Here is a 288,358-nt window from a genome sequence, read left to right as displayed (position 1 = left end):
GGCTTTGCATTTTACAGAGAGGCACCTGCAGAGCACACCTGTGTGAGGACCAAGAGCCGAGACCCCCTGGCCATCTACTTCACCAGCGGGACCACCGGGGCCCCCAAGATGCTCGAGCACTCCCAGTGCAGCTACGGCCTGGGTTTCGTGGCCAGTGGGAGGTACAGGGGCAGCTTGTCGGGGGGCGGGCAGGGGGCGTCCGAAAAACAAGAAGTGGGTGAAGGCGCTGGAGGAGGCAGAGAGAGGGGAGGAGCAGCAGATTTGACATCAAAGAACCAATAAGGGGCCGCTCGGGTAAGACCTTGAAGGTGTGGGCTTTACTCTGAGTGAGTCACAGGAGAGGTTTTTTTTTTAAATTGTGACACAATATAAATAACATAAAATGCACCATTTTGACCATTTTTAAGTGTGCTGTCCAACATCACTAAATACGTTCACACTGTTGTGCAGCCATCCGTCTCCGGGACTTATTTTATCTTTCCAAGCAGAAACTGCGTGCCCATCACACAATAGCTCCCCATCACCTTCTCCTCTAGCCCCTGGCAAACTTTATTCTGCTTTCCACCCCGATGGATTTGATACTCCGGGTACCTCGTGGAAGTGGTGTCGTACGGTGTTTGTCCTTTTGTTTGGAAGTTTGGCTTCTTACACTTAGCGTAATGTCCTCAAGGTTCGTCCGTGTTGTAGCATGGGTCAGAACTGTCTTTCTCTTTAAGACTAAAAAATAGCCCCTTGTGTGAATACATCACATTTTTTAAAAGCCATTGACCTGCTAATAGACACCTAGGGTGCCTCCACATTTTGGCGGTTGTCAGCAATGTTGCCATATGAACGGTGGTTCATAGCAACAGATACATGCTCAAGTCCCTGCTTTTAGTTCTTTTGGATGTAGACTCAGAAGTGAAATTGCTGGATCCAGCATGGTAATTCTGTGTCTCACGTGCTTGAGAAACGTTGGATATTTTGAGCAGAGGAGTGACATGATCTGGTTTGTTTTTTTTAAAGGCGCACTCCAAATGCTGGGTTGACAATAAACTATAGAGTGCAAAGAATGAAGCTTAGGAGAAGTGAGGAGTCCGGTGTGTTAAGAGGCAAGGGTGGCGGCTTGCCTGGGGCAGCAGAAGAGAGAGAAGAGATGAGATTCTGAATGTGTTTTGATCCTAGACCTGATAGGATTTGCTGACAGATTCGATGTGTAACGACAGAGAGGGAGAAGAGTCGGGGGAGATGTTGCATAAAGTCGTAGGGCCTGACTACCAGAAGCATGCGTGATAGGGGAAAGACTGAGATGAGCTGTCAGGTGGGAGAAAACAAAGAGTTCGTTTTTGGAATTGTGAATTTGAGAAGCCTACTAGACATCTCCATACCCCTAGTTAAAAGTGGAGCTCTCTGGAGTAGGCACGTAGATACACATGTCTGGAGTTCATGAGAAAGATGCGTGCTGAAGGTGTCGGTGTAAAGATGGGATTTAATACCGTGAGATTGGATGAGATCAGCGAGGAGTAGTATACATTGAAAAGAGGAGTCTCCAGACTGAGCACCTGAGGCATTTCCGCGTCTAAGGGGGGCCCCAGGAGGATTCAGCAGTGCAGACTGAGAAGGAGCAGTCGGAGGGGAGGAGAAGGCCCAGGAAAGCCTGTGTCCTCAAGTCCAAGTGCAGCAGGACCACTTGTCTGTCTTCTAATGTTTGCAGGCACCACTTCCCCTTCCTAGGATGCTCTTCCTTCTCTGTCTCACCTATGCAATTCCTGTGCGTCCTTCACGTCTAAATCAAGTGTCACCTCCTCCACGGAAGCATTTCTCAGACCCCTCCTCCACCCTTGCTCCGGGTGGGGTGCCTGTCCTCTGCAACTGCACGATGCTTTGTGCTCACTCTATTAAAACATGCTCTCCAGAGGCTACCCAGATGTTTATACTTATTCCATGATAAGCTCCTCAAAGCAAGACTAATGGGTCATTTCTATATCCTTCATGCTAAGTCCAGACTAAGTGCTAAATAAATGTTGGCTCTTTAAATAAATTAAGTGCCCTCGTCACACTGCATTGAGATTCTTTGCCTCCTTATACGTTACCCCCACTCGACTGAGAACTCCTTGCAAACATGGCATCTGTCTTTGCCATTCTGTATCCTTAGCCTAGGGCATAGGTACATGGAAAATGTCCGAGGAATGCTTTAAGACAATGGTTGACTTGATGGCTCTTGTACAGATTTGATAAGCTTTAAGTGAGTACGCATGGTGGGCAGTTCCCCAAATAAGGTGACATTGATAATGTAACCCTTTTTAAAGGTAGGGTCATTGTGGAGGGTGCTGACTTTCTCTAATTTTCGGCAGGCGGTGGGTGGCCTTGACCGAAGCAGACATCATGTGGAACACGACGGACACTGGTTGGGTGAAAGCAGCCTGGACTCTCTTCTCTGCCTGGCCTAACGGATCTTGCATTTTTGTGCATGAGCTGCCTCGAGCTGATGCCAAATGCATCCTGAATGTAAGAGGGAGAAAAAAAACAAACACCTCTTATATGTTGGGTATAAATAAGATGAGTGGGATATAAATTTTGAGGTTGCAGGAAAAGAGGCATGAATAAGTGACCTTAAGGCGTCTTTGGTGCTGGTATTAACCAAAAAGACTCCCGGCACCTTCCATAATCTGGTTCCTGCCCGCCTGGCCACCTTCAGTCATTGCCTGTGTTCTAGCTAGATCCCTAGACACAAGACCATCTCATAGCTCCAAACCTTGGCATGCCCTGCCTCTTCTGCATGGGGTGCCTGTCTCCACCGCTGTCTTCCCAATGCTCCTGTCAACGCCCTAGTTATTTGTCAAAACCCTGGGCAAGATCAGTCTACGCCTCAACTCCAGGTGCCACTGTCCATGGTGCTTAACATGAGAAGGTCGCCCAGCTCTAGAATCCTATGGACTCCTGCTCAGCCTCACAGGATCTTCTCATGGGGAGGGGGGAGATTTTGTGTCCCCAGTGAAGACACAGGGCACCTTTCTTCTGCCCTCCACATCCTGACCGCCATTCCTTTGCACTGAGGGAAGCTGTATCACTCAGTGACAGGCTGCGCCACCAGTCAGACCTAGGCTCTCACCCTGCGTCTTCCATTTGATAGCTGTGTGGCCTTGGGAAAATTTCCTAACTTCTCTGAGCCACAGTTTCAGCCTTGTCTTTAAGAAATAAAGGGATAATGTAGTTCTATGTACTTGTGAGAATGAAATGATACAAGGCACAGGTGCTGATAGGTTCTTAACACTATCATCATCATCATCATCATCATCAAGCTGATCATCATCATTATTTATGTAGGGCTTAATCAGCCAGTATCTGTGTATCTTCTCCCTCCATTGCCCCAAGCCCTGACATAGCGTTTTTATTATCTATTGCTATGTAGTCATTTACCCCCAAAACTTAGCACCTTAAAACACGAACATTAATTATCTCACAGTTTCTCATGGTCGGGAATCTGGAAATGCCTTACCTAGGTGGTTCTGGGGCAGGATCTCTCATGGGGTTGTGATCAAAGTGTCAGCTAGGTACCCCCAGGCTCATAGCAGCATTAACTACAGTGGCTAAAAGGCAGAAGCAACACAAGTGTCCATCAACAGATCTATGGGCAAAGAAACTGTGGTGTATACATACAATGGAATATCACCCAGCCTCAAAAAGGAAGGAAATCTTGTCACCCATGATACGACAGGGATGGACTCTGAGGACACTATGCTAAGTGAAATAAGCCCATCTTAGAAGGAAAAATACTATATGATTCCATTGACATGGGTACCCATAGTAGTCAGATTCATAGGGACAGGCAGTGCAACCGTGGTCACCAGGAATGGGGGTAGAAAGTGTTGGGGTGTTATTGGGTAATTGGTACAGAGTTTATGTTTGAGAAGATAAAAATAGTTTTGGAGGTGAAGGGTGGTGATAGTTGCACAACAGTGTGGAGAGACTTTATGCCACTGGACTGTACACCTTAGAATGGTTAAAATGGGTAAATTTTATGTTGTGTGTATTTTACCACAACAACAATAATAATAATAAAAGATATCAGCTAGTGGTTCAATAATCCCAAGGTTTGACTGAGGCTGGAAAATCTGCTTCCAAAGTCACTTGTGGCTTTCAGCAGACTTCAGTTTGTCACTGGCTGTTGGCTAGTGGCTTCAATTCCTCACGTGTGCCCTCGTCCCTAGGATGGCTTGAACGTACTCAAAACAAGGTGGTTTGCTTCCCCCAGAGCGAGTGGTCCAAGGCAGGGAGGGAGAACAAGCTCATTGAGGACAGAAGCCACAGCCTTTGCATAACTTAATCTGGAAAAGGATGTCCATCACCTTGGCAATCCGCTACACAGAGCCATCTTGGCACAAAGTGAGAGGGGACCCCGTGGTACAAATGCTAGGAAGCGGGGGTCATCAGGGGATATCTTGGAGGCTGGACCCCATACCGTTGTCAACGTCTCTGTTTTAGTCACGAGACTATAAAGACCCAGTTCACCCGTCCCATCTCCAGGAAGTCCCATCACAGCGACTCCGAGAAGATCTCCCACTCTTTGTTTTCCTTTAGACTCTCTCCACATTCCCGATAACCACCTTCTGCTGCGTCCCAACCATGTATCGGCTGCTGGTGCAGGAGGATCTGACCAGGTACAGCTCCTCTGCTTGGGGCTTGAGTGATCTGGGCAGGAGTGCTGCAGGAGCGGGCAGGGATCCCGACATAGATGCCCTTGTGTTCCCGCCTGAGACAGGTACCGGTTCCAGAGCCTGAGGCACTGTATCACCGGAGGGGAGGCCCTGAACCCCGACGCCAGGGAGAAGTGGAAGCGCCAGACGGGCCTGGAGCTGCATGAAGGCTACGGCCAGTCTGAAACAGTGCGCGCTGGCCGGCGGGCCCCTGCCCTGGGTCCCTCTGTAGTCCCTCCTGCCTTTATGGCTGTCGTCTCCCTGACAGCCATGGGGAGAAGGCGATGACAAAGCCCCACCAGCTTTCCTTCCCTTTTGGTAATTTAAAGTCATTGCAAAATGACGCCATGACCAAGGAACCAACTCTCATGGCTAAGGGTGGCGTTTGTCTCCAGCAGGACAGCCCACACCTGTGTCTACTCGGAGCCCAGGACCCTACGGGGTGTCCTCCACGGTCACCTGGGCAGAGCTGTGGAGATCCACTGAGTCTTTTGTCTCACGTTGAGTTCTTCATGTGTCAGTGCCCGTTAGAGTGCTCCATATGTGTTTGTTGATTGTATAAGGATGAGAAGAAAGAAAGGCAAGAGGGAGGGAAGAGAAGAAGGAAACAAAAAGGGAAGGAAGGAGAAGATAAGGAAGGAGGGAGGGAGTAAGGAAAAAAGAGAAAATAAGGGAGAGAAAGAGTAAAAGAAGAGGAAAAGGAAAAGAAAGAAGGGAGGGAGAAGGAGAGAAAGGAAGAGAGAAGGGAGGGAAAGAAAGTTGAGGGAGGAGAAGAAAGAAGGGGGGAGGAGTTAGAAGGCAGAGAGAGAAAGGCATGGCCCAGGAAAGAAGCGAAGGGAAAAGGTTCCTTCTTAACTGATGCCGGTTTCTCTCCAGGTTGTAATCTGTGGCAATACAAAAGGCATGAAAATCAAGTCTGGATCCATGGGGAAAGCGTCCCCACCCTACGACGTGCAGGTAGACGGCCTCTCCCAGCTGCTGGTGAAGGTTGCTTCGAAGCGGGGCAAAGAGACCGCGGCGCCCGGCTGGCACAGGCGTGGCTGGTGGGCAGCCTGGCTGTGCCGATGCTCAGGCACTCGCCCGCCTGTGGTCTCCCCACCAGATTGTGGATGATGAGGGCAGCGTCCTGCCTGCTGGAGAGGAGGGGAATATTGCTGTCCGCATCAGACCCACCCGCCCCTTCTGTTTCTTCAATGGCTATTTGGTAAGATGCAGGGGACAGACACTCTCACAGCGATTACCGTGTACCAAGCACTGTGCACACACTCCGTAAATACCCATTTGTTTAACGCTTGCAATAACTGCAGGAGGTAGGTTGGTGCTATTATTGATAAGGAAGATATTGCAAAGGCGAAAGTGATGCAGCCAATGTCACGCAACTAGTACACGCAGGACATGGGATTTAAACGTGGGTGTATGTGAGAGCACAGGCTTATGGCATGGGGCAGCCTCGTCATTTGAATGATAAGAAAATTGAGGTCCAGGGAAGGAAGGGATTTATCAAAGGTCAAGCTGCAATATTGTCTCAGAGCTGAGTTTTCAGGATTCTTTTTATGGTTTTCTAGCAAGGCTTATGTCCTGGGGTTTCAGTTCTAGTTTCTGAGATAATCCAGTGTTTACTGCTCCTCTATACCCACCTTGGCTAGTGTTTATGATGGGCTTTCTTTTCTCTAAACTTTTCTCTGTAAAACTCTCAACCCTGGCTGTGCATTAGAAACACCTGGGAAGCCTCAACTATTACTGGCGGCCGACCCCCACCTCAGCCTAATTAAAATCAAAATTTCTGACCGTGTGGGTCAGCTCCCCAGGTGACACTAGTGTGCAGCCAAGATTGGGCATCACTGCTTTGGAGAATTTCCATCTCGTGCATATACTAAGCTGTCAATCACCTACAGAATTGGAAGAAGCAGGAAAAAAAATGCAGTCCATTTGTTTTTGGAATGATGTATTTTAGTGCTTTTTTTTTTTCTGTGACAAGAAAAATAATCCTTTCCTGTATTTTATTTTAAATCACAGAAACTTACCTACCCAAAACTCCAACAACATAGTAATCACACCAAGCCAAGACAGTGTGAAAATTTCAACGTCTTTCCTTCCAGTCATATTTATAAGCGATAGTACATCTTTGACCTTCCTCCAAAGTGTACTCATTCATTATTTACTGAGTGCCTGCTCCACGCATCTAGGTATACAGCAAGACCCTGGCACTCACAGAGCTCACATACATACCCTCTCAGGGTCTGAGATCATTCCATTGAGAAAGTACTAAAGTAATTTGTAAAGTTATCTGCTAGACAAGAAACTTCACTTTCTTCAATTACTTTCTTTGTAGTAATCGCTAGTACCGTCAGCTAGTTTTCTTTCCAGGTCATTTTTTCACTAAGAAAAAAATATTAAATCTCTCATAAGGATCATGGCACATGTGAAAATTGATAGAGAAGGTCAGACCAGAATTGCTCTGTGAACCACGGGGGGCCAGCAGGACTGACAAGTCGACCTCATTCCCCCCACAGTGAGCATGAACATTTCCAATGCATGTTGGCTGTTTCCAAATAGCTGAAATTGCACATGTCAATTAAATTAATATGCCCATGTCAATTTTATATCCAAGGTAAGGAATACACTTACATTCCCAGGGAAGCAAACTGTCAGGTGCACAGGTGTTCATTATAGCATTGTTTATAACAGAAGAATATCTAACTTTCTAATACCAGGAAATTAGTTATGCAAATTATCTCACAGCATTGTGAACAAAAAGAAAAAAAAGGAGAAAAAGAAGAAAGGGAAAAAAAAAGAAAAGAAAAAAAGAACCCAAATTTCTACAACAGAAATTTGCTGATATACATAATATTATAGCCACATGGGAATATTATGCAACTATTTAGTATTTATTTAAATATTATACAACTATTTAATATAATATTACACGGTCGAGACATGGAGCAATTTTATCACCCCTGAAGGCTCACTTGTCCCCCTCACAGTCAATCCTCCTTACTCCAGACCCCAGGGGGATCAATAAATCATTTGTTGTCACTATATAAAAGTTTTGCCTTTTAAGAAGAGAAGCTCCTATAAATGAAATCATAAAATATTCATTTTTGTGTGTCTGGCTTCTTTTATTCAGAAAAAAAAATGCTTTCGTTGTTGCATGTATTAGTAATTTGTTTCTTTTATCGCTTTTTCTTTAAAACTTTGAGAATCAAAGTTTGATTTTCTTTTCTCTTTCCTCTACCCTTACCCCCTACCAGCGGGCTCTTTGACCAACCCTTCACTTTCTACCTCCAGTGATTGCTGATCACAAAGGGTATCAGTGTGATGTTCTTTTGTCCTAAGAAACAGGGCCAGTGGCCCTGTGCCTGCCCTCCTGCCTTCAACTCTGCCTTCTAGGGCCCCTCCTGAGGATGGGGTACATGGCTGCCCTCCCTCATCATTTCCTGGGAACTCTTTTCCGATTAAAGAGGGAGAACCTACTTCGCAGGGCTACAGCTCCCTGTCCGTTGGGGAATCCTGGCGGGCTTGGGCTTTGGGGGCCACCGAGCATGCTGTTGAAGGGTCTCCAGCCCCCCGCGTGGAGCTGCTCGGGCAGTCGCTGGACTGAGTGGCCGTTCCCACACAGTCCTTCACGAGCCTTCTTTATCTTTCAGGGCAATCCTGAGAAGACGGCCAGCTCAGAACGGGGGGACTTCTACATCACAGGGGATCGAGCCCGCATGGACGAGGACGGCTACCTTTGGTTCATGGGACGAAATGACGATGTGATCAATTCTTCAAGGTCGAGCTGTCTGCTCTTTCCCCCTCTCTCTTGAAGGTTGGGGGAGGGGGCAGGGGGAAGGGTCACTTGGAAGAATTTGTTTTTCCCTCCCAGCTACCGGATCGGGCCTGCCGAGGTGGAGAACGCCCTTGCCGAGCACCCAGCCGTCCTTGAGTCTGCTGTGGTTAGCAGCCCGGACCCCATCAGGGGGGAGGTAACCAGCCCCGCCAAGAACACGGCCCCCTGCTTCTGTGCCTATTAGCGCCCAACAGAGCGAGCAGGAAGGCCCAGAGTCCCCCATCTCACCTCCATCCAGGTACCGCAAAGCCGAAAGCCACTGTCAGACACACATTCCTCCTGATTAAGCATCGCCGTCATGTCTTTGGAGACCCGATACTCTCTGGAGGGCAGAGTGGGAAAACACCAACACTTTGGTGTTAAGTGGGCTCAGGACTGGGTCCCAGAGAGGCTGCCTGTGGGACGGCAGATCTTGGTGGTGGGTGCGGGCTCTGGCGTCCGCCCTGCCCAATAAGTTCATTTTCTGTTTGCAGATGAGGACAGAGAGAGCACACGAGACAAGGTCGCTTGACGGCTCTCACCTGGGAGGGATCAGCAACTGGAGGGGTGGCAGAATATGTATCCAAAATGACCACGATAGACCAGAAAGATGGGCCGAATGTAACAAGCTAGGCTTCCACGGGGGAAATGCAAATTCCTTCCTGTGGGCCCCAGAGGAATACACAGAACAGGAAAGATAGGCATAGAGGCACCCCTATACCCATATGTCCGGGCATAGAGGCACAGACTTTGCACTGGCTCTAAATCCAACATAATCCTGAAACACGACACACTTTTTGAAAATTAGTGCAGCATCAGCCTGCATCCTCAGAAGCATCCGGGCCAGAGGCATCATTCTCCAAATCTGGTCCCTGCACTGTCCATAGCTGCATCGTCTGGGATTCTTGTTGAAAAAAAAAAACCCAGATTGCAGATCTCAAGTCAGACCTATGGAACCACAGTAACTGGCGATGCAGCCCCGTTGCCGGGGAACCTGCCTTTTAGCCAGCAGCCCCTTGCCGACTGATTTTCCCACTGAAGCTTGAGGCCACTGATACTGAATGAGGGAGGCGCGAGTCCCATTTCTGTGCCGGAGAAACCACACCTTGAAAAGTGGGCCCAGCTTTGCGTGCTGTGAAGTAAGTGAGGCAGTGACAAAGGGCCGGCCGTGTGCTCGAAGTTAATCCATGCAGAGTGCTGAGAACAGAGCCAGGCACATAGGAAGTGCTCAATAAAATGTTTAGTAGTTATGGCAGTAAGAGAAAGCTCTTCCTAAGAGCCAGATCTGTGTGAACATGAAATGATAATGACCTCCCTGCGTTTTGGAAAGTATGCAAGGACAGTGAACTACCCCTTAACAGAATATTGCTGGCAGAATTTAGTGCTTGTCTGAATAAGCAACCCAGTGGCCTTCCACTGCTATTAGAGACCATGTTCTGTTGTGTTGGAGTGTTGGACTCTTCCTCCTCCCAGCCGGGAGGCAGCCTGTAGGAAAGATGTGGGCAGAGAGAGCCAAGGTACAGGAAGTTCCCCCAGATGCCTGGAACAGAAGCTGAGCAGCTCAGCGTTTGCCTGCAGTCTCCCAAATACCCAGCTCCCCTTGGAAGTGGCTGGGTTTTCCTCGATCCCGCCTGCTCGAACGCGCGCCTAGCTACCTTCCTACTTAGGACAATCTGGAAGTCAGTGGCCATAGGAGTTTGTGAAGCTCTTTTCTCCAAAGTATTTGCATTTTTCACTCCTAGTGGTATCAGTCAATGTATGGGGAGTGGTTTGGGGAACAGGCAAGGGTCTGAAATCTTCCCGCAAAAGCCAACGTGCCCAGCGGCTGATCCTGGAAAGGCAGGCAACAGAGAACTCCGTGCTGTCCGTTTTACTGGCTGCGCCCAAGAAACGGGTAGAACTTCCGTGACGGGGTGCTAAGGCCAGCTTAAGGAGGAAAGAATTGTTAGGCAAGTCTTGATCCTTTCTGGTGTATATATATATTTTTTCCTGTAGGTAGTGAAGGCATTTATAGTCCTTTCTCCAGCCTACTCGTCTCGTGACCCAGAGGCCCTAACCCTGGAGCTCCAGAACCACGTGAAGAGGGTGACTGCTCCGTACAAGTACCCCAGGAAGGTAAACGAACGGGGTTTCTAGAACACAGGGAGCTGGGAGGTCAGATGGGCTCACACTGCCTGGCACGCAGGGCCAGGCCCCGTGCCAGGCGCTGGGGATAGGAAAATGCATTCGACCCTGGCCGCTGCTTCAGCGTTTTCTCTCTATTTCTTCACTGGGTCCTTCCCAAAGTACATTCAGTTCTTACTCTAAGAAGTGACCTGTAAACCAGGCACAGGGAGTGGGGCTGGAATGCCATCCAAAAGATCATGTGCTCCGGGCTCTGGCTGTCGTGCTCATTGCCTGCCGGGCTAAACCCTGAACCACTGGAGCTTTCCAACGAGTGGCAGAAGGTTAGCACTCTTCCAAGACAAAAGTATTCTTGGGAAGTGATGATTCCTAAGTATTTCGTTGTTTTTGTCTGGTCACTAGGTAGCCTTTGTTTCGGAACTGCCGAAGACATCTTCTGGAAAAATCCAAAGGAAAATATTGAGAAACCAAGAGTGGGGGAAATGAGCTGCAACCCCAGAAAGGCCCCAACGACCTCCACAGGTTCCGAGAGGAGCTGGTGGGATCACTGGCCAGCTGCCACTTGGAGCACCATGCCTGCAGCCATGTAGACGTTAAAGGTGCTCAGCTTCCAAACGGGCACCTCCAGAATCACGGGATGACCTCAGAACAGAGCAAAAGGACGTCACTGACCCAGAGCCCATTGCCACTGTCCGGCGTAACAAATGCTTGGTGGCTTGACTTCCTCTCTTCCTGGAGGCATCCCAGCATCCCTACCCTGGTCTTACTTACTAAGAGCTTTCAGCCTCCTGCCAAAGGACTGGTTATCATAGCCTTGGGACACTTGTGGTCTCATTCCCGCCAGCGGCACTGTGAAGGCTTGACCTTTCGGATGAAACCATTTGGAAATAGTATGCAAGAGCATAAAATGCATAATACCTTTTAGCTCAGAAATTCTATCTTTGGGAATCACTATGAAAGAAAGAAATCAACATGCAGAAAATGTTTGGTGCACGAAGATGTTTATTGCAGGATTGTTTAAAACTGAAACACACACACACACCAAAAAAAAAAAAAAAAGAACAGGGAAATGATTAATCATAATTAGCTAATTATGACTAGTTATAATAATAACAAAATGATATTCTAATTATAGTAGATTAACCCAACATATGATATGGCCTTTAAAAATATTTAAGGAGTTTATCATGTCTTGAGCAAAATGTAAGCTCTATTAATTTTAAAAATTAGCATAGAAAAAGATGCATACTGCAGAAGTACAACTCTGAAAAGTAAAGGAAAAACTGCAGTTAATAGTAATGTTTTCCTGAAGATTGAAGAGGGAGAGAAAATAATGGAAAGTTGGGGTTTTTTTCTTTTCCAATCTACATTTCTGTATTTTCCAAATTTTCTTAGTAAGTAGATACAACTATTTTAATGAAACATTATTTTAAGAGAGTGATCTCCCCAAACCATACTCTGCCTGTGATTGCACCACTGCACTCCAGCCTGGGTGGCATAGTGAGACAGTCTCAAAAAAAAAATTATTTTTTAATTAAAAACAATAAAAGATAACATCTTCACCACAATATAATATTCATGAAAAGAGACATCTGGAATGCTGTTAGTTTTCTTGTAATGGACATCAAAATAACCATGAATATGAAAACTGCTGGCTTAAATTCAGCTTGCAAAATCCCACTTTGGGGAAAATTGATCTAGTTCAATTCTCTCTGTAACTCTAAGAAGTGTTGTCTCTAACAAATGAAAAGACGGGGGGGGGGGGCGGAGGGGATGTTGGATTTTGCAAAGCAGCCTCTCTCTGTGAACTGCCCTTTATAAAATTGATAAAAAGGGGAGAGGGAGGGGAGGATGGCTGGTTGAGACAGCAGCTGCCAGATGGCCCCAGAGGGAAGGAGCGTTTCAGAGAAGGGAGAGGAGGGAAGGGGCACAGCCCTCGGGTAGTGGGGGGTGAAAGGTACCAGCATCTGCCAGAGATGCCACTGGACAAAGTTGTGAAACAGAACAGGGGAAAGAAAAAGGTTATCAGCGGAAACCAACCCTAGAGAAGCTCAGAGCCCGGTGGAGAGGGTAGGCGGGTGTTTGTTTCTCCTTCCCTCCCACGTCCAGCAGTCAGTGGGCTCCAAGCTGCTTGGGAGCTTTTCCACCACCAAACTGGGGTCTTCTTGAAAATAAAGCATCACTGGGCTTCCGGCCCCTTCGGGGTCACTCCCTGTAGCCACAGTCCAGAGCTGAGGCGGCGGACGCCATACTGCTTCTCTGCCCATGGTGCCCACCCCAGGGAGCTCCAGCCCTTCATGTCACCTGTTCCACACAGACAGTTCCCAACTCCTGCCCAGACTGTGGCGGGCCCTGGAGAGTTTGGGTGATCCCAGAGCTTGGACATTTTGTGCGGGCTTCCTGCCAGGGAGAGGGGCCAGAAGGGCTGGAGTGCTGGCTGTCTTCCACTCAGGCTCTCTTCCTGCCCCGCCCCTCCCTCGCCCCCTGCGACAGAGAGGGACCATTGAGCTGAGACTCCCGGTGTTGGAGTCTGAGGCCTCCACAGAGAGTGGGGCCCACGCCTTTCTTCCTGAGGACCTGCAGTGGACCTTGGGGTGCTCAGTCTGGGAGTTCCCTGCCCACCAGCACTCCCCAAAGATGCCCGCTGGTGGGACAGGCATGCTGGCCAGATCCTGTACCCCCAGGACTCAGTCGGGTTGCTTGGGGACACAGAGGGGAGATTTGAGAACAAAACACAGGGGGTCGAGGGAGCCCACGTGGGCAGGGAGCACAGCATGGGTCAGCCCGCAGCGATCTGGTGGAGCACCCTCGGCCCACACGAGATCTGTGCCTTCAAACTCGGGCGGTCCTTAGAGAAGTTCCTAACCTGTGGCACCACTGCTGGCGACCTCGGTGAATTTGGTTGCCCGTTTGCAGCCAAACGCTGGCAAGAGACTCAGCAGGCAGGGGAGGAGGGAGAAGAGTGAAACTCACTCCCGACAGCTAGTCTATGAAACCCAGACAGCCCCTTCCCCGAAGCAGACTTTTCGGTTTGGGGAGGCACTTTCAACACCTTTCCAGCAGCCCTCCCCAGCAGCTTGGGAGCTGATCTGTGATCCCGAGTCAGTTCTAGCGCAAACCACTGCAGAGCCTGCAGGCAGGCTCCCCGACCTAGCCCCAGGCAGCCTGGCTCCTCGGCCCACCTCTCCTGGGAGTGCCACCTACTGACTGGGAGCACAACGAGTACTTACTCAGACTGGGCATGGCCCATTCTTGCAAGCACCACCCACCATGGCAGAGATTAAGCTGGGTGTCCCAATATAATTCACACGGCTGGGGGTGGGGGAAGACAGCAGAATAAAAGCAAGCCCCAGGGCACCGCTTTTAAGGAGACAAGCGAAAGTTGCAGGCAGCTTGAGCTGTGAGGGGTCTGCCTTTGCCCCTGCAGAACTCTGGGTTGATCCAGCAATCCCACTACTGGGTATCTGCCCAGAGGGAAATAATTCATTTTGTCAAAAAGACACCTGCACTTGAATGTTTATAGCAGCACAATTCACAATTGCAAAGATGTGGAATCAACCCGAGTGCCCGTCAATTCATAAGAGGATTAACAAAATGTGGTATATGTATACCATGGAGTACTACTCAGCCATAAAAAGGATGAGTTGATGTCTTCTGCATCAATTTGGAGAAGCAACTGGAGACTCTTATCCTAAGTGAAGTGTCTCAAAGATGGGAAAACAAACACCACATTACTCTCTAATAAATTGGAACTGAATGGGCACACGAGTACATAGAGGGAAATAAAAGTCATTGGAAATCAAGCAGGGGGGTGGGGAGGAGAGGGAGGGGAGGGACAAACACCTACCTAATGGGTGTAATGAATGCTATTTGGGTGATGGGCACATTTATAGCTTTGACTCAAGCATTACAAAAGTCCATGTAACAAAAACATTTGTATTCCCTTAATATTTTGAAACAAAGTAAATTAAAAAAAAATACTTTCATCTCTTCCAATTCTATGTTGACATTTAATTTGTGGAATTTTCTGTATAAGTAAATTTTGCAAAGTGACCATAAAATGAGTGTTTCTTTCTAATTCCTACCTATTTTTGATTCAAATATTTAAGTATTAAAAATAAAGTATTTGTTAAAAAGGAAAAAAATGAAATTAATAAAAGGCCATAAGATTGGTATATGGTAGGAGCCTGAACTCTGCAAACATACAGGCATATTTTAAAAATATATATATATATAACCAGCCATTGTCCCCTAGCATGCTCTTCTATAATTGCTCACGGCTCAGGAGTCACACAGCTGATGGCCATAAAGATTCTTATCTTTCTTCATTGCTCCCATCACCCTTGCCAAATTGAAGGCCAGTCTTTGAGATCTCTTCCGGACTCTGCATCCTAGTGACCGATTAACACAACCAGACCAGTGGTCCATAGCAAGGAACCAGCTCAACTGGTGCTGTGACCGGGGGACTGACTCAGCACAAGAAGACAATTTCTGTCTCTTGACCCTATGAGTTTACTCATCAGCAGATCCAGTGGCCTGCCGAACTGTCTTTAGAAGACCTGGCCCCCAAATTCTTAGAGAACGGATTTGAGAAGTTCCTCCCACACCCTTGCATGGTGCCTGTGACGTTAAACCCTTTCTCCACTGTGACCCGCTCTCTCGGCTCTAGAGCGGCGGGCAGTGAACCCGGACGGGCTGTGGCATCGGGGTCTCCCTCCGCTCCCTCTCCTGGGGGAGTCAATGGCCCTCCCAAGGCCTTGGCCCAGCCTCATGTCTCTTCCCTCCCTCACACTCTGTGCCCTCCTTCTCCTGCTGAAGTCCCCTTTGTCCTTCCACTTCCACTCTTCTCATCCTGAAGGCTCCGCTTTTGGCCTCAGCTTTTAGGTCACTTCCTCTGTAAAGCTTCCCCTGAGCCCCATGGGAGGGATCCTCTGGGGACCGCATGGCGGCAGAGACAGCAGATCCGTGGGGTGGGCTGGGCTGGGCTAGACGGGCTAGACTCAGAAAATAGCTTTCTGCTTTTTCCTCCCACCCTGGTATTCAAATCTCTTTTCCTCACCTAAGACACTATATACCCTTGAGCAGATCATTCATCTTTTTATTCTCTCTCAAGAAACAGAAGATTTTTGAGATCTTCCCAGAAACCTAGCACTTTGTTCCCTACCCACAAGATTCTCAGGGGTGGCAGCATCACGCTCCTCTGCCTTCAGGGCAGCTCTGCTGGAAAAGTGAAAGACTTTTCCTGGGTGGGTGTTATCCTACCCAGGCTTTACCATGACCTTACCAGACAGCTGCTACTTTTATCCCCATTTTGTAAAGGGGGAAACTGAGGCACAGTGGGGTTAGTCTGTGTGTTCATCCAGGACGTGGCACAGCCGAGACTTAAAATGGGTTTTTTTTTTTCTTTATGGCAATGCTCAGGCATTGTCTCTTGTTCTCAGGCTGCCTCCAAAATCTTGGGTCAGTCCAGATAGGTCGCCAAAGTCTCCCCGAGATGATTAGAGCTGGAAGGAGATAAAGAAAAATATGTTCTTCACTCAATCGTTCTGATTCCTGACATAGCCCCCCTGCCCCGGGAGATTCGGAGTCTCTACCACGGGGTTCTGGCCCCATAGTTTCCCAGGGGGTCCCAGCAGTTCTCCTCCCTCTCCACGTGCATTGGCTCCCCACGGTGCGTCAGGTTCCAGGGACACAGGAGTGGCCGGCAGACTGCGCACAGCCTCCGACAGTGACGCTTACAAACCCTTTGCTTTTAGACTGCCAATTTGCAGAAACATAATGTTACGTATAGGAAAGACACCAGACTTTGAAGTCTGGTCTGAGTCCAACTGTAGCCCTTACACACTGTGGGGTCTTAGCTGAGTCACCTGTCCTCTCAGAACTCAATTTCCTCATCTATAAAATGGGCTCTGTATACCTCCCGTGCAGAGTTCTTGTTAAGATTGCATGTGAGCATATCTGTAGAGCATCGAAGAACAGAAGTAGCCATTATCCTTTAACAAAAACAATCTCAAGGAAAAAACTTGATTTTCCATCTCACAGATTTCCAACTGGACTATGGTATCCTGAAAGATGTCTAAGAGTCAAAATTCTTTAAAAAGGAAAGGAAAAAATCCTGTTCTGAGCAGCCCAGGAAAGTCCAAGATCATGACCTGGCAGTGTCCCCAGTGGCCAGGTGCAAAGGTTTCCCCAGAGAGAGGTTTTCAGACCATTCTAAATAAGGTAGTGCACCCGCACAGTCATACACCCACATCCAAATGTGGGCACAGCAACAAACACGTCTGCGCAGCCACGCATAAACACTCACACATGCAAGCACACACAAATGTCTACAGTCATACTGATAGCCCCTACACTCACACATTCACACACCAATACACACACCTACATACACACACAGTCTGGTGCACACGTCAAACTCATGTGTAGGCATGTAGACATACACTTACATACAGAGCTACATATACACAATACTCATACACACAATCACATACACATTCATACACATACAGTCACACACACACTCACATGTCTACCAACAGTCATGCACATATACAAGTACACATAAACAGCTGCACACATGCTCATACAGCCTTACACACACACTCACACATGCACATATACATATACACAGTCCCATACATGCCCTTGCACTCACTCACACACAGACACACATGTGCACAAACTCACATGCACAGTCTCACACACATGCATTCACACACGGAACCACACACATACAACAGTTATTCACACACACAGTCGCATGCACACAGACAACTTAAACACATACACCTCTGCTGTCACACACACAACTACACAGTTCACACAGTCACACTCGCTATCATGTCAAAAGGTTTTATTTTCTTCATATCCCTTATTCCTTCACTCAAATAATTACTGAGTATTTACTATGTGCTAGATGTTCTACGTTCTTGAGCTAAATCATTGAAGAAAACAGGCAAAGATCTCTGTCCTTATGAAGCTTAAATTCTAATGACATGAGACAGAGGGAAAAAATAATGAATAAGTAAATTCTGTAATATTTTAGAAGGTGGTAAGTATTAAGAAAAATAATTCCTGGTAATATGGAGGAGAGAGAACCAGTTTGGAAGTAGGTTGCAATTTTGAGCAGGCGATCAAGGTAAGCTTCATTGAGAAGCTGACAATATTTGGCAGAGATCTGAAGAGGAGAGGGAGTTAGTTATCCATGTGGATACCTGGGGGAAAAGCAGTCTGAGAGGAGGGAACAGCAAGTGCAAAGGCCCTGAGGCAGGGGGTGCCTTCAAGGAACAGGAAGGAAAACAGTGTGGCTGATGTGCAGTAAATCCGGGGTAAAGGAGGAGGACGTCAAGCCAGAGATGAAGAGGGTGTGTGAAGATCATATAGGGCCTTGAAGGACAAGGTGAAAACTTTGATGTTAATTTTGTGTGAGATCGAGATTCACTGCTGGGTTCCAAGCAGAGATGTGATATGATCCGCCTTCTGACTTACCCTTAACAGCATCTAAAATCAACTTAATCATTTTACATGTTATTGTCTATCTTACCTCCAAACAGAAAAAAAAAGAAAAAATCCGCCTTGGTCACCTCCGTCTCTGTGTGACAGCTGCACTCAATCAATGCGTGTTCAATAATTGACAGGGATGACATTTCCAGGGAGGACAGTGTTCCATGGTGCTCTAGTTTGGATATTTGTCTTCTAAAAACATCGTGTTGACATTTGATCTCCAATGTTGAAGGGGGTGGCTGACAGGAGGTAATGAGCTCGTGGGGGAGGAGCCTTCATGAATATATAAATGTCTTCCCTTGGGGGTGAGTGCGTTCTCACTCTTCTACTTCCCGTAAATTTAGCTGGTTGCTAAAAGGAGCTTAGCATCTCCCCTATCTCGCCCTTGCTTCCTCTCTCACCATGTGATCTCTGCACGTACCGGTTCCCTTCACCTTCTGCCGTGAGTGGAAGCAGCCTGAAGCCCTCACCAAGTGCAGATGCCCAATCTAGAAATTTCCAGCCATCAGAATCGTGAGCCAAATAACCTTTTTTTTAAAAAAAAAAAAAAATAAGTTGCCGAGTCTCAGGTACTCCTTTATAGCAACACAAAACAGACTAAAACAGAAAACTGGTGCTGAGGAATGGGGATGTTGCTATGAAGATATCAGAAAACCTGGGAGCAGCTTTAGAACAGAGTAGTGGGAAGAGGGTGGAAAACTTTGCAGGGCTCAGAAGAGGACAGAAAGATGAGGGAAAGTTTGGAACTTCTTAGAGGTTGGCTAAGTGGTTGTGACCAACATGCTATCAACCTAAAATAATCAAAAGGCTCAAGAGCTAGTTAAAAGAGTTTATTACTCAAGCACAAAGAATGAGGGCACTGTCCTGGGAGCAGAGGCACACCAAAGAAAGGTGATCAAGGCTCGTGACGTGGGGAAATATGAGGATCATTGATGTCAGCAAAATGGAGGTATTTTCTATACAAGGGCTGGCATACAGGCATGAGACTTGATTGGCTACTATTGATTACACTCTCAGGGGGTTGTTTAACAATCTATTTTAAAGAAGTAACAGACACAGGCATCTCTATTGCTACATCATATAGACTTAAGCTTGAGTAAAATATAGGGAGTCTGCCTGGATTCATAAGAAGACTTTTCTAGTATATTACATGGCCTAAATACTTAACCTCTTAAGCCTCCTTTTAAGGCTAACTGTTGTAATAAATGTATAATGTAATAAGTTGCATTCTATCCTCTATGGAAACCTGTTTGTTCTCTGAACAAAGAAGGAAGTTGACTACGTATTGTAGTAAGACAGTTGTTTCAATGAAGTCAACATCTGAGAGGTATGTTTTTAATATTTGTGAAAAGTGAAAAAAACTAGACCTTTATTGCTCACCATACACAAAAATCAAGCTAAAATGATTCAAGACTTAAATCTAAGACCTGTAACTATGAAACTACTAGAAGAAAATATTGGGAAAATGCACCAGGACAATTGTCTGGGCAAAGATTGTGTGTGTGTGTGTGTGTGTGTGTGTGTGTATGTAATACTCCCAAAGCACAGACAACCAAAGCAAAAATAGATAATTAGGATCAGATCAAGCTAAAAAGCTTCTGCACAGCAAGGGAAACAATCAACAAAATGAAGAGACAAACCACAGAATGAGATAAAATATTTGCAAACTATCCATCTGATAAAAGATTAATAACCAGAATATATAAGGAGTTCAAACAACTCAATAGCAAAAAAATAAAAAACCAGAAAAAATCCAATTCAAAATTTTTAGCAAAAGATCTAAACAGACATTTCTCCAAAGAAGATATAAATGGCCAACAGGCATATGGAAAAACATGCTCAATATCACTAATCATCAGAGGAATGCAAATCAAAACCACAATAAGATATCATCTCATCCCAGTTTAAATGCCCTACATCAAAGAGACAGGCAATAACAGATGCTGGTGGGGCTGTGGAGAAAGGGGAATTCTCAAATACTGCTGGTGGGAAAGTAAATCAGTACAGCCACTGTCTAGAACAGTATGGAGGTTCTTCAAAGAATTAAAAATAGACCCACCATATGGTCCAGCAATTCCACTACTTGGTATATACCCAAAAAAAAAAAGGAAATCAATATATCAAAGAGATATCTGTGCTCCCATGTTTATTGCAGCACTATTCATAATAGCCAAAATGTGGCATCAACCTAAGTGCCCATCAATGCATGAATGAACAAAGAAAACATGGCATATATACATAGTGCAATACTATTTAGCCATAAAAGAAGAATGAGATTCTGTCATTTGCAGCAACATGGATGGAACTGGAGGCTCTTATGCTAAGTGAAACAAACACAGAAAGATAAACATCCCATGTTCCCACTCATATGTGGGGGACAAAAACTTGGATCTCATGAAGATAGAGAGTAGACTGCTAGTTACCAGAGGTTGGGAAGGGAAGGGTAGACAGAGGGGATGAAGGGAGGAGTAAAAGAATAGAAATGTATTTATTGCCACTGAATTTTACAGTTAAAATGGTAAAGATGGTAAATTATGCATGTATGTTTTACCCGTAAAAAATAAATTAACATGTCCATAAATAATGTCGACAACAAAAAAGAGTTTATTCAAGCTCAAAGTGGTGAAGACACCATCCTGGGCAGCAGAGTGACATCAAAGAATGGTGATCAGTGCTCCTGGTGTGGGGGAAAATGAGGATCATTCATAGCATATAGGCAAAGTGGAAGTGCTGAGCAGAATCGCAACATTTTCCACACAAAGGCTAACACACAGATGTAAGATTTGTCTACTATTAATTACACCCTAAGGGAGTTGTTTAACATTGTGTTATATAGAGGTAACTGACACAAGGGTTTCTACCCCACTTTGTTTAGTCTAGGTTTGAATGAAGTCTAGGGAGTCTGGTTAGTGTACAACATCTCAACATAAAGGTCAAAAAGCAACGGTCATGGGTGTTACATGAACCAGCTTTCAGAGTTTAAACTTTTCCCTTTAGCATATTAAATTTGGAAGTTCCTGAAACTTTATTTCTTTTTGCAATGCTGATAGAAATAGAGACAGTAAAGTTAATGCTGAAGAAGTCTCAGGTGTAAATGAGAAACTTATTGGGGATTGGAGCAAAGGTCACTATTACACTGTAGCAAAGAACTTGGATGCGCTGTGTCCATGCCCCAGGGCTTTGTGGAAGACAATTTAAGAGTGACAACCTTGGGTATCTGGTAGAAGAGATTTCTAAGCAGCAAAGTGTTCAAAACATGCTGTGGTTACTTTTAACAGCTTATGCTGAATTACGGCAGCAAAGAAGTTACCTAAAGGCAGAATTTATAACTATAATAAAAAGGAAGCAGAGCATACAAATTTGGAAAATTCCCATCCTGGGCGTGTTGTCAAGAAGGAAAGAACATTTTCAGGAGCAGAATCGAAGGATGCAGCAGAGCCAGGTGCTAATATACAAGACGATTAGAAAAGGGCCCCAAAGGCAGTTCCGAAAACTTTGAAGCTGCCCCTCCCATCACAGGCCAAGAGGCCTAGGAGGACAGAACGGTTTCAGGGGACAGGCCTGGGGCACTGCTGCTCTGAACCACCTCAGGATGCTGCTACCTGCATCCTGGCCAGTCCCGCCCAGCTGTGGTTCAAATGGCCCCAGGTTGTGCTCAGGCTACCGCTCTGTAGGGTGCAAGCCCTCAGCCTGGGCAATGTCTATGTGGTATTAAGTCTGCAGGTGCCCAGCATGCGAGAGCCACGGAGGCATGGCGACTTCCACCTAGATTTCAGAGGATGTTTTAGAAAGCCTGGGTGTCCGAGCAGAAACCTGCCACAGGGCAGAGCCACCGCTGAGAGTCCCCACCTGGGCAATGCCTGCTGGAGCTGCAGGAGTGGAGCTGCCATCAGGACCCTGGAATTGTAGAGCCACCAGCAGCTTGTGACTTCAGCCTGGAGAAACCTCTGGCATTAGACTCCAGCCTCTGAGATCAGCCACAGAGGCTGCACCCAGGAAAGCCATGGGGACAGGGCCACCTGCGTCCCTGGGAGCCCACACCGCACACCAGTGTGCCCAGGTTGCCAGCCATGGAGTTAAAAGAGATTATTCTGGAGATTGGAGATTTAATCAGCCCGTCTGGGTTTTGTGCTTGCATGGGACCTGTTACCCCTTTATTGGCTGATTTCTCCCTTTTGGAATGGGAATGTTTACCCAATGCCAGTACAACCATTGTACTTTGGAAGTAAATAACTTATTTTTAGTTTTACTGGCACATAGTTGGAAGGGACTTGCCCTGAGTCTCGGGTGAGACTTTGGACTTTGAATTTTTAAGTTTGTGCTGAAACCAGTTATGACTTTTGGAACTTTGGGGATGAATGTGGCATTGAGAAGGACATGAGATTGGGGGGTGGGCAGGGGAAGAATGCTATGGTTTAGACACTTGTCTCCTACAAACCTCATGTTGAAATTCGATGCCCAGTGTTGGACGTGGAGCCTAATGGAAGGCACCGAGACATGGGGAAGGATCCCTCATGAATGGATTAATGCCCTCCTTGGGGGATGAGTGAGTTCTTGCTCTATGAGTTCCCCCAAACACCTGGATATTAAAAAAAAAAAAAAAAAAAAAAAAAAGCTTGTCACCTCCCCTTGCTCTCTTGCTTCTGCTCTTGCCATCTCTGAACACGCAGGTTCCCCTTCGCCTTCCACCAAGTGTGGAAGGAGCCTTAGGTCCTCACCAGGCACAGGTGCCCATCAGAATCAGGAGCCAAACAAGTGTTTTTTAAAAAATATAAATTACCCAGCCTCAGGTTGTTGGGGTGGAAAGCCCACTAGGTGCTCACGGCACAGGTGGAGAAAAGCTTCCCACACAGAGATTAGGATACATAAAAGTATCTTTTTAGAAGGCGCACGCGCGCGCGCGCGCGAGAGAGAGAGAGATAAGGAGGGAGTCAGAGAGAGAAGGGAAAGAGAGGGAGAAAATAGAGCAGGGAGACGGCGTGGCATCCTAAAGAGAGAGAAGGGAGGTCCCCTCCCTGAGGTCAAGAGGCTTACTGATTTGGGGAAATGGAGAGAAAAAAATAGTGACTGGCTGTGAGTTGATAACAAAAGCAGTGGCAGGATGTCACAGTCCAAGAGTTGGTGTCCCCACCTTTCCTTGGAGATGGGATTATGGCAGGAGACGTGGCTTTGCCCTTGAGCTATGGTGGAGGCAAGGGCAATGGTGGAGGCGGCAGCTTGTTCTCCTGCTGTTCCCAAAAAACAATTTGAGAGAGAAAGATTTACATCTCTTTTCTGTCCGTTCAGCTCTTTTCAGAAGTTATGCAAAACAGAACTCCCGAGGGGTGTCTGCTAGGGGGAGAACTCACAGGGTTGATCTTTAACTGTTACTAGGACATTGTGGAATTAGGCATTCTCCTGTCATTTTTGCAAGGCTGTGCCTTTCGAGGTATTGCTTTACAGCAACATAAAATGGACTAAGACCCGTGGCTTGTATTCTGGAACTTGGATCTAGTAGCTCCCAAACCAAATGTGTCTGTGGATTCTTTAGTCCCAGTGTCTCGCAGGACAAATGATTTTTTCTTGAGCTTCCTTTCATTCATGGGACTCTGACTGCCATTCCAAGGACTGTGTCCCTCAGTCCCTAAATCTGCTGCATCCATTTGATCTGCAGGAAGGATCAAAACAACCTCCGAACCCTCCCTCCCTGCAGATGTGTCAGTGTGAGTCCAGACTCCTCCTCTAAGCCTCCCATCCTAAACTTAAGTAACTGTGAGTTATTGAGTGCTTACTGTGTGCCATGTATTTGGTTTAATTTTTAATTTTTTTTATTTCAGAATATTACAGGGGTACAAACACTTTGGTAACATAAATTGCCCAAGTCCACGCCAGAAGCATGCCCAACTCTCAGACAGCGTGCACCACACCCATCAGGTGTGAATTTCCCCATCCCCTCTTCCCCTGTCCCAAATGCCAGATCCCCAATGAGTGTTACTTCCACATGTGCATAATACATGTTGATCAATTAGTACCAATTTAATGATGAGTACATGTGGCGTTTGTTTTTCCATTCTTGTGATACTTGACCTAGAAGAATGGTCTCCAGCCCCATCCAGGTTAATATAATAGGTATTAATTCACCATTTTGTTTATGGCTCGGTAGTACTCTGTATAATACATATACCATATTTTACTAATCCCCTCATGTCTGGATGGGAATTTGGGTGGTTTTCACATCTCTGCAATTGTGAATTGTGCTGCTAAAAACATTTGAATCCAGGTATCTTTTTTATAGAATGTCTTTTTTTTTTTCCCCTTTGTGTAAATACCCAGTCGTGGGATTGCAGGATCAAATGGTAGTTCTACTTTTAGTTCTTTGAGGTATCTCCAGACTACTTTCCATAGAGGTTGTACTAGTTTGCAGTGTATGAGTGTTCCTATCTCTCTGCATCCACACCAGTATCTGTTGCTCTGGGACTTCTTGATAAGAGCCATTCTCACTGGAGTTAAGTGTTATCTCATTGTGGTTTTGATTTTGCATTTCCCTGCTGATTAGAGATGTTGAGCATTTTTTTCATATGTTTGTTGGCCGTTAGTCTATCTTCTTTTGAAAAGTTTCCGTTTGTGTCCTTTGCCCATTTTTTAATGAGGTTGCTTGATTTTTTTCTTGCTGATTTGCCAGAGTTCTTTATTTTTTTAAATGTCTACTTATTTAATTTTTGCACAGATAAATTAAATTTATCAATGCCATTATTGCATGATTATTGAGTGATTAGTGGGTTAGTGACCATGGGAGTGGCTTTGTTATACAAGCAAGCTCTCTCTTACATGTGTAATCTCACTCTTCCACTCTCTGCCCTTCCATGGGCCATGAGATGACCCTCGCCAGATGCCAGTGTCATGCTCTTGGACTTTGAGTTGAATAAACCTCTTTTCTTTGTAAATTACCCAATCTGTGTTATTCTGATACAGCAGCAGAGAGCAGCTGAAGACAGGGGCACAGAGCAGCAACAGCAAGAGGGATTAGAGAAGACACAGGGAAGAGCTTTCTAGAAGAGCGTTTGTGTGACTGGGAAATATCTATTGCAGGGTTACAGAAGAAGGAACGACAGATACCTTCGGGGGTGGAGGAGAAGCGGGCTGGCAGGTGAGATTCTATGCATTTTCTCACAGCAGAAAATTGTTGCTGCCCTACATAGACAGGTGTTTCGAGCCCTGGCATTTCTAGGATCGGCCCAGAGAAAAGCATGACAGGGGCCCAAACTGCTTTTGGCATCCTCTCCAGATGTATTTCCTCCAGACCCCAAGTTGGACCCTGCTTCTGGAGCCTTCAAGATGCTCTGGCTCATTCAGATGTCCCCTGGCATGGTTCTTTGTCCCTTTGTGCTGCAGCAGTTAGTCACGGCCAGGTATCTGGCACTCACATCTTTTACCTGGCCTGGGGGCCCCTGCCCAATGCTTGCATCTCCAACAGAAATCTCACCATGGGAGAAGCTCCATCTCTGCCCCTCACAGGGGGCCTTTTAGCAAATGGACCCCTGGTGTCCAGCACCCCAGGGGAATAACTCCATAAGAGCGGGGCCCCTGGGGTTCACACTGGTCAGGGTAGGAGGGAACAGGCAAGCTCTGTGACATCAGGATCACGTTCTCCATCTGGGGAGATATAAAATCCGACATGGCCTATAATTCCCGCAGCCCCGTATCTGGCTGTGGCATTTTTCCCTTTGGTGGAGTTGCTGGAAAACTTCTTATCTCAGAAGCTCAGAGCCCTCTGATTTCCAACTCTAGTCTCAGGGCCATAAGTCAGTGGCCCCAGGGTGGGACACTCTCCGGGGAGGTTAGGGTTTCTAGGCCCTGGCCTGTGGCTGGCAGGTACGGTGTGACCACCAGCAATTTACTGCTCTACTCTGGGGCTTCATCTTCTCCACTCAGGGATCTGAAAAGGCCTTTGTTTGCTTGACTGTGTGGGTGCCTCCAACAGAGCTGCAGGAGACCTGACATCCTTCTCTTACTGGATTCCCTGACTGTGCTCAGTGCTTTAAAGCATTCTTTCACTGCATTCTCTCACACACCGCATGAGAGAGGGGCTGATATGAACCCCATTTTACAGATGGGGAAACTGAGGCTGGGAGGATCAGTGACTGTCACTCAATATTACAAGGTGGAGTCAGGTTAGAAGAGACGTCTGATTCCAACGCCTGTGCGCTTACCAGTTCACTAAACTCAGGACCACTGAAACCTGGATGGGCATGAGAGTGAGCACTAGGCATTTGGAGAAGCTCAGGAGAGGGACAGATCACCCAGATCACACGGGGGTCAGGCAGGCCTCAGTCTAAAGTAAGCCGCACTGGTGCCTTGCCACGCTCTCTGAGAAGCAGAGAAGAGTGAGCTTTCGGTGGGGTATTAGAAAGCCCCAAAGAAAAGAATCTATGATGGGAGCTCAGACAGATGGTCATGGACATTTGAGATCCCCTTTCTCTTGCCAGGGGATCTTGGGATCTTCCAGCCTCAGTTTCCTCATCTATACAGAGTGGTTAAAAGTCATCCCTGCTTCTTAGGGATGTTCTGATGATGGAGACGGAGAATTTATTGAATACACACTCATTAAACCTACTGAGCTGTACCAGACACTGTTTTAGGACTTGAGGAACAAAAGTAAACAAATACAAAAGTCACTGCCCTCAGGGAACTTGTGTCTTATAAGGAGGACACAAACAAGTAAGGCATAAGTAGAGAGTGACACCTGTGTGGCCAAAGAGAAGAAAGGTGGCAGGAGGGTGGAATGCAGTGATGTTAGATCAGGTCAGTGGAGAAGGACTCACCAAGAAGATGGCTTTTATTAAAGATCCAAAGGCAGCAAGGAAGCTAGTCATTTAGGAGAAGAGAATCTCAGGCAGTGGGAACAGCAAGTGCAAAGGCCCTGAGGCTGGGGCGTGTCTGACATGCAGCTAGAACAGCAGGGACGTCCTCGTGATTGGAGCAGAAGAAGTAAGGGGAAGAGTTTTGGAGAAGAGGTCTTTGAGTTAATGAGCTTGTAGGTGAGAGCAAGGACGTGGGATTTTTCTCTAGGGGTTCACAGTCTGACTTCAGTTTTAAGTCTGGCTCACTCTGGCTGCTGCATTGAGAAGACTGCAGGGAGACCAGAGAGGAGGCCACAAATCACCCTGGTGAAAAGAAAATGGTGGTGTGGATCAGGGCAGAGAATGGATCAGAGCCTGGATATAACTTTCAGGTGGATCTGAGGAACTTCCAGATCCAAGTGTGAAAGAAAAGAGTCAGGGAGACTCCAAGGTTTGATGCTGGAAGACCTAGAAGAACAGGTTGCCGTTTGCAGAGATGGATGAGAAGGTGGCTGCAGGGGGATGATTTGCAGGGAGGGGAAGTAGCAGGTGCTCAGCATTGGATTATGCGTGGTCCAGGGGCCTGTTGGACATCCAGGAGGAGAAGCCAAGCAGGTGAGGATGCAGGAGAGAGATGCAGGCTGCAGACACACGTGCGGGGTCCCTGGCAAGGCAGGCGATGGCCAAGCCACGGCAGTGGGCGAGCTCATGTGCGGAGTGAGTGTGGATAAAGGAGATGATGAGGGGTCAGCAGAAGAGACTGGGAGTGAGAGGAAAGCCAGGCCAATGGGGTGTGCTGGAAGCAAGTGAAGGGAAGGATTAAAGGAGGTGAGAGAGTTCGGCAAGTCCACTGGAGCTCCATTTCTCTCTCCCTGGTTGGAGCAATGACTCGCTGTCAGTCCCGGCCATGAACCTGCTTTCAGCTTCTTGGATTGAAAGAGCAGGTCCTGTTGGCCCCCAGGGCTCTAGGGCTGTGCAGCCTGTGAACTTGGCTAGGAGGACTGCTGTTACCCCAAGTAAGACTCCAGGGTTATCCACTGTTAATGATTATCTCTGCTCCCCTCCAAGGCTGCAGGGAATCTGGAGCTGTCTGCTTGGTTAGCTGTGCTCTCCTCCAGGACTGCAGGGGAATCTGGGCTCTTTGCTGGACATCCAAGAGTGGACCCAGCTCTCCCCTGAGAGACTTCCTGAAAGGACTCAACAGGTGAGCGCTGTTGCAAGGAATGGACTGATGGGGTCATGCCCCACGATGACACTCACCAATCTTTAGACGTTATGGTCAGTGAGGAGAGTGCCAATCCCCAGAGAAAAGCAATCTGCAATTCCTGGGCACTGTGAAATGGGGTTTCTGCCAGGTCTCAGTGAGGAGGCACTGGGCATGGTTAGCACAGAGAAAGTGAGGGACTGGGGTGGCTGGGAGAAGGGCGGTCAGAGGAACCTGGAAGTAGGGTGGTGGTCAGAGAAGGAGACGTCTCAGAGGAGGTGAGGTGGAAAAATGAGAAAGAGCCAGTTATGGAAAGAGAGAGGGACCCGCAGGTACAAAGGCAATAGACATTCCTGCCCAGGAGCTGGTAAGGAAATCTTTATTTCTTATTCCATAAAAAATAAAACAGGAGACAGAATTGTCAGACACCTTGAGCATTCTGGCTGCTGCTGCCTAGACAAAAGAAACTGTGAATTCAGCCTATTAACTGGACTACTGACTGGCTGGGTTCCTCTAATACATCATCATTAAACTTAAATTCTGCAGCCTTCTCAAGGTTCTCAGGCTGATCTTTGAATTACACCATGTAATTCAAAGATCAGCCTACACAGCCCTGGAACTACTATTCCTGGACCCATGTACATAGAAAGAATAATTACAAGAGCTATAATCACCAAAGTGATTGTATTAGGCCCTGTGGACTAAGTGCATGGTATTTAACAGTTATCAGTGAAGATTCAATTTAAAGAAATAGATGGTAATCTGGGGGCAGTGGCTCATGCCTGTAATCCCAGCACTTTGGGAGTCTGAGGTGGGAAGATTGCTTGAACCCAGGAGTTTGAGACGAGCCTGAGCAGCATAGTGAGACCTGTATCTACAAAAAATAAAAAAATTAGCCAGACATGGTGGCACCAGCCTATAGTCCCAGCTACCCAGAAGGCCAAGGCAGGAGGATTGCCTGAGTGCAAGAGTTGGAGGCTGCAGTGAGCTATGATCATGCCACTGCACTCCAGCCTGGGTGACAGAGGAAGATCCTGTATTTGAAAAGGAAGGAAGGAAGGAAGGAAGGAAGGAAGGAAGGAAGGAAGGAAGGAAGGAAGGAAGGAAGGAAGGAAGGAAGGAAGGAAGGAAGCAGGGAGGGAGGAAGGGAGGGAGGGGAGGGAGGGAGAGAGGGGAGGGAGGGAGAGAGGGTACTTGTATTAGTAAGCATTTGCTATAGTAACAAACATCCTGAACATCTCAGTGCCTTTTAGCCATACATATGGGTCGGTGAGTTGACAGTGGTCATACCAGGCTCAGTTTAACTTCACCTGTCTTGTCATTTTGGGCCCCAGGCTGAAGGTACAGCATTGATGTGGAATATGCAACTCTCACACAGAGGGCAGAAATGCAAGAGTCTCTGACCAACCACACAATCCTACCTACTCACATCCCATTGACCAAAGCTATCCCAGGAGCAAGCCCAAACCAATGAGATGTGGATAGATACTCTTCCTCCAGGATGTGCTGGGAAGGCACACAAAAATGAGTGCGGATATATTACTAGAATCCTGCTACAGGAAGGGAACAAACTGTTGGGAACAACATTCTCATCTACCACCCACTGTATTTTCAGTACAAAGGGATTTATCACATGAATATGGGTGTTCAAAAAACTGTCAGAAGTGTTGAAGAGGTAGAATCTAGACTGGGTCTAGATTCTGCTGTGCTTTTGGAGAATAGCACACCACAAGGAGACAGATGCTGAGTGCCAATTCACTCATGACCTCAGCAAATTAATTCCTGGAAAGAATGCCGCGCACTTGGGGAAACTCTCTGGAAGCAGCTGATGCTTAACAGAGCAATCTATTCAAGAAGCGCTTACCTGTGTCTCCTCTTTCCTTTGCAGGTCTGACCATGCACTGGCTGCGGAAACTTCAGGGCCTTTGCACACTATGGGGTGCTCAGATGTCCAGCCTCACTCCCCACATTACTGTGAGGCAACTGGCATCGGTCCAGTGGGGCCGCCAGGAAGTTCCTGCCACGTTTAACTTCGCTAGAGATGTGATCGATCACTGGGCTGACATGGAGACGGTAAGGGGGTGGAAAGAGGCACCGAGAGAGACGATTTGGCTGACTTCATTAATTCATCTATTCATTCCCTAAGTATTTATTGAGCACTTATTATGTGTCAGGCAGTGTCATAAGCTATGAATAAGGTGCTCATCTCCCATGATGGCAGCATTAAGGGTGGGAGGAGGACAGCATGATTGGCAGAAAAAAGGTCACAGGAGTCTGGCACAGGGTAGAGCAATCTGGTAACCCCCAGGCAACTGACACACAGCTGGCTTCCACATGCTGCACATGCTCTGTTGTGACTTCGCTGGGTGGGACAAGGACTAGTGGGTTGGGGTCACAGAAGAGGTGGGTTTGAATTTGTTAAGAGCAAATCAGCACTGACCAAAGACTCAGCCAGTCTGCTCCGAAGGTTAGGTCATTAGGGGTGTGCAAATAGGGTGGCTACTAGGCAAGGATTGTCAAAAGAGCCCCAATATGAGACATCAGAAAAAGAGAAGGGAAAAGAAAGAGAAGAAGAGAAAGAGAAGGTGCAAACTATGCACCAAATTTCTAATGCAGAAATTTATGAGTTTCCCTCCCAGCACTGGAGTTCTGGAATTCTAACTCATCCCTTGCTTATACACTGTTGCCTTCACCAGAAGTCCTGTGAACCTACTTTCCTAGAGGGTGGAAGGATTTGTCATGGCTAGGATAGGGGGAGGGATGGACCTACCAGCATGGGCTGAAAACCATGGTGCTCAGAGGAAGTCATGACCATGTTGTTGTCTTGCATGCCCAACACCACAACACAACCGTAGTGCAGAGATTGCAAACGCCTGGCCGCTAGGCCAAAAGTGGCTCTAGGTGTAGGGTACTACTAAAAAAAATAGATCAACATTTTAATATTGAAAATTTTCAGGCAAAAATTTAGATATCTAGATTTTCTTTAAAAGCTATGTTTCCTTGGGATATTGAGGAAGGCCCTTACTACCATGACTGACAATTCTGAATTTATAAAGGGAAGTAGTAAATACATTTTATTATATAAATATCAAAAAAGCTCTACATTGACAAACAGCACCATCAGCAAAATAGAAACTAATGACAACTGGGGGGAAATATTCAATTCACATGACAGCAAAAGGGTTAATATCCCTAATACAAAAACAGCTCCTGGAAATCAAGAATAAAAAGGCACAATCCAAAATAAAAGTGGGCAAAGTATGTGAACAGATAGTTCATAAAAAAGTGAACTCAAATGGCCGTTAAACCAAAGAAAAAATGCTCACCGTCCCCTTTAATAAGAGGACTGCAAATGAAAACTTTATTGAAATCGGATTTTTTAACCTATCTCATTAGTTAAATACAAAAGTTTGACAGCACACTCTTTTGGCAAGGCTGTGAGGAAAAAGACATTCTCGTACGTTACTACAAAGTGGTGTAACTTTGATGGAGAGGAATTTTGAAATATATAACAAAATGACTAGCATGTCTTCCTTTGCTTTTGCATTATTAATCTCAAACTATGATCTGGGAACCCCTGAGGATACATGAGACTCTTTCAGGTGATCTGTGAAGTGCAAATTATTTGAAAATAAAACAGAGAAGTAAGAACCCCTGTGCACTGCTGGTATGTATTTAAAATGGTACAGCTATTATAGAAAACAGTACGGTGGCTCCTCGAAAAATTAAAAATAGAATTGCCATGTAATCCAGCAATTCCAACTCTGGGTATATGCCCAAAAAATCAAATGCCAGGTCCATAAGAGATAGGTGTACCCCCGTGTTTATGGTGGCTTTATTCACAATAGCTAAAAGGTCAAAACAACACAAATGTCCATCAACAGATAGATAATCAAATGTGTATATTTACAATGGGATACTATTCTGCCTTAAAAAGAAAGGAAATTCCAATATAGGCTACAACACAGATGAATGCTGAAGACATTGTGCTAAAAAGTGAAACAAGACAGACAGAAAAGGGCAAATATTGTTTGATTTCATTTATTTAAGGTACTTAACAATAGGCTAATTCATAGAGACAGAAAGTAGAGTGGTGGTTACCAGGGCCTAAGGAGAGAGAGGATGAGGAGTTATTCATAATAGGGACAGAATTTCAGTTTTGGATGATGAAAAACTTCTCGAGATGGCTGGCGGTGATGGTGGCACAGTGATGCAAATGTACTTAATGCCACTGAACAGTACACTTAAAAATAGTTGAAATGGTACATTTTAATATATATATATATATATATATTACAAGATAAAACAAAAATAAATAAGTAGAGATAAATATCTACGTAAACCTAAGATATAAATATATATTAATTATATTAATTAATACACTTAATAAAGATCAAATATTTGCCTTTTTCACTCTGATTCTCTCACAAGTATGCAGTGACATTCTCCAGAAGGTGTGTGTTAGGTAATATGGAAACAGAGTGAGTGCAAAAGCAGATAAGACAATCCAACAGTCTTCTAAGGCAGACGTTAAAAAGATTTGCAAAAATATAAAATAATACCCCTCTTCTCATTATTATTATTCTTTTTTTATTTTTGGTTTTGGAAGGTATATCTTTTATTTAAAAAATTTTATTCCTGCTAATATATAATGGGTTTACTACTGTTATTTTTAAAAAGCACACATTTTTTAACATTCTCAATTTTGTTTTCTAATATGGTAAATATCGATAGATTTAACCCCTATAAATAAAAACTGTTTAGGGTTTTTAATATTTTTTTAAGAGTGTGTGGGAGTCCTGAGATGGAAAAGCTTACTTACTAAGCGCTGACTTGGCAATCGCAAGACTTGGAAATCATTCTCCCCGTTTGTGATCCAGCAGCCCCTAACCAGCGGGCTTCTCTCCCCTCAGGCTGGCAAGCGACCGCCGGGCCCCGCCCTGTGGTGGGTGAGTGACAGAGGGGAGGAAGTGAAGTGGAACTACAGGGAACTGAGTGAAATCAGCCGGCAGGCGGCCAATGTCCTCCTGGGGCCCTGCGGCCTGAGGCGCGGGGACTGTGTCGCAGTGGTGCTGCCCCGTGTGCCCCAGTGGTGGCTGGCGACCCTGGGCTGTATGCGAGCAGGTTAGTGACAGACCCTTGGACAGGGCACAGAGAAACGCAGCCCCCTCTCCCCAGAGAAGTCCTCTCCGCAGAGCATGCCATCCCTCTTCACGTGAAGATATCACCTTTCTTCCATTTGTTGAAGCAAACCATGCACCAAGCACTTCTGCAAGAGGTTGCTTAGATACATGGTGAACAAAACATAACCTGGTATTCATGGGACTCGCAGACCTTTGGAAAAAGCTATCCAACTATTCACTGCACGCATAATGATTTAATCACAATTTTGATAAGGGGCATGAGAATTTTATTAGAACCTACAGAAATGAAGTTAGCAAACTATGATCCTCAAGCCAAATCCTGTCCACGGGTTGTTTTTGTAACTAAGGTTATATTGGAACTCAGTCGTGCCTTTTTGTTTGCATATTATCTGTGAGCTGCTTTTCCACTATAATTGCAGGCTTAAGTAGTTGGGTCAGAAAGCATCTGGCCCATAAAACCTAAAATGTTTATGATTTTGCCCTTTATAGGAAAAGTTTGCCAAACTCTCATCTAAAGGGAGACTTGAACTAACTAATCTGAGGAGTCACAAAGTCTCAATGGAAGAGATATTTGGTCTGAGGTCTGAAGGATGAGTAGAGTTTGGCCAGGAGGGGAGACAGAGAGGGTTGAGCTAAGCAGAGGAAACAGCGTGTGTGAAGACAGAGGGGAGGGAAGCTTAAAAGTTTTGAGAGAACCTCGAAGGATGTCTGTGAGCCAGGAATCCAGGCAGCAAGAGGAAAGTAATGGCAATAGAATACACCTGTCGAGATGGGCAGGTGCTAACCTGGTAGTGCCTTGTGGGCCATGGTGAGACTTCTAGACACTTATCCAGTGGAGAATGGGGAAATCATTGATGGATTGAGTGATATGTAATCACTCTCTTTGTAAGACATACAGGATGCTGAACAGAGAATGAGATGAAGAAGGCAAAAGTCAGGGTGGAAATCTCAGAAAAGAGACAAAGGGTGATGGTGGCTCCAATTTGGATGAGGTGGTAGAGATGAGATAAGTGGATGGATTCCAGAGACAGTTGGGGGAACTGATAACAGGGTTGTTTTAGGATGACAGCCAGGGAGACAGTCATAGCCCCTTCAGCAACTGGGTAGATGCTCCTGTCTTTCACTGAGATGAGGAACATAGGCAGAGAAAGAGACATGGTGGGTGTGTTAGGCAAAGATGACAGTTTGGTAATGTTGAGTGAGGGCTGCCTATGTGATAATCAAGGAGGGATGGGAAGTGAAAAATTGGATTTCAGGACCCAGATTCTGCGATGGAGACAGGAACTTGAGAATCATCGACCTTCAGATGAAAATGATGAGATGTAAAGAGGTTTAAAAAGAGCCTCTGGGAACTCCAGCATCCTACTTCACAAACTGCTCTTCCCATTCCTCTTCTCACACAGCCCGTCCCCATACATTACAAAAGCTCCCACCCCACCTGCTGGGGACAATGGACTGTGGCAGTCATTGAGGAGGAAGATGTAAATGTGACCAGGAAGTAGGAGCAATGGGGGCAGGTGAACCAACTTTAGGGTCTTGCAACCCATGGAAAGAGTAAACAAGCCATAAGAAAAAGGTGATATACTGAGAGATTATGACCTGCAGGGAAAGAGAACCCTGAGGAGATGTGTCTGTTCTTCTGTGTGTCTGACTCAGTGTGACCATGCAATGGAGAGACATTGGAGGGTGTTTACAGGTGTGTGGTGAGAATCCGTGTGTTGAGAGTTTGAAGAAAAGAGGTCAGGTTTAAAATCTATTTAACAGAAAGAGCAGCATGTGGCATCAACTTCATAAAAGGTGAGACATAAGTCTAGTTATTCTACAGAAGATTTAAAAAATTGTAAGAGTCTCATCAAGATAATAAACAAGAACAAGAAACGGAGAGGTGATAATCAAAGGGTACGAAGCCTCAGATAGATGGGAGACATGAGTCTGATTTTTTTAGATAAATTGCACAGTAGGCTAATAATTGAATACTGTATATTTAAATAATAGTAAGAAAATAATTTTCTAATGTTCTCATCACAAAAAATGTCAAATACTTAAGGTGATGGATATGTTAATTAGCTTAATGTAATTATCCCACATTGTATTAAAAAATCATAACACCACTTTGTACCCTCAGAATATACACAACTACACTGTGTGTATAATAAATATATATGTATATATATATATAAATCAAAAACATTCTTGTCTAAGAAAATGCATCCAGTATCCCCAGGTTAGGAGAAATAGCTGGGACCCAGAGCACCAAGATATTTCAGGACCATGGTATGGATATTTCAGGACCATGGACAATTCCAAGTGCCTTTCGTCATGATTTTAATTACTGTATGAGAGTGTGAGATACAGCAAACCTCTATAGGGCTTTTTTTTTTTTTTTTTTTTTTTTTTTTTTTTAGAGGAGTGAGAGTGAGTGGGGAGGATTGTGTATACGTCTTATACTATCAACAGTGTGACATTGGGCAACTCGATTTCTTTTCTTAGCCTCAGTAGGGCACTCACAGCTCTGACAACCCAGGAAAACCTCTGTTACAGTCACTCCCTGATTCTCACTTCCCTTATTATTGATACTCCTTGTTGTTCAACACTACTCTACCCTCCCCTTCCCCACTTGCTTCCCGCTGGATCTTTATATCGGGCTTGCCTAGAAACAAAGACAGCCCTTCCTTCCAGCTCTCTAAGCCATTTGCCTTCTCTAGGACTCATCTTCACACCTGGGACTGTCCAGATGAAATCTGCTGACATACTCTATAGGCTACAGTTGTCTAAGGCCAAGGTCATTGTGGCTGGAGATGAAGTGGCTCAAGAAGTAGACATGGTGGCCCCTAAGTGTCCTTCTCTGAGAATGAAAGTCCTGGTGTCTGAGAAAAGCCAAGACGGGTGGCTGAACTTCAACACACTACTAAAGTGAGTATCTCCGTGTCTCGACCTGTGTTTTCACCAAAAGCGAAAACTGAGCCAAGCATGTATGTGCAGGTGCTTTATCTGGGAGGTCCAGGAAGTAGAGCATGGGACTAGGAAGAGTGAAGCATGGAGGAAATAAAAGCCAATACAGAGTTTTTTGTTGAGACATTGCAAGGGCTAAGTGACGCTTTATCTGCTGGGACCTTCTGAGGAGCACATAGAATGTCTCCCAGAACTTTCCACTAAAGGGCTGATGAATATTGCCACATCAGCACCTGGCTCCCATTGGTTGAGGATTATCCTGAGGGTGTTGTCTGCTCCACACATCTGGACTGTCCACACTTGCATGAAGAGTGGGATCAGAGTCCCATGTCATGGTGGCAACAGAGACCATGGGCACAAAGACCATGGGGCACAAAGTGAATCACTTGTGGTGCCCACTAGAAACAACATGGTTTCAACATCAGTAGGTTGAAGCCCACCCAGAACCATTCACTGCAAATGGCTCAAATCAGAGGTGAGGCCAAGAGCATATGAGGTAAAACCCAAGAGATGGCTGATATGTTGTTTCTAGGCTCTTCTTCCCACCTTCTGTGTCCTTCAACTAGGCTTCTCAAGGACAGAGGAAGCTTTACGTGTCCTTCAAAAGTTGATAGCAAAACTGGCTGGATGAATGAGTTTCTCTGTCATGTGTCTCATAGCTCTCCATTAGGAACCTTTAGAATCTTTTAGGGAGAACTTCCACTTTTCCTTTCTTAATGTCATGGTCTTTAAGGTAACTGTCAAAGAAATAAACAACATGATACCAGCTCTGAGTCCAAAATCAAGACACTAGAGGAAGTGTCCAAGAGATGTGTGAGTGTTTCCAGAGAAAAGAAGAGGGTGCCAAGAAAGTACTTGGAAAATATGTAATAATTACATAATTCCCATGTTCTTGGTATGCAAGGGATTTTAACAATAATTAGAGTACCATTTATTGAGTTCTTGCTAAGCAAACTGCTTATTTCTTTAGTGGTGGAGTTAACTTTCTCAATAACTCTGTGAGACAGGTATTATTGATCCCACTTCACAGATATTGAAAGTGAGGCTCAGAGAAGTTACCTACCTAGTCCAAAGTTACATAGCTCACAAAGTGCCAGACCTGAGTGGTTTTCAAATGCAAGTCTAACCGACTCAGAATCCCACGATCTTAACCTCCCCAAAGTCTCCCTTCTGAAGTGGGTGGACTGACTTGCCCATGGTCAACATGGGAGATGATAAGGAAAGACTGTGACAGCTGGTGTCTAGGCTAGATGTGAGAAAGTGACTGTATGTGTCTCCTTCAGAGAGGCATCCGCCACTCACCGCTGTGTGGAGACCGGAAGCCAGGAAGCCGCGGCCTTTTATTTCACTAGTGGGACCAGCGGCCCTCCCAAGATGGTGGAACACTCCCACGCGAGCCTTGGCCTCAAGGCCAAGATAGATGCTGGGTAAGCAGAGCCCTTTCACTCTCTGTCCGGAGAACTGCATGCCCAGGCATGAAGACTTTTCTGAGTTCAAATCCCATCTTCCCAGGCTGGGCTACCCTCTGGTGCTTCTAAGAAAGACAACTGGGAGGGAGGGCTGAAAAGCACATGGCTTCACATGCCTGGCTATCTAGAGACCTTCTAGAGATAGGATACTTCTGTTTTGGCTAACATGGGATCTGGAAACCTCATCCATGTTTTAAGCCATGTGCCTCCTATACTAGCACAAGGTTTCTAGGCATTTTCCCCACAATGATCTCTATCTTGCCCTTTGGGGTGGTGGTAATTTGTTTTGATGCTAATCAAACAAGAGGACATTTTTGTCAGCAGAAAATTACTTTGCAAATTCATTGAAGTGTAAAATATTATTGGACGAATTAGGTGAAAAGAGATCTCGGCATTTCTGGATCACAGATCTTATAGTTCAGAATTTTCTTCCACTGCTACATCAGCCCTGTCTATGGAATCAGAAAACACTGTGTTAAGATCTTCATGCAATGATAACTACAGATCTTTGGGGTTTTCTTCAGTAGATCCTTCCTGCCATGTTAATTTTATTATTAGAATGGAAAAATATTTTAATGCAAAAAACTAAGAAAGCGTAAATATCCTACCTATGAGCCCAGAAAATTAAGTAAGTTAGTGAAAATTATTTAATAGAAGAGCTATAGTAAAATCCAGTTTCTAAAAGATGAGGGATAAATTACTTAAATATAACTAAGACATTAGATTCCCATTCCCCAAAATTTGGTTCCAATGTGCTGATATAATTGCCCTATAGAGCTGAAAGTACTAATCATCTTCAGGAAAGAGCACATTCTACAGCAACTCCCAGTCACAAGGAAGTTGTTCATGTCTAGCCTAAATCATTTTTGCTTTAAGCCAGGCCTAATACCTTTTATTCTTCCCTACAGAGAGAAAAGAAACAAGTTTCACCCTGCGTAAGACCCTCAGCTGTACTTAGGCAATTTAGGATACTTGGAGAAAGGAAACCAAAGCTCTACTCAGCCAAACTTGAACTTGGCAAGTCCCCTGTTAGGATATTCATCACTTAGATGCTTTTTGTTAGTAAATTTTCCTGGGTGGTTCTTGCATGCCAGAAACTGTACTAAGTTTTGGGGATAAAATGAGAATGAGATCCAATTATCTGTTAAGTCATGTCAACTGGGTTCACATCTTCTAAGCTCTCACCCCTGGTTGATACAGGATGTGTAGATAGAACAACTTTCCTCCTTACACTTAGACACATTTCTACGAACATGCATAAACACAGGCAGATACACACACTTGTGCACACACTACTGCTCCCCCACTACACACACTGTCAGGCTCCACACACCCCCAGCACACATTCACCAATATGTACGTGTGTTTTGTTTGTGTTCTCAGCATTTGGACAGACCTGAAACCCTCTGACATAGTATGGACTGTGTCAGACACAGCTTGGATACTGAACATGATAGGTGCATTTCTGGAACCCTGGACAGCAGGAGCATGCACATTTATCCATCACTTGCCAAAGTTTGACCCAGTGGTCATCCTAAAGGTAAGAGAGGATCCGTTCTGCACAGGTTGTTCAGATTACTCTGAACAGGGTTTGCACAGTTCAATTTATTGTGGTTGATTTCAATTCATCTAATTTTTGTGAAATGCTGGCCACATGTGTAAACGGTGTTCAGTAAGCAAGATGGAAATGGTCCCTGACCTCATGGAGCTCATGGTCTAGGGAAGGAGAGGGACACATATGCAGATAAAAGGAGTGTGTTCCTTTTATCTGATAAAAGGAGACAGGCATTGTGGGTCATTTGTTCACCAAATACATTTAATGGGCTCTTCCTCTGGGGTCAGATATGAGACAGATAGTGGTGAACCACATATAAAATAGAGGGGTAGAATATTGGGGGCAATGTTATCTCCCTCCCGGGTGTGTGTGTGTGTGTGTGTGCGCACATTGTATTTCCTTTTGTATTTGTGGTATAATGCACATACTGAAGGTTAAAGTGCATAGAGTGCTGTCATTAAAGGGTTACAGCTTGAAAGGTAATCTACCTACATTAGATACTGTCTTGAAGTCATCCTGGGCTGCTACAATAAAATACCATGGTCTGGTTGGCTTAAACAACAGACATTTACTTCTCACAGTTCTGGAAGCTGTAAGCCCTAGATCAGGGCACCAACATGATTGGATTCTTGGTGAGGGCTCTCTTCCTAGCTCGTAGATGGCCACCTTCTTGCTTGCTATATTGTCACATGGTAGAGAGAGACAGTGCTGATGTCTCTTCCTCTTCTTACAAGGAAACTAATGCCATCACTGGTGCACCCTTATTATTACCACGTATAATTATCTCCCAAACACCCATCTCCAAATACCAACACAGGAATTTGGGGCAGGGGGGTACACAGCATTCAGTTCCTATCAGACACCTGTGTGACCACTGCCAGATGAATTCATGAAACATTTCCATTGCTGCAGAAAGCACTCACGCCCCTTCCCTGACAATGTCTGTACCTGATAAGTTAATCATTCTTTCGACTTCTATCACCATAGATTACTTTTACCTCTTCTTGTACTTCATGCATGTGGAATCATGTAATATGTAGTCTTTTGTGTCTAGCTTCTTTCACTCAATATATTTTCTGTGAGATTAGTCTTTATGTTGCGTGTATCATAAATTTGTTCTTTTAAATTGCTGTATGGTATTCCATTCTGTGAATCTACTACAATTTCTTTTCCCATCCTGTTGTTGATGAACATTTGGATTGTTTTCAGTTTGGGACTTATTATCTAAGCAGAATTCTGCAGCATAAATAGGATGTTTTTCCTGTAGAACTTGATGGAGCAGACACTAAGTAAAACCCACAAACTACAGTTATTCATTACCCTGGAGCAATGATGCAATGAAAATGACCCCATTTTCCTGCAAAGACACACCCTATTTTGGACTCTAATTATGATGAGAGGCTGGGTCATTGCCATGCTGGGCTTCCAGATCTCTGTAGCAGTTGAGCGACCACCCAGACACCTGTTTGGCTACAACAGAGGTCCCCAGGGGTGAACTAAGGCATGGATGACATTTTGAAAGTCAGAAAGTCAGGGGTGGTCTCAATCCTCTCAGGAGATTCTCTTCAAATGATACTGTTGTTCTCTGTTTTAAACGAATTCTTACTCTGCCTCCTTCCCACAATTTTTAACTGGCTTTTGTTAACAAAACAAAGCATGAAAACTGATCTACAATTATGAATCTCATTAGGAAAACAGAGGTTGGATGTATAGGGAGGAAAAAGACTAAGGAGAGTAAGAAGTATAGCAAATAATTGCAAGTTGAGCTTCCTGTAAGACAAAGCAATAAGGACTAGGGGTTGATTTTCATAGCTTATATCAGTTCACCAAGAGCATTTGAAGGAAATGATTGCATGATATTCTCACATTAATCATTTTTTCCTCGACACTTTGCTTAAATGACTGCTATCATTTAAATATATGTAATAGAGATGGGGTCTCGCTCTTGCTCAGGCTGGTTTCGAACTCCTGAGCTCAAGCAATCCTCCCACCTCAGCCTCCCAGAGTGCTAGGATGTCAGATGTGAGCCACAACGCCCAGCCTAGTTTGAATATTTGTTCTCTCCAAAATTCATGGTGAAACTTCATCCCAACGTACCAGTACCATGTTTCCCTGAAAATAAGACCTACCCATAAAATAAGCCCTAGCAGGATTTCTAAGCATTTGCACAGCATAAGCCCTACCCTGAAAATAAGCCCTAGTGATGGGCGTGGCTACGCAGCGCGTCTGCACAACCCATGCGTTTCGTCGCGGAGCGGTGAAGATGACGGGCAGCCCTTCTCATCTGCCAGAGGTGACCGGAAAGGTGCGGGCGGCCCCACCAACAAGGTCGGCTCCCCTGTCAGGTCCCGGCCACCCTGTGCGTGCTGCAAGCTGAGGCTTTGAGGGGAAAATAACGCATCCTCTGAAAATAAGTTCTACGGTGTCTTCTTGAGGAAAAATAAAAATAAGATCCTGTCTTATTTTCGGGAAAACATGGTATTAAGAGGAAGGGTCTTTAAGAGGTGATTAGGCTGCCTGAGGGATTAATGGATCAATGAGTTAATAGATTAGTGGGTTGTCAAAGAGAGTGGGTCTATTACAGAAAGCCAGTTTGGCCATCCCTCCTGAGTCCCTCACCATATGATGTCCTACACCCCCCCCCCCCGGGACTGCAGAGAAGTCCCAACAGCGAGAAGGCCCTCGCCAGAGACAGCTCCTTGACCTCAGGCTTTCCAGCCTCCAGAACTGTAAGCAATGACTTTCTTTTCTTTATTAATTACCCAGTCTCAGGTATTCAGTTACAGCAACATAAAACACACTAAGGCAATGCTCTATTAAATTCTGCACAAGGTCAGGTGTGGTGGCTCATGCCTGCAATACTAGCACTCTGGGAGGCCGAGGCAGGAGGATCGCTTGAAGTCAGGAGTTCAAAACCAGCCGGAGCAAGAGCGAGACCCCATCTCCACTAAAAATAGAAAAAATTAACCGAGTGTAGTGGCGCACATCCTAGCTACTTGGGAGGCTGAGGCAGGAGGATCACTGGAGCCCACTAGTTTGAGGTTGCTGTGAGCTAGGCTGACGCCAGGCACTCTAGCCCGGGCAACAGATTGAGACTCTGTCTCAAAAAATAAATGCATGAATAAATAAAATAAATAAATTATCCACAAAGCTAAGCATGGGACGGAGATGGTAGCATCTAACAGTTAAGAGAGCATGCTGCAAATGCTGGTTCTGCTATATGCTGCCCCTGTGACCTCGGGCAAGTTACTCAACCCTGTGAGTCATGGTTTCCCCCTCTTTATAATGGGGATGATAGCGCCCACTCCATGAGGTTACTGTGAGAAATAAATAAGATAGCAAACGGCATGGCAAATATTCACTGCCACATCTTTTTGTAAACTTTCTTTTGAAATGCTGGGTGCTTTTAACTTTTCAAAGAACTTTTTCTCGTGAGTTACATCCCAAAAATGCTTTCAAGAAAATAGGGCTGGGAATAATGTACTCTAAAGCTGGTTCTAGAAGGTTAAGGGACTTAACTAAGATCACATAGCTGATCTGCAATAGTGGCTGATCTCTTGTGGATGATTAGTAGTTTTTGTGCTTCTAAGGTTGTGTTAATGAAGGCAAGTCTTAAATTGGCAGCAATAGGCAGCCAAGATTTGACAAAAAAGAAAAATTCCAAATCAGTCCTAGAATTTTGATATTATGATACGGGTTTGTTTCTCCGTTATTTATGTCTTGAAGGTACATGAGAATTGTGGGGTTCCTTTAGCCTGAAACAGAGCAGACAAGTTAGCGTTGTAGAGGAATCCAGACCTCTACAACTCCATAGACCACAATTGTAACCACCGTGCGTACCAGTAAGTTTGGCATCTGGTCTGGCGACTGTTGTCACAGCTGCCTGTCTTCCTACAGGTGCTATCCACCTACCCAGTCACCAACCTGATGGGCGCCCCCATCATTTTCCGGATGTTGCTACAACAGGACCTCTCCAGGTGATGGGGCTGTGGGGGGTTGGTAACAGCCACTGGTAACACCCATCCCCCTGCCTTGCCCGCACACTCACATGCCCGTCCATCCGACTCGCTGACGTGGGGAGCCCCAAGAAGCTGGCCCATCATCAAAGCACCCAGAACCCAGTGCCAGGGCTGGATGGGCTTTTGTTCCAGGGATGCTGAGGAAGACCACTTCTCTCTCTTCCTCAGTTACAAGTTCCCACACCTAAAGAACTGCTTCAGTGGAGGGGAGAGCCTCCTTCCGGAAATTCTGGAAAAGTGGAGGGCCATGACGGGGCTGGACATCCGAGAAGTCTATGGCCAGACAGAAACGGTACCTGTTCCCAGGGGAGCACCGTGGGCGGGGTGCACCTTTGGGGCTTCACAAGTCTCCTTGACAAAAAAAAATATATTAGCCCCCATTTATAATTTGAGAGATATTTCTTCAGTACCCACGATGGGACAGGCACTAGGTATTGAAAATTCAGCAGAGAACAAAACAGGTCAAGCTCCCGCTTTCTGGAGATTGCATTCTAGTGCGAGGTGGGGAGGGAGACAGTAAACTAAGAACCCGTCTGAAACGGCAGGTGGTGAGAAACGCTGCGGAAAACGCAAAGCAGGTGAGATGAGATGAGGTGTGGCTAAGTCAGATGCGATGGTCGAAAAAGTCCTCTGCGATGAAGAGACGTTCTAGCAGAGACCTGAGTTTATCAAACATGTACTTACTGCTCAGACAGAAGCAAGCGATGGAGAGAGGAGCCCACGAAGGCTCCACTGCACCTGCCCAGATATCATCTTGGAGGCCTTGGAGGCCCACGTGCATAATGTAGATGCACACTGCTCTCTACCATGCTACTTATCGAAACAACGTGGGGAACACTTTCCCTCAGCGATCTCTCTCCTTTTCCCGGTGCTTCTTGTTGCAACCCCCAGAGCTTCTTGCCTCTCCCTCTCCACCCTCTTACCCTACATCCTTCTGTGCCTAATGGATCTCCCAGCAGAACTCCCGCAGTGGGCTGGGGCCAGCCCTGTGCTGTGGAAAGTTCAGGAAGAGCTTTACGAATATGGAGGACAAGGGAGTTGTGGCCAACACACCCTGGCAAAGGCTCCCGGCCAACCAGAGGAGGATGTGGTCAGGGCAGGCTTCTCAGGCCGCCGGCATCTCAGTTGGGAGGGTTCCTTTCAGAATCTGAGCAGAACGGGTCCTACCATGGGAGGTAATTTTGAGAAACGTTTTTTTAGGCTGCATAGATTGCAAATTGGTAATTCAATACGGTTTGAAAAGGGCTTTGGGTATCTCTGTAATCTCTTACTAAAGGGAGGCTTGCCCTAAAGAGATTATAATGTGGTTGTCAGCCCCTCCTCCCTAGGGGAGCAGCCACTCAGGTTGCCTTCTGAACAACTTAGCGACACCCCTGGGATTGCAGCCCCAGTTAAGGGGAGAGAGCAAGGGGAGGAGGAGGGAAGGAACCACCAAAGGGGAGCCAACTTCGGGTCAGTGTCAGAGCCTGCTCTGCTCAATCCTGTTTTTATTTTCCTTCTGTGACCTTGTGTCTCCTCCTGAGGTTTGCCAATTGTCTGCTGTTTCCCACAGGGGCTCACTTGCAGAGTCTCCACGACAATGAAAATCAAACCAGGCTACATGGGAACATCTATTCCCAGTTACGATGTGCAGGTTTGCTACGGGCACTAGGGAGGGAGGGAAAATAGGGAAAACACCAGTTTTGCAGTAACTTACTTATTGCATTGTTCATTGAGTTAAAAACATTAATGGAAAGTAAAGATATTAAGATCATCTAAAAAAGAGGGAGGGGAGGAGGGCAGAGGGACGGAGGAAAATGGGAAATAATTTATATTCGTATCATCCGGAGAAATCCACCTTTTATTTTCCCCTAGCACATTAGCAAGGCAGGTTTAAAAAACAGAAATAGGGATGAATCGTGACATAATATCTTGTAACTTGCCTTTATCACTTAACAACCTTGAGTAACTATTTTTCAAGGTCAGTAAATATCAATCTACAGCATGATGTCTATGGGTCAATAGTAGTTGATGGTATGGACTCATCAATCCTTGCGCCTTCTCTTGGCCCAATGGGTGATGACTGAATTTTCACTAGTAAAAGCAACACTTTTGTGTTGTACCTTAAGTTTTGCTCCTTTTTCTTATTATATTTGGGCTCAATTCCAAGAACTAGAATTTGTATTTGTGATTCTATGGTTACATGTGCAATTCTATATCTCTAAAGTGTAACAACAATTTATACTCTATTTAGTATTCTGTGTGATTACCTGCCACTCCACCCACTATGATAACCACTTACTGAGCCCTGCTTTTAGTATCTTATTTTATTCATGTAAAAATCCTGAGACATGAGCCATTGATTTCTCTGTTGTATAGATTTTCACGTGCATTGGCACAGAGAGCTTAAGTCATTCAAAGTCAGCTAATAAGGTGACAGAGTCATGACTTGAGTTTTGCTCCATCTGATTTTTAAGTCCACAGGTGAAGTAAGCCTCAGAGATCATGGGAGGCTATTATTTTTCTTGAGCTCCTAGAGCCAGGAGCAGCCTCCCAAGATCATCTGGCCCAGTCTCAATAAAAGGCTTCACCTAAACTGTCCCAGGCAGGTGGATCGGAGATCTGAGTTTAAGACTCTTGACATCCCTTGGTTCCTAGTTGCCATTTTCAGTCCCCACTGGAGCAAAAGAGTCATTCGTTTGGCCACCTTCACTCTTGTATGCTGCCATTCAAGCCGTCTCCTGCTATGTGGATAATTCTTGCCCTCTGCTTCTTCCTCCAGGTCATAGACAATGAGGGCAATGTCCTGCCCCCTGGCACAGAAGGAGACCTGGGCATCAGGGTCAAACCCCTCAGACCTGTAGGCATCTTCTCTGGCTATGTGGTGAGGAACCTGTGCTATCCTCCTCTCTTCCCCTGTGGGGACAGGGAGCACTAAGTGGGATGACGGAGGCCCAAAGTTGTGTACCTCCCAAGAGGCATTGGCAAGATTTGGGAAGAGAGTGACCAATGACCAAGAATGGGTGCTTTGCAAAAGAGAAAAAGACTGTCTATTCACCCTTACTAGGCTCAGCCTGTCACTACAATCTCACTGGAAGTCTTGTCTTTCTCCAGTTAGCCTTTGCACCCCTAAGAGGCCTCTGGTGCATGCCAGAAATCTTGTTGTCCCTGAAGTATAGACACCATCGTTCTTCCAGGGACAGCCCAACCCCCCCCCCCGAGTATTGTCCCCATGCTCTATGCCACAGATCTCCTTTAGAGCCATGGGAGCACACTTTGAGACTTTACCGTAGGGTTGGAGGCATCCCTAGCTTCAGACCTTGGGGAGGCAGAGAGAGACCGTCTTTGTGTCCGGCCACCTCACTTAACAGATCAGGGAGGATGGTGGACCACAGATTACAAGACTCACCCCAGGCCACAACTGTTGGAAAACGGGTAGAGAAGACCCCAAACACATGCCTTCTGAACCCCGAGGGAATTAATTAATAAACTGTTATAAATAACAAATCTAATAATAGTAGTTGCTACCATTTATTGAATGCCTTACAAGGCGAGCACTGTGCTAAAGCACCCTGCATACTCTAAACCCATGTAGCCCTCCCAGCCACCCTCATGAAGTCATTGGGACCAACTTGCTGGAATTCAAATCCCTTCTCTACCATTTCACTGTATGATCTCGGGCAAGTTACCAGTGTCTCATCCCTCCGTTTTCTCACCTGTAAGTTGTGCATCACCATATCTCATGGCATTATTGTGGGTACATAAAGACACTGACAACTGTGAAACACTTAGTACCTTGCTACATAACAGGGTGTTATATAAGAGAATTGATGTAGATACAAATTATCACTCCCATTGTACAAATGAGGAATACCGAGCCTCCGAGAAAGGGCACCGCCGCACTCTGCCCTTCTCCAAGAATTTCCCCTCCACTACCCGACTCTTGTCACACATGCCAGCAAGGTGGCTGAGGCGTGGGCTTCTCCTCATTTGACACACAAGGAAAAAGGCTCAGAGGAGTTGTCAGATTTACTTAAGGCCAACAGAGTCACTGCAGCTGCCCGGCGACTGTGAGACAGTCAATCTAACGGTCAAGAAATTTGGCTTCTGGCCTCTGTTCTGCCGGCTGTTTGGCTGCACACAAACCTCCTGATCTCTGTGACCTTCAATACTCCTGTATCCTCAATGAAAGAGCGAGGCTACAAATTCTTTATGCCACCTTCTAACCCAGTAACTGAAGATCCGATCTGGAGGACACACCGCTGTAGCTGAGTAATAGTGCATGAAGATGCACCGACAAAGGGTAAACGCCTTCTCATTGCTCATGAGCAAGTGCCTCAGGTGAATAGAGCTGTAGAAATATGCATATTGGCTGGGGCCCTGGGGCTTCATGGTATGTCTCCAGAACTTTAAAATATAATAAAGGAGCCAAGAAAAGTGCTTAATCCAACTGATAGCCTTGAGCAGCGTCATGCAGTGAGCCGGGGTTAGGCTGTCCGGAGGAAGATGGAATCAGCTGGGGAAAATGCCCTAGAGCAGTGGTCCCCGACCTTTTAGGCACCAAAGACTGGTTGCATGGAAGACAATTTTTCCATGGAAAGGGGGTGGGGGAATAGGCAGAGTTCAGGCGGTGATGCGAGTGATGGGGAACGCCGTAAACACAGAAGCAGCTTCCCTGGCTCGCCCACTGCTCACCTCCTGCTGTGCCGCCCAGTTCCGAAGTTCTTAAGTTTCATGGAAGACAATTTTCCCACGGACTTGGGTAGGGGTCTGCATGGGGATGGGAGGCAATGGAACTCAGGCAGTGATGTGCGGCTGGTTCCTAACTGGCCACGGACTGGTGGTACCAAGCCACAGCCCAGCAGTTGGGGACTGCAGCCCTAGAGCATGAACGAAGCAATACATCAGTATTATCCATCACCCTTGACCCCAGGGAGTAGCTGAGAGATCCTGGGTGGACTAACTGAAATAAAGGGGGAAGACCCAGTTCCACCTGGGCTCTGGGGTTGTCAGGTTCAGGGCAGGTCCACCATGTGCAGCTGTTTGAGTTGTAAAATGTGCACCTGCACATCTTTTCATAGCAGCACTGGGGCAGGGGGTTTGGGCTTGGCAGGTGCAATGACTCTGTCTTCCTGTGGTCACCAGAATGATCCCCAGAGGGTAGCAGACAACATCCGAGGAGATTTTTGGCTCCTAGGAGACCGAGCAATCAAGGATGAAGATGGCTATTTCCAGTTCCTGGGGCGGGCAGATGACATCATTAATGCCAGTGGGTGAGCTTGGTGTCTGGGCTGGGAAGGGTAATCTGGATCTTTATTCTGGTTGGTTCCAGGCTTTGGGGATGGCCTAGAGGTTGGGGGTCCAGTCTTCTCTGAAGTACAGGTTCTTCTGCAGATACCGGATTGGGCCCTCGGAGGTGGAGAATGCACTGATGGATCACCCTGCTGTGGTCGAGACGGTTGTAGTCAGCAGCCCAGACCCCGTCAGAGGAGAGGTGATGGGGGAGCAGCCACCTGGGAGTGTGTGGACATGGGCAGTGTAGGGTGGCCATTAGGAACATGGGCTGAGCAGCCAAGGCCAAATCCTGCTCCTGCTGCTTACTAGCTATGTGACCTTGGGCAAGCTACCTAGCCTCTATATTGCTCAGTTTCCCCATCTGTAAGGTGAGGGACTGTTATGAGAATTCAATGTGTTCATATTTGGAACAAGGCCTAGCATGTAGTTATCACCATATAGGAGACATTGTTATGGGGCTGGAGGGATTCCATCATGCCATTTGGAATCTGAATTAGAATCTGATTCCTGACCACGAGAACAGAGGAGGGATTTGAGCCAAGAGAAAGAGCCCATGAGGCATGGGGTTCACTGTGAAAATCAGGGAAATACAAAGGATCCCTGTAATGGCAGGGTTATAGGAATAGGCCCAGACGGAGTCTAGTGGAGCTGTGTATGTATGCAGAGAAGGGTTAGGGTGGAGGTGTGGATCAATGTCCTACCACGTTTCTGCAGGGTACAAGTTTGGCAATATGGTACCTCTAGCAGGTGTGGAGCACAATGTGCAGGAAACCATGGGAGCCACTGGGCAAACAAGGCCAATTAGGGATCCTCTACTGAGAAAACCCCCTGTGCCTAACTCTGAGCAAAGCCCTGCTGTATAGATTTCATTTTATTTCCCATTAATAAGATATGACCATTTTGTCCCCATTTTACAGATAGGCAAACTGAAGTCTGGAGATGTTAAATCACTTAGGGTTATGGTCCCCAGTTTTTATTTTCCTCTTCTCTCCCTCTGTGTACTTTCTCCCCATCAGTCTCTATTGTCCCTGGGGTATACAGTGCGGCTGGTCTCAACCTATTGTCCTACCTACTCATCCAGTAAACCACTTGAGAGAGAGGTGGGACCTCAGCCATTCTTATCCCCAGTTTCTCTCTTTCCCTTGACCTGGATGTTGGGAGGTGCAATTGAGGACATATCAAGGTGGTGGCAAGTCTTAACACTGATTTTGCATTGTCCCGGGAGATAACTATATACTCTAATCCCTTCTCTCTTGGCCCTCATCCTTGCTGCAGGTGGTAAAGGCATTTGTGGTCCTGGCCCCAGAGTTCCTGTCCCGTGACCGGGACCAGCTCACCAAGGAGCTGCAGCAGCATGTGAAGTCAGTGACAGCCCCATACAAGTACCCAAGGAAGGTAAGCCTTTTGGGTTCCCACATTCCCCCAAAGTTGGGGAAGAAGAGATGGCTCTCCCCTTATAATTGTCTTCTTCAGGATGAGGATGAGGCCTCTAATTGCAATTTTTTTCCTGATTATAACCAAGAAAGCCCAAAAGACAATCTAGCAGCCAATCTTGATGCCCCCAAAATGACCTCAGTCTTTGATTCTGAATTAAAAGTCAAATGCCTCCAAGGAAACAAGTTCTAGCCAATACATGGCCTGTAGCTCCACTCTCTGCACTGGGATCTTGCTATAACATTCAGGAGTATGCAACTCTCAGTTGCAAGTGACAGCAATCTAACTCAAAATGTATTGCTCACACAACTGCAAAATCCAGGCGTGGGAAAAGCTTTCATCATAGCTAGTCCCAGGCATTCATATGATGAGGCCAGGAATGTCTCTTTCACCTCTGACTCTCCCTCTTTGCTATTGACTTCATTTCTTGAAAGGCTTTCTCTCTGTAGCCCCATCAGCTACAAACATACATTCTTAGCAGCTTAGCAAACACCAACAGAAAAGAACAAGTTTTTTCCCAAAAAGCCTCAGCAAAAGTCTCTAGATTGATTCTCATTGGACCAATGTAGGCCATGTCCCGACTGCTAAACCAATCCCTGTAACCAGGGGGAGAAAGCCCTCTGATTGGCCAGTTCCGGGTCATGTGGTCATCCTTGGTTAAAATGCAGGAAGGGTGGCAGAGAGAAGACTGCCCCATACCATGACATGGATGGAGTGAGAGAGGGGTGGCTCCCCACAGGAAAATGGAACCGCTCTTACCAGAAAAAACAAAAAGCCTGGAATCCACTACACCTGCTCTCAACCCCATTGTGGTCATGGATGATCCACCCTGGCTTGGTTTTTCCCAACAGATGGAGTTTGTCTCAGACCTGCCGAAGACCATCACAGGGAAAATTGAGCGAGTCAAGCTTCGAAAGATGGAGTGGAAGATGTCTGGGCAAGCCCGGGCCCAGTGAGGCTTCCAGGGGGCTCTCATTTGGGCTCTCCTCTTCTCTCCCTTTCTCTTTCCTTTTGGGGCCCCGGCCTTCCTGCGAGGATATGAGATTCTTTATGAAAAGGCATGCATGTAATTTTTGTCTTTCTTTGGTTATTAGCACAAGACACGTCCATGTTTGATGTGAAAGAAGAAAGAGAGGGAGGAATGACAGAGAGAAAAGGGGAGGGGAACAGAAAGAGGAAAGACACATAAGTCAGAGAAAGATTAAAACAGCAAGGGAAAGCAAGGGAAAAAGAAACAGAGTAGGGAGACAGGGAAAGGAGGGAATGAGGAAGAAACAAGTGGAACAGGAGGAAGGAGAAAATTTAGCAAGGAAAGAATTGAAGGACGTATCAGAAAAGCTAAGAAAGAGAGAGAGAGAGAAAGAAGGAAGGAGGGAAAGAGAGAGGAAAAAGAAAGAAGGAGAAGGGAGGAAAAGAAAGAGAGGAAGAGAGGGAGGGAGGAAGAAAGAAAAGACTGCGATCAATAAAAATAGTAAGAGAAGCTGATGGAGAAATGATGGAAGGCAGGAAGGATGGGAGGGAAGGAGGAAAGGCGGGACACTTGTAAGTATTCCCACAGAGACAGAGTGACTGAGAGTCAAGCCAAAAACTGGAGCTTAAGAAAGAAATGAAAGGCCATGGCACATCCCTTTGCCCCTGGGACGAGACCTCCATACAGGAAGACGTGTGTGGAGTTGGGACATTGCAGTCATCCCTAAGTCACTGCAAACCTTGGGGCTGTCATGCCAAGGGTAGGGGAACCACCCTTTACTGGGCATTTGCTATGTGCCAGGCACTGTCCTAGACACTCAGATCACGGCTGCGAGAATAATGTAAGCACCTCAAAAGGTGTCACATCCCCGTGGCTCAAGTGTTTGCTGTTATCTATTGTTCCCAGAATCAAATAATCAAATTATTTTACAATCAAGATCCTGAGAATGGCCTTTGAAGAAAAGGAAGAAAGGGAGGGATGAGATAAGTATGTGCTTCCAACAGCTCGTGGGGTGGGCAGGCCGTGGAGACAGATCGAGCAGGCAGTGTGGCTGTGGTCAGCTAGCACCCCAGTTCCTGGGGCTACCAGGACACCAGGTCCGTGAGTCCGGGGGAGTGGGGGGGTGAGGACTATCAGGGCTTCACCGAAAACCCAGAAATGGAGGGTGAACCTTCCTCGCAGGTTTGAGTGAGCAGGGGAAGAAAGCAAAGGTTCTCTGGGGGCCTATGATACTTCTTCTTCTTAGGAATACTTAGTAATAATAACAACAGTAATAATGGTTTTAATCACTCATCAAGCACTTGCCAAGAGTCAGGCACTGTGCCAAGCAAATGCATATATTAATCCCACTTCATGTTCATAGTCGCCCTTGAATTCAGGCACTATTATTGTTTCCATTTTACAGAAGAGGAAACAAAGACGTGGACAGATTAGGTGATATTCCCCAAAGTGACACAGCCAGCAGGTGACAGAGCCAGATTCTAACATGAGCCTTGCTGGGTACAGCACCTCTGCTTTTGATTTCTTTACTCGTTTCATCAGTTTGCTTGCCTTTGCTCTGGCCGTTGACAAAGCCCGTCTCTTGGTCTATACTCGTCAGTGTTCTCCAGAGAAATGAACCAAAAAGACATATATGTATGTGTGGAGAGAGAGAGAAGTGTGCGTGTGTGTACGTGTGTGTGCACATGCTCCTTGGCTTATGATTGGGCTACATGCTGATAAACCCATTGTATGCTGAAAAGGCATTTAATATCCCAATAAACCCATCATGAAGTCAAAAAATCATAAGCCAAACCATCCTAAGTCCAGATGCTCCTCAACTTACAATGAGGTTCCATCTGAAAGATCATAAATCCAACTGTTATTAAGTAGGGAACCAACTATCCATATATATATACAGAGAGAGAGACAGAGAGAGAAATTTTAGAGTAGGCCATAACTGGGAAACTTTGGATATAGAGGAAAACAAAACTAAACCACGTTTTAGGAGGATTTCCACTTAAAAACAGTGTGACCCCCCAAGACCTATGGTATTTAAGTAAACTTCACTGGTTTATGATTAAGTAAACTTTGTTCTGAGGACTCAGACTATGGTTTTTATGAGTGTCATACTATGCAGGGACTAGATCACATAGGCACCTGGTGTTTATCTGGGTTATATGCTGATTAGCAAATCCCAGGAGGACCACACAAAGGTGTCGTTATTAAGAACAGAAACTCTTGAGCAAGCAAATGAGATTTGGAAGAAGTGAATCCCAGCTCCTTGTCTGCCATAAACGTTACTTTAATTAAGCCTTGCTGGGTGGCAAGATGTATGAAACTCTTCAGACCAGCAACAAGTATTCTATTTCCAGGACCCAGGGATAATGTCGCAGGATTGAGGGCCAGGACAGTGAACCAGGCCTCATGAGGGAGCAGCCAGCAACTGGGCTCCAACCAGGATCGTGCATCTGTGCATGCGTTGATGACGTGAGGTGTCCCAGACTTGCTGCTGTGGTGTGTAGATACGGTGTTTCCCCGAAAATAAGACAGGGTCTTATATTTATTCTTTCTCAAGAAGACACCCTAGGGCTTATTTTCAGGGGATGTGTTGTTTTTTTAAAGTACGGTACAACAATCTACATTTATTCAAATAGAGTTAAGTCGTCTTCTTCTGGAACATCATCGTAACTCTTCAAACCCCAAATTCCATCCTGAATTTCTTGCGATTCTATTTCCTTTAGAACCGTTGGCCCCAGTCTCCCATGTCGAGCCATAGAGCTCTCATGGGGCAGATGAGAAGGGCTGCTCATCTTTTTTACTGCTCTGTGACGAAATGCATGGGTTGTGCAGATACGCTGCATAGCCACACCCATCACTAGGGCTTATTCGAGGGTAGGGTTTCCATTGTGCAAATGCTTAGAAATCCTGCTAGGGCTTATTTTATGGGTAGGTCTTATTTTCAGGGAAACACGGTAGAAGGAAAACTCACACAATCGTACCCTGGAGAAGAAGAGTCATCTCATTTACGTTGAATCGTACTTCAGCATCAGGTTCGACTTGTAAAATGACAGAGGCATTGGTGGTCATTATATCACATAATGAAGAATTTGGACTTCATCTGGAGAACAATGAGTCATGAAAGCAATTTAAGCAGGGCAATGAACTCAGTCAACTGTGCATTTTTTAATTTCTTTCTTTATTTTGGCATTAGTTTTTCTTCCGAGGTTGGAATTTGACTTAGCTTCTTGGGTATTTCTCGAGTTTTCAAACAATTCTACTTTCAGATGCTTTTCCAAATAAGAGAACCAGGACAAGATTTACTGAACCTTTGTTATATGCTAGGCCCTTTTCATAGATAATCTCATTTTATTACTAATGCATTTAAGTAAGTTTGTGCATCCTGAAGCCCAGGCAGGTGCTGTAGCTTGGTCCTGGGTCCCAAGAGGTAGCAGCTGGCAGAAGTGGAATTTGAACCCACCTTCCTCTCAAAGGTATCCATAATCTTACTATCTTCTATAATCTTTTCTCTTTTGCTGGGCTGTTTATTCATTTAGTTCTCAACATTGTGCTATGAGGTCAACCATCCAGCAGCCCACTGATCAGCCCTCCGCAACACAGAATTATCGGGCCTGGAATGTGACTAGGGGTGATATTGAGAAACTCTGAATCTGGTCCAACTCCCTCAGTTCACAGATGGGAACGGTCCAAATCCTTCACAGTGATTATGAACAGAGCAGGGTCTGGAAGACTGGGCTTCTGCCTGCCTTCCTTTCCACTCTGGGGTAAACTTCTCCGGCTCAATCCAGTATTTACTCCACGAACTGAGTTGTTAGCAAAGATTGCTTGCTGCTGCGGGCAAGGCCTGGCTGTTCCAGGATTATCTCATTTTATAACCTCCTGTTTGGCATCACTAGGGAAGGTAAACTTCCCTAAGGAGTGCTAAGCTCTGAACAGTAATGCTTGGGTGAATTTCCAAAGCAAGAAAGCCTCTCTTCTCTCCTGCCCGCCTCGTTTACCTGCCTCCCCTTGCAAGGAGCTGCTCTGTGGTCCTCTTTGGCAGGACAAAAGATGGCCAGCTCTGAGAGTCGAGGCAGACACAAGCTTGGGGAGATGTGCGTCTCAGTGGTTAAGGGCTAGACCTGGAAGATAAGGAGGCACGAGGATCAAAAGAATGACAGGAACAGAACAAAGTGAATGCAAACACTCTGGTACAAGAATCAGCTTGGCAGGCATCTATTAGAACTTTCTAGTTAGCTCAGGATTGACAAGAACCTCCACAAGTTGCCTCCCAGCCAAAGAGCTTGCAGGCTTTTCAACTGAGAAATTTGTGGGCGGGAGGCAGGCTTTTTAAGCTTGTTGAGAGAAAATTTGAGATTGGAGATTGCTTCCTTCGTTCTGGCCCTGAGAGGAATGAAGGTAGGTAAAGTGATCTGGAAAGGACACAGTGAAGAAGTCATTCTCAAGTAGGGACAAAAGGAGTGATGATTCTGGTCTGTGTTGTTGGCTAAACTGGATCTCATTTGTAGTCACCTGAAAAGTCACTTGGTCTTGAAGAGATCGTTTGGATTTTTTGGTGTGAATGGGCCGAGGTGTGGGGCCTCCGTGCCACTCAGGCGATCCATCAAGAAATGCAGTTCTTCTAGGTGCTGGAGAGAACCAGAAGCAGCAGGGGATAGGAAGGGCCCTGTCGGGACACTGCAGCATTCCGGACCCTTTCCCTGGGAACCAGTGATGCCTTTAAAAACTTTCCTGTTGTCATGGTGATGTGAATTTCAAAAGTCAAACTAGAGGTGCCTAAGACAGAATCTGGGGTAAAAATGGGCTACCTCGCTCAAATTTCTGCATTGCGATGTGCTGCCAAGATGACTGACCCACACATTTAGGTCCTGTTCTTGCAAATCCTCAGCAGGCTGGTGCAAAGACTGAGGCCTCTCTGTTAGGGAATGCCCTTGGGCAACATTGTACCTGCGAAAGCTGGGAGATGTATGAAGCTTCCTGAGCTTGTGATACATCAGGATTCCCCCTTCTTGCCCTTTCAAAGGCTTCCCACCTGTTGCTCCCACTCCCTGTCCCCCACCACCGCTCTTCCCTGGCCGGAGCACACCCATCCTTTCGCTCTCAGAGTCTTTAAAGCATTCTGCTCCCTCTGCCCGAGGACGTCCTCCCGCTGCCTGCTCCGCCTCCACTTGAATTTGTCTTTCGATTTCTCTGTCCTCCAGAAAGCCTTCCCTGAACTCTACCCCTGTATATTCTTATAATACTGCCACCGTCCTTAGCAGTACTTAATCACAATTGCCTTTGTAGTTCTTTCTTCTATTCAGGTGTAATCATTAAAAGCTATAGATTTTCCCTTAAGCATGACTTTAGCTGTATCTCATAAGTTTGGCTATTCAGATAGTCCTCAACTTAGGATTTTTCAACTTTACTGTGGTGTGAAAGTGATATGCATTCGGTAGAAACCATACTCTGTGTGCTCATGCAACCAGTCTGCTTTTCACTTTCAGTACAGTATTCAATACATTACTTGAGATATTCGATGCTTTTTTATGAAAGAGGCTTTGTGCTAGATAATTTTGCCCAACTGTAGGCTAATGTATGTGTTCTGAGCTAAGGTGTGACGTTTTGTAGGTTAGGTGTATTAAATGCATGTTTGACTTATGATATTTTCAACTTACTGTGGGTTTATCAAGATGTAAACCAATCATAAATTAAAGAGCATCTACATTACATTTCATTATAATTCAATTCAAAATGTTTTCTAATATCCCATGTGATTTCTTCTTTAACCCATGAATTACTCAGAACAGCATTGTTCTATTTCCAAATATTTTCATTCCAAATAATTTTTTGTTTGATTTCCAAATAGTTTCATTTAATGAAATGTAATGTGGTCATTTTCCTTGATACATTACTGCTATTGATTTCTAATTTAATTCTGTGATGGTCATAAAATATACTCTGTTTGATTTTCATTCTTTTAAGTTTATTAAAACTTGGTCTATAGCCAAGTATACCATCCATCTTTTTAATTTTATCTATTTTTAGATTTTCTAAATTAATAAGTTTTTATTCTAATAAAATAAAATTCCAGAAATAATTTGAAACAGGGTCTTACTCTGTCACTCCAGCTAGAGTGCAGTGGTGTCATCGTAGTTCACTGCAACCTCAAACATCTGGGCTCAAGTGATCCTCCTGCTTCAGCCTCAAGTACCTGGGACTACAGGTGCATGCCAGCACACCCAGATAATTTTTCTATTTTTTGTAGAGACAGGGTTTCTTAGGCTTGTCTCAAACTCCTGACCTCAAGCAGTCCTCCTGCCTCAGCTTCCCAAAGTGCTGAGGTTACAGGCGTGAGCCACCACACCATCCGTCTTGAACATGCAGTGTGCATGTGAATTCTGCAGTTTTTTTGTTTTGTTTTGTTTTTGAGACAGGGTCTCACTCTGTTTCCCGGGCTAGAGAGCCGTGGCATCAGCCTAGCTCACAGCAACCTCAAACTTCTGGACTCAAGTGATCCTTCTGCCTCAGCCTCCCTAGTAGCTAGGACCACAGGCATACGCCACCATGCCCGGCTAATTTTTTCTGTTTTTAGTAGAGACGGGATCTCACTCTTGCCCAGGCTGGTCTCGCACTCCTGAGCGCAAAGGATCGACCTGTCTTGGCCTCTCCGAATGCTAGAATTACAGGCGTGAGCCACCGCGCTCAGCTTTGGCAGTTCTTGAATGTAGTGTTTTATGACAATTGCATGAAGATACTTGATTGTGTATTTTGCCACAACTTTTGTCATTACCAATTGTGGATTTATCTATTTCTTCCTTTAATCCTATTAATTTTTGCTTCACATTTTGAAGCTCTTTTTTCAAATGTGCATACATTTATGATATTTATACCTTCCTGATGATTTAACTATTTTATCATTATGAAATATGAAATTATGAATTATGAAATTTTATATTTTATCATTTTGAATTATGAAATTTCTCTTTATCCTTCATAAACTGTCTTGAGGTCTACTTTTTCTGACACAAACATGGCCACTGCAGACTTTATGCTTGTTATAAAACATGCATGTTGACTGAGAACTATGGAGTTAGAGCCAAGTAGATCCAAGTTTAAGTGCTCTGTCTGCCATTTCCTGACTGTGTGAGATTGGACGAGTAGCTTATATCATTGAGCAAGAATATTCTTACTAGCAAAATAGTGGTAATAATAGTACCTTCCACATAAGGTTTTATATTATATGACTTGCCACATGTAGCATGTAAAAGGCTTGGAGCAGTGCCTGAAGCATGATAAACATTCAATAAATTTAAGCAACATTATTGAATCATGGAAAATCTCTGAGTCTCAGTTTCTTCATCTCTATATTGAAAAGGAAAGCACCTACCCTGAGGCATTAGTATAAGTGTGGTTATGTTTTTATATTTGATGAAGAAATAGGTGCATTTGATATAATCATTTCTCCTATCTTTCTATTCCCCTCCCCTAATAATAAAAAAAAAATGTCTTACTATGTACCAGGCACTACTCTAAATAGTCTACATGTGTTATCTTATTTAATTCTCACAACAGTCCTATGACAAGTGCTGATATTCTCATCTTAATATGAGAAAACTGAACCAGAACATTGTGATAACTTTCTCAGAATCACTGTGACCTAATAATTGGGGAAGAAGAATTCCAGCCCTGCCTATCTAGCTCTGAAGTCTCTGTTAAAAACAGCTGCCATTTGCAAAACACTTGCCATATACTAGACATGGCCAAGTGTCTTCCAAATATTATTCCAAATAGCTCTGCCTACCCAGGACACGAATGCAATACTGTGTCTGAGATGAATGCAGAAGCCATTGATGAATTCTTTTTTCCCCCAGGTTTATTAAGGTATAATTGACCCAAAAAAAGGTGTATATTTACAGGGGTACACAGATATTTTGATACGAGTATACATTTTTATGTGACTAAATCAAGATAATAAATGTGTCCATCACCTCACATACTTATCTTTCTGTGTGTGTGAGGGCATTCAAGATCTGTTCTCTTGCAATTTTCAAGGACACAATAAACGATTATTAAGTATAGTCAGTATGCTGTACAATTTATCCCCAGAACTTATTCTTCCTGTCTCCCTGAAACTTTGCACCTTTCCCCAACTCCCACTCCCTCCACAATCACCTGGTAAGCACCGTTCTACTTCGTGCTTCTGTGAGTGTAACTATTTTTTTTTAGATTCTACATATAAGTAAGATCCTGTAGTATTTGTTTTTCTGTGTCTAACTTATGACACAAAGTATGAAACATCTCCAGTTTCTTCTTCCATGTCATCACAAATGACAGGATTTCCTTCTTTATCAAGGCAGGATAGAATTCTATCGTATTATCTATTTCGCATTTTCTTTATCCATTCATCCATTGACAGACATTTCTGTTATTTCCATAACTTGGCTATTGTGAATAATGCTGCAATAAACATGACAGTGCAGATATCGCTTCAACATACCAGTTTCATTTCCTTTGGATACATACCCACAAGTGGGACTGCTGCATCGTATGATAGCTCTATTTTAGCATGTTAAGGAACCTCCATGCTGTTTTCCATTATGGCCCTGCTAATTTACATTCCCACAAACATTGTGTAAGTGTTCCCTTTTCTCTACATCCTCACCAAAAATACTTGGTATCTTTCATCCTTTTGATAGCCATTCCAACAGGCGTAAGGCGATATCTCATTTTGGCTTTAATTTGCATTTTCTGATGCTTATTGATGTTGAACATTTGTTCATATACCTGCTGGTCATTTATATGTTCTCCTTTGTGAAATGTCTATTCAGGTTCTTTAGCCGCTTTTCAATCGGCTTATTTCTTTTCTTGCTGTTGAGTTGTTGGGAGTCTTTATATACATTGGATACTAACTCCTTATCAGACGTGGCTTGCAAATACTCTGTAGGTCATTTCTTCACTCTGTTGACTGTTATCTTTGCTGTGCAGAAGGTTTTTAGTTTGATGAAGTACTATTTGTGGATTTTTGCTTTTGTTGCCTGTGCTTTTGGGGTCATATCCAAAAAATAATTCCCCAGACCAATGTCAAGAACCTTTTTTTCCCTATGTTTTCTTCTAATATGTTCACAGTTTCAGGTTTTATGTTTATGTCTTTCCTCCATTCCCTTTTGGGGTGATTTGTGTACATGGTGTGATGTAATGGTTCAAGTTCACTCTTCCATGTGAGTAAATCCAGTTTTCCCAAAAATATTTTTTGAAGAGGCTGTCTTCCCCCCCTTTGTGAAATGCTGGCACCTCATCAAGATCTGCAGACTGTGAGCGTGTGGATTTCTGTCTGGTATTTCATCCCAGGCCCATACACTCACTCACCGCTTCCCTGAATATCTCGTGGCCATGGAAAACGGAACGAGCATTAGAATGAAACTGAGAAGCTTGAGGTGGCTCTGGTGGTGGATGAAGAGGGAAAATCATTACCCAGATCACGTGGGGGCGGGGCAGGCCTCAGTCCAACCTGAGCTTACGCTGCTGCATTGCTGAGATTCCTGAGCTTTCCATGGAGTGCTGGGGAAAAAAACCCAGTAAAAACAATGCAGAGTGGGAGCTAAAACAGACATTTAGATGTTAGCTCTGCTTTCCACTGGCCGTTGGATTTGGGGATTAATGTTTTTGAGCCTCAGTTTCCTCATCTCTTCAGGGAGTTAAAAGTAATCTCTGGGCCGGGTGCGGTGGCTCACGCCTGTAATCCTAGCACTCTGGGGGACCGAGACGGGCGGATTGCTCGAGGTCAGGAGTTCAAAACCAGCCTGAGCAAGAGAGAGAGACCCCGTCTCTACTATAAATAGAAAGAAATTAATTGGCCAACTAATATATATAGAAAAAATTAGCCAGGCATGGTGGCGCATGCCTGTAGTCCCAGCTACTCGGGAGGCTGAGGCAGAAGGATCGCTTGAGCCCAGGAGTCTGAGGTTGCTGTGAGCTAGGCTGACACCACAGCACTCACTCTAGCCTGGGCAACAAAGCAAGACTCTGTCTCAAAAAAATAAAATAAAATAAAAAAGTAATCTCTGTTTCCTAGAATTGTTCTGAGGATGGAGAGGGACAATTTATTCAGCAGATATTAATACTTATTGAACTCCCTGAGATGTACAAGACACTGATTTATAATTGGGAAATAAGAGCAACCAAACATAAAAATCCCTGCCCTCGGAGAGCTTGTGAGGTACACGGGGGAGAGGAACGCTGAGCAAAACACACGCGGGGAGGGAGACACTTACATGCACAGAGAAGAGTGCCAAGGAAGGCAGAGGCTGTGATATGAGAACAGGTCGGCAGAAAAGGAATCACCGAGATGACTTTTTATAGGAGTCCAAGGCAGCAAGGAGGCTCATCATTTGAATGTTTAGGAGAAGAGAATTTCAGGCAGTGGAAACAGCAAGTGCAAAGGCCCTGAGGCAGGGGTGTGTCTGACACGCCGGTGGAACAGCAAGGATGTCCATGTGACCGGAGCAGAATAAGCAAGAGAAAGAGTTTTTGGAGAAGAGGGCACTGAGGTAATGGCTTTGTAGATGAGAGCAAGGACTCAGGATTTTACTCAGAGGAGTCCACCATCTGATCTCAGATTCAAATCTGATTCACTCTGGCTGCTGCATTGAGAATAGATCACAGGGGATGAGGGCAGGAGGGAGACCTGTCATTAAGGCATGAAACACCTGCGTGAGGAGAGAAGATGGTAGTTTGGATCAGGGCAGAGAATGGGTCAGAGCCTGGATATAACTCGCAAGTGGATCTGGGGGATTTCCAGATCCAGGTGTGAAAGAAAAGAGTCAGAGACTCCAAGCTTTGATGCTGGAAGACCTAAAAGAACAGGTTGCCGTTTGCTAAGATGGATGAGAAGGTGGCTACAGGGGGAAGATTTGCAGGGAGGGGAAGTAGCAGGTGCTCAGCATTGGATTATGCGTGGTCCAGGGGCCTGTTGGACATCCAGGAGGAGAAGCCAAGCAGGTGAGGATGCAGGAGAGAGATGCAGGCTGCAGACACACGTGCGGGGTCCCTGGCAAGGCAGGCGATGGCCAAGCCACGGCAGTGGGCAAGCTCATGTGCGGAGTGAGTGTGGATAAAGGAGATGATGAGGGGTCAGCAGAAGAGACTGGGAGTGAGAGGAAAGCCAGGCCAATGGGGTGTGCTGGAAGCAAGTGAAGGGAAGGATTAAAGGAGGTGAGAGAGTTCGGCAAGTCCACTGGAGCTCCATTTCTCTCTCTCTAGCTGGAGGAATAACTCGCTGTCAGTCCCGGCCATGAACCTGCTTTCAGCCTCTTGGATTGAAAGAGCAGGTCCTGTTGGCTCCCAGGGCTCTAGGGCTGTGCAGCCTGTGAACTTGGCTAGGAGGACTGCTGTTACCCCATAAGACTCCAGGGTTATCCACTGTTAATGATTATCTCGGCTCCCCTTCAAGGCTGCAGGGAATCTGGAGCTGTCTGCTTGGTTAGCTGTGCTCTCCTCCAGGACTGCAGGGGAATCTGGGCTCTTTGCTGGACATCCGAGGGTGGACCAAGCTCTCCCCAGAGAGAAATCCTGAAAGGACTCAACAGGTGAGCACTGTTGCAAGGAATGGACTGATGGGGTCATGCCCCACGATGACACTCACCAATCTTTAGGAGTTATGACCAGTGAGAGAGTGCCAATCCCCAGAGAAAAGCAATCTGCAATTCCTGGGCACTGTGAAATGGAGTGTCTGCCAGGTCTCAGTGAGGAGGCACTGGGCAGAGAGAAAGGCACCGTTAGCACAGAGAAAGTGAGGGACTGGGGTGGTTGGGAGAAGGGTGGTTGGAAGAACCTGGGTGGTTGTCAGGCAAGGAGATGTCTCAGAGGAGTTGAGGCTAGAAGAATGAGAAAGAGCCAGTTATGGAAAAAGAAAGGGACCAGTGGGTGCAAAGGCAATAGACATTCATGCCCAGGAGCTGATGGTATTCTATAGAATACCGACTTCTTATTCTATAGAAAATAAAAGAGGAGACAGAATTGTCAGACACCTTGAGCATTGTGGCTACTGCTTCCTAAACAAAAGGGCATGGAAATTAACAAATTGGCTGGACTGCTGAGTGAATTCCTTAAATCAAAAATCATTAGACTTAAATTCTACAACCTCATCAGGGTGCACATAGCAGATATCAAAACCAGTCTACACAGCCTTGAAACTATACTCCCTGCAAGGAATGTAAACGGGAACAATTGCAACAGCTATAATTTCTGAAGTATGGTGATAGGCCCTGTGCTCTTGGTGCATAGTATATAAGATGTATCAGTCAAGATTCAGCTTAGAAAAGTAGATGCTACTTGTATTCGTCATCATTTGCTACAGTTGCAAACATCCTAACATCTCTATAGCTTGTAACCCTATTTATGGGTCCATGTGTTGGCAGTAGCCATGCTGGGCTCAGCTCAACTCCACCTGTTTTATCATCCTGGGACCCAGGCTGAAGGCTGAGCACCTGTCAGTCTCCTTTTAGTTTTGCGCTTTGACAGCAAGACAGACTGAAGAAGTGTTTTGCTTTTCTATTAATTCTGTAGTATAATAAGAGCAGAAAAGCTAAGGTCTGGGAGCAAACAGTGCAAACAACTGCTAAGAGTGGTAACAGAGGCCAGGTGTGGTGGCATGTACCTGCAGTCCCAGGTACTCGGGAGGCTGAGGCAAGAGGGCTGCTGGAGCCCAGGAGTTGTGGGTTGTCGTGTGAGCTGTGCCAATGTGTTGTCTGCACTAAGTTCAGCATCAACATAGTGACCTCCTGGGAGACAGACCATGGGGCTTTGGGGAGAACGGAACCAAGGACTGGTTCCTCCTACTGAATTTTTGTGCCTGGTATTCTCAGTTCTTATTCCTACCAGCAATTTATGCTCTGTGTCCTACCGTCACTGCAGAATTGATTAGCACTGCCAAGAACAGCCAGAGAACTTACACTTTAGTATCCTGGAGAGAAAGGAAGTCACCTTCTTTACATTCCATCTTAGGATCAGGTTCAACTTGTAGAATGACAGAGCCAGTGGTCATTTTACCACATGATAAAGAGTTTGGAATTCATCTGGAAGGAAAGATGAGCCATGAAAGTATTTTAAGGAGAGTAATGAACTCAGTCAACTATGTATTTTGAAATGATTACCCTGGTAGCTGAATATTGATTACATTAAAGGGGAATTTGAGAACTGCTTAGAAGGAGAATTCCTTCTTCCTACAATTGGAGACGGAATGACTAAATGTGGGAGATGGGGTAATTGAAAGATGATGTCTAGGTTTCATTACATAAACTTGAGTCTGTCATTTAAGGCTGTCTGAGTTGAACAGGTTTGGAGGTGGGAACTGAGTTCCTTTGTAACTTAGAGTTCCAATGTAAAACTAATACTCATTTAGTAAATTTACTTAGTGATCAGTTAGATATTTAGCTTGAAACCAGACAGAGGTCAAGGTTTTAAATGTGTTTTAGGGAATTACCTACACACAGGGAGAGAATGAGGTGGGCAAACATTGCATATGAAATGGGAGGAACTGTTGGCCAAGGATGGGTCTGTTAAGAACAATCATATTTAAAGGGTAGACAGAGGAAGAGGATTTCACGGACAATATTTACTGCAAAGATTCAGAAAAGGCCAGGGTGATAACAGAAAGATGGAAGGCAATAATTCAAGAGGAATTATTAGCATTGCCATGAAAAACCACAGGTAAGAACTAATGAAAAGGATCCATTGCATTTGGGAGAAAGAACATTAGAGTTATCAAAAGAGGAAAAAAACAGTTCAGTTGATTAACTGTGGGTAGAAGACTGATGGTTGTGGGTTTACCAGGGAGACATGGAAAGAAATGGGAGAAGCTAGTGTAGTCCACTCTTGAAATAAAAATGAATGTGGAGAAGGAGCAAAAGAAGAGATACAGAATCAGGTTGGTGACTTGTGAAGGAGGGACTTAAACACCTGTCCCCAACTCTCCTTTCTCCCACCCAGCAGCCAACCCCAACAACGACCTGCATGCAACCTTGTTTCTCGCTACACGGACTCTGATTTTGTTCAGGATGGCAGTGAGCTAACTACCAGGACGTGAATGGAGATTAGTCCAGTCCTCTTCAATTGAGTCAGTTGAAACTTTCATTTGCTACTTCTGTGTCTTCCTCTCCTTTGTGGTGGAGAATATTTTTTATGCAGCAAATATTCACTCTTTACTTGCTCCATACCCCACTCCAAGGGAGGAAAGCAGTTCTCTGTTCCGAGGAGGCTGGGCTTGAGCCTAGCTTGTTTTGGCCACTAGAGTGTTAGAGAGTATAAATTGCAAGCAGAATTTTTAAACATGCTTATGGTTCGACTTGATGTGTGGTGTGTCTGCTATCTTCACGGGGGTAGCATGCCCTGGTGAGTCAGGGGGTCTCAAACTGAAAGCGTCGCAGAGCAGACTGAAACCCCACCTATAGCTTACCTGCAGACTGGTGAGAGGGAAATGAATGAGCTGGTGTGAGCCACTGAGATTTCAGAGTTGTTTGTTATGCGACATTGTCATAGCAATAAAGTATCTGATACAACCTTAGTCTCGCCTTTACCAAAAAGAGAACAGAGGAGTCGTCTCACATACTTGGCAGGCAACAAGACTCACATGGGAAACAATAACCCCAACATTTGTGGTTCATTGTGTTCACTTTTAGTTTCATCTGTTTGTGGCGTGTAAAATTTGATTTTTTTCCAGCTTTATTGAGGTGGTATTGAGAAATAAACGTTATATATATTTGAGGCATACAACTTCATTTCTTCTTAAATGAAGAATTTCTGCTCAAATCTTTATTTCCTTCCATCTATTAAATCTAAAGTGGGTTTCTTGTAGATAGCAAATAGTTGGATCTTGGTTTTCTATCCATTGAAACACTGAATCTTTGTATTAGTGAGTTTAATCTATGTACATATAACACAATTATTTATAGTTAAGGACTAACTATTGCTATTTTGTTAATGGTTTTCTGTCTGTTTTGCATTGTTTTAATTTATGTTCTCTTTTAAAATTTCAGCAACACTTAGGTGCTCACGTGGAAGTAATATTCATCGGGTGCTGGGCAGGTGGGGGGTGATGGAGAGGAAGGATAAATTCATAACTAACAGGTGCAGAGTGCCCTGTCTGGGGATGGGCACACTTGTAGCTTGTTTTTTAAATCTAAATAGTAGGGATTTAGAGTTTTATTTCCATTAATAGATTTTTCCATTAAAACTTTTTTCCCATTTTTTTCCATGAGAAATTTTTAAGGAAAGCAACATAAGAAGCTATTGAGTAAGTAAGGAGAGAGGTAAAATAGTGTATGGTTATAGTAAACACATAAGTAAATAAATAAATACATGCAGGTGAGTTACGGATGACTGGAGCTTGAGAAACATGTGAGTAGGGGGAGAAGAAGGGGAGAATGGAACCATGAGGAGAACTCAGCAAGCAGGCAAATGCTGAGTGTCATCTTACCCAAAAGGAAGGAGCCAAGGGTCAGTGGGGAAAGCATCTATTGGAGTCGAAGCCTATGAGTTTGAGTTCTAATTCTGTTACTCCTGCCCTGCCTGCTCTGAGCTTCATTTACCTTATCCAGGAAATAGGAGTGATCCAACATCGCTGTAAGACTGCAGTAGAGATTCGAGCAGATAATGCCTGTGGAAGCACCTAACAGGGTCCAAGTAAACAACCAAAAGGGTGAATGTTTAAGCAGCAGGGGCAGGCAAGAGAACAAAGCTGGCTGGTCAGTCCAGGGGTAGTCAGCCCGGGCACCGCAAACAAGCTGTGTGGACTATGAACAGAAATAACCTCTTGCTTCATTTTAGCTACTTTTGATCAGGACACCAAGAGAGGCTGTCTGCCCACAGGAGAGGGTGTGGAGAGGAGAAATGAGCTGAGAAGGGAGGTTTGGTCAGGAGAGCAGGGTATTCACAGACAGAAACAAAGATGAGCTTTTTGATGAATCAGGACCTTTTTCGGTCACTTTTTTCTACCCATTTTGGGGTGCCTTTCCATCTGCCACATCCATCCAGGGGCTGAGCACCCTAAAAAGAAGAGGGTTCTGGGATAAGAGCAACAGAGCCCCCTGGGGCTACGTGAAGCATCCATCCCCCAATTGATTTGAGGGGCCAGGGTGTCAATGCTACCACCCAACCAGGTTCATTGCCCACTGCTCAAGGGGAAGCCAATACACTAGGACAACAGCGGTTACAGTGCAGAAAGAGTTTAATATCGCACAGCACCACATGAGGAGATGGGAGGAATTTCTCAAATCCATCTCCCCAAGAATCTGGGGCCAGGGTCTTTGTAGCTAGTTTGGTGGTCAAAGGGCTTGGGAATTGCATCTGCTGACTGCCTGAGGATGAACTCATAGAGTCGGGAAACAGAAATTGTCTTCTTGTGCTGAGTCTGTTCCCAGGTAACATGACCAGTTGGGTTGGTTCCTTGGTACGAGCTACTGGTCTGGCTGGGTCAGTTGATCCACTGGACTAAAGAGTCTGAAAGATATCTCAAAGGCTAGCCTTAGGTTTCACAGAGGTCATTGCTCTACGAGAGCAATGAAGAAAGCTAAGAATCTTTATGGCCATCAGCTGTGTGACTCCTGAGCAGTGAGCAATTACAGAAGAGCATAATGTCCCCCGAGTTCATTCATGTTGTTGCAAATATCAGGATTTCTTCTTTTTTTAAGGCTGAATAGTATTCTGTTGTGTATATATATCATATTTTCTTTATCCATTCATCCACTGATGGTCACTTAGGCTGATTCCACATCTTGGCTATTATGCATAGCGCCACACAGTGAACATGCAAGTGCAGATATCTTTCCAACATACTGATTTTATTTCCTTTGGATATCCCAGTAGAGGGATTGCTGTTTCATATGGTAGTTCCATTTTTAATTTTTTGAGGAACGTCCATACTGTTTTCTGTAATGGCTCACTATCATAATTTAAATCCCCACCAACAGTATATCCTTATACTCTTTAAAAGTGTTCCTTTTTCTCCATATCATCTCCAACACTTTTGATAATAGCAATTCTAAGAGGTATGAGATGATATCTCATTGTGGTTTTAATTTGTGTGTCTCTGATGATTAATGATTTTGAACATTTTTTATATATCTGTTGGCCATTTGTACGTCTTTTTTATAAATGTCAGTTCACATCCTTTGCCCATTTTAATTGGATTATTTGTCTCTTACTATTGAGTTGAGTTTTCTATATAAATATATACACACACACACATATATATATCCAATATACTACATATGTATGTATTAGATATTAACTCTTTGTCAGATGTATGGTTTGCAAATATTTTCTCCCATCACATAGATTGTACTTCATTCTGTTGACTGTTTCCTTGGCTAGGCAGAAACTCTTTAATTTGATGTAATCTCATTTGTCTATTTCTGCTTTTGTTACCTGTGCTTTTGGGTTCATATCCAAAAAATTATTACCTAAACCAGTGTCATGGAGATTTTTGTCCTATGTTTTCTTCCAGTACTTTTATGGTTTCAGGTCTTTGTTTAAATCTATAATCTATCTTGAGTAGATTTTTGTATATGGTATGAGATAATGCGTCCAATTTCATTCTTCCACAAGTGCATATCCAGTTTTCCCAATAATATTTTTTGAGGAGACTATCCTTTCCCCACTGTGTATTCTGAGCACCTTTGTCAAAAACCAACTGACTATAAATGCATGGATATATTTCTGGGCTCTATTCTGTTCCATTGGTGGATGTGCCTTTTTAAAAGTGAGTACCATGCTTTTTTGATTACTATAGCTTTATAGTATATTTTGAAGTCAGGTAATGTAATCTCTCCAACTTTGCTCTTTTTGGTCAAGGTCAGAGGTCTGCAGACTGCTTCAGGTAGTATGAACATTTTAATGATATTAATTCTTCCAATCCATGAACACAGGATATCCTTCCACTTATTTGTGTCTTCTTAAATTTCTTTCATCATGTTTTAGAGTTTGAAGTATACAGGTCTTTCACCTCCTTGGTTAAATTTATTCCTAAGTGGTTATCCTTCCCCCCCCCCCATTGTAAATGGAATTGTTTTCTTGATTTCTTTTTCAAGATGATTCATTGTTAAGAGTATAGAAAGACTACTAAAATTTGTATGTTGAAATTGTATCCTAAAAATTTACTATTTGTTCTAACAGGTTTTTGGTGGAGTCTTTAGGGTTTTCTATATATAAGATTATGTCATTTGCAAGCAGAGACAATTACTTCATCCTTTCTAAAGTAGATGTCTTTTATTTGTTTCTTTGGCCTAACTGCTCTGGCTAGAACTTCTATGTTGAATAGAAGTGGTAAGAGTGGGCATTCTTGTCTTATTCCTGCTTTTAGAGGAAAAGCTTCTATGCATTGTTTTCTTAATTTCATTTCATTGTCTATATGTGTTTTCTTGTATCTCATTGACCTTCTTTAAGACGATTATTTTGAATTTCCCTTCAGGCAATTAATAGATCTCCAATTCTTTGTGGTAAGTTGCTGGAGCTTTATTAGTTTTCTTTGGTGGTGTCATGCTTGTCTGATTTTTTTGTTATTCATGTACCCTTGCATTGGTGTCTGTGCATTTGAAAAAGCAAATTCCTCTTCCAGCTCTTACAAACTGGTTTTGGCAAGTTAAAGTCTGTTAGGTTCCTGGGCAGTTGGTATTGCCTCTGGGATCACAGTCAAATACCTTTGAAGCCAGGTCACGTGGCTGCTGCTCAGTCCACAGTGGAGTTCACAGTGGGTGGGCCTGCTACCAGAGGCTCTAGCAGGCTTGGATCCAGTCTGATCCTTGAGTAGATTACACTGTCTCCAGAACCTTGGTCCAAAGGGCTAGTGCTGGAATGAGGATCTATTTCAGGGTATAAAGACAACAAGCCTTTACTGGTTTGCAGAGGGGTATAACTTCCTACAGGTCCCTGGGAGAGCTCTTGCTGGGTCACTGAGTGAGTCCTTGGACAGGCGATACCACCCCAGTCCACAGGTGAGAGAGGCTGGAACCAAGCTGCAGGGTTGCTAAAGCTGAGACTGAAATCTTCAGGCCTGTCTCTGGTAGTACAGATGAGCATGTCTCCTAGTGGGTCCCTGAACAGGCAACCTTGCTCTCAATCTGCAGCTGCAGTATCTGTGTGTCTAAACATATTTATACTTGGAAAACATACAGTACAAATGCAGTATTATCAACTTATGGGACCACCATTGTATATGTGGTCCATCATTGGCCAAATGTTATGCAGCACATGACTATAGTGTAGATGTAGTCATTGATATAGATGTCAATATCAATATGGATATAGATATGTTGCAAGAGATAGTGATAAATATAGGTATAATTATAGATATTAATGTAGATATAGGTATAGAAATAGATATAACTATAAAAGAGATAGACATACCGATATCTCTGAATTTCAGTCCTCTCAACACTGTGAGATCAGGTTCTTATATATTTACACATATCAGTGCAAAACCTGGACCCTATGATGTCTATATTCAAGAATTTATCCTCATTCCTTTCCTTTAGGCTCTAATTAGAAGGTTAGGGAGCCATTTCTTTTTATCAGGCTTAATTACACAATGAAAGTTTTCCCAGACAGTGTTCACTAATGGGAGCTCTTATTTCTAGAGTACCTTCTCTGTGCTGGGTCTGTGCTAAATGCTTCATGTAGGATGTTATTCATTCGTCACCACAACTCTAGGTGATAGATGTTGCCAATATTTTCGTGTTTTACAGGGAAGTAAATTTATAAGTTAAGTAAATTGCCCGAAGTTATGTAGGTGGTGAATTAAAGGAATTTAAATCTGTGCTGTTGGACTCCTAAGGCCAGGCTCTCAGCTACGGCAGTGCTCGTCAGCTAGGCACTGGGTTTGGCCCTCTTATGCGATGAAGATTAAATTAGCATTGGAAACACAGTTATCAGATGATGCCAAAGTCATTTTCTGTTGTTTTTTTTTTTTGTCTTTTGGGGTTTTTTTAATGTCAGAATATTATGGGGGGACAAACATTTTGGTTACATGTAATGCCTTTGCCTCGCCCAAGCCAGAGCTACAAGCGTGTCCATCCCCCATACGGTGTGCTCCACACCCATGTCATTTTTTAAGACTTTTGTCAAGAAGGGTATTTTAGTTTGCTGGGGCTGCCATGGCACATTATCACAGACCAGGTGACTTAAACAACAGAAATTTATTTTCTCCCCAGTTTTGGAGACTAGAAGTTCAAGATTAAGGTTGTTTCTTCTGAGGCCTTTCTCCTTGGCTTACAGATGGCTGGTTGCATGTTCACATGGCATTCTCTTTCTCTCTATGTCTATGTCCTAATCTCCTCTTCCTATAAGGACACCAGCCACTGGATTAGGGCCTACCCTAATGACCTCACTTTAACTTAATTACCTTTGGAAAGACCCAATCTCCAAATACAGTCACATTCTGAAATATCAGAGTTAGGACTTCACCATATGCATTTTGGGAACACAATTCAACTTGTAATAAAGGGTTAATAAAAATTCCTCATTATATATCTCTCTTTTGTTTTTGTCTTTAGCCACTTATTAAGGGGCTATTTCCACTATCTTTGGGGAAAACAGTGAGTTAATATTTTAAGGAGGACACCTATAATAATGGAACCCATTAAATTCTTTTTTAGTGGAGGAGTGTTTTTTTTTAATAAGTAGAATTTCAATAATTCCTGATGGAATATAGAGGTTATAAAATGTTGAAGTATCATTTAATATTTTCTCTCAATAATTTTCCCTTTAAAGTTTGCAATGTGGTTTTTTTTTCCCTGCACATGTATAAGAAATTAGATCTTATTGAAGAAATTAATGTCAAAGAAAGAAGCCCTTCTATTTGTTGCAGCTTATTGTTTCTTGAATTATCTGTACAGGCAAAAAGTAAAAATAAAAAATAAAAATAAAAAATTCTTTGTCATAAAAAAAGTCATAGGAAATGACTGTTCAACTCCTAACCAGTCCACTTTTGTTGGAGGGCAAGGTCATCTAAAGATATGACAATGTCTATGGGAACCACATGATTGGGCTTGACAGGGGAAAAGATCTACAAAGTAAGGACAGTGCTGGGCACATAACTTTCAAAATGGTGAGTTTTTACCACAAACGGAATGGCCACATGGCTGCCATCTTGGGCTTTGATCCCAGTGGTATCAAAGAAGGAGATGACCTCCCGGGAATGTGTACCAACTTTGCATAGTAGCTACAGCCCCTCCTCAGCATTTTCTGTCTCATGGTTCCTTAGCTGTGACCACAAATCCTTACCTAAACCAATGAGTTGTGCCTTCCAGATGCTGGTGAGCTGAAACAAAGCTGCAACTCCAACAACTAACCAGCAACGTGCATCTATTTTGTGAAGAAAGTCCCTGCTATGTAACCAACCTATTAGGCATCTCTTCCCAAGGCAGGTGGTGACTTTAGAACTCTGAGCTGGTTCCTGAGGACTGTTCCACCATGCAGTGGCTGACAAGGTTCCGGGTCTTTGGGGCCATCCACAAATCCTCCCATGGCTTCCACCCTGCCCCTTGGCCACTGCGCTGCCAGTCTTCATCCGACGCTGGAGCTGCAAGATGGAATGACCATGATGTGCCCGAGGAATTTAACTTTGCAAGCTGTGTGCTAGACTACTGGGCTCAGATGGAGAAGGTGAGGAGGCATCAGTGATGGAGTGGTGAGAACAGAGATGGCCTCTAACGAACTATGATTTCCTGTTCCTTTTATGCCTTATGATATTTTATTGAAAGTTAGACAATTGAAAAAAAATGGCCATTTCTCTCGATTTTGCAAACTAGCCCCATGTAAGGGAAGACTTTCACCAATCTTTCTGGTATTAATGCTTAAGGTCATCTCAGGCCCTTTCTGGCATTTATCTTTCCTGGGCCTGTGTGTGTGTGTTTTCCTCCCTGTCCCCCAATTTTCCCATATACATAATTGCTTTTGAATTTCTTAATTTCTCTAAAAGTCTCATCCCTGCTTCTTCTCAGGGCCTTAGATGTTCTACTGTGTTCCTCTTTCCATAGTCTCTTGCCCCCAAGTGCCTGTGGGTCTGAAGTTTTTCACATATCATAGCACCTGCCCCTGCTTTCAGAGACCTTCAACCTGATATTCAAACTATGCCTTTGTTTCTATTTGATCTGTCCCTCAGGCAGCCCCTGGACAAGCCAGAACATTGCAAACAAGTTGCACTCTTCTCCTTCTGTCCAAGAGAGGGGCTAGGAATTGATTGGCTTCCTCTTGACTGCACTGCACCATACCAGGGAGGGGGTGGGAAAATGACAAGCAAAAGTGTAACAGAATTTCCTACTATTTTGAGTATGGCTTTCTCATGTTTAGGGCATTTGTTTGGCTGCTGCAAATCCTTGGCTGGTTTCTAGAGCTCCCACAAAGCTATTGCAGTCAGTCTGTTGTTGTTTATTTGATGTTACCATGGGAGAAAAAGGGCGTGGAGCTTCCCAGTCTGCCGTTTTGCTGTTTTCACCTGTCGAAGTATCTTAATTTTTAAGAAAAATTCAAAAAGATTAGCACTTAATGTATTCTTTTAAATTTTAGTTTGTGGTGATAATAATAATATTTCTTGAGCACCCACTATGTGCCAGGAACTGTTATATGCTTTACTCATTTAAGTAACTCATTTAAACTTTACTACCTTTTAGTTGGTATTACTGTCTCCATTTTAGAGATGGTAAAACTGAGGCACAGAGAGGAACCCACTGTTTATATGGGACTAAGACAGACACATGTTGGAATGGAGTTTTAAGTCTCCAATAGAGACATAAAGGTATTATGTTGGTTGAGGGAGGTGGCTACGGTAGGCCAGAGAAGCTTGCTGCACCCCACGGCACTCTCCAGTTTGTCTTGGTTCTGTAAATGCTTTAAAATGGGATTTGAGGCCTTGAGCTATGGACTGTGACCATGGCAGTGGATTAGGCAAAAGAATGTCCTTTTCCTTTGAAGCAGGAAGTAACACATGGTGTATGATCTTCACTAGGAGGGCAAGAGAAGTGCAAACCCAGCCTTTTGGTGGGTGAATAGCCAAGGAGAGGAACTGAAATGGAGCTTCCAAGAGATGGCAGAGCTAACTCGTCGTGCAGCCAACGTCTTCACGCAGACCTGTGGCCTGCAGCAAGGAGACCATCTGGCCTTGATTCTGCCTCAAGTGCCTGAGTGGTGGCTGGCGACTGTGGGCTGCATCCGAGCAGGTCAGTGGCAAAAGGGGGCCCCAGCGGACCTCAGGCCTGGCCTAGAGCCAGTTCATCCTGGGATATTAGGTGCTGTGCACCCAGCCTGGCACCAACACGGCTCTGAAGCTCTAGCCTCAGCTCCTACACTGGGAGCACCGAGCAAGGCTCCCTGCCCTCTGGGAATTAACAGTTTCATTGGAGACAAAATGCTTCCTCTTCCCCTGTCTTCTTTCTTCTTTGCAATCTTTCTCTTTCTCCTTGATTCCCTTACAAATTCTCTTGCTCTTTCTTGTTCTCTCCCCCACACTCCCGCATTCACACGCTCTCAAGCACGATGTTCATACGTCTCTCTCTCACATGCAGTCTCTCTTGCACAGTCTGGGACATTCTCACTTTCTAAAGATTCATCAGTTGTTAACACTTTTCCATACTGAGTGCACTCGCTCACTCTTTCTCTCTCTCTCACTGAATCATGTAAGCATCACTTGCGGACACTGTGACACCTATAAACAGCAGGCGATCACCCACAAACCCAGAAGCATGCATCTGCTAAGATCCAAAATGCTCCCTTTCACATAATCACAACAGAGTTATCACACAAGAAGACTAATATTGATGCTAATATTGATACAATAGGGTTAGCTGATATACATTCGTACTAAAAATCCTTGAACTGCCCCAATAATGTCCTTTACAAACATTTTTTTTCTTAAAATCCCAAACTCACTTGAGAATCCCGCATGGCATACAGTTGTCGTGTCTCCTCAATATCCTTTACTCTCTAGAATGGTCCCCCAACCTTTTCTGCCTGGCAATGACATTTTTGAAGAGTCTGAATGAGTTGTCTTGCAGAATGCTCCTGAAAAGTTCCTATTTCTGACTCTTTCCTCATGATTATATTCAGCTTAACCGCTTCTGGCAGGAGTGCTACAAGGGCAGTGTTGAGTCTTCCTGAGTGGGTCCCGTCAGGGAGTGTATGAAGCTGGTTTGTCCTCCTACTTGAGCAAGGTGGTGGTCACCAGTTCTCCTTTGTAAAGGCACCTTTTTCCTTTGTAATTGATAAGTAATCCACAGTGTAATACTTGTGGGACTGGGACTGTTCCTGTTCCCCAAACGTCTTTCACACCATGGTTTGAGCATCCATTGATGATTCTAGGATTGAATGTTACTATCATGGTTTTCTATGGGAATCTTCTGTTTCTACCATTTCTTCTATATGTATTAGTTAGAATTCTTCTGTAGAGATATCCCTTCCCCTTTTAATTATCTATTTTTAATCTACAAAAGTTAGAACCAGCATGGGACTTATGGGTTCTTTTTTTAATTGCCTCTTTCATTTTATCATCCATCCTCATACAGCACTCTGTCATGCTTTTGATCCTATAGTCCTTCTCTCTCTCTCTCTCTCCCCCCCCCTCTCTCTCTCTGCCTCTCATATTCTCTCACAAATAAAATAGCTGATTATTTCAACTAGCTCACATGGAATCAAGCATTAACAGCAATGGCAGGAGGAGCATAGAGATGAAAACCTATGACATCTGTAGAGCTAAGAGATGGTCCATGGAGAATCTAAGACTTGCACAGAGCCCTCTGGGGTAAGCAGAATTAAAGAGAATTAGAAGCAAAGGAGGGGCACTGCACGCATGGACATAGGACTTGTAAGGGCTTAGAGTTAGGACTACCCTATATGGAGAATGGCCACTTTGAAATAGAGAGTAGCATGGCAGGAGAGAAAGATGAAGAGGAGGCAGCACCTCCAATGCCCGAATGGAGAGTGTGGTGTTTTCCTGGAGGGAAGGCACAGGCGTTAGTGCAGAGAAGAAATGTGGAAGGGAAAAAAGTCAATGCTTTATGGAATGTAGGCAAGTAACAATGTGGGGAGATGGGTGGCAGCTAGACTCACAAAAGGGCATCCAGTGGAGGGGTGGGAATGGAAGGCTGAGTGAGAACAAAGAGGCTTGAACTCATTGCTGGTGATGGAGACAGAAGGGGAGGCAGGAAAGATCAAAGGGCAATGTGGTTAGATTTGGAATAAAGGGGGAAGAGGAGATTCACGATGGCAGCAAAGGACTGGCAGAGAGGGAAGGGCTAGAGGGGAAAGATGGGGGCGGGATGCAGCTAGTCCTGATGTCGGGGACACTGTCCCATGCACGTCTACACTCCCAGACCCAGCGTAAGGTTGAGACTCCAGCAGAGTCCACTTGTTTTTAGGATGGCTCCATCAAGAGTAAAAAATGTTAGGATGAGGCTTTCAAATTTTAGTGTGCACAGGAATCACCTGGAAAACTTGTTAAAGTGCAGATTCTGATGCACTGGGTTTGGCGCAGGACCTGAGACTGTGCATCCCAGCTGTGCTGGTGCTGCTGGTTTGTGGACAAGAGGTTAAGAGGATTTCTGTGCAGACAAGCCAGGCCCAAAGCCCACAGCTGTAAAGAAAAAATAAATAAATAAACCAAAATAAGCAGTTCCTTTCTCATCACCAGGGATCATCATCATGCCAGGGACCATCCAGTTGAAGGCAAAGGACATTCTCTACCGACTGCAAGCGTCTAAAGCCAAAGCCATCATGACCACAGACACCCTTGCCCCAGAGGTGGATTCTGTGGCTCCAGAGTGCCCCACTCTGAAAACCAAGCTCCTGGTGTCTGATCACAGGCGTCACGGGTGGCTGGACTTCCGGTCCCTGATGAAGTGAGTTTCTGGTCTGATGGATATGGTCTCCGAGGGAAGATGAGAGAAGGGTAGCCAGTCCCAAGGGCTGGCAGACAGCAGCCACTTGTAGGAAGCTCACCAGGTCCGATGTCAGCAATCTTCTCTTCCCACCTGTGTCACTGATTTTGTCTGTGACCTTGGGCTTGTTCCTTCCCCTCTCTTCGGTCTCATAAAAGCTGAACTTTTTTAGGAAGCTGAACTTCCATGTTCCTCTCGTTAAAGTACACTCACCCCTGGGACCGTGCAAAGGAGAAGTATAAAGTCAGGGGGTGATGGCATAACATATTCCTTGTAGGTGGGAAATCTAAAATGTTATTTTCATATAACAAATAAATTTATAAAGAAGTTGAATGAAATATTAAAATGAATTTTTAAGGCGAAACTTGAGACTTCAAGAAAAATGGAATTGCCAGCTGTGGGGGGTGACCTGGCCTGTCACTTCCCATCTCTCAGGGCCTGAGTTCTTTGAGAGACAATTTGCAGGCACAGTTAGGAAGTGTTGGAGGTAAGAAAGACCCCTGCCACCTCCAAAGCTCTACTTCTGTAAGCATGCAGGGACGTCTCACATCACACGAGCAGACTATCCTGGGTTTATTTTATTGGAGTAACCCTTGAGTTTTTAAAGCTCTTTGTGTCAACCTCTAAAGATAAACATTACAGTGAAGTTGCATCTTATGCTAGATTCTAACGTCACAGAATTTAATGCAAACAGCTTGAAATCAAGAATATTCTTGAAAACTCCATCAAATTGTCCAAAGTCAGGATAGCGCCATTTCTCAGCGAGACCAGCAGAGCTAGGGTTTCCTCCAGTGTTGGGATGATTTGCAGTTCCTTTGAACATCATGAGATGCTCATGTGTACAATGACAGTAGGCCCAAGGGCCTCTCAGTCCAAGAAAAGGATGTGAGAACCAAGGCAGATCGACAGAACCAAAGATTCTGTCTGCCACCTCAACTATATGCCAGGGCAAAGGTACACCAAATATGGTGATTATGTATGTTTCTGTAACTCTCACTCTTCCTCACTTTCTTTTCCTCACCCCTCTTCAGTGGGATCACAGAGTTAAATTCCTATAAAACTAGCTTATGTAGAAAAAAATAATCTTAACAGTGTGGTTAAGAGCACAGACTATGGCTCAGACAGAGTTTGAATCTTGGCTCTGCCACTTGCTAGATAGACATCTTCAGGCAAGTTAGCTAACCTCCCTGAGCCTCTGTTTCCTTATCTGCAAAATGGGCATGATTAGAGGAGTACTTGCCTCCTAGAGTTGCTCCGAGGATTGAATGAGGTCATATTTGTAAATCGCTTAAAGCATTTTAAGTGCTTTAAGCAATTTGCAAGTGCCATTTAAGTGTTTGTTAATTTTTTCTTCAATTCACTGTATATTCTCAGTGTTTCAAATGAAAAATGCCACTCCACTCGTCTGAATCACCCTAGAGTCACTTTGGTGCCTAGCACTGAGAGATCCCGTTTTTCCTCCAGTGATGCCAACTCCCAGTTTCCTGTCTATGCCTTGAGTTCTTTCTTTTGCTTCCCCAGAGGATGGAGAAAAACAGCACACATGACTTTTCTCCCTTCGTCTTGCATCTGTTTGTCTGTTTGCAGATCAGCATGCCCAGACCACACTTGTGTTAAGTCAAAGACGATGGACCCGATGGTCATCTTCTTCACCAGCGGGACCACGGGCCTCCCCAAGATGGCAAAGCACAGCCACGGATTGGCCCTACGAGCCTCCCTCCCTTCCTGGTAGGAGAGAGGCACCGCTTAGAGGCCAGACCCTAGATCTGGGACAAGGGATGTGTGTGCGCACGTGTGTGTCTGTGTGCGTGTGTGGTATATCTGTGTGTGCACGTGTGTGTGATGTGTCTGTGTGTGTGCACGTGTGTGTGACATGTCTGTGTGTGTGCATGTGTGGTGTCTGTGTGTGTGGTGTGTCTGTGCATGTGTGTGCATGCATGTGTGTCTGTGCATATGTGGTGTCTGTGTGTGTGCACATGTGTGTGACATGTCTGTGTGTGCATGTGTGGTGTCTGTGTGCATGTGTGTGCATGCACGTGTGTCTGTGAGTGTGTGTGGTGTCTGTGTGTGTGCACGTGTGTGTGACGTGTCTGTGTGTGCATGTGTGGTGTCTGTGTGCACGTGTGTGCATGCACGTGTGTCTGTGCATGTGTGTGGTGTCTGTGTGTGTGCACGTGTGTGGGGGTGGGGGTGGGGGTGGGACAAGAGCCCTAAATAGAAGTGACGTCATCCTGTTTCTCCCTTCTGCTCTCGGAGGTCCAGGCCTCTGAGGGTCTGGGAAGGGAAGGCTGGGAATCCTAGATGTTTGCTCACAGAGGCCTCAGAACAACAAAGGCGGCTCATTTGGGTCCTACCCGAGCATCCTCACAGGTGTGGAGAACACGTGGGTGAAGCAGCAGGCAAATGACAAGCCTTGATTCTCCCAGCAGCAGCTCCACAGTTTATTGGGAAAAGATAGAACATTCCAGCAAGGTGACCTGAGGTGATAAGACTCCCTTTTCTCCACCACTGTGGGCAAATCAGACTTGGAGCTTCCCAATGATGAACTGCTGGGCAGGAAAGTATCTGGAGCCGAGCTATGCCAAGCCACGGCCCCCAACCTAGAACAAACAATACACGCAGGCTGAGGCTCCAACTGTGGATTAATCATGTAATCAATTCTAAACCAGTCCTCTACATCTGCAGTCCCCAAGCCCCAGGCCGAGGACTGGTACCCGTCCGTGGCCTGTTAGGGACCAGGCTGCACAGCAGGGGCTGAGCGGCAGGGAAGCCAGCGAAGCTTCACCTGCATTTGCAGCCGCTGGCATCACTGCGTGAGCTCCGCCTCCTGTCGGATCAGCGGCGGCGTTAGATTCTCATAGGAGCACCAACCCTACTGTGACCTGCGCAAGCGAGGGACCTGGGTTGCGGCTCCTCGTGAGCATCTAATGCCTGATGATCTGGGGTGGAGCTGAGGCGGTGGCCCTAGCGCTGGGGAGCGACTGCAAACACAGGTGATCATCAGCAGAGAGGCCTGGCTGCACAGTAAATGTATTACCCTTGCATCATCCTGAAACCAACCCCCCTGCCAGTCTGTGGAAAAATTGTCTTCCATGAAACCAGTCCTTGGTGCCAAAAAAGTTGGGGACTGCTCCTCTAACATCTGATTCCCTCTTCCTTTCCAACTAGTAATATTGACAAAAACCAAGCTCTGTGTGTTTTCTAACTTATTAACCAGCACAGGTAGGTGGAGAATTCTTCTCGTGGGCAGTGTGTATTTGCACGGATGATAACAATCCAGTAGCAAAAGCCCTGGAGGGAGAGGAAGGAAGATGGCGGCCTGGAGACATTGGTCACTAGATCATCTCAGAGAGAAGGAAAAGTTTTAGATGGAAAAAAAGTATCGCCCATGTGTAATTCTGAGGAAGAAGTGCCAGAATCTACCAAAGAGCCCATGAGGAGAAATTGCAGAGCAGGACAAGAAGGAGTACAGTTTCAGCAGAGATTACCTCTGAGGAATCTGGAGCCCTGTGGACAGGGCAGGTGGGATGTTTGTTTTTCCTCCTCCACGTCTCTAGCAGACTCGAGGCTCCCAAACTGTTGGAGCCCAAAAGCTGCTTGCTGCCCGTGAACTGGGAGCTTTTTTAGAACAGAGCACTGGACTGCCAGCCTCTTGGGGGTCACTACCACTAACCACAGCCCCGGGCTGAGGTGGCAGGTGCCATGCTCCTTTTCTGCCCATTGTGTGTCCTTTTCCTCCCCAAGGAGATTCAGACCGTCAGTTTGCTTGTCACTGATACCCCTCAGACGTTTCCCAGTGCCTGCCCAGACTGTGGTGGCCCCAGGGGACCAGTGGATCCTGGGGAATCTCTGTGATCCCAGAGCTTGGACATTCAGGGCGGGCTGCCTTCGGGAAGGATGGACAAAGGGGACCAGAGTGCCAGCCGTCCCCAACTCAGAGTCTTTTCTATCTCCCCTTCTCTGCCCACAGCTGCTGATGCAGCCATGGCAGTTCCCACATGATCCAGCACGGGTGCCCCTAGGGACAATTGAGCTGGGGCTCTCAGGAGCAGCTGCTGCCCCCCACACACACACCAAGGCTTCCACAGAGAGTGGGGCTCACACCTTTCCTCTTAAAGACCTGCAGCGAACCAAGGAGTGCTAGGACTGTGGGCTGAGAGCACTGTCAGCCCTCCCCTGTGCTGCCCACCTGGCTGCTCCAGCAGAGCAGGGTAGACCCTGAAGCAGAGGGACATCAAACCTGCCTGAGCCCTCCATGGGCACCTCCAGACCAGCACGCTTCTCCCTGGCACAGTCAGGGAGTGACCTTGGGGAGAGAGAAGGCCTGAGAACAGGCCTGCAGGCCAGATCGCAAACACCCAGGACTCGATTGTGGTGCTCCAGAGCATGGAACAGAGATTTGTGAACTAATCTCGGGAGGTGAGAGAGCCCACATTGGAAAAACTGAAAGGAGTGTGCAGGGCACCCCTAGCCCCACAGGAGGGCTAGACATGAGAGATGGAGGGTGGTCAAGGTTGACTTCCAGGTTCAGGGCTTGGACAATTTCAGGGACAGTGACTATGTGACTGAGATACAGAGAACACTGGAGGCGAATCAGTTCAAGGGAGGCAGTATGATTGAACCAGTTTCAGTTGCATGTGATCAGGAATGTGATTTGATCATATATCTTTGAGACCAGGGGTTGAGATGGTCTGGAGCCCCACATGAACCCTACACTGAGGTGAAAGGGGTGAGTCCCCAGCTGAGAACTAGAGTCCTTAGCCCTTCATTACATCCTTCTGTGATCACATAGCTGAGGTTACTGCATTTTGGAGTTAGCAGGAAATTACTGGACCTAAAGATGTCTGATGTCTTCTGGTGCCTGTCGGACCCAGGTTGGATTATGAGTTTCTCTGGGTCCCTGATTGAACCATGGACAGCAGGATCTACAGTCTTTATCCATCATGTGCCCCAAGTTGACCCTAAGGTCATTGTACAGGTAAGAAGACTAACCTTCCAATATCAACAAACTCTCACAAGAAACCCATGTTTCCAGGCTAAAAGCTAGACCCTGCTAAGAAATATTTTATTGAGCAAAGAAGCCCATGAGTGTAAGGCAGGCGTCTTCAAACTACGGCCCGCGGGCCACATACGGCTTGCCGAGGACATTTATCGGGCCCGCCGGGTGTTTTTGCCACCGCTGCCTGTCCTGCTTAGCAGCCTGCTCATCCCGGGCCCACAGTGCGCATGTGTGGAATGTGCGCCGCACTCTCCAATGGTCTGAGGGACAGTGAACTGGCCCCCTGTTTAAAAAGTTTGAAGACCCTTGGTAAGGTAACCCTAGTTCTAGGCTTCTTAAAATGTGGGGCATTGAATCAGAGTCATTGCATCAAAATGTAACCTGGAAGAAAATGCATATGACCAGGCCATCCCCCAGACCTGTGGATCAGACTTTGTAGACTTGGGAGGTTACAGACACAGATATGACTAGATACAGGTGACATGTGGAAAGGCACCCTTTGGGTGGGAGCATTGGGCCAGGAGTGAAAGTAGAACTAAAATTTTAAAAGGGGCTACAAATGTGCGATATTGCAGAGGCAGAAGCCAGGGAGCGAAAGCTGATTGGGTCCAGGAAGAGAGAGTCTGAGAGTGGAGGCAAAGCACATTATACCTCATCAGAGATCTGCATGGAATACATAGGTATTCCCATTTTACAGATAAGGAAATAGAATTGCAGAGGATTTAAGCAAGAGAATTTAAATTCAGATCAGGCAGACCCCCCCAAACCCACATTCTGCCCCCTTTTTTACTTTACTGTTCCTCACTCTGCTAGTGTATCTCCACCCTGATCTGAAACTCAGAAAGATAATAGTGAATATGTATTCTTTAAACAATAAGTAATCTGGCTGCAAACAACCTCAACCTTCCTAAAGTTAGTTCTTGCTCCTCACCAATGGGTCTAAATAAGTCATATTATTTGACTTGCCTGAAACGTTTCTTCAGCTCCTGAGACTTGGTTTCCTGTTTTTCCTTCTATCTCGAAGAGCAAACCCTGTTTCTCCACCTGTACACACCGTTTCCATTTGCTAATGTCCCCACTAAATGCCACCTCTTCCATCGAGCGAGCTCCCTGGACCACCCAACCAGAAGGAATATTTCCCTCTGCTGTGTTCTTACAGAACCTTCTTCAAATCTCTCCTAGGACATCTACCAACTTCTGCATGATCATTGAGTCCTGTTTTATTCCCTCTGTTAGAACCTGCCCTCCATGGGAGTTGGAACACTATCTCACTCTTGTTGTATTCCCCCAGCAGTACCCGACACATACCGTGTGTGAAATTCATGCTCAATACACATATATTGAACGAATTAACAAATAAATAACCTGGCTATCCAAGAGAGTAGATCAAGACTAAACTGCTAATAATAGACTGGTATTTTTTTAAGCTTAACTGTTAAAAATAAAACTTGTTCTCTCTTGATTTTCCAGGCGTTGTTCAAATACCCCATCACCCAACTCCTGGGGGTGCCATCCATCTTCCGAATGATTCTGCAGCAGAATTTCGCCAGGTAGGTAGAAGTGGCCGGTAACAGCAATCTTTGGGTAGGATTTTGAGGAATCGGAAGCATCTCGGTTTGTTTTTCCTCTGGTTCTTTGAGGAGTGTGTGTGTGTGTGTGTGTGTGTGTGTGTGTGTGTGTGTGTGTAAGTGTTGATGGTGATAATTATTAACCAGTCTAACTAATTAAAGCAGGACCCACAGATCTAAGAGAAACACTCAGTGAGCCTTACATCACAGCGGGATTATTCTTCTTTTAGACATTTTTATTGTGAAATAGCAAACATACAGGAAAATACATACGACATAAATTTACAGATGGATGAATTGTTGAAGAGAAAACGCCCACGTAAGCATTCGCCCAAGTCACAAAGATATAATATTGCCAGCACCCCAGAGACTTCCACATGCCTCCCCATGTCCCCTAAGGGATCCACTCGCTTGATTTCTATGGTGTTCACTTCCTTACTTTCCTTTATTGTTTACCTCCTAAGGCAATATCCCAAAACAAAAAAAAATTCCATTTTACATGCTTTTGGACTTTATGTATAAATCGTACACTATTCTGTAATACCTGGAACACTGTCTCTAAGATGTTGCATATTGCTATAGTTAATTTTCATTACTGTATAGCGTCCCATTTTATGAAAATACCACAAGTTTTTACATCGATCCTACCAATAATGGACATTTGGCTAGTTTTCACTTTGCAGTTATTGACGGTTAATGCTGTATTGAGATCTGGTACATGCACCCTGGTGCGGATATAAGCACACATTTCTCTTGAGTTTTTCCAGGAGAAGAATTGCAGATCACACTGATACTACAAAATACCACACTACTTTTAAAAGTCTAAAACCAATTTATGCCCCCGCTGGCAAGATGAGAGAATTCCCATTGTTCCACATCCTTGCCAACACTTGTTATTGTCAGAATTATTTAATACCAATTTTTGCCAATCTGATGGATGCGTTATCTTACTACGGCTTTATTGTTGCATTTCCTTGTGTTTTGGGGGTTAATTTGTAGCTAACCTGAAACCATCCTTTTGAAACCGATGGACATTTACGTATCTTTCAGAGACTCTGAAATTGACATGACTACTTCAAAAATCACAGCTAACATGTTTTAGACCTAAGAGTTAAAGTATCAAAGAGTTTAGTGATTACCCTTACAGAGCTAACTCTGAATTACAGCCAAGTTGGTTTTACATATGAAGCCTCAGTCTGGCTGTATTCTGTTTCCACCTGTATTTCAAAGCTCATTTTACAGCCACATTTTGCAACATTCCTCAAACGATGGCCTTTGTCTAAATCCAGCAAAAAAATCTCATCAGGGCATAACGAATAATTCCACCTGAGATACTGCCTGCTTTGTGTACTTTGGATAAAGCTCCTGAGGAATGAGGAAGACACCCTCAATGACCCTGGCCTCCTCTTCATCACTATTGACTCTGTCTAGACCAGGAGAGGGCGATGAGGGGGGAAGTGGTCCAGATGTTGCCTCTTCCCTCATCACCAAGAGCTGTCGGGGCTCAGCCTCACGCCAGCTGGCTTCATCTGGCTCTCAGACCTCAATCACTAACCCCCACCACTCCCCGTTACCTTCAGGGAATCCAATCATTATTTTGTGATTCTTTAGGGAAACCTCACGGGGAAAACGCAGGCGAGGCTTTGCGTCACATGACGACCCAACGAACTACTGCAAATGTTTGCAGCAGATTCTTCTGTTCTCTCTGAAATTCCTCCTGTCCTGGCTGCTACCTGCGCCCCTTCTCCTCCCTTCTCCTCACTCTTTCGGGCCTTCCCTGATGTCCTGAACCGTTCATTTCTGACCCCTAGGGTGCATTCCCCATTTAGAAATATTAATACGAAAGCCCTCCAGTTAGCATTCCCCGGCCTCCATAGAAGGAAGTGCAGTTCTATTATCACCCTAGTGTGCCCTTGGGGTCTTGTCCCTCACCCCTTTACGGGTTGTTGAAAACATCCCTCTGAGCCCCATAGAATGCTTCCCTAAGATGAGTTCTGACAAACACCCTTTTCTGTCTCTTGTTACATCAACATCCAAATTTCATCCAAACTTCCCAGATTTAAGGCAATAGCCTCGCCACCACCCACCCATCTCCCGAGAGAGCCAGAAGAGTTCACAGGGACCCACAGGAAACGGGTGACCTCCACCTGGTAAAATGACCGTCAGGTGGATAAGAAAGCAAGGAAGTAGAAAGATGAGTGATGTGGACAAAGAAGCTAGGAACTCTTAACTTATGGAGCCAAGGCCAGCCTGGGCAACATAGCCAGACCCCATCTTGACAAAAAAGAGGGGAATTTTTTTAAAAGTTAGCTGGGCGTGGTGGTGCATGCCTGTAGTCCCAGGCCTGACATCTTGCCTTCCCCGCAAGTCTCAGGTTCCCCACCCTGGAGTACTGCTACACTGGTGGGGAGGCCCAGCTGCCCGAGGAGCTCGAGGAGTGGAAAAGACGGACAGGCCTTCTGCTCTGCGGAATCTACGGACAGTCAGAAACGGTAGGTGGACAGGTCCCTTCTGGCCAGTCAGGGTGTGCTTGGCCACCGAGCCCTGCAGATGTGCTGGAGGACCACCAACACAGGTGTGCTGAGGGCCCGCTGTGTGCACTGCTTTGCTTGAGACCAACGGGAGTTTCCAGAGTTCTAGGCTCATTTGCCCCAGATTGATTTGCAGAAAGAAAATCCACAGCTTATCAACTTATCAAGAGACCTATGTGCTGAAAACCGTTGGATAAAAATGTTTAAGGTGGAGGTGTGTAAGCACTGGGGGCTGCAGCTCACACCTGTAATCCCAGCATTTTGGGAGACCAAAGCAGGAGAATCACTTGAGCCCCAGAGTTTGAGACCAACCTGGGCAACATAGCCAGACCCTGGGCAACATCTCTACAGAAAGGAAGAAAATTTTGTAAAAAGTTAGCTGGGCATGGTGGTGCATGCTGGTAGTCCCAGCTACTCGGGAGAGTGAGGTGAGAGGAGGGCTTGAACCCAGGAGTTGGAGGCTTCAGTGAGCTACGATAGCACCACTGCACCCCAGCCTGATCGACAGGGTGAGACCCTGTCTCTAGAAAAAGAAAAGGGTGTGTGGGGGGTGAGGTGTCTAAGGACACTTTGCCATTGTTCCTGTGATCATTAGCCCAGAGGAGCCCACTCTGTCCTGCAACATGGACACCAGCTGGTCCCGTCACTCCACCATCCCTCCCGAGGGCTGCGCGGCAGGCAGGGGCGGCTCTAAAAGTTCGTTTCTGAGTGTTTAGGAGGACGACACACAGGTTTGATTATGGAATGCTAACAAGGTGGATCGGGGCGGAGACTTTCTGTACACGCCACACACACACACACACACACACACACACACAGTGTCATCCCAGAGTATCACCGAGCTGCCAGGTGGGTGGAGCATTTAGAGTATCAGGCATGTCCGGAACCTCAGGGGCCTCCTCAGTGACAGTGCGGGTGGGTGTCTGTCTTCCAACACAGGCCCCATCCATTTCCAATACTGGACAGAGCCCCCTCCCCACTAACTCTCCAGCTCACAGAGGGCCGACTGCCACCTCAGACCCTGTAACCGAGTGACCGTTTTAGGCCTGATTCACATACTTGTTTGATATTTCTTTGCCATAAAAATAATAATAATTCAGTTAATTGGTCTGCTTTGCAGCCCTGAAAAACGCTGAGATGCTGGGCCTGCGCTTGAATGGCTCTCGGCTTACATCTGGACAAGGGGGAGGGTGGGCAAGAACACGCTGCACCCACGACTCCAGTCCCGTTGCATCAATTATTTGCAGCAATAGATGCAAATAATTTATTTCTCAAAGCACTTTCACCCCCTATCCACCCACCTGTGCGACAAGTCACATGCCTCCAGGGTGAGCCGTGAGATGTCAGAGGGGAAAGCACTTCCTCACCCAGGAGCTCAGCCCCGGGTCCAAGTCTCAGCCCTGCCAATCACGGCTTTAACACAAGGCAGAGGGCTCTCATCCGAGCTTCTCCATCTCAGCTAAAGTGGGAATTGCAATGCCAATCTTGCCCAGTGTCTATAAAGTAAATGGAAAGAAGTCTACAAAGCTTTGGCCAGTACCCAGCCCGTAGTACCCGCTCACACTGTGGCTACTGTGGTCCTTCGTGGGGATTTTGGTAGGGATGGTGCCAGATGCTGGGAGTGCAGGGGTGAACGGGACAATCTCCAGTCTTGGGATGCTCGTTATCTACCGGGATGCTCGTTATCTACCGAGGGAAACAGACGGGCAAAGATGCCCTGCAGGCTACAGTAGAAGGATGAGGAGAATCTACTACAGAAGGAGAATCTTTTAGCAGACTCTTCCTGGGGCCTGAGTAACAGCTGGTAGTAAGTCATTCCCTGAACACTTGTGGGGGGGGGCCTCCCATGCCCCTACAAGCATGCGGGGAGGTGAGTGTTACAATTACCCCCCTTCGGTGGAGGAGATCAAGATGGGTCGACTGGCTCAGAGTTAGGTGTGATGGAGTCAAGACCCTCATCTGTCTGAAGGTCAGGCGCCCCCCTGTAGAGAGAACCATACTCGAGAGAGCTGTAACGAAGGGGACACACATCAAGAGGACAAACGGGGACAGGGCAGCTCCCGCAGAGAAAGCAATCTAAACAGCCCCAGCACACACGGAGGAGGAGGGGAGGCAGAATTCCTACCATTCGTTGCTCAGCAGCCCTGAAAAATAGTGGTGATTAATAAATAGACTCATGGCTTTCCCCGGGCAAAGGGCCACACGCCTGGCGTACGGTGGGCACTCACTCCACCCCTCGTCACGTGCCCACAGCCCCAGATCACCCGGTTGCTTCTTTCTTTTCCTCCTCACTGAACTCTGTTGACCCCACACTTAGGACAGCCCCAGCCCATGTTGGTGGCAGCAACTGTCTGCTGAACGGGGTTGAGTCAGCACCCTGAGCGTAGGGTCCAGTTCTTCCAGCTTCCCCACAGCGCCCTTGGTGCAGCGTCTAATAGGATTCCTGCTGCTTTGTGATCAGCTGGACTCTTTGGCCAACCCCGATTCTCTCTTGTTGTGTGTGTGACTAGGGACCGGCCTGCAGCACGCTCCGGGAGACAAAGATCAAGCTGGGTTCCACGGGGAAGGCCCTTGCGCCCTACGACATCCAGGTCTCGTGCTGAGGGCATCGGCAGGGGGCAGTTAGGGCTCAGCGGGGGTGGGGGGGTGGGGGGTGGAGCCGTGGTCGTGTGACACCAGGGGGCAACACCAGCCATGCCCCCCCTGCCCCATGGTTGTTCCTCCTCTCTCCCAATTTTTCCTGCAATTTACCATGGAGGCTTCCATTAGGAGCCACATGGACATGGGCACGGACGCGGTGGATAGGAAAGAACACCTGGCAGCTCTCTCTACCAACGGGTGCTTTTCATTTTTCCTGATCCATGTTTTCTAGCTTGAAGACACATCCGCGATGCCTACATAGCTGTGAAGCAAATAGACCCTCGACTTGGGTTTCACATTTGCGGGTTTCAAAGGCTCCCGGCAGTTCTATTTTCCTTCATCGCTGTCCCTATTTGTCCCCACTGGGGCCCCCCGAATGAGCCGGGCAATGCTTGGGGCAGGGGCAGACGGGCTGGGGAGTCCCGCAGAGCAGGATTCATGGGCGGGACTCTTGCTGCAGATCATCGACGACCAGGGCAACGTCCTGCCACCCAACACCGAGGGGAACATGGGCATCAGGATCAAGCCCACCAGGCCCGTCGGCATCTTCCTGTGCTACGAGGTAATGGCCCCTCCTGCTCCCTTCCTGGCCCCCGGGAATCCCTGCAGGGAGTTCTGCAACCTGAGGCTTCTTCAGACCTTCCTCTACCCATGCCGACTCAATGAAGCCTGTTTCACTTAAACTCAAAGCTCCCCGTGTGTCCCCACATGCTCCCCCGTCCTCACTCGCCTGGGACTTACAGGCCGACTGGTCGGGGAGACAGAAGACTACTGGCTCAGAACCTTCAGGCTTGGGTCCCAGTGACCTCCTGTTGTTAAGAATATAGGCTATATTTAAGTTTACAAAATGCTGGCGAGGATGCAGAGAGACAGGAACACTCTTACACTGCTGGTGGGACTGCAAATTAGTGCAACCTTTGTGGAAAAGAATTTGGAGATACCTCAAACAGCTAGAAATAGAAATACCATTCCACCCTGCAATAGCATTGTTGGGCATCTCCCCAAAAGAGCATAAGTCACTCTATTACAAAGACATCTGCACCCGAATGTTTATGGCTGCACAATTCACTATTGCACGCTCATGGAAACTACCCAATTGCCCGTCAATTCATGAGTGGATAACTAAAATGTGGTATATGCTCACAATGGAATATCACTCAATCCTAAGAAACGTTAGTGAGCTAGCACCGTTTATGCTATCCTGGATTAAGCTTAAGCCCGTAATAGAAAGCGAGACGACACAAGACCTGGAAAATGGGCTACACATCTACTCGCCATCAAATTGGTACTGACAAACTAAAACTATGGTGCCCAAAAAATTGTAGTGTTCAATAGGGATTTGGGGGAGGGAGACCCACATCTTAAGGATGTGGTGAGCATTGTAGGGGGGAAGGGATTACCTCTATCCCTTTTTAAGGAGAGGCAGAGATACACACTATAACCAAAATGTCTAAAATATCTGTTATTGGGAGGTGGACAGGTGGAAGGGGGGAGGAGGGGAAGGGTACGCACTTACATGGTGGGTGCAGGGCGCACCACTTGGAGGCTGTGGGCACACTTGAAGCTCTGGCATAGCAGGGTAGAGAGGGGGGGCAGGGGCAAGATATGTAACCCTAACAATATTTGTACCCACAGAATATGAGATAATAAAAAAATGTTTTAATAAATTTTTTAAAAAAGAATATAGGCTATATTTAAGTTTACTTAAAATAATACCAACCTCATAGGCTTTCTGTGAGGATCAAATGAGGTAGTATTTTGGGAAGAAGACTCATTCAGTGTATCGACTGCTCTCACCTGCCCAGGCACTGTGTGAATGCTGAGCTCATAGCAGTGAATAAAATAAACTAGCTTCATGCTATAATGGGAATTTTATTCTAGCTGATTACCACATAGGAGTGAGTTGTTATTTTTTAGAAATTGTTTAAAACTGGTTTGATAACATCCACTCATTGAGCAGTAGCATTCATCGAGTGCTTACACGTAGTGAAAATAGACTCAAAATGGTTGCAAAACTTGCCCTGGTACCAGATAGCACCAGAGGCAGAGTTCAAACCCAGATCTGAACTTGAGGTTGTGGCTTATCGTGTCAAAATTCACTGCCCATTCAAACGGGCTCTGTCCTCTTTGCAGGGTGACCCAGAGAAGACAGCCGAAGTGGAGTGTGGGGACTTTTACAAGACCGGGGACAGAGCAACCATGGATGCAGAGGGCTACATCTGGTTCCTGGGGAGAGACGATGACATCATCAATGCCTCTGGGTACGGGAGGCTGACCCCAGGCTGGCTATTGTCACCCTCGCCTGCCTCGTGGGATCTTGCTCGCCCAGACATTCCTTCGTGCATTGGTGGTGGGACCCTCAGCCCAGTTCTGAATAGAGCCATGTCTGTGGTGCCCCTCCCCCGACCCCTGCGTCCAGAAGAATCAATCAAAATGAAATTCAAGAGGGTCTGAAAGAGAAACCATAAAGAGACATCGTGCGATTTAAAGACAAGGGGAACAGGATTGGGAAGTGAGACTCTCTTTTGGTCCCCATAAGTTAGGGGAGCTTATTTTCTTCTGTTTGTGCTCCTCTAAGGTGGCACGAGATGTCACAGGAGAAGCATCATCATAATAATAGCTAACCTTTATGCAGTACTTCCTACGCGGAAACTCTCTCCTTGGTGCCTTATGTAACCCACCTCTCAACACTAGAAAGGAGATGCAATCATTGTCCTCATTTCGCTGATGGTAAAACTGCCGACCAGCGAAGAAATTTGCCTGAGGTCTCAAAGACAGTACACAGTGGAACCCAGATTTGAACTGAGTTACTCTGGCTCTGAGCCCTTGTCCTTGACCCCTATGTGATTTTAAAAAAGAAAGAAGAAAAGACCCATTACACCAGAGTAACAATTTCTCTTGAATATTTCGGAGAAATTGAAGTGATTTTTTTGATTGCTAAAACATGCTGATATACATATATATATATATACACACCTGTGTGCGTTTGTGTGTGTGTATAAAATGCTGGAAATTTGTTGAAAGTAGATTTTAAGTGTTCTTAACACAAAAAAGGTAATTGTGTGAAATGATGGATATGCTAATTTGAGTCACTATAGTAATCCTCTTACTATGTGTATATATATATATCATGCTATATCAAAGCATGATGTGGGCTGATTTAAAAAAATCACATTATACACCTTAAATATACACAATAAAAGCCAAAAAATTAAAATAAAGTGAAACACAGTGTGATACAATGGGCAGTAGGATGCAGAATTCTCACCAATGTTAAAGACAAAGTTTGAGGCTTCTCGGAGGTGTCCTGCCGGGGAAGCCACTTGGGCCGAGCACCCCGAGCTCTGGGAGCCCCATTGTTCACCCTCCTTCCTCGGGCAGCACCTGAGCCCCGTGTTTTTAGCACAGGCTGTTCAGGTCTTCACATTCGGGGTGCATGGCACAGGCAGGTCACTGGTCTGTGGCTCGCTATGTCCCTCCCCCTCTGTGCCAAGGGCAGGTGTGACCGTCCAAAGCCGGAGAGTTGAGGACTTAGCCCGCCCCAGGCCTGGCCGGTGCCTGGCTCAGAACCGCGAATCCTCCAGGTACCGCATCGGGCCGGCGGAGGTGGAGAACGCGTTGGCGGAGCACCCTGCGGTGGCGGAGTCAGCCGCGGTGAGCAGCCCGGACCCGACGCGAGGGGAGGTGAGCAGGACCCCGAGGTCGCCGTGTCTGCACGTGGGCACTGGGCGGGCCGGCGCGGGGCGGGGCAGGGGGCGGACTTCCAGGCCTTGGACCTAGGGTGCAGGGAGAGCACGTGGGGTGCAGGTGCATTTGCACGATATGGTCAGCAGGTCGCAGCGCGGCCCTGCCTGTGGCTCTGATGATAACCAAGTCATTTAACTCCCACAAAACCCAATAATCCAAGAACTCTTACCTTACCCTCTCTGCACAGATGAAGAAAGAGAATCATATGGAGGTTAAATAACTTGCTGCGGCCGGGCGTGGTGGCTCACGCCTGTAATCCTAGCACTCTGGGAGGCTGAGGCAGGAGGATCGCTCAAGGTCAGGAGTTCCAAACCAGCCTGAGCGAGACCCCGTCTCTACTAAAAAAATAGAAAGAAGTTAATTGGCCAACTAATATATATAGAAAAAATTAGTCAGGCATGCCAGGTGGCACATGCCTGTAGTCCCAGCTACTCGGGAAGCTGAGGCAGGAGGATCGCTTGAGCCCAGGAGATTGAGGTTGCTGTGAGCTAGGCTGACGCCATGGCACTCACTCTAGCCTGGGCAACAAAGCAAGACTCTGTCTCAAAAAAAAAAAAAGAAGAAAAAGAAAAAAATTGCTGCATCACACAGCTAACAAGTAATGGAGCTGGAATATAAATCTCAGCAGTGTGGCACGAGAGCATGCTTCAATAAGTGTTTATTGAGCATCTGCTATGTGCGAGGCTTTGTGCAATTAAATAGGGATATAATTAATAATTTTAAGATAATATTCAACAATTATTAAATGCCCACTGGGTTCCAGGCACAGAAATGCATATACAATAATAGTAAAAATGAGAGTGATGATGGGGATAATAAAATATTTAAACTAGTTGGATGTTTCACATGTATAATCTCATGGAATTTTTACAGGAACCCTATGAAGAAGGAATCTTTTTTTTGTCCCCATTTCGCAGAGAAGGAAACTGAGGTTAAGGAGAGGTCATTTTTCAAGGCACAGAGTGGAAATTGGAAGTGCGGGCATCTGAACCTGGTCCTTGCCTTCTCCAAAGCCCACGTATTCTTAACCGCTGTGTGCTCCAAACGTCAACTCGCCTCTCCCCTCACTCCACAGACATTTGCTGATTAAACTGTATCATAGGTTGTCACTCACTAGGAGCCTCCTCTGCTCTCATCCTGCAGGTGGTGAAGGCATTTATTGTCCTGACCCCGCAGTTCCTGTCCCACGATCGAGCCCAGCTCACCAGGGAGCTGCAGCAGCACGTGAAGTCCGTGACGGCCCCATACAAGTACCCGAGGAAGGTGAGCGAGGGCGGATGGATGGGACTGGTGTCCCTGAGTAGCTCCTGGGGCTCGGCTGCCCCGTGTCTCATAGTGTGGCCATGCAGGGGGAAGCTTAGGCAGCCAACAGCACTGGCTTTGTCCTCCGCAGAAGCAGCGGTTTGGCTTGGGGATGGGATGGAGCAGTTGACTTATTTGAATGGCAACTGCTGTCCCTTGTCAGACACACAAAAAAGCAATCACGGCAGGTGTGTTAACCCTAAAGAAAAAAATCAGACAGCCCCCAAACATATTCAAAAAGGTCATTTGTAATCCTGCAAAATCTGCAAAAGGAATCCAAATCAGCGGCTTCCAAACTATTTTTAACACGATTCCTAGTAAGATATATATTCTACATTACATATTTATTTCACATCTATATCTTATGTATATATGAATGAAAGTTAACAAAATGATATTTATTTTACAACATGCAAAACATTGTTATTTTTACTCTACTTCATTTGTTCTAAATGCTGTGTGCAACCTACAAAAATGTCCAACAGTAGAGAAATTACCAAATTATCCGTTGAATTGAATATTATCCTGTAATTTAAAATGATGATGCAGATCTTTTGAGATAAAAATGCCTCAACAATATATTAATAAGAGACAAACACAGTTATGAAAACAATATCCATAGTATTATCCTGCTTAAAAATAAAGTCTGAAAGGATCTATGTAGGCCAATGGTCAGCATTTCCGCCTTCGTGATGCTTTGCTGCGTTGCCTGAATGTTCGGCATCTTTGCTCATAATGAAGCCCCGCGGCTGACGTGGGTCGAGCGCGTGCTGTGTGTGCCAGGCCCCGGGCTCGCTGCTCTGCGGGCACTGAGATGTCTTCACTTAATCCTCTCTGCAGCCTGAGCTAGTAGAGCCAACCCACTTTACAGAGATGAAACTGAGGCTCAGAGACTCAAAGATTGTCGCCTGGGGTTGCAGTCACTCAGAGGCAGAGCTGGCGCTGGACCTGCATGTGGTTGACAGCAGAGTCCATGTCCCGGCAGTTGGCCGGGCCGATGCACAGGGGTAGCATAGATGGTGCGAGCCAGTCGGGATGGGGCAGAAGTCACCGGCGGTAACAAACAGCCCCAAACAATGGAGGTTTACAACGATGGAGGTTTCTTTCTTTCTGGTGCTACATGTCCCCCGTGGCTCCCCTGGGACCTGAGCTTCTCATCCTCTCATCCTGGGACCAGGGCACAGGGGCAGCCACCATTCAGGCACCTGCCAGGTGCTATAAGAGATGGAGGAGAGGGTGGCCAGTCCAGTGGCTCCAAACGCTTGTGCCTAGAGGTGACACGCTCCCCTCTACCCCCCTCTTATGGGGCAAAGCCAGTCACATGGCCACATCCAACTTCGGGGTTCAGGAATTAAACCTGAAACACTCAGTGGGCCCCACTAAGGCCACCACATGGTGGCCTCCTGGGGGGGGGCACTGTGGAGACGCCGAGGAAGGGGTGGAGAATTGGTGGGAAACGACAGCAGGACTGAGCCCCGACCAATTTGCTTTGTCCTCAACCAGGTGGAGTTTGTCCCGGAGCTGCCCAAAACGGTGACAGGCAAGATCAGACGGAGCGAACTGCGGAGAAAGGAGTTCGGTTTGATGTAGCCGGCAATAGCGCCAGAACCCACCGTGCGCCCCGTGCAAGCTCCTGGCAGCTTCGGTCTCCTCACGGTGGGGGGTGGGGAGGAGGGGGTATCGAGAGGGCTGCTTTGGAAGGGTGTCGGGACCACCAAGACACCAGTAATTTTGTTCATTTAAGCTAAATGCAGTTACTATCTGTCCCCCAAGTCCTGCGTTCCTTTAGGGGTGGCGCAGGCGAGCACTCGGGTTGGGGGTGCGGGTAATAAAACACTGACGTCAGCGGCCCGCCCTGCTGTGCCTTTGTGCTGTGGATGCAGCGATCCCCCAGGGCCAGATCCTCCCTCCGGCCATGCACCCTGGGGTGGCCCCAGTGCCCACTCAAAGCCAGGACACAGGTGTAGGAGGAATGCTCCACCAGGCTCCAGGCACCTGCCCTGCCCTAGGGGAGGCCCCGGGGGCCACGGCAGGGGGTCGCCCAGGGTGACCAGCCCTGGCCTGGTGGCCACACTTGCCGGGCAGAGCACACCCACCTCCACCGCCCCATGCGCCCTCTGCCTTTGTGTCCCCAGTAGTGCTGCACCGCCGCGTCACTCACGTGTGAGCCAGCGAGGACTCGGAGCCGGGAAAGGGGAGCTGGGTTGGGGAGGATGGGAGGTCAGAAGGTCAGCGAAGGTTGCAGAGAGGACCCTCCTTGGGACAGCACCTGGTGAGGGGAGGGGTGGGGGAGGGGTGGCCTCAGAAAGAGGTGAGGTGGCAAGAGGGTGTCCGCTGTGATGCCCCAGGGCCAGGCAGGGGATTTGCGCACCGGGAGTATAAAACACCCGGTTGCTAGAGCAGGGACCACACGGGAGTCAGGTTTGGAGGGTGGCGGAGCTCTGCGCCCCTCCAAATTAGCCTGAGAGTCCCACTCACCTGCCCCTCGCAAACTGCTATTCAGCTGCCCTGCTCTCGCCCGGACCAGTTGCTAAGCCCTCCTCACCCCACGCCTCGAGAACTTGGCTTGACCCTAACACTTCCCCAGACACCCCCTTCTCCTCCTCCTCCTCCCGGGTGCCCAACACCCCCCTCCGCTCCACACTCTCCCCTCCCCCACCGCCTCCCCAATTGCAGCCCACCCCCATTCTGAGCCCCCATCAGTCCCCCCAAGCCCCGGACCCACCCCGCCTCCTCCTGGCGACTTCAGGGTGGCCTGAGAGGACCTGGACATGGAGGTGAAGAGGCTGATCTTCTGGCCCCTCCTACTCACTGCCGTCTGTAACCTGTCCGCGAAGGTGGGCAAACACCGGACTCGCGACCATCTCTCCCTTATGTTGGGCTGTGTCACACTGTGGTTTACATAACAGCACCTCACGGGGGTTATGATGGGAGCTCTGTCCTTCCTGCCGACCAAGGACCTCAGTGAGGGTGTCCTGAGCAACCTGGCCGCTCTGCCCACACCTGTGCACATCAAGGTGGGCTGGTCCAAGCACAGGAAAGGGTGACAACGTGGAACGTGGACATAGTAACTGTGCGCTGTCATACAGGAAGGATTGGGGAATACACTAAAAGCCACTGAATTGTAGCATTTACTGGTGGGAATTGCATGGTATGTGACTACATCTCAATAAAGTTGTTTTAGAAAACATAAAGAATTCTTTTTCAATAGGCTTCATGGGCGTTTGACTGGCTCCTGGAAGCCCTATGTGAGATCCTCCTCAACTCCTGCAGGTTTCGTGCTGTCCCATGTGCAGTTGTTTCCCTGAGAGTCCGTCATTCGCATTTGGGAGCTTGGCAGCCCTGGGAACAGTGGTACCGAATCACTGGCGTTAGTACTAGTGTGTTGAAAGTGAATTGTCACTTGTGCTTTGTGTTCTCTGGTTTGTTGAGTTTTAGGAACTTCTGAGTCATTCCTTCCTTGTGCTCTTCAAAGCTGCCCCTATGGACTCTATGTCCAACCAGTTTGTTGGGGGCGCTGAGAAGCCCAACAGATGTGAAAATCCGTGGCTGCTCCCTGCTGGGATAATTAAAATGGGGAAATACCTAGGAGTGACATGACAAGGAGGTGAGGGAGTTATTGTCCTTTATTTTGTAAAATGTGTCATGTGCAGATTATTGATTTACCCAAAACAGAAAGGGCCTTTAAAGTCTTTAGGATTGTCCAAATGCGAAGAAATGATAGGTTTCTAGTTTGAAAGTTTTCACTCTCCCATTAGAAAACAACACCCTTATGCCCCGGGCAGGGGTCGGGGAGAGAGGTGGAGAGGAGATTTGTTGTGATGGGCAGCACCACATTCTCAGAGAGGGATCTGGAACATCCAGTGACGGGGAACGCCCATCACACTGAGGCAGAGTCATCCCCCGGGAAGACCTCCAAGCAAAGAAGGATCTACTCTGCTTCTTTTGAGTCTACTAAGGAGGACATGTTTTGATAATCTGAGGTTTGCTTTGGAGGCCTTCAAATTTCCTTTAATTCAAAGCATTCAGTATGTGAAAGGGCCATATTTTGGGATACCATCTGGAAACAGAAGGTATCACTTCTCTTTCAACTTTGGTTTAACTTTAAATTCATTCCACCTCCCATAGTTGTTTTTCTCCCTTATATTTCACCGAGCCTCCTAGTTCACACGTTCTATGAACTGCCCACATTCACAGCAAGCTTCATATATGTGCCATTTTCTTTCTCTCAGGAGTTAGACGCTTGAAGATTGGTTGTTTCTAGCACTATAAGATAGGTCGTTTCTATCACTATAAACAGTTGTTTCTAGCACAATAAGATAGGTGTTTCTAGCACTGTAACCAGTATTTTTGAATTCTGACTTTTTATTCCATATTTACGTAGATCAATGAATCAAATGAATGGCTTCAAGATGGGAGGAAGAGAGGGGTAAATGATTATTTTCCATACTCCACTTAAATTTAAGGTAGAATCCATTGTTTTTGCCTGATTTACATTCTGAAACCAAAGAGAAATTTAACACATAATTGTAGGTGGATCAATTTTTTGAAGTATCATATCAAAACATCTGAAGGAACTGATAAAATTGCAAATGAAATAATTCCAACTACATGTGCTTAGGTTTCAATTTGAGAGAGGTCAGAAAGTCAATAATGAGAACTTGGTAAGCAGTTGGCTGCTAAGTGTGACCACAATTGGGCTTTTGAGCCTTTTGCTCCATTGGGTGAACGGAGCTCTACATTTTCTCTTGCTGTTCCCCACAGTAAAAGTGGGGGCATCTGGGGATTGAACCCCTTTCTGAACAATAATCTGGAATTGAATTACTGATAGATAACACAACAACTTTTTGTACTCAAACAGGAACTGTATTTTATTTGTATGACCTGGGTAATTAGGACATCATTTAGCACTCCCCGAACTGAGGAAACATACAAGACACGAAGGAGGACATCTAGCCAAGGTGAACAGTCCCTGTTCCTCTTAGTGCTGAAGAAAGGATTTTCAGCGGGAATTTGTGGAAGTTTTAAATGTTTCATTTTTAAAATATTCCTTTAAGAAAAGCCATCCCATTAAGTTCTGTTTGAGCTGTTTGATCTGAACAACTTCCTACCTTCCTCGCTTTCTCCTCATAATCCAGTCACCCATTCTGTCACCGCGTAAGCAGGAAGGTGGTGGGTGCCACCAAATACTCATGCCTCATGGTGTATCTTTGCTCCTCATTTCCTTATGCATTTGACATTTCGCCTAGCCCCAAACTAGATCAACCAATTTCCCATGAAACACAGCAGTAATGGTAGGGTACATGCGGTTGCCATTTCATCTTTTCAGCGGATCACCCAGTGTTTCTATCGAAATCCTAGTGCATGTTCTGCTTCTATCCTACGAGCAGATGCTAGAAAAAGAACATTCTGCAGAGAGGTTGAATGTGTGTTACTTCAGTGAACATGTCTGATATTTCTGAGGTAAATGACCTATGTTCGCCCAGGACTTTCATCATATATCTTAGCTTTGATAATCTTTCAGGGCCTAGGGGCAGGTACGGTGGCTCACGCCTGTAATCCTAGCACTCTGAGAGGCCGAGAGGGGAGGGTCCCTTGAGCTCAGGAGTTCAAGACCAGCCTGAGCAAGAGTGAGACCCCGTCTCTTAAAAAAAAAAGAATCTTTCAGTTCATAAAAGATCACAATAACATGTGATCTTTTCATAATATGGAATTTTCATCCTTGGGAATTTAGTCATTAGTGAGAGTGTTTTGCATTATGTTCAAATTCCCCTTAATGAAGCTGGTGTCAAGGAAGGGAGCATGAAATCTGGAGGAAGCAGGGACAGAAGGAAACTGCGCAGCCGAATGGCAAGGAGGAGCAGGTGACAAAAACTTACACCTGCAAATTACGTAACCCGGAGAACTGAACATAATTACTTCCTTTCTAATTGCAAAATTGTTTTTCACTGCAGTAGAATACTCATCACACAATAATAACCATCCTAACCTCGTTCGAGTGCACAGTTCAGTAGTGTTACGTGTATTCCCGTTGTTGTGCAGCCATTACTTCTTAAGTGACTTTTCTCAACATCTGTCTTAACGTCAGGATACGCAAAGGACAAATTGGAAGAGTCAAACCCGGGAGCCTGGAGGTCTAATAAGTGTCACCTGGAAGGTATGCTACTTGTGGGGAGGAAGTCCCCAGAGAGTGGAAACGAGTTTTCCCTGGGAAGTGAAGAAGGGCTTCCTGCCTGCAGGATTCTCACCTCCTTTCTCCACCCCAGCCGAGTTTTCAGGTCCTCCTGCACACGCACGAAGACACCTGTTTTGTCCATTCTGGGAATTGAAAAGAACCTGGAAGACAATGTGCAAGCAACGGGGAGGCTAAATTCAGATTGCCTAAGACAAAAGCAGAAAATCTTTATGAAGTGTAGACACACAAACAGCAGCTGCAGCAGAAGAGTAAGATGTTCACGTGTTCCCGGATACCAATGCTGTCTACAGTGTGAACGACGTGTGGATCAACACAGACAGCTGTGGTTTCATTTACAATAGTTTTTGCAGCCTTTGTGGCTAAGCCGGTAAAGCCTTGTGCTTGTCAACCCTGCCTTGATTTATGTGAAATGCATGTTTTTCTTTCTCTTCATGCACTCTCCTTTGTAGTTTATTTGGGGCTGCAGGAGGTAGTGATGCCAACATTGTTTAACTTCACTACCTGGATCCTTTTATATAATCTTTTAGGTTTCCATCATATCCCAGTGTATTGTCCTTTGAAATGTGTAGTCATTTTTTATTAAATGCAAGACACTGGGTAAAAAATATATAGACAAAAATTGAGACCTAGTACGATGTTATCCTGCTGCAGAGACGATGGGGGTCACTTCCGGCAGGTTGTCAGGGTTGCTGGCAGCACTGGGTCCATTTAACCCAGTTGGCAGTAAGATCACTCACTGCTGACTCAGCCCCAACAAAGGCCACCGTGCTTCCTGTTCGCCTTCACTCCTAGTGCACAGCTCTTCTGCATCCCAACCAAAGCCAGCGGACTTCAGTGGGGTCCCTGTTTTATCAGACCCCAGACTCCGCTCAGGTCCCTTCTATACCTGTGCATGTGTGTGGAAGGTGATCAGGTTCTTTGCATCTCAGTCATCTCTTCTGGGAGTTGTTGATGAAACTAGTAGAAATTGGCCCCAAATGCCAGGCTGACCTTAGGCCTCCTGCTCCCCGTTTGCCTCATGTGTCTGTACAGCCATGGAATTTCATGCATTTCATCAAATCTTATGCATGGAGCCATGTGTTTCCTACTGTTCTCAGGGGAGGTCAGGGACCGCAGATCCACTCACATCCATATTCCACAGCAGAACCCTTCCCCAGCTTCCCTCAACACTCAGGTCCTCTGTTACTTCTTCCCACGTCCACAGCAGGGGCAGCCATGTCCTCGCTGCTGCTCCTTTGCATAAAGCTGTGAGCTCCTTTAGGGTGGGGACAGCACCCTGCTCCCCTTTGTGTCCACAGCACCTGGCACTGCACCCACTGCATTCCAGCCACTCGGAAAGCACTTGCTGAGGCATTTCCTGGGTGGCCACAAACAAATGCATTGACTTTCTCCAGTAAGACTTTTTGTCCCTATTCCCTAGAGTTGATTCCCTTTTATGCATCCTCCATATTAAATGAAGTGTCAAATGACATCCTTTGAATCAGAACCATGAATGAAGTAGTTTGACAACAATACAGCGAGTCTAGCTTTGAGGTCCTTGCCCTTTTCCACCTCCACTTTATATGAACTCAGCCTTGTGCTGCTGAACACCAAGCGGGATGGTTTTCCACTTGTAAATTGTTTGTAGAAGGTAACACCTGACTATGGAGCCTTTCAGATCATTCTCAGTTCAGTACGTGTAGCTGGCACTAAGATTTTTCTTTTTCCTCAACCAGGACCCTACCCTAGAGGTAGGTGATAAGAGTTCCAATCCTGAATCAGAGAAATGTCCCATAGTGAACTGCAGGACTGATGACTCCGTGTCCTGCAGGAATCTCTCTGAGGCTGACTGTCTGGGTCCTGGCTCAGCCTCTGACTGAGAATGGGGTCTCCCCATGGGAGGGCTCAGACAAGTACCAATGCTCTGCTCCACCCTGATGTGTCTAGTTGTGATGAGTTGGTCAGGTCTGGCTCCACATGACAATGAAACGAACTCTCGCCATCTCAAGCAGGTGACTGACCCCAGAAGGGCACATTGTGCATGTCACAGGTGCTTTTGATATTCCTTGACTTTTTACTAATGAATAAGAGTAGAGAGCTAAGACTAGGAGCTCAGAATTGGAGAGGACTTGCCAGAGGCCAGAGCTTGATTTCCCTTCGTCCCTCAGTGGGAGGCTTCAGTTCTGCCTCTAATTGTGATGGTCAGTCTGCACATTTAGGGAAGGTGGCAGGGAAACTTTGAGTCCCGGCCTTCACGAGCTGGGAGAGAAGAAGGCAGAATTCCACATGGGCTGCTGCATAATGCACATTTCTTTCCCATCTCAGGGAGCTGAGAACAAACCAACTTCAGCTGGCAGAAAGGCAGAGGAAGCTGTCAGAGATCAACAAAAATGCTAAATTGACTACAGAAGAAACCGAGTGAGTTCAGAGACTGAACACCAGGATCTCAGGAAACACCTACTGGATTTTTTTTAAGTATTGTCCAATGTTTAGACCCAAATAATACAGAAATGTAAATAAATGGTTAGAAGACATACTGAGAGAAACAATTCACATAAGAAAAACAAAGTGCCTTCACTTTTACAAATGGCTAAATAATGTTGAGTTACTAGACATTTCCTGATCCCCAGTGCTGGCCAGAGGGAGTGGAGACTTGATTCACACAAACATTTCTAGGGATGATGAAAATTTCCATAATCCTTAGGAAAGCTTTCAGCTGTAGGAGGAACCACATCCACAAAAATGACTGTGGCATTTTATAAACCCTGTTGTCACTGCCCTGTGAAATACAGTAAGGACATTAGTATGAGGAGCATAGGGCTTTATGATAAAAGATACTCAAAGAAGGATAAATTAGGATAAATGCTGAGAATGGGAATGGAAATTATGTCCATTCAGAGCCTCGCAGGCATTAAATAATTGACAAGAAAGCGATATTATAACAGTTTTGATCTACCTGTACTTTTAGAATCATGGGGAATGTATTTTACATGCATGGATAAATTATGCAAACATACAGATGTGAGGATAACGGGAACATGGCAAACTACTTAAAACCATAGTATTGTGCATTATCTGATGAAAGCAAATCAACCCCATAGAACAACCATTCAAGACATCAAAGACAAGCAGCAGGTAGCAGAGGTCAACCACAGACACCAGGTAACCTGTGTTCTGCCTGGCAGTGGCAGGGACCCTGCAGCACCCAACACAGGTGACTCAATGGCCCTGAGACGCCCTGAACACATGGTTTCTCCGTGTTGGCTTTTTCACATTGCCATCAATGAAAAGAAGCTTCGAGACCACTGGGGTAGGTTTTTCCCTTTCCTTGGTTTTGTGCATAGTCTGCCAGGTCCGGCGGGGACGTGTTTTTCTCCCAGACCTCAAGACTCAAGCTTCGGAGAGGTTGAAGGCGAATTACTGAAAACTCGGCCACTTTGGTCCATGAGGCCAAATCAGAAGAACAAGGACAAGCGGTTTGAGAAGGAAGGAAAGAGAGTTTACTTTGCCGACAAAGGAGAAAACATGGTAGACCTTCAACTCAGAATCCCAAATTTCCCGAACATAGGCAGAAATTCAGAGCTCTTCAAGAGAGGGCTCTCGGGTTCAGGCAATTACTGCGGTTAACTATTCTAATCCTCCCATCTCAGCCGAACACAAAGCCTGTGAACTCTGCCAGCCGCCCACCTGGGGGGACTGGCGGCCACCTGGGAGTTTTAACAAAACACTTAACCTGCCTCAGGGATGTGCAGGCCAGAATGCAGTTCCTAAGAAGAGTGGGGGAAGTTTTAAGGAGACAGAAAAATGTCTTTGCCATTTTTTCCCTTCAGCCCATTCCCCCTGTTAGAGGCGGAGCAGGCCAGGGAGGCTGCCAGCTTGTGGCGCAGGTGAGTGGTGGCGACGGACATTTTTGAGGTGTTTTTGGTGTTTTAAGAGGAAACTGTCAGTGTCTAGTAAAACACTGAGTGTTCTAAATCTTATTCAAGTCTATTCTTTCTCTATTTTCGAGAGTGGAAATAGTGAAAATTCAGAAGCAGCAGGAGACATCCGGGATGGAGACACAGGACACGCAGAGCCCTCCATGCACAGGTGGGGGCTCGCCGCGGAGGCGGCAGCTCAGCTTGTGCTGCACGAGCCACACGCTCTGCTGCTCCTTCCGGGGCAACTGTTCTGTGCCCTGGAAACAGCCCCGAGTTCTTACTAAAGGGAATGGGAGTCTCTCAGGGTGGCAGGACACTTTTGGTCAGGTGCCCCAGGCAGGTGGCACTTGGGTGGGTCCCCTGCCACTGGTGGAGCTCTGGCCTGTCCAGTGACTTTGGACACCCCCACCCACACTGAGCTCGTGGTTACTCCCAACTGAAGACACAGCCTAGAAGGGAAGTGGGTCAGCTCTGCCTCCCTTCTCTAGTCCATGTGGACAGCTTCATTTTCCTTTTATTTGAGAAAGATGACACATGCAACATTCTGGAATGGGGGCTGTAGGTGCTGATGACACAGGACATTTTCTTGCTGTGTCTTCCTGGATCGATATTTTACCACGAGACAGGGGATATTTTTATTTACTATTTTATGTGTACTTATGGATATGAGGTTAAATAAATGGGTAGACTGACAGGTAAACTGTTATCTCTCAATAGTCACACTGTACTCTCACTCGTAGAAATGAAAACCCCAATTCTTGGCTTGGCACGTAGCCTCTCGGAATAAAGATCACAGTTCCCGGCCTCTTCTGAAGCTGGTATAGCCACATGACTAAAGTCGGGCCAATGGAACATGAGCAGAGGCCATGTATAAAAATTTCTGGTTATTCTCTTAGGCTAGAAGAATGTTTTTCCTTTCTGCACAACCCACTGGGTGGAATGTGGACGTGGTGTTCACTCATCCCAGAAATACCCTAGAGATGGTGGAGCAAATACATAAAACAATCTGGATCCCCGAGATGCGGAGCTGCTAAACCAGGCAAGGTCTGCATATGCCCAGACCATTAAGTAAGGGAGAAAAGCACTATTTTGTGTCTCTTTTGAAGCCACCAAATAATAGTCCACTGTAAGGGATTTGTTCCTATTATAGGTAGTAGGGACCAGCTGATACGATTTGAACTGGATGATTTGTTGGAATATTTTAGTTCTAATGCTATATTATGATATATACCCGTATCATCTCACTGAAAGCACTCATCTTGATTTGCTGAAACTTGAATAAGTCAACCCATCCTCCAAAGCAGTCATTGTTTTCTCTCTGCTATGACTACAACCAGGGCTGGACATGGTGACGGAAGAGTGTACCAATCCCCACCATGGATAAAGTCATTCACCACGTGGTTATAAAAATAAGATTAAAATACCACTTTCATGGTTTTCGCTCCAGTACAATGCAGACAAAATGCTAACCCAACATACACTGTTGCGCCACCGCTGTGTGTCATCGTCACCAAGGATCAGAAACGTGGAAGTACAAGGGACCGTCCTACTAGTGGGGCTATGTCTCAACAGTTTGTCCTTCACTCATCTTTCTGCACGTCATCCCGGGGTAAACCAATTTTCAATGTGTCTCTTTTCAATAAACCAGCGATGACAATTTATACTAAACAAATTGAACTAGAACCCACGTGAATAGGCTCTGGTTTGAATTTTGTTTCTTTGTTTTTCATCTTTAATACAAATGCCTGACTGTGTTCAATTGTCCATGTGCACACATGAAAAACTGGCCAGCCCAGCAGTGTATGCATCCTTAGCAAATGGAACTTTAAGGAATCCCTGTCATTAAGGTAGTGCAGGTGTTTATATTGGAAAGCTGACGTGTAGCTTGACCTTTAGGGCACAGGACCACAACCGGTACATGCTGTGAACTAAAATAAAATCTTAAGGCTCTCCCCACGGGCCGGCTGAATGGACCCCCTCTTGGCCAAGGGGATGCCCTAAAACTGAGTTTCTAGCCAAAAGAAGGGAGGTCAGACATGCCTCATCATGCCCCACTCCCTTCCCGGAGAACCCTTTGTAGCTCACTGACAGGCCTGAGGCTGCGCAAGACACACCTGCAGGTGGTCAACTTACACAACAAATACGTGGCCCCTAGCTTGTCTCTAACAGACTGCCTTATGTTAAAGCATTCTAAGCCATTAGACAAAGCTTCATTTCTTTAATTACAGGTGAAAGAGTCTTTAAACCCACCTATAACCTGTAATGTAAGCCCACCTTTGAGACGTCTCACCTTTTCGGGCCAAACCAATGTACGCCTTCCATGTATATTGATTTGTGACTTTACCTGTAATTTCTACCTCCCTGAAATGTATAAAACCAAGCTGTAACCCAGCCCTAGCGAGTCCACTTGCTCAAGGCTTCTTGGGTGTGGCTGCCAGCAAGGGTCCTCAAATTTGGCTCAGAATAAACCCCTTCAAATTATTCTACAGAGTTTGGCTTCTCTTCCATTGACAATGCAGGTTTTGTGTGTGTTGCCAAAAGGCACTTTTGACATTCAGTTTTGCTCGTACAGAAATAGAATGAATAAATGCACTTTTTTCTTTTTTTTTGCAAAAGGTAAAAGATAAATGTTTGATTCTTCTAGAGGAGGAAAAAGAAGTTGAAAGTCGGTCTTCATTTTGCCAGCATCATCTGTATGAATTCTTTACAGCTAACGTGTCCGTCTCCAGGTATTTCGATACCTGCCTCTCTGATCATTTATCTCATCTACTTTTTTTCATCTGTTAGTTTTTCTCCTGAGTTTGTCACCACCTGACCTAGCAGCTCTTCTGCACTGAAGTAACCAATGCCTCGGGGGTTTCCTCTTCACTGTCTGTGCCTGTCGTTTTTCCCAGCCATCACAGTGAAAACTTCTGGGACAGTCAACAGTGCCTCCTTGATCACATCCTGCCATTCGGTCCTGACCCAGTGACCTCATGACAGTTGCAAGTCCCTTCGCGGTGACGGTGCCCCGCTGTCTTTATGGAAGGGGGAGACGCCTCCTTGAATGCAGCAATCTGCTCTGCGCTCAGCTGATGGGCCGCGGTGGGGGCACAGGGAGGAAGGGCAGAGGGAGCGAGCGTGGCTGCACCGCGCGCAGGTGCCTCGGTGCGCGGTGCTGGCCCCGTTCGTTGGGCTCCGTGCAACAGCACCGCGCGCGAGACTGCACCCAGCGCCGCGTGGAACTGTTTTCTGGCCAGCCTGGATGCTCTGGTTTCAACCTTATACCACGTAGAGCTCCTCTATTCTGCAAATCTTTCACATGCTTTAAAATAATTCAGAACGAAAATAAATACTAAAAAAAAAACACATCAATTGTTCCAGAAACTTGGCCTAAAGTATAGCCTACACTTTATATTGAAATAATATTAATAATTTCAACCTTATACCACGTAGAGCTCCTCTATTCTGAAAATCTTTCATATGCTTTAAAATAATTCAGAACGAAAATAAATACTAAAAAAAAAAAAAGAAACATCAATTGTTTGAGAAACTTGGCCTTAAGTATAGCCTACACTTTATATTGAAATAATATTAAGAATTCCAATATAATTATACAGCAACTGGCTATGATACCCGTATCCTTAAACATAATTCTCTATCTACACACACCTATGTAATTTACATGCTTGATTTGAAATTTTGATTATCTTTTCCCACTCCTTGATACAGGTTTGGCATACGGTTGGCTATTTTCAAAGGATTTTCTCCAGGCAATTCATCAATTATGCAAAAGGAAACTTAGATTTTTTTTTCCATTCAGTGTGTGTAACTTATTTATTTTTGTTAATTATATAAACTATTTTATAACTTAGGTTCTAAAAAATTATTTTCAAAATTTGGTCCAGGAAATTGTTTTTAAGCCTCTTTCGTTTTGTGTATCAGATGTTTTTCTACATCTTGGCAGAAGCATAAGGGATATAGAATAAACAGAGCCTATATCACTTTTACAATTTATTGAGTTTTGACATGTGTATACTGCCATAAAAACATCACTAAAATCAAGATAATTAACATATTCAAAACTTCTCAGTTTCTTCTCGTTTCTTTTTAACATTTTTGTTCTGTCTCTCCCTCCATTTCTTCCATCTCTTCTTGACACATTCATCTGGATTTTGTAGAATTTTATGTAATAGAATCATAGGTTGTAGTGTGTGTGTGTGTGTGTGTGTGTGTGTGTGTGTGTGTGTGTGTGTGTGTTATGGATTCTTTAAGTCAGCATAATCATTTTAAGATTAATTCATGATATTTTCTGTGTTAGTCCTTGGTATGGATATACCACCATTTTTTTATCCTTTACCTTGGAAAGAGACATGGGGCTTATTTTCCATTTTGATCTTTTCTCTTAAAACCTAAACCCACTAGGCTGCAGCTCTGCTATATTGTCCTAGCGTATACTTGCACTTTTCAACTCCCTGATGAATTGGTTGGGGAAAAAAAAATCCAACTGGGACTTCCCCTATACTTGTCTGAACATCTAGCACACTCATATCGATCTTTTTAGAAATTTTGTTCAAAAGAACAATCACTGACATGAGGCATTTTAGTTTTGTTAGTTACCACTACATTTTATTATGAAAAATTTCAAACATACAGCGTCGATTCATTAACATTTTACTAAAGTTGATCTATCACATACCTATCTTTCCATCCATCTCTCTATACACACATTAGGTTTTCATACTTTTGGTACTTTTATATTTAAATTTTAGACATTAGTATACTTTCTCCTGAATCGTTTTGCATACCTGTCATTAACTAGAATTCAGTGTTTGTTTACCGACTTTTGGGGACAATAGCTAGAGAGGTTGGCAGCACCAGGAGTGATGGGTGGGGAGTACCCAGCTGGACAGCAGGGATCCAGGGGCCCAGGTGACCAGGACAAACCCCTACTGATGATCATCTTTGCTGGGCCCTGCCCTCAGCTGAACCTCCTAAATGTTTTATTCTGCCTGGTCACACAGAACGTTCCCGAACTCATTCAGGCCTCGGACAGCTTAAAATCACTGCTGTGCACCCCATAGCTCTCTCTTCTTACATAACTGTATTGTACATATGAAACATTCTGTCACTGCTGTCAGCGGAAAACCAATGTCTTTTATCACAAGTACAAAGAAACCGTAAGAAAAGAAGCACAACAAAAACAAAACAAGTATAAGGAAACAATGGTATGTAGTGCTATATTCTATTTAGATGCCATTGCCTACAGAAAGGGCCCAGCCTTGGGTTGTCCTGGTCATATAAAGAGACCAGGTGTAGGAGGGGTTGAAGTCGGATTAGTCCAAAAGTGAATGGGACAGAGACCTGTGGTTTCCATGAAGGGTTGCCAGGGTCACCCTGGTTATAGCCTGAGCAGAGATGGGGAAAGGAAGGAGAAGTGCACAGATTGGGACCTCAAACAGGGGATGTCATTCCTGCAGCTCAGGAAGCGTTCCCCAAAGCCAGTGTCCAGCTCCCACCTATGGGGGGTTTCTGTGGACCCTGGGGGCAGGGCCAGGAGCCCTTGGCAGGGCCAGGGTGCTGAGACCAGCTGTGCTGCTGACCAGCTGTGTGACCCTGCGCTGCTGTCCTTCGTACAGCAAGAGTGCCAATGCGTGCTGAGACCCTGCCTCTACAAAAAATAACACAATTAGCCAGGCGTTGTTGCGTGCTCCTGTAGTCCTAGCTACTTGCAAGGAAGAGGCAGAAGGATCGCTTTAGCCCAAGAGTTTAAGGCTGCTGTGAGCTACCATCACACCACTGCCCTCCAGCCTGGGCAACAGAACAAGATCCTGTCTCTAAAAATAATAATGATAATAATTTTTTTTAATTACCTAAAAGACATTCATTTCCATTTTATTTATTCTTTGAGACAGGATCTTGTATGTTGACCAGGCTGGTCTCAATCTCCTCAACTCAAGGGATCCTCCTACCTCAGCTTCCCGAGTAGCTGGGATTACAGACACATGCCACCACACCCGGCTTACATTTTAAAAAGAGAGTTTATTTGAGAAACTTATAAAAACATGACAGAACACTTCATAGGCCACTTTATACAATAAGATAGGCAATAATAACATACATATTTCTGGAAGCATGAACACTCAGCTTACTAACAACAGCCACACGGGTGTAGCAGTTGTGAACAGACGAACTGCATTCATAAAGAAATAGGTCAAAAAGCAAAATGTACCAACGCCTATCGGCATGGTTGGTAACTGTGTGCACCCAGCTTTATAACTGCAGTCATCTGAAATACTGTGATGGGGGGCATCAACAGTCCTGTGGCAGAGAGATGAGACACGCCTGGCCACTTGCCGACTCTGCAAACTTCTGTTAAAAAGTCCCACAAATCTCTCCCACCCACATTCCACTGGTCAAAGCCGGACCCGGGTCCCAGCCTGCTTGGTGGGGTATGTAGAGGCAAAGGGAAAAGTTCGCCTTCACCCTCTGAAGGTCCACTGAAAAATCAACTCCCAAGAGGCAGATTAACTAGAGAAAAGGCATACAGATTTATTTAACGTGTACACAGGAGCCTTCAGGACAAAGACCCAAAGATACAAGGGAAAGTGTTCATTTTTACCATTTTTAGGTTCAACAAAGTATAGACAGTGGTGTAGAAATATGATCGGACAGAAGAGTATGATCCAATGCTAATAGACTAAGTGGGGAAACCCAGCAAGGCTGCCTGTCTAGATTCTTCTTGGCCTTTCTGTGCAGCCCTTCTTCCATCTAATGTGGGGCAGACCCTCTCTGAAATGGGAGTCTTAAGACCTACAGTAAAACAAAGTAGGTCAGATACTTTCTTTCTTCTTTTTCTTTCTTTTTTTCTTTTTTTAGAGATGGGGTCTTGCTACGTTGTCCAGCCTGGTCTTGGACTTGGGCTCAAGGGATCCTCCCTACTCAGCCTCCCGAGTAGCTGGGAGTACAGGTGCTCACCCCATCACACCTGGCTGATCATTTCTTTATGGCCCATTTTTACACAGGAAGGCAAGAGGGAAAGTTAAGAGTAATATTTTTAGGTTTATGGCTGGCTTTGGGGAAAAAGGGTTCTGGTTTCTATGACCGGTCTTGGGGAAGACAGATTCTCTTATAGTTTCTATAACTAGCCTCATGAGAGAAGGGCAAGAGACAGGAGGGCAAGAAGAGGTCAGAGAAAAACCTTTGCTTTGGAGGCCTTCGTTGTGAGGAATTGTTTCCTGAGTCCCTACAGTGGGGAAGTGATAACCTTTCAACAGGGGGGGTCAGCAAATGTTGTGAATGATAATACCAGCCATCTCGGTCATCAGGAAGTTTCTGTTTCGTTTTGCTTTTCCTGTTTTTTTGTTTTCCCCACCAACATACACTCTCCAGCTGCCTTCTCTCTCTCTCAACGACCAGCCCACGGTTTCACAGTCTTTACTGTAAGAAAATGCTTCCTTCCATCTGACCCATTGATTTCCCGCTTGGAGCTTCATGCCAGGATTGTCCACCAGGTGGAGCCCGGTGCCGTCTTGCACCGCTCCCGGACACTGCCCGCATTCTAGGAATCCTCTGTCACTCCCCCTGGCCTCTGCCCAGCCTGCTTTCTCTCCCTTTCTCACCGCTCTCCATCCCCTTTGGCAAGTTCGGCTGAGACGTCTAGTCTGGAGAAGTTAGCTCACTGCCACCACTGAGCTGGCCGGGGGAGAGGTAGGCCACCGTCTGCCTCCTGCCTCACGTCCTCTTGGCCTCAGCTCGGGTTCCAGCCGGGGCTCTGGCCAACAGTCCACGCAAGCCTGGACCAGACTCACGCATCCCTCGCCCCCCGCCCTGCCCCCACGGAGCAGCCCGCAGTGAACGGGAGGCAGGAACCTGGGGGTGAATGCGTCTCCCGAGTGTCCCTGGGGCAGACAGTTACGAGGCAATTTCTAGACGGATCCCTGGGCAGGGGGCTATGAGCACTGGGGGCAGGGGACCCCCCATTTCTTGGCCCAATTCTCAGCTAGACCCATTTCCTGAGATGGGCACAGCACTCTGAGCCTCATTGCTCACATCCTCTGCAACCTAAGTCTTGCGAAGTCTGTAACCCACATTCTATATAGAAAGCCTTTACTGAGCACCTAGGGTGGGCTAGGCAGGCCAGCGCTGGGCATACAAGAGGAAGGAGCCCCAGGCTTGGCCTTGAGGAGCTCACATCCACGTGGGGAGACATTTGCTCCAGGAGCGTGGCAGACAAGGGCCTGGAGCCGTGCACGTTCACAGAAGGAGGCAGAGAGACCTTTGGCGGGTAGAAATGAGTTAGAATCACGGTTCTAACTTCTTGGCTCTTAGCTTCTCTGACCCTCAGTATCTTGTGAAAGGGACAGCCAGGGGCCCAGTTTGTGATAAGATGGTGCACCTGCTGCTGCTGGTGCCAGTATAGCTGGAGACGTGACATAGCCTTTGCTGTCATTGTCTTTACTAGAGATAGGAGGAGGGGTCCAGGGTCCCACTCTCAGAAGTAGTTATGAGGCGAAATCAACAGAAATCGGTGACTATTTGGGTAGCACCGGCACCAGGGACAAAAAGGGAAGAGGTACTGTGGGCTGTGATTGTCCTCTCCTGTCAACACTGCCGCACATCGCGTCTGCCTCCCCGGCTCACACCGTCCCTGGGAGGCGGGGGCCTCGCCACCCTCGCACAGGTGAGAAACACTGAGCCAAAGGGTGGGGGTGCCCGCGCGCGCTCAGACACAGTTGTGGCCTCTCCGCCCTCCCCCTTCCCAGCCCCATCTTTCACCAGAACCCACTGTGACCTTGGGCAAAGCTGTGACTGCCTCAGTTTCTCCACTCCGGCCATCGTGGTGGGATTGTAGAGAGTTGATTTCGAGGGGTGTCAGGAGCGCAAAGCGTCCTACATTTACACATTTAAGGTGAATTCAGTACTACCCCACCCCCAAGTCTGCTCTTTTTGGGGTGGCCAGGTGGGAGCGCGGATAGGGCTGCGGGGAAGCATGGTGTCGACAGAGCGCCCTCGCGCTCGGTTACGCCAAGGAGACATCCTGAGGCCCGACGCCCTCCTGGCTTCCTGGCCGCAGCGCCCCAGCTGGCGTCTCGAGCCCATCCGGTGACCAAGATGCAGAGGTGGGGACGGCCCGCGGCCTCAGGTGCCCGCCTCTGCCCGGCCCCGCCCGCGCGAAGGTGAGGCGGGGGCGGGGCCGGGCGCGCGGCCCGGGTGGGGGTGGGGGCGGCGGGGCAGGGTGACTTCCCAGGTCCGCCCGCCCGACCGTCCCGCACCTGCCACCCTCGGACGGGGCGCTACCTCTGTGCCCGCCAATCATGCTGCTGCTGCTGCTGCTGCTGCTGCGGCTTCTGCTGCTGGGACCCGGACTCGGACCCAGCGCCGGTGAGTGAGGAACCGCCTGCGGGCACCAGGAGCTCCCGGACCCCGCCGGCCCTCCCCAGGGACCCAGGAGCCCTGCAGCCCCCAGAGCCCTCTTCTAGCACCCACCCACTCATCCTTCTTGGGGGCCCAGGAGCCTGGACCCCAGTCCTCGCCAGGGGCCCCCACTCACTCGCTCCTCTCAGGGGCTCAGAACGAGCCCCGCCCTCCCGCAGGGGCTCTGAGTCCTCTGCAGACCCCTCCCCCACCCGCTGTCACTCTCTCCAGCAACCCGGAGCCCTCCCCCACCCTGGTCTGGGCTCCTGTACGCTGACCCTTCACTCCTCCTGTCTGTGGGGTCTGAGGTGGGACGGCCAGGTGGACACCAGAGGGTGAGAGGGACTGGGCGGGAGGGGCCGGCTTAGGCGAGGGAGATCATAATGTCCCCTTCTCACTCATCCCTGGGGACCACCCTCAGAGAGGCCCCCTTGGTAACCTCACATTTCCGGGGAGCACAGATACACGCAGTCACAGGGAAGTATACAGACGCTGGGAGCCTCACAACCAGCCCCCAGACTCACCTGGGCGCTCAGGTGCACGGTGCACGTGGCCCCCACAGATCCGTGCTGCAGGCGCAGGCAGGTACCCCAAAGGGACACACACACACACACACACACACACACGACTCAAGGAAAGCTGGGACAGCCCCAGGCAAGTCAGATGCACACTGGACACACACGGAGACCCAGGGCCCACAGGATGCCCAGCCAGCCCTGGCACTCCCAGGGGAGGCCGCAGTGTGCAGACAGAGCAAACAGACCCCAGCGTGACCCGCCCCACCTATGTTGGCACAGAAGGAGTGTTTTCCTTGGTTCTAAGCCCAGCGCCTGGTGGCCGCCCCATGCCAGGGCCCTCTGGAGGGCTGTCCCTAGACCCCCAAGATACAGAGAGTGCTCAGGTCAGGGGAAGGGGGGACCTCCCTCCGGGGACGGCTTCAGGGCATGAAGTTAGGACTGCGCCTTGCCAGGGGGCGGTGACAGTGGGAGTGTTCCATGGGGCTTGGTGGAGCCAGAGGTCAAGAGACCTTTCCTGGAAGTTCCCCGCATGCCGGGGCATCCAGAGCTGCCTGAGCCGGAGATCTGCTCTCGGAGGCTGCCAGGCTGGAGGCTGCTCCACACGCGGGCGGCAGCCTGTATGGGAGGGCCCCTGTGGCCACCTGCCGGGCAAGGCAGACTCTGGAAGGAGGGGGCCCATGAGCGGGGTGATGGGCCATGAGGGCATTTGGAGCAGGGTGTAGGTGACAGGGCAGAACTGGGGGGGACACTGGAGAGTTCGGAGGGATTGACTCCCGCCAGGCCTTGGGGCGCAGTGAGGCCCCTGAGCTTGTCCAGAGCCGGGGCAGCCCCGGGAGGTTGGAGGCAGAGGCGCGGGCTGCGGGGAGAGTGAGGACTGGGCACCAGAGAGGAAGGTGAGGCTTTGAACTCTAAACTCATTTTCACGTTTTCTTCCTATTTGTTTTGTCTCTGTTCCCCCATACTAATATGCTGCTTTTCTGATTAAGGAAAACAAAACAAAATTGAATTTAAACTTGGTCTGGGTGCCTCAAAAAGTCAGTGCGATGAAAACACATGTTCTAGATAAAGAAGAGCTGAAAGAGACGAGATGACCAAATGCAGCACCCCGGCCGCAACTGGGTCCGCAGCTGCCGGGTGGTGGAGAGGGGACTCCAGGAAGTAGGTGGGCCTGGGAATGAGGTTCTGCTCTGCTGCCAAGGCCCCTTGGCCCTGTCATCCTGAAAGGCCACCTTGCCCTGCTGGTACCATGCTAGGAGGGAGGAGCACTGGTTTGCGAGTCAGAGCCTGGGCGGGAGCCTGGCGAGTGTGGGAGGCACCTTCCCCAGCTGGCCTCCTCCTTCCCACCTGTCCGGAGCAGGCGTTCCATTCGGGCTACTGGGCGCTGCCGTGTGTCCGAGCTGCCCTGGGATCCAGGGAGAGGGCTGGACTCCGGCCAAGGGGCCTCCCTGTCCGGGCAGTGCAAATAAGAGGAGATGCGAAGGCCCCTGAGCCAGGGTCTGGAGGGGAGTGGTGGGGCCCAGGGGAGCCCCAGGGACTGGGAAACTCCCCCTAGAGGAGCCCTTCTTGGTGACAGGAACCCTACTTAGCTCATCTCTGATGCCTGGTGCCCAGAACAGGCAACTGTACAAACATCTGATGCAGCACTTGCGATCTGACTGCGTGTGGAGTTGACACGACACGGGGCTGGGAACTGGGGCGTTACGGGAAGGGGGACCAGCCTGTGCAAAGGCTGTGACTCTTTTTCTTTCTTTTTTTTTTTTTTCATAGCTGCCTTGAGGATATTGATTATAATAGTTAGTCCTTGTCACGGGCCAGGTGCTTTTCATACACTGTTCACATCTTTCTGTGAGTTGAGGTCACCTTACCCTCCCATTTCCCAGACGAAGAAACCACGGCACAGAATGGTTAGGAATTTGTCCAAAGTCACACAGCTAGGAAGTAAGATTCAAACCTAGACAGTCCGGCTGCAACATCCAGGCCCTTTCCAGGCTACTGCCCTTCCCTACAGACCCGCGGCCTCTGACCTTTGTTTACCACCATTGCACCCCAGCCTCCAGGAGGTCACATGTGCACCGGCGTGGGATCTTGGAACTGGCAGGGACTATGAGCTGTGCTGGCACCAAAAACCCCATCGCCTACATGGCCTATGGCTGCTACTGTGGCCTGGGTGGCCACGGCCAGCCCCGGGATGCCATTGACTGGTGAGTTCATGCTTCGCCCCAGGCTAGAAGGTCCTCTACCCCTGGGGGTAGTCAAGACCTACAAGGAATACCCCAAACCGAAGCTGGGGTCTGGCCCAGGAAGGTCCCAGCACGTGGCCCTCCCTTGCAGGCAGAGGACCTGTGCGTAACGTGGCCAGTGAGACCAGACCTTGGTGCCAGCTGCCCCTTACCCTGGCAATGGGCCGACTGATTACATTGCCTTAAGAATAACATAAAGGTAACCAGACTTATTATGCACCAGAAACTGCTCTGAGAATCCCTTTGGGTCCTCACAATAACCCCATTTCACAGATGAAGAAACTGAGGCACAGAAAGGTTAAGAAACTTGTCCCGGGCCACGCAGCAAGGAAGGCGTGGGAGCTGGTATTTGAACCCAGGCAGTCTGGCTGAGTTCGTGCCCCCCAGCCTGGGCACTCTTGCTGCCGCGTGAGAAGTGCCTGCACCGTGCACGGCTGTGGGCTGAGCAGCCCTGAGGCTCAGAGAGGCACAGCCACTCGCCCGTTTCCACAAAGCTCGTAGGTAGCAGAGGGCAGGGTTTGGCGGCCTCTCCCCTAGCCTGGAGGCCGTGATTGTCACCGAGAGGTCTTTATTTACCTGCTTCTGCTGCACGCCCTGCGCTCCTGCACTCTGGCCGTCTGGTTCCTGCGTGTCCTCCAGACATGCTCACCCCCTCCAGGAAGCCTTCCCTGAAGCCCGGGTGGGCCTGCCACCCTGTCTGGGCTCCCAGGGTCCCCAGGGCTTACACCACTTACCAGCACTTCTCGCCATGCATGAGTCTGGGGGCTGCTTGCTTGCCTTACCAGACTGGGGGCTCCCCGAAATGCTGGCCCCTCTGCACCACACCTTGCGGAGGGATTGGCTGATGGGCAGGCGAAGAGAATACCAGTGAATGGATGAATAAGGGAGTGAATGAATGATTGACAGGTATAGGGGCATCTGTGAGTCTTCCTAAGGGAATTGTCAAAGTAGATGTTTACTGAGGTTCTATTATGGGCTGGGCCTTGGGCCACCATAGGGAACTGAACAGACAGGGTCCTGCCCTACAGAGCTGTAGTTATAGATGCTAAGGAGGTTATTGATGAGGGGTCCGTTATAAACCTGCCCTAAAGGAAAGGAACTGGCTTTATGGGAGGGCTTGTAGCCTGGGGAGGTCAGGTGGGGCCTCTATGACATCCCAGGGTGGGGGCTGGTGCTTGGGCTGAGACCTAAAGGACAGGAGTGGGCATGAAGTTGTCCCAGGCAGAGGGTACAGCACAAGCAATGCCAGGAGGTGGCAGGGGCTTGGCTTACTCCGGGAACAAAAAGGAGGTCGGTGGAGCTGGAGCTCAGAGCCCAGAAGCCCCGAGACTCAGAGTGAGGCCGGCAGGCACCGGGCTCAGGCAGTGCCAGGGGCCGGAGGCGGTTGCAGGGTATGCTGGGGCCAGTGCATGGGGCTTTTCAGGGACAACGCTTAGACCTGAGGATGCTGGTTCCTTGGGGGTTTTCACTCACCCATAGTCCTGGCAAGGGAGGGTGGCCAGGAGAGCTCCCTGCCTTCACCCACCTGCTGGTCTGCCCGTGTGACATCCACAGGTGCTGCCATCGTCACGACTGCTGTTACAGTCGTGCTGTAGAGACTGGCTGCAGTCCCAAGATGGAGCGCTACTCCTGGCAGTGCGTCAATCAGAGCATCCTGTGCGGTGAGTTCACAGTGCCACATACACCACCACCACCCCCCGCCCCCGCCAAGTGTCCCCTGGGCATGCCGGCACAGCCAGATGACTCCTGTGCCCTGTTGCAATAACATACCACTACTCGCAACGCTCCATAGACCACGCTTGGGTTTATCTAATATAAATGATCTTTAACACGGAACACTTGAATAAAAAAGAAAGAGAAAGAAACCTATTTCCTCTATGTCTGGAACAAAAAGGAAGAAGAAATGACACCAGGTATAAACAACCTGAATGTGCGTCAGAAGGGGTCTGGGTAAATAAACACATGATGCAAACAAAACAAAACAAAACAAAAAAACACATGATGCATTCTCACTCTGCAGCCTAAGGGAGGGTATAAGGTAGAGCCGTACATGCTGACCCAGAAAGAGGGTGAATAATAATAATAATAAAAAAAAAAACAACTGCAGGCCGGGTGCAGTAGCTCACGCTTATAATCCTGGCACTCTGGAAGGCCAAAGCAGATTGTTTGAGCTCAGGAGTTCAAGACCAGCCTAAGCAAGAGCGAGACCCCATCTCTAACAAAAATAGAAAAAATTAGCCGGGCTTTTCTAGTACAGCACCATTTGCGTGTTTAAGAAAAGGAAAAGAGGCCGGGCGCGGTGGCTCACGCCTGTAATCCTGGCACTCTGGGAGGCCGAGGCGGGCGGATCGCTCGAGGTCAGGAGTTCGAAACCAGCCTGAGCAAGAGCGAGACCCCGTCTCTACTATAAATAGAAAGAAATTAATTGGCCAACTGATATATATAGAAAAAAATTAGCCGGGCATGGTGGCGCATGCCTGTGGTCCCAGCTACTCGGGAGGCTGAGGCAGGAGGATCGCTTCAGCCCAGGAATTTGAGGTTGCTGTGAGCTAGGCTGACGCCACGGCACTCTATCTAGCCTGTGCAACAAAGCAAGACTCTGTCTCAAAAAAAAAAAAAAAAAAAAAGAAAAGAAAAAGAAAAGAAACTTGAAAAACAGCACCATACTCCTTTCCGTGGCTACATGTAGGCATCCACAAAGCTCAGAGAAAGCTGGGTAAGGATACGCTCCAAACTGAGGATGGCGGTGGTCATCTCCAGGGACAAGATCAGATTGAGGGGGCAACGGTACAAGGCAACTTCATGTTCTCCGTGTGTGCCTGTTATTTACAAGGAGAATGTCTTCATGAATTACTCGTGAATTAACGGTGTAAAAGGAAAGGAATGCACAGCCCGGAGTGTTTAAGGGTGACGCTCACTGACGTCTGCAACTTACTTTGAAGTGCATCAGAACAAAGCAAAACAAAAATGCAGATGGATGGGTAGAAAGAGGGATGGACCCGATGGAGGGATAAGTGAGGAAGCTGAATATTAATCTATGTGATGAATATACAGGTGTTCTCTGAACAATTTCTTTAACTTCTCTGTATTTTTGAAAATTTTCACAAATGAAAATGTGACCAAAAAATAAATAGAAAGAAAGAGGATGACAGGAGGGCCCCATACCTCCATTTCCTCACCCCCAGCCCCCATGCAGGAGCCTCTCCCCAGTGGGGCCGGCTCCCCCTCGGTGTGGTGGGATGGCCCTCTGGCCCCAAATATTGTGTGTTGGAGGGTCAGTGGCCTTGGCTGGGTCCCTTCCTCGTGGATAGAAAGGTATAGAACTCAGACTGGGCCTGTACCCCAAGTGTCCATTTCCTTGTCCCCTTTTCCCTAAGGCTGATCCAGGCAAGAGTGGCCACCTCCCAGCTGGGGACTCCAGGAATGGCCCCTTCCCTCCCTGGGACACAAAGCCTTCATCTCTACAAAATAGAGACAACCGAGTTACAGCACAAGTTGATGTTCCTTGGACCTCGTTTGTCCTGCAAATGTTTTGCTTCATCTGCACAGTGCTTAGAAAAGCAGTTTGAGCCAGTATTTGAAAAAATCAATATATTTCACATAAAGATCTGAACTTCTGAATATTTAGTTTTCCTTAAAAAATTGGAGGCTCTCACAGCATCAGACCCAGTAGCCACCGTTGGCTGGAGCTTCGAGGGGCTGCCGCTCACAGGCAGGGCCTGCCTCTCGTCTGCCCCAGTCCCCACTACGCCCTGTTGGCTGTCTGACATTGAGGACAAGGGTCGATTACCATATTTCGTATCCCTTGTGCTGTTGATTTTGTTATAAAAGAGAAGTGTTTCTAACAAACCCAGGAAAATAGAAGGCAGACCAAGGGGCCGAACGTTTCGAGAAACGTTGAGAGTGCTGAGCCCATTTACTTGTGCAAATGGCGAGCATTCCCGTGTTTCTCGTTCCTCCCTTGCTTCACACCTCCTGCCCCGGTGGACATCTTGAGTTTGCAGACCCTCGCCTGGTGGTCCCTAGCTTCTGCGTCGGTTCATTTCTAGTTGTGTGACCTCGGGCAAGTTCTGATCGCTCAGAGCCTCAGTTTCCTCATCTGTAAACTGGAGGTAGAAATCAAGGCCGCCTGTTGAAAGGACGAAGTGACAATGACACGATGCTTCATGCATAGTAGGCGTCACTGGAGAAATGGCCCAACACCGATTCTCCGGTGAGCATGGCACAGATATAGCCCATGGTCACAGGGCTTTGAGGATCGCGTGAATGCGGCTCCAGCTAACCCTGAGCCCTCAAAGGAGAAAGTTATTTCTCTTGCAATTCTCTTTTAATCTTTCTAATTGCGTGGAAGAGACAACCTCAGTTCAGTGCTGCTAATTTAGCTTTAACAGCTCTTGAACACTTGCTGACCTCTTTTTAACAGAAAGAGCAGGCTTCTGGCTTCTCTTATTTAAGAACAGTTCTGTACCTGCATTTAATTCTGTTTTTTTTTTTTTTTTAAATTCTTTGTATCTGTCCACCTACCTATATGCTTATTTATCTGTAACCACAAGCAACATGTATTTAATGAGGATAATTGACACAAAAGCCGTTCTCCCATCACAGTTTACATTTTACAGAACCAACCCACTTCTAAAGTTAAAAGTTAAAAATAAAACTACAATTAAACATGTTGTGCCTCTCAGGGGCAATCTTGCCTGATTTTGAAACAAAGCAATAAGAAAAGGCGCGAGGAGGAGAATGTATTTTTAAGATGACGTTCTGATGTTTGGTATTTTCCATTTACGGTTTCCCTGCAAGTAAATTAAAAAGCTGAATCAATTTACAAACTAGGAAGTGAGCAGTAGTACAGGCGGAATGTAGGTAAGGCTGGGGTTTGGACGGTGAGACTCGAAGTTATCTGAAGACCTGGACATGAGCCAGACAACTGGCTCCATCCCTTTTATTTCTATTTTCCTTTAATTGAAAATAAACATAGCATAAAAACCATTTTAAAATGTACAATGCAGTGATATTTAGTATATTCACAATGTCATCCAAGAACCACCAAAACATTTTTATCATTCCCATTCAAAAAACCCATGCCCGCTGAGCCTGTCCACTTCTTCCTAACACCAGCACCGGGCACATTTACCAGTTTGCTTTCTGTCTCTATGAATTTACCTCATCTAGATATTTCATATAAATGGAATTGTGCAATCTGTGGGTTTTTTTTTTTTTTGCATCTGGCTCTTGCACTTAGCATAATGTTTCTGAGGTTCATTCATGCTGTAGCATGTATTGGTGCTTCATTTCTTTTACAGCTGAATAATATCTGTCCACTGTGTGGCTATATCACATTTTATTTATCCATTCATCCAGTAATGGACATTTGGGTTCTTTCACATTTTGGCTAGTGTGACTAGTGCAGCTGTGAGCATTCATGAACAAGTATGTATTTGCGTACCAGTCTTCAATGCTTTGGAGTATATACCTAGGGTTGCTGGTTTATATGCTAACTCTGTTTTACTTTTCGAAGAACCACCAAACTGTTTTCCATAGCAGATGCACCATTTTATATTCTCACCAGCAATGAGTGAGGGATCCAGTTTCTCCACATTTATGCCAACACTTATTATTTTCTAGTTTTTTTTATTAGTGGGAATGAGGTGGTTTCTCATTGTGGTTTTGATTTGCTTTTCCCTAATGATTAATAACATTGAACATCTTTTCATTTGCTTCTTGGCCATTTTTATATTTTCTTTGGAGAAATGTCTATTCGAACCCATTTTTAATTGAGTTGTTTGTCTTTCTGTTGTTGAGTTGTAAGAGTTTTTTATATATCCTGGATACTGGATCCGTACCAGATATGTGATCTATAAATATTAATTAGTATTTTCTCCCATTCTGTAGGTAGTTTTTTACTTCCTTGATAATATCCTTGAGGCACTAAGGTGTTCAATTTTGATGAGGTCCAATTTATTTGCTTTTTGTTGTTGCTGTTGCTTGGGTTTTTGGTGTTCTAACAATCCATTGCCAAATCCAAGGTCATGAAGGTTTACTCCTATTTTTGCTTCTAATAGTTTTCTAATTTTAACTCTTATGTTCATTTTGAGTTAACTTTTGCACATGGAGTGAGGTAGGGAGGTTCATTCTTTTGCATGTTGATACCCAGTTGTCTCTGCACCATTTGTTGAAGAGACTATTTCCCCCCATTGAATAGTCTTGCTGCCTTTGTTGAAAATTACTTGGCCCTAGATGGGTGAGGGTTCCATCACGTTGAGCTAATGACTTGACTTCTCTGAGCCTCAGTTTCCTCACCTGGAAGATGGGTATGTGAAAATGAGAAAAGGATTTAACATGGTAAAAGGACTAGAAGAGGATTTTTCTTCTCTCTCTTCCCCTCTCATCCTCATCTGAACTCCTCTCTGACCTCTGCTACTTCCTCTAGAAAAATTGAAGATCTGATGGGACTCTGAACTAAACCCCTGGCTTCTGCAGACTTCTGCTCTGGGGAGGAGAGGCTATCGTAAGTCTTACCAGACATGTGTTTTTAGATATGCGTGGATTCTCAGCCATAAGTCCTTACTATGAATTAGGAGTTGGCCTCAGAGCAAAGATGAATTAATATGGAGACATAATATAGTTTTTTTTTACGACTGAAAATGCCCCAGGCATCATCTCATTCAGCCCTCTCATTTAGAGTTGAGGAGAGTAACTTGTCCCTAAAATGCCCCCTTCCAGTGTGGCTGGAGAGAGTTGAAATGGGCTTAAATGGGAAATTTGCTAAAGATCTTTCCCTTTTCCCTTCAGCTTGCATGTTCTGTTTGTTTCTACCCATGTGAAAATGATGTTTATAAAATAGGCTGGTGGAGTCTATGCCTGTTTACAGAACTGTCCTGCCTGAACCAAACGAAAAGAACCAAAATATCTATTATGCATTTTTGGCTAAAAATATTCCCTTATTCTGTTTGGAGGTATTCTGAACATAGTTGTTTATTTAATTACAGGTTTGGCCCTATTTTCCATTTATGGGCCTCACTTAAATATATTAAAAAAAATTTTTAACCTATAATAATATTTACTGGCAGGCCTTAATTTTCAGCTCAACCTTTGGGAGCTACTTCTCAATTTAAGTCTTTATTCTTCTTGAAAAACGTGATGCCATTGGGTTCCTGAGGCCACGGAGCAGTGGGGCCTCGGGACTTGTCTTCGGGTGGCAACCTTTGCATGTCTGTGCATGCTAGGTCTAGCACAGAGAGGGGGAGATGGAGTATGTGATTGTTACCTAAAATAAGCTGTTTTTCTTGAAAGAGCCATCTGAAAGATACTTGGAGAAAGGAGGCCGAGAAGTGCAGATGGGAGCACTTTACGTAGGCTTCTTACCCGGCCTGCTAGGTAACCCTGCAAAGTGGAGAGTGCTCCCATGTTCTATGAGGACTTGGGCTCGGAAAGGGCAGGCAAGGCCCCAGAGCTCGGACACAGTAGAGCAGGCATTCCAAACCCAGGCAGCTACTGTCTTAGCCAAGTGGATCCCCGAACACTGTCATAATGATGCAGAAGAGAACCCAAAGGTTCTACAGACTTTGGACTCTGCCATTGGAAACTTTAATTTCCTTTCCTATAAAATGGGGCTGACATCACCTCCCTCGTGGGGTCGCCCTGCTGACGTAGATCACCTGGGAAACCGTCGGGTGTCTCAGAAATGCAATGTATGACCCGTCCTGCCTCCAGTTTTACTGGCCTTCCCCACGTTTACTCTTGAGTCTCTTTCTGCAGGTCCCTACTCTAAACTCAGTTTCCCCACTTCTTCCAGGACCAACAGAGAACACATGCCAAGAACTCTTGTGCAAGTGTGACCAGGAGATTGCTTACTGCTTAGCCGGAACTGAGTACAACCTAAAATTTCTCTTCTACCCCGACTTCCTATGTGAGAAGGACTCGCCCAAGTGTGACTGACCAGGTCAATTGCACGTTCTTTCGAACAGGAAATAAAGCTCCTTCTCAAGAATGAACAGCAGCATTCAGTTCTTTACAGGAGGGAATGGAAGCCAAGTGATAAAGCCACAGCCCTTGTGTTTGCTTTCTCTCCTCATTCTGGAACTCGGGGCTGGAGTCTGTTTGGTTTCCAGTTTGATTAAGGTCAAAAGTCCTGAGCCTATTTAATAAAATCATGACTGTATTTATGACTGTGTTGGGTTTGGTCCCATTTTTGAGGTTCAACCTTTACGAAAAGTTGGTCTTTGTCTTCTAGCCTGCTGTTGCTGGCCAGTAGTCAAATGTGAACAAACACCTACTGTGCGCCTGGTCACGTTCTGGGTTCTGGGTTGCAGCAGTAAACAAGATGGTGGTCACATGACACCCACCCTTGTGAAGTTCAAGTCTAGTAGCTGTTAGGTTAAGAAAGGGTATTCCCCATCCCACTCTATTTTCAATTGTTAAAATTTATTTCCCGATTATGAAAGAAGTATATGCTCATTGCTTTAAAAAAGAAAAAAAAAAAAAAAAGGAAAATACAGAGAAACATGGAGCAGGAAAAAAAAACTCACTACAATGCCTACAATCCAGAATAATCCGTTAGCATCCAGCAGTCTTTTCTACAGTTTTAAAAATGTTGAGATTATACCATGTTGATTTTCATAAGATTTTCTCCATGTCATTAAACATCTTCAGAAACTTTATTTCAAATAGATGTACCAGATACTATTTTATAGAGTAATAACTTTTGGATATTGGAGATATTTCCTGTTTTTATCAATTGCTGTAATAAAGATGCTTAGAAATAAATCTTTGCCACCTCCTACCTCTACAGCATATTTATTTATATTCCTTATAGCCCAGAGTTGCAGAAATGGCCATTTTTGGATTAACGGGTCTGAGTATTTAAGTAGACACTGACACCCTCTTCCGGTGCACCCAAGCCTGCTATGATTGGCAGAGGGTCCACGGGAGGCGAGAGACAGCCGTGGCCCTGGACTGGGGTGAGTGTGCCCATCCCTCCTGCTGGCCGGAAGCAGCGAGAGTCCAGCCCAGCCTGTTTGCCATCAGCCAAGCCTCCCTTGCCCTCCTTCCCCGTGCAGACCTGGGTATATTACTCATCCTTGATGCAGGGTGTGGGGGCAGGTGAGGACAGTGTGGGAGGCCACAGGTAGGGGTGGGCAGCACTGGCCTGGAGTCTGGCAGCCTGTGGGTGGCTCAGGCCCCGCTCTGCCAATGCCAGCCAGCACCGGCACCGTGACCTTTGCCAGCCAGCCTCCATCTCCTCATCCGGAGAGGAGGAGGTCCCTGGCAACCCCGCAAGGCATGAGACCAGCATGTACAAACACCTCGGTGTCCCCAGACCCACAGTGCCATCAGTGTCTCTGGCAGGTTATGAGTGTTAAATAGGTAAAGCCAGGCAGGCCTGGGGCCTCACAAGCAAACTCAAGGAGGAAGAAAAACACTCTCCCTCCTTTCCCTTCTCATCCCTTAGGTGGCTCCGTGGCTCAATGCCTGCGTCAGGCTGGGAGACTTAAGCATGGCTAACAGATTATACTGGGCAACGCAGATTTTTTTTTTTTTTTTTTAAACAACCAGTTTTTCTATATGGAGAGAGGTTTTATCTATATAAAAAAATCTTTATTTCAAGTAATTTCTTCAAACTTTCAGATGCAAAGTTTGAATAAAATCTTCACTCAAAGATACAAAGGGTTAATGAATGGTACATGGAGTCACAAAAGAACACTTTGGATGCAAACTTATCTCTGGCCAGTCTCCAGAGAGATGCCATCTCACACCTGCTGTTGTCACACTGGAAGGAAATGAAAGGCCATAGTTCAGCTCGTGCCATAATTAGAATCACAGCGCTTGGTGCGATTATACTTGCTATTTTATACATCAGGACAGGACAATGAAGATTATACAGTGTGAGGTCAATTTACAAAATGTTTCCTTGAACAAAAAGGACTATCCTGGAATTTATTTTACAGATTAAATTCTTAAAAACAAAACAAAACAAAAACCCTAATGTAAGTTTTACGTAGCACTGAGGCAGCTGATGGGAATTAGCCCCCACGAACGCCTCACATCCCACTCATCTCCATGCTCAGAGACAGGCATCCAGACTTTCAATGATTCCAAAAAAAAGAAAAAATTCCCCAGAGACTACAAGCCTAACCATCATTCCAGTCTCAAACTGAATCCTTTCAGAGGCTTTACTCCGAAACCTAGCAACTCTTCAATGACACAGAACTGTTCACTGACTTCTGGGTTTTCCTCTGCACTTTTTATGTGAAACTGTCTATGCCTATGACAAAATTTTATCCTTGTTTTCCTAAACTTGACTTATAGGACAGGCCTGGTCACAGCAAGCCTGGTCTCAGGCGCTGGGAGCTTCTGTCAGTTCCTGAGGTTGCGGCAGGGGGCAGCCGACGTGGCCGCCTTCCGATGTCGTCCATACCACAATCCTCTGGGGACCCGGAGTCTTGCCGGTTGCCATGGACTGAGCCTCCCAAGTCCCTGTGAGGAAGGTGGCCGGGTGGAAGGGCTGCTCCTGTGTCGGCCAAACAGACTGTCCTCCCCGCACTGGGCTGTCAGTCCCTGCTGCCATGTGGCGCAGGCAGAGGGTGGGGAGGACCTGGCTGGAGCCTTCTGACACACAAAACAGCACCTTGCTTTGCTAGGGGTAGAAAGTGGGAAGTCCGCTCCCTGCCTCAGCTCTCGTAAGTATCACAGCTCAGACGTCAGGGAGACCAGAAGAGCCTCTCAGAGCCTGGGCAGTGCCAGTCACAACACCTGAGTTTCCAGCCGCCGGACTTCCTTGACCACGAGATCAATGTTAATAATTGGGTTAAAGTACAGCGCCCAGTAAAACAGACAGTTGCAGACAAACTGAGGAATGAGGGGCCAGAACATGGCCACAAAAAGCCCCTGTGTTGATACTTTCCAGAAATGGCTCCACATCCTCTGAGGCACAGTCCTGAAAAAGGAAGAGAAGCGGTTCAAAGGCAGAACTGGGGTGGCGTTTCTAATGACGCTGCCCCAGTGCACAGACCCCAGGCCTTTCCCCACTGCCTCCAGTGTGGCTGTCTGCACTGCAAAGACCTCGTCTCTGCCCCCAGGGCCGGGGAAAGCTTTGCCTGACCATCCCATCATCGACTCCCAGGACACAGCCCAGAGGGTCCCTCCGCAGGCACTATGGCCTGTCCCCACGCCCAGCGAGGCCTCACTATTCCAGCCCCAACCCCACTTACACATCCTTTTTTATCATACAGATTTTCTCTGCTAGGCTACAGGCCCTCAGAGACTGTCTTCTTTCCCAGAAGATCTGCCCTAACCAGCAGTGAGCCAGGGGTACAGTAAGGGCATGGATATGTCTGTTCTGTCCATGAATAAATGAGTTTGCTGAATCCAAACAAATGAGGGAGGTTTCTGTTGGGTTCTCGGAACTATTTATAAGGCTGTGAGTCACAGGATGTCAAGAGGAAAGGCTGCTGGTGTGGTGGCAGTGTTACCTGCTCAGCCACCAACCCCTTCTAGAAAGAGCTTCTAAGTTTTCCTTCGAGGATTCTCCCTCCCTTATCCTTTTCCATGTGGTCCAGCCCCTGACTATGGGGTGAGCCCAGGCCTCGAGCCTGGCTGAGAACAGCCTTGCACACCCTGGCATGGAGCAATGGGTTTGGCGGGCAAGTGACCCAGGGTGGGCCAATCAGAACAAAGGCATGTGAGTCCTGAGACTGTTACAAGTGCTACGGGGAAAGAAGTGCTTTCTTTCCACCAGGTTTGCTAAGCTGCTCAGATGGAAGCCTGGCACGGTCAAAACCCCCACATGAAGACAGCTGCCTGAGGCCGGACACAGGAGAGAACAGCACTGTGAGAGGGAGAGAAAGAGTCGGTCCTAATGATAGCATTTGGGTCCCTGAGTCCAGCAACGCTAAAGCCTTAACTAGGCAGTTCCTTTTTAGTAAAACCAGTTTAGGTTGGTTTCTGTAACTTGCAACCAGCACTCCTGAGTCAGAGACTATCTAGCCTAATGTGCTCATTTTATGCATTAATCAGAGAAGTTATTACTGTCCCAGATGGTGGCAGACCAGAATTAGAACTCATGACTACAGAATTCCCCATCAGATCTCTTTATGCTCTGCCATACTGCTGTTTTCCATAAAGGACCTTTTCTTCTCACTTGCTTATTACTTGATTATTAAAATCCTTTGTTGCCTATCCCCCAAATTAAATGGTATATTATTACATAGAGATAAGATATAGGGAAACACTTTAACAAGGAGCACCATGAAATGTTCCCCTTTTCAAACACAAGGTAATGTTCCTATTCTCTGCTTATGTGCTGTTTCTCAAACCAGAGACTGAAGGGTCTTGGTAGACAAAGGACTTATTTCCTTTTCCAGCTTGAGGTATATTACAAAGAGGACCTTTCCCCCACTTGGTATTTCTTTCCCAGCCCCTGTTGCTCCAACCGTCTCCTAATAAAAGCACACTTACTTCAGTTCGCTTCTTGACCAGATTCTCCAAAAGGAGAATAATTCCAGGACTGAGAGTAACATGGCATTGACGATGAGAAACCGTGACGTCCAGTAATGGACCTCCAGCCAGTCCCAAGCAAATTCAGCAATCAGCTGGTATGGAAGGAAGGAGTATTTGACAAGGAATTCTCTCCACTGCTTCCACGTGGGCTCCCTAAGATCCTTGAAAAAGAACACACAGACACAAAAAATAATGGAGACTGACTTTTATACAAGATGCTGTGATCATCCCAGTGAGTTTTACATTTATGAAAATACACACACATACACATATATCCAGCAACCTAAAATGAAATTTCCATCCATCATCTCATCTTATAATAATTAATCTTAAATTTGATAAATGTTACCACAAAAGTTTGGATTGGAATGCCTGCCACACAATTGTGGAAGCTGAGAAGCAAAAAGCTAAGCATGAAATATGAATAAGGGGACTGGAATGAATTTAAATTAAGCAGGGTTTTATTATTTATTAGTAACCTTCACTGCATGGGTAGCTCAAGCCATTCCCTAAATTCAACATCTTAGCTGTGCTAGAACGATGACAGTTTGTGGGGAAATGGCACACATACACACTCCCCTCGAAAAAAGTAATTTTTTGTGGTGGTGATGGGGTAAGTTTTTCAACTACAGATATCAGCATATAAAAATGTTAGCCCGATGAGCGGCAGAGGCTGCTGGGGCTTGTTGACATGGAAAGGTTGGGGCCTCTGCATTGCGGGTCTGGCGAGGCAAGTAACAACTGGAAACCGGGTGATCAGAGGCTCACTGTGCAGGGGGCCGATTAGCAGGCTTTAAACCACATTCAAGGTTAAAGTCAGTTAGGCAGGTATTTAACTATATTGTTTAAAAAGAGTCTTTGGAGATTTAGAAATTCCATTTTAATATTTATAGGTATAGATTACATAGGAGATTCCCACATCCATGTGACTTTTTGATATAAACAGGTCAGAAGGACGGGCCCCAAGAGTAGCAAAACAAAGGCTATTATGGTCAAATGACCTACTAGACACAGAGAAATCCGCCCCCCGCCCCAGTGAATATGGCCCACCGACAACGCGAAGGAACCCACGGGTCAAACTGGAGAAAGGCGCCACGGTGGACAACCACCATGCGAACAGCCCTGCGCCAGCTGACGTCCATTGGACAGTGATGGGTACTAACCCTGCCACAGCAGGACAAGTAGCCGTGCTTTGTGAGTCCTGTTAAGAGGCAGATTACCAACTGGAAGGCCCATAAATCTAATCCTTTAGGGCAATCTGGACCTATATTCTTTTATGACAAAAGCATTTTTTTCTTTTTATAACATTTCAAGTCCAGAGGGTAGCCCCTCTTGCTATGTAATGCAGGAATCAAAATGGGCTTCTAGGAGTGGGGACGGTCATGCTTTATTTTCTTCTGCAGCAAGCTCTCCCTGCAAAATTCACACGAAGGCTGGATGTTTTCTACTCTCCATGACAGGCTACAGCCACGTCTCCATTTCCACACCACACCAAGGGATGGCCGAATATTCTATTCCAGGCATTCTGCAGACCTACCAGAAGCTTGGTGATGATGTCCTCCCCAGAGCTGTCTTCCTGCAGAGGGCAGATGGTGTGGATGAAGGGCAGGAAGGTGTCTGTATAGTCAAACAGGTACAGGTACAGCAGACCAAGTCTGGGGGAGCTCTTGAGGGCATACAGCAAGAACAGGGACCTGCCTGGGTTCACGGCCTGCAGAGGACGAGGCAAGCACAGGGCCACGTTACAACTGTGGCGGCCAGCTCCCCACCAAGCTCCTTCCAACCTCCCGCTCTCTGCCGTCACCCTTCTTGCATGGTGTGCACAAACAATGCATGGATGAATAGCAGGAAGAGGCCAGGTCATCCATATGCTATGCTATATTCTACAAATCAGGTGTGGGGAGCGGGTGGAGGGGTACAGATGAAGTAAAGATGGCCATGAGTTGTAACCATGGAAACTATGAGTACAATCACCCCTCTATTTTTGTACATATCTCAAATTTTTTATAGCGAAAGATTTAAATTAAAAAGATTCAACTTGTGAAATGGCTGATTCCAAGCCTGGGACAAGAAAGGTATAAGAGTAACTTGAACATCTTGACAAATGAGAAAGGAAACTATCAAAGACTAATGAGGTCATGTCAAAAGGACTCACCAGCAAGTACATTATGCCTCAATTCAAAAGTTAAAGTTTATAATGCAATACAAATAAATCTACCATTTGATCCAGTAATCCCATTACTGGGCATCTACCCAAAAGAACAAAAGACACTCTATGAAAAAGACACCTGCACTTGAATGTTTATAGCAGCACAATTCACAATTGCAAAGATGTGGAAACAATCCAAGTGCCCATCAATACATGAGTGGATTAATAAAATGTGGTATATGTATACCATGGAGTACTATTCAGCTATAAGAAACAATGGTGATATAGCACCCCTTGTATTTTCCTGGATGGAAAAACAAGCACCACATGTACTTACCAGCAAATTGGTATTAACTGATCAACACCTAAGTGGACATATAGGAATAACATTTATCGGGCATTGGGCAGATGGGAGCGAGGAGGAGGGGATGAGTGTATATATACATAATGAGTATGATGCGCACCATATGTGGGATGGACACGCTTGAAGCTCTGACTCTGGGGGGGAAGGCAACACACATAACCTAAACATTTGTACCCCCATAATATGCTGGAAAAAAAAATCTAAAAAAAAAAAAAGTAAAGTTTAAAAAATGGACTCAGAAAATAATGTGAGGAGGCTCCTACTCAAAAAAGGACAATTTGGCTGGACATGGTAGCTCATGTCTGTAATCCTAGCACTCTGGGAGGCCGAGGCAGGCAGATCTTTTGAGCTCAGGAGTTCGAGACCAGCCTGAGCAAAAGTGAGAAACTGTCTCTCCTAAAAATAGAAAGAAATTATCTGGACAACTAAAAATATATATAGAAAAAATTAGCTGGCCGTGGTGGCACATGCCTGTAGTCCCAGCTACTTGGGAGGCTGAGGCAGAAGGATCACTTGAGCCTAAGAGTTTGAGGTTGCTGTGAGCTAGGCTGATGCCACAGCACTCTAGCTGGGGCAACAGAGTGAGACTCTGTTTCAAAAAAAATAAGGACAATTGAGCATCAATCAGAATAATAACTAAAGCATACTGAAACACATTAAGAATGTAAAATCTTCAGTTAACAATCCTAAAGATCCACTTGGCTACCTTCAGAGGGTAATAGGGAAAACGTCACTATCCTGAAACTGATAAATAAAGGGAAAGAATCAAGCAATTAAGCTGCCTTTCCTGTATAGACTGTACTCAGGGTGATTACATGATGATGGAAAAGCCCCTGTTTTTAAGATTTATTTCAGCTAATAAGTGAAGAAGGAGAGAGACAATTACATCACCATTTTGCAACCCCTAATGAACCAATGGATCTAAACAATGATCACAGTGACTGCTGCCGTCAGAAAAAGGGAGACCATTGGATGTTATGAGCCTCTTACTGGAAGAAAACAGCAGCACCTAGGAAATAGTCCTGCCAAAACATCACACCTGAACCAAAGCAAGTCTCTAGATCTAACTGCTAGACTCCCTGATATACAGGGGACAGAGGGACTGCTAGGGGATACCTCAGAGACAACAGCATAATTCCAAAATGTGGGAAAACTCTACAGGACAAAATAAATGATCTGGTTTCTTCAACAAATAAACGTGGGGTAAAAAAAGAGGAAGGGAGTCTCCAGAAACTAAAAAAGACTTAAGAGACATAACAGCCAAATGTAGACCTTGTTTGAATCCTGATCGCAACAAACCACCTATCAAAAAAATAAAACTGACAAGTTTTTGATAACATGAGAAGATTATTTTTAACTGAAGGGAGTACAGTGGTGATATATTATAATTGTGTCTTTTAAAAATCTTCACTTTTTAAGCCAGGTGTGGTAGCATGCACCTGTAGTCCCAGCTAACTGGGAGGCTGAGGCAGAAGGATCACTTGAGTCCAGGAGTTTGAGAGACCAGCCTGGGCAACATAATGAGACCCCATAAAAAAAAAAAAATAGTCTTTACCTTTTAGAGATTCACGCTGAAAGATTTACCTATGAAAACTAAGGTAGCTCAGATTTTTTAAATGATCACAGGTGAGAGTAGGTGGGGGAATTAATGAAATAAACGTGGCCTCCGGTTGCTGTCGCGGGTATGGGTAGATGGCAGTTTCGTACTAAAGGAACACAGGGCCCAGAAACAAAGCCTGATTGTGTCCAGCCAGATCACGGTAAGTACAAGAGAAAGGGAGATGACCAGGTCACGTGTGCAGGTCTGGTGTCAGTGTGAGTGTCCAACCAAAAGGGTCCGACTCTTGGCAACTTGCCATCAGAAAAGGAGGAAAAAACCAACCACCCAGTGATGTGATTATGATGGCAGCACTACAGGGCTCTCCCTCATGGCGCTGAGAGCACCGGCATTCGGGAGGAGCTGCGTGGGGACGCAGGAGTCTTTCGGCTCAACGTCAAGTGCTGCCCTCAGGAAGGCGCTAGGTAGCACAAAGAGCAAAAGAAGCTGAGTCATGGTAAGATTCTTCTCACATTCCCATTTGTTCTGCTTAATATTAAAGATTACAAGATGACTTGTACATATTTTAAATGGGGGTGATTGCTGGATACAAGACTCAGAAGTGTTTTGCCAGATTTTTCTTTTTTTAAGAGACAGGGTCTCACTATGTTGTCCAGGCTGGATTGAACTCCTGGGCTCAAGTGATCCTCCTGCTTCAGCTTCTTGTGTAGCTGGGACTACAGGAACATGCCACTGTGCCCGGCCATGTTCTGCCACATATTAAAAACCACCATGGAACTAAACAGTCCAGAGTTTGACTGTATTAACAAAACAAATAATTTATAATAAAAAAGGATTTTTTTTTTTTGAGAGAGAGAGTCTCACTTTGTTGCTCAGGCTACAGTGAGAGCCGTGGCATCAGCCTGGCTCACAGCAACCTCAAACTCCTGGGCTCAAGCGATCCTTCTGCCTCAGCCTCCCAAGTAGCTGGGACTACAGGCATGCGCCACAATGCTCGGCTAATTTTTTCTATATATATTAGTTGGCCAATTAATTTCTTTCTATTTTTATAGTAGAGATGGGGTCTCGCTCTTGCTCAGGCTGGTTTCGAACTCCTGAGCTCAAAGGATCCGCTCGCCTCAGCCTCCCAGAGAGCTAGGATTACAGGCATGAGCCACTGTGCCCGGCTAAAAGGATATTTTTAATATTAAAAAACATATGACAATAACACACAAAACAACAAATCTACCTCAGGAGCCCCACATCCCTTCTTTAAAAATTTGAACTAGTTTTTAAAGTAATATGTGTACAAAGTAAACAAAAATCTTTTCAAGTGGCCCAGAGATATATTAACCGACAAATAAAATTCTCCATCCCATCTAAGTCTCGTTTCCTCGATAAAACCACCGGTAACACTTCCTGTATCCTTCCAGAAATTTTCTATGTATATGCAAATATATAGATACATACAAATTTATATGTTTTCTAATATGCTTTCTTTATTTTCAGTTACTAATACATCTTGGGCATCCTTCCTCATGAGCACATAGTCACCCTCGTTTTTCAATGCTTGCTGTATGGGCGTGCCTTATTGATTTAACCAGTTCCTAATGATGGGCACTCAGGTTGTTTTCCAGGTGCTGCTATTATGAATGATGCTGCAGTGAAACGACTTGTTTAATGACTTTTCGTGAATCAAACGTTCCGTTCTCACAATGACCCCATGAGGTCATTTACCAAAGAGGAAACGGGCAGGAGGAGGCCCAGGTACTTGCTGGTGTTCCCACAGCCAGTGTGTCCTGGAAGAGCCCAGGCAGGTGGGCGCCAGAGCCTTGCTACTGATGGAGGCGCTACGCTGCCTCTGCTCCTAGTGCAGAGAAGCGAAGGGTCCAAGGGTTCAAATGCCTCTTTCCTCATAGTATTAAACGTTCTCATCCTTGACAATATCATAGGTGTAAAAAATGACATTTTGGTTGCTTTAGTTTGCACTTGTTTAATTATGAGAGCATTTTCTTCCATAAGTTTCTTAGTTATTTGTATTTATTTTTCTCCATGATGTCTTTTGTAGGGCATAAGTCTGTGTATTCCAGATATTCTATAACTGATAAAAATACAGTAATTGCTTTATAGTACAACAGTCATTAAATCCTCTCTGTGAAGGAGAAGAAGCTGGTACAGGTACACTGAAGATCAATTTCTCGGTATGTAGTAAAGCTGAAGACATGCGTTGTCTTGTGACCTAGAACTCCACTTCTAAGTCTTACATATGAGCATACGAACTTCCCAGGAATGTCCACAGCAGCACTCTTGCTTTTTCTGTTGCCCAGTAGAGTGCTATGGTGTCAGCCTAGCTCACAGCAACCTCAATCTCCTGGGCTTAAGCGATCCTCTTGCCTCAGTCTCCCAAGTAGCTAGGACTACAGGCATGCACCAACCCATGCAGCTAATTTTTATTATTTTTAGTAGAGACTAGGTCTCACTCTTGCTCAGGCTGGTCTTGAACTCCTGAGCTCAAGCGATCCTCCCGGCTCGGCCTCCCAGAGTGCTAAGCTTACAGGCGTGAGCCACCGCACCCGGCCAGCAGCACTGTTTCTAATAGCAAAAATGAAAACCCTCTCAGTGTCCACCAATAGGAAAATACATAAACTGTCATATACTCATGCAATGGAATACTGAACATAAGAGTAAACTGTTGCCACATATAAAAGCTACTTGCAGAAGGATATGTTCAGTTCATTTAGGCCTCATAAATTAAGGGTAAAAGCCCGTAGAACAATGCTCCTATTGCTTGTGGAAACACACCCACGTACAAGCAGTAAAACAGGCCCAGGAAGTAAGCACAGCTCCAGCTGCAGGAAGAGGGTTACCTCTGGAGAGGGAGGGGTACTTAGGGGTTTCAATCCTATCTGTGATGTTTTCTTTCTTAAGCAGTGGACACGCAGATGACTGCTAAATTGTTTTCCTTACTTTTTTCACTTAAACAAATAAAGAGTTTACCTTATATTCCCAGAGATTTTGGGGGGGCTTCACACCTAGTGCTTTGACACGTTCTAGTTCCATGAGGATAGCTCTTCTGTGGCTGCTGTTTTCTATGATATATGGTGCCCTGGAAAATTCTTCCTCTGTCAAGGTTAAAAGCAATCTGTGGAGGGACGGAGGCAGGAGGAGATTTCTTTTGTGATTATATGTTGCAAGCAAACTTTCCACATTCAGAGCTTTACCTTATTGACTAAATACTTTAGGCTTGTAGTTGAGTCATTTAATATGTGCAATGACATTAATAACAGCAAATAATTGAATTGCTTGCTATTTGCCAGGGACTATTTGGAAATGATTTCCATAAATCATCACTGATCCATTTAACAGTTCTGCAGGGAGGGTGGCATTATGCCCCTTTAGTGGATCAGAAAACTGGCTTAGAGAAATAAGGTGACCAAGACACAACCAGGTCTGTTTTGTTCCTAAGCCTTTGATTTTCCCATTACACACACTGACCTTTCACATATTATTCTATTGTTATAAGTGTGTATATATAGAAAAAAATCAGAAGGAAATCAAATAAAACATTATAACATTAAGAGTAGTTGTTTTGGGGTAGAGATTTAAATTAATAAAAATTGCTGGAGACTCCTTATCTGCTTTCCACATCAGAAAACAGTGATTTGCCATTAAAAACGTCACCATATGCTGGCGGAAGCGGAAGAGAGATCGGCAGGCACACGCAACCACTGGCGGAGGAGTGTAAATTAATGGTCCTTTTGTGGATACTTTGGTAATATTTATTCAGGCTGTACAGAGCTATTCCCTTTGGCTCAGCAATTCCAGTTCTAGGAATTTATCCTCTAGGAGACAGTTATGCAAAAATACGTTATAAAAATGAGGTAGAGAAATTTTTAGATCATAAGTTTGGGAGGTGAATTTCTATTAAAAAATATATTAAAGTGGGAATATTTCTCTTCCCCAAAGGAGAACTCAGTGGAGGGGAGAACTGACTGGAGTGGGAAGGGTGGCAGCTGGGCAGCCCCGCAACAGGTGATCTCATGTCTAAAATAAATGACTTAGCGCGGCTGCTCCCATCACTGTGTGGTGTTCTACGTAACGCCTCCACTCAGGGGGCGGCTATATAAATATATTAATATATATACACATGTATACACATAAACAGAAGTCTGTCTAGTACAATAGTATTTTCAGTTTAAATTAAAAATAATACATTTATATATTATAAATAGGATTATAAAGATATGTCACTTTCAATATCATACAGTTCCATATTATTGAAAAAAAATAAATATGTTAGTTTTATAATAAGAAGGCAAGAAAGAAATTAAAATTTCATTGACATAGCTGCTATGGAAAATAATTTGACAGTCGAAATAGAGTTACATATGACCCAGCCATTCCACTCCAAGACATTACTGAAAATACATGTTCATGCAAAAACTTGCATATGAATGATCATAGCAGTATTATTCATCATAGCCAAAAAGTGGAATCAACCCAAATGTCCATCAACTGATGAATGAATAAAATGTAGCATACCCATACAACAGAATATTATTCAATCATAAAAAGAGTGGAATACTGATACATGCTACATCATGGGTCAGGGGTCCTCAAATTTTTTGAACAGGGGGCCAGTTCACTGTCCCTCAGACCGTTCAAGGGCCGGACTATAGTTTAAAAAAAACTATGAACAAATTCCTATGCACACTGCACATATCTTATTTTGAAGTAAAAAAACAAATGGGCAAAAACACCCGAATGCGGCCCTCAGGCCATAGTTTGAGGACGCCTGTCATGGGTGAACCTTGAAAAAATTACGTGAAATGAAAACGCCAGCCACAAAGGCCACATATTGTATGATTCCATCTATGTGAAATGTCCAGAATAGGCAAATCCATAGAGACAGGAAGTAGAATGGTGTTTGCAGGGGTTGAGGGGGAAATGAGGACTGACTACTGAAGGGTAACAGCTTTCCTGGTGAGTGATGAAAATGTTCTAAAACTAGATGGTGATGGTTGTACGTACTTGTGAATATATTAAAAACCACTGATTATACACTTCAAATGGGTGAATTTTATAGCATGTGGATTATGTCTCAATACAGCCATTTTATAAAATGTCCATGGTGTCAGAAGGCTTTGCTCCTCACCTTCCATTTACTCTTTCAGATAAAAACCTGTCCCTGTAGAGAGAGGCCCAAGGGCCCAGCTGCTCCAGCCAGAGGACAACTTCTTCCGCTGTCCATTTGGCCACAGCCTTGTGGACCAGGAGATCATGCTCAGATTCCCTGCTGCTCCAGTGATACACAAGCAGGACCACCTGGGGAAAAGTGACAGGGACCTTAAACATGGAGAGGTGAGAGAAGCCTGTTTCTAAATATGCTAGTGTGGGGCAGGGAAGGGAAAAGGCTGAGCTCAAAGGGAACGATGCTGAGTGTGTACATGGAAGCAGGGCAATGCCACTGCCACGGAGAACCGGGGGGCACAACTGTCCTTGGAACATCTCTCTGACTGCTGGGCAGTGAGGGAACAGAGGTCAGAACAGGACTCATCGCAGGGCACCTGGGAGCAGCTACACCCTTGACTCCATTAGCTTGGTCAACATAACTGACTCATGTGCTTTTTTTATTGGAAAAACATTTAGATTTTTGTAGCATAGAACTTAAAAAGAAAATAAGCCTCTACATTGGAAAATAAGCCTCTACGTTGGAAAATAAGCCTCTACATTGGAAAATAAGCCTCTACGTTGGAAGCCTCTACAAGTTAGTGGTGCATACTTAAGATCGACTCATCAAGGCAGACACAGTCTTGAATTCCAGTCCTACCACCTTTCTGCACCTGTTTCCTTAGCTCCATAGGAAGAATAATAATGGTGACAACTGTATAGGTTATCAAGAGGATTAAATAGGATAAAACTAACATTTACTGGGTGCTAACCATTATGTGGTCTACTTGAGTAAGCAACATTCCTGGAGAAATCATACAACCCAGCAGATTTCAATGCAGGTGGTGAATTACATGCAGTCACGTCATCAATTGTTTAGGCGATTTCAAAAGCAACGACTTCAGTGGAAAACAGCAGTAGGGGGATCAGGGCTGGGGTATGCAGAGACATAGCAACAGACTTACTGCCACACCAGTTAAAGCTGTAAGCACTCCGGAAAAGAATCCCCCTCCTCTCTGCTGATTCACTTGGCCTGTGTGAGGAGCTACGGGCATCTGATCATGCCCATATTTTTGAAAGGCTGCAAGACTTTGGACTATGTCATTATTCTGCTGAATGTCTTCAAATCTCATTCTAATGGCATCAGGAAATAGCTTTTCAATGGCATCCCTATGGAGAACAGAGAAAAAAAAAATCACAAGATAGTTGTTTAACTAAATATATTAATACTTATAATGTTTAGAGGCCAAAATAATGGTCAACATTTAATGATATATAGATACCCTAGGTGAACTGACAAGAATATCTGTCATAGTCCTGTTGGTAAAAGCAAAAAATTAGAAACAATCTCATGTCTACTATTTAGGGAAAGAATTAAATATTCATTGAATATTCATTCAATGGAGTACTACATAGATTTCAACAAATTTCCTAGATCAGTATGTGTCAAGATGGATAAATTTAAGACACACATATTGCTGAATGAAAATGGTAACCAGCAGAACCATACGGATAGTATGCCACTGACTGAGAAAATACTTGCATTTTCTATTGGCACACATATGTTTAAAAGTATTTTTTAAAATATTAAAGAAATGACAACTAAGTCATAAGTGAAATTACTTAGAAGAAAAGGAAGGAAGGAAGGATTCTAACATGGAGAAAGAGGGGTCAAAGAGGTCTTCCTTTATCAGTAATGTTCCAATATTCTAAAAAGAATGTAAACAATGAATAGATATATAATATGCATTGCTTAGGTTATTAAAATTAGTTTGTAAAAAGGGGGAAGAGCAAAATTCAGTAGCAAGAGAAAGGCCAACCATCAGGTTACACTATAGGGCTGTTTCCATTTTCAATTATACCCCACCAGAGACCCCTCCTTCAATTTAAGATTAACCTTCAGGTTAAGCAAGCCTGACAGGTAAGAGCAAACTGTAAATACATTTGCTGTGAAAAAGAAACTGTTGGGTTAATGGCTTCATGGAACTTTCTGGTACTCTGTTGATAACTGAGAAGGCTGCACACATTGCTAAGGCAACAGAAGAAGGGACAAGGATTTATGCCTCAAAGACCTTAGAGGCACATTATGACCACCAGGAAGCAGAAAAGAAAGGTAGCTTTATCTGTGTGATGCTATGCATGACAAACTATTCATGTGATAATTGCAACAGAGTTTATAAAAAGATTTTGAAAATCAGCATCACATCAGTTATTCAGAATTATACAGTTATACCATTTTCTCTATTAGACCTAAGGTGTTCTCAGTAAATATTAATACAAATCAATAAAAATCATTATATGACACAGGTTACAAGCAATGGTCTGATAACTAAAATAGATTTTTTTCTGTCACTTATAATAAATAATAAACAAATTATGGGTTGGGCCCAGTGGCTCATGCCTGTAATCCTAGCACTTTGGGAGGCTGAGGTGGGAGGACTGCTGAGGCCAGAAGTTTGAGACTAGCCTGAGCAAGAGCAAGACATCATCTCCACAAAAAATAGCTGGGTGTGGTGGCATGCACCTGTAGTCCCAACTCCTTGGGAGGCTGAGGCAGGAGGATTGCTTGAGCCCAGAAATTTGAGTTTGCTGTGAAGATCACAGAAGAAGGCTGATGCCACTGCACTCTAGCCCGGGTGACCGAGCGAGACCCTGTCTCAAAAAAACAAAACAAATTGTGGTCACCGATGAGGGAGTCTGGATTTTTCAGGCCCCCCATTCTTTTTTTGATTTTCAGGTCCTTGAGCCCCTAATTTATATTCAGGCAGATGCAGAGTGACCACCCAAGAAGTGAGCTCCAAATCTGCAGCCTTTTCAAACACTGCCACTTCCATTAAGAGAGAGCATGTTGTATGAGCCCTGCTACCGATGTGAGTTGAGCATTACCTGAGGAGAATGTTGACTTTGGGGAAACCTTCCCATTTCTCTCTGCATTCCGGACACTCGGTTTTCTTTGAAGACACCCACCACAAAGCGAGGCAGTGCCGGCAGAAGCTGTGCCCACAGTTCAAGGTGGTGGGGTTAACCAGGATGTCGTAGCAGCAGTGGCAAGAAAATTCGCTAACGGAAATCTGAGGCCCAGTGCTTTGCAGAGGGTCATCGTTTTCAAGGCCCATCACGTTCAGATCATTTTTCTGAGGCTCCTCCATCTCTTAAATTCTGGGATCCACAGATATAAATTTCAGACTTATAAAACTGCTGCACAGCATCATTAATCTAGAAAAAAAAGACAGCAATAGAACAAATAGTTGTTTGAAGAGCAGTTAATACAATAATATCGCCATTCTATCAAAGCTCTAATTTTTATATGTGACAAATTCGGTCTATAAAAATCTATAATCCATAAACTAATTAATCATCATTGAATTTCTTTCTTGCCTATTCATTATACTCTTCAAAGTTATTAAAGCAAAATGGTGTAGTGGAAATTTCAATAGATTAGGGGTTAGGGGAAAGAGAATTCTGGATCCTTCCCTTTCACTAACTTCCTTTGAAATTTCTCTGGTCTCAGTGTTTGCAATTTAATTTCTAAAGTTCTTTCTAGGTGTATGATTTTAAAACAACCCAGCTTCCTGGTCTGGCAAAAATGTGTGGGGTTGACAACAACAGACATATACTTCACGTAAGTAACTCATTTGGTCCACACAAATAATTCCCTTTAGGGAATTTGGTTTCAGAGGCTCTAACAGAAGCAATTCCAAGAAGTGAGTGAAGCCTTGTTTTCTGGTGCCCTGTGTCAGGCCAACTCCCCCATATACCTTTTCCCCCTAAATCAACCCAAACGTGTGCATCATGTCCTCTGGATCTGGCCAGTCTGGTGCCACAGGAACATGCTAATGCCATTAATATGTAAATGGTGAAGAACCATTCTCTTCTCATTGTCATCGGGGTCTTAGGAGACTTTTTAAAACAGAGAGGCAATATGGCTGAGAAGACCCTGGAGTTAGAATCTCAACTCCCCAACTCACTAGCTCTATGACTGTGCAGAAGTGACTTGAGCTCTGAGCCCGGTTTCCTCGACTGTGAAACGGTGGTGACCGGTACAAAACCCTTAAAGGCTTCTTGTGAGGATTAGAGACAGTGATGGAAAGTGGCTACACGACGGTGAATGGTGTCAACAGGGGCCAAAGAAACGATTATTCACAACATTTCTGGTGTTATGGTAAGAGTTTCCCAATCTCGCTACCATGAAGGAAAAGAAAGGAAATTGCCCTCTGCCACCCACACCAGCCACGCAGACAGGGGCTCATGCTTTATGCTTTGCATTCGTGTGGTTGAGAACACAAGTCCCAGTGCTGGGCGGCCTGGGTTCTTACTGGCCACTTGCCAGCTGTGTGTCTCCACTTCCTCATGAACAAATGGGGGTATTCGGAGTATTTCCCCATTGGGACGTTTGCACAATTAAGAGAATGCAAGTACAGTGCCTAGTACAGAGCCTGGCATAGGGTTTATTTAAAAATAAACCATACATGGTAGATATTTACTGATTTTTCAAAGCAACGGTAAGAGATTTTTACCACATTTTATAGGGTACAAAATTTTACATAGAGCATGAAAACACTATAATTTAAATAAGTAAACCAGTAATAGAAACTAGAAGGAAAGATAGGGTTGTTTTGAATGAAAATATGTGACTTTATAATTGTAAAAAAAATACAAGAATTGTAAAAAAAACATTTTGTATTCCTTTTGGCCAAATACCAGTGTTTATTTTCTTCAATTCAGAAAATAAACACAACTAAAATTTAAATTTGGTGTTAAAAGTGGACTAGAGGTTCCTTAGCCAGCACTAAAAAGATAATTAAAGATAAAATATAAATTTAGAAAATAAATGTAATGAACAAATGTATTCAAAGTAAAAGATGATAGTAAAGAGAACAACCTTATGTACGGGCACATTAATAACTCTTGTTTTTGGAAGAGAAAGAGTCTAAATAAATGTTCTCAACAGATTCCAGATTATTTCCAATTCTCAGTCATATTTGCTCATTGTTTATATGTTTAGGGACATTTAAAACATGTGTGAGTGCTTTCCTTCGGGTAGCCTCTTCAGATTGCTAAGGAAGTGGGAGATTTTATGTACGATTTTGAAAACAGAATCCTTTTGATAAAGTAGTTCCTTTATTCCACTAATATTGACAAAACCACCACCACGTGGAGAGCATTATGGTAGGAAATAATAATCACACTGTGAACATTTATTGAGCATCTCCTGTGAGCTGGGCATGGAGCTCTTGATTATATCTGGGTTCAATGTCAGCGGAAAGAAACAGAGCTGTGGGTGAGGGCTGTGCAAGGGCTGGGCCTGGCTGGGGAAATGTCCTGTTTTCACTGAGAGCAGGCGTGACACAGCTGGAGATGAGGCCTGAGACAGGGTTCCAAATGCCAGTTTGATGAGAGGCAGGCAGATGGGATGGGTGCACAGAAAGTTTCAGAGGTGATGAGACCAGCGAGCGGAGCTGGGCTTGTGGATACAAATCTTAACAGGAAGCAGGGATAGGCTGGGAGCAGGGAGAACAATTAGGGCCACTTACTTCTGGGACTAAGGTGACAAAAATGAAAATGTGAAGGGATAAATCTGAGAGATGCTAAGGAAATAATTTATGGGCTCTAGTGACTAGAAAGAATGGTCAAAGATGTTGGCTAGGCTTCAGAACAAGGCAAGAAAAACTGTACTCCTGACAGAAACGGGGTCATTGTAAACAAATTGTGAATTTTAGAAATGTAGGGTTTAAGGTAATAAGACTTCCAAATAGAAATGTCTAGCAGGCAGCTGGAGACACAAAACTATAGTTGGGGATAAGAATGAAGCTAAATGTATGGATTTCAAATTCATTGCAGAAAATTACAAATAATGTATTTTGAAATTAATTTCTCACAAATTAGCCTTTTAAAAACTAGAATACACCAGCGGTTCCTTGCCTACAAGATCAGCAAGTATATTTCTTATGGGAGAAAACAAATCACACGCTAATGTTAAAGGGCATTTTGCAAAGGTGAGGTGACCATTAATTGACTTTGTTTTGTAACTGCCTTTAACAAATTAGAAACTGAGCTTCTTAGGAGTTTTGCTTGTTTCATTTTACCCTAAATTCAAACAGTGGAAGCTAACAGAGAAAGAGTACATATTCTTAAACAAATTCAGTGGATCATTTCTGTTACTTTTGTATCTATTTGGGTTACTTCCACCAATTAAAGAAAGCAGTACTTTTAGAGGATGAAAGTGCCTCTTCAGTGATAAAAATCTAGCTCAGTCACTAAAGTTACAAGCTGTGGTGTTGGGACTTGGGTAAACATACCCACCCCTGCTCTGGCAACTATTAGAGGCCTCTTTGAGAAGGCCTGAGGATGTTTACAGCTGTTCCTGCAGTAGGCTGGAGCCCTGAGAAGCAGCTGGCTGGCTCCTTCTGAGTTCCTTCCCAAGTGAGAATGTGTTAGAAGACTCTCTGCTACTGCTCTTTTCACCTGTTTCCCCCTCGTGTCAAAGGTCTTGAAGACAACAGGTGGGGATGTGGGCAGGATGGAGTGTCATGAGGAGAACTATTCTATTCTTACCCCTAGTTCTCTGTTCACATGGATACACTTCTGTTTATGAAATTACAAGAGTTAATTACCTAGTTCAAAACCAATGGGAAGAATGCATGAGCTTGAGGAAATCGACAAAACAGCAAATAGTAACAAGTTCATGGCCAGGCCCAGTGGCTCATGCCTATCATTTTACCACTTTGGGAGGCTGACTTAGGAGGATCACTTTAGGCCAGGAGTTTGAGACCAGCCTGGGCAACACAGTGAGACACCCATCTCTAACCCCCTTCCCCCACAAAAAAATCAGCTGGGTGTGGTGGTGTGCCTATAGTCCCAGCTATTTGGGAGGGTGAGGCAGGAGGCTCCCTTGAGCCCAAGAGTTTGTGGTTGCAGTGAGCCTTGGTGATGCCACTGCACTCTGCCTTGGACAGCAGAGCCCTACCTCAAAAAAAAAAAAAATAAAAAATAAAAAAAAAAAAAATATATATATATATATATGATAGGTTGAACAGTACAGCAAAACTTTAGGAGTTCCCACAGGTACTGAGTCATTCTGAAGAGCTGTTCCTGAACAAAAGTTGGGTTTTCAAATGAAACTCAGAAAAGTGTGCAGGAGGACTGAATTCCACATCAAGCTTGAGTCTGTGCATGGTACGCGCATTTCCCTGCAAGGCAGTCTAGAGTGTTTATCAGGCTCTCTCAGAGGGGACCAAGACCTGGAGGAGGTTAAGAACTACTGTTTATCCACTGGGATAAAAGGTTCTTAATAGAATACACCTGTACGCCTCTTGCAGTGGTTTTTACAAACTAGGTGAGCCCACCAAGGTAATGCAGCTTTAACACCATGAGCACCCATCCTTCTTGTCCCCGGCCAGTCACCACCAGCAGCCACCGCCCTACTAAGGCAACATCTAACCTGCAGGCAGGCTTTCTTTCTTTTTAAATTGAATTTTGTGCCAGCATTTTAAAAAATCTATTTTTACATAAAATCCTAGATTTCTGGCTTCTCTTTTAAAAAAAAAATATCTAGATCTGGCAACACTGGGATCTAATTTTTCACCTACAGTTGGCTCTGGCCCTCTCCCACTTGTTCTCAGTTTTGTTACTTGTCTCACCCCAGAGTTCTCATCTCTTGTCCCATGTGATGCCTTCTGAGTCTAATGATGGGTGTATGGTGGATTCTGGGCTAACTGGCCTTAGGCTAGTCAGCTTTTGGAGTTGTCAGCTTATAGATTTCCTCTCTCTCTCTCTCTCTCTTTTTTTTTTTTTTTTTGAGACAGTATCTCAGTCTGTCACCCCAGCTGGAGTGCAGTGGCATCACTGTAATCTAACTCCTGGTCTCAAGCAATCCTCCTGCCTCAGCTTCCCGAGTAGCTGGGACTATAGGTATGCAACCACACCCTGTTTGTTTTCTATTTTCTGTAGAGACAGGGTCGTCTTATGTTGTCCAGGATGGTCTTAAACTCCTGGCTTTAAGTGATTCTCCTGCATGGCCTCCCAAAGTGCTGGGATTACAGGTGTGAGCCACCACACTGCCAGCTTTCTTCACTCTTGACTTGCTATCAGGTTGCTATCTATTGTTGTTGGCATAATTAACAGGAAACAATTATCATAATCTCTGATGATCTGGGCAATTCCAAGATATCTAATCAACATGACCTTTTCTATGTTTGCCCAAGAAGATATCCCTAACTGATCTACTATGGTAACCTGAAAATCTGTGAAAGAACAGAAAGGGCTGGGATACATGCAATCTCCCAATAATGCTGTATAAATAAAGAATACAGCATGAACTTGGCTATTCCTCCCTTGGAAGGAAGATGTTTGTCCAACTGGGTGAGTGCTTACCTATGGCTTTATCCAGGGGGCTACTACCCAGGAGGTGATAGCACTACTGTTACCTATTTCCTTCTGTAGTCAGATACCCAACTAAAATTTAGGAAACTCAGTTAATACAATAACTTTTATTGAGTTTATCCAAAACAAATGCATTAATTCTGAGTTTAAGTAGCTAGCTTATAAAGATCTCACTATATAATGATTAACTCTTAAGAAATTGTAATTTTTAAACTGCTTGGCTCAGTGGCATATGATTATGGTCTACCTCTTTATTCAACATACATCTATTTTGACTGTATTCTGCCTAATATTTTAGGAATCCTTCTAAGGGCTAATTTATTGGGGTTCCAGCCTGAAAAATATGATTCCAATCATTTCTTAGCAAGGATATTCAGTGTAAGAATAGAAAGATTTCAGCTTCTTTGGGCCTCTGGTTAGGCTATTTCCTCTCATTGCATAATACCTGACAACAAAGAATCATCACAACTGCTAATATTTACTGAGCCTTTGTAATGTGAAACACACAACAATCCTATGGGATAAGTATTACTATTATCTCCATTTCAAAGATGAGAAAATGGAGGCCTAATAGGTAAAGGGCAGAGCCAGGTTTTTTTTTTTTTTTTTTTTGAGACAGAGTCTCGCTTTGTTGCCCAGGCTAGAGTGAGTGCCATGGCGTCAGCCTAGCTCACAGCAACCTCAAACTCCTGGCTCAAGCAATCCTGCTGCCTCAGCCTCCCAAGTAGCTGGGACTACAGGCATTCGCCACCATGCCCGGCTAATTTTTTGTATATATATTAGTTGGCCAATTAATTTCTTTCTATTTATAGTAGAGACGGGGTCTCACTCTTGCTCAGGCTGGTTTCGAACTCCTGACCTTGAGCAATCCGCCCGCCTCAGCCTCCCAGAGAGCTAGGATTACAGGCCAGAGCCAGGTTTTAAATCATGGTCTGACTTAAAGCCTGTCTGAGTAACACTTCATTATCCCAATACAGTAATCAATAACAGTTATTAGTTCAAAGGATCGATTTACTCTTTTATCATCTAGGCCACATCACAGAGCTGCTACTGCACAGCTGAGAAAAACAAACCAGAGAAAACAAACTAGAATGTAACAACACTGCATTTTGGAACATGAACTCCAGCTGGCAGCTGCTAGAGTGAGTATGCTGTTCTACGCAGAAATTTTACAATAGAATCGGGCAAGTTCTGTGAAGGGGAAGAAAAAAAGAAGGGAGAAAAAGAAAAAAAAAATGAAAAACAGGGGTAAGGGATGGGTGAGGAAACCCCTAGCTCTGCCACCCCAGGTCCACTCCTGGGGACAAATACTGGCAGAACACTACAGATATTATTAAATGTCCAAAGTGTGTCCACCTATTTATGGTGACTATAAAATAAAAATAAATGTGCCCAAATGTAAACAAGGCAAGGGTCAGAAATGGCAATGAGGACAAAATATTATGTGTACTTCCTGCAGGTGGCAAAAACTGGCTCTTCCATTAACATGAGTAGCATTTCTAGTTGCTTACTGTGTAAAACCTTGTGTTTTTCTGACTCCAGATAGATTTTCTTTCTGGAGAGGGTCAAAAATCAGTAGGGCAAATGTAGTGAGCTCCTTTGGGTGTTGACTTGCTGCCTAAACTTTGTAGCCCCATGATTTATTGTCTTCCGTGGAAGTGTTGGGCAAGATGAGAGCAGGCTCAGAAAGAGATCCTGGCTCTCTCAGACCCTGTCCTCTTTCATTTCTGTTATGTAGCCTATATTCAAGGACCTATCCTGTACTCAACCCTGCAGATGTTCAACAACTCAGAAAGCTATGAAAAGCTGCTAGAGGTTACTAAGTAACCCATACCTTAACTATTGGTTTCAAAATATTCTGTATGACTCCTATTATAAACATGTCCTTTTCAGATTCAGCTCACTCTCATACTTTTTACACACTACTGTTTTGGTTGTGTCTTTGCTTCGCCCATCAGATCTTGAGCTCTCTGAGGTCAGAAAACAAGCCACTACATTTTATCACCATACCTCAGAGTGACCGGCACAAAGCTGAGCTCTAGGTATTTGTAGATGAAAGCCAAATCGACAAATACTTGACTCCCCCACCAAAATCACCTGGTAAACTTCAGCCAGGATGTCTGGGAGAGAGGCTCAGGAATATACATTTTAAACAAGCCCTTCAAGAGATTCTTATGCACACAGACATTTGGGAACCAGAGAGAGAGAGAGCTGTTACATACAAATAAACACTGACATGCCTAAATACATATCTCAGAAAAGGTATGAATATGTGTGAACAAAAAAAGTTTAAATAACACTTTCAATTCTCTTCTTGCCAATCCCTCCTCTCTCCATTGCCTGAAACATCCTCCTAGAACAAAATTCTCATTAAGCCCCTCCTTTGCTCAAGTTACCTACTACAAGAAAATAAAGCCCATAGTTGAAAGCTGGCCATTGAATTTTTATTTTAGCAATCAACATGACTTTTAACTTAGAGCACAAACTCTAGAGCCAGAATGAATGAGTTAAAATCTCAGCTCAACCAGTTGTTAGCTGCATGACCTCCGGAGAGAGTCACTTTCTGTGCCTCTGTTGCTTCACCTGTAAAATGGGGATATTAATAGTGCCTGCCTGATAGGATAGTTGAAAGGATTAGATGAAGTTAATATATGCTGAGCATTCAGAACAGTGCCTGGCACACAGTAAGTGCCATGTAAGTATTAGCTATTAGTATTATTATGATTGTTCCCTACTACTCCTCTGCTGACACAGGAGACTACACGGTAGTCTCATTTATTAATTCCTGCTCCTTGGGCATATTTCCACATCCTTATGTTGTTCTCTCCATCTATAACACGGCTTCACAACATTTCTGAGTCAAAAGTATCCAACTGACAAGATTCAAATCAATTGTCACTTGAAAGTCTAACTCCCTCCCACCCAAATTAATCTTCCCTGCCTCTGTGCATTAGTGTAACTTTTATTTGTGTAAATTTTCTCATCTCCTGGACTATAATTTCTCTGCAGAGGATGGTAGAGTTGGAACAGTATGGTTTTAAGAGTGGGACTGATTCCTAGATCTATACAAGGAAGAGAAAAAAAAAAAAAAGAATGAGACTGATCTGGGTTCCAAACCTGGTCACCATTTATTCTCCCTGAGCCTAATAGCCTCATATTTCCCATTTATCAGTCTAGGATAATAATATCAACTTCGAAGGGCTGTTGGGAGGTTTAAATGACAAACTTTATCCATAAATACTCAAAAAGAGTTTGTTGTATGGTCGACTGGTATTATTAGAATTATTAATGGTGGCATTTACTGAATGGTGGCTGTCTAATTAATGCCACTGCCAAACGCTGTTGGCACTCACCTGTAAAATGGGGATATTAAAAAAGAACTGCCTTGGAGAAATACAGTTTTTCCATCAAGTTTATGAAGATACACCGGAAAATGCAAAACACTTCGGTCAGGATACACTCAGGATGGCTGTTTACAAAGCATCAGTGACAGGAAGAAACAAAACAACCCTACCAGCACGTGCAGTCTGCGCTGCCTCTGGGGTGTGCCCCGGGTAGAGAGCAAAGCTCCTTTCCTATTGGCCTTTCGGAGCGTGACATCAAGACCACCCCCAAAGGACCAACCAATGAGCTTCAGCGGGGAGGACAGAACGGCGACAGTTGAGAGCATGACAGCCTCTAGGCTATCACTTCACCAAAGTTGGGGGGCTGCCTCCTGCCCCTCCAAATATCCTCAAATAGACATAACCTGACTCCCATTTGCCTCCCTCTCTTTTAATAAAAGAGAACTCCTTTTTGCACAAGTTCGGATTTCTGAGCAGTGAGGCTCGGAATCAGAAGAGCCCATCCCAGGTGTGACTTCGGGGTTTCACTTTCTCCTTTCTGCGCTTCCGTAACCCTATTTTAAAATGGGGGAACAATCATTCCGCCTTGGGGCAGGAGGGTGCCTCGCTAGATTGCAAGCTCAGCCTGGCGGCTATCAGGAACCCGAGCAATTCTGTCTGAGCTGCTGCAGATGTGGCAAGCGCTCCTGGCGGGCAGGCGCCCGGTTGTCCCCCTCTAAAATGTATGGAAGCGACGTCCCCTCCATCCCGCCCTAGGGAGCCCCTAGAGCAAGCGGCTCTGACCCTGACACCCCCCAAAAAGACGCAGGCGAGGCCCAGCGACCGGCTCTGCCGACGTGGGGCTCTCGAGAAGGGATGGGGAAGTTGGCCAAGCTGGATCCGCACCCCGCGGCCAGGACTGATGCAGATCAGGACCCCGGCCTGGGCGAGGAAAAGGCCCGCGCGCCTCCTCCAACCCCGCCAAAGGGGATCGGCCAAGTGGATTCCGGCTCCGTCTTCCACACCACGCCCCGAAATCACGCCTGGGCCGCTCCCTCACCACCCCCCGCCGTGCTGTGGCTTACCATTTCACTCGTCCCGGGGCCAACCCGGCCATCGCACCCCCCACCCGGACCCCCGTAGAAGCAGAGGAAGAAGTAAAGGCCTCACTTCCGGAAGTAACTTGGGACAGACTGCGGAGGAGAATGTCTCCAGCCCTCAACCATAGAGGAGAAGCCGCACTCGTTTCTCAATCCCCTTAACCCCTCGACCTCCCCGCTGCCTAGAGCGGCCACTCCCCGGCGGAGGAATAGGCGCATGCGTGCCACCGCCGGTCCCGCCCCTTCCTCTTGGCTGACCGAGGGCCGGCGCCCAGGAGTTACGCCCTGGGGCAACCGAGGGTGTGTGCGTGTACTCCTGCTGGGCGGCTGTTTCTGTATCTGGAGGTTACAGCTTTGCCCAGCAATTAAAGTAATATTTAAGACCGCACTGTACTCACCACAGTTTGGTTTTTTGCATTCATTTTGTGCAGAAAATCACAGGACCGTGGCTAAAAAGTACCATTTGTTAGGAAGGATCCACCGGTCGGGGTAGCTCACGCCTTTAATCCCAACACTTTGGGAGGCTGAGGGGTTGAGACTAGCCTGAGCAACATAGCGAGACCCCATGTCTACAAAAGATTAAAAAAAAAAAAAAATTAGTCGAGCGTGGTGGCTATAGTCCCAGCTACTGGGAAAGCTGAGAATGACCTGAGGCCAGGAGTTTGAGGTTGCAGTGAGCTATGATGAGGCTAGCTCTGGAGACAGTGCGAATCTGCCTCAAGAAAAAAAATCAGAATTAAAATGACCTTATCCCCACGTTTTTCCCCCCAGCATGTTGGTCTTTTGAGAACTCTTGCTGATTATCTGTTTTAAATCGCTGGCCTGGAGATTGCTAAAGTGCTGATTTAATATGACCTTTTCTACCAATCAAATTGGCCAAGATTAAAAATACTGGTAATCGTTTACCAATCTCCCTACTGGCTCAGGCAGTGTATGAACTCAAGTTTCTGGAGGATAATCTGGCAATAAGAATAAGCATTTTTTAAAGTTGTGGTAGAAGACACATAAAAATTTACCATTTTAACCATTTTTAAGTATACAATTCAGTGGTGTTAAGTATATTTACATAGTTGTACAACCATCACCACTATTATGCATCTCCAGGACTTTTTCATCTCACCAAACTGTAACTCCATTCCCCTTAAACACTTTTTATACAAATTTATTTATACTGTATTTTACACTGCACGCACATTATCACCACTGATCCTCAACACAACCGAGGAAATTGAGATGTAGGAAGGTTTAATACCGTTCTGGAGCTCAATGGCTGAATTAGGCTTTGAAAACAGGCCTTCCAACCAACTTCATGATCTTTTATGAAAGACCAAAGTGAATCCATTCACTCAACCCATGCTTACTGAGCGTCTACTACGTGTCAGCCCCGTGCTAGGCTTTGGGTATCAACGGCAACCCCAAACCAACACGCAGCTCCTTTATGGAAAGACCTCACATGTTGCGTTCGCCATAGTATTCCCAGTGGTTAGTGCAGTAGATAAAGGTCTCGGCTTTGCTTTTCCTGCTCGCTAGGTAGCAACCCCCATTATTCCCTATTACAGCACCCTGCTCTTTTTCTTCGTAGCAATTATCACATGTCTTCAAATGGCAAGTCTGATTCTACCCAGAGCTTCCCCTCTTTCCCCAAGTTTAAGCTACGATGGGGCAGGGACCATGTCCTGCTGTTCATCATTGTATCCCTATCCCTATCAGAGTGGCCAACACATAATAGGAACCCAGTAAATATTTGCTGATCGACTAACGTCAGAACACGCTTTATTTCTTCTAAAGGGGACACCCGCACACATTAGGCCACGCCTTGGGCACTTTGATAACCACGCCCCTCCTCTGTCTCGGGGAGGAGTGAAAGGCGCCCAGCTTTGGCCCCGCCCCCGACGCTGACGCAAGCGCTGACGCAAGCACAGCGGGCGCGCGCTGTTTCCGGAAGTCGCCGCCGCCGCGGTGTCCGCTGCTGCTGCTGCTGCTGCTGCGTCTGCTGCCGCCGCGGCCGCCGCGGAACTCTGCGAGTGGAACGGCCGAGGCTGGCCCGGGCGGGGCCGGGGTTCCGGCCACTCTGCAGAATGGAGATAATCAGGAGCAGTGCGTGTCCGCCGTGCACCTCCCCGCGTCCCCACCCCTCCACCCAGGCCCGCTAGGCCCAGACCACGGCCGGCACGTTTGGCTGTGCCAGGGGCTGAGGCAGCGCCTCAGGGCTTTGGCCCCTGCTTAAGCCCGTGTGCCTCTTTGGGCCTTGTCTCGCTGCGGACCGTGCACTCTTAGGGGCCTTGTCGTCGTCCGGCCCGGGCACCATCCGGGCCTTGTCCCTGTCCGGGCACTGCAGCCCTCGGGGCTTGTCCTGCTCTGGCCCATGCGCCCTTTGGGGACTTGACCCCGTGCGGCCGGTGTACACCCCTGGGACTTGTCCCCACCACCCTCCGGCCTTCTGCCTCGGGAGCTCCTCGGCCCACCTTCCTTCTCCCTTTATGAGCCAATGGGCAGGAATTCAGGCCACTGGTTCTGAGCCTCTTCTCGGTTTCTCCGCAGATTTTAAGAGTAATCTTCACAAAGTGTACCAGGCCATAGAGGAGGCAGACTTCTTCGCCATCGATGGGGAGTTTTCAGGTATCCCTTCTTTGGAAGCTCAGGGCTAGCACCAGCAATGCATAGCCAGGGCTCTTGCAGTCCCCCAGCCTGCCCGCTCCTCATGCCTGATGGCAGCTCCTCACTGTTTGGAGCCTTGGGCGGGTTGCACATGTCTCGACATTTCCTCTTAAACGTTTCAAAAGCACAGAAGAGGTGAAGAGATGCGGTGGATTTGTTATTGTACTTTGAGGACTGCAGATAGGGATTATGGTTTTGGTGCTGCTTAGAACAGTTAGACATGTACATGGAGGAAAGCATGAGGGGCAGGGTCAAGTTTTTTTATTTTTCTTTTGTGATAAAATATATGTAGCATAACATTTACCGTTTTAACCATTTTTAAGTGGTTTTACAGTTCAGTGGCATTAAGTACACTCACGTTGCGGTACTACCGTCACCATCCATCTGTAGAGCTTTTTCATCTTTCCAAACTGAAACTCCATACGCATTGAACCCTCCCATTCCTCCCTTCTTGAAGCGTCTGGCAACCACCATTTGTCTTTATGAATTTGACTACTCTAGACAATGTATCTAGATATACATGGAATCATTAAATATTTGTCCTTCTGTAACTGGCTAGAGTGAGACTTTTGCAGGTAAATGAGGATATTCCCTTATTTATTAGGGGAAGTGTTCATTGCCTACCCGAGCAGGTGTGTTAGTGTGTGTTATACTGTACCAACACTTACAGTTGCAGGGTTTTTTCTTTTTCCTTCTTTTCCAGGGGGAGCAAAGACTAATTTTTAAATGGTTGACATCAGTATGAATAGTTTACTGTCTTTGGTATAAATATCCACTTTTGCTATATGATTTTACATGTTTAAAAAATCCTAGCTCTTTCTAAAGGAATCCATGTTGGGGTAAATGTGGTCATTGGCTTTTTGTATGCAGTTACTAGTTGGAGTCAATTCCTTAGGAGGCTGAAATAATTTTTTCTTGACCTTGAAAATACTTGTGTCTTATAGCTGTTACTCCAAGCTATTGACCAAGACCGGTACCCTAGAAATAAGGATTCCTTGATGTCTGATTATGCATTATTCCTTTAGAAAGCAGCAAAACTTAGTCAAGCATATAGGTTGTTTTCTTAAATGATTACTTTGCTTTAAAATTCATTTTAGACACTGGAACTGCTCATTCTCAAGTTGAAATAGTTACATCTCCAAATTCATTATTAGAGAGTTTAGCTTGGTGGCCAGTGAAATTAATGCTAATTTTGAAAAAGTGAGATAGGGAGTACTTCCAATTAATCTTAATTCATGATGTGAAATTATGGAGGCATTGAATGGTTGACTGACATTTATTAGTAAGTTAAAAACTTTTATTTCTTAACATCTAGGAATCAGTGATGGACCTTCAGTCACTGCATTAACAAATGGTTTTGACACTCCTGAAGAAAGGTATCAGAAGCTTAAAAAGGCAAGTGGATATGCTGGAAAACCTTTTTCTTCATGTTGGTCTTCTTTATGTTAAATTATTGAGAAATATAATTATTAAACTTGGACGTTAAGGTTTTCTAAGTGCAGCACCTCTTCTCAAAATCAGCCACTAAGTGACATTTTAGTGATATTTAAAACAGCAAAAATAATTGTTTGCTGGAAAACATTCTGGGAAAAGTTTAGTATTCAATGTTAATTTGATTTATAGGAAATAAGATGTGACTATTTTAATCATTTGGAAAATAGGCATGATATGATACTCTGGATGATGGATAGGTACTTAATTGGGAAAAATATTAAGTGTATATAAATTAATAATGCTTCTGATAACATAATGTATAATCAGTTCTAATCGGGAGCATTCTGCCAACTTCAAGTTGAGTAATCCAGAAAGCCCGCCTGTTTGAGAATACTTTTGCTCACGTTGAATATGCTGCACTATCATGACAGATGTTTTATTTCCCTTTTCCAGCATTCCATGGACTTTTTGCTGTTTCAGTTTGGCCTTTGCACTTTTAAGTATGACTACACAGATTCAAAGTAGGTTGTTCTGATAAACGGTGGGAATTCTTTTCTTGTGGCATGATGTAACCCCCTAAGTCTCCTTTTATTTTATTTTCCCAGGTATATAATGAAGTCATTTAACTTCTATGTTTTCCCAAAACCCTTCAATAGATCGTCACCAGATGTCAAGTTTGTTTGTCAGGTTAGTAGCATAATTGATCTTTTATGGATTGCCTACGAGGCAGCATGAAAATATGGAATCTGAATTCCTTTTACAGTTTGGTTCTACCACTTATGTTGGGCTTAGGGCAAATCATTTCACCCTCTGACCTTTGGTTTTGGGATTATAAATTAATGATACTATAATCTTACCCATTGCTTCAGAATAAGGAATAAGATGCCAAGATAGATGGAAATCAGAACATGAGCTTTATTGTTAATAAAGCTGAATTTGAGAATGTGGTTTTCTAACTCTATTTGAGATTTTTAGTATATTACCCCCAAATTGAACTTACACATCAGGACTTGCAGGCTTCTCCCTATCCCATTCTCCATGCACCCACTCCAAGGGCAGAGCTTTATATACAGGAAGAGCAGAGTATATGTGTATCCTATCCAAAAAGAGAGAGCCCAGAAGGGGCTAAACTACTATACTCAGTTCCTTTTCCCAAGCTCAGGAATTAGGAAAGGGAGGGTAGAAAACAATGACTTGTTTCCTCTTGAGGAAGAGAGGACTTACTTTTTTTAGGCCAAGGTAAGGATGCAGGGAGCTTGCCCCTTAGAATATTCCCTCCAGGGTTGTTGTAGCTGATAACACTAAGTGGTAGACACTCAGTAAATACCAGTTTTCCCTTTCTGCCCTCTTGATTATCTGTTGTAATGGATAAGGAAAAGGTTAATAAGTGGTATGAGTGTATGGATGGATGTGTGATTAAAGATAGTGTAATCTTTTCTCCCTAATAATTTTGCTTCCTGTCTTCTCTCCCAGTGGCAACATAAGTTCATTTGAGTCTTGTCATCTCTCTTTTCTCTTGCAAATAAGTGGTAATGCAATTATGAAAGCTTGGAGGGTAGGCTTTTAAGTGATTGAGTCATGTCAAATTCTTTCTGAAATAAGGCAGGATATAAACAAATGAAACTTATGCCTGGGTGCAAAAGAGAAAAAAGTTGAAGGTAATTTTAATCTTGTAGCCATTTTCTTAAATTAGCAAGTAAAGCATAGTTGACATTTCCTTCACCCTGCAGTCAGTCAACAGCTCTTTACCAATCAACCAGTATTTATACATTTTCATTGAGAAATATTTTTGAGCAGGCTCAGTTTGGAAATTTGTGTGGATATAGTTTTTTTTTGTATCAGTTCCAGGAACAGAGAATTACTTAAAAAGTGGGTTCCATGGCTTTGACCAGGGGATGGTCTAGTCTGGAAAGCAAAGGCAGAGAAAAGGTTTAGACACTAACCTTGTGAATTTTATGGATAAGGTAAAATGTGTCTTTGGATTTTCTTCCTTGTGTTTTTTATTTAAGGTGTTTTTTTTGTTTTGTTTAAAATTCTGTTATTGCAGCAGATTTGCCATCTCACAAGGGAGTTAGGTTCTTAAGTCAACAAGTAGGGTAAGAATTGTTTCAAGGTTACCTTCAAAAAGATCTTATCACCCTTAAAGCATGTAGGATTTGAGAGTAAATAAATTTAATATGTTCTTTGAAAAATAAATATCTATATACACAGTGACATGCTCACATGCTAGGCAGAATGTAGAGAGATGGGATGACAGAACCGCACATAAATCCAGGGAATGTTCTCATTGAATAGAATGGCAAGCAGAATAGCATGGCATTTACATAGCTTTGTTTCTCTGTTTTCTTTTCTTCCTCTTCCTTTTTCCAGCTGAACATCTGTAAAATTCATAGAAAGTGATACATATATGGTTGTGAAAAATCAAAACATTACTGCTATATATAGAGTAACAGATGAGTTTCTTTTCTTATAACCTTTTCCCATGCAACTTCCTGCCCATTTCACTCCCTGTTTTCTAGCTTTTATGTACATGTATATATATACCCATGTGTCTATACATACACACAATATTAGCATTTTTCATTAATATAAATGGAATTCTAATATTCAAATTTTATATAACTTGCATTTTCCATTCCACAGAATGTCTTTGTATTTCATAATATAAATACATATAATTGTTTAGTCAGTTTCTTAGTTGGAATTTAGAGGCTTTCCAATGGTTATCAACAATACTATAATCAAAATCCATGTGCAGTATATCTTTTTGTATATCTAGGGATTTTTCTGCAGGATAGACTTCTTAGAAGGGGCATTATTGAGTCATAGAACATGTGCATTTAAAATTTGATAGATGCCTCAAATTGTCCTCCCAAATACCTCTGCTTATCTCTCAAATCTTGAAAATGTTACATTTAGGACAAATCAAAGGTATTGGATAGTAAACCACAAATAGGTTTAGTTAGTTCAAAGGTGTTTTTTTTACATTGTGGTAAAATATATATAACATAAAATTTACCATTCTTTAAAATTTTTTTTAGAGATAGGGTCTTGCTTTGTCACCTAGGCTGAAGTGCAATGGCGCAGTAATAGCTCACTATAACTTCTAACTCCTGGGCTCAAGTCATCTTTCTGTCTTAGCTCCTGAGTAGCTGGGCTACAGGTAGATGCCCACATAGCCAGCTAATTTTTTTATTTTTCATAGAGATGGGATCTTGCTGTGTTGCTCAGGCTGGTCTTGAACTCCTGGCCTCAAGTTCCCCTCCTGCCTTGGCCTTCCTAAGTGCTGGGATTACAGGCATGAGCCACTGTGCCCAGTTTAAATGTATAGTTCAGTGGCATTAAATGCATTCACATTGTACAACTGAAAGAGTATTGTTTGATTAGAAAAGAAATTGCTTCAAAGAAGTAATAGATGAATCTTTGACTCTGAATTTAATGGGATAAGGGAAAGTAGGGTGTTTTGGAGCCTAGTACAAGGACAGAAATGGCCTTTTCACAATCTGTCTTTTGGTGCCTCTGTCAGAGAAGAAATTTTTAGGTGGACAGAATTGTAAGAACATTCAGGAATAGTAGACAGGAGGCTGGTAGACCAAGCCCTAAGACATTGAGTCTTGGTTTAGGACAGTATAAAAAAAGAAGTGGGGGTGGCGGAAATTGCTTGTTTAAAGTCTAGAAAACCTGGACTTGATGGAAAGTGATTTGCATGTACCTCAGTTTGTGTGTGTATGTGCCTATTACGGTATGATTGTCTTTGTATATCCCACCATGTTTAAAAAGGATTTGTATTGGCTAATAAAGATACGTTCCGTATTTACCTTTTATCATACGATTTAAAAAAATAAGTAAATGAGAAATTAAAAGACAAGGCAAATAATATTACTATGATATGAATAGAACACAGAATTTATGCCAAAGAAGTGCCAGTTGTTTGTCTCTGAGCTTCCTAGTAGCAAAGAAAAGAGGGAAACACATGGTCAGTTCTGTGGTCCATCGGATTGAAATAATCCAGGGCTCAGGATTAGTATTAATGTAGCTTTTCCCAGAATAGAGACCTCAGAACATTGACCCTTTGAATGTAAAGAAATCATGACTACAGAAAACGTTGTTTCCAATCACATCTCTGAAGTAAACACCGTGATGAGTTTAGTGGGAAAGTTTGGTATCATGTCCCTTGATCTACCAGGGGTCCTCAAACTTTTTAAACAGAGACCAGTTCACTGTCCCTCAGACCATTGGAGGGCCATTGGAGAGTGTGGCGCACATTCCACGCATGCGCACTGTGGGCCCGGACGAGTCGGCTGCTAAGTAGGACAGGCAGCGGCTGCAAAAACACCCAGCGGGCTGGATGAATGTCCTCGGTGGGCCGCATGTGGCCCACGGGCCATAGTTTGAGGACACCTGACGATGGTATAATGTGTAATGTTCGAGTACAGTTCAGTAAAGGGACAGATTAAAATGGTTCAGGTGTGCAGCCTGCTGGTGTTCTGATTTAACCCAAGAATAGAATTAGAGTAACTACAGTAATACTGCCTCTTTTTAGTCAGTTTGAGTAAGAACTTTATGATTTTGCCATACTTGTGTACCACCTGTGGTATTATTTACTTGAGATTTTTATTTAAATTTACGTACATGTTTCTGCTTATCCTAGTTTGAGACATGTTTTGTTTAGTAAGTCTCGTTACTAGGAATTATTCTTTCTTGATCTTGGACATTAAGAACATCCAGTTAAGATTTTGGGGCCAGACGTAGTAGCTCATTCCTGTACTCCTAACACTTTGGGAGGCTGAGGCAGGAAGATTGCTTGAGGTCAGGAGTTCGAGATCAGCTTGACCAAGAGTGAAACCTCATCTCTACAAAAAGAAAAATATTAGCTATGCGTGGTAGCATGTGCCTGTAGTCCCAGGTACTTGGGAGGCAGAGGCAGGAGGATCGCTTGAGCCCAGGAGTTTGAGATTGCAGTAAGCTATGATGACACTACTGCATTCTAGCTGGGGTGACAGCACGACCTTGTCTCAAAAACAAAACACACACACCCCAAAACAAAAGAAGAAGAGCCTAGATATTTTAAGTAAACTAATGGATCATTTGTGGAGCAAAAATCCTTGTCTTCTAACCTTCTGACCTGAGTTACTTCTCTGCTTCTGTTCACATATCTGCCACTAACGTCCCCAAAATGTATGTTCTGTTTATTGTTTCAGAGCTCCAGCATTGACTTTCTAGCAAGCCAGGGATTTGATTTTAATAAAGTTTTTCGCAATGGTAAGATTATATGTGACTTATTTTACAGTTTATAAACCTAAATGTTGTTGGGAAGTAAATCTGGATTTGGTCAAGAATTATCATTAATCACCTGTTGGTTTTATTTTCATAAAAGAAATAGCCAAATTGGAGTATGCCTCATTTTCGTTTTATAGTCACAACCCTTGGAATGTTTTAGTCACAAATGAATCAGGATTTCCAGGCCACCGATTATTACCAAGACTTATCCCCATGCTGTTGTTGACGTTCTCTAAATCTGATCTATACCCTCATTTCTCTTTGTTACCAAATCTTTCCATTCAGGCTCCATAAATGCCGCACTCCTTTCTGTTGGCAGTCTTCTCGGAAGATCTTTGACTTCCTTGTCCAAAAGTGGACCAGGTGATTCCTCTTGTTACTCTTCCCCCTGCAGCCTTCTCCAAGGCTGGTGGTTTTACCTGTCACTCTTCTCTGTCTCTGTCCATGCTGTGCTAGGTGTCCTCCTTGCTTCCAGAGCACCTGAATTCCCTCTTCTCCAGGAGCCACCGTTCTTCTCAGGGGTGTGTCACCCTATTCTACCACACTGCTTGCTGACTTCACTGGCAGCCTTGGCTTAGGCTCTGGCTCATTGTCATTCTCTTCATTCCCACCCCATCCTCATTCTGGGAGACTCCAGCATCCGCAAGGATGACAGCAAATGTTCTGTCTGTCCTTGAACAAGCAGTCTACAGTCTTTGCTTCTGTCTCCCTTTAATCCTTGACACCTTTGCAGCATTGTGGGTCTTGTTGTCACTAGCTGCATGTCTCATTTACCGTCTGCGGTGTTTCTCTTTTTGAGAGCGCTGCCTCTCCCCCTTCTCATTCACTTACTCTAGTACCTCGTTTCAGCAGTCTGCTGACTTCCGTTGCATTTTCACTGTCCATTACCTTCCTGTCTTCTACCTTGACTTTCCTCCTTATCCACGTGGTTCCTCACTATCCTTCCTTCCTTCCTTCCCTTGCTTCTCTCTCCCTCCATGGTACTTTCCTAGCAAAGTCCCGACTGTGGTGGAATCTGACTGTCCACCTTCTCTGAGCATCTGAATATTGCTGGAAAACAACACACCTGAGCTAATTTGTCACTCTAAGTTCATGGGCACAAGCTTCAAATAAGCACTCAGTTGTGCTCAAAAATCTTACATTTCTGACCTAGGATTACCTTTCCCACTCTCAAAGATGTCTCTTTTAACCTTTGATTTCTCCAAAGTCCCAACCCCAGCTCATGCCCACATCTCTCCAGTGAAAACGGAAGCCAGCAGAGAAGAAGGGCTTCATATCCTTACCACCAGATCCACAAGTCTGTCCTAAATCTGAACCTTGCTTTTTTGCCTCCCTCCTTTGCAGTGGAAGAACAGTCCGTGCACTTGTCAAAGGCTAGTCTATCTGCCTTGTCAGGCACGAGGTCTGCCAGTTTGCCCCTCTTTCTCCTGAATTACTATTTTCCTTTCTCTACTAGATCATTGCCATCAACCTTTATAAATGTACTGCAAGTGCAGAACTTCTTAACCCAGGCCACACGTACCCTTTTCTCCTCTGTAAAGATAGAATTCAGGAGTGTTTGAACTTGGAAGGGAAAACATTTATGTCTGTATTTTTCCTAACCTTGAGCTGAAATTTAGCAGTTTCTTCTATTATGAATGTAGGCAACAACCCCCAGTAGTAGTGAGCGGTATCTGGGACTGTGTCATCGGCAGAAACCACGGGGATCTTCAAATGATGTTTTGGTTGTTACAGATATCTTGAGTGTTATGTTCATCAGTACTTTGAAATTATCATAGTTATTTTACTTGCCACTAGATCTCATTTCATGTGTTGATGAAGAAGCTGATATACCGTATCACAGATATTTAAAATTACTCTTTTATAACTATTTTAACATCATTGCCTTCCTTTATAATCTTGTATATTTTATTTTTTGCATTTAAAAATGTTGTTCTCGGCCGGGCGCGGTGGCTCACGCCTGTAATCCTAGCACTCTGGGAGGCCGAGGCGGGCGGATTGCTCGAGGTCAGGAGTTCAAAACCAGCCTGAGCAAGACCCCGTCTCTACCAAAATATAGAAAGAAATTAATTGACTAACTAAAAATATATATACAAAAAAAATTAGCCGGGCATGGTGGCGCATGCCTGTAGTCCCAGCTACTAGGGAGGCTGAGGCAGTAGGATCGCTGAGCCCAGGAGATTGAGGTTGCTGTGAGCCAGGCTGACGCCACGGCACTCACTCTAGCCTGGGCAAGAAAGTGAGACTCTGTCTCAAAAAAAAAAAAAATGTTGTTCTGAGGGAGGAATCTGTAGGCTTCACCAGACTGCCAAAGGGATCCATGGCACTAGAAGGCTGAGCACGCCTGGAGTAATATATCTGTTTTAAAATAACCCAAACCAAGTACAAACCAAATCCTCTCACTGGATTCCACATCCCTTTCCCCTTTCTACTGAGTGATGCTCCCACTCAGAGAAGATGCCTTGATCAAGTGGCATGCTTTCACTGTTTCTTTTTCTTCCCTTTCAGTTTTTTCTTCACACTGCTCCAGCTGGGCTTCCTTCCACACCCCTCTGCTGATGCCATGCTGGCTGCCTTCACCAGGATCTCAAACCAGCACATCCCTGTTTGTCCTCATCTTGCTCTACTTTTTGGCAGAATTCAGCCCAGTTGGTTGCTCCCTCCTGGCTTCCAGCACATTTTGTACTTACGGTTTTCCTCCTGCCTCACTCTTGGCTCTCCATGTCCTGATTGGCTCTTTCTTATCTTGCCAGCTTCTAAATATTACTTTCCCTAGCTGGTCTTATATATTCCGTAGGTATATTTTATTATTATTATTATTATTTCTTTTTTTTTTTCTTCTGGAGACAGGGTCTCACTCTGTTGTCTGGGTAGAGTGCAGTGTCATCATCATAGCTCACTGCAACCTCGGATTAAGCGATCCGATCCTGCCTCATCCTCCCAAGTAGCTGGGACTACAGTCACATGCCACCATGTGACTGGCTGATTTTTAAATTTTTTGTAGAGATGGGGTCTCACTGTATTGTCTAGGCTGGTCTCGAACTCCTGGCCTCAGTCCTCCCATCTCTGCCTCCCAAAGTGCTGGGATTGCAGGTGTGAGCCACTGTACTCGCCTTTAAATTTTTATTTTGAAATAATTTCAGACTTATATAAGCATTACAAAAAATACCACAAATAATTTGTGCAGACCTTCCCTCCAGTTCCTCAAATGCTAACAATGTACTACATTGGTCTTGTCATCTTTATATACATACATCACACATTTTTTTCCTGAACCATTTTAGATTAAGTTGCGTCTGCCACCTCTTTTCCCCCAACTACTTGTGTATATTTCCTAAAAACAAGGACAGTCTCTGTTACAGTGCTGTTACCTAATTTACAGATCTAATGTAAGTTTTGCCACTTATGGCAAGAGAGGAAAAAATGTTCCCCTGGTCCAGATGCAATCCAGTATCACATGTTGAATTTAGTTGTTTCTTTACTGTTTTTAAATCCAGAACTGCTTTTCAGTCCATTTTTGTGTTTTAATACCTTTACATTTTTGAATGTAGAAGTTAGTTAAGAATGCCCATCTGTTTGGCCTTATCTGATGTTTCCTCAAACCCGTCCATATACACTTACTCATTTTTGGCAGGAATACCATAGATTGGGAGTGCGTGTCCTTCTTGGTGCATCATACTGGGAGGTGCAAGATGTAGATTGGTCCCATTACTGGTGATGTTAACTTGGATCATTTTTTTTTTGCCAGTTAGTTTTAGTATCCATTGATGATTCTTGTTTCTAACAGTTTGTTGACAGATGGTGGTTTTCTAATTTCATTATTCTTTCTACAAATTCCTTGGTGTCCCCATGGCTTTTAATACCACTCATATCCCAGTGATAACTAAATTTTTTATCTCAACACCTTTCTCTTAAGCTACAGGCTTGTATCTGCAACTCTGTATGTGTATATCCTTAGATGATGTAATATGTCCAAAGATAGCTTTGGATTTCCACCCCTTAGACTCCCAAACCTATTCTCCTGCTAGTTTTCCTTACCTTAGTTAGTGACCCTACCCCCATCTTCCCAGTTGCTTAAACCAAATAGCTAGGTGTCCTTCTTGATTGTGCCTTTGTCTTTATTCCTCACCCCTATTATATCAGTAAATTTTATCTCTTCTGTCTCAAAAAATCACTCTCCCCATGTATTCTGCCATCTCAGTTGTCTAAGCCAAGGTCACAAATCGTGGCCTACGGCTGGCTGCCTATTATGTAATAAAATTTTATTGGAACACAGCTGTGCACACACAGGTGCATGTTGTGAATGATGGCTTCTGTGCTGCAGTGGCAGGGTCGAGTATTGCGACAGAAATCCCTATGTGACCCATAAGCCTAAAGCATTTATTATCTAAAGCTTTAAGAAAAGTTTGCTGCCCTCTGATCTGAGCTGTCTTCTCTTGCTTGGACAGTTGCTCCTAGCTGGTCTCCCCACTTCCATTTTCACAGTAGTCGACATGACCTTTCAAACATGAAGCTGATAAGGTAACAATCTTACTTAAAACCTTGTAATGGTGTCCATTTGCTCTCAGAGTAAAATAAATTTCTTACCATGGGCAGTAAGGGCCGACATAGTCTTGCTCCATTCTCTTTCCAACCTGACGTCATACCATTCCCCTTTTGCTCACTGTGTTCTGGCCAGACCAGCTTTCTTGTGTTCCTGCAGTAGTCCAAGCCATTTTCATCCTGTGGGCATTTATGCTTGTTTCCCCACCTGACATACTCCACCCCTGGCTCTTTGCACATCTGATCGTTCTCATCCTTCCAGTTCTCCCTCACAGAAGCCTTTTCTGATCATCTTGTCACAAGTAGTTCCCTTCACTAGAGAGCAAGATGCATCTGTTTGTTTGCTGTTAGTTCCCTAGTGCCTAATAAAATGAAAGCCCAACTAAATTATTTGTTGAAAGAACGAGTGAATGAATGAACAAACACATTTCAAAATCACTTGCCTTTTCTATTGATTTTTTGAGATAATAGGTAAATATGATAAATCTTTCCTGAGTAATTTAGACTCTTTGGTGTGTTAAAAGATTTTTTTTTAAATTTTAAACAGTTACTTCTGCTAATGCATTCTTTTTAAAATTATGTTTAGGAATTCCATATTTAAATCAGGAAGAAGAAAGACAGTTAAGAGAGCAGTACGACGAAAAACGTTCACAGGCCAATGGTGCAGGAGCTCTAGCATATGTATCTCCTAACACTTCAAAATGTCCTGTGACGATTCCTGAGGATCAGAAGAAGTTTATTGACCAAGTGGTGTAAGTTCCTAAACTAAAACCAAATATGCCTTTCACAATGTAATATTGGGATGGGACTAGCATCTATGTTACAAACCTATGCTATACATACATAGTATGTTGTTAGTACAGGATTTAATTGTGGCATATCTGAATTTGTGCAACAGCAGCAAATTGTAAATAGAATTCCATGTATTGTATTTGGGCTTGCTACATGTCAGCTAGGCAAGAGACCTCAGCAAGTGGGCAGACCTGCAAGCACGGAAGGCCTGACAGCCACTGTCCAGTCTCCCTGAAGGCAGAGGAGTGGATCAGCCCCATCCAGACTGCAGCCTGTCCATGTTTATTTCTCTCACAGTGAAGTTTCTGACAAGTAGATGTGCCACTGAAAGAGTACCTGGTCTTGCTTAATTTAGTTGTCAGTATATCCGCTTTACTAGAACAGTAAGAAATTAAATCATTTGTATTGATGAATCCTTGAGAAATTGTCACTAATTCATTAATAACACCAATCCCTCCCAAAAGAATATCCAAAATAAAGCATTTTTTAAAAAGTCTTTTGAATGAAAAAGTTGTGGCAGGATTTGTTATAATTGCATTGTTATCATATGTTCTTGTATTTAGACTGCTTTTGGGTATGGTTATTCTGTTGGTTGATGACTTCATTCCCTAAAAGTACTGATGGTCGTGGTCTATTCTGATTCCTCAGAGAGAAAATAGAAGATTTATTACAAAGTGAAGAAAGCAAGAATTTGGATTTAGAGCCATGTACCGGGTTAGTTGTCCTAAACATTTTCACATGTTGTTTTTTTGGAAAGGTAGATGATTTCTGGCATTTAATGCATTTGGTCTTTTAAAAACACCTTTATAAATAGTGTTTTTATTATAGACATGTTCTCAAGATTTAAGCACTAACTTTAGCATCACACAATAAGGGTGATTGTATATTGAGACACTAAACGAATGCTTTGTCCTGTACCTGGAGGGGAGAAAAGTTGTGTGACTTTGACTTTAAGTTGTGCCTAAGGATGGCATAATTCCTTTGGCTTTGAGGAGTGCTTAATACATGAAGGCTTCAGAAGATAAGAATTCACTGCCACTGCACTTCTATTTTTTTAATTTCTCTTTGCAGTAAAAAAAAAATCAGCATTTCAAAGAGTCAGGAACTTGAATATCTTTTTTTCCTTTTACTTTTTGATGAGCTTCACAAGAGTGTTTTAATGCATCTGTCTACTTTAAACTCTCTTTATGCAGCCACAGGAAGTAATATTTTGATTAGATAAGAACTTCTACCTGTTCTATAAAAGCAATATAATAATATTAAAGTTTTGAAAAGACAAGTGATGAGGAATCCTTCTACCTCAGACATCCTGCCTGTTTCCTTTTTCTTTCTTTTTTTGGTGAGATAAGATCTCACTTTGTCACCCAGACTGGAGTGCGGTGTCCTCATCATAGCTCACCAAACTCCAACTCCTGGGTTCAAGCAGTCCTGCCTCAGCCTCCCAAGTAGCTGGGATTACAGGTGTGCACCACTACGCCTGACTAATTTTTCTGTCTTTTGTAGAGATGGGGTCTCTCTGTTGTTCAAGCTAGTCTCCGACTGACCTTAAGCGATTCTCCCACCTTGGCCTCCCAAAGTACTAGGATTACAGGCATAAGCCACTGTTCCCCGCCCATCCTACCCATTTTCATTTGCATGTTACCTGTCAGTTCTGATGAAGTCTCTTTTTAAAATTAAATCTTTCCTACCAATGCTTGGTAAGTTAGGGTTTACTTTTAATGAGCCAAAATTAATACCTTTTCTTTTGTTTTTATAGGTTCCAAAGAAAACTAATTTATCAGACTTTGAGCTGGAAGTAAGTATTTATATAGCATATGAGAGCTGTATGAGGGACCCACGATTTAAAAACTAAACATTATCTCTTAGCTCTTACTTCCTTTTTGAAATTCTGCAGTTCTTAGTGATTTGACCAAGTGCCCCATACTTTCTTAAATTTTATGCCCACTTAATTTATTTTTCTTTATTGCTATTTAATAGATGCTTTAAAGCCTTGTAAAATTTCTTTTAATTATCACATTGGCCTCATCCATTAAGCTCCAGATATGTATTGTGTTTGTTCTTTGGAGGTATATGATAAAGATTTGGTTTTAAGACTTAGGAAATACTCAGGTGAATGCTTTTTCTAAAGTAGGGGTTCTTAACTTAGGGTTAGACTTTGGATGGATTTCAGGAGATCTGTGAATCCCCTGAAATAACATCCAAAATTTTGTATGTATGTTTTTCCCAGGATGTTTTCCTTAGCTTCATTGTATTTGCAATAAGTGGGTCTCTAACTTAGAAATCGAAAATGGCATTAGATAGATGGACATTTGCATTTGCCTTGGGGGCCCTTGTTCTTCTGTTGGAATTCACTGGTGACATTTGTACAGGGAATATACTTTGAACAGAAGAGGACAAAGTTGTTATTTAGTTTTCCCAGGTTCCTTTGCTGTCATGTTATCCTCACAGCTTACTCCAGGTGCATTCCAGATCCCTCTCCTTGGCTAATGCAAAGTACCATGCCAAATTACAGCGAAGTTGGCCATCTCAAACCTCCCCTTCATATGCCCCCTGCTGTCTAAAAATTCAAAATTTCAGTTAGGAAATAGACATTATATTTGGAACCAAGATTTGACTATGTGATAGTGAATTGACTGTATTATGAGATACAAGACATTTTAGAAAATGTCCAAGTCCTTAAAAAATTAAAATTTGAAATTAGATACATTCTTATTTATTTAGGGTACCATTTAGCAACTGAAATGTTATGAAATAGGCTTACTATAAAGTCATTGTAGTGATAATTATTTCATATTTAATAAAACTTATTTCACTTAGTTTATAGCTAGATAGCTGCTTTTAAAATACTTTGGGTTTAGCTGTCATTGACTCATCTACTGATACCATATTTTCCTTCTTTTCTTTAGGTATCCGAAAGGCATTCATGTCGAGACTTTAGAAACTGAAAAGGTAACCACAGGGCTAACATTAAACAGCCAATAATATAGCTATGTGTTGAGAGTCAGGATTTACACCTTGGCTCTGCTACTTATAAGCTGGGTGACCTTGGGCAAGTCACTTAACCTCTCTGAGACTCATTTTCCTTGGGGCTGAGCATGATAATGAGGATTTATACCTATCTCACAGCTTTTTTATGGTAACCCCATGGGTAAATGGAAGTGAATGTGCTTTGTAAACTTGAAAGTATGCAAATGTTCAAAGTTTTACTATGTCAGAAAGCTGTAATGTTGTGCATGAACACAATGGCTTTGTGTTGTATAGGCATGTAAAATTAAATTAGAATGTGAGTCATAAGCATAAACATAGCCATTTTCATGTATTCCCAGGGGGCACTTACAGAATTGTGATGCATGATGGGTGGTTAGTGGTGGGTTCCTTTTGGAGAACTTTTGAGTTTTAGAATTTGGTTGTTGCTCATAGTCAGATATCAAATTAGAGATTAAATAAATTAAAAACCAATCTTGCTGGAAGATACATCTCAAACTGTGACATAGGAAGTTTTGTGTTGTGTTTAATGGTCATAAAATGCAATATATGAGAAAGGCTTAGTTATCAGGCACATTACCTGAAAGTCAGGGTTTTTTTATTGTGCTATTAAAATATATAGAAATTTTACTTTAGAACTAATTATTTAGAATTTGTGTTCAAATGCAGCATAACTTTTTAGTATTTGTCATAGAAAATGTCTTTTTCTCACAGTCTGTTGATATTTTTAACTGATGTCCGTTGGGTTGATTTAATAAACCATGGGAAAATGTCATGGAAACAGGGAGGCAAAATTTTGGTTTGTAATGCATCAACTTAGCTTTTGTTGGCATTTCAAAATACTTTACGTTGTGTTTGGTCCGTGAAAGGCTGTGCAGTGATAAAAATTATAACTTGTAATGGTAGCAGAATTCTGAATTTTTTGGGTCAAGTTGCTTCCAGAAAATTGTGTATCTTTTTTATGTCTTTTAGAAGGAGCGATACATAGTTATCAGCAAAGTAGACGAAGAAGAACGTAAAAGAAGAGAGCAGGAGAAGCATGCTAAAGAACAGGTAATTGGGCTATGTAAATTTCCATTGAGTGAGAAATGGAACATGGATACTGATTCATTCCTGTCTCTGTATTTCTAGCATATGTGTTGGATTCAATTTCATGAATAGTTTTCTACCATGGAAGAATTGAATTGGTAAAAAAAAAAAAAAAAAAAAAAAAACCTAGACTACTGGAATAAGGAAAAGTTAAGTTTTGGTATTTGGCATAACCAACACAGTAAATCTCATGCCATGGTTGACCATTGTCCAATTGGATGAGGCAGTCTTGAAGGGAGTATTCTTGATTATCATTTAGCTTATATGTCACTAGCATCACTGCCCATTAACTAATACTACCATGTCTAACTTTATGTATAGTTAATTACTAGTTTTCCTAAAACAAAGTTCAGAGCATGTGAGCTGACAGATTAGGATGACACGCTCATATTTGCTTTGTTGAAACATCACGCCCTTGGTTGCTGTTTGAAGAATGGATTCTTGTGAGTAAGACTTGGAGGCAGGAGGCCAGTTCAGCTGTGGAGTAACCTACCTAAGAGATACTGGTGACCTGGAATAGGATAGTTAGTAGCAGTGTGGATGGAATCGAGAGATATTTGGAAGGTAGAATCTGTGGAATTTGTGATTGGATGTGGGTGTGGAAGGGGAAGGGAGAGGAAGGAAGACACTCAAGCCAGCAGCTTGCACGGCTGGGTAGATTGTGGTCAGTTCACCTAGATGGGGTTGGCTGTAGTGACATTGATGAGGGAAAGGGTGGAGGAGGCAGGAGTGGGTTTGGGTGTGGATGGATGTCAAGCTCACAGGTACGTAAGGCAGGGCCAGTCCTGACTGCCTCATCCAGTAAAGATGCAGTGAGCCACTTTCAGATTTAAAGAGCTCATTACCCACACGGAGAAAGGAAGATAAGCAGAAGATGCCAGCTGCCTGTGGTCCTTGTCCCACATACCAAAAAGGACGACATGGAAACAAGAGGGGCCAGATAACTCCAGCCTGAGTTGTGGGATATCCCATTACTAGGGAACCAGTTTTAGACTGTAGCTCTTTCTGAGGGGGTGAGGCAGAGAGCCCCATAGCTCCTCAGAACCTATGACAGCCTCCCAGGAGTGCTAGCGAGGTGGGTGGGAGATGGCCTCATTGCAGCTCCTTACACTCCTCTGCCTCCCACCCTTTCCTCCTGAGGCCATCCACCAAGACACACTGGTCTGTGCCCCAGGCGCAGAGTAGCCTTTACATGTATGGCCTATTTGGAAACGTGCAAGGTCACCAGGACACCATGGCAAGACTGTTCCCTTGCAGTGGAAGTAAATGTTACCTTTTGTTTTGACCTGATGAGGTTTTAGGTGTCTTTTGGACATCCAAGGGTGAATGTCTTGTCAGCAGATTTGTCAATCTTGATCACAGGAACAAGGTGAGGGCTAGACATGATTGTCATTGGCAGAGTTATCAGGACTGGATCCAAGCACACACAGTGTCTGAGGAATGAGGAAAGGACCTAGGGTAGAATACTGAGAACACCAGCATTTAAAGATAGGCAAAAGCAGAAAAAAAGTACCAGGAGGTTATTGTGACACACAGCCAAGGGAAGAGAGTGTTTGAAGAAAGGGGTGGTCTGCAGTGTCAGATGCTCTCCAGAGGCAAGGGTGAGGATGGAAATATGGCCGTTGGATTTAGCCTTGGGAGTTGTTTGTTGCTGTTTTAAAAATATACATTAAATCTTTAATTGTAAAATATATATAACAAAATTTATCATCTTAACTATTAATGTTTTCAAGTGTATAGTTGAGTGGCATCAAGTACACTCACTTTTGTTGTGCAAATCATCACCACCATCCATCTCCATGAGTGTGCACATACCCGAGTCCCTACTTTCAGTTCTTTTGAGTGTATGTACTTAGAAGTGGAATTGCTAGATGATACAGTGATTCTTTTTATGAGGAACCTCCATTACTGTTTTCCTTAACAACTGCACCATTTTACATTCCCACCAAAAGTGCACAAGGGTTCCAGTTTCTCTACATCCTTGTTAGCCTTAGGATTAGTTTTAAGGAGGTCAGCCACTTCAGTGAGGGTGAAGCCAGAGGGCAGAGTGCTGGCAGCACCTGGGAGTTAAGCTGGAGCCAGCGAGTGGGGAGAAGTCTTTCAAGCAAGTCAGCTGTCTTTAGATGAGGAGAAGGGGTAGTAGTTGGATGCAGCTAAGAGCTGAGGAAGGGTTTTCAAGAGGGGAGAGACATTGAGCCTATTTACACACTGTTCAAAAGAAAACAGAAGAGAAGAAGATAAGTGGGGATGAGTCTCAGAGAGCTGTGCTCTAAAAGTTTTGTAAAAAAAAAATAACAGTTGTCAAAGAAAAAGGTCGGGAATTATGAGAATACTTGATCTGTCAGCTGCTGGGTTTCCTTAGACATGCATTATTGAGTTTAGCCAGCAGGTGGCAACTTTTTAAAGTTTGTGTTTTAAGACACCTTGATAGATTTGGAAATTTCAACAAATTATCTGAAGTGATGGGTAAATCCTCAGCACTGTTATTTCAGTAATGAATGAGAAATTTCCCAGTTACTTAGTCTACTTTCTAAAACAGAGGAAAGCAATGTACATAGATCTTTGTAGATGCAGTTGTTTGGGATGGTAGGTGCAAAGTAAAGTCCATGAAACTAAAAAAACTAAAGCTATCTAACTTGATACAAAATTTCAGCATTTTGGGGTTTTTTTTGGCTATTATTCTGGTCCATTCAATTAAGGAATATATGCACATCAATAGTGGGCTTTTTCTTTTCTTTTTAATTAGGAGGAACTGAATGATGCTGTTGGATTTTCTAGAGTCATTCATGCTATTGCTAATTCAGTAAGTGAACCACTTTTTCTTCTTAGCTAGATCGCTAAATGTTATATTTAAGGTGAAATATCTAGTTATCATTGCAGATGAATCATACGCTCTAATTTCAATTTAAAAAAAAAATTTCCCCCCATAAGATGATTGGGAACATTTGCTCTAATTTAGAATGTTTACCTGATATGGAGGAAGAAGTTAGAACTTCATCAAGATAGATTGTTGTTATAATGCACTTGATGAGAGACATTATAATTATTGTATTATAGTCAAACCATTTTCAGAAAGCCTTGGTTGTAAAATGCATAGGATTATTATACTTTGATGTCCTTATATGGCTACATGAAACCAGTGTTTAGTATTCTCAAACTAGTAATCAGTGGAATAAGAAATTAAGGGATAAGGGGAGAAACAATCAGATATGTGACTGAAGGTATTTGGTTCTCTCAGTAGAAGAATCCAAAGGTGGAGTTCTGCATAGATATTATTGAATCTTATATCTAATAGCCTTAATAATATTTGATAAGTTTTAAAAATATATTGGCCATTTATATATAGAGGGTTCTATGACATACATGACAGACGTTTTTCCTTGCTTCATGAATCCTTCCTGAAAAGAGGCATCCACATTTTGCATAGGTGACCTGGGTCGTGTTGCTGGTGATTTTAGGCAGGGCCTGCTTGAATGCCAATTGCCTGGAGTCTGAGCCTTTCTTTTCCTTGAGCAGTTGGCCCTGGGAAAAGAAAGACCTTTGCTTCAAGGAAGCTGTAAGGCCACAGAGACCCTCTCAGAGTTCCAGGGCCAGGCTTGTAAACACAGGGGTGCTGGAAGGGAGGCACACCCTGTCCTCGTCTGGGGATAAACAGAGGTTATGGAGTCTTGTAAAAGGAGAAGGTTGGCTCACCAGAAACTATCTCACTGAAGTGAGGTAATCAGAGTGGAATAGAAAGTTGGATGAACCTGGAGAGGAACAGAGACCTGAGCCTCTTCAGCAGTGGCTGAGGTCACAGACACCCAGAAAAATAGAAATGAGCTTCTGGTTACATTTGCTCACGTTGTAACCACTTAGCCAGCGGACTTCAGATAAGTGGTTAGTTTGACTAAATCTGTCCCTAAAATGCAGAGACTTGGGACATCAGTTGGCTTTTAGCTTTCTTGTAGCCATCATGATAGTTTAGTTAGCTTTTCCAAGATTGGGATGTTTGTTTGCCTTGTACAAATTCAGATACTTTAGCTTGCTCTACCTCTGTTTGCTCTTCTCTGACATCTTTTTTCTACAGAGTAATTCTTGGTATGTTGCTGACCATTGGGTAGTTAACATCCCAAAGCATTCTATGAAAACATCTCTATTTATTAGTGATTCAGACATTTGAAATTTATAAGTCACCTTAAAAATATTAATATAGTTATCTCTGCAAAGCCAGTAAATAGTAAACACTGTTATTTATATCACACCAGATTATTTTACAGTAAGTAAATCTGTTCTCTAGGTTTTTTATTTTTTATTTTTTTGAGACAGAGTCTCGCTTTGTTGCCCAGGCTAGAGTGAGTGCTGTGGTGTCAGCCTAGCTCACAGCAACCTCAAACTCCTGGGCTGCAACAATCCTGCTGCCTCAGCCTCCCGAGTAGCTGGGACTACAGGCATGCACCACCATGCCTGGCTAATTTTTTCTATATATATATTAGTTGGCCAATTAATTTCTTTCTATTTATAGTAAAGACGGGGTCTCGCTCTTGCTCAGGCTGGTTTCGAACTCCTGAGCTCGAACAATCCGTCTGCCTCGGCCTCCCAGAGTGCTAGGATTACAGGCATGAGCCACTGCGCCTGGCCGGTTTTTTATTTTTGAGACAGAGTCTCACTTTCTTGCCCAGGCTAGAGTGAGTGCCCTGGTGTTAGCCTGGCTCACAGCAACCTCAAACTCCTGGGCTCAAGCAATCCTCCTGCCTCAGCCTCCCGAGTAGCTGGGACTACTGGCATGCGCCACCATGCCCGGCTGATTTTTTTGTATATATATATTTTTAGTTGGTCAATTAATTTATTTCTATTTTTGGTAGAGACGGGGTCTCTCTCAGGCTGGTTTGGAACTCCTGATCTCTAGCGATCCACCCGCCTTGGCCTCCCAGAGTGCTAGGATTACAGGCGTGAGCCACCGCGCCCGGCCTGTTTTCTAGGTTTTTAAAAACCTTTTGTTTTATACTAATTTTATACTCACAAAAAAGTTGCTAAAACAGTGCAGAGTTTCCGTATATCCCTTACCCAGCTGCCACTAACGTTGACATCTTCCATAACCATTGTACAGTTATCAGAACCAAGAAATTAACAATGGTATAAAATTATGAGGTAAACCGAAGACCTTATTTTAATTTCACCATTTTTTCCACCGAGTCCTTTTTTCTCTTCAGGATTCTATCCTGAATCCCACATTGCCTTCACTTACTTCTCCTTAGTCTCCTGCAGGCTGTAACAGTCTGTCTGTCTTTCACAACCTGGATACTTTGGACAAGTATTGAGTGTTAGTCAAATGTCCCTCGGTTGGGATTTGTTTGATACTTTCTCATGATTAAACTGAGGATATATGGTTTTGGCAAGAATACCACAGGAATGACAGTTCATGATGTCTACCTTGGTCACTTGGTTGAAGTGATGTGTGCAGCATTTGTGTTCTGTGAAGTTACTATTTTTCCTTTGTAGTTGATAAAATGTCTTGGGAGGATACTTTGAGACCATGAAAATCCTGTTTTTCCTCAAACTTGTGCCCACTAATGTTAGCATCTATCAGTGGATCTTGTCTGCAGCGGTTGTTACTGTGATATTCTGATGTCAGTTTGTGCCCCTCTCGTCCTTCTACTCTTGTTCTTGGAGTTCTGTGACTGAGAGCTTTTCCTTTTCTCTTTTTAATCACTTTTTATGTATATGAGTATGGACTTAGCAATATTTATTTTATTCTACAGATTATAATCTAGTATTTTTATTTATTTTGTTGCTCAAGTTTTACCATGTTTTTTGGCCATTGGAGTTCCTTTGGCTTGATTCCTGTGTCCTTTGAACAAGCTCCCATCATTTTCTGAACACTGAAGATACTTTCTAGCATTACGAGATATTCCAGGCTCATCTTGTATTTTCCTTGACTCAGCTGTGTAAACAATGACTTCTCCAAGGAGCTCTGGTTCCTTTTATTGAAGAGTTGTATTTAGAAACCAAGATCTGGCCCTACGTTAACTGTTATGATGTCTTTGCTTCTAGTCCTCTCACTGGACAGAGCTAAGAATGCTATCTATGTATACCCATGCATATACACATACAGCTACACTTCTATGTGTGTGTATGGGCATATATAGGTGTGTGTATATATGTGTAATATATTCATGCCTTTGTACTGGTAGCTCAGATTCTAATACAATACCACAGGTTTTATTTTTAGATTACTCTCTTTTCTTTTTTGTAACTTCTTTCTCAACAGTGAGAAATCCAGTTCTTATTATATACATTATATAGATTTGTTGAAACCTGGTATACATATAGTTTCAGAACTACTAACCCATAGCTTGTGAGAAGTACAGTTACTGACTATAGCATTTATGTGCAGTTCTTTGTGTCTAAAGAGCCTTATAGTCTCTAGTCATGATGCTGTTTTTCATGTTAGTTTTTTTATTCCCAGTCTCCTTCGGTGTGGTTCTGGTATTCATTTATAGTACAGTTAGGTTCATTTATTAGTGTTTGTATTCCATTTTAGGTTTTCTACACCTTTTCTATGGTTTCAGTCAATGCTCAGTGTTTTGACTTTGGATAGGTAGTCAGAATGAACACAGATACTGAGCCAAAAGGATAGCTTGTCTGTTAGCTTTGGGAGATTCTGTATAGCAGCAGTCCCCAACCTTTTTGGCACCAGGGACTGTTGTCATAGGAGACAGTTTTTCCATGGACTGGAGTTGGTGGAGTTGGGGATGGTTTCAGGATGATTCAAGTCCATTCATTTATTGTGCATTTTATTTCTATTATTATTACATTATATATAATGAAATAATTGCACAGTTCACCGTAGGTTGGAGACCCCTGCTGTACAGGATTAGTTATTTCAGAGAATTATGTTTAGTTCTATGAGTCAAGTGGTGTTACAGTGACAATCCATTGGGACATACTAAAAAACTCCACTATAGTGACCTGATGCTTTATGTTAAAACTGATGTCACCTGGCTCGCTAAATCTAAGTTGATGTTCTATTGTGATAGTTTAATTTTTATCAAAATGGAATAATTTATTGCACATATACTGTGAGACTGACTCATTGCCCACAGTGCCAAGAGGGCTACCAGCACATATATTGTATTTCAGTCTGTTGAAAAGCACTGAATTTAAATGGATATATAAGAACATGCCCCATGAATTTCCACATGGATGATCTAGGAAATGAAAATTCATTCTGCTTAATATAATTAGAAATTAGTTATTTTTACATTTTAGAATTGTTATAAATGTATCTTTTAATATAAGTGGGTTGTTTTAAAGAATATAGTCCTAAAATACATAATTAGAGTTTTGTCTACAAATTACTTGACAGTTCAAGGGACTCAGTGTTTTCAGATTTTATCTTTAAAAGCTCTTCAGTCCAAATTTTACTTCTTCTGATTCTTAAGAGTAGCATAATTAATAAAAATCAGAGAAAAAGATCAAGGAAATAAAAACCATTTGGAGCTTTGACTTTACATTCTGGATTTAACACTCCAAAATTGAAGAGAAATGAAGCCAGGCCAAATTATTTGCATGTATTTATACTTTTCTTTGATGTGGAAAAGCAAGTATAGTACAAAATCCTCGTGGAATTGGAACCATACATTTCATTCTCAAACACCAGTATAGTTTTGTACCTAGAAGTCTTTTTTCTAACCTTGACTTTCTTTAGGGAAAACTTGTTATTGGACACAATATGCTCTTGGATGTGATGCACACAGTTCATCAGTTCTACTGCCCTCTGCCTGCGGTAAGTAGCTTGTCAGCCTTCATTAAAAATAGATGATGCTATTCTACTGAGAAAATGTTCTATACTTGGGTGCTGCTTCCTTATATGCAGCATGTTCCCAGAGAAAGAATGTTAATACACTTGGTTGTACTTATTTGACAGGATGTACATGCAAGCCATTTTAAGGGGTCTGCAGTTGCTGCCATTGTTAACATTTGTTTCATCGTCCTAATACCAGTGGTTTGCTCATTTAGTGCTGAGTAGGGGTTCCAAGGCCACAGGTGTGGGCTGCTAGTTCAGTACTGCTAAAATTAGATGCAACAGGGCCATTGAAGGGAAGTGTGTCAGCTGCTCTGAGTCAGGTCCTACATAATTCTCGATTGCCTCCTGCTAGGTTACTTCCCTTAGATCAGGCGTCCTCAAACTATGGCCCACAGGCCACATGCGGGTGTTTTTGCCCGTTTGTTTTTTTACTTCAAAATAAGATATGTGCAGTGTGCATAGGAATTTGTTCATAGTTTTTTTAAAAAATATAGTCCAGCCCTCCAATGGTCTGAGGGACAGTGAACTGGCCCCCTGTTTAAAAAGTTTGAGGACCCCTGCCTTAGATTCTCTGTTGACCTCAGTAGTGTTTTTTCACTCTGAGCCAATTCATCTCAGATCCCCAAAGCACAAGCTTGTTTGGTTCCTCTTCTGGCTCTTCCCATCCTACTGGCTGACTGTGCATGCTGTACTCCACTCTCTTTTATTTTCTCTTTGTATTTTCTTTAGTGATCTCACCCATCTTCATAACTTCAGCTATGGACACCAACATCTTTATCCCCAGTCATGCTCTCCCTTCAGATTTTGGTCTGCATTTTGTCTGGGTCTGGATTCCAAATATCTCCACCTGAACAGCCCCCAGAATAAGTGTTGTTTAAAGTTTATGTGTCTCAGATGAGATATTTAACTTACACTCCCTTTCTTGCCTTCTTAAAATCTCCAAACCTGTTCTTTCTCCTCATTGTGTCACTGTAAATGATACCCAGTCACCCACCCTGTTTTTAGCATCTATTTTGACTCTTCCTCTGTTCCCAGATCCAGTCAGTTACAAGATCCTAACAGTTTAGTTTCCATGCTGTGCTGTCTCTCACACCTGAGTTCTTTTCATTTCTATTGCAAACAGCCTTATTTCTCACCTGGAGTTTAGCAAACTCCAGGCAGGATTCCTGTCCGCTTTCAACCTTCAGGCAAACTTTTTCTATAAAGGGCCAGATAGTAAAATATTTTGGGCTTTCCAGGCTGTATAGTATCTGTCGCAAGTCTTGACTCTGCCTTGTAGCACTAAAACTGCCCTAGGATATATAAATAAATGGGTGTGGCCGTGTTGCATAAAACTTTATTTAAAAATTAGGAGGTGGGCCAGATTTGGCCTGCAGGCCATAGTTTGCCAACTCCTATGTTAAACTACCACCAGATTATATTAATCTTTTGTTACTTCTGGATTGGAAAACACCTACTCGAGAGTTTACTTTTGTTTATACATTTGCAAACCTTCAGTGACTTCACATTTCTTAGATCACATTGTTCCATCAGCATCTTGACTGCCCTCCTTTGGAAAAGTACAATACAGCCCAGCCATGAGTATAGTGAGCCTATAGCTCCTCGTGTTCTATTTCGGCAACCTTAAGTTGTCACCACTTTTTGTGCAACCCCATCTCCTTCTGGGACTCAAAGGCTTTGTAGTTGTGAGTCTCAAAACAAGCGTGATGGGTGGATTTGCATTTTTTAAGTCTTACGAGCTAATGTTTATTTCTGATCACCTACTTCTTATTGGCCAAATAGACCAAAGTAGCAGCTCCTCTCCTGACTTTTTGACCTTTAAAGCAATGAAGTTATCATTAAGGAAAGTATATTTAATACTGTGTTTCTGGGTGTTTTGAATACCAAACAGAGGTTGGCACATAGGAGGCATTAAATATTGACTTAACAAATGAAGTATCTCTGACTGTGCCAGTTTAGTAATCTTCTGATGTACGGCTCTGTTCACATCACTGGCTCTGTTCAAAATTCGAGTGTAATCCCACTTTCTTTGTTTTTCTGTACACTTGACTCTCTTTAACCTGACATGTCAGGATTCCTGTGATCTGGCCCAACCTTTCTGTATAGTCTAACCTCTTGTTATTCTCCTTCCCAACTGGCTTATTTGTTTCCTGAGAAGTGCTTTGTGTTTTCCCGGATCTGTGGTTTTGGTATATAATTTCTTCCAACTTGAATTTTCTCCAGCTTTTCTCAGTGTTTGCTGTCCACAACTTTACCTTATCTTTCCACAGTTCAGCTTATGCCTCCTCCATGAAGTTTTTCCTGCCTGCTACCTTGCCCAAGAGGTGATCTTTCCTTTCTCTGAACTCCCACAGAACTTTGTGCCTCTGTGCTACATAAAATTTGTCCTGTATTATACAATGTAAACCCCCCCCTCCTTCTAGGTGGTTATCTCCTTGGACAAAGGGTGTAGCTCTTTTATTGTGTCTAAGTGCCTAGCATAGCACGTTGTATGTAAGCACTTAATGAATGTTTAATTGAATGAAACTCATCTTGAATTAAATTCTAGTAGGAAAAGCACATGATTTGTTACAGACTAGAAGGTGGGTTAGGATAAGCAGTTTATCCCATGCTTTATTACTAAGGCTACGTGGGTATGTTACTTAACTTCTTTATGTTCTGGTATGTCAGAGGAAGAAAATGGTTTTCTTCCATCTACTTTTGGAAGAAGTGATGAGAATAAGTGAGAAAACATATTTAAAATAGTAGAACAAGCAGGGTGCAGTGGCATGTGCCCATAGTCCCAGCAACTCAGAAGGCTGAGGCAGGAGCTTCATTTGAGTCTAGGAGTTTAAGTCCAGCCTGGGCAACATAGCAAGACCTTGTCTCTCCAAAAAAAAAAAGGTAGAACTTTTACATGTACTGGCACCAAAATGTGCGTTTAAAAAGGACAGACACTATGCTGGCGAGGATGTGGAGAGATAGGAACACTCTTACACTGCTGATGGGACTGCAAATTAGTGCAACCTCCGTGGAAAAGAATTTGGATATGCCTCAAAGAGCTAAAAATAGAAATACCATGTGATCCAGCAATAGCACTATTATCCAAAGAAACAAAAGTCATTCTGTGATAAAGACATCTGCACTCAAATGTTTATGGCAGCACAATTCACTATATAACAAGGATGTGGAAACAACCCAAGTGCCCATCAGTCCATCAGTGGATTAATAAAATATGGTATATGTATACAATGGAATACTACTCAATTATAAAAAACAATGGTGATCTAGCACCTCTTATATTATCCTGGATAGAGCTTGAGCCCATCCTCTGAAGTGAAGTATCACAAGAATGGAAGAATAGGCACCACATCTACTTGCCATCAAATTGGCACTAACTGATCAACACTAAGGTGCTCACGCAGTAGCAATATGCTTTGGGGGTTGGAGGGCTGGGGGTGGGTAAACTCACAACTAATGGACGTGGTGAGCATATGGGGGGGAAGGGCACGCCTCAAATAATGGTTTGGATGTGGCAAAGTCATAGCTTGTAGCCAAAATGTTTGTACCCCCATAATATCCTGAAATAAAAAAAGAAAAATAAATTATCCAAAATAAAACTTTGCTATTCAGTGATAACATATAGTCCTCTTAAGAAAGTAGGCTTGAAACTTAACATGTTAAGCAAATCACTTTCAAAATTCTCCTTTGAAATTCACACCTAATAGGTACAATGCACACTTAGTAATGGGCACACTTAAAACTTTGACTCAAACTGTACAAAAGCAACTCATGTGACTAAAATGTTTGTACTCCTGTAATATTCTGAAATAAAAAAAAATAAATAAATAAACGACACTAAATGCATATTTGGGAACTGCCTTTTAGGGGAGTGTCTCTCCTTACAAGTTATCTTGGTGCTTGAGCATGACCTTTTAGAAGGCATTGGTCTAGAACTCTGCTGTATGTTGGCCTTGGAAGCAGCCATAATTTTCTTTTTTTTCTTGCTTGTAAAGCTTTATGATGGTATTGAGAGATTACAGTCATTATTGCATTTTTGTTTGACTTAGCATTGAAACCACTTGTTCATGTATTGCCCATTAATTTAACTACAGCCATTGAAAAGCTGGTAAATATTTCAAGCTAGCTGAATACAGTCTGTATTTACAGGCTTGAAAAGCTAATTGGAAATGGCAGCTTCCTATGAAGCATGAATAACATTGAAGAGAAGTGTAGTTTGCAAAGGGTCAGGAGTATGACTGCTCAGTCTAGCGTGGCAATTATGTATGTAAATGAGTTAATTCAAAATTAGAGCAGTCTTATTTCAGCTCTAGACTTCCTGATCAAAATAAACTTGGGAAATGAATTGTCTAATCTAGGCACTTGCTATTAGCACTACTTTAGCAATTTTCTCAGTAGTTAAAACAGGAATCTTGTATATTGAAAAGTCTGTGTTTTAGTGGCCATTTTTACTAACATTTCAAACGTGATCTCAGTAAAGGTCTAAGCTAGTTTACAGTTTGTCCATTTCCTGTGATTAAATTAAATTAAAACCATTTAAATGACTCACTGGTCTCACTATTATGATAAATTTGTGTAATAGAGTACAACCTGTTAGCTATTACTAGAAGTTTTCTGGACTTCATATGAGCCTCTCAAATATATGTAGTCTTTTACATATAAAAGAACTCCCTCCCCAGTTTGAGCTGTATAATCCTTAAATTGTCTATTTTGGTTATGCAAAAGTTAGTTATCAGGTCACATGGTTCCCAATCAGTAAGAAAATTGGGAAGATTTTTTAAAAAGTAATTATTAATTAGAAATGGCTTTTTCAGTTTAACTTAAGACCTGTGTAAGGTGTGACAGTTTGAGAAGACAGCTGTGGAACTGAGCTGTTTACATATGTTTTTTGATACTGTGAGCATAGTAGGAAAATTGTAACAAATCGTTCTCTTGGCTTTTTAGGACTTAAATGAATTTAAAGAGATGACAACATGTGTTTTCCCCAGGTAAGCTGTCTTTGAGGATTTGTCTTTCATTTAAAACAGTCATTGTGACATATACAATGTAGATAGGTATATAGTAATTTGTTAAAACCATTAGGTCATGATTAGAATCCAGTTCATATAAGCCTGGAAATTATTTAATATCTCCAAACTTTGTGATGGTTTGCTTTTAAAATTCATGATTAGTTTTGTTATCCTATTAAAAATCAAAGTTTCAGCTGAGAGTAAAAGTAGACAGCGACTCCTTTTTTTTTTAATTCCACATCTTCCTGTCTGAAGCACTGGTGAAGCTTCCTTGAGATGGCTCTTGTCTGTCTTGAATGTAGAATGTACCTTGTAACTATTGAAGTGTTCAATTCAGAGTACTCTAGTCAGTCAAGAACTGTCTGGCTGGAGATTCTTTTTTCTTCCACTTTAAGTCAATGCCTTTTTTGTGTTAGTGGTTTCCACGGTTAATATTGCATGTTAGTTCTGATATGTCACATGTCTGATCTCATGTCAGCCATGTGGTGCCTATAGAACAAAGGTCTGTGTTTTAGGACCCATTGAAGAAGGACAGACATGGTGGCCTAGCAGTTGCTCTTTGGGCAGGACTATTTCTGTCCTGTTTTCCAGAGTGTTCACAATTACATGGAAAAAATAGAGAAATAGAGTTTTCATATTAGTCCCTCTCTCTTTCTCTCTCTCTCTTTGGCATTTTTGATCTCTGAAATAGAATAGCAAAATATAACAATTACAGCCTGAAACTTACTGAATGCAGATTTTGTCCTCCACAAGAACGGGGAGCATACGAACCAGGGTGGTAGCAGTGGATAGTAAGAGTTTGGTAATGTTGGACCTGCAGCAGTATTGGAACCATGTAAAAACATGTAAGGAGTTTTGACTTACTCTTGAGATTGACATAGCCCACACTTTCTAAGGGTCTAAGTGAATCTGGAATTTGTGCATCAGAGCGTGATCTCTCCCGCAGCTACTTGATGAAGTCCCCGGTCGTGAGACTGAGTCCCTAGCCTAATGTAGCAAGGATGCCAGTGCTAGGCTCAAAACGGTTCATGTGTGTAGTTCCTCCTTCCACCTTTAAGTATTTTATGTGTTAAATATTTTGTGTTTTACGTATGTATGATGTGGTAAGTATGTATTTGAGTAAAAACATTTTGAACATTGGTATACATTTTGTTTACTTTATTAAAAATTTTTTGTTGTTGTTTTTAGACTCTTGGATACTAAATTGATGGCCAGCACACAACCTTTTAAGGTATTATTTAAATTTTAACTATCACTAATCGGCTACATTTTGAAAATTTCTGAATTGCTGCCAAGAGCTTTTGGATTCTGGTCTATTTAAATGTCATTTCAAATTCATCAAAAAAAATAAAAAAAAGAAGAACAAGAAAGAAAGAAGGATAGAGGAAAAAAATTGGGAAAAGACCAGAAATAAATATATCAAAATGTGATAGCAGGTGTCTTTGGGTGGTACAATAATGTGTATTTATTCTTCTTTATTCTTTTTGAATGTAAGTTTTTAATATTAAAACATATAACTTATGTTTTAATAGGTTACACATGCACACAGTTCTTCCTCTTTTTTTTTCTTTTCCTTATTTTATATATTTTGTATTTTCTAATCAAGAAAATTCAAGTAAAGGTATAATCATTTGCTACTTTGTGAAGCGACTTTATAAAACTGAGTGAAACGGCCGGGTGCGGTGGCTCACGCCTGTAATCCTAGCTCTCTGGGAGGCCGAGGCGGGCGGATTGCTCGAGGTCAGGAGTTCGAAACCAGCCTGAACAAGAGCGAGACCCTGTCTCTACTATAAATAGAAAGAAATTAATTGGCCAACTAATATATATACAAAAAATTAGTCGGGCATGGTGGCGAATGCCTGTAGTCCCAGCTACTTGGGAGGCTGAGGCAGGAGGATTGCTTGAGCCAGGAGTTTGAGGTTGCTGTGAGCTAGGCTGACGCCACGGCACTCACTCTAGCCTGGGCCACAAAGCGAGACTGTCTCAAAAAAAAAAAACTGAGTGAAATGAACGCCAGAACAGTATAGCCTTCTGGCAAGAGGTCTGCAGGTATTTAATGTGTCTGTAAAAACCTTTCATTTGGTTATACTTTCCATATAGTGAAAATTAAACTTGCTGCTTCTCCTTCACACTGAATAAATGATGACATCTATGTTTCTTTAAAAAACACTAGGGGGCAGTACTAGATTTTTTTTTTTTTTTTTGTCCTGACAGTGAATCTCTTTATTATATATTGCACTGAGATGATGAAGTCTCATAATTCTCTGCTTCCTGGTTCGCAGGATATCATTAACAACACATCCCTTGCAGAATTAGAAAAGCGGTTAAAAGAGACACCTTTCAACCCTCCTAAAGTTGGTAAGACTATTAAACAAACCTGAAAACCCCTAAACTCTTTGTGGTAATTATTGATGTATATTGTAGAAGAAAAGTGAAATAGCTCTAGAAACTATGTTGCACATTTATAGATTTTGTCTAACTTGCTTATGCTCTGTGTTGAATTACTGTTTTCTGAATAAAAATGATATTCTACATGTATTTTATGTTAATAGAGTTGGGTAGCCATTCATTGTGAATTTTAGCAATTAAAGCTTCAAGGCTTTTATTTCCTGATGGCTTGGAATTCTCCCAAAACTTTGTCCTTTCTTTTCTTTGGAGCATTGTTTGAGCAGAGACAAAGAGTTGGTGATTAATTGTGTGTGGGGGGGCAGGGGGGGCATTAGAATGAAAATACATTTTCTGTCTCAGAAAAGCCTAAAAACTTGGTTTACAGATGGGATTAAGGAAAGTCCCCATCCCTGCCTCCTTTTGATCTGGCTTAGAGAGTGAAAACAGCAGCATTGAGGAAAACCAGCAGTCAGGAGGAATGTTTTCTTGTGGGCTAGAAGTGTTTTGCAAAATCTGGCCACTACCCAGGTATTTGGTGAGCCTTCCAGGTGCTACTTCCTTGGTCTTGTTAGCCTAATTGTGCTGCTGATACTGTAATTAGCATTCCATTAGCGGTAGCCTGAAAACTTCTAAAGACATTGATAATAGGGCTAATGGCTTAAAAATTGATAATGCAAGGTATTAAAGCAGCCAAGATTATAGTTATTTGCTTCCCTTTCTGGGTAATAGTTCAGGAAAGGAATTAAGAAAAGGGATGGTGAGGGGAAGACAAGAAAACCTACACCTTTTCTATAACAATATAATGGAAATAATTGATTTTGGAAATAATGTATTTCAGCTGGTGATAGAGTAGAAGCTATTACTTAGGTGGCTACTGTGTTAAAAGATTTTTTCTTTTTAAAGTTTGAAGTCCAATATGTAGTACTTATAGAGATTAAGGAATTTTTGCTTAAAGAGCGTGATACTGACATAAAAAGTTACAGCCTTTTCTTCGTTAATTTTCATTCATGCTTTTGATTCTGTGTCGTAGTAGCCTGCTTGACCTTCATTTCGAGAGTGTTCTAAGAAATAATTATTTATGAGTTTACAGTTTTATCCTACTATTGCCGTATAAAATTCTGGTATCTGATAGAGAATTTAGTCTGTAGCAGGTCATTCCTCTCAGACTTCATCCCCTCCCATCTGTGTTTATTAATTTGACAGAAGAATCATGTTATAAATGGTCTTTGCTATGAAAAGACCACTGCTCCATGATCCCAGGGCAGCATATCAGCAAGTTCTGATCTGTTTTTGGAGTTGCAATGTCTTCTTTAGATTTCTAAGCTTGGAAACATAGTAGGGGACAATATTGAATTTGAGCTATCGATATTGAATTGGAATCTTTTGGGATTTTTTGTGTATTGATAGATAGTAATTTCTGAGCGTTTACCATGTACCAAGCACTAGGTAAGAGCTTTGCTCCAGAGTCCATGCTGAGTAATCTTTACTCTCAATTATCTGTTGTGTCTTGATGTTATCATCATATGTAAGGGAAGAATTTCCTTTTCTGTACCTTAGAAGGTAATCAGGAGAGGAACAATTGTCATAGAGTGAGTTACGCAGAATCGTGTGCATGATCATAAATAGCACCCACCAAGGTGGGACAAGAAGCTCACAGCTGAGCCTTTGGTAATGTAACCGAGGCATTTCTCTAATCTAGACCAAGGCCCTCATTTTCAGTGACTGTAATTATCTTGTATTGTAAGGTCTTATCTGGAGAAAATTAGAAATAGATAGCTTTTTTTATGTTTATTTAGGATATTTTTGTAGCACATAGTAATGCAATTTGGATTTGGTAGGGTAATGTGCTTTGTGATGTCCTGGGAAAAACTTTTTTTTCCTTTTTCTCTTTAGAAAGTGCAGAAGGTTTTCCAAGTTATGACACAGCTTCTGAACAGCTCCACGAGGCAGGCTATGATGCTTATATCACAGGACTGTGCTTCATCTCCATGGCAAATTACCTAGGTACGCACTACACGTGCTTCTGTCAAACACACAGTGGTCTAGAGTGAATCTTACCCGTCTCCCTGTCTTAGCTCAGGCTGCTGTAACAAATTACCATAGACTGAGGGGTTAAACAACAGGCATTTATTTCTCACAGCTACGGAGGCTGGGAAGTATAAGATCAAGTTGCTGGCATATCCAGTGTCCGGTGAGAGCCCACTTTCTGGTTTGCAGATGGCCATCTTTTCTTTGAATCTTCGTGTGGCGGAGAACAGAGAAAGAGGAAGGTCTCCTGTCTTGTCTTATAAGGGCACACACCCCTTTCATGAGGTCTCTACCCTCATGACCTAATTATCTCCCAAAGGTCTCACCTCCAAATACCATCATGTTGGGAATTAGGCTTCAACATGAATTTTAGGGGTACAAACATTCATTCTGTAGCACTACTGTTACCCTAGGAATCACTCATCCAGTTAGAAGTGAGAGAGTTTTGAGGTAGGAGTTGGAGGAGCTGGGGTTGAGGGACAGGCAGGGAAGAATCATGGACACCTGTGGTGTGGTACTTGGCCAGCAAGAATACCTTTTTACCCTTGCTGAACTATACTGCTGCTTTAAATATATTTTTGTCTGATCTTTCAGCTTTGTCTACATGACTATGTATAATACCCTGCTTCTTTTCTTCATTAGGTTCCTTTCTCAGTCCTCCAAAAATTCATGTGTCTGCCAGATCAAAACTCATTGAACCTTTTTTTAACAAGTAAGTAACCAAAGGGTCCAAATCCCCAAGTTCTCTCATGAGCTCAGTATCTTGGGATGCCCATTTGGAATGATTGGGAGCTGTAGTGCATCTTTAGATAAAATATTTCTTATCTCTAGTGACTCAGATGTTTTTTTGAAAATAGAAATTGACCTTTGGGGAAATAATTTATTTTAAAATACTGGCTTAAAAAAAAGAAAGAAAAGAAAACATTACCAGAGCTAGTCCGTCTCTTCCAAGAAAAAGAAGTGGTGGTTTTGGCATTTAAATTTCCTATAACGGAGATGTATGTGTGTATGGTTCAACCTAACCCCTGACAAATGTAACATGTGAGATTATTATTTATGCTTGCATTATTTTCTGATTAAATAATATGGTTTTAAGTAGATGTCGGTTGTATAAATAGCTTTTAAGAAACTATGAAATTTTGATCGTTGTTGCATCCTGAGCTGTTATCTCAATGGACCTAATGGAGTAAAGGCTTGCTTGTGTGTCTTCATTGACATGACAAATTGATGGGGTTTAGGGCGGAGTCTTCAGACCATTTTTAAAGAATCTCAAGGTTATTACTCTACAGTGTGGTTTGGGTTTGCTTGGCAAAGATGAGACTAAAATTAGGGATGTGATCCTCAAACAGGCCACAGGATGGCTCTGTGCCAAAACCCCAATCTTCATCTTTACCCGAGCTTCAAGGCAGGGTTGGTTCTAGGACCATGGTCCCCAACCCCTGGGCCACAGACTAAGACTGGTATAGGATCTGTGGCCTGTTAGGAACTGGGCCATACAGCAGGAGGTGAGTAGCAGGCAAGCAAGGGAAGCCTTTCATCTCTATTTGCACCTGCTCCCCATTGCTTGTATCACCTTCAGATCAGTGATGACTTTAGATTCTCATAGGAGCGCGAACCCTACTGTAAACTGTGCGTGCGAGGGATCTAGGTTGCAGCTCCTTGTGAGGATCTGATGCCTGATGATCTGAGGTGGAGCTGAGGCGGTGATGCTAGCGTTGGTGAGTGGCTGCAAATACAGATGATCATTAGCAGAGAGGTCTGACTGCACAATAAATGTAATGTGCTTGAATCATCCCGAAACTGTCCTCCCCTCCCTGCACCACACCCTCCCCACCCCCAACCCCCTCTCCCCTGGTCTGTTGAAAATTGTGTTCTGTGAAACTGTTCCCTGGTACCAAAAAGGTTGGGGACTGCTGTACTAATTCTGCGTGAGCCACATGGAACTAGGCATCCCACATCAACCACAACCACTGGAAAAAATAATTATTTCAGTGTTGAGTTGGGTACTCATATTATATGCAGCACTTTACAAACCTGTTATTGCCTCACAGGGTAAGAATATTATACTGTCTCCTTAAGATGTCTGTATAAATGCTAAGAGCACAATGCTTGTGCTTAGGTGGCATACTGCAGAGACAGATGTTAATACCAAATATCTGAATTCCTGCAGGTTCCAAGTTAGTGAATTTTATCATACTGTGGCTGCTACTGCTCTTTTTTTTTTTTTTTAAATATTTGGTCTTGTTTTCCATAAAAGTTCAGAGGTAGGTGTGTATGACTTTCAAAACATCTTTCAAAGAGGACTGGATTAACAGTGTGGTATATATTGGAAATAAAATAGAATTTTTCTGTATGGAAAATTAATTCTGCCAACCACTGAGTCCTTGCTGTGTATCCAGTTCCTTAAGGGTATAAAAGGCTTTTCTTAGCTCTTAGCTCTTATTTATGGGTGCAGTGTTTATCTTTGGAAATACAGCTTATACCACAGACCATAGAATACACAGGTGACACTAAATATGTTTCTAAATTACGGCCTTTTCTTACATTTTTATGTGCTTGATGTTAAATTCATTGTTCAACAGTATTTTTCACCTGGAAGGTGTTGATTCATTTGTAAATATCTAAAACAACAATGCCAGATGCCTTCTTTACAGTGTAAGAATTTTACTTGAAAAACTAATAAAAAACTGAGTACTGATAAAAACTTGAATGTGCTTGAATCATCTCCAAATCGTCCCCATTCCCTCACTCCCCATCCGTGGAAAAATTGTCTTCCATGAAACCAGTCCCTGGTGCCAAAAGCTTGGGGACCGCTGGCTTGAACATATGGATGAGATTTTAAAAAGTTAAGGAGAGGGCAAAGAAAATATCTCCCCATAAGCTGCTAGAATGTTGCTCGTCCCACCTGTCCTTTCTAGGGATCATATTCCCGGGAAGGGGAACGGCAGTAGGACAGGCATGTTGGTGGGAAGCAGTCTGGACTGTGATGTGGAAGTGGCCAGGAAAATAGAGGCTTATGGTGAAGGGAGAAGAGAGAGGTTTGAGTGAAGCCTAGGTAGCACACAGGAGAGATGACAGACAGGAAGGCCACCTTGGTCTCCTCATCTGTAAAATGGGCATAATAATATTCCTACCTATCTTCATTTTTTTTTTTTAGTCTATTTTTTCCCTATCTGTAAAGGAAGAATATTTTCTTCATCTTAGAAGGGAAAAAATTTCCCCAAGATTTGGAAAGCAGCATAAGAACTGTTTTTGTTACATTGTATTGGAATAACTTGGTCAAGTGCAGGCATCCATTCTTAACCCATTTAGAAAGTGGGGAAAGCAATTGCTTCTTTTTTTTTTTTTTTTTTTTTTTTTGTGAGACAGAGTCTCACTCTGTTGCCTGGGTAGAATGCCGTGGCGTCCGCCTATCTCACAGCAACCTCAAACTCCTGGGCTCAAGCGATCCTGCTGCCTCAGCCTCCCGAGTAGCTGGGACTACAGGCATGTGTCACCATGCCCAGCTAATTTTTTCTATATATTTTTAGTTGGCCAATTAATTTGTTTCTATTTTTAGTAGAGACACGGTCTCACTCTTGCTCAGGCTGGTTTCGAACTCCTGACCTTGAGCGATCTGGGCCTCCCAGAGTGCTAGGATTACAGACATGAGCCACCTCGCCCGGCCGCAATTGCTTCTTTTGACATTTCTTTCTGCATTAATATTGACCTTGTCTTACTTACTTTCAGGTGTGATTTATGACATTAAACCTTGATTTTGGTCATTTTTCAAGATTTTCCTTGTAGAAAAATGTCCAACAGTTCCCTCCGACATTATCTCAAGCTGATGATTTTAGAAAAATATGTAAATTTTTCTGAAGGCTAATTTCTAACACCAGGCTTTTCTAAATGTAAGCTTTACCAAACATGCATAGTCCTAACATAAATTTGGATGGACATCAAACTGCCCACATATGCAAGTAATATTTTATTCTGCTCTTAACCAGATTTAATGTTTGAAAAGTATACCTTGAGGGGAAATAAACTCTTGATTTCTGCATTATTCTAAATTATAATAGCATTTAGCAGCCTCAGTTATGCCTTTTTGGGAAGCTTTATGGAGTCAACTATTGAGAAAATCCTGAGACAGCTGGTGTTGGAGCAGTATTCAGAGACCAAATGTAATATAAGGTGTTTTCTAAGCCATACTGGTTTAGAAGACGCTCCCATGACGGTTTTGCTTGGTGCCATTTTGTCTTTTTTGTGGCCTAGGCCTACACATCTCCCATAGACCTACTTGCTTTGTTGGCATCAGAACAAAAGTCATAAGACGATTGAGCCCTGGAAATCAGGATCAGACCACTGCTAATGATAGGCTGTGTGGAATGTGCTCTTCATTTATGTTGGAGGCTCTCTGTTCAGGAAATGATTTACCTTATTTCATAACCTTGGTCAGTTTTAATCAATGCATGGAAAACCAGACTTAAGATCCTTTGGTCAAATCCTTTTATGCTGGAAAGAGCTAAAAATACTCTCTGCTTTTACTTTTTATTGTACCACAGAAAGCATAAAATCAGACTTTTGCCTTATGTTTTAACAGTCTTCTGTTTCTGCAAGACACCTTGGATGTGCATGTAGATAACCTTTTATGAAGGTTTTTTTGGGAAGATTATTTTCCAGTTACCTCAGTTCTTAGGAGGGAAATGAGCCAGTCTCTTATTTTGGCTATTCTCTGTAGTGATGGAATTTAAAAGGGAGAGGTAGGAGCCTGCAGTTTACCGTAGGGGGCTGCTGCCTTATTCTGAGTCTGCACAGGATTCTGCTGGAAAGCTAGTTCTTCCTGGGATGACATTGCTGTATGTTCTTTCTGAGCTACTGAGGAGAACAAGCCATAACAAGGAGTGACATGTTCTTGGACAAATTGTTTCCTCTGTAAAATGTGGATAAAAATATTCGCTTTCCATGGAGGTTATAAGGATTGCATGAGATCTAAAAGGACTTTAATCATTCCTAGAACTTAGCGGACCAGTATATATTATTTTCCTTTATTGAAATGTAAGGTGGGGAGGGTTGGGGAAGATGTTGGTGAAAGGATACAAAATTTCAGTAAGGAATAAATTCAAGAGCTCGATTGTACAACATTGTGGCTATAGTTAATAACAGTGTGTTGTATACTTGAATATTGCTGAGGGAGTAGGTTTTTAGCATTTTCACCACAAAAAAAGTATATGAGGTAATGTGTATGTTAATTAGGTTGATATAGCCATTCCACAATCTATACATATTAATATTTTGAAACAGAATGTTGTATATCATAAAAACAATTTTTATTTGTTAATTAAGAGAAAAATAATAATGAAAAATATATGCAGATGTTAACATGCTAGGAGATTCAGTAAAAGTAGAGGAGGTAGTAGAATGTATTTTGTGTTTTTAGTTTAAGGGTATAAAAGAAAGTTTATTATCATGTGGACACAAACTTGGAGTGCAGTGGCCGCAAATGTGAGGTGTCTACTTTTGCTAGTGGCTGCCTCTTAGCATTTGCTTATAGAAAATCAGATGATGGTTGTGTTGGATTGGCACATGAGGGAAGCAAGATTGTTTTGATTTGGAGCGTTTGTAAAGGTTTTGTTTTTGAAAGGAATATAATGCAGCAATTTATGGAAGGTTGCAAGGGTTTCTATAACAGTACAGAGGGGAGAGGAATCCTGTGGTGCCCGAAATAAGCACACCAGTGTTTTCTCCTGTTCCTGCATGGAAAGCCATCATGTGCAGGCAACAGATTGGGTTTTTCTTGTAATATACATGTGCTTGATATTTAATATCAGAGAGATTTTACACTGAAGAGTTAAAGATTTCTTCCCAATGTCAACTTGTTTTTGGTGACAAAAAAAAAAAAAAAAGATTTTTTTCCTAGCCCTCTGTCTGGTGATGGACAGAGCAGCTCTTTATTTTCCAGTCTCTAGTGCAGCTGCCATTCCTGCCCCGCAGCATGGTCTGCAAGGTCGCTATGCAAGGTCACTAGCGGGTTGTTAGTGGACCCCACGGGTCTCTCCCACCCCACCTTGTCTCTCCAGAGGGTGTTGCCTGATCACCTGCAGGGAAGCCCTGGCTTAACTTCTCCTGTCCTGCCTGTCCTGCCCTCCTACAGAAGAGCGGCATAAATGAAAACCACAGTAATTCCCCCTCCCTTCTCCCTGGGACTTCCAGCTTCCCAACATAAACACGACGCAGAACACAGTTTGTACTGTTGGTAATCACAACACTCCACAGGATTGCTTTCCTATTTGAATTTAAAACTTTTAAAGCCATTTGATTGATTTCTCCAGTAGAATTGCTTCACTTCAGGTTACTGTGTTGTCGTATAGTGCAGTTGGATCGCAGCTCTACTCCTTGTTGCCTGTGTGATCTTGGGCCAGTTACTTACCCTCTCTGTGCCTCAGCTTCCTCATCTATAAATTGAGGACTTAGAACCCATTTGATAGGGTTGTCGTGAGAGTGAAATGAGAGCATATATGTAAAATGCACAGTGCCTGGCACATCCTGGGCCTCAGTCAACTTGTCACTGCCATAGTGACATTTATGCTATGAGACAGCTTCTCTGACTAGATGCTAGGAGCAAAAGGAGGGCTGTTTTGTTTTCATAGAAAATCCTATGTGATCATACCTTTTGTGCTGTAGACACACTTTAAGTAGGACTTTGTGTTGAATTACCAGCTTTGACCAGAAACGGAGCATAGTGGGGAAACCAAAAAAAAAAAACAAACTTGTAAGAGTATAACCTTCTAAGATTTGTATGTATTTTCTTTTTTTGTTTGTTTTTCCCCTTTGAAGCATGTGATTAGTTCTTAGTCTTTGTGCTGTGTCACATTTTTGACTTGTAGATTTTTAGTAGAAGAGGGAAGTAAAGAAATAGCATCTACTAAATGACCCATTAGAAGCTATTTCTTTCCTTTTTTAAAAAACTGCCTTATTGAGATATAAATACATATACAGTTCACCCATTTAGAGTTTATAATTCAGTGGTTTTGGCATATTACATAATTTTTAAAATATTGTAAAATATATATAACAAGTTTTGTCTTTTGAACTATTTTTTTTTTAATTTTTAATTTTAATTTTTTTTAGAGACTCTCACTGTGTTGCCCAAACTGGTCACAAACCATTGTTTTGTTTTTTTTTAGATAGGGTCTTGAGTGCAGTGGCGTCATCACAGCTCATTGCAACCTCAAACCCCTGGGTTCAAGCGATCCTCCTTGCCTTGGCCTCCCAAGACTCTGGGCCACATGCCCAGCTAACTCATTTTTCTATTTTTTGTAGAGAGGCTCTTGCTCTTGCTCAGTCTGGTCTTGAACTCCTGACCTCCCAGAGTGCTAGGATTACAGGCATGATCCACCACACCTGACCTTTGTTTTGGGGGTTTTTTTTAAATGCCCTGGGTGTGCTAAGGACCATATTAACTACTTCTAAGTGTGCACTTCAGTGACATTAATTACATTTACAATATCTTGCAACCATCACCACTATTTACTTCCAGAACTTTTTCATCACCCCAAACAGAAACTCCGCAACCATCAAGCTGTAACTGCCCATCTCCCCATTCCCCTCAGCCCCTATTGACCTCTAATGTATCTGTCTCTATGAATTTGTTGTTTTATGAGCTATTTCTTTTGGAACAACTCGTTTCGGTGAGATTTTAATCAAAACTATTGATATTTTGGAATCGCCTGGAGCATTTTTCTTTTGTGATTGTATTGCTATTTATGTTTGGGCTAGTTGGGCACAGAAATGTTAAGATACATAGATCATCGTTCTGCAGCTGTCTCAACTGAGGCGGCTTAGAAGTGAAATAATGGGTATGAGGGAAAGAGCAGAGGCCTCGGGGTGGGGCCGCTGGGTTCACATCACCCCAGGGCTACACATGCATAGGTTTCTACATCGTGAAGTGGAGGTAATAAATCTCCACCTTGTCGGGCAGCACCTTTGATAAGTCTGCCTAGCGTAGAATGTGGCAAGCCGTAAGTATGCAGAGTGTGTCATGGTTACTGTGACTTACACCACCATGAACTTCAAGAAAATCACATCAATCTGGCTTTTCATTTTTTTACAGGGCAGTGGTAGAGAAACAAACTGGCCATGTTTACTTAGCTGAGTACCCTCGGGTGGCAGTCTCTGTATGTTGACAGGAGCAAAGAGGCACAAATAAATAATGCCAATAAAATCTTTTTTTTTACAGAGAATAGCAACTTAAGAAAACCCTTCATAGTTGTCTCTGTATCTTAATTTTAAAGGTCTGGCTGTGAAGTTGGTTGTGAATGAGAAGAAAATAATCTGCTCTGTGTGTTAGTTGCACCCACGTGCATGGAGACTTACGATTCTGGGGACGCAATGTGATTTGTGGTGCAGAGTGGAGCAGGCCTCCCCATGTGCCGTCCACATCCCTTCCCCCAAAATCCCTGGTGATGCCAGAACTGAGGTCAGGGTGGGTGGGATGGAGGCAGATTAATAGCAGCGGTGACTGTGAGATCCTCCTTTCCTGTTGGCTGGCTTTCCCAAGAACTTCATAGTAGTTATCCTTTAATTTTATATTAATGGTGCTTGAGTAAAGAAGTAACACAAATCTTTTAAAATATGATGTCCACTGCCTCTTAGCTTTTACCAAGAATGGACCTTGAACCCTGGATAGGGAGCGTAACTCATAATAAACTGGCTAAACATGGACTCTGGTGCTGTGGTGGTTATTACCCTTTAATCATAAAGAGCCTAATGAGCCTTTTAATAAAAATGGAGTCCATTTTCAACCTCTTCCAGATTATGCTAATTTTGGAGTCAGGGGCCAGGGAAGTAAAATCATAGCCCTGTGATGCTCAGAGCAGCCTCCCAGAGTCCAGAAGGCCTGAAGCCAGTTTTTCCCTAGTTTATAAAATATGTTTTTCCCTAATACACAAGGTGTATTTTATTCTCACATACTTTAACCAAAGCTGTTTATTTTGCCTCAGAGTCTTGTACATTTCATTTTTGGTCCCCCAAGGTACTGTGATAAAAAATATCTCCAAATATTGGCTTGGTTTGAGTGCACTGATTTTCATAAAAGTATTATAAAAGACAGGTGAGGCTGGGGCACATTAAATTATCCTTAAGCCTTTAGTTTGGTTTTTTAAGACTGGGAACTAGTGCTTGTTTCCACAACTTCAGGGAAGGGAGTGCTCACCTCAAGTTGATATTGCCTTATATAATTTCTACCTTGCCACCTTGATTGCCAAAAGATTTATCAGGTAAGCTGCTTCTGTGGCCTCATCAAAAGGCTGGTTTTTAAAGAAACCTTAAAGGGCATCCACGGAGCATCCTCTGCTTGGCACGCCAGCCCTGTGGGCACTGCAGAGGCCGTCCACGTGCTGAGCTGCTCTAGCCTGCGTCTGCTCTGGTTACTTTAAAGTACATTTCCCTCTGGCTTAGTAACTTGTTTATCATTATGATAAAAAAGTAATTTGTTGAGGTAAAAAAAAATCAGTCAACCTCTGGATGTCTATTTAAGCAGCTTGCCTCCTCCATGGTAAGGTATTGTATTAGTGTCTTGTGGCCACTGTAACAAATTACTGCAAGTGTGGTGGCTTAAAACACCAGGTTTTTTATGGTAATAAAGGTTCCAAATCAAGTTAGCCACAGAGCCAGGTCCCTCCAGAGGCTTTGGGGAAGAATCTGCTCCTCGTCTCCTCTGGCTGCTGGTGGCTGCTGGCACTACTCCTTGACCTGCGGCCACATTGCTCCAGTCTCTGCCCCCATGATCACATTGTCGTCACCTCCTGTGTGTGTGTGTGTCCTTCCCCTCTCTGCCTGTCTCTCATAAGGATACCTGTGATGGCATCGGGGGCCACTTACATAATGCAGCATAGTCTCCTCCACTCCTCCTCCTTAATTTAGCAACATCTCCCAACACCCGTTTTCCAAGTAAGAAGCAACATTCATAGGTTCCAGGGAGTCGAATGTGGGCATATCTTTTTGGAGGCCCCACTCAGCCCACTGTAGGCATGTTGGTAGTAAAATCAGTGTTCTTAGGTATTCCTAGCCTTGCATTGGTCCTGGCCAGCAACAAGTGGGCAATAGTTATTTCCAGGACTATTTAGCGTTTAATTTGTATTTTCAAGGGTTAGCAGTGTACTCTAAGAAATCTAGACTATTGCCAATAGCTTATCCATTTAATACCTTCCACTATGCATTGACTATAATCTCTGAGGGCATCTGTTACCGGGCGGGTGGCAGTGTCCCCATTTTAAAGCTGAGACATCTGTCTGGGGTCCCAGGAGTTGCAGAGGCAGGGGTAACCCAGGTGTGTCCTTGACTGAGAGTGTGTTCTTTTGCATAGCACACAGTCTTTTAAAAGGGTCAGTGCTGCAGTGGGTTGCATATTTTTTAAAGAGACAATATTAATGTCTTTGAAAGATTTCTTTTTCTCTCACTGTTTGGCCGAAGCAGTGATTCTAAAAAATGTTGACTTTGACCATTGGATTGTGCGAGGCTAGTTTACTCTGACACTTTATAATCTGTTGTTTTATAGGTTGCCTTTGTATAATGCTTAGTTTAACATTTTTATTTGAAGTAATTCGATATGGTTCATTTGATGGTGACTGTTTAAATGAGCTGCTGGTTTTCTTTTTTCTTTCTTTTTTTGCCCTTGTTTCTAGCATTGTATGTGCTTCAGAAAGGACAAGAGTTGGCTTCAGGACAAATGTTGGGTAACGCTCTATTTGTCAAAACAGCAAGCGGCTAGATCGAAAACTGTATCCCCCCCACCTGAGTGAAATTAAAATAATTGATGCCACAGTCACTCCTTTCTAGCCAGTGGTTACCCTTATTTTATGCAGGAGCTTTAGTGAGCAAAATAAACGAGCTTATTTTGTGAGAGATGTCTACATGCTTCCTACCCTGGATGATAAAATTAGTTTTTTATAGCACATAAATATGTATAATGATGAGCCCTTGCATACAAGATTCTTATGAAGCTTTTACTGCTGTGCCCTGAAGGAAATACCAAAACCATTTGCAAGTACAGTAGAGCTGGTAGTCGTTGAAGGTTTCAGTTTTCCATTAGAAGGCTTGCCACTTGGGGTGAGCTACAAATTAATTCTTTGCTCATATTGTGTTGAGATTAGATTTTACTCAACATTTCTGCATCTCAGTCTTCAGTGGTATGAGAGGGGTGCAAATTTACTTGAAAATCTCTTTTTTGAGATAAAGTGGAAGTATAGTCTTAATGAAAGCAGAAAGGAGATGGATGGATGAATGCACATTTTTGCTTGGGGAGTGAAATACTAGGTTTTTAGGAGAAAGAAGGGTAAAAAGTGTGGGGCTTGAGGTTTTTCCTTTTTTTTTTTTGAGACAGAATCTCCTTCTGTCACAGGCTGGAGTGCTGTGACAAAGCCTACTTCACAGCAACCTCAAATTTCTGGGCTCAAGCAATCCTCCTGCCTCAGCCTCCCCAGTATCTGGGATTACAGGCCCACGCCACCATACCTGGCTAATTTTTCCTTATCTTAGGTAGAGACAGGATCTCACTCTTCCTTAGGCTGGTCTCAAACTCCTGACTTCAGGTGATCCTTCCACTTTAACCTCCTAGAATGCTAGGATTATGGGTGTGAACCACGGCCAGCCAGATTTTTCTTTTGCTATGGAGACATTCCTTCTTTATTGAGACATGTCTTGACATCAGAAGTCTTTCTAGATCATTCAGGCCTCTGTGTATGTGTAAAAATCTGACATTGCATGAAACAAGCCCCTGTATTCGTACACCTCTGAGGTCTGTCTTAACCCTGAGATCCGATGGTTCATTAGTTTTCTTAGATGGTGATGCCAGTGTGCAGCAGCAGATGTAGCTGGAAAGTCTGATGCCCAGGTAGCAACTTGTTTTGATGTAGGAAGGTTGCCCTTTTGATCTCTTGGCCACATGGCTCTCTTCACTGCCTGTTCCCATTACCTTGAAAATTCACTCTACCCAAAGCTCTTTCTCAGACAGCAACCTGATTTCTAATGTCTGGGCTCTGTGCCATCACACAAAGCTGTAATTTAATCAGCCCGTAGAGTATTATTAAAAAAATGTTTCTGGGATCTTGTATCCTGAGCTCTTAGCTTCACTCATATACCCCAGGGGCCCGGCTAGTGATTTAGGATGAAAATCCTTGTCCCTGGCTGCGCCTGCTGGAGGACTCCAGTGGCACCGTTTCACTTGCTGTGTTGCCCAGGCTGGGCTTGAACTCCTGGTGTCAAGCAGTTCTCCTGGAAGCTTTGGAAACAGCTCAGGTTAACCGTCAGGTGGAGAGGGGCACCCACCAGAGAGAAAGCAGGGCCTGCTTGTGTAGGGCTAGAGTCTGAGTCCTGTCTCTGCCCACGTGGTGGCCAAGGGCAAGTCACTGAACTTGGAAAAACATGCTTCCTCATTCCTTGTATAGGGGGACCCATGACTTCCCTGCCTGTCTGCTAGACCTGAGAGGGATCGAATGAAGCTGAACAGGCAAGAGTAAATATTGTTATTTTAGTCAGGACCTTTGTACTTAAAAAAAATTTTTTTTCTAGTTAAAACAAACAAAAAAGCCCACTCATGATTTCTCATCCGAAAAGAAAAAAAACTGTCATTTTAGTGAATTTCTTACTTGTCTGTGTTCTGCATCTATTTCACTTACTAATTGAGATCAGTGTTCTTCATTTACTGTTTGAGATTTTACTAGTTATGTAATTATTATTTTTTAAGAGACAAGGTCTCTCTCTGTTGCCCAGGCTGGAGTGCAGTGGCACAATCGTAGCTCACTGCAGCCTTGAACTGCTGGGCTCAAGTGATTCTCCCACTTCAGCCTCCCAGGTAGCTGGGATTACAGGTGTGTATCACCACACCCGGCTATTTTTTTTTTTTTTTTTTTTTTTTGTAGAGATGAGGTCTCACTAAGTTGCCCAGACTGATCTCAAACTCCTTGCCTCAAGTGATCCTCTCACCTCAATCTCTTGAAAGGCTGGGATTATGGGTGTCAGCCACCATGCCCAACACTAGCTATATAATTTTATAACTTTAAAAAGATACCAAGTCGTGGTGGCATGCACCTGTAATCCCAGCTACTTGGGAGGCTAAGATAGGAGAATTGCTTGAAGCCAGGAGTTCAAGCCCAGCTTGGACAACATAGCGAGACCCTATCTCAATTTGGAAAAAAAAAATACATAAGACATTTTTAAAAGATATTAAAACTAGTGGTCAGCATCATGTAGATGGCCTTTAGTGGTCTGTCATGTAGGCCTGAGGCGGTTTACCCACAGCCTTCCTTGGTGAGTGGGCCTGTTGTCCATGTGCATTCCACTACACTGCCCTCACTTCAATGCTGGATATGACTGGTTTTTGCTGGCTACTTAAAGTAGCCATCAGCCTACCTCTCTTGCTCACTTTCTTTTTCTGCCATCAGTTACAGTACTGGAAAGCCTACTGCTTTGGGAGCAAAATTAAATATTTTATTTTAATTTCTGAATAAAACTAGTGATTTTCTATATAGATTTAAAATGCAGAATTTTAAAGAACTGTAATGATCTTTTCAGTTCCCAGAGGTTGGAGCCTCCAAGCAGAGTATTCCTGAATTACCTTCAAGACAGCTTGCGTGCATTTGTACACATCACATTTTGTTTTCTTGAGCATAGCTGCACAAAATGGGTTAAAACCGGCATTATTTTGCAATTCTTTTATATACACTAGACAACTAGGGAATAGTTCAGGTAAGCCATAGTCCAAGGCAAGCTATTGTATCATCGGAGAATAATCTTTCATCTTAGTGTACTTGTACTTAGAGCAGCCCAGTATGTTATATGGTTGCCAGAATCTGTGTCTGAAGCTTCTTGGTAAGGCTGAAGAATTTTGATGAGGTTAGAGGTGTCTGATTCTTTGTTTTGTGTGTGTTGCTCTTCCAGCTGTTTGGCAGTCTTCAGTGCTGCATTGGTGGCTAAAGCTTAAATTCGTGGCCAGTTCACAGAAACAGGTTGGACTTTTGCTAATGAGCTGCCGAGAGAATAGTTTGAGTAATCTCTTCTTTTTCTTCTTCTTAAAAATGAGAATGGCAGCTGTCAGCAGTAATTTCCTCCAATTTATCACTTGCAGAGAACCTAGTGGCTTGCCACAGACAGCTTGACGTCCTGGTGTCAGCCTGGTAGAAGGCTCTTGGATTTCAAGGTAGTCCTTGGTATTTGTTTTAATAGTTCCGTGTTTTTCTAAGTCAAAATCATTTAATATAAACAAATCATTAAGACAAATACTTTTTGGAGAAGTTGGGCCAAATCATTATTATCCAGCTGATTACTGAATCATCTTTAATGGTAATTAACAACACAACATTGAACATACTGTTTTCCTGTTAACTCAGTGATTTTCAGTCCAGAGTTTCTGAGTCAGTAGGTCTTGGATGGGGCCCAGAAATTTGCATTTCTAGCAAGTTCCCAGGTGATGCTGATGCAGCAGGTAGAGAACACACATGGCCTTAAGGTTCCATGCTACTGAGTTGTGTATCTGAAATGAAATTCTTCAGTGACTAGCAAGCCTTAGACAGTCTAGGATACAGTGTCATACGTCCCTGGTCACAAAAAAGTTTGGAGAGTGGCTTTTTGTGAGTGCCATACAATACATGGGTAACAGAGATGGGATGGCTCTCTGGATATTAAGGCATTGTGTAGCCTATGCTGTGTAGCCTATTAAGAGACTGAGCTGAAGTTACCCAGTGTGCTGAGCAAAAGACCCTGGAGTATGCCATGTTTACCCTTGAATCTTCCCAGACTTGTTTAACAGCCAGGATAACCAGCATTGCCAGTAGTATACTCTTAGAATGTTTTTTGTTTTGTTTTTTTTTTAAATGACAAATTCCACAAAAGGTAAAATTTGTTTTATGGCATCTAGAATTGAACTTCAGTTACACAGTTTCTTCTTCCTTTTTTTTTTTCCTATTATTTCTTTATTATACTTTTATTTCTTTGTTTTTAAAAGTCTTCAGTGGGACAGTTACACGGTTTCTTAGGATAAAATTCTGGTGTAAAATTGGCCTCTGTATCAATTGGGAATTTCAGTTTTAGTCTTCTATAGAGTTAATGCCAATCCTTTTAGAGAATAAGTGGGAAAATAGTATTTCATCAGAAAGCTTTAAGAAATGTGGCAGGACTCCTGCACACAGTCTTGAAGGTCCTTACTGTGTTATAGCCATCTCAAATTTTCACTACAATTGAAAGAATGTTTCACACAAGTGTTAGTCCAAGGGTCTTTTTGATACCTGCAGATGAAAGTCCGTCTGGGAGAGATTGTTCTTCAATACAATGCACAGTGATGGGACATCCTTTCATGTATTTATCAGCATTTCTGCTTGCCTAGTGCATTTCCTCTTTTGTTAAGACGAAAACTGTTGAGTTAGATGCTCCGTATGTGAAGTATTTTATGAGATCATTCCAGGGAGTCAATGCAGGCCCTTTGGCAGCCAGTTTGGATGAGGCATGCATGCAATGAAATGTTTTAATTTTACTTCCAAAGGGCAGGGATGTTACCAGAGCAATGGTTTCCAAACAGCATGGCATAAGGCGGGTGGGAGGCCGTTGGGAGAGTTTGCTTTGGTTCGGTTCTGCAGATGCTCAGCTATAGTTTTAGAGTTGGTTTCACAATTGCATGGCTTTTTCCAGAGCTGCAGTCTACCATGTCACACACAGGGTTGGTTTTTGTGTTCCTCCAGGGTTTGTGGCTGTCCAGCCCTCTCTAAACCCCTGACATTGAAGCTGGAGGTATAAGGGAAGAGTGAGAAGTGCTATTAATAATTCTTTTGGAAGAGATTTCTATTTAAAGTACTATTGAGTAAGCAAACAAGATAGTGTAGGATTGACTAAAAATAAAAAAAAAATCTTTTGGGTATTTTAGCTGAAAGTGAATTTTTACTTATTTTAATCAGATAATATTTAGAATCAAGTGAAATATTAGAGAATAAATAGCCTATATATTGTTTGACAAAAGATAATTTTCAAAAAAAAAATTTTAAAACTTCTGCATGGTAAAAGAAATTGGATAAGCCACCGTTTTCTTTTTAAGTATAATCCTTTCTTGTATTTATAGGACAATAGTTTTTCTAAATTTGTTATCAAGGTCCTATGACTTTAGAAATAAAAGAAAATTTTAAAAGAAAGAAAGTAATTACAGATTCAAACTTGTGATTTAACTTTAATCCCTCTCCCTCACAGCCAAGTAAGATGGTGCATAGGACATACAAGATTAATTCAAATGGCATTTTCAGTTGGCTTTTTCTAAGAAAGTCTCTAGTTATTTCCCCTGGGCTTCTCAGTTCCAGTAGTCTTTAAAGTTTAAAAAATAATAATAAGAGGAATTTTGTAAAGCAAAGCTCCATTTCCCCAAACCCATTGTATTTTTGTTTTATTGAGTGGGGGGTATTTTTATTCTCGGTTTAATGACATAGATATTTTACAAAGATATAATCATAATATAAAATTTTATGCTTTTTAAAAACTTAAAATTATACCACAAGTTACTCATGCTTTGAAGTTTTCACTGTTATTTTGGTTGTTTAATATTATGTTGAAATTTGGAGGTGTGATTTACTGACTCCCACATGTTCTCAAATCTTGAGGTTGATTTTGATTATTGGTATATTTGACAGGACAGCAATGAACATACTATTGATTCCATTTTTGTTCTTAAAAATTAGAGTAAATTTTTAAATTATTTTTATGGTGCTTTATTATGATTCATTAACTTTTAATTTTTTAAAAATTTGGTTTTTAGAGTTGGGAGACTATCTCTAAATTTACTGAATGAAGAATTGAAAATTATATGCAGCATGGCAGTGTTGAGCTTCCTTACCCAGGAATAATTTTCCAGGTTCTGGTAGGCAATAGTAATGACAGCTGGGGAACCTACTATGCTAGGTGCTTTATGTATCTTATTGTCTTCTGGCATTGCAGGTAGTATTGATTAAACTGAGTAAAATAGCTGACAAAACCAGAATAGTATGCTTGAGCCTAAATTAGTGAACTAAAAATAAATTTGGTTTCTTAGCCATAGCATTTGATTTATTAAATTGTAGGCCAGACAACAAATTCTCAAACCACAGAGTATCATGACCACAGAGTACCAGTACTCATTTTCTTCTGACATTAACAAAACAGTGTTTTCATGCTGATGGTTCCATTTGTAAACTAGCTCTTGCCCTGCTTGGCTTTTGAATGCCTAGTAATAATGTGCCTTAATTGCAGGTCAGCGAAGCCAAACTAATTGCTTGTTGGGCACTTGGATTGCCTTTTTAATTTGCTGTATAATGTAGTCTCTACCAGAAATGCACAATATATTGTTATCTAAGTAAAACTCATTAAAATCATCTTACAAACAGCAGAATGCCTGATATTTTGTCCATAATCTTGCAAATAAAAGAAAATTGAATGGCATTACAGAGCGTTGTAATTTACAAGTGCTCTTTTAAAAGTGCCTTTGTATCCATTTTGGAAGATATACATAAAATGACTGCTGTGGTTTATATTAGTGTGATAGTTGTTTTTTTTTTAACCAAGGACTATTTTGCTTTGTGCTTTTATTATATTTTAAATGATAATAATGATGTAGGCTTTTAAGACAGTCACTTATTTCAGACTGTGTAGTTTACCCAAAGAGATTAGCATTCGTCCAGTGACTTTGCATTTCATTAAAAACGAAGAAACCTATGCTGTCTTTCTCAGCTCAGTGCCACCAATCATAAGGGTTACTTTTATAATTTGTGGGAACACTTGTTCATAGATTGGTAAAATGGTTAGTATTTGTTTACTTTTAATTTCCTTGGACTAACTTAACAAGGCAGCTCTGCACAAGACTTTCTTTTGATTCTTTGATTACTAATTTCATTCATTTAACTAATATTTATTGAGCAGCTACTGAGTGCCAGGAACTGTTGTAGGTGTTAAGGATACCAGTTTGTTTGTTTGTTTTTCTACTCATGATAAATATTTGGCCCAAGAGAAAAATCTCTGAAATAAATTTCAGAGCTTTAGAATTGATTTTGGAAATAAAGTAATATAATCAAGGAGCATCTATTAATACTAAAAAATTTAATAAATGCCTAGATAGACTTTTTAAAAGAAATTAATTCATTACCTGTTTTTTTTTTTTTTTTTGTAGGTTATTTCTTATGAGGGTCATGGATATCCCCTATCTAAACTTGGAAGGACCAGACTGTAAGTAAATTTTAATTTTCTTGTTGCATCTGTACATTTAAGTGTGTGGTCTGGAAGGGATAACTAGAAAAGTATTACTAAAAAAGCTTTTTTCACTTAAAAATGGCCAGTGATTTTGTGGTTGTTATGAAGACTGCTTAAGTTAATGGGACCCTTGGGTCTTCATTTAAATCTCTTTAAATATATTTTTCAGTATATGCATTAATTGAATTTTAAAAAAAATCTTCTCTGTGTGATTTCATTTTTGCTCAGAACTCTTAATTTCATTATTTTCTGTAAATATTTATAATAAATTTTAAGATATATTAGCTGTCAGCAACTTGGTAAAATTTCTTTTTTCTAGTTACTTGAGTATGTGTATATTTAAATTTAGTAGGTTGATACATATATTTTTTTCATTTAAAAAACTCGAAGGACAATCTATTTGGGAGGCAATTGCTTCTTTTTTTCCTTGTTTAATCTTCTATTTTGTTGCTCTTTTTCTATCCTTGGTTTATACATGTCATGGCATATAGAAATGGGTGAACTGTACTTGGTGATGATAATTGCTGCAGTGAAAGTTTGGGGATATACTCTTGGCTTGCCCTCCATATTAGACTTGCATTTTAGTCTGTCCTTCTTTTGAGAATTCCATAAGCTAAATGTTGCCATTCTTAATTTATAGCCAAGAGTGGTTAAGTCTCTTGCTTAGAGTTCCACAGTTAAGTGGTGGGTGTGGGATTACAACACAAGATTGTGACTCAAGATTGCGTCTGCTTAAAAACAGTTAGCCCATTTAATTTGAATAGTGTTTTATTTTTTATTTATTTATTTTTTTGAGATAGAGTCTTGCTCTGTTGCCCCCGCTAGAGTGCCATGGCATCAGCCTAGCTCACAGCAACCTCAAACTCCTGGGCTCAAGCGATCTTCCTGCCTTAGTCTCCCAAGTAGCTGGGACTATAGGCATGCACCACCATGCCTGGCTAATTTTTTCTCTATATATTAGTTGTCCAATTAATTTCTTTCTATTTATAGTAGAGACGGGGTCTCGCTCTTGCTCAGGCTGGTTCTAACTCCTGACCTTGTGCCATCCTCCTGCCTTGGCCTCCCAGAGTGCTAGGATTACAGGCGTGAGCCACCATGCCCGCCCCGCCTTTTTTTTGTTTTGTTTTGTTTTTTGACTAAATAAACATGTAGAAAGATTAAAAGGAGAAAGTTCAATGTTTAGTGAAACTTCTTTAACAGAGAGTAGCCTTTTTTTCCTTTTGAATAATTTGCACAGGAACTTCATGAGAATAGATGTTTCTTCATAGAATTTCAAGGGCTCAAATTGTTGTGAGTTCTGTGTTGATGTCCCCAACCCCCAGGCCACAGAGCTCCACCTAGTCACACCCATCCCCATCCTTGGAAATATTGTCTTCCGTGAAATTTAGGAAAGGGGGGAGCACAGCAGGAGGCGAGTGAAGCTTCACCTGTATTTACAGCCACTCTCCATCGCTTGTTGGCATCGCCACCTGAGCTCTGCCCTAGGCCCCCCTGACCCTACCGGTGGAAAAATTATCTTCTTGAAACCATTCCCTGGTGCCAAAAAGGTTGGGGACCCCTGTGATCAGAATCTGAGGTCTAGATTATGATGACAGAATCTACCAATCCTAAGAAGTTTAGGAGTTGTTAGTTTCATCAGAGAATCACTGGTTTACTTGACCACTTGTCAACTATCAACATTATACCAAAAATTTGTCTTGTAGTGCAACCTAAACGTGACCACGTTCTCCACGTGACATTCCCGAAAGAATGGAAAACCAGCGACCTTTACCAACTTTTCAGTGCCTTTGGTAAGTAAATCATAAGTATAGATTACTTTTCAGTAATCTGAAGAATGTTAATATTTCAATCCTGTTGCCTTTGAGGTAAAATTTTTAAAAAATGTTAATATTCAAGGTTTTAATTTCATTTATGGATTTTTTTGTTTTAGGATTCTTTGTGTTAATATGATCTGAGGAACTTTTAACAGCGCCTTACAATGAAATGCTTTTAATTCATGGAAAGCAAGATACCATTACTATGACTGCCCTTACTACTGGTAGGGAAAATAAGCCTAGGCTGAGAAGAAGTCATTTTTAAGATTAAATTCAGAGAAAATGTCTGTTTCATAACGACAGGAGGTCCCTGCTTGAGATTGAATAATCATAGCAACAAACAGATGTTTGAACAGATCACGATTTGTGGTACAAATGAGGTAGGGCAGTTCTTCTCTTCCCTTCCATTCAGGGCACACGAGTAGGTCGATTTGAGTAGTCTTCTGATTAGAGGTTTTAAAGGCCATTCTGATTGGAAGGCTGCAGTAGTGCCTCTTTTATTTTAATAAATGTAGTATTTAAGCCATCCTCTTTGGAAATTCTTGGATTAAGTGAAGGCAACAAAACCTAAATATCTAATAGTAAGAATGTTTAGTGAATGTTGATGTATCTCCTCAAGGGACTAGTATGTAGCCATTTAAAAAATATTTGAAAAGTGTTTATATTTTAACATTTGAAGTAAAAAGCAGATATAAAGTAGTCATCCTATATAACTAACACTATTTTTAAATGATTATAGAGATTGGACTGAAAGAAAGTGTCATACTATTACCACTAAATGTTTTAGACAGGATTATTTTCTTTCTTTATGCTTTGTTGTATTTTCTCAAATTAAGTGTATTTACTTATTATAAGTAAGAAGCTTTATATCGTTTTTTAGAAAAGTATGTGAAAGCAGGTATATTTCTGGAAAGTTATCCTAATCCTTCTGAAATTCTAGTCCAGCTTTTTAACTTAAATGCAGATATAGAAATGTAGTTGAATTTCAAGGCTCATTTCTTTTGAAAGCTTCTGTTGTTTCTGGTCTTATAAATTCTTATCCCTATGCAGTCAAATTTATTGGCTAAATTAAGTAAAATTCTTCGAGTAGAATTTTTTTTTCAGTTTAATTTTTAAAAATTAGCTATGTGACCTTGGGCAGTAAGTACCCTCTCTGTATCTTTGTTTCCTCATCAAAGATGATGATATTGATAATAATAATTATTACTATTACTTTACTGGCATGTTACAAGGATTAAATCCATGGAGGGCATTTAGAACAGCATGTGGCATATAATAACTACTCAGTAAACGTTAGCTAGTATTATTTATCTAAAAGGCAACACATGCACGCAGGCAGGGTGGAGAGGTAACCAAATAAGAGAAAGTGACTTGTAATTGGGAAAGTCAGATTGTTGCTTTACTATGCAGCTGAAAGGGTGAGGTTTTTTTTCTCTTTGGTGGTAAAACAAAGTAGTTTTCAAAAATTTTCCAGCATTTTAGTAGGAATGAAAACTTGTTTTTATTGCTAAATTCTACTGATGTCTGCCCATTTTATAAAGTCCATTGTTTTGCATTTTTTCAAGAAGAGTGGTAGCAGAATAATTAGGTCTCTGTTTTTCCCTCTGGTTTTCTTCAACTTCCTACCCCCCACCCCACAACACCCTTCTCCTAAGCGGGCTCCACCACTCCATTCTGTTTGCATTTAGCCTTTACTGAGTAGTTGTCCTCTCTAAGGGAATCTCATCTGTTTCACTGTACTACTTTTTGCTCCTCTCTGTTTTTCTTCCCTCTGTGAGTGTGTCTTGGTTTTTTGTTTTTGGTTTTGGTTTTTTTTTCCTCTCTGGCTCCTTCTTTTCTTTGTCCCCCAGAATATCCTGCTGCCTGTTCTCTTTACCTGGCTTTGATATCAACATTGAATTTTTCTTATTACTAGTTACATTTATTGACTCATTTTCATGTTTCCCATTTTTAATTTTCAAAGTTGGTGTCTCTAAAAAGAAATAGTTGTGGGGTTTTTTTGTTTTGTTTTGTTTGTTTGTTTTTAGACAGAGTCTCACTCTGTCTCCCAGGTTGGAGTACAGTGGCGTGATCATAGCTCACTGTTGCCTTGGACTCCTGAACTGAAGCCACCCTCCCGCCTCAGCCTCCTGAGTAGCTGGGACTATAGGCGTGCACCACCTTGCTGGGCTATTTTTTAAATTTTCTTGCAGAGACATTGCCAAGGCTGGTCTCAAACTCCCAGCCTCAAGCATTCCTACTGCCCTAGCCTCCCAGAGTGCTGGGATTACAGGTGTGAGCCACGGTGCTAGTTGTAGTTTTAGACTCTTATTTTTATTAGTGGTCTCTGATTTTTATTATTGATCTCAATGGGAAAAAAACGTCTCCAGTGCTTGTCTACAGTTGGACTGAATGATGGCGTGGCCTAGGATTTAATCTGGAAGGCTCTTTCTATTGTGTTAAAACAAATTTCGGACAGTTTCTTTTCCCACGTAGTTTGGCTCCCCTCTTGAAGTTTTAACCTAATAACTGCTGTGGTAGATTTAAGTTTTAAGCAGGCTAACTCTCTGTAGTGTTGAGATTTTGATCCAGTTTCAAAGAAGCACCTTATCTCCCTTTAATTATAGCCTACACTGAAATATGTCAGATATACAAATTATTAAATCTGGTAGCTCTCTAAATGGTCAAGTGTTCACTTTACCTTTTAATTTGATATTACAGGTAACATTCAGATATCCTGGATTGATGACACATCAGCATTTGTTTCTCTCAGCCAGCCAGAGCAAGTACAGATTGGTAAGCGATTTGGACATCTGTTTTGAATATAAAATAAAGTGAGAGCTTGCCCTCCCCTCTACCCTCCTCAGTTTAAAAGCTGTGCATTCAGTCAGCTGGTATACAAGCATTGCTGCCTGGTTTATTTTTGAGCTTGTCTCCAAAATAAAGGAAATAATTAGTATTGTGTATAGGTGAGAAAATGAGACCGATCTTTAGATTGATAAAGTATCCTACATGTTGTATTTTTTCACTTACCTCTATTCCGTTCTTTTCCCGTTGTACCTTTTCTCAAATGAGATGCAGATTTCCTTTCAGAATTACAAGTACATGTAGTAAATTGAGGGGAGTGGGGAACACCGAAAAGTGATACCTACATTGACCTGTTCATCTCTGTGCTTTTACCATTTATTTATAAATGTCTGTGGTTTATTTACTCCATTAAACTTCGGTCAAATACTTGTTTTACAAATAACTGAATGATATATTATTTGCTTTTAAAATAGGTTCTGAAAAATGGAGCACCAAATCTTTTTTTTGTACCCTAGGTAATTTTAATATTAACCATCACTAAACATTCTGTTTTCTTAAGTTGAAAAGTTATTGGATAAAATATTGAAGAAAATATGTATTAAGCTACATATTCAATGGTTCTTAATAATGGAAAAGGTGTGAAAAAATATGTCTAATTGTTTTTTTATCTAACAAAGTACCACACACTAAAACTATACAATTCTGATAATGTAACCATTGAGTAATTATATATAAAAACTTCTGAAAATATAACAAATTCAGATCAGAATATTTTGGTATTTTTAATCATCTGACCATGGCAGGAATACTCATAGGCTGTGTCATAAAGGGTAAAAGCTTAGGCTCTTGGAATCATACTGCCACACCACCTATGGTTCTGTGGCCGAGGGCATGTTATTTAACCTTGGGAAGTTTCTGTTTGTCTTTGTAATCTGCAGATACTAGTATGGACTTGTTAGGGTTACCGTGAGAATTACATAAGATTATGTATATGAACCGTGGCACAGCTTTTAGCTTTTATTATGGTTATTTAATAGCAGATTTCAGTGTGAAATGTACTTCAGGAGCACATGACACCAGGGATAGTGTTGCATGCAGGTGTGAATGATGTTGCTTATTAAATATTTTAATTTTTGCTTATTTATCTATTTATTTGTAGTCCATTTACCCATAATGCTTAGAAAGACGTTTTAGAATCCAAAGGGATCAAACTGTTAGAAAGCTAAATATAACTTTAAGTGGGGGCAGGAACCCTGAGGTTGAGATTGTAGTGAGACTTCAGTGTGGCTGCAAGACTGAACTAAAACTCCCAACTGGCAGTCTAGTCCCATCTCCTCTGCCAGGGTCCACTTTTCACCTCCCTCACTGGTCACATTTGAGTGACATTGAAGCCAGCCTGTGGGATGGAAGGAGATGCCCATACTGACATGGGAACTAGCTTTAGCTCTACCACTTGTCAGCCATGTGTCTTTGAGAACGTTATGTAAACCCTCTAAGCCTCATTTGTGAGAGGGAGGGGACACTAGCTACTTGGTAGGATTGTCATGAGGATGAAATGAGATCGTGGGTATTAAGTTTCCAGCAAAGAGCCTGGCACTCCACAATCACTGCTTGACAGTCAAGTTAAATGGGCAATTATTAAAATATCTGTTTGGCCTCCCTTGCTGTGAAGAATGAAAATGAGAGTGCTGGCCAGGCACGAAGGCTCGTGCCTGTAATACTAGCACTTTGTGAGGCTGAGGCAGGAGGAGCACTTGAGGCCAGGAGTTTGAGACCAGCCTGAGCAACACAGGGAGAGCCCTATCTCTACTGCCAAAAAAAAATAAGAGAGAGAGAGAAATGAGTGTGCATAAAAGTGCTTTGAAATCTGTAAAATACTAGTTAATAGTATTTATTTGAAAATATGAGCTTAATTCCTTATTTATGTGTATGGGATGTCAAAGATAATTGTGATGTTCCTATTATACCATATTTGATGTCAAATAATGGTTGGTCCCTGACTTATTACTGGAAGATTCTTCAAACAGTACCTTTTAAGCCAAGTATTTTATTCAATGATAACCGAAGTCAAGGAGCTACATTTCAGAATCATGTGTAGCCACAGAAGCACTCTACTGTATTTGATTGTTTGCTTCTCTGTGTTGCTCCCTGAAGGCAGCATTAGGTTTATCTTGTTCACCACTGAATCCTCTCTCGTGCCTGGCACACACCAGGGCATGAGGAAATAAATATGTGTTTAGATGGGCAATATGGGGGGATAGGCCAAGGTGAAATTGTGATCTTTCACCTTTTTTCTTCCTAGATTAAGATGTAGATGACTGTTGTCTTTTGGTATATGCAGCTGTGCTAGTAAAGTTTAATTTTCCACCATAGTCATTTTTCTTACATGAAAGGTAACTCTTAAAACACCTGGCAATTGGAACATGCAGTGGCTGTGACCATAGTTTTCTTTGCCAGAAGCCGTCCTTTACTCAGCCCTCCCCTCCCTCCAGAATCTAGCTATGCCCAACTTCCCACCTCATCTCAACTTAAATACCAGTTTCCGGATGTTTTCTCTGGCTCCCTTTGTAGGAGATTGGACCCCATTTTCTGTGCTTGCATAGGGTCCTTTATACTTCATTTCATTGTTTTCACAGATAGACTGTAGACTCTTTGAGAGTAGGGACCATATCTCTTGTTCACTATTATATTTTCAGTGCATAGAGTGGTATTATCTGAATATTTATTGAATTGAATAAATGATACTCATCATGTTGACTTAGAAATGCCTTTTTGCATGTTATGGTTGAATCTAATGTCTCTGGTCATTTGCTGTGATTTCTAAAATTATTCAGATGTTTTGCTGAAAGACAATGTGAAGTTTTTTTTATAGTGATAATTCTAATGATAAGAGGGATCCAGGGTATCTAATGTGCTGCAAATCCTGTTAATGTTATCTTAAACAAATTACTTATTCATTTCAGTGGAAACAGAGGGCCTGTTAGATCAATAATGTAACATTGAAAAAATCATTAAATGCCTATTTATATAGCAGCTCATAATGGCTTCTTTGGCTCTTACAAACTGTTTCCGATTTACATTTAAGGAGTTGCTTTTTAACCGACACCTGTTTTTTTCTTTTAGTGATACTAATTCTGAGCAAGATTTTTAAAAGCTATTTTTAACATCCTAATATGAAAGTTCTGCTTTTTTAGGAAACCTCATACTAATTATTAAAACTCTTCTGGCCAGGCACAGTGGCCCTTGCCTGAAATCCTAGCAATTTGGGAGGCCAAGGTAGGAGGATCACTTGAGCCTAGGAGTTCGAGACCAGCTTGGGCAATAGTGAGACCCCATTTCTACAAAAAAAAAAAAAAGTAGCTGGGCATGGTGTCACATGCCGGTAGTCCCAGCTACTTGGGAGGCTGAGGCAGGAGGATCACGTGAGCCCAGGAGTTGGAAGTTTCTGTGAGCTATGATGATGCCATTGCACTCTAGCCAGGGTAACAGAGTGAGACTCTGTCTCAAAAAGAAAAAAAACACATTCTACTGAATGCCATTTGGTTCGATTTCTGCTGCATTTTGTTTGCTATGAAGATAAGGGTCCCTGGTGGCTTGGGGTGTTCAGATGACCCATGCAAGCCGTACATTTAGCATTCCTCCCCCTCTGGCTCTTCAAATGAGGCAATATGTGCTGGGGTGAGACTTGATGCCATGGAGGAGACCACTTACTTTCTCCGATTAAGAATTGTTCTCAGAGTGGTCAAGTAAGAAATCACCTTTAATGGTCAAATCTGTCTAAGTGCAGCCAGAGGTAGATGAAATAAATAAATAGGCCGGGCACGGTGGCTCACGCCTGTAATCCTAGCTCTCTGGGAGGCCGAGGCAGGCGGATTGCTCGAGGTCAGGAGTTCGAAACCAGCCTGAGCAAGAGTGAGACCCCCGTCTCTACTATAAATAGAAAGAAATTAGTTGGCCAACTGATATATATATATATATATATATATATATATATATATATATATATATATATATATAAAATTAGCCAGGCATGGTGGTGCATGCCTGTAGTCCCAGCTACTTGGGAGGCTGAGGCAGCAGGATTGCTTGAGCCCAGGAGTTTGAGGTTGCTGTGAGCTAGGCTGACACCACGGCACTCACTCTAGCCTGGGCAACAAAATGAGACTCTGTCTCCAAAAAAAATAAAAAAATAAAAAATAAATAAACATGCAAACAAACAATGGTCAAATCTGACTACGTCATTCATATTTAGGATTTTTATATTTCCAATATTTTTTTAAATGGGAGAGAGAGCTCAATGATATTTCCAATGTAGTAGAACTTTCTAGCCATACTTTAAACATTTAGACATTATCTTGAGTGTCCTAAAATACATCTTGGTAAGATATTGTCTCTCTGCTGGTAATTTTTATAGAAATAGCCTGGAAAAAATAGCCTTTTCACTTATTTTGAAAGCTGGAGATTGGAGCACACTGTGAATAGTATGAGGGATTTTCCGAAAGCAGAAATTGATAAAGGGACTTTAGAAGGGGTAAAAACCCAATAATCATTTTGTAAAGCTAGCCCAAATTCAGATAGTTGTAGAAATTCCTGATATGCTGCCTCAGAAGCTTGTTCAGGATGATTTGTTGGGATGTGGGAAGATAGTTGACTTTGCCTCAGTGCAAAATATAAATGTGCTTATATTAAATCATGTTTTTAAAAGCACAGCTTTTGGTGATGCTGAACAGATAAATATTAGAATTGTGGATACAACTCTTTGGAGGTGATCATTCAGCACTGAATTTGCTAAAAAGCTGCTTATAACTCTAAACTTTACCTGTGCTTTTTATTATCCTTTTGATATTTGCAGACTCTGTAGTGATAACTGCTTTTTATTTTATTTTTATTTGGTCATTTGTGTCTTGCTTCTTTGTGATCATTATAGCTAGAGATTACCGATTTAGTTGACCTTTCTTAAGAACCAGCTTTTGGCTTAGTTCATTTTTCTGTATCGTGGCTGTTGTCTATTTTGTTGGTTTCTAGTTCGGTTTTCCCCCTACTTCCTTTTACTTGTTTTGGGTTTACTTTGCTCTTCTTTTTTCCTGTTTCTTGAGATAGAACCTTATGTTATTTATTTTTCTATCATTGATGTTTCTTTCCTTCATTTTTCTAAATTCTTCTAAAATTTTTTTTAAGTCTGGCTTCCCAGAGGTGGTCGATAAGTTAGTATACTCCATTGGTTAGCCAGTGTTAGGTCAGGGCTTGTGCTAAAACACCTTGAGCTGGTAAAGCTTTCACCCTTTGCCAGTCAAGTTAGGGAGCACATTCAATATCCAAACAATTTGCAAGTTTGCCCCAGTTTTTACTTTTGGTTGGACTTTCTGTCCTCTGTGGATGCTCAAGGTCTCATGCTCAGCTAGCAGCGTGTGCACAGATAAGATTCCTTCCAAGTCGTTGATGTCGACCATTTTTCTTTTCTAATATAAGCATTTAAAGCTGTAAATTATCCTCTAAGCACTGCTTTAGTTGTATCCCACAAATTATATGTGTATTTTCATTATCATTAAGTGAGAAAAGTCTTCTGATTTCTCCTTTAACCTTGGATTATTTAGAAATGTGTTGCTTCATTTTGAAACACTTAGAATTTTCCTTGCTTTCTTATTGTTACTAATTCTGTTGTGGTTAGAGATTTCAGTATGATTTTAGTCCTTTTAAATTTATTGAAACTTGCTGAACATGACATCTGTCTTGCTGAGTATACTATGTACACTTGAAAAGAATGTGAGTTCTATGATTTGACACAGAGAGAACAAACAGAAAACAAATTTGAAAACGGCAGGCCTAACCATATCTACAATAACATTAAATTAAGTACTCCAATTAAAAATCAGAGTTATGAGAATGGATAAAAGGCAAGATCCAACTATATACTGTACAAAAGACTACATATAAACAGATAGGTTGAGAGCAGACAAAAGGAAAAGACATGAACATTTATAAGATTAAAAGGGAAAATACACAATTCCATAATCCCAGGAGATTTTAACAACCCCTCTTCAAAAGCTTTTAATTTACCCAGATATTTACTATTTACAGTGTTCTTCATTCATTCTGAAGATCCAAGTTTCTTTTTGGTATACTTTCTCTTCAGTTTGAAAAACTTCCGTTAGTATTTCTTATATTGCGGTTTGCTGGCAAATGATTTACTAATTTTTTCTTTATCTGAAAATGTCTTTATTTTTGCCTTCATCCACTGGTTTTAGAGTTTCAGGTTTTTCTTTCAGCATTTTAAAGATGTAGTTCCACTGTCTTCAGGCTTCTGTGGTTTGTGATGAGATGTCAGCAGTCATTTGAATCGTCGTTTCCCCTGTGTGTAATATGTTATTTTTTCTGTGGCCACTTTCAAGATTTTCTCTTTATCATTGGTTTTTCAGCAATTTGACTGTGATGAACTTAGATGTAGCTTTCTTTGTAATTGACTTATTGGGGTTGATTAAGCTTATTGAGTCTGTGAATTTGTCTTTCACCAGATTTGGGAAGTTTTTAGACATTATTCATATTGTCTTTTTTCTGTGTCATACTCTTTTGCCTTTCCTTTTCAGACTCCAGCTACCCCTGTGTAAGAGACTTTTTGATGTTGTTCCAGTAGTTCCTGATGCTCTATTTATTTTTTTCTACCTTCTTTTTTTCTTTCCTTCAGATTAGATAATTTCTATCTATAAGCTCACTCTTTCCTCTGTCATCATTATTAAGCCCATCCAGTGAATTTTTATTTCATATATTGTATTTTTTAGTTCTGTGTTTGCATTCAGTTTATTTCTGTTTTTTCCGTTTCTCTGTTGAGATTTCCTTTTTTTTTTTTTCTTTTGGAGCCTATATTTCTTCACCTCATTGAACATAGTTATTTAAACAACATAGGTTGTTTAAAGTCCTTGACTAATAATTCCAGCATCTGTGTCATCTGAATGTGAGTACCTGTCAGTTACCATGTCTCTTGAGAATGGGTCATGTTTTCCAGCTTCTTCATATGTTGAGTTATTTGGGGTTGTTTCCTGGACATTGTGAATATTCTCTTGTGGAGACTCTAGATTTGATTACATTCCTCAGAAGAAAAGTGATATCTTTGTTTTAGTTTTAGGAGGCAATTAACTTAGACTCAAATTACAAATTCTTCCACGTTTGTGGTGGGTTATGGCTCAGATCTCAGCTGAGACTGCGTTCAGTCTGCCACACGAGTGGCTAAGGGCCAGCCAGAGACTTGGGCTGGAGTCTCTATCACATTGAGGCTCCCTTCTCTGTTTTCTTCTCTTCTAGAATTCCTTCCACACTTTATATTGCTTCTGGCTGCCTCCATGCTTCTTCCTTTGGTTCCTCATACCAGAAAGATAGGGGACTTTAGAGTTTTAACTGGCCCCCGCCCCTTTGACCACATTTGCTCTTGAAGGCAAAGCCAGTCTCTCTCTCTGTCTCATACACACACACACACACAGACACACACACCCAGGAAATTTATTGTGCCAGTTTGTGTCCTCCAGTTTTTTGTCTCACCTCCAAAATCTGCCTGTTTTTGTTCATGTTCCAATATATATTTTTCTTGTTTTTCCAGAGATTATAGTTGTTATCTGTGGGAAGATTGATTTGTCAGGAGCTTCTTCCTCTATGCTGGAGGCAGAATTCTTACCCCTGTGTGCTTTTAAATTGTTCCCCTATAGCATCTGCTTTTTAATCAGATCTTCCTGCCATGTTATATACGCTTTAACTACCTCTTTCTTTTTGTTTAGTAACATTCTAAGAAAATCTAATGTAAATGCATCAAAAGAACATGCAGCTCACCTGTTTTAACTGATTAAAAGTGACTTAAGTTCATCTCCCTTCAGATACACGTATATATGGATAGACAGTATCCAAAGTATTTGGTGTCTTTGCTTCTGTTTGTGGTGCCTTTTGTAGTTGGCTAGTGTGTTACTGTATACTTATTCTTGTCAAAGAGGAAATGTGCAAAATATTCAAAAAGAACCAAGAAAATGAGTGGTTTTTTTCCTTGTATGTTAATTTTCCCAGTCTTAAGCTGTGTATAGACCTGGTTTACAACAATGATCTTGAATATAAATGTAGCAGTAGATAAATGAGTCAGACTACAGCACGACTTGTAAAAATAAAATTTCTATTAAATAAGCTTATTGGGGGGGGAAGATATTTGATTTTTATGCCGTAAGTACTGGATCTTAGAAACAATGTACAGTTGTCCCTTGATATCCATGGGGGATTGGTTCCAGGACCCCCTGTGGATATAAAAATCCATTTTATGAAAAAAAAAAAAATCCAAGGATGTTCAAGTCCATGATGTAAAGTTGTGTGGCATTTGCATATAACCTGTACGCATCCTCTCACATACTTAAGAACATCTCTAGATTATACTTATATTGCCTAATATGACATAAATTCTCTGTAATTAGTTGTTATACTGTATTATTTAGGGAATAATGACCAAAAAATCTGTATGTGTTTAGTACAGACTTTTTTTTTTTTTTTGAGACATAATTTTTTTGTTGTTGCCCAGGCAACAGTGCGGTGGCACAATCACAGCTCACTGCAGCCTCAAACTCCTGGGCTCAAGAGATCCTCCTGCCTCAGCCTCCCAAGTAGCTAGGAAGGACTGCAGGTGTGTGCCACCATGCGTGGCTAAATTTTTTTTCCCCAAATATTTTCCATCCATCTTGGTTAAATCCACAGATGTAGAACCCACAGCTATGGATGGCCAACTGTATTTCTTTTTATGTAGGCAAGATTCTTATAATAGTGGCTTATAGAGTACTTCAGTTTGCTAAAGGAAAATCGTTGTTAGTAAGGTTTGTGAATGTATGTTTTGTGTAGATACCTTCTGACTTGAAAACTGTTAAGAGCAACTGACTTTTAAAAAAATTTTGAAATCACTTAATCCATTAAAAGCACTGTGGAAATTTTTAATACTATTTATTAAGAACCTTCTTGTTTTGTGATTCCACTAATGCGTTTAATTTTGAGAATTAGCAGTATTGTGTATCTCTGCTATGCAATCTTCATCAGACAGATTTAAGAGCATGACAGTAAGTTAGATTCTCTCTCTCTAATTAGCATTCTTTAGGGCATTAACTGGTACGGGAACAGAGCAAAAAGCTTCCTGACTGTCAGAGAAGGATTCTCAAGTCCTTGATATTTAAAACAGCAGTGTGTCCTGTGCAGTTAGAACATAACCAGGAGAAATGTAGTGCTTGTGCTCTAGAGATTAAATTTGCATGTTCTGTTACATTGTTTCTTATCCAAATCACTGACATATATTTGTGTTTTAGGGCCAATGTTATCTGGATCTGACAATGTTTGCCCAGTGATGCACTATCAGAATATTCAGTAAACCTATCAAATTTAATTGCAGTATCACTTGTAAAATATTGATTTTGTTGTGCTTTCCCACCCCCAATTTTAGACGTAAATCCAACTCATCGTTGCAAATGTGAGAAATATTTGAAAATATAAAGAAGAAAACAATTCAATCATGATCTAACAACCTAGACATGAATGCTAGTAAAATTTTGGTTAGTATTTCCTTTTAGTTGTTTTACTGTCTAGATGAATATTTTCATGAGTTTTTTCCCCCTTTTTTGACAGATAATAGTACATCTCTATGGGTTACAGAGTGATATTTTGTTATATGTATACAATGTATAATGATCAAATCAGGGTAATTAACATACTCATCACCTCAAACATTTACCATTTCTTTGTGTTGTGAACATTCAAAAATCCTCTCTTCTAGCTTTTTGAAAACATTCAAAAACTGGCCAGGCGGTGCGGTGGCTCACGCCTGTAATCCTAGCACTCTGGGAGGCCGAGGCGGGCGGATCACTCACGGTCAGGAGTTGAAACCAGCCTGAGCAAGAGTGAGACCCCGTCTCTACTATAAATAGAAAGAAATTAATTGGCCAACAAAGAATATATATAGAAAAAATTGGCTGGGCATGGTGGCACATGCCTGTAGTCCCAGCTACTCGGGAGGCTGAGGCAGGAGGATCACTCGAGCCCAGGAGTTGGAGGTTGCTGTGAGCTAGGCTGATGCCATGGCACTCTAGCCTGGGCAACATAGTAAGACTCCATCTCAAAAAAAAAAAAAAAGAAAGAAAGAAAATATACAAAAACTGTAGTTAACTGTACTCACTGTGTGGTGCTGCAGAACACTAGAACTCCTTCCTCCATCTAGCTGTAATTTTGTGTCTGTTAACCAATCTCTCCCCAGCCTCCCCTCACCCCACCCTTCCTGGCCTCTGATACCCACAGTTCTGCTCTTTACTTCCATGAGCTCAAAACTTCCCCGTAGTTCCCACCTACCAGTGAGAACACTGTGCTATTTATCTTCTTGTGCCTAACTAATTTCGTTTAACATAACGTACACCAGGCTTATCCATGTTGCCACAGATGACAGGATTTCATTCTTTTTATGGCTGACTAGTGTTCCATTGTGTGTATATACATTTTCCTTATCCATTCATCTGCTGATGGACATTTAGATCGATTTCATATCTTAGCTATTGTGAATAGTGTTACAGTAAACATAGGGGTGTAGGTATGGTACCCCTTTGATACACTGTTTCATTCCTTTGGATAAATACCCAGTAGTGGGATTGCTAGATCATATGTAGTTCTACTTTTAGTTTTCATGTGAAAGTTCCATACTGTTTTTCATAATAGCTGTATTAATTTTCATTCCCATCTACAGGGTATAAGAGTTCCCTTCTAACATTTGTCATTTTTGCCTTTTTGACAATAGCCATTCTAACTGGGATAAGATAATACCTCATTGTGGTTTTGATTTGCAGTCCCCTGGTGATTAGTGATGTTGAGCTTTTTTTCATATGTTTGGCCATTTATATGTCTTCTTTTGAAAAAGGTCTATTCATTTCCTTTGCTCACTTTTTAATTTATTTGGCTGTTGAGTTGTTTGAGTTCTAGTTATTCTGAAAATTGGTCCATTGTTGGGTCAATAGTTTAGAAATATTTCTCCCCCATTCTATGTGTTGTATCTTCACCCTGTTGATTGTTTGTTTGATTGTGCAGAAGACTTTCTGTTTAACATAGTTGCATTTGTCAATTTTTGTTTTTGTTACCTGTGCTTTTGAAGTCTTAGCCATAAAATCTTTGCCTGGACCAATCCCCTCAAGTGTTTCCCTATGTTTTCTTATAGTGGCTTTATTTTGGGTCATTTTTAATACTAATTGGGCTCTGACTTTGAATGCATTTTAGATCTGCTCTTTTAGTGAACATTATGTCATGAGCATTTCTCATTCCATTACACATTTGTCTAGAAGAATTTTCTTGTAATGGGTACATTATGTTTCATTGTACAGGTATAATTTATTTACCTATATTTCTTTAGGATGTTTAAGTTATATCCAAATTTTTGCTACTTTAAATTAACTTTAATGAGAATTTTATACTTTAGTTCTTATCTATATTTCTGGTTAGTTTTTTAAAATAAATTTTGAAGACGTGAAATCACTTAGGTCCATGATGCTCATTTTATAAAATCTTGAAAAATAACTAATTTTTCCCTCCTTATTATTAAACTACTGATATTTTATTTTGATTAATAGATTAAAAACTACATAGAAAAACAAGGAAAAATAGACTAGTGCCCCTCTCTATTAACAAAGATAATTGCAGATAATATTTGAGATTTACCCTTCAGTTGTTATAGATGACATTTAAGTATATAGTGCATCTGTCTTATACTTTGCAAATTATTTTTTTAATGGACAAATAATAATTATATATATGGGATGCATATTGTTTTACAGTTGTTCTTTTCACTCAATAATTCTTCATGTCTGTAAATCAACTCTTTATATTTTTTGTTGTGTAAGTTAAACAATGTTTTGTTATATGAGTGTATCCGTGTTTATTTAACCAACTCCTTATTGGACACTTAATAAACAATTTTAGGACTCTACGCTTCTAGATAAGCTTTTTATTAATCTGATTGAGCTTTAGAATCATTTTCTTATTGCCACTCAAAAAATCTCGTTGGGCTTCCCATCGACATTTTTATTGATTCCATTGACATCTTTGTTTAGATGTAGTCAGTCTTTGTGACCAGGAATATAGTATGTCTCTCCATTTACTTAGATAATTTTGTGTATCTTTGAATGTGGTTATATGTTTTATTATTGTTCTTCTTGCTTTTTTCATGTATACTTTTAAATATTATGCAGCATACTTTAGAAAGCAAGTACAATTGTGCCTGACTTAGTGCCACAGTCATAGTTAACTCTTGATTAATATTTTAGGATGCCAGTGATAATAGGAAACTGAAAGGAGTGAGATTAATCTGCCTGTTTCTCTCAGGCAGCTGCCAAACTAATTATGATGACTCAGTTTAAACATTGTGTCTCTCTGATTCTTACTTCTGAGGCTTCTAAAGTTTTGTTGTCTTTGTTGTTAGTAGATTATAATGAACAGATTAGCTGTGCTCATCTTTACATGTTGACATTGTTTTCTCATACATGATTGTTAATGTTTACAACCTTACTATTTTAAAAATGAAATGTGATTTTAGCAAATTTGAAAAATAAGTCAAATGTTTCTAGAGAACTTTATTATATAAATGGCTAATTCAGATGATTGTTTTGTTACTAAAGTGTTACCTGAATCTCTTATGGTGATGGAATTACAGGTGGATTTTATGTTCTCATGTTTTTCTCTAGTTTCAGATTTTTTCATAGTGAATAGGTATTGCCTGTATAATGCCTATTGACATTTAAGACTAAAAAAAGTATTACTTGCTTTTTTTTATAAGTAGAGGAGCACAGCAAGGGGAAACATGTTGTTTCAAAACTCATAGTATGATAGCATACAGCGCCCCCCCCCCTTGTCCACAGAGGGAGGATACCTTCCAAGAGTCCAGTGGCTATCTGAAACCACAGATAGTATCCCACCCTGTGTATACTGTGTTTTTCCCCTATACATACATACTTCTGATAAAGTTTAATTTATCAGTTAGGCACAGGAAGAGATTACAACAATAACTAACAATAAAATAGAACATTTATAACAATATGCTGTAATAAAAGTTATGTGAATATAGTTTCTTTCTTTGTCCTTTTCTGAAAACATATTGTACTGTACTGGAACAGTAACTGAAACCTTGGAAAACAAAACCATGGATTGGGGGGGGGCTGCTGTATATAGTGTATATAGCATATAGTGCATCTGTCTTACGTGATTGATGCTGATTATTTTATGACATCTTTCTTTAATCATGAAATTTATAGCATTAGTTTCTCTGAAGTTTCCTTCAACTTTTTGGTTTAAATCTGCTATTCTGAAAAAGTGAATATTAAACATTTTTGATTTGTAGTGTTAATTGATAATATTTCCACTGTTGAGTGTTTTTGTAACCCATCTATTCGTAGAAAAGATATATTTGTTTTTCCTGGGAAGAAGCCCAAACTTCACTTTAGTAGTAGACTGAATATCACTTCATTATGTTTAGAAAAAAATGCCAGCAATTGCTAGTATCACTGGAGTGTTACGTAACTCATAATTGATGGTGGTGACCCAACCACTTCAGACCAGGGTTTTACCTTAACTTCTGCACCCCACATTAATACATGTAGGTATTAATGAGTGTTTTTCAGGTTATATGGTTATAAAAAGCAAACATGACTTAAAATAATATTATACGGTCCAACTAGTAGGAATACCTTTCATTCTTTCTATATGTGAATCGGAGCAATGGGGGAACGTCTCAGAGACTTTTCAGATTGCAATGGAGGTCAATGCATAACTTCTACAGTGTGGAGGAAAGGAACATAGAAGAGGTACATATTAAAATGAAACTTTGAAACAGATTTTCCCCCACACACATTCTTTATTGTTATTATATAGATAATTTAGAGAGAAGAGAATTTATCACAGCATATTATATAGCAAAAGAAATTGAGCTAGTTATAGGACATCACTAATGATTGTCTATTAATCCCCCAAATAAATTTTAATCACTTTATAGAGTGAGCAGGGCCACATTTTTGTGTTTTTGTAATTATAGTTTTAGACGGAGTATAAGCATTTTATTCCATATTGATTTTTTTTCTTTTTTAAAAAATTTTTTCCAAGGTATCCACAGCTAATAGTCATATTCCTTATTAATTTATCCTTCTATATTGCCAGATACCTTGTGTTTATATATTCAGTGTTCTTTATAGAAGCAGCAGAGAAGAGAATAATTAAGAAGGTATTTTGTGAGATTTTTTTAAACTGTGGCTTTCGTTTGTAACCTGCAGTGTTATTCTTTGCATATGTGTTTGCCTGTCTACTGTTGAAGGACTGAGGGACTAAATTTAGATGGGGAATAGAGATGCAGTAATAGCCTCTGCACTCAAGGAATTCAGTGTCTTGTGAGACAGACAGTTGTGTGGGCAACCCGTGCATCAGTGTGTGCTGAGAGCTGTGATAAAGGGGAAGTTGCTGGGGAGAAAAAGCTAGCACAGAGACAAAGAAGAGGACCAGCAGGGAAGGCTTCCTGGAGGAGGTGATGCCTGTGCTCATCCTCCATTAATGAGTTGGAGTTTGCCTAAATACAGGAAGGCTGAGAAAGCTTTGGTGAAGAGTAGGACCGGCACATCGTTTGGTGTGCCCAGAGCAGAGGGTACATGCAGTGAGGTGGCAGGAAGGGAAGTTAGAAGGTGGAAACATGGGTTTGGATCAGGCACAGGGCATCACACCTGTAATCCTAGCACTTCAGCAGGCCTAAGAGGGAAGAACACTTGAGGCCAGGAGTTTAAGACCAGTCTGAGCAACATAGCAAGATCCTCATCTCTACAAAAAAATAATTTAAAGATTAGCTGAGCATGTACACATCTATAGTTCCAGCTCCTCGGGAGGCAGTGGCAGGAGGATCACTTGAGCCAAGGAGTTCGAGGTTACAGTGAGCTATGATGACACCACTGCACTCTAGCCCAGGCAACAGAGTAAGACCCTGTCTCCAAAAAAAAGTAGGAGTTTGAATCTTATCCTTTGTACAAGGCTTGCTGTCAGGTTGATTTTGGGTATGTTTCTTTTTGGTTAAAGCAAATTTTAAAATAAAGTATTGCAACTAACCAGTTTTCTTTGAAAAGCCTGGGGCTTTCAAAAGAATTTCCAAGTATTGAGTACCAAGTTGGTCAACAAAACAGGAAACTGCTCTGAGGAAGCCTGGTTGTTGTCAGAGGCACCCTGCTAGCACTCTTTTCCACGTGTGTCAGGTGGCATTGTATGTAGCACAAAGTCAAAAATAGATGAAATAGATGAACTTACTCTACTTATTTTTAAGTGTCCATAAGGTTGATCTTTACATGTACGCTAGTTCATTGCCTTCTGTAAGAGGCTGAGGCCACATTGAATTTATCTGGGAACTTGTCACATCTATAAATGCTACACAGAGTAATAAATGGGACATTGACTTCCAAGAATTGGTGACAGTGCACTTCAGTTCCTAATTTAGAGTTCATGAAAATTATCCCTTGACAAACAGGATTGCAAAAGAGGAAACCCTATTAGATGGATTCATCTTTTGACAATTGTTTAACTGTCATTTACACAAATGGTGATGGAGCGAGTCAAGGTGGGGAATGAGTGGTTGAATGAGTGAATGAATGAATGCAGATGGCAAGTGTTTTTGCATTCAGAGGAAGAGATGACTGAGCCTACAGCATATCATATAATGTTGATTTGTCCTACCCAGTAGACTTGGCTTCTTGAAGTGGGGACTACATCTTTGTCATTATTTTACATCTTTGGTGTTTAGGACATGCTGGGCACAGAGTTGGGGACGGCTTTGAGGAGAGGCCTTGATACAGTCATCCTTGTGAGAGGGCAGTTCTGGGGTAGCAGCAAAGAGAGGATTATGCCACCAGGACAGAGCTAGGAATGCAAGTGGAAGTTTACAACAGTGTTTTCAAACTATGGGTCACATTCCTCAGTGGGTTGTGAAATCAGTTGAGTGAGTGGTAGTCAGCATTTTTTTTTAAAGAAAGAAGTTAGGAAATGTCATAGTGTGTCCCATATAATAGAGGTAAGTTTGGCTTTTTTAATGTAACTTTGTTTTTCAGACAGATATGCATGTATGTGTACTAGATTATAATAAAAATGTGTTTCATGTGGGTCATGATCAAAATTGTTTGAACTGCGATAGTTTAGGAGGAAAGTAGATTAAAGTCTTCATTTAATGAATTATTCTCTTCCAAGTGTGCAGAGTACACAGTGGCCAGCGTTAGTAGTAGGGGGAGGAAGCAACGGTGACTGTGACGAAGCTCTCCCTCCCGTCTCTAGACCTGTCTGGGGCTCAGGCTCCATGTCACAGCATCTGGGAGCAATGCCCATTCCTTCACTCTCACATCTCCATGGGTGAGGAGGAGACTGTGCCTCTCCAGGAGGGGAATGTTGGGGTTGCAGCCTGGCCGCTCTCTGCATCCCCGTGGCTTGGCCCCGCTTGACTGATGGGCGGCACCAGGAAGAGTCTGACACTCCAGAGCCATGTGGCAGTGCACGGAAGAAGGCAGGCCTGGGAACCGGTTGCTGGGGTCTCTTTATTAAAATATTACAAAATTGATTTTATAAAAAGAGTAAATAATAGAGTTCGGAGGCTCCTTGCAGCTGTCAGGGCTCCTCCCTTATGGGGTCTCATGGTCGGGATTTCTGTAGGGGTGGCATCGGCCATGGTAGGGAGCCCCATGTGGACCTGAGGCCCAAGTTCTGTCTCCAGCACTATCTACCAAGGGGTCCTACTCTTTGGGGGAACATAAAGATGATGCTAAGTCTGTTTCTCAGCTCGTTAGAACCCTGAGAGAGGGGGTAATGCTCCCTACCTGCTAACAAGCACCACTGGGAAATGTGCCAGATTCCGATTCTTCATTGCTGCTCCCATCAGATTTGGCCTCTGTGTGTGTACAGCAGAGAGCCCTTTTACACATTCGGGGGGCTGGGTGTGACTCTGAAAACGTGTTGAGGAATTTCTTTCATCGGCATAATGGGTTCCAGTGTGAGAGGGCCGACTGGCTGGGAGTGGCTGAAGTGTTTTTGTAAGTGGGATGGCAACCAGCAGTGACCTACAGTTAAAATATTTTCTATTCTGTGATTGGTCTGTGAGAGTGTTTAATTGCTATTGACATTGCTTGGATTTTGCGGAAATTAAATTTTCTAGTTTGCCACCCTTCTGGCTTAAAAAACTTGGAACGCTTTTTAACTCCAGATGTGCTTTAGATATGTCTTAATTCCGTCTCACCAACCAGAAGATGGTGCTGTTGTGCTGGGAACCAATCTGCCTTTCCAACTTGAAGTAAAACTTGCTGTTTAAATGCTTATTCATGCTAAGCAGCACAGACAGATTTAGCCGTGGGCTGCAACAGTGGACCCCTCTGCAGCACATAGACAGCGTAGAACATTGGTGAATCAAACCTTCCGAGTGTGGAGCTAGAGAAGCCTGGCACCAGGGCCCTTCGTAGGTACTTGCTCAGGGGACCTTTGCACTCAAGGTGAGGTGACACTCCTGTAGGAGTCACAGTGACGATGTCTGTTAAGTGATCTGTGAGCAGGCTTCCATGACTTGATTTAAAGATTTATGAATAAAGATGAGAAAAGTTTCAGTAAAGAGAAAATTTTTTTTCTTCTTTTCTTTTTGGAAAAGATCTGAGTATACCTAGAAGAAAACTCATGAATCGAATTTATAAGGAATACTTACAGATTAATTATTAATAGTTAATTGAATACTCACCTAAAATACCCAGGTAATCTCTAAAGTTATTTTAGCCACTTGAAGGAAACCCAGTTGGTATGATGGACTTGGAGTGAAATTGGTGGTTTTTTATTTAACCTCTCTGAGCCTTTAGCTATAAAATGGAATTGAGAAAATCCACTTTACAGGGCTTGGAAGAATTAAGGTAATAAAGGTAAAGTTCTTGACACAATGCTACTCAGTCAATGTTCACTTTTTCCCCCACCTCACCCCTTTCAGAAATCCAGACATTAAAGTATTACAAAATTGATTTTATAAAAAAATAGGCATTGCTGCATCATGGAGTCTTGAGTATAAAGCTCTTGGTGTTTAATATGATGAGCTTGCAAAGTCCTTGCAGGTAAAGTCTTCTCCTGTCTGCACCTTTTGAACAAAAGACAAAAGCTGCTGCCAAGTGATTTTTAATTGTCTCTCCTTTTCTCTTCTGTGGCTTCCTACAGCCAGGCTGCTGTTCTAATTAATGTCTTAGCAGCACAGTCAGGGGTCTCCTTCAGATCCTCTTGGGCTCCCACTTCACCGGTTACTGGAGCAGCTTTCTGTTTTGCAGAGGTTAGCTTTTGAGTCGGTTCATAAGTGTCGTGAGGATTCCACAGACACAGAAGTGGGTTGCTATAAGGTAAGTTCAGGTTGTTAGGTCTATGGACTTATTCTCACACTCAAGTTTGGAAGCTGGTTTGGGCATGGTTTTAAAAATATAGTCAGTTCCTATTATTCACAGATTTTGTATTTGTGAATTCACCTCATTGAAAGTTTTTTTGTAACCTCAAAATCAATACTGAGGGTGCTTTCATGGTCATCAGCAGACATATGCAGAGTTGGGAAAATTCTGTGTTGCCCAACGCACATGTTCCAGCCAAGGTTGGACAAAATGATGCGCCCCACCTTCTCATTTCAGCTCTTATGCTGTAAACAAGTGTCCTTTTCACATTCGTTTTAGTGCTAGGGGTTTTTTTGTTTTTTTTTTTTTTTAATTTTTGTTCTTTTTGTTGGTGATTTTGCTATTTAAAATGTCCCCAAAGCATAATGTTGAAGTGACATATAGTGTTCCTAAACATAAGAGGGCTGGGAGGTGCCTTACAAAGAAAAAACATTAGTAGGGTAAGCTTTGTTTAGGCATGAGTTATAGTGCCGTTGCCCGTGAGTTCAGTGTTAATGAATCAACAATATATATTAAATAAAGATGTCTTTAAACAGAAACACACATGAAGCAAGATTATATGTTGATACATTGATGAAAATGTGAACAGAGGCTTGTAGGAACCTACTCTTATATTTCCCTAGTAATAATGATTGAGTATTTGCTAATTCAGTGTTCATGGTATCAAAAAGAAAAAAATTACAACAACAAATTTAAAGATCTTAATTGGCTTATTTGTGATTCTAGAATCAGGTGATACCGCATTGCGTAACATAGAATTAGTGTTCCCGTGAACTGGGCAGAAGGAGGTTGGTTTTATAGACAGGGATGGGCTGAAGAAAGCAGAAACAAATAACAAAAAGCAGATTGGTCATTATCAAAGTTACTTTCCTTGTAAAGGTTAAAGCAGAGGGAACTCCCTTATCATGCCAGCTAAAACTGGCTGTTAGGAATTTGGCTATTCTCCTGATTCTCTGAAGGTCATATAGCAACTTTGTTTCAGCCTAACGACATGGAACTTTAGCACAAGTGACTCCATTTTAGTTTGCTCTGTTGGGCCTAGTGTAGGAGCGCAGTCCAAACAGTGATCGCCTATAAATTTTATTTAACAAGGAGTCTTTATAGGATATAACTGCAACAAGACTTGAATATGTGTTGCTTTCTGCCTTCCGTCTCCAGCGTGTTGGACCCAAAGCTGTTTGGGAAAAGGATTCCTGTGCTGTCTACTTTTTATTTGTTTTTAAAGGAGAGGTACCTATCTCAGAAACTCAGGAAAGTCTTTCTGGTTCTTGCCCAACAAGAACAGCGCTGCAAAAATGGGCTCACCACAGGGTGGCAGAGCCTCTCCCAGCCCAGCAGGTAGCTCTTCCGTTACCCTGGAATTGTGACCCTAGACAGTGCCACATGCCGATGATTAAGTGAATGGAGACATAGGGTACAACTGTTGAATTTGACTTTAATCGAAAATGGCATGTGTATTCTCTTCTCGATTACTTATTTTCTGCAGATGAATCCTTTTAATGTGGACGAATACCTTAACTTCTCCTTTGTGTCGTAAGGTTTGAGAAAATCAGGGATGTGTGGTTTACTTTGCCAGCATCTTCATTTCAGCTGCGTTGAAACTTGCACGTTGGCCCCTTTAGAAGGAAATGGGCCTGAGGTGGGAGAAGAGTAAAAATGCAGCGGACGACTCATTTAATTCTTTAGGCAGACACTTGGGAAAAGTCCCACGAAGCAAATGTGGTTGAAGTCACAGTGAGAACACTCAGTATCCTTTTATGCGTCTTTCTTTTCACCTCTGTATGTATGACACTTAGTAGGGTCTTCTGGTGGAGCCTACAATTAAGGAAACTGTTGCTGTTAGGGCTGTTGAGCTAATTGAATCCCTGGATTCACTGAGTGGCTCTGCCCTGTCATTTGCCAGCAGGGTCCCTTTGCAGGTGGGGATAATGAAGAAAGGGTGCCAGGAACATGATGGATGTGCTGAGGGACAGGGTCCTGCACCCCAGCAGAATGCCCGGAGGCATGCCACGGCCTTCACTCACCTGGCTGGAAGCTTGTTCACTGTCTGCGCTTATTTGCCGTGCTGACTTTCATTTGACTAATGTGTTTGTGCACCCCGCCTCACTCTGCGAGTAATTTGGTGCCCTGCCCTGCTGTCTCAGACAGGTTGTCCCTTTTGTGAACACTGCATTGGTGGTCACAGAATACTGTATCACTATTAAGTGGTGGAAATTTATGAGTCTTGGACAACTTCAAACCAAGCTTCTTGAGTTTTCCAGATACATCTTTATCTTTCATATGGGAGGGGGTCATCTGTTTCATTTCTGGGCAAACAGCATTTGTCCCTTGGTGCATTTACTTCTTCATCTGCAAAGGGTCACATTTAGTAAGAGTGACTTAGGAGCTTAATCTGGGTGTTACTCTCAGAGATCTTCCAACTGAAATTCAGTCATGAGATTATCTGTAAGTATTCTGGATAACTTCAGACAGGCAGAAGCAAGGAAATACTTCATTTAACACCCCCCATGGTTTTGAGTAGTAATAGTAGTAGTAGTAGAGTATTTTAAAATCTATCATTGTTTAAATCCTTCTTCTTTTTCATGAAATTAGGTCCCCCTTCCTCCCCATCGCATATGCTGTATTGGGCTATATCGTTTAAAGGAGACATTCATCTTGATATGCAAATGAAGTAAGAGTTTCATTTCATATGTGTAATACTGCCATGTTGTCTGGTAATAGAAAGATTTAATGGATCCAAACCAGGAAAGATACACATAAAACCACGGAGCAGGCTCTGAGTGGCACTAATGGCTGTATTTTGTTGTTGATTACTTGTGGAAAGTTTTACAAGCAGGTGGTAACAACTCAGTCTTAATATTGCTTCAGAGACATTTCAACTGAATAATGTTTAGGAAATTATATTTAAGTGGAGATAAAATATTTTCAGTAAATTAAGTAAATTTAAAGAGTTTCCCCTAAATTTTCATTAGATTTCTAATTTTAGTCGGGGAAACATTTCCCCTTCTTGTCCTCCTTCCCCCCTTAAGTGCTCGCATGCAGTGTGAAAAGTGATTATGTAAGAGCTTGATCTTTGTCTTCTTATCTTGATAAATCGAATACTCATAATGCTGCGTTTTAGCAGCAGTAGTGAACAGCTGCCCCTAGGAGGTAAGATCTTTTTCATAATTCATGTTTGGACAGGAAGGTGTACCTGGTAATGAATCTTGATTATCTAAACTGCCAGTGATGGACCAAGGGTATGCGAACATACTGGTTTGCCTTCAGGCCTCGGCTCTTCTTTGAGAGCTTACCAATAAGGAAAAACAAAACAACGCATTCATAATCAGGCAGTTGCCTTAGGAAAACAACAGTTCACAGAAATGTTTTAAGTGCCTTAGGCTAAGAAAAATGAAAATTTTAATGAAACTCACTGGTCAGAATCAATTACAGTCATGCGCCACATAATGACATTTCAGTCAACGAGGGACTGCGTATACCACGGTGGTCCCTAAGGATTATAATGCCATATTTTTACTATACCTCCTTCCTATGTTTAGATATGTTTAGGTACACAAATACTTACCATTGTGTTATAGTTGCCTACAGTATTCAGTACAGGAATGTACTGTGTAGGTTTGTAGCCTAGGAGCAAAGACTATACCAGAAAGTCTTACAGGCCTGCTGTGGTATACGGGGTCTGTCATTGACTGAAATGCCATTACGTGGTGCATGACTGTATTAACAAATATTCCAAATGGAAAGCACAGACATTTCTCTGTTGGTGTGAACTGATGTTCAGTAGTTCCGTGTGTTTATTTACTGATGTGTGAATCTGTACAGGTTTTACATGTCAGATATTTGCTAGGCTGGAGGATCAGGCAATGGGGGGGCCTGCAGGTCTTATTGGCATTGTTTGGAAACCTTGGTTTGCTTTTAGAGAACACTGTAAGAGATTGAGTTTGGGGATATGTTTGCTCTGTTATTGTTTGAACTCCTAATCCCTGGGAGTGTGGAATTTCTGAGGTAGCCATATCTGCCTCGTAGCTTAGCCAGTGCTTAGGCCTCATCTTACTTTTATTGGAGAAAAAAATGAGAGGAACTTATGTTTACTGTCTGTCAAGTACTCTATTTTACCTTGTTTTTCATATGAAAAAGAAAAAGGAATATTTAGGTTGCCAAAGTGTATGTTATAGCAGCTCTTGATGGAGCTAAAAAACAGTGAAAATGAACGTGATGTTCTGATGAGTCTTTTACCTTAATTAAGCTATTTGGGGAAACTAGACTAGAAAATTAAAGGGTAAAGCATTGTGGCACAGGTACCCAGTCACCAGCGGGGCAAATGCAAAGTCTGCAGCGATAGGTCTCTCCTTAGTGCTCTGATGGGCATGGGTAGGGGCAGGGCAGAGCCAGCTGCAGTCACGGCTGTTGATTTAGGTGAACTTTTTGCAGAAAAATTTCAAAGAGACACACACTGTAAAAAAGAATATAGGCCAGGTGCAGTGGCTAACACCTGTAATCCCAGCACTTTGGGAGGCTGACGTGGGAGGATCTCTTGAGGCCAAGAGTTCAAGACCTGAGCAACACAGTGAGACCCCATTACTATAAAAATTAAAAAGTTAGCTGGGCATGGTGGCACGTGCCTGTACTCTCAGCTAATCGGGAGGCTGAGGCAGGAGGATCACTTGAGCCCAGGAGTCCGAGGCTGCAGTGAGCTATGGTTGTGCTACTTTACTCCATCCAGGTGACAGAGGGAGACCCTGTCTAGAAAGGAAGGAAGGAAGAGAGGAAGGGAGGAAGGGAGAGAGAGGGAAGGGGAATATAATCACTCCTATATACTCCCCTCCCTCTTCTTCAATCACTGTTGTGGCTGAATCCTGTTTCATCTCTACAAACATCTGCTCTCTTCCTTTTTATTTTATTTTGAGGCATATTTTAGCTCTATGTCATATTCCCTGGTAAATATTTGTATGTATCTCTCAAAAGCAGATGCTTTTTTTAAAAACGTAGACACAATATTATTGCTCCTAAAAAAATCTTTAATATCCTAAACTGTTGACAGACTGTTCAAATTTCAGGTTACCTCACAAGAGTCATGAGTTTTGTCATTTTCCATTCAAGTCAAGATCCATATTAAGGGCCACACGTTGTGATTATTGAAATGTCTATGTCTTTTAATCTCTAGGTGTGTCTGTCTGTCTGCCTGTCTTTTCTCTGCCTCTCATTTGTTGAAGAAACAGGGTCATTTGTCCTACAGAATTTCCTACAGTCTGGATTTTACTGATTGCATCCACTCCCCTCCCTCCATGTAGCTTTATATGTTTTTCTGTCCTCTTTCATATGAACTGGTTGTTAAAGATAGAAATTTGATCTGAATAAGATTTGATTTATTAAGGAGATAAGACTGCTTCATAGGTGGTTTTGTGTTCTTCCATCAGGAAGCACATATGATATCTAGTATCTCTTTTTTTGTGATTTGTTGGCTGTTAGTGCTTAACCTAGATCCATTATTTCATTAGAGACTGCAATATGGTGATATTGTAATTCTAGTATTCCATTTTCTTTTATTTGTTGGAATAAATCTATAAAGAGAAACTTTCACTTATCTGCTACATGGTTGGCAAATGGTATAGGAAAAGCAGAATTTATGTTTGATTCCTTTCTTTACTACTTTTTTAAAAAGTAAGTTGATTTACTAGAACTGGACAATGGTGACCAGTTAGTACCATTATGGATTTGTGGACATAATGGCGTGGAAACATTTATTACATGATTCATTCCGTTGTGGTTTTGAACCTTGCTCAGTTATCCCAGCTTTGCAAATACTAGCCTCTTTTGGTTGGTCAGTGAATTCTTTTGACTGACCCTCAGATATGCCAAGATATTCCAGGCTTATCTTGTACATTTGCTGTCCCAGACCTGGAATCAGTACTTCTCCATGGAACTCTGGTTATTTTTCGTGGAAAAGGGTATTTCAAGACCACAGGCAGGGTGCTTGAATGTTCATTGTACTGGTTTGGTCATTGTTTCTGAGCCTTTGCAATGGAGAGACCTAAGAAAATTTTCTTTCTTACTTTCTTTCAGATAAAAATACAACATGAGTTCAAACTGATATTTCTGATTCAACATTAGGACTACTTGTTTTTCACAAACTACAAACCCTTTTCGTCTTACATATATAATATCTTCTTTCTCCCATGCCAAGAATCCTAGTTCTCAATGACATTGAAAATGGTAGAAATAGAATATCACATAATTATTCAATTGCTTTGTCACATGATACATGCCCAGCAGTCTCAGGAATAACAAAACCAATGCCATCACCACCAGTATAATAATTGAGACTAGTTTAAGATTTCTCTTTCGCAGTTCACTTTGCCTGAGGGTGTCTCCCTCGAGAATGAGGACACACAATCTTATAGCTCTGTGTTAAAGCTTTTTGAAACAGTTCCCTTTCTGAGTGCTTATGCTCCCAAATGAAGTCATTTAGGTTCTTTATTTATTTATTTATTTATTTATTTGAGACAGAGTCTCACTTTGTTGCCCAGGCTAGAGTGAGTGCCCTGGCGGCAGCCTAGCTCACAGCAACCTCAATCTCCTGGGCTCAAGCAATCCTTCTGCCTCAGCCTCCCGAGTAGCTGGGATTACAGGCATGCGCCACCATGCCTGGCTAATTTTTTCTACATATTTTAGTTGGCCAACTAATTTCTTTCTATTTATAGTAGAGATGGGGTCTTGCTCTTGCTCTGGCTGGTTTCAAACTCCTGACCTTGAGCAATCCACCCGCCTCGGCCTCCCAGAGTGCTAGGATTACAGGCATGAGCCACTGCGCCTGGCCTCATTTGTTTTTTTAATTTTCAGTTCTTAGAGATCACTTTTTAAAACATAATTTGCTTTGTAATTTTTTAAAAATATTGCCATGAGTCCAAAGTCATATTTTAAAAACCAAGTATACCATATTGGGAAAAGTCTAGTTTTTATCTCTATCTCCTCTTAACCTATTCTCTCCTTCTGCTTCTAGGTAACTGTTTTTAAAAATGTTGTTTATGCTTCATCCTTCTATTGTTTATTTTTCTTGATATAAACAGATAAGTACACATATTTATATTTTTGTATTTCTTAGGTAAATTTTAATATGCTATATTTACTTTTTTTCTACTTTGATTTTTTTTTGGTGGTGGTTGGGATAGGGTCTCTCTCTATTGCCCTGGCTAGAGTGCAGTGACATCATCATAGCTCACTGGAACCTCCAATTCCTGGGCTCAAATGATCCTCCTGCCTCAGCCTCCTGAGTAGCTGGGACTACAGGCATGTGCCACCATGCCCAGCTAATTCTTCATTTTTTGTAGAGATAAGTTCTTGCTATATTGCCCAGGCTGGTCTAGGACTCCTGGCCTCAAGCAGTCCTCCTACCTCAGCCTCCCCAAGTGTTGGGATTACAGGTGTAAGCTACTGTACCTCACACCTGCTTTGCTTATTTTATTATTTTACAAGATTTTCAGGAGATCGATTTGTAGTAGTACTGACACAGGAAAGTGATTCCCAATGCTGGGAGCCACTTGAAGTCTGAGTGGGTCCTTGGCTTCATGCAAGAAAGAATCCAGAAGCAAGCTGACAGTATAAAATAAAAGCAAGTTTTATTCAGAAACTATAGAAAGTCTACTCCACAGACAGAGTAGACACTAGTTCTCCTTGTGGAGGAGAACCAGCCCCATGATTCCTTATGTCCTTCTAAGCAACAGCTTAATTATAGGCTAAACAAGGGGAGAGATATTCATGTTATCTCTTGAGATGGGATGGTGGTTTTCTAGAATTAGGGTGACACCCTCCGGTTTGACTACATAAGATCAAATAGGAAGTATCATGGCATCAGGTGCATGATGGGAGTGGGAGGTTTTCTTAGAAACTTTTATGGTAATGAAGTGTGTAATGAAGCTAGAAGGTCAAGAAGCAGTCAATTTCTCTACCATCTTGGCTCTTACCGGTTGGAACTTGCCCTGCCTCTATCGTGTTTTGATCAGGGTAGCTTGAAACTTCATTTTGAGATTTCCAGACTCAGTTAAATGATTCCTGCACAATTAAGCCGTGCCTGGAGCAATGCCCAAAGCAGTACCTGCCAGATTCCTGTCTCATTACTGCAGTAGTGGCACAACATAATGTTTGATTTTGCTTTGCTAGCCAATCTGAAATTTCTTTCTTTTAATAGATGAATTAAGCCCTTTTAAATTTGTTGATATGGCCAATATGTTTTGCCTTGGTTCTCATTGTTTCATATTATATATGTATACAAGTCTCTTTTATATGAGTAGTCTTTATGTGGTCTATTTTATTTATTCTCTACTCCTTCTAATTAGTATGTTCTTTGTTTTTGTTTATTATTTTGTGGGGTTTTTTTTTAAGAGCAACTTAAATTTTTGTTCCAAGGGCTACCATATTCTAATGCCATTATATAATACCTTAGCCACCCCCTTTTTTTCATTATCCATTAGTTCCCTACTAGGAGGAATATTGAACTTAGTTAACAAACCCCTGTCCTTTAACATATGGTTTGGAAAAATATCCTTTTATTTCCAATTGTTCACTATAAGGGAGTCAACAAGCATATTTTACTTTTCATATGGCCTCCCCATTCTTAACCTCATTTTTTGGTAGTTGCTACTTAACAACCACCCTAAACAGTGATTTAAAACAATACTTCTTATTTCTTCCAATCCTGTGGGTTGCCTAGGTGGTTCTTCTGGTCTGTGCCAGGCTGGTTGGGGTGGATCACCTCATTCACACATTTTTGGCATCTCAGCTGGGAACACTGGAGCCTCTCTCTGTGTGGTCCCTCATCTTGCAGATGGCTGACTCAGGAGTGTCCCATGGTGACTGAAGGGGTCGCAGCAGAGGAGAGGGCAAGCATCCTTCAAGCCTCTGTTTGCATCATGCTTGTTAACACACCGAGCTACAGCAGGTTGCTTGCCAACCTTACATTCAAGCAGGGAGCAAGGAATATACTGCACCTCTTCATGGGAAGAGCAGAAAAGTCACATTGCAAAGGGTGTGCATAAAAGGAACGAGAAAAATTTTTGGCCATTTTACGGTTTACCACAAATAACATAATACTTTAATCTTGTCTACTTTTAGTCATTGTCTGTTGGTTGCCTACCATGACAAATATTGAAATCAGCTAGTAATCTCTTTTTTCCCCTGCTTTTCCTTCTCTGCATCAGATTTAAAGAAATATCCTTTACTTGTCACATTACTAACTGTAAGGGGTCAGTACTCAGATTTATTCTGCTCTTCTCGTATGCCACTCCATTCTCACCTTTTCTTTTTTAAATAATTATACTATATCTACATTGCCAGAGCAAACAGCTATTGTGTACTGTACAGTAACCCTTATAACCTTCATTTAGTCGCAGTTTTACAGGTAAGTGTACATCTAGTGCTCACTGGCAGTATGATGATGTTTCTACAGTGAGTTTGGTCATCTGGAGCTTTTATTCTCTAGTACATGTTTTGGGAAGAGTCATGGGGAAAATGTTCTTTGAGTTCTGGAGTGCTAGTTTGTCTGCAGTCTTTCTACTTGAGAGTTTAGCTAGATAAAAAATTTTATGTAAAAGAGTATTTGATTCAAATGTTCTTTCTTTGAATGTCTTAAATATGTTCCATTTTCTTTTGGTTTGAAGTGCTTTTCTCAAAGTGACTTACTCTTTTTAACTGGATATACCAAAGTTTTCTTTAAAGTCCACTACTTTTACTGAAATGTGTCTTCATAGTAGTTGTTTTGGATTAGTTTTCCCAAGTGTGTGGTGTCTCCTTTCAGTGTGCAATATTGAGCCTTTTTTGGTTATTTCAGCAGAGTTGTCTTAGCTTATAATTTTCAGCATGGTTGTATTCCATTGTTTTTGTTTTTGTCTATGAGAACTTCTATTATAGTTATTTGGATCTTTCTTTGCCTGTCTTCTGTATGTCTCACTTTTTTAAAATCATTTTTAATCTCTTCATTTCTTGTCAGTTTTAAAAATTTTTGCCTTTTTATCATCCATTTAAGGCATGTTGTGTTTGTATTTTTTCTAATTTCGTCTTCATTTCTAAAGTGATTTTTTCCTTTTATATCTAGTTCTATTATGAGTTCTAATGTTTTCTTGAGTACTATCACTGCATTTCTGAGTTTTTCTAATTCTGACTTATGTTCTTTCATGTATCATTTTCTTAAACCTTTTTGTTCATTTTAAAATATGAGGTACAGCCGGGCGCAGTGGCTCACACCTGTAATCCTAGCTCTCTGGGAGGCTGAGGCGGGCGGATTGCTCAAGGTCAGGAGTTCAAAACCAGCCTGAGCAAGAGCGAGACCCCGTCTCTACTATAAATAGAAAGAAATTAATTGGCCAACTGATGTATATATAAAAAATTAGCCGGGCATGGTGGCGCATGCCTGTAGTCCCAGCTACTCGGGAGGCTGAGGCAGAAGGATCGTTCGACCCCAGGAGTTTGAGGTTGCTGTGAGCTAGGCTGACGCCATGGCACTCACTCTAGCCTGGACAACAAAGCGAAACTCTGTCTCAAAAAAAAAAAAAAAAAAAATATGAGGTACAGTTTTCATGTCCTATGTAGCATGTCTTTCTGGCATGCTTGCACTGGCCAGTGATGATTTGTCTGCTTTGCAATAACTTCCTAAGGGATTTAAACACAGTCTTTTTCTGTTACCCCTTGTGACTGTATTTTCTTTTTCCTTTTAATATTAAAATCTCTGAGGAGACATTAAATTGACAATAAAATATTTTCATGTAGGTATGTTTAAGCTTAGTTGTCAGACCAGTGAAACCAATGAAACATACCTTAGAATTTGCTACTTGAGATGGATTTAATGTTTATATTGGGGAGGTTTTAAAAAAGACTTTGGAAGCCGCGTTCAGTGGCACATGCCTGTAGGTTCAACTGCTTGGGAGGCTGAGGTGTGTGGATTGCAGGAAGTTAATATCTTCAAGTATTCACGTGCATAGGTTCAGGTTATGTGTGAAATGCTTATAGCTGAATAGGGAGAGATGGGAACAAGTGTGTATTTTGGCATTTGGCCAAGAAATGAGTAACGGGCACAAGCAACAAGGGCAAGTTTAGTCTGAGGGGACAGTAAGGAACAGCCAAGTATTGATTTGTAAAGATGTAACCTTGTTTGTTCTGTGGGCCACATACTGGGTTATTACTAACAGAAGTTACATGATGAAAATTTAGCTTCACTCTGGCATCTGCGATAATCTTTAGCGTGATTTACCTGTGCGGTTTTATTTATGCAACAGGTCGTCATAGCGTGCCTACCGTATGCCTGCTTATTCCCGGCATACTCCCCTCTTCTGCAAACCTCTTTCCCGATACTTCCTCCACTTGGAGTGATCTTTCCCCAGATATTTAGTGATCCCCACTCCCTCTCCTCCCTCAAATGATTGTTCTAAATTTCTTAGTGATGCTTTCTTTACCTTACCTCCCCCTTTAAAAGTAACTCTTACATCTCTGCCCCTTCCTTGCCCTGTTGTTTTCCAGAGCACTGATTGATGTTTCTTTTTGGCTATATCTTTTCTCCCACCAATGTCAGTTTCCCTTTGCTAGAATCTGAGGTCCATGATACATCCCCTGGTGCTTAGAACAATACCTGACGTGCACTAGGCACTTGGACATTTATTGAATGAGTGCATGTGCACTAGGCACTTGGACATTTATTGAATGAGTGCATGTGTGCCGGGCACCACACTGGGTGCCAAGGATGCAGTGGGGAGCAAAACACGTGCGCTGCCTTCCTGGAAGTCTAGTGGAAGAGACAGAAGTTAGTCCAGTAAAGCACGGAAAGTGCTTTGTGAGAGGGCAGAACAGGGGAAGTGGACCTAATTAATCTAGGGCAGTCAGGGTAGGCTTCTCTGAGAAAGAGTTTGGTGCTGAGAAGTAAACGAATCTTCGGTATGAGCTTTTGTGATAGTGGCAGGGAGTGCTCTGGAAAGATGGAACACCTTTTCCAAAGGCTCCAAGAGTGGAAGGCAGTGCAGCTGCAGTGCTGTGAGGGGACTGGAGCGGGGAGCCAGAAGCCGGGAGACAGGCTGGGCCACATCCAGCAGGGCCTTGTAGCCGAGTTGCAGTTTTTGCTCTAAGTGAACTATCTAAATAGTAATACAGTTCATAGCTACATCGGTAACATATTGAGCCATAACTCAGAAAATATGGTATATCATAATTTGTCCAATAAATACAGGATTTTATAGCACACCCAGCATGGAACTACAATGATTAACAACAGAATCCATTGGTGATGGCCTGAGAGGTCAAAGCATAGGTCAGATACAGCAAATATATGTTTACATTTGCATTACATATTAGCAGGTTGTAGTACTTTACTGCCTTTGTTTATAATGGTACACTTTATTTGCTGAAGTTCTGAAAATATTTTTTTAAGTGCTCCTGGAAGAAAAGGATTTATTTGAGTTGTAAGATTAAAAAACAACAACAGAACCCCTTTAAAATGTACAAGGTGACTGCTTTTATTGTTATTAATAGTTTCACCTGGAAGGTCAAGTTTTATAGAAGTGTGTGGATGAACAAACGTATCAGAGGCAGTAAGGCAGAGTGGAAAGAGCAGGCATTTTGGGAGTCCATAGTTTTTGCTTTGATTTGGGGGGCTTATCAAGGCTTTCTGGGCCTTAGGTTTCCTTCTGTGGAAAACAAAGGGGCGACAGTACTTTGCATGTGCATCTGTAGCAAGACAGTGAGCCTCTTCCTCACAGAGGCACGGTTCGCACTGGCTCCTTGCAGCGTCGACCTCATGGGATCCATCCTAGGGCGGTAGGATGATGATTAGCACAACACTTAGCACAGGCCAGGCACTTAAGGAGCACTCCACTGAGTGAGAGTTCTTACCTGCACAATGCAAGAGAAAATTCTTTTGTCTTACTGGTTTTTGTACACAATTAATGCCTTTTTGACTTACACTTTTCAGAAGGAAGGAGAAAAATCACTTTATCGTTAGACTCTAAAGACTTCACAGTTACTTACATATGAATTAGTTTGTAGATGCATTTGACCTTTTAGTACATGGATCTCTACTTGAATCTGCTAAACCTAATACTTCAGGAGGCAGGAGAGAGCCAGACATATCTGAGGCTCATATTTTTGTCATGATTTCAGCTCGTTGATTCAAGCTTATGTGTGATGTATTGTGTCTTAGCCATCTTCTCTGACTAGCATAGGAATTCATCTGCTGCTTGATCACTTCCCAAGTAATTTTTTTTTAATGAGCCATCAAATAGGATGTGGCTTGAGGTTGCTCAGCAGTGGGAATAGATTTGTGTTAATCTGTCTAGACTCTTTCCCTGTCCTTTGTGAACAACAGCATTCATTTCTGAGCAGAGGATGCCGGGTATACACTGTCCATAGAACAGGCCAGGCTATCTCATCCTTGACCTTTAAAAGATAATGGGACCTTGGACTCATCACCCTGTGTCAGCTGATGGAGATAAGTAAGCTAGGGCTTTAGGGTTTGAGCTAGCAGTGGATTTTTTATTTTGTTTTGTTTTTTTAAATAAGGGTAGACTAATGCACAATTAAAAGGAAATATTTGCAAAGATGTGAGATAATAAAAGAATAAGAATTTGTGATCTGATTTTCTATTTTCATGGGACACTTTAAAAGAAGAAATGATCCAGAAACTACCGTTACTGAGCAATCCCATGGTTGGGTGGCATTCAGAACTTTTGACATTGGTGAATATTTTTTCCTCTGTGGCTCACTTCTTTTCTAAAAAGAAAATGTGGCTCAGAAACATTTTCTGCTGTTTTTATAGGTATCTTTTCTTCCTTTGGCATGTCTTTCCTCCTTCCTGGTTTAGCATAATAGAAAAATAAGCCTGGCTAGATGATAAGGACTGTGTGCATGGCAGAGTCAAAACACCATGTCACAAAGATGGTGATGGCTGGACATGTGCTGCCTCTGCCTCCGCTGTTGGCAGTCGAGGGCTGGAACACAGAGACCCAGGCTCAAAACGTAGCGCCCTGGCACGGGCTTTGGAAAAGCAGAATGATAGATTAAGAAATTAAGTCCAGCTGAAGGTTTGGGTTTCCTTACTTGTTATTTTAACTAAGTAATTGTTTTCTTTCTCTTTGAGTCTATGATTTTTTTTTTCTTCTTTTTTAAATCATAAAGATCGATCTTCTTTACTTGTGGCTTAAAAAAACAAATTTTTATAAAGCTCTCTACAATTTGTGGTTCAGTACAGGCACTTAATAGTCCTCAAGTAGATAGCTTTCCTAGCCTCCTTCTCCCCCCCACCCCCAGGATTTGTTAAAAAGACAGAGAAATACACTACAGGGTAAACTGGATATGGCATATGCGTTGATGAAAAGAGCTACCCTGAATGACAGTTACCATTTAGGAGAATATGTAGGTTTACTCAGTTTTTCTGTAGTTTTTGTTGAAATTTGTTTGGTGTGAAGCTCATCACCCCAGGCTTTGAAAATGACCGTGACCTTTTCCTTTCCCTCACAAATAAACGGATTCCCCCAACCCTCTGCTGTGTGTGTCTCCTGGGAAGAGTCTCAAGCTGCAGAGATGCTTGCAGTGCCCTGACTGCGACACCTAGTAGATTAAAGCAATAATTGTTAGGTGTGCTGGGAATCTCTCTGAATAGGAACATTTCCACTGATCGTTTTTAGAAGTCTCCACTGAAAGACAACAGTTAGGAATGTGTTTGCATGAGTTGAGCCCTCACATTTTGATTTTGTGCCTCCCTACTCTGGTTGACTGTGACACCTGTTTCTTAGGGGCCAGAAGTAGTAACAAGGACATTTAACCATTATCTTCCTTCTCTAGCAAAAGAAATGCAATGCCAAAGTGCTTATTCCTTCAGGAACAGAAAAATATATACAGACCTCCTCTAGGGTTGAGAATGTACTTATTTATATGAAGCAGGTTTTCATCTGAAACAGTAAATTCCCTAGTTTTTATTTTTTTCTCCAGCTACTAAAAATCTCTGAAGTTGTTTTAATACGTTATACCCTAAGGGCCGGGCGCGGTGGCTCACGCCTGTAATCCTAGCACTCTGGGAGGCTGAGGCGGGCAGATTGCTCGAGATCAGGAGTTCAAAACCAGCCTGAGCAAAAGCGAGACACCCTCTCTTAAAATAAAAAAATAAAAAAATACATTATACCCTAATACTTGTCTGATGCAGTTAATAGTATAAATAAAAACATTTTTCAGGTGCTCTTGAATATCAGTGGTGCTTGACAAAATATTAGAGCTTCATATTTATGGGTTTTAAATGAGGAAGAGGGTTTTGTTTCCTCCCTTTTTTTTTTGAAACAGGATCTTGCTCTTGTTCTGTTGACCAGGCTGGAGTGCAAGAGTGCAGTAGCCAGATCACAGCTCACTGCAGCCTCAAAACTCCTGAGCTCAGGCAATCCTCCTGTCTCAGCCTTCTGGGTAGCTGGGACTACGGACATGTGCCACCACACCCAGATAATTTATTTTTAATTTTTTTAGTAGAGACAGGGTCTCACTATGTTGCCCTGGCTGGTCTCAAATTGCTGGCCTCAAGCACTCCTCCCACTACGGCTTCCCAAAGTGTTGAGGTTACAGGCATGAGCCACTGTGTCTAGCCTGAGGAGAGTTTATCTTCATATTTTGCTATCCATTTGATATCTATCTTATGTGATGGGTGGGTGTAGGGTTTAAAATTTTCATCCCCCAAAGATCCTTTCACATGAAAATAGGTTTAGTGTCTGTATACCACCACTGGAATATAAAATCCATGAAGTCAGGCTTTTTATTTTAACTTATAATTGAAGTTTAACATACTTACAGAAAAATGCACTTACCATAACTGTATTGCTCAGTGAATTATCTCGGAGTGAACACATCCATTCAGGAGGGCAAGGATTTTTTATTCTGAGTTACTCCAATGCCTGAAATAGTAAACACCTAATAGGTGATCAGCAGATATTTATTGAATGAATCAGTGATACAGCCTGTGAGATAGGCATTCAAGTTATTTTTTTCTAAACAACTAGCCAGAGAATGTATTGATTATTTATTGTTTGGTTATGCCATTAAGCATTTTTTTTAAGAGACACAGTCTCACTATGTGGCCCATTCTGGCCTCAAACTCCAGGGATCAAGCAGTCCTCTCACCTCAGCAACCCGAGTAGCTGGGAGGACAGGACACTCCACTGTGCCCAACTTAAAAGCATAATTTTTAATGAATATGAATAGCATAATTTATTTAGCTATTCCTCTACTGTTAAACATTTATTTGTGGTTTTTAAAATATATTTTAAATTTTTCGAAGTTTGTATACATCTTTTGTGCATTAAAAAATTAGCCCTCATTTCAGGTTATTTTTATAGGATGATTTCCTAAAAGAAGAATTACTAGGTCAAACAATATGATCCCATCTAAACCCCTTCTAGTTTAAACAGAACATTCACTGACCGTCAGGGGACCTCCCTGCTGAAGAAGGCACGCAGAAAGATTATTAACACCATGCCCTTTGTTCTCGGCTTCTAAGAACAGTTAAGCAGTGTCTGCTATCAGAGTGGGTGGCCAGTATTTGTATCTTCTTTGGCATCATCTCCTTGCAGCTCACTATGACTGAAACATCTTGGGTTTGTGTTCCTGTTCTTCTTAGACCACCTGCAAGACTTTGGCCAAGCCATTCAGCACATCTTCAGTTTTCTCTGTAAAGATGAGGGTAACAGAGCCTGCGGCATTGACAGCATGTACTGCGTATGATGTACTCTCGGGAAATGGCCGCTGCGGTCCTAGTGCAGGTGGCCCTGCTGCTCAAGGCTTGCCCAGTCAGTGTTCCAGAACATTTTTGGTAGATGGGTCAACTGATACAAGGTGACCTCTTCATCTTGGCCATGAAAGCCTGGTGTGAATTTACAGGACAGGATTCCCACTTCCCTGTTGTGTCCACAGGTGTACAGGGAAGGGAGCAGTATCATAATCCCTTTCAAACAAGAGATTCATTTGAACTACAATAGCGTGCCTTCTTAGCTTAGGCTGCCCTCATCTTTCCTTGCCTATACGTGATAACATCCATTTCTATTATCTTTGCTGGAAAAAATAGATATTGCATTACGCTTTTCTCACAGGAGTCAGCGCTTTGCAAGATTGTTTCTAACCACGGAGAACTCCCAATAGCTCCCAGAGTGTCTTTTGTGAAACTAGCATACAAATTGACTTGTGTAAACTACTCTGTGTGGACATTACGCTCACCACCTTGTCTCTTCTCCCCTGTTGTTCTCATTCCACCAGAAAGGAGAACCGGTCATTCATTGGGCTGATATTTATGAGATGTCTCTTTGGAAGGAGAGTCTCTCAGACTTCCGCTAAGCACCCCGGCACCCAAGGAGAGCAGATAGGAGCGCTCAGGCGCATTGGCTGAGGGGAATGGAGCACAAGTTGGAATTTCCCTACAGTCTTGTGTTTGATTGAAACCAGTCTCACAAATTCTCAAACTTTTGTTCTATAATACATCCATTTTATTTTAATACCAAACTGTTTTCAATTACCAGATTAATTATTTAATTTTTCCTCCCTGGTCTCCAGTAAAAATCCATGCCCTAGGAAGTTAAGCCACAGTTACTCAGTGGCTTGTATAAATGGCAGTTGCAAGCACTGGGCTGTTTGGAAGCAGAGAGAAGTAGCTGGGTGGGTGGTGGGTATTCTCCCGGAGAAATAGCCCTGGTGGTAGAGAACACCTTCCTTGTCTTCAGAGAACGAGCCTGGGTGTGTGTGATCAGAGGACAGGCACAAAGGCATAGATTGTTTATTCACTGGGTACCAAGGAGAGTTGCATGATAAAAGTTTTAAACTTGTGTGAATTCAAATTTACTCTGTTTGGATAATTAGTTTTTAGGCAGTGAGACTGGTTCAGCTCGTCCCTTCACTCAGTGAAAGTATGTGTGACTTGGAGATGAAATGGAGATGTGGATCTGCTTTTCCCGTGTGAATATCAGTTCTCACACTCCTCTTTGTAGCCAGTGTCCTGCTCATTATAGACCACGCGTGTACATGAACGTGTGTGCATGCATGTTTAATAACATGGTGCTCACAGGCAAACCATCTTCTTCCTCTAGTGTGTGAGAAAAGAAACAGCAGTGTGTTCCGACATTGGAGGAAACCCAGCCATATTGGACTCAGTGAGAGATGCATGTTGTTCTCTAATGTGGCATCTCCAAAAGGAATTTTGACTGAAGGCAGTTTTCAACTTTAGCGTCCCCTCCCCTCTCTCCACACACGTGTTCTCTGCTGCAACTCCAGTCTTAGGTGCTTTCCCAAAACCAACTGTGGAAAGCACCTCAGTTCAAAGATAGGAAAACAGTTCCAGGGAGGGTGAGTGACAGTCCAGTAACAGAGCTCTTTGCCCCTCGAGTGCATACTCATTCTACTGCACCATTCTGTCCCTGTGATGTTTGTTAAAATCATTTAAATCCTGAAGTGGTCGAAAAAATTGTTTTCTTTTTTTAAAAAATAATCCAAACAACATTTAGTTAAGCCTTGTAGAGAGCTGAGCACAAGGTCTGCCTGTGCTCTTTTTGGAAACAGCAGTGAATTATGGCTGCCCTCTGGCTCCAGTCTGTGACAGAACATGCCCTGATTGGTGTGAATTTTGTGCCTTCTCTGTGACTTTTGGGGTGCATTCAGTAGCTGCCTGCTAATGCATTCCCGGGAGAGTCTGCTTGTGGGGAGAGAACTTGCAGGAGGCCAGCTGTGAGCTTGGGGGAACAGATGACTCAGCATTGCAGCGAACTGCCCATCCAGGGACTCTCCCCATGACTGCTTTAATAGAATGGTGGCATGTTGCCTGGTAACCTGAGAGTGGGGGGGGGGGGTTCTTCTACCTACTTTACCAAGAAGCCTTCTGTCAGCTGTTGATCATGTCAGGGTGGAGTAAGAAATAAACTTGGCTCTGCAAGCTGACATTCTGTTTTATTTTTCATGCCTCTGCCTGCATTTTATTAACAACATCTACTACTGTCTCTTCTTTTCTCATTTCTATATTACTCAAAGGGGGAAGCTGGACAGTTGACTCCCATATCAGTTCTTTGGGGGAATTAGTTATTGAAAACATGGATTTTTTTTCTTAATATGAGTCAAAATTATTTCATTGGCAATTCAGACCTATGGATTGTCTAACTGGCTATATCGCAGCAGAAGAGTCTGTAGCCATGTACCTCCTTGCCAATAACTTGGTTTTGGCAGAACAGATCGGGATGTAGCTTTAGAAGCAAGCTGGGCTTATTCTTTTCCTGTTGGTAAGGGCCTCTGACTGCTGCCCTAACCTAGTACAGGGTACAGGCCACTGTCTGTGAGCTTGCTGCAAAAGCATGGTTTATGGAACTTTACTGTTGAATCTGATGGAAGTTGCTTTCAATTACTTATTTTTTTTCTTTAAAATCAGAGCATAATACTATACAAAGGCAGTATAAGTAGATTTATTCATTAAATATGCTTTAAAATGAGACTTATATAAGAGATATTAGATGTGGGACTTTAGAATTAGAGTTTAAAGCATGGCAGTATTTTTCTAGAGAAAAAAATAGTACTTTTTAAAATCCACTAGTACTCCATTATCAATCAGAAAACATTCTGTGTTCTATATAGATACATGACTTTCAGAAGTTTTTCGATTTTCTAATTTGTGTTGAGTATTTTGACATTATAGGAAACCCTTGGGTGGTTGGAAATTTTACAATACAATGTTATAAAATATTCAGAAATACTTTGAAGAATAGTAATACCACATTTTGTATTAATTATTTTTTAATTTAATTTTAATTTTTTTAATTTTTGATTTTTTAGAGACAGAGTCTTGCTGTGTTGCCCAGGCTAGACTTGAATTGAACTACCATCTCAGCCTCCTGAGTAGCTGGAACTACAAGCATGTGCCACCTCACCCATCTCATATTAATTTTTTACATATAAACATTAGGCTTGACTTTTTAGAAAAATCTAACCAGTTGATTTTGCATTGGATGTCCAAGGAAACAAAAAGATCTATGGTTCTCCTTAGGATGTAGAAACCCAAGCGAATGTTTAGAACAATTTAGAGATACGAACAACGTGAGGCAGGAAAGCTGAACAATGCCAGTATCACTTTTTAAAAAAAATCTTCTTCTCCCGCTGGCAGAGAATTTCACAGATTCTTTTACTGTGCTGGAGTGGCAAAGAACTTGTTACTTCTCTGAATTTGGGGAGTTGCCACCTTCTGAAAGCACTTACTCAGCAAAGGGGAAAGCTCACTCTGCCCTCCCCCTTGCTCTCTCTGCCCCGGGCTCCTCCTCTCTCCCTTCTTTCTTTCCTTCTCCCCTTCTCCTGCATATGTGTTTGACCCAAGAAAAATGTCCCTCAGCAGGCTTCCTCTCTTTTTGGCACTTAATGTGCTCCCGGTCCGACCTAAAAGCCTGATCTTACGTGGGCGGCAGCCGCTCTCCAGCTCTCCACAACAGAGAAACAACTTCCTTAAGGAAAGAAGAAACAGAGGTAGCAGAGGTGGAACAGTTTTCTAAAACCCTGAAATATAACAGGAAGTGATTTGGTAATTTTTAAAAGGAAAAAAAATTATACAAGTGTAGAATCACTATGTTAAATGCCAAGACAAGATAGGACTTTTACAATTAAAATAATTCTTACTCAGTGTTGTGCTGCCATTTGGGGATGTTTGGTAATCCTTGCGGTTTTAGTGGATAGTGCATAGACAAGACCCACCAGTGAAATAAGTCAGCTCTTGGGCACGTCATCTCATCAGAGGCAAAGATTAAAATTGATGTGAAAAATAAAACCAGTATCCTCGTTCTTTAAGTCCCGTTTGGAGAAGTGTGACTCTTTCTTTTTTTTTTTTTTTTGAGGCAGAGTCTCGCTTTGTTGCCCAGGCTAGAGTGAGTGCCGTGGCTTCAGCCTGGCTCACAGCAACCTCAATCTCCTGGGCTCAAGCAATCCTCCTCCCTCAGCCTCCCGAGGAGCTGGGACTACAGGCATGCGCCACCATGCCCGGCTAATTTTTTCTATATATTTTTAGTTGGCCAATTAGTTTCTTTCTATTTATAGTAGAGACGGGTCTCGCTCTTGCTCAGGATGGTTTCAAACTCCTGACCTCGAGCAATCCGCCCGCCTCCTCGCCCTCCCAGAGTGCTAGGATTACAGGCGTGAGCCACCGCACCCAGCCCAGTGTGACTCTTTCTGTCTGCCGCTTTGTGAAGTCAAATATTGCCAATTATAACAGTAAATTTCATTGTCCCAAGGCAACCTGCGGTCTGAAGAGAGGATTTCATTCCTTTTCTTACCAAACTGATCTCTGTCCACAGAGGACTGGAAGCCCAGGCAGAGTGCCAGCGGGGCTCCATGAGGGCATGGAGGTGGCTAGCCAGGTGTTAAAGGAGGTTGTGTTGGCATTTTTCCAGATTTTTTCTTTTTCTCTTTCTCTTTTCATTTCTTTCACTGTTGTTTTCTTTCACTTTTCTTTTCATAAAGCTGGAGTCTCACCGTGTTGCCCAGGCTGGTCTCAAAATCCTGGTCTCAAGCAGTCCTCCCACCTCAGCCTCCCAAAGTGCTGGGATCTTCTTGGTGGTGACAGATGATGTGTGTGGTGTCCTGTTGACACTGTAAAGTTCAGAGTGCTCTGCATCTGTAGATGGATTGCAGGGGTGGGGAGTGGAAGAGGTGAAAGGCCCAGGAAAGGGGCCTTGTGTTCCTAGTGTGGCATCCAGGTAACTTGGGGGAGCAGAGCACACTTCCAGTGCCGGAGCATGGCTAAGAATGGCTAAGGGGAACCATAGGCAGAGTTGTCCCATGTACAGTTTATGTGGAATTTCTGTGACTCCTTCCTTAATAGGTTGGGAGAGGCCACTTTTGGTGACTGACACCCTTCCTCCCAGGGGTCATGACTCACCTTGCTGGTGAGATAGCTCATCCCTGCCTGGCTGATAAGAACCTGTCATTCTCACTGTCTCCCCAGTTCCTCTTCCTTCCTCCAGGTTTCACTCGGTTAATAAATAAGCTGAGTCATGAGGCTAAAGTAAATTCTTTTATCAAATGAAAACCACTTCAGAAACATCTACAGAGAGACATTTAATGAAAATGTAAACATCCTGCACAGCCTCTCCTATATTAGATTATAAACAGACTTGAAGCTTTGCAACTATTGAAACCTTTAAATCTTAAAACCTGCTACTCTGGCAGGCTGTTAGCATACATGGTTATGGGAAGTGGAAAAGTAGATGGCGCCACTTACGCTTTATCAGAGTGTCACTAATCTTGTGGCAGATCTAATGCTTCATAAACAGCTCAACAAGTTGCCAAGGTTACCTAGTCCGAAAGTGCCGTCTTGGTGCTGGTGGTGTATACGTGTATTTTGGTGTCTATTCGCACCTGGCGTCCAAAGTTCCTGAGAACTGGTCCAGATGAAAGGACCCTACTTAATCTTACTGTAGACCCAGACACTACCTCCATGCAGTGGCTCAATTACACACAGGCTCCGAATAGGTCATGTCCTCAAAGTTCTTTTGTTGATTAACCTTTTAGAACACAAAGCGCATTGTTGAATAGAAAAGCTGTTTTGAATGGTGGGTGTCAGTGAGCTGTGGTGTGTTTCAGTCTTCAGGTCAGGGCCCGTTAGTGGGTCAGGAAATCAATGCTCGTTGATAGCAGCGTAAAAAAAGAGAAGAGGGAAAGATGAACAGAACACATCAGCGTGGGTTTTCTGTAGTGTCGGTAGGGGGTGTTTGGTGATACTGTTATGATTTAAAACCCATTGCGAGCAGTAAGCTGCCATTAAAGCGGGAAAGGCACTCAGGTAGGGGAAGTGGTGTCAGCGATGGGTTAGGTGCTGGCCGTTGCCCGCAGTCTAGCACTGTGACATCAGGCAAGTTACTTAACCTATCTGAGGTTCCGTATTCAAAACAGGCAGTCTTACAGAGGTAGGATTAGTGATAGAAAAGAATAGATTACGATTAATAGGATAGTGTAGGAATTAGAATAATGTATTAGGATTAGAGGTAATATAGCACCTGGTGCTTAGTAGCCTCTCTATAAACCATGATTATTATCTATTTGTACTTCTTTATGATATGTATATAAGCAGACCTTGAAGATGTAAAATAGCATAACTAAAACATGTACTATTTAGTCTTCCTTGGAGTGGAATTTATTCAGTGTTCTTGACATTTAGGATCTGCCATTTCACATGATCTAGGAGATCTTTGATTTTACCTTAAATTATTCTTGTGTGGTTGAGACATCAATCTTAATTTTCTCCCATAAAGTGTGAAGAATGTTGTAAATTGCTTAGGCCTTTCAGCTGTCTTTCAGCTTCCTCAAGACTGTTAAGTACGGAATTGCTTCCCAACTCCTATTTTGTAAGTTGTCTGTTTCATCTTTAAAAAAAAAAAAAAAAAGGTATTCTTCTTTTTTTAAAAAATAAATAACAATTCAAAAGTTTTTCGTAAACTCCATCTGCTCCTACTTGACTACATCACAAATTCCTTCTTACCTTCTGCCTATCACTACCCCACCTTTCAAGGAGCTGCGTCAGCACTTGTGAAAACCTTCTTTTGTTTGGCTGGCTTTGGGAGCAGCTGCTCTCTCTGTTGACTGCTCTGAGCGGTTAGCACAGGGTCAGAGTCGAGGCGCTCGGGCTTCCAGTCCCAGCGCTGCCAGTTACAGTCGGGCCTTCAGCCGGTTCCCAGCCTCCCTCAGCCTCAGTTCTCTCCTGTGTAGAAGCTCAGTTGTTACCTATACTATCAATACCTTGTCAGGTTGTGTTGAGGATAAAAGGCTTCGGGCAGATTGGTGGCACTCAGTCAGAGGCGACTGTCTCTGGCATGAAAACCTGTGGATCCCTTCCATCTTTTCACCATCCCGACTGGCCCTCTCTCCCCACTCTTTCCTTCCTGTTAGGAATTCGCGTGGTCCGCAGCCCACGCCATGTCGGGGTCCTCACTCAGTCTGCTCTACCAGTGGTCCCCATACCACTGCGCTTACACTTACTGGGGGCCCCAGTGACCTCTCGCCACACTCCAGCGGACAGCCTTCTCACCCAGCCCATCGCTCAGCACACTCGAACCCTCGGACATCGTATTTGCCACGTCTGTCCCCCTCCCCTTCAGCTCACAACTTTGGGGCTCCTGTGCCTGCTCTCCTGTCCACGGAAGGATTACAGGTGGATGTTCCTCAGAGTTCACTCTGGAGACTTCTTAATCTGTGCCTTCTCCGTCAGCCATTCTGTCCTGTCTCAGGGCTGAAGCTGCCTTCGTGCCACGGATTCGGAAGTCGACTCTCCCTGCCTGTCCCACGTTTCCCAGGTACCCCAGCACCACCATCTACCCCGTCCTTGTGCTCTCTCTCCTGCTTCCTGGTCCCTAAACAGTGCAACCCTGCACTGCCCAGGCTGGGACTCCTACCCCTGTCCCTCCATTCTGTCTTTTTCTCTGTATCCCCACCTCCTCCATCCTAACTAGCTGCCATCCCTTCTCTTCCTGTTTGTTACACTGGCTTCCTACCGATCTCCCCAAATCGCAGTCAGGGGGGAGAGATCCGATCACAGGCTCCTCCTGAGCAAACCGTCAGTGGCTCCCACTGCACTTAGCACGGTGCCTCTGCCCGTCACTCCAGCTTCCCTGCCAGGTGTCGCCGTTCTGGTCTTTCAGGCCTCAGTCCAGACTTTTGCCTCACTCCAAGACTGGTCACTTCGTGTTCCTTCTCCCTGGAACACACCTTTGATATTTTCTACACTGTCTGCTCTCCCAGCCCTCAAGTCTCAGGAGAGACCTGAATGCCATTTCCATGGGGAAACTGTCCCAGAGCCCTAGCTTGATCATTTCCCATTGGGAAACCCCAGAGCACAGTTCCTTTCTAACCCTCAGCCCAGGTGTGGAGGTCTGTGCTCTCTGTCCCCTATGAGTACTAGAGCTGTGTCCCTGATTCATGTATAGCCTCAGTTGTAGAAGATGGCTTGCTGGTTCACAAATAAGTGAATAGATGAATGAATGAACAAGGGAGAATTAAATATACAGTCGTCCCTCAGTATCTGCAGGGGATTGGTTCCAGGGCCCTCCACGCATGCCCAGATCTGTGTTTACTCAAGTGCCACAGTCTGCCCTGCAAACCTGCGTATAGGGAAAGTCAGCCCTCCCCGTACGCAGGCTTCACATCCCTCGAATACTGTATTTTCAATCTGCATTTGGTTGAAAAAAAAATCTACATGTGACTGGATCCGGGTTGTTCAGGGATCAGCTGCATTTATTTCTAAAGCAACTAGCATAGTTCTTGACATACAGTGAGTACTTAATAAATGGTAGCTTTAATAATTTTTAATTGACTTTTTGGCCTGTAACCATGAAAAAAGAAAAACACAAGGCTGGTTAATCGAAGCAGTGTTCCTTAGTGACATCATTCATTAAATGCCCAGGCAGCTGGCACGGGCTGTGGGAACTTACAGCCTAGACAGCAGGTAGACCTCCCAGTCAGCCTGTAATATCCCGTATTTACTGTCTCCTTTTCTGCTGCCCCTACTCATGTTAGAGTCATCATTTCCCGCCTGGATTCCTGCCTAGCTGGGGCTTCTCTGCAGTCTTTTCCTTTCCTTACTCTTCCTCTAGATCGTGGGCTGCTCAAGGGCAGGGAACGTCTCTTCCCCTCTGCCGCACCCCAGCGCCCAGCACTGTGCCCGGTGCCAGTGTTTAGGAATGAATGAATGACATGAATGTTTCAAAAGCAGACTGGAGTGGTGTCAGGAGAGTGTGTGAAAATCGATTAACTAATTTTAGTCTTGGTAAAATTTTGAAAATTTACAGTTCAGACCTTTTGATTTTATACTTGTTGAGATTGCTGGATTACAGCCCGATTCTAAATGATAGGGCTGTTCCCTGAGCTGTTGCAGACTCAAGGGGCCTCAGGCCACCCTCACGTCTGTCACACCACGGCATGATGAGTTTGATGAGTTATGGCTCACTGCATCTACATCACTGTGGAATGTCATATCTTGGCTTGGACACAGGTTTTTTTTTTGTCTCAACTGTATGTTTTGTGACTTAATAGCAGTAACCTCATTCATTAAGCACCTACTATGTGCCTGTGCTAAAAGCTTCATATATATACGTCTGCTCCCCCAACAGCTTGGTAAGGTAGGTAGAGGTGCCTATTTTTTGGATAAAGAAATGGGAGTCTGGTGAGGCAGGTGACTCATGCCAGCAAATTAAGATTTGAGCAGGATTCAAACCCAGGCCTGTGCAGCCTCAGAGCCTGTGGTATTCCCACGTGACTTTGCTGCCTCCCTTTGGGTAGGTTTTAAGTAATTGAACATCACCATTATCTTCTTGTCCTGTTTGTAAAGAGTTTTCTCTTTACAAGGAAGTTTGCTACTTCCTTAGCCTTAACTGGAGAGCAGTGAGGTGTAGGAACAGTGGCAGCAGGAATGCTTGTCTTTCTTTAATTGAGGGGGTGACATGGCAAGAGCACAGACTGGAGGTGGCAGAGCCAGGGTCACACCTCTGCCCTGTCCTGCCACGTCCTAGCCGGTGCCAGTGGAACGTTCTCTCCACCGTATCAGTGAGGCGGAAGTAGCACTGGCTGCCTTCACAGCCGTAGGGTCTGTGGCGCTTGTCTGCAAATGCTTAGCTGCGCGCCTCCTGCGTGTCAGGCTTTTATTAAGGGCCCCGTGTGGGACACCAACAAGTTTGGACTTTCTCTCGAAGACTCTCAGGGTCTGACAGAAGAGGATGGATCGTCTCAGCAGGGGAAGGATAGGCTAGAGAAGGTAAAAAACAGGGCTGTCATTTTCTGGGCTGGCCTGCCCTTTAGTACCTCTTGGACACATAAGAAATATCTGCATTTTACCAAGTTTCTGTTCAATCACTGATTCCTGTATGCAGCTTAGCATCTGCGTAGGCCCTTGGGTGGGTCAAGGGGAAAGGCATCCAAGATTTTTTTGAATACGGGAAAATGTTCCTAGTGACCCTTAGGGTTGGGTGTTTCTGTTTTGATTTGTTTTTAACTCCGTCCTTTAAAGATTTTTAAAGTTTGTTCTCCTGCAGAATCCATGATGAAACATTCCTCTGTTCTATATATGCTAAAATTGGAGAGGTGATTAATTTGTCGTAAAGCCAAACCTGATCAAAACAGTATGGAATGCTAGCAAACTTTTGTCTCCAATATATTCATATTTAAATAAGCAAATACACTCCAAACAACATTCGGTGTCATCCAGGCATGAGGTGACAACCTAGAGTGACAGCGTGGTAGTTCAGGGCCCTGGGCTGGCAGGGTGAAGTAAGGACAGGTTGTCTTAAAGAACATCAGAAATGGCACCATTGACATTAAAGCTCTCGGTGGCGTTAGGGGAGTAGGGTTTGGGTCTGTGATATAGGCAGAAGTTGCTCTTGGCTCACGTCACTTCTGGTGAGGGGAAACACGCTGGGTTATCGAGCAAAGACTCCTTCTGGTGTTTATACAGAGCTTTGTGGGGAGAGATGGGCAGACTCTGGTTTTCTTGCAGACAGATGTATGCCTGTGTTAATCCAAATGACACAAACCGGGACCCTTCCAGTGCACGTGGTGTCATGGAAAGAATGTAGACTTTGGCTTGGGTCTCAGCCTAAACCCTTGTAATCTTTGGGACCTTGGGCTAGTCACTTCTGATTCTGTTTCCTTATCTATAAAGTCAAGATAATACTTACAGGATTTTCTATGCCTGACATAGAGTAAATATACAATAAATACTTCTCTTTCTTGTAACCATTGGATTAGTGAGAATATAGGCAGTTCCCTTAGATGCTGAGAACTCGATGTTTGCTGAGGTGTTAGCCGTTGCAGAAAATGCAGGACTAATAATGCATAACTGCTTCAGCAGTTTCCTAATGTCCCCCACCCCCACCCTCAACAGTTGCTGCAACAAAAATGCCTTTAGCTGCCTGAGTAAGGCTAGAGAAGTCCGGCGTCTCAGCAGCAGCATTTATTTACAGCACATATAACATGCAGGGAGCCCTATGAGTGCAGACGTTTAAACGGGAGTAGACTTTTGGTTGGTGTTAAAGAGACCCTCTCACTTAGACTGTGTTTGGAAATGGCTGTTAGTGTGGGACAGTGTAAACAACAGAATACCTAGACGTTTTGCTTGTTTAAAACGTAATGAACATCTGAGAAACCACCACTCAACCAAAGAACTAAAACATGACTAATAAATCACATCTACCTCTTGCTCTTCTCCTTCCCATCCTTCTCCCTCCCTGCCAGGACAGCCACTCTCCTGGAATCTGTGCTGCTCATTTTCTCGCTTTTTTGTGCGTGTTCTTTCTCATACACATGCTTCTATGAAATGACTATGCATGATTTTCCATGTCTTTTGCCCATTTTTCTGTTGTTTCCTTACTGATTTGTAGGCGTTTGTATGTATCCTGCTGCTAATCCTGTCAGTTGTATGCCTCACAAGTATCTTTCCACAGTTTGTAGATTGTACTCTGTTTAAAGTGTCTTCTGATGGCCAACAGTTTTTATATTAACGTAGCCAAACTTACGGATTATTTTTTTTTTATGGTTAACCTTTTTTGTATCTTCATAAATTCTTCCCTACTTCAAGCTTAGAAAGATAGTCATTCACATTTTCTTTTCAAGTTCTCAGAGTTTGCTTTTGACATTTAAGTTCTTCATCCATCTGGAGTGGATTTTTCAGCATGGTGTAAGAATCCAATTTCATTTTTTTTTCCTATGGATAAACAATTTTTCCAGCTTTTCCTTTTCCAGGCTTGTTCTGTCAAAAATGAAAGTTTCACAGATGCATAATCTTTTCCTAGGCTCTTAGTTCTATATCACTGGTCAGTTTGTTTAGCCCTGCACCATTCCTACACTGACTTAGTCCCTTTAGCTTTCCAGTAAGCTTTCTGAGCTTACAGGGCAGTAACAGCCTTCCTGTTCTTCAGAAACCTCCCGGCTATTGTTGGCCCTTGAGTTCTTCCATTTAAATTTTAGACTCCATCTTTCGTGTTCCACAGAATAATTGAAGCGTAATTTATATACAATAAAACAACCGTCTTTGGTGGGCAGTTCTGTTTCAATACATGCATGCAATCATGTAGCCACCACCACGATTAGGACAGTTCTATCAGCCCCCACACTCCCTCATCCTCTTTGTAGTCAACTTCTTCCCCCAGTGCCAGCTCAGCTCCAGTCTCTCATAACCACTGTTGCTTTCTGAGATGTTTTTCTTAATTTTTATTTTTAGTTTTTTCAGTGTTTAATTAAAATGTTGGCATTTTTTTTCCCTAGAGTTGCATTAAATCTATAGATCAATTTAGGAGGGAATCTACGTGTTATCTTAAGTCTTCCTGTTCATAAACATCATGCATCTATCAACTTATTTCAAGAAATTTTGCTTGCCTATAACAGAAAGTTCTCAAAAAAAAAAAAAGTCTAAACATTTTAAGTGACTCTCTAAAATTCCTAATACAGGAAATATCTTATAGTTGTCAACCTAAATAAACAAATTGCATTTAAATACACAACAGACATGTGACACTATTGCATTGTAAAATATGTATGTGTATATATTTTATATATATAATATACATGCCACCTCTTAGTTCCAAACCAGCTTTATTGCTTACCTGCAAGACTTTAGGCAAGCTATTTAGCTTCTCTGATGCTCAGTCTTTTTATCTGTGGGGGACTAGACCATCCCTTCCTCGTGGGGTTGTAGTGAAAATTAAATGCTGTAATCTGTGCAAAATGTCAAGGGACAGTGGACCAGGCATGATGAAGTGGTGAGTGGATGAGACTATTATGTAAGGGGAGCTGGTCTCACTTACCGCCAGGGAAACAGGGAGGACTCTGAACGTGTTTGGTTCCCCAGTGGCTTTGACAAAGTGGCAGGACCGACAGATTGCCTTGAATCATTTCCCTGACAAATTTGGAAAAGGTTAGTGTTACCCAGCAGCCTGCTACATGCTGCTTCTGACAGGCGAGCTGGAATCACACAGTTGACAGCCAGTTCATTTTGCTGATTCATCCATTAGAGGCGTGGCTCTGAGCCAGAGCTTGGCTTCTAGATTAAAGGCGGAGAGCTGCAAAGCTGCTGGGACTCAAAGGAATGCTGGTAAATTATTGCCACGTGAAGGCCGGCAATGAAAAGCGGACTGTTATTTGTTTTCCCTTTCAAGTGAGCCTTATTCCAAATGGGCTCAGATAAATTCCCTCACCATGGTCAGAGAGTTGTTTGCAATATTTGTCCATCATCTGGGAGCTAAATTAATGGAAACAATCAGACACCGTTAAACAGATAGTCTTAGCTTCTTTATGACCCTGTCATCACCTTTGCTTTCATGAGGAATATTCACCCACGCCTCCTCTTTCACTTGGTAATCCAAATTAAACTTGAGAGCGAGATTATGGCAGGAGTCATCTCTTTGGGGCACACTTGCAAAGTAACCCTTCCAAATTAAAGAATGAAATTTACAGAAGAAAATGCAGGAGGTGCTCGGTTGCCAGCAGTTGGTATAGAGTAACGATGGTAGAACCTAAGAGTTCTCGTTGTACATCACATTGATAGATTCATGTGTTTTAGTACAGAGTCTCAAGCTTACAGGGAAATCACCTCTGCATAAAACTGGCATGTGACAGGGTGAGCTTCAAGAGGGTGGGGATTGTGTCTTGTTCTACCGAATACCCAGCAGAGGCCCTAGGACAAAGACAGTAAGCAATTGCTGGATGGAAGAATGGATGGATGATGCTTGTTGGATATAAATTGTTGGGAGGCTGGATAAATGAGTCAAAAAATCAGAAATATGACACATTGAAAGTAGGAAAAGTAACTGTTCCAAGAAATAAAATTTTCAAGAGAGGATCCTATTTCTGTGATTCCCTGATATGAGTAACTGTTCAACAGCACATGCCCAGAACTGGCTGCTTTCACGGTTTATCTCCTTCGGAGTGAGTCAGAGCATGCTGTTTTGAGCTCACGTTTCAGCAATTCACTCTGCTCCTTTGGGAGACTGTGTAATAGGAAAGTTATCTAATACCTTGAGGTCTTTTTCCCCCCTTTTCAATTCAAGAGTGAATATTTGAAAGTAAAGCAAACTTCTTGTTAACAATTTGTTTTCTAAAGAAACGGAAGTTTTTTCTCTGTTGTGTTTGTTAGGTGACTAAATATTTAGGGCACAACATTCTGGAAACCATTGTTGTGCTGAGAAGTTTTAGTCAAATCTGGTCTATGTGAAGATTAAAAAGCATCAGGCGTCAGGCGTGTGGAACGCTGCCTCTGATACAGTTGTCTTTCCCTCTGACTTGAGGTCCCTGATGTACCAGAGTCCCTTGTCCAGTTCTGACGTGCTCAAAGCCCGTCACCGCTTGCTGCACTCCGTCGTGCGTCCATTCACATGATGTTTGTTGAGTACCCAGCACTTTTCTAGGTGTGGGTGTACAGTCTGTGTTTTGATGTCCTGGTGCTTTTGCAGCTATCCAGGTACCAAGACTGCCCACCAGCATGGCCAGACTCTCACTGTGTCACCGCCAGTGTGGGCACTAACTGTTGGCAGTGATCGTGGTCTAGGAGAGCATCCGCCCAAACCGCATACGCCAGCACCAGCGGATGGGCAGCCACCCAACAGGCCTTCCTGTGGTCCTTCCTCCCACGCTACCAGTGCGTTCCATCCACCAGCCTCAGAGGAGGAGGCAGCATGGGATTAGAACAAAATTGACCCTGCCTTAGTCTGAAGCATTAACACCGAGTGGGGAATAAGCTCTAGCTCTCAAGTACTCCTGCCAGCCAGAGGCACATGACAGAGAATTAGCAGTCATTCACAGCGGAAGGAGAAGAGGCATGTCTCAAGTATCATGGAGCTGTCTTAAATCTGCAGCGTCCAAAGTGAGGGCCCGAGCAGCACTGAGGGCCCTGCCACTAGGGTTGGAGCAACCCAGCCTTGCCATCTGCCCCGGTGTGGCCCATGGTAAATGCCTGGCCTCTGTGACCCTGCTTTCTCGTCAGTAAAGACATTCCCTCTCTTGCAAGTGTCTTGTGAAGATTAGACATAAAGTATTAGGCACAGACACACGGAGACTGTCAATACCTAACACTGTGATCACCACCACTGTACATATTGCTTTTGTTATTTTTAACAAAATAGTGAAGGCTTCCAGCTTTTCTTTACTAGCTTTGTTTATTCTCATTCTTACATTTCTTTCATCTCATTTCTTGAAAATGAATAATTTTCAAGCAGTAATGTTAGCTCCAAATACTCTGAAAATTCATATTTTACTTATGTCATTATGGTTCTTTACAATTTACAAAGCACTTTCACACTGTAAGGAGCTTGGGGAATAGTGGTCCTCTCTCTCACTCTCTTTTCTCCACATGAGGAAACTCAAGCTTAGAGAGTTTATGGGAGGTGTCCAAAGTCACCTGTCTTCTACGTCAGAGATCCCCAACCTTTTTTGCACCAGGGACCAGTTTTATGGAAGACAGCTTTTCCACAGACTGGCTAGGGAGAGGGGCGAGGTGTAGCTCAGCCGGAGATGCAGGCGATGGGGAGTGGCTGTAAATACAGATGAAGCTGTGTGGAAGCTGTGGAACAGGGGTGAGGCTCTGTGGCCCAGTCCTTTAACAGGCCACAGACCGCAGTTCTAAGTGACAGAGCCAGGGTCAAGCTTAGACCTGAACCCAGGGCTCCTTTGACTACGTTGGGCCACCTGTCAAAAGTGACATCTTTGGGGCTAGGCCAGACCTTCATAAGGACTTGTTTCTTTTCCTTGTAGCTGTCAATACCAGCAAATATGCAGAAAGCTATCGGATCCAGACCTATGCCGAATATGTGGGGAAAAAACAGGAAGAGAAGCAGATCAAGAGAAAGTGGACAGAAGATGGTTGGAAGGAGGCTGACAGGAAGCGGTCGAACACCCAGTGCATTTCCTACACGCTGCAGAATCACTACTACCGCACCAATAGGTAAGAGTTCTTGGCTGTTGGTTTACGGGGGCAGGGTTCTAGCAGTTGCTGTTCTTGTTGCTTTTTAAAGGATTGTAGGTAATAAATCTGACTTTTAAGATTGTTTTCCTAACTTTTCACATTATATCAGAAGTGACTACTACCTTAATTCCTGTTTTGAAGAATGCTTTATAGAACACAGCTGTTTTGAGTAACCATCACAGAACCCCCTTAGGGCAGACAGGGCATGTCTTACTCCCACCTCAGGGGTGAGGAGATGGAGCCTCTGTGGCTCGTCCACCAGTTCGGTGGGGGCCCAGGGTCAGAGCTGAGCTCGTCTGCCTGCGCTTCTGCACTCGTTGCAGATCCCGCAGGGATACCGAACCTCATGCCTGCTGTGGAAGGAGCACTCGGCACACCTTTCCACAATGGCCCATAACCCCAGCTACAGAAGATAAATGCTGGCAACATGTGCTACCTTTGTGAAACTACAAAACACAGGTATAGAAAATAGGAAAAAGTTTATATAAAGTTGAGAAAAGTATGAATTAACAAAAGAAAAAATTAGCCATTATCCCAACACCCAGAAGCAGTTACTGTTAGTATTTTGGATTGCCCTCCATACTTCTAAAATGGTTTTTTAGGCACTTTAAAAATTGAGATGTGGGCCGTGCGCGGTGGCTCAAGCCTGTAATCCTAGCACTCTGGGAGGCCGAGGCGGGCGGATTGCTTGAGGTCAGGAGTTTGAAACCAGCCTGAGCAAGAGCAAGACCCCGTCTCTACTATAAATAGAAAGAAATTAATTGGCCAACTAATATATATAGAAAAAATTAGCCGGGCATCGTGGTGCATGCCTATAGTCCCAGCTACTCGGGAGGCTGAGGCAGCAGGATTGCTTGAGCCCAGGAGTTTGAGGTTGCTGTGAGCTAGGCTGACGCCACGGCACTCACTCTAGCCTGTGCAACAAAGCGAGACTCTGTCTCAAAAAAAAAAAAAAAAAAAATTGAGATGTGATTAAGATACAATAAAATATACAAATATTAAATGTTCAATTAAAAGAGTTTTAACACTTATATATACCCATGTAACCACCCACCCAAAGCAAGATACAGAACATTTCTGTTTCCCTTAAGTTTCCTTGTGCCCCTTTTCAAGCAATCCCAAATTCCCACTACCCTAAGTGACCATCTTTACATTTACACTACTGTAGATTAATTTACCTATTCCCCCCAATAACATGCTTCAGATTTCACTGACCACAGTATATTAGCTGTGAGTGATTGAGGAAAGTGCAAACTTCACTGCTAGCTCTTCAGTGCACACATGACTGTGTAAACAGTAGATGCACATCACGTCAGTGACTAGTCCCATCACTTCTTTCAGAGTCTGTCTGTGACTGGTCACTGCACATCCATTATTCCTTCACTTACAGACAGCAAAACATTGTCTCCCAGTGATAGAGCCATGCAACATTTTTTTTGAAGTGGATAATCAGAAGAAGGAATTGATCAACAAAAATGAAAGTGTAACAAAGAACCAAAAAGCAATAATGTTAGTGAAATTCAAATCAAACACAGGGAGAGTTATAGAACGAGAATTGGCTAACGATGGGAATATTGACACTGTTGCCATTTGAGTTAACTCTGCAACCTGAGGAACTTAATGAAGGCAACTTACCAGCAAAAATGAAGAAAATGTTTGTGATAAAAAGGATGAAGATGTCCCAAACGAAGTAACGCCAGCACAAAATTTTACATTAAAGGAACTCTTGGAGATATTTCACTACATTGAAAGTGCTTTTGTTCGGTAAGATAACCTGTTGGAAGCTGATCCAAACTTAGGAATATGGCAGTTCACCGAGGCATAGAAATGATGCTAACTCCATATCATAAATTATATGACAGGAAGAAGGAAAGCACTGTTCAAACTACTGGATAAAGTTTTTTATTTTTAACAAAAGTCCATAGTTTATTTAGATTTCTTTGATTTTTACCTAACGTTCATGTTCTGTTTTAGTTCCACGGTCCCATCTAGGATACTAAGTTACATTTTTGTCGTAATGTCTCCTTAGGTTCCTCTAGACTGTGAAAGTTTTTCAGACTTCCGTTGTTTTTGATAACCTTGGCAGTTTTAAGGAGTAGTGGTCAACTGTTCTATAGAATGTCCTTCAATTCGAGTTTGTCTAATATTTCCTAGTGGTTGGGCTACGGTTCTGGGTTTTTGGATGGAAGACCACAGAGGTAAAGTGCCATTCTCATCAGTTCCTAGCAAGGGTACATGCTGTCAACGTGACTTCTCACTTTTGATGTTAACCTTCATCACATATATGTGGTAGTGTGCCTTAGATTGCTTCATGTAAAATTGCTATTTCCCCCTTCTGTACTGTCCTGTTTGAAAGGAAGTCACTATACACAGCCCACACTTAAGGAGTGGGGGGTTCCACCTCCTTGCAGGCGGAGTATCAACATCAATCATCTGGAATTCTTCCAAGTGGGAGGTTTGTCTCTTCTCCTCAGTTCATTTATTTATTCAGTCATTTATATCACTATATGGACATAAGTTTGTTACAGAGAACTAAAACACTAATTCTCAATGATGTCTAATGTTTTAAATTGCAGTGTACTAAATAAGTCATGATTTTGCCCTTTTTTCCATTTCTCTATTTATTTGTAACTTGGAGTAAGAGAGTTTGTAACATTTTGACAGAAACTTTTAAAGGTCACAAAAATCAGTATTAATCGTTAAGATTGCTTTGCACTTTTTCAGCTCATCCAGATGTTTTCCTGAACCTACGCTACATGCAAGGCAAGGACTGGCTGTAGTTGTTAAAGTTCTCTTTAGTTCCCTGATTTGTCTCTGTTTCCTCAGAATTCCTCAGAAAAAGTTCCTTTTTCCTGTCTGTATTTTGGTCTGTTTTGGTTTTTGTCATGTTGGAAGCTTTCTTCAAATATTTGGTTGTTCTTAGCCATTCATTGTTATTTAAGAATGAGCTAAAAATTGATGAGAAGCTCTGAGTGTGGAGGCTGATCTTACTGATGGTTTTTCTAAGTAGGGTATGAGGTGAGAAGTTAGCTTCGTAATTATATGTCTTTTCTCTGAGGCTTCTTTAGTTTTTTTATGATTTATGCTTTTTATGTCTACCTAAGAATTCTCTGCCTAAACTAAGGTCACAAAGGTGTTCCCATATTTTTTTCTATCAGTGTTATAGTTTTCAGCTTTATGTTTAGGGATATGATCAAGTTAATTTTTATATATGGTATGAGGCATGAGTACAAGTTCATTTTTCCATATAAATGTCCAGTTCAAGCACCATTTTTTGAAAAGACTATCCTTTCTCTATTCAGTTATCTTGACTCTTTTGTAAAAAATTATTTGATTATATATGTGTGGGTCTATTTCTGGACTATATTCCATTGATCTAGAGTCAGTTTGTCAGTTTCTACAAAAAGCTTTCTAGCTCTTTGGTTGAATCTGTAGATCATTTTGGGGAGAACTAACAACTGTATTGAGTCTTCCAATCCATGAACATAGTATATCTTTTAATTTATTTAGGCTTTTAAAAATTTCTCTCATCAGTATATTATAGTTTTCAGCACACAATTTTTTTTTAGCATATTATGGGGGTACAAGTGTTAAGGTTACATATATTGCCCATGCCCCCCTCCCCCCTCAAGTAAGAGCTTCAAGCATGTCCATCCCCCAAATGTTGCACATCTTACTCGTTGTGGTTGTATATACCCATCCCTTCTCCCCCCTCCTACCCTCCTGACACCCGATAAGTGTTACTCCTATATGTCCACTTAGGTCAGCACACAAATTTTGCATGTGCTTTATCAGCGTTGTCCCAGAGTATTTTGCCTTTAGATGCTATTGTAAGTCATATGTTTTTAAAGTTTGATTTCTAGTCATTCATTGCTAATATAAAGAAATACAGTTGATTTTTGTATTTGACGTTGTATCCTTGGACCCTACTAAATTCACTTATTATTTCTAATAACTTTTTGTAGATTATTTGGTATTTTTTATTTAATCAATCATATTTGCAAATAAGGGCAATTGTATTTCTCCCTCTGCAGTGGACCATATGAATTTTATTTCTTTCTCTTGCCTTACTGCACTGGTTAGGGCCTCTAATACAGTGTTGAGTGGAAGTTGTGAGAGCTGACATCTTTATATTATTCCTGATTTTAGGGAGAAAGCTTTCAGTCTTTCAACATTAAGTGTGGTATTAGCTGTAAGGATATAGTTCTTTTAGAGACTGATTTTCTGTTTGCAACTTGAGGGATATAAGCCTGAGTGCTGGTGCTCTGGGTACAGACATGCAGAAGGAAGCTGGAGGCCTCACTTCTCTATGTGGGGGACGGCTGCTTGCCCCCTTTATTCAGTTCATATGGCCTCACCACCACTCCCACCACTGTACCTGGTGCCTCTGAGTCCTTGGCTCTGCTGCTGGCCTGGGGGAATTCTGTCCCCTGGCTTCCCAGGGATGGGGGCGGGCATTCTAGTACAGCCTTTTCTCCTGTTGACATGGCCCCAGCCCTTATCATGTGTTTGTTTTAGGGCCTGATTTTTGTTGAGACTTTGCAAGACTCTGTTGGGTGAATGAGCCTTTTGTAGAACACTTAGATATCTGTTTCCTCCTCTATGCATAGTTCTTTTTTTTTTCTTTTTTTTATTTCTGCATATTATGGGGGTACAAATTTTAAGGTTTCAAATAATGCCTTGCCCCTCTAAGTCTGAGCTTCAAGTGTGACCATCCCCCAGACGGTGCACATCTCACTTATTGTGTATGTATGTTCCTGCTCCCTCCTCCCCCCTCCCACCTGCCCAATACCCAATTAATGTAGTTCCCAGTTAAGAATGGCCTTTATCAAAAAGTCCCAGAACAATAGATGTTGGCGTTGATGCGGAGAGATAGGAACACTCCTACACTGCTGGTGGGACTGCAAACTAGTTCAACCTCTATGGAAAGCAATATGGAGATACCTTAAAGTGATACAAGTAGATCTACCATTTGATCCAGCAATCCTATTACTGGGCATCTACCCAAAAGATCAAATGACACTCTACAAAAAAAACACCTGCACTCGAATGTTTATAGCAGCACAATTCGCAATTGCAAAACTGTAGAAACAACCCAAGTGCCCATCAATTCATGAGTAGATTAATAAAATGTGGTATATGTATACCATGGAGTACTATTCAGCTCTAAGAAACAATGGTGATATAGCACATCTTGTATTTTCCTGGATAGAGCTGGAACCCATACATACCACTAAGTGAAGTATCCCAAGAATGGAAAAATAGGCATAGTTCTTTAGCACTCTCCTCTCTGCTTTCCTCAGAATGTCTGCAAGGTGAGCTGATGCCCCATTCTCTGCTGCTGACTCGCCTGTTCTCTTTGCTTTGGTAGATGTTAGCCTCTCTGCTGATAAATAGGTGTGTTCAATCTCTCATGCCTAAGTTCCTGGAGATTTTTTTTTAAGTAGTTTATTTTCTGAAATAGCAGGGCTTTCTGTATACAAGGATGATGTTTTGTTTTTCCTCTGTAACCTTGATCATATTACTCACTTGATTAATAAATACTTTCATCGAACCCTAAGGTAAATTTTAGTGCAAAAGTAAACTTCATCCTAGCCTCCGAAAATTTCAGATATTCTGAATTCAGCTACAACTAAATTGTATGAGCGGTTTTTTTTTTAATTTAGCAATTAGTAGTATTAAAGTAATATATTTCATGTTTGTTATCAATCTTTCCTATGTTGAATTAAAATGAGTTGACAACAGGGGATTGTTTAAAATTTTCAAATAAGGTTCTTGTAAAAAGTATTCTAATTGAATGCCGTTGATTCTTTGTAATCTTGAGCCAATTTTTCTCTTAGGCCTCATATTCTCATATTCACAAATAAGCTTTATATCTAGGACTGAGCACATACACAACACATTCATATTCTCTCTCTCTCTTTCACACACACACACACATAAATGCATACTTATTCCACAAGAGATGTCTTATTACTGGGCAGCTATCATAGAGGCCTTATTTAATGTTCATTTTGTTTTCAAACTCAAATTCTTTATTAGAAGTAAGAGTCAGGTTTTCAGCAATCTCTGAAGGACTGGCCTCTGAACTGAGCATCGGCTGTCCGACATCCTCCCCCCTTCCACCCAGATCATGCCCGGAAACTCAGAAACGGTCATGCTCATGGAATTCAAATTCAGCATGAGAGTTTGTGAATATAATAAAAAGGCACTTTCTAGCTCCCGCTCACTCAGATTTTTCCAGTTCATTTTGCTGTGTGAGGTAGTTTGACAGTGGGCATTCCTTCATTCCCTTAGCTATGTCTAGTAGGGAATGTGTTCTTATCCAGCCTGGCTGGGGAAGGAATGGAATACACTGGAATTCCATACACTGGATTGTAAACTATGTTGATATTATATATAATTCAGGATGAAATAAGCAACTTGGTGTTTGTCACTTGCCTTATTGCTTTTGGGAGGGCATTCACTTATTTCATTTCATTTATTTTATTTTTTTATTTTTATTCTTTGAGACAGAGTATTGCTTTGTCATCCCAGGTACAGTGCAGTGGCATCATCATAGCTCACTGCAGCCTCAAACTCGTGAGCTTAAGCAATCCTCCTGCTTCAGCCTCCTGAGTAGCTGGGACTACAGGCATACTCCATGACACCTAGCTAATTTTTCCTTTTTTAGTAGAGACGGGGTCTCACTTTTGCTCAGGCTGGTCTTGAACTCCAGTGATCCTCCTGCCTTGGCCTCCCACAGTGCTAGGATTATAGTTGAGGGGTGTACAGTGAAGAACTGGCCATAGGAAGGCAGGAAGTGGGCAGTTATAAAGCAGTCCCAAGAACATTGAACTTGGAGTGCAATCTCAGACCCACCTAGCCAGCCACACCACCCCAGGAGAAGTCACTCATTCTGAGGATGAGGTTTCATTTCTGCAAAATGGGAATGTAAATATAATACTTGTTCAGCTTCCATTAGTTGATGCAAGTATCAAACAAGAGAATGTTGTGAACAGCAGCCCTTTAAAATGAAAATTGGTTATTGTTTTATCCAGCAACGTGAACCTTCCAGCCAGCTAAAGGACTAACTATCTATCTTTAAGACTTGTAACGCTGCAGTAATACTAGCAGTGTGGTGCTGGTGGTAAGGAAAGACAAGTAGACAGTGAAACAGAATAGAGTCCAGAATTACAATCACATGTGTGTGATCAATTGATTTCCAGTAATGTTTCCATGCAAGAATTCCTTCTTGGCATCTCTAGGGACATTTGTATGTTATTCCAAATCATGAGAAAAATCAGTTGAGAAATCAGGAAAAATGCTACGAGAATTAAAGTTTTAACAGTCAACATGGGCATTACTAGTTTGAAGGAATTCACTGGCATCAGGTCAAAAGCAGAAGCACAGTCAGTGATACATGGAGTCAAAGGGTTATGGTCAACATTTTCAGGAGCAGGACACAAACGTGTAGGAGAGAAGGGGTCACAGTCGAATCATCCAGTCTTGCTTGTCACTGTTGCCATGTTACAAGTATGTGTTCGTGGCCCTGTCGGCTGCTAACAGTGAATCATTCTTATCTATAAAAAGCTACTAAGTTTATACACATTAGTCCACTTTATAAAACTCCTACAAGTCTTGCTTCAAGAAATAATAAGTTTTGGAAGTAGTCCGAAAATTGGTAGTTTTGAAACATGATTCTGTGTAATGCTGTTAACCTTGCTAGTATATCCAAATGTTACCTTATTAGAATCCAATAATATTCGCTGGTGTTTTCTAATGTTTGAATATTTGAAGTAGGCTACAGTTCTTGTAAATACTTTTACAGAAGAAATATAAAAAGAAGATACGTGAATATCATTGTGGAATAGTCCATCGTGAAGTCAGCTGATATAAAATCTGAATTAGGAAAAGGAATATCAATTTTAACAGCAAAATGAAGTCAAGCAGATAAAGTATTTTCATCACTGAAAAAGGAAATGAGCTTATATGAAGCAGTATGTAGTTCAATGCCTACCTTCAATTTGCTTTGGACACACTCTGAATAATTTAACTAACATCAGCATAACACGAAAGAAACTTCTACTTTGGCATATTTTTCACAAAATTAGTATTGACAGTTAATGTCTTTGTGTTTTAAAATGTCATTTAAGAATACTTATTTTTCTAACATAAATATAGGAAACAGAATAACTTTTAAATGTTAAATATTTGTGGTATCTTTCAATTTTTAAATGGTATTTATTTGGTACCTATTCAGTGCTAATGTATTCTTTTAATGTTTTGTGTTACCAAATGTCTATATCAGGTAGTGGCTATATTTGCATGTCATTGAAATATATAACTTTTTACAATATATTGGTTCATAATAGTAACCTATGCGTGTATGATTATATCTTACTTTACAGAATTAACCCTTGAAACTTTTAATACAACCGTATCACAGAAAAGTGATTCGCTGTTTACGATATCCTATTATTCAGAATCAGCAATGAAGGAGTATGAAAAATACAGAATAATTTATGATTTGGGAGTTTTGACTTCTTCCAAATCTTGAGGTTAATGGCTGTTGAGTATTTGGAAAAACTAAAAATTCCTGACAAAGGTGCTGTTAATCCAGTAGGCACGGGATAGTTTCGTCAATAATAAATAGTTCTGAAATAATAGGAGCGGCATTTTTTTTAAATGAACTTCTGTTTTTACATTACACTATATACAAAATGAACTTGAGATGACACATAGACCTGAATGTGAGAACTAAAACCATAACACTGCTCAAAGATGAAAGAAAATCTTAGTGCCTTGGATTAGGCAAAGATTTCTTAGATATGACAACAAAAGCATGAGCTACAAAAGAGAAATATTGATAAATTTGACAAAATCAGAATTAAATATTCATTTCTTCAAAAGATACTGTTAAGAAACTGTGAAGAGAAGCCACAGACTAAGGGGGAAAAATTATAAAATACATATCTAAGAGAGTAGTTGTATCCAGGCTATACGAAGAACTCTTACAACTCAATAATAAGAAAACAACCCAATTTTTTTAAAAGGGGGATGAGGACAAAATATTTCAACAGACACTTCAAAGAAGATATACAAGTGGTTAATAGGTTGGTAATTTTTCACTGGACAAAATTGATAGAAAAAAAAATAGGTTGGTAATTTCCTATAAAGCAAAATATACATTGTAAATGTTTGTTTATATATCACCCAGAATTCCTGCTTATGCGTACTTATCTTAGAAATAAAGACGTATGTTCACAAAAAAGCTTTTACACAAATTTTCATAGCAGCGTTATTTATAATGACAAAAAATTAGAAGCAGCCCAAATGTCTATCAACTGGTAAATGAATAAACTGCAATATAGCTATACTATGAAATAATACTACTCAACAGTAAAAAGGATGGAGTACCAGTACTTCCAGCAGTGTGGCTGGCTCCTACAGTGTAATGCTAAGTGAGAAGGGTCAAACACAAAAGACTAAATATTGTGTGGTTCCATTCATGTGAACTTCTAGAAAAGGCAAAACTTTAAGGACTACAAGCAGATTGGTGGTTACTGGGACATGGATTGAGTGCAAAGTGGCATAAGGAGTCTTCTTAGGGAAAGGGAATTGTTCTGTATCTTAATTGTCATGATGACATGGTTTGTTTTTTGTTTTGTTTTGTTTTTTGAGACAAAGTCTCACTCTGTTGCCCAGGCTAAAGTGAATGCCCTGGCATCAGCCTAGTTCACAGCTGGGCTCAAGCGATCCTCCTGCCTCAGCCTCCCGAATAGCTGGGACTACAGGCATGCACCACCATGCCCAGCTAATTTTTTCTATGTATTTTAGTGGGCCAATTAATTTCTTTCTATTTTTAGTAGAAACAGGGTCTCTTTCTTGCTCAGACTGGTTTCGAACTCCTGGCCTTGAGTGATCCGCCCACCTCGGCCTCCCAGAGTGCTAGGATTACAGGCGTAAGCCACCGCACCCGGCCTCGGGTTATATATTAACATATTATATATATTATATAATTATATATTCATAATATATTAATATATATTAATGGTTATATATAACATGGTTATATATTAATATAATTCCCAAAGTTAACCAAACTGTACACTTAAAATGAGGAAATGTCATTGCATGTAAATACTACCCTAATTTAAAATAAAGAGAAAAATTTCATGTGGCAGTCAGATTTTCTTGCAGTTGTTTTACGGAAAAACGTATTTGTAGGAGCTTGTAAATATGACCTTTCTATGAGCCAACCTTTTTTTTCCTACTAGATGGAAGGAGTTAATGGAGATGTTCACCCTTGCAGAATTCAATTGGTAGCTGACAGTAACTTGTAGCAAAACACTAACCAAAGTTCAATGTTGAATTTTGACATACCAAGTTGTGCCTGTTACATTTTATTTTTTAATTAATCACCACTTGCTACAGTGGATTTAAATGTGTACTTCATATGCATTATAAACTAGTTTGCTTTGTACATTATAAGTCTGCGTGCAAAATGAGCTCATACTAATGGGAGATTGTTTGGCCTGATTCTGATTTTAACTTTTGACATTTAAAATCAGTATATAAAAGAATACCTTAACATGTATGTATTGAGAATGCCTATATACATACACATATACAACAGTACCTTCAAAATGCATAAAGAATCATATTCATACAGGCGGTATTTTATATATATATATATATCCGGTTTTCAGTATGTAACAAAAACTAGTGAGGTTTTTTGTTTTGTTTTTGTTTTTTTGACAGAATAAAGCAAAAGCAAGTTTATTGAAATAACAAGGAAATGGAAGGTTCACTCCATAGGCAGAGCAGCAGCTATCTCTTAGAGCGACAGAGGGTAGCCGAAAAACTGTTTTTTATCTAAAACTGCTTTAGTTAAGTTGTATGGGATACAATCACAGCTTTTATTATTATTAGAGGATGGTAGGTGACAAGGTTTTGTTATTGTGGGTATTGCATACACATATTAATACATACGCAAACACTTGAAATGTACTAATTACATACATATCCTGAGGGCTTTCTCGGGCAGGATGCCCAATAACCAACTAATAGCCACTCATAGAAAGCAAAGGATTCTTATTTGAGAGCGGAAACTCCAGATTAGAAACTAAGGAACATGTTGTAAATTAATTGAGAAAATGTTTATGAAAATGCTTTGTAAACTTAAACGTTATATAAAACAAGAACCTTCCAGAAGCACATCTGGCATAGTCCCTGCCTGTTGTGTAGTAATGTATTCCAGCAAGGGCCTACAAAACCATTGTTTGCAGTAATGTTAAAATTAAAGCAGTCAATCCCCATGTCTGTAGACTAGCCACTTAATGTTGAAGTATGAGTTTTGACAAAAGCATACTCCTGTAAAGATACATAGTATTAATATCACCCCAGAAAGTTCCCTCATGTTCTACCAGTGAGGTCCTGCCTACCCTCCCACCCTCACCATTCTTCTGAATTTTTTTCTCTTTAGTTAGTTTAGCCTTTTCTAAATGGATTTTCGAAATACTCTTCTGTGAAGGTTCATTCACCTAGCAGAATGTTTTTGAGATTCATCTGTGTTGTTGGATGTATCAGTAATTTCCCTGTTTGTTTTGTTGCACCATGGTATGACTATAGCCCAGTTTGTTTATCCGTTCTCCTATTGATGGCCACTTGCACTGTTCCCGGTTTTTATTTATTGTAAATAATATGGATGAATAACTTAAAGGCCCCTCGAAACAGACAGGGTGTTACTGGAAGCATGGAAAGGAAAGAACTCTAAACAGGGAGTGGGAACGTTCTGAGAGGATGGTGGTATTTGAGCAGGAAGAGGCAGGCGAGAGGATCTTAGCCTGACCAGTAACGTCGAAATGGGAAGCATAGGATGGACTTGGACTGATAAGCTCTCTGATGAGGGTGATGGACATATGGTGAGTGCATGTGGTGGAATTCATTAAGGTAAACCTATATAGTCTGTGCAGCTTGACTACCTACTGAGAGAGAAGGCTAGAAAAGCAGATTGGGACCCAGATGATAGAGGATCCTGGATGCTGTGCCAAGCAGTTTAAATTTAGGTTTGTAGGTGGAGATCCATAGAAGTTTTCCTTTCCCTTCCCCTCCCCTTCTCCCCCCTCCATCCGCCACCCCTTCCCTTGCATTATATATTGATGTAGACTCATGGATCCCAATTTTTTTCAATGGTTTAGAATTTATTACTGCCCCTTAATTATGTTTGGTGTTCATATTGTCCCAGATTTAACCAGTGGCAGCCCTTTCAAGCTGGTTCCTATGTCCCTGTGACATTTCTTGAGCAGTTTCTTACTTTCTGTTGTTGCAAGATATTTCAGGCTCATTTTGTAGCTTCTCTTGATCCTAGAATCGGCCATTTCTTTGAGGAAACCGGGTTCCTTTTAGTGAGGTATGGTATTAAAAACTAAGGTCGGGTTGCTAGATGTGCTGTGCTCATTGCTACTGGGGTATCTTTGCTTCTAGGTCCTTTCACTGGACAAAGCTAGGAAATATGTGCATGGATAGATAAACTTACACATCAACATATGTGTACACACACATACGTGTGCATGCATAAATATGAACACATACGCACATACTTATTTTAGAAATCACAAATGCAAACCCATATCTCCAATTCCAGTCCATCCCCACAGGCTTCTTCCTTCCCTTCCCTTATTCTAATATTTGTATGTCTGTCTTCCAACAGCATCAACACATTTTCTGATTTGCTCAGTACTATAATACATCTAGGTGTTCTCAGAATTGCTTCACTCATTCTACTGCAGAAGCAAAACTACTACTAAAGAGTTCAGGAATTATTTGCAGTTCTCTCCCACACCCCATTCAAAATTGGGAATAACGGATTCACAAGTTGGTATTTGGCACTTCATTTTTTGTACATTTTTTTACTGGAAAACATTCCATAGTCTTTCTCAATGCATCGAGGTCTTCATTCCTTTTTGTAACTGCTTGGTACTTCATTGATTGTATGTGCAATAGTATATTCAACCAATTTTCTATGCTTAGATATTTAGAAACTTTGCAGTATTTTGCAATTATAAATAATGCTGTAATGAATAACTTGTACTTAGGCATTTTTGCATAGTTGGAAGTGTATCTTCTAAATTCCTGGAAGTGGGATTGGTAGCTCAAACAGGAAATGCCTATGTAGTTTTGTTAGCCATTGCCACACTCCCCTCATAAGAATAAGTTGTGCCATTTTGCATTCCCACCAGCAATGTGTGGAAGGCTTTGTTTCCCCATTCTTACTAATGGAGTATGTCATCAAGCTATCTAGTGCGTAAAAAACGATATTTCAGTGTTGTTTTATTTTGCATTATGAATTGAACATCTTTTCATATGTTTAAGATTTTTACATTAATAAAGTAAATTTATAAATTTCTTATTGTGCCTGTGTTATGAGTCATAGTAAGAAAACTTTTTTACACCTAGGTTTTGTTGGAATTCACCCAAGTTTTCTTTTTAGTACTTGTAAAGTTACATTTTTTTTACATCTAGATATCTGGTCCACTGGACATTTATTCTTTTGAATAGTATGAGGAATGGGCTTAATTTTATCCTTTTCTACTTCTCTCAGCACCATTTTTTAAAAGTTCATCTTCGCCCCAGTAATTTGAGATTCTACCTTTATCATATACTAGATTTCTGTATGCAGCTGGGCTATTTCTGGACTTTGTATTTTAACACCCATAGCTCCAGCTGTTTTCATTGAACAGTTACGTCTCAGAGGCTACCAGATTCCAGAGGTGGCAGTACAGAGGAGTTTTTAGGCTTCTTCCCCTTTTATGATGGAAGAATGAGTCCCTATTATTTTCTTTCTGAATTTTCTAAACTTTCTGAAATCACCAGACTTTTTCTAGTCTTTAAAAAACCTTCTTTAACACATCAACTGCCACACTAGAAAAAAAAAAAAAAAAATGTTTTCCTTGGGGCCACAGTGTTTTATTACAAGAATAGAATAAAAACTTCAAAAACAAAGCGATCCTTTCTAATTTAATGAAAAGTTTGTGATTTTTTTTTTATTGTTTTCTTTGTGAGTTATATGCAACTTGAAAAATAGTTCTCTCGGCTCCCAAGGTGAAGAGACGTGAGTTACATGTGCTTCACGAAGCCCTGGGCTCAAAACTAGCCTGAGTTAATTTAAATACAACTCACTTGGCAGTTAATGTGTTAAGAACAGGTATAGTGGTTCACGCTTGTAATCCTAGCACTCTGAGAGGCTGAGGCAGGAGGAACTCTTGAGCTCAAGAGTTTGAGACAAGGTGGGCAGATCGCTCAAGGTCAGGAGTTCAAAACCAGCCTGAGCAAGAGAGAGACTTCGTCTCTACTAAAAATAGAAAGAAATTAATTGGCCAACTAAAAATATATAGAAAAAAATTAGCCAGGCATGGTGGCACATGCCTGTAGTCCCAGCTACTGGAGAGGCTGAGGCAGGAGGATTGCTCGAGCCCAGGAGTTTGAGGTTGCTGTGAGCTAGGCTGACGCCATGGCACTCTAGCCCGGGCAACAAAGTGAGACTCTGTCTCAAAAAAAAAAAAAAAAAAAAGTTTGAGACCAGCCTGAGCAAGAATGAGATTCTATCTCTACCAAAAATAGAAAAAATTAGCTGGTCGTGGTGGCACATGCCTATAGTCCCAGCTACTCCGGAGGCTGAAGCAGGACGATCACTTGCTTCACAGCTCCTCAATAAAAAGAGATGTTTCAAAAAGCTCTACAGGAGATGTGAAAAAGAGGACATGGAGGGGTGGCCAGCCAGTCTTAAGAGGAAGGGCGCTCCAGTCTCTCTCTTCTGCCTCCTTTGCCACGTAGAACAGCCATGCCCTGCCTTTTTGGCACCAGGGACAGGTTTTGTGGAAGACATTTTTCCACGGACTTGGGGTGTTGGGGAGTGGAGCTCAGGTGGTGATGAGCGGCCGGGTTCCCAACAGGCCACAGCCTAGGGGTTAGAGACCCGTAGAAGGGACCCTTAGAAGAACCACCAGGAAAGGAGTTTATCCTCCCTGTTCACATGCGTGCACTGTCAAGTACAGTTCTCAGGTTCAGAAAAGATGTGAGGGGAGGAGTAATGTGCAGGAACTTGAATATTTGGGCAGCCAGAGTTTTTCTATGGAACATTTTTAAGTATTCACTTCCTAGGGTAGGCTGATAGGAGTCTGTTTGTTCGTGTTCTCTCTCTCTCTCTCTCTCTCTCTCTCTCTCTCTCTCTCTCTCTCTCTCTCTCTCTCTCACTCTTACTCACTCTGCTCCCCTCTCTGTGCTTGAATGGCTTCTTTAAATGGAATGCCTTAAAATTTTTTATGCTTTTCATAACTTGGGGGCTATTATGAAAACTCTGTAAGACCCATTTAGAGGAGAAAGGACTCACGGGCTATATGGACTCTTTTTTTATCCAGCTATATTTCAGGGAACCTATTTTCTCAAGGAAAAATCAGGACACACAATGTGGTTTAATTCAGCAGACTAAATCCTATAAAGCTTTAAAAACGAAACTAGGTTTAATGATAAATTTTTAACAAGTCACATTTTTGGAAAAGAAGAGGATTACATGAAGGCGGGGATACTCTATGGCTGCAGTCCCCAACCCCCAGGCCATGGACCTGTAGTGGTCAGTGGTCAGCTAGGAAGCAGGCGCACAGCAGGAGGTGAGCGGGCGAGCAAAGCTTCATCTGTAATTGCAGCCGATCCCCATCACTCGCATCACCAAATAAGCTCCACCCCCTGTCAGATCAGCGGCGGCGTTAGATTCTCATAGGAGCACGGACCCTACTGTGAACTGCGCATGCCAGGGATCTGGGTTGCGGCTCCTTGTGAGGATCTAACGCCTGATGATCTGGGGTGGAGCTGAGGCGGTGATGCTAGCGCTGGGGAGCGGCTGCAGATATGGGTTATCATCAGCAGAGAGGTCTGACTGCACAGTAATGCGCTTGAAGCATCCCGAAACCATCCCCCACCCCTTGGTTTGGGGAAAAACTGTCTTCCAGGATACTGGTCCCTAGTGCCGAAAAGGTTGGGGACCGCTGCTCTGTAACTATATTCAGGTTTCCAGCAGGTCGATAGCCAGCTGATTCAGGAATTCTACAGGCTGCTGTTATCCATTAGGCAGTCATGAAGGCAGTAATGCCACCCTCTGATTTAATGTAATCAAAACTATGATTTGTTATAGTAGCTCTCATACTGTGTTTATTCTGTTATAATAGCTTTATCAAAATAGAGACCAGGAGTTTTCTTTACAAATTTGTTGTTAAGCACTAAGAACATTTTATATTTTGTATTTATCTATATACAAGCGTAATTTAGAACTTTCTTCTGAGTAAGCTTGTCTTAGGTAAACTTTCAGACTTCAGTTTGTAAGAAGGTCTTTAACCTTCTTTAACAGTTCATAAGAAGGTCTTTAAGTTTTACACACAGGCAGCAGCTGCCCATGTTGATGATTGCTAGTCAAGTGTTAATAGAATTAAGAGTATTAAAATATTTTTATAGACTAGTCTTCGTGTTACTCTCAACACCTTTCATGTTGTTCCACTTTGCGTTTCAGTTTTACAGCCACCAGCGCAGTAGGAAAGAGAAATTTGAGTCCGACTCAAGAAGAAGCTGGCCTGGAGGACGGAATATCAGGGGAGATTTCTGACACGGAGCTTGAGCGGACAGATTCCTGTGCCGAATCCCTCTCAGAAGGAAGGAAAAAGGCCAAGAAATTAAAAAGAATGAAGAAAGAGCTTTCTCCAGCAGGTTTGTATTGGAGCGTGCTGAAGTTCTGGGGTTGTGTACTCTTTAAGTGCTCTAGAAACTTCTATTTTGAGGGAGAAATTACAGGAAGACGTCACTTGGTGGCAAAGCTCTTGTCGTCTTCCACCAGATCAGATATTTTTAGGATCAATTTAATTTAATTTGAGGAATCCTAAAAAGCCTTGGCTTGGGTAGCATAAGGCGTGGGGTGGTTGGGGGGAGTCTCCGTGTTAAAGATGGTTAGTCTATTTTGGTAATCTTCTCTCTCCTCCATGGTTTAGAGAGTTTCCTGGTGTGTTAAAGTAGCCTCAGTATTTAAAATGTGCATTTAAATTTGCACAGAGGCCTACTCCTACATACAATTTTCAGTAGCGGAGTTTTCACTGTTCCCAGCAAAACCCCCAGGCAACCTGGATTTTTCTCATAAGCGGAATTATATAAGAAGCAAAGGAAACAGGAAGTTGACACGTGTTGGGAGCCTACTACATGCTAGACGTTGTAGTGGGAGCCTGTCCTCTCCTTACTTCATCTAGTTTTCAAATAGCCCTGAGGTAAGGACTCGCCCTTATTTTAGTGAAGCAGACGCCCGGCTCAGAGGTTGAGAAAGTACGCAGCTCCGCGTGGCTGGTCAGAAGCAAGCTGAAGGGTGAACCCAGGCCTGCCTGAGCCCAATCCCATGTCCTCTCTACCTCGCTGACATATGTGCTGTGGGGGGTCCATGGCCTGAGTCAGCCCTCGGTGCACAGATCCAACGCAGTGCCAGAGCAGGAGGCCAGACAGGGCTTCGTGTCTGTCAGCGTGTGGGGACGGCCATTCCCCGCCGCTGAGGGACATCAGCCATGGCTTGCTCAGGCAGCAGTGGCATGGTGATCATTGTAGCCACTGCTTGCTGAGTGCCTTCTAAAGGGTCCAGGACAGCACTTAGTGCTTGGCAGAAGTTGATTCATTTACAGCTGTGAAGCTGTCATCACTGTCCATTTACAATTAAGAAAACGGAGGCCCAAAGGGTTACGTGACTTGCCCAAGGTCATGGAGCCCTTGGGTCCATCCTACAGGAAAGCCAGCGCTTTTACCCAGGTTACATGGTGAGAGGCGTGGACCTCGATGTGATTATCATTCTCCTTTGTTGTGCGTTGTGACAGGGGCCCTGGATAGCAGAACTAACAGTCAAATCAAAGGACGGTAGCAGTTAAGCAATGGAATTTGATTCATCCCCAAGCTAAGAATTCACCGTGTTTTCATGAATTCCTTTTTTGCATGTGGCCTGATCTGTGGGGAGTTATCAGAATCTCATTGATATTAATGAAATCACAGAAGCAGCAAAAATGTTGCATATGCTTTTTATACATTACGCTGAAGCTTAATTTTAACAGAAAACTTAAAGTCTTGTTTGAAGCCTTGATTACATACATATGTTAGCGTCTCCTTGAGTCGGGCATCTCCCTTCACTTGCAGCTCCTCCTTTCCCTAAGTTAAGTATCGAGGAAGTTTTTAATCTGTAGCATCTTTAGTCTTCACATTTGATACCTGTTCCCACTGTCAAGTCATACATGCTCAGCAAATGTTAAATATTAAATGTCAGCGTGACTGTGAGAGATCGTGCTGAGCATGGCTTGGAGGGAGGGGTGGGATTTTTCCCTCTTGTAGTCCCATCCTTCATATCTTGGTCTCATTTAAATTTTTTCAGTTTATCTATTACTTCTCAGGGACAAGCTTTTCATTTCTTCCTTCTGTATTAGCATAATCTTAAAAATATTGAAATTAAAATACCTAATAATACACTGCATTAATAGATTAGCTCCTTTTATAGCTTTCATCATTTTAAGTGAAAACTTTCTATAAGTTATTTAGGGGTTTGAATTTATAATACTATAATTAAAATAAGGGGTTTTTTTTTCTCCCATTGACAGTAAAGCTGTCACTGCCACAAGACTTGAGCTAAAAAAAAATTGTAGATTTTGTACTTCTTTGTCAGCACTGCTAAAAAAGAAAGGAAAAGAGAGATGTCTTGACAACTTTTAATTGAATCAGAGAACTTGAGAGAATTGGGCTTTCTTCTGGAGCACCATTCACCAAGTGAGACCTGACAGTGCAAGGTAGAAATTTAATGGATCCTTTTCACCTGGTTTGTTTTAAGCATTTAATCCTATTAGTATCAGCAGGAGGTAGGTCAGGATATCAAGTGCTGAACCTGTTGAATCTACCAATTTCGCTTACTCAGTTACTTTAATAAGGTCCCATAATGAGTGAGAGTAAGAAGTTCATGCCCTGGGAAGGGCCCGTATTAAACTCTCAGAGGTATGCGGAATGTACCAGGAGCCGTAGGGGCCTGGTTCTGGTGTGGTAGGTGCTCTGCTAGAGTGTCAGGTACAGTGTGGCAAAGTCTGTCCATCCAAAAATAGTGCTGAGGCATTGGGGCTGAGCTCTAGTATCCGGGAGGGTATCTCGACAGGTACTCTACGGATTCACGCAGGTGGTGGGTGCCCGGCACTGGCAGTGAGGACGTGAAAGATGTAAGGGGCAGGGTACCTGGAGGAATCCTCTGTTTTCCAAGGAGGAAATAGTAGAAACTGGGACCACAGAACACCATGTGCTACAGCAATCCTGGGACAAGTGCTGCTCAGCATGCCACACAAAACAGTGTCATATCTCTTAGGTGTACATTTTAATATCTAAGATACACTACAAATTAAGTACCAAGCCCTACCCCAGATAACAAAATAACCTAAATATCAGAAGAAATGACCATTCATTGATTTATATTACATGCTAGATGTCATGCTAGGAACATCTTTTAATGTCTTATCTAGTTCTTATAAACACCCAGAAGGCATAGATATCATTATTTTCCAATTATAGAGAGGAAACTGAGGCTAAGAGGTACAGACTAGTAAAGTCAGAGTACAGGGGAGGGTGGCTGGCTCCAAGGCTCATGCACTGCCCCCCTCTGCAGTGGGTAAGATTTGTCCAAACTATAAAGGAAATGAAGGATTCTTTACAAAGGTGAGTATTTCTTACAGCTGTTCTAAATCAAAAACAATTGCCTTGTGACTCTTCATGTGATAAAGTCATTTGATAAAAATCCAACCACTCCCCCTTGGGGCTTTATGTACATATTATGTACTCGGCAAATATTTTCTCTCTTAAGGGTAGCTGTTTCTATACTGTTTTCAGGAAGCAAATATATAATGTAAGTTCTCTTTTTTTATATATTTGTTATGATTAGTGTTGACTGGTAGTGCTAGGTACTTTCCATCTGAAGAATTCAAGGTACATTCTTGGTTTGGTACATGAAGGAAAACTGCGCTACGTACCTTTTATGCTGGAATAAAATGTCTTTAAAACCCAGCCTCATCCTCACCCCCTCACTTCTTCAGAAAGTCCCAGGGCCAGTGTGGACAACGGCCTGATGCTGCCCAGGTGGCTGTTCTCAGAGCACCGTGGGACAGTGCAGTAGCTGGAGGTGCCATCAGCACCATAGTTAGTGTTTGCAGAGGCATGCCAGAAGAAGATGCATTGACTATTCATGGTTATTTTTTGTCCTGTAAATAGAGACGTTGTTCCAAGTCTCTTTCCCCTACCATTTAAAACAACACATTAGACCTTTAAATGTTTGCCAAGTACGGTGAGTTTTATTGGAGTCTTGACTAATCTGCTGAACTTTCCGAGCTTAAACTCTTAGGGTTACAGTATAAAAATTTAGAATCCACTTAGAGCAGCAATCCCCTCATGCTATTACAGGTGCCGTTAAAGGCCTCATTAAAGTCATAAACAAGACGGACATAAACAAGACGGTCATAAACAAGACGGCTGTCGGTCACCTGAGAGATCAGGCTAACGAAGTCCAGCGACATCCCAAGGAGCCTTTTAATTACTGTATTAAAATGTGGTTTTCGGCTTCAACATGGCGAGGGAGGTGTGTGCTGGGCTGCCGAGGCGGCGTGCTCAGTACTCATCTGCGCCCTCCCTGTGCCTGCTGGCATCTCCCAGGACTTCCCTTCAGCCGTGCGGGGGCTGGGGGGGGAGGGGGAACCCTGCTTTCCTAGTGTGGGAGACCCACTGCTACATGCCGCCTCGAGCACTTCCTAGTTAGAGACTTTATGTAGCTGCCCAAAGGATCTTTCTGTGAAAAATGATATGATAGCAGATTTCCAGTGTACTGTGCAGTGTTTTAGATTCTGTTTGGGATTCACCTGGGAAAGAGAAATCTTAGCCCTAGTTCTCTCTTTCTACCCTAGTTACGGTGAAAGGGTAAGTAAGCAGAAACAGCTACCTTTTGTGTTCACCTCCTTTTGACTTCATTAGTTGTTTTTGGTCAATAAAAATAATGTACTCACCATGAAAATTTGTAAAATGCAGAAAAGTGGGAAGAAAATCAAACCCCGCAGTCCTGACACTTGATGCTCTGTTCGCAGGTGTTTTTACTCTGCCTCTGCGTGCAGTTTGCATGCTGTGTTTTCCCATGTTAGAAACTCTTGGTCAGATCTTAAGTATCAGCATAATAGTTCATATTAGAATTTTGTTGGATTTTTAAAACATCATTCCTAATACCTTTTGCAGGGTCAGCCTTATTAAGACAAAGTTTGCACCCAATAAAAGTCATGACTTTCAGGTGTATAGTTTGATGGGTTTTGACAGATATGTACAGTTACGTCACCACTACTGTAATCAAGATGCAGAACAGTTCCGTCCTTCCAGAAAACTCCCTCATGCCCATTTGTAGTCTGTCACCCCCACCCCCTACCATGACCCTCAGATCCTGGCAACCACTGATCTTCTATCACTGTTTTTGCCTTTTCCAAAATGTCATATAAATGGAATCATGCAATAGTTAGCCTTTTGAGTCTTTCATTCAATGTCTTTCATTTAGCATGATGTATTTGAGATTCATGTTGTTGTATGTATCATGAGTTCACTCCTTTTCATTGGCCAGGAGTATTACATTTTATGGGTGTATCACTATCCATTCCCCAGCTGAAGGACATTTGAGTGGTTGCCACTTTTTGGCAACTAAGAAGTGGCTATAAACATTTGTGTACAGATTTCAGTACGAGCTAAGTTTTCATTTCTTTTGGGTAAATAACTAATGGTGGAATTGTTGGGTCATATGGTAACTGTATTTAACTTTGTAAGAAACTGACACCCTGTTTTCCAAAGTGGCTGTACCATTTTGTACTCTCTACCAACAGGGTATGAGGGCTCCAGTCACTCCTCACCTCCCCCCACCCTTTTGTTTGTTTGTTTGTTTGTTTGTTGCCATTCTAATGAGTGTATCGTCATACCTCATTGTGGCTTTGGTTTGTATTTCCCTAATGACTACTGATGTTGAGCATCTTTTCATGTAATTATTTGCTATCCACATCCCTTCTTTGGTGAAATCTGTTCAGATCTTTCACTATTTTTTTCATTGGGTTGTATGTTTTATTCTTACTGACTTTTAAGAGTTCTTTATAGATTCTGAATACAAGTCCTTTTGAGTGTTTTGCAAATATTTCCTTCCAGACTGTGGCTTTTCTTTTCATTCCTTTAATAGTTACTTTTGAAGAGTAGACGTTTTAAATCTTGTTAAGGTCCAAGTTATCAGCTTTTTTTTTCTTGGAGTATGCCTTTGGTATTATATCTAAGAAATCTTTGCCTAACTCTAGGTTGCAAAGATTTTCTCCTATATTTTCTTCCAGAGATTTTATAGTTTTAGGTTTCATAGTTTTAAGTATACAGTCCATACAAACTTACTATACTTATACTATAAGTATAGTAACAGACTGTATACTTTTAAGTGTACAGTCCGTTTTTCCCCCTTAATATTTTGAAATTAAAAAAAAAGACTTGTAAAAAAAAAACCCACAAAAGTATAGTCTGTCCAAGTGAATCTTTGCATATAATGCAAGGTATGGATTAAGGTTTACCACAGCAGGAGGCAGATGTTCCTAAGTATCTGTTTAAAAAGAAAAATTGTTCCTAAGTGATTTTTTGTGCCCTGATGTTAGGTCATTAAATCTGAAATGTCCGATTTCAAATTAAAACGTTAGTTTATTATATCTAAAACAAGAAGCAGTACAATTAATCAAAGGATGCGCCTAAACTATGGACAGTTTTCTAACAGTAACTTGTTTATGCCGGAAGTGAAGAAGCCTGGAGAGCGAATGGCGATGAAATAAGGAAAGGCGTTCTCTATAGCTTGTTGAGAATTGAATATTTTTCCTTGTCAGAATTGGTCCAAAGCCTGGAAGAAGTGGTAGTCGGTTTGTGCAAGGTCTGGTGAATACGGTGGATGACAGAAAGTTTCCAAGTGCAGCTTCTATAGTTTGAGCAACATTGTTTGTGCAACAGCATTGTCTTGCAAGAGGATTGGCCTGTCTCTCTTGACCAGTCTCAGCTGCTTAATTGCAAGCGTATTCATCATTTCATCCAGTGGGTTGCAGTGGACATATGCTATAATAGATTGAACAGGTTTCATGAATCTGTAGTGGATAATACCAGCGCTGGACCACCAAACAGACACCATTAGCTTCTTTTTGATGAATATTCTGTTTTGAACTGTGTTTCAACACTTCATCTTTATCCAATGCTTGAGATTGTTAAAAAGAATCCATTTTTCATCGCACCTAACAATACAGTGTAGAAGTGGTTTGCCTTTATGTCACGATAGGAAAGAAAGGCAAGCTTTGAGGCTATTTCTCTTCTGATGCACGGTTAATTCATGCAGAACCCTTCTATCCAGCTTCTTTACCTTGCCCATTTGTTTCAAATGGTCCAATATTGCTCAAATAGTAATGTCAGACCTTGCTGCTAATTCATGTGTAGGTTGAGATGGATTCACTTCCACTACAGCTGTCAGCTCATCAGTATCCACCTTGGTGTCAGGTCGCCCACGTGGCTCATTTTTAAGATTAAAGTCACCAGAATAGAACTTCTCAAACCATCAATATACTGTGTGTTCATTAGCCACATCCTTCTCAAACACTTCATTGATATTTCAAGCTGCCTGCACTGCATTGGTTCCACGATGGAACTCATATTAAAAAATAACACAGTACTTAAATGTATCCTGAAGTCATAAAAACAGAAAAAAAATACAAATTTTTGGCTTATCCGTGGTTTCACAAAAATTGCTCTAAAAAAATTTTGAAAGATAATAACAAGCCAAAATGTGTGTTTGAAAGAATGAGGCTCAATAAAAAAGAAAAATGTCAGAGTGAAATGTCAGAGATACCAACTGTCATACTTGGTACTTAAGGGAATCGGACATTTCATACTTAATGACCTAATAGGGCTATGAAAACAAGTTCTCTGTTAAGTTGACCATAGCACCTTCCTTCCAGAAGCTTCTCCTCTAACAAAGACTGATCCTTTGTTAGCGTACAGCCCTCCCTTTCTGGGAAGTGCTGGAAAGAACACTGGTAGTGACCTTCAGTCCCCTCTGGTCTGGGTCTCCTATCAGTGGCTCCTAAAGTTCTGGTCCCTCTGTGCACATCATTCTTGCCCAGCGGCTGCACATTTAGGCAGTAAAAACTAGCATCTTTTTGACACCAGGTTGTTGCCTTCCTGGGTAACAACCATGTTCAGTGTTGGGCCACCTGACTGACAAGGGGAAGGGACCTAACATTCGTTAAAAACTTACCCAGGAACTTTGCTGTATCACAGAAGTCCTGTGAGCATAAAGTGGTACTAGGTCCACTTTATAAATGAGATCGTGAGACTTGTTCAAAGTCCACCATTTGGTACGATGGCCAGACCCGACTTCCCTCACCGCAGAGCTTTTGCTTATGCCATTATTTCTCCCTGGCTCTGCAGGGAGAGCTGTGTGTGCTGTGGCTCACCATCGTGCTCACACACCCCAGCTAATGGCAGAGCAGGTTACAAGTTATTGCCGTGCAGTTGCTTTTACCAATTTATCTTCTTTCGTCTCAGCTGGATTTAATTTACTTAAGTTCCCTGCGTTTGGCATTGCAGCTCTTACGTTTAGAATGGCTAACGGGCTACTGTAATATTTCCTTGATATGTGAATTATCAAAATGCCTTATTGACATTTATTTTCTTACAGTTAGGTATCATAGGAATGTGTGATTGGGCAGGCCACACTAGTTGCAGCTTATCATGGGCCACTTGCAATATCCAGTGGTTCCTGGGAGAGCGGGGAGTTTTCCTTTTTTTTTTTTTAATCATCTTTACTCCTTTTCCGACTGGCCCTCGTGAATCCTTTTCATGTGGATCATACCCTGTCCATCTTCACCTCTCGGGCGTAGTCTCACAGTCTGTATGGGGGTCCCAGGACATGCAAGCTCAACATAGCCATGAGGCCCAGGGCGGAAGAGTTCCAGTTTCCCCTCTCCTGGTCTGCCCATCCTAACTCTCTGGATCTTATTGTAGTAAATGACCAGACGTGGGAATTCTCATGTTAGCTGGAATTCTCTTGTAATTTCTTGTGTTTAGACCTAGTTACCTTTAGGCATCCCTGTTATTGATGACAGCTACTCTCAGCCAAGTGGGTTCCTAGTTTGTAGGACACTGCACCCCCTCCATTTTTAAAGTCACTTCCCATCGGAGGCATCCTCAAAGACTTCTCTCCCTTTGTGAAATCTTGGTGTGTCAGCAGCTGGGAGGGAGACTTTGCCGGCTTCTCTGCCAGCCCTGCTTTGTGACCTGAGGCGTGGTGCCGCTCATGCCCGGTCTGCCACACGTGTCGTCGTGAGTGCTCTCCTTCCTGACTCAGTTCACATTCTCTGAAGTCTGGGTATCCGTGGTCCAGGGCCTAATTGTTGGCCACTGCTGGTGCTTTTATGGAAAGTGGCATGTCTGAAATAGAAGGCCTTCTAACTTTGGGGTGAAACTGTTTGTAACTGAAGATTCTCTTCAATCTAGCAAGAGGGACCTTAGGCAACTTGGCTAAAGTTGGAAAAAGCCACAAGCTTCTTTTGCCCCTTTTGGGATTTCTAACCCACTGCTGGTCAGCTTCCCTCTGCCCCACAGCTGCCACCTGCGATTGCTCTTCTAGGTGCCAGCTACACCACAGTGCAGAGAAACCCAGTCTCCTGCGGCTTCAGCAGCCATCTTGGTGCTGCCGAATGGAATGGGATGGGAATTCAAATCCCTTCTCAGTCACTAGCTAGCTGCATGCAGCTGGTCGCATTACCTCACCTCTCTGAATCTGTTCTTGCATCTGTAAAATGGAGAGCTACTGTGAGCATCCACATTTTAACTCCTGTAAAATAAATAGAGGCACTTAAAGGTGGGGGTGGGAGGGGCTCCTTTAATTCCCCTGTGATGTTTTCTGTGGCTTTGCCTCCGTTTGCTGAGCACTGGTCTCCCTGGACAGGACGTGTCCGAGCACGTCCCAGCTGTGGCTGTGCAACCGGCCCCGCCTGGCCCCAGGGGAGGCTGTCTCTGCAGCCAGCACAGGGCACTCTGTTTATCTGCTGCTCTCGTTCTGTTTCCCTGGAGGTGCTGTCCTCCTGTTGCTCATGTCGTTTTGTCCTTTCCCACCAGGAAGCATCTCGGACAGCCCTGCCACGCTCTTTGAAGTTCCCGACACGTGGTAACCAAGGCTTGAGTGAAACAAACCGCTGGTGCTGTCGCTAAGGAGCCAGCCAGCACGTCTGGAAGCCATACTGTGTTTAATTTAATCAAATGTGGTATGGGAGGAGTTTGAAACCAAGTATATCTCCTGGAAAAGAAAACCGTTTTTATTTTTGTGACCGTGGTATTTTCCTTTTTAATCTAAACTGCCTGTTGACACTCCTCGTGGTCGTAGGCTGTCATGAATGTGTACGTTATTAACCAGCTAATCATTTGTTGCTTGTGTGGAAACCTTTGCTGTCAGGAATGTGCATAAGAATCCACCTGAGGGGGAATGTCGGCTGTGAAATAAGCAAAAAGAGCTGACATTCTGGGTGCTGTGATCATGAATTTGGGGTTGAACTCTTTCCTGCTTCAAGAGGTTCTCATCCGTCTTCTCGTCGTGCTCAAATTTGGTGGCATTTGCAGAACAAGGTTGCTGTCTCCCTGCTTCCCGCAGTAGCTGCCTGAAAATACGAAGCTCTCACGCTTGTTTTTCCAGTAGGAAGACGTCCACCAGTGTCATCCCACGGAGGCGCTTACCATATGCCTTTGGGGCATATTTATTCAGAGTTATTTTCCTAACATGTGAGTTTCTCGTGGGGGGTGTATGAGTAGAAGAAGTCAGTTTCTCTTCTTACATGTGGTGGTGCGTTGGCTTTCCCGTGTCTTAGCCTGCTTGTCTCTTCTGTGTGAGTGGCAGCAGCGTGTGCATACGTGTGCGTGTGTGTGGAATCATGGCAAATCTACAACATGCACCAGCCCTTCTCTATCGAAACAGATCCCAACAACAGCAAGAGTTCATGGGTCTACTTCCGTAGATCTGCTTCAGATAGATCATTGTTAGATATTTAACATTTTTGTATCGTGGAAATAAAAATGAAAAAATGTATTTCCAAAAGATGAAAATTAAAGAAATTTTCATAGGACTCTGGTTCTTTCTCTTTTTTTATAAGTCGTTGACGTATTCACTGTCTACATAGATGTATTTCTCACCCCTAAAAAAGTCTGGTAAGTCACTAAGCCTGGTGTACGTGGATTTTTTTTTTTTTTTTTTTTTTTTTTTTGCCTTTTACCCCTGTACCTGCCCTAATGGGTCAGATCCTCAGAGCTGGAGCTGAGCTGGTGGTGCGTGGCCTCGTGAGGGTGGGAGGAATTGAGCTCTTAAAACTCACATTGGGATTCCATGGTAGTTTGTGGCTGGAAAGACCCCTTCCCTGTCCAGAGCCTCCTAACCCTTCCTCTTCCCCAGAGTTCTCTAGCCACAAAGTCACAACCCCAGGCCTGGCCAGAAGGAGCGCCCACCCCTCCTCAGCTCCTCAGCTCTCGGTGCTCCAGCTCGAGGGAAGTGGAGGGCGGCTGAAGGCAGAATAGGGCTGCCGGGCCAGCAGCACTTAAGGCAGAAGCGAGCAGTGCCTGACCCTTCTTTTTAAGAGG

General features: G+C 43.0%; 6 protein-coding genes and 1 long non-coding RNA gene across 15 annotated transcripts in view; 5 read left to right on the top strand and 2 right to left on the bottom strand.

Annotated features, from left to right (window-relative positions):
• Nucleotides 1–12,198, top strand: part of ACSM5 (acyl-CoA synthetase medium chain family member 5) — a 23,695-nt gene extending 11,497 nt beyond the window's left edge. Inside the window, 11 exon segments of the mRNA XM_012736083.3 lie at nt 18–161; nt 2,334–2,487; nt 4,561–4,640; nt 4,742–4,865; nt 5,553–5,633; nt 5,779–5,880; nt 8,324–8,451; nt 8,545–8,644; nt 10,483–10,602; nt 11,014–11,029; nt 11,032–12,198. Of these exon segments, the coding sequence (XP_012591537.2) occupies nt 18–161; nt 2,334–2,487; nt 4,561–4,640; nt 4,742–4,865; nt 5,553–5,633; nt 5,779–5,880; nt 8,324–8,451; nt 8,545–8,644; nt 10,483–10,602; nt 11,014–11,029; nt 11,032–11,201 (1,219 nt within the window). The 3' untranslated portion in view covers nt 11,202–12,198.
• A 6,260-nt stretch (nt 12,199–18,458) lies between these two features.
• LOC105855229 (acyl-coenzyme A synthetase ACSM2B, mitochondrial-like) lies at nt 18,459–56,286 on the top strand. 4 transcript variants are annotated; one of them, XM_075995126.1, is made up of 16 exons: nt 18,459–18,630; nt 25,186–25,243; nt 28,005–28,140; nt 30,029–30,213; nt 33,054–33,264; nt 35,990–36,197; nt 37,520–37,663; nt 39,089–39,245; nt 43,158–43,237; nt 43,448–43,571; nt 44,832–44,912; nt 46,041–46,142; nt 48,404–48,531; nt 48,653–48,752; nt 49,829–49,948; nt 50,839–56,286. In XM_075995126.1, exons 4-16 carry the CDS (start codon nt 30,037–30,039, stop codon nt 50,941–50,943), a joined length of 1,737 nt encoding a protein of 578 aa, XP_075851241.1. In that variant the 5' UTR covers nt 18,459–18,630; nt 25,186–25,243; nt 28,005–28,140; nt 30,029–30,036; the 3' UTR covers nt 50,944–56,286. The 4 variants fall into 4 exon arrangements, with proteins under 4 accessions (XP_075851241.1, XP_075851240.1, XP_012591541.1 ...); XM_075995125.1 differs by lacking the exon at nt 18,459–18,630 and adding an exon at nt 24,012–24,030; XM_012736087.3 differs by lacking the exon at nt 18,459–18,630 and having other exon boundaries at nt 25,000–25,243.
• A 4,602-nt stretch (nt 56,287–60,888) lies between these two features.
• Nucleotides 60,889–95,499, top strand: ACSM1 (acyl-CoA synthetase medium chain family member 1). Of its 5 annotated transcripts, none has more exons than XM_020281502.2 (14): nt 60,891–62,524; nt 72,356–72,593; nt 73,936–74,146; nt 76,612–76,819; nt 78,446–78,586; nt 81,677–81,836; nt 83,328–83,407; nt 85,794–85,917; nt 88,467–88,547; nt 89,057–89,158; nt 90,730–90,857; nt 92,181–92,280; nt 93,487–93,606; nt 95,149–95,499. In XM_020281502.2, exons 2-14 carry the CDS (start codon nt 72,402–72,404, stop codon nt 95,233–95,235), a joined length of 1,734 nt encoding a protein of 577 aa, XP_020137091.2. In that variant the 5' UTR covers nt 60,891–62,524; nt 72,356–72,401; the 3' UTR covers nt 95,236–95,499. The 5 variants fall into 5 exon arrangements, with proteins under 5 accessions (XP_075851244.1, XP_020137092.2, XP_020137091.2 ...); XM_020281501.2 differs by having other exon boundaries at nt 72,352–72,593; XM_075995129.1 differs by having other exon boundaries at nt 60,889–72,593; nt 85,800–85,917.
• Nucleotides 95,500–109,965: 14,466 nt separating this feature from the next.
• On the top strand, nt 109,966–123,935 carry PLA2G10 (phospholipase A2 group X). Its single transcript, XM_012736093.3, has 7 exons — nt 109,966–109,972; nt 112,184–112,402; nt 112,682–112,898; nt 112,970–113,103; nt 115,705–115,855; nt 117,449–117,555; nt 123,690–123,935. The coding sequence occupies exons 1-7, from the start codon at nt 109,966–109,968 to the stop codon at nt 123,830–123,832; spliced, it is 978 nt and encodes a 325-aa protein (XP_012591547.2). The 3' UTR covers nt 123,833–123,935.
• Nucleotides 123,936–125,469: 1,534 nt separating this feature from the next.
• On the bottom strand, nt 125,470–150,610 carry BFAR (bifunctional apoptosis regulator). 2 transcript variants are annotated; one of them, XM_020281504.2, is made up of 8 exons: nt 150,487–150,610; nt 140,498–140,827; nt 138,577–138,781; nt 137,598–137,767; nt 135,440–135,584; nt 129,930–130,103; nt 128,351–128,553; nt 125,470–126,830 (listed from the first exon to the last, which is right to left on the bottom strand). In XM_020281504.2, exons 2-8 carry the CDS (start codon nt 140,758–140,760, stop codon nt 126,638–126,640), a joined length of 1,353 nt encoding a protein of 450 aa, XP_020137093.1. In that variant the 5' UTR covers nt 140,761–140,827; nt 150,487–150,610; the 3' UTR covers nt 125,470–126,637. The 2 variants fall into 2 exon arrangements, with proteins under 2 accessions (XP_020137093.1, XP_012591546.1); XM_012736092.3 differs by having other exon boundaries at nt 150,402–150,609.
• A 1,712-nt stretch (nt 150,611–152,322) lies between these two features.
• On the top strand, nt 152,323–287,850 carry PARN (poly(A)-specific ribonuclease). The gene is made up of 24 exons (XM_012736094.3): nt 152,323–152,513; nt 152,958–153,035; nt 154,390–154,469; nt 154,962–155,029; nt 155,114–155,195; nt 159,710–159,770; nt 164,917–165,082; nt 165,771–165,836; nt 166,879–166,917; nt 168,029–168,071; nt 169,080–169,160; nt 171,943–171,999; nt 176,887–176,964; nt 181,930–181,973; nt 183,183–183,225; nt 184,277–184,352; nt 186,276–186,386; nt 187,053–187,122; nt 204,559–204,614; nt 206,342–206,428; nt 209,153–209,227; nt 260,422–260,611; nt 277,176–277,369; nt 286,853–287,850. Exons 1-24 carry the CDS (start codon nt 152,495–152,497, stop codon nt 286,903–286,905), a joined length of 1,917 nt encoding a protein of 638 aa, XP_012591548.1. The 5' UTR covers nt 152,323–152,494; the 3' UTR covers nt 286,906–287,850.
• LOC105855235 (uncharacterized) lies at nt 240,457–250,002 on the bottom strand. Its single transcript, XR_001146514.3, has 3 exons — nt 249,917–250,002; nt 243,498–243,584; nt 240,457–240,546 (listed from the first exon to the last, which is right to left on the bottom strand). It is a non-coding gene; the product is annotated as an uncharacterized LOC105855235 (long non-coding RNA).
• Nucleotides 287,851–288,358: the final 508 nt, after the last annotated feature.

The sequence above is a fragment of the Microcebus murinus genome, chromosome 19 (genome assembly GCF_040939455.1).
Source record: "Microcebus murinus isolate Inina chromosome 19, M.murinus_Inina_mat1.0, whole genome shotgun sequence".
NCBI lineage: Eukaryota > Metazoa > Chordata > Mammalia > Primates > Cheirogaleidae > Microcebus > Microcebus murinus.
Note: the sequence above shows the minus strand (reverse complement) of the source record. Positions and strands in the feature narration are given on the sequence as shown.

Excerpts from the sequence above, each read along its gene's own strand:
- LOC105855229 (XM_075995126.1), top strand. The coding sequence starts at position 30,037 with ATGCACTGGCTGCGGAAACTTCAGGGCCTTTGCACACTATGGGGTGCT. Across the intron at positions 37,664-39,088 it reads AAGGCCAAGATAGATGCTGG|CATTTGGACAGACCTGAAAC; the intron begins GTAAGCAGAGCC and ends TTGTGTTCTCAG. Across the intron at positions 39,246-43,157 it reads ACCCAGTGGTCATCCTAAAG|GTGCTATCCACCTACCCAGT; the intron begins GTAAGAGAGGAT and ends GTCTTCCTACAG.
- ACSM1 (XM_020281502.2), top strand. The coding sequence starts at position 72,402 with ATGCAGTGGCTGACAAGGTTCCGGGTCTTTGGGGCCATCCACAAATCC. Across the intron at positions 92,281-93,486 it reads CGGACCCGACGCGAGGGGAG|GTGGTGAAGGCATTTATTGT; the intron begins GTGAGCAGGACC and ends CTCATCCTGCAG. Across the intron at positions 93,607-95,148 it reads CATACAAGTACCCGAGGAAG|GTGGAGTTTGTCCCGGAGCT; the intron begins GTGAGCGAGGGC and ends GTCCTCAACCAG.
- PLA2G10 (XM_012736093.3), top strand. Across the intron at positions 112,403-112,681 it reads GCCTCGCCACCCTCGCACAG|GTGGGAGCGCGGATAGGGCT; the intron begins GTGAGAAACACT and ends TGGGGTGGCCAG. Across the intron at positions 113,104-115,704 it reads CGGACTCGGACCCAGCGCCG|CCTCCAGGAGGTCACATGTG; the intron begins GTGAGTGAGGAA and ends ATTGCACCCCAG.
- BFAR (XM_020281504.2), bottom strand. The coding sequence starts at position 140,760 with ATGGAGGAGCCTCAGAAAAATGATCTGAACGTGATGGGCCTTGAAAAC. Across the intron at positions 128,554-129,929 it reads ACATCATCACCAAGCTTCTG|GATCTTAGGGAGCCCACGTG; the intron begins GTAGGTCTGCAG and ends TTCTTTTTCAAG. Across the intron at positions 126,831-128,350 it reads TGGTCAAGAAGCGAACTGAA|GACTGTGCCTCAGAGGATGT; the intron begins GTAAGTGTGCTT and ends TTCCTTTTTCAG.
- PARN (XM_012736094.3), top strand. Across the intron at positions 165,837-166,878 it reads GATTTAGAGCCATGTACCGG|GTTCCAAAGAAAACTAATTT; the intron begins GTTAGTTGTCCT and ends TTGTTTTTATAG. Across the intron at positions 277,370-286,852 it reads GAAAGAGCTTTCTCCAGCAG|GAAGCATCTCGGACAGCCCT; the intron begins GTTTGTATTGGA and ends CTTTCCCACCAG.